The sequence below is a fragment of the Eumetopias jubatus genome, unplaced genomic scaffold (genome assembly GCF_037043125.1).
Source record: "Eumetopias jubatus isolate StellerSeaLion01/CBP00866 unplaced genomic scaffold, mEumJub1_p1.0 scaffold_15, whole genome shotgun sequence".
Taxonomy (NCBI): Eukaryota; Metazoa; Chordata; class Mammalia; order Carnivora; family Otariidae; genus Eumetopias; species Eumetopias jubatus.
Window position 1 is genome coordinate 94953047 of NW_028274821.1, and position 217317 is coordinate 95170363.

The 217317-nt window shown below is 50.0% G+C and overlaps 2 protein-coding genes and 1 pseudogene across 7 annotated transcripts; 2 read left to right on the forward strand and 1 right to left on the reverse strand.

The window, feature by feature from the left end:
* The first annotated feature begins 17418 nt into the window (after positions 1–17418).
* CACNA1B (calcium voltage-gated channel subunit alpha1 B) lies at positions 17419–198812 on the forward strand. Of its 6 annotated transcripts, none has more exons than XM_088019210.1 (47): positions 17419–17699; positions 18703–18808; positions 22193–22332; positions 55443–55534; positions 56768–56920; positions 58194–58384; positions 67770–67873; positions 70984–71099; positions 71760–71816; positions 73099–73191; positions 81079–81288; positions 85512–85624; positions 89742–89854; positions 92133–92264; positions 92515–92587; positions 100378–100495; positions 102870–102937; positions 105944–106053; positions 109730–109792; positions 113535–114317; positions 115243–115460; positions 143072–143198; positions 145656–145785; positions 146098–146157; positions 147230–147336; positions 150054–150150; positions 151086–151246; positions 153741–153878; positions 154666–154867; positions 155149–155313; positions 155620–155730; positions 156148–156231; positions 165740–165856; positions 166257–166322; positions 167680–167771; positions 169985–170129; positions 176329–176456; positions 182522–182618; positions 185607–185715; positions 192109–192216; positions 192720–192832; positions 193840–193967; positions 195324–195453; positions 195623–195739; positions 197123–197330; positions 197566–197810; positions 198218–198812. In XM_088019210.1, the coding sequence occupies exons 1-47, from the start codon at positions 17419–17421 to the stop codon at positions 198746–198748; spliced, it is 7050 nt and encodes a 2349-aa protein (XP_087875336.1). In that variant the 3' UTR covers positions 198749–198812. The 6 variants fall into 6 exon arrangements, with proteins under 6 accessions (XP_087875336.1, XP_087875338.1, XP_087875340.1 ...); XM_088019212.1 differs by lacking the exon at positions 109730–109792 and adding an exon at positions 147901–147912 and having other exon boundaries at positions 73102–73191; XM_088019214.1 differs by lacking the exon at positions 109730–109792 and adding an exon at positions 162107–162112 and having other exon boundaries at positions 73102–73191.
* Positions 174540–174969, reverse strand: LOC114204280 (ribonuclease P protein subunit p20-like). Its single transcript, XM_028097411.2, has one exon. The coding sequence runs from the start codon at positions 174960–174962 to the stop codon at positions 174540–174542; it is 423 nt and encodes a 140-aa protein (XP_027953212.1). The 5' UTR covers positions 174963–174969.
* A 13464-nt stretch (positions 198813–212276) lies between the features above and the next one.
* LOC148162479 (histo-blood group ABO system transferase 2 pseudogene) lies at positions 212277–213471 on the forward strand (annotated as a pseudogene).
* The last annotated feature ends 3846 nt before the right edge of the window (positions 213472–217317 follow it).

The following is a 217317-nucleotide window of genomic DNA, read 5'->3' on the forward strand; positions in this document are numbered from 1 at the left end:
TTTGTTTACCCATCCCCCATTGCACGAACATTTGTGTCTCTAGTCTGGGGCTATTATCAGTAAGGCACCTGTGAACATTCTGGTATAGTCTGTTCGCACATGTGAATTTGTTTGTCCGGGGAATAATCCCTGGGTGTGGGTTCCACTGGGGCTGTGCCGGTCCACACCAGTCATGTGTGAGACAGCTCTGCTTGTGTCCCTGCTAGTATTAAGTGCTTCCCATCTTTAATTTTGCCTACTCTGGTGGGTGTGTAGTGGCATCGTGGTTTTTATTTGCATTCCCGATGGCTAATAATGAGCACCTTTTCAGACACTTCTTGTCCGTGTGTAGATCTTCGTTTGCAAAGTATTCGGCCTTTTGTGTATTTTTTAATTGTACTATTTTTCCATTACAGAGCATAGGAGTTCTTTATGTGTTGTACGTACAAGTCCTTGTCAGAAGTATTTAAATGTTTTCTCTCAGTCTGTTACTTTGTGTTCATTTTCTTAAGAGCAGAAGTTTATAATTTTGGGCAAGTCCAATGTCTCTTCTGGGTGGGGGGAGAGGTATTTTCTCTGTCCCACTCCAAGGTTGGGAAGATCATCTGCCATTTTCTTCTAAAGCATTATACTTTCAGATTTTATATGTTGGTGTGTGATCCATTTTCAATTAATGCTTGAGTAAAGAGGGCATGTCCAATGTGGGCATTCAGTCGTTCTGTACTGCATTTTTTAAAAAGATTTGAAGAGTCTCCCATTGAAATGCTTTGGCTCCTTTGTAGAACATTAATTGATATGTGCATGTGGACTCCATTTATGATTATTTGCCTATCTTTATGTTTTTATTACTGTAGCTTCATTTTGAGTATCAAAATCACATGTGGTATAAATACTTCAAATTGTTCTTATTCTTAAAGATGATTCTTTAACTATTTTAGCTATCCTAGGACCTTTGAATTCTTTTTTAAAGATTTTTTATTTATTCATTTGAGAGAACAAGCAGGAGCATGAGCAGGGGGAGGGGCAGAGGCGGAGGGAGAAGCAGACTCTCCGCCGAGCAGGGAGCCCGCCTTGGGGCTCGATCCTGGGACCCCGGGACCATGACCTGAGCTGAAGGCAGACGCTTCACTGACTGAGCCACCCAGGCGCCCTGGGCCTTGGTATTTTTATGTAAGTTTTAGAAAGAGCATATAAATGCCTAACAACAACAAAAAGATGGCTTTTTTAAACTTTTAAAATCAACTTTGTTGAGATATAATTCACATATCATAAAATGCACTCATTTTAAGGGTTCCATGAATTTTGACGAATGTAAGTACTCCTATAACTACCACCACCACAATCAAGATGTAAAGAACACCTGCACCGCCCCCCAAAACTTCTCAGTGCCTCTTTGAAGTCACCCTGCCCCAGGGGAGCTGATCTGCCCTTGTCAATACAGATGAACAGTTCCCGTTCTAGAATTTCTATAATTGGAACCATACAGCATGCACTTCCTTATCTCACAATTTAAAAATAGATGTTAAGCCAAAGATGCCAGGTAGAATCTCACACTTTCAGGAGAGCTGCAGGGCAGGGCCAAGCCTTGCTTCTCTGAACCATTTGAGGGTAGGCAGCTTGATGCTCCGTCATCCCTCCACGGACGTCCTCCTGTGTGACCAACACCAGGACGGTGGCTCTGCTCCCGTAGACCCCATGCGGCGTTTGCCTTCGTCCAGCCCCACTCGCCGAAGCACGTGGGTCCAGCTCGGCACCCTGTTGCATTTAGTGGTCCTGTGTCTTCGATCATCTTCAGTCCGGAGCAGTTGTGTCTCCTTGGTTTTCACTTCTGAAGACTACAGGTCAGTTTGCTTGTAGAATGCCCTCTCTTTGGATTTGTCCGTGTCCTCTGGGTTAGATGTAGGTTGTGCATCTTTGACAGGAACGCCACGGAAGGGGTACCGTGTTCCCAGTGCATCCCGTCCGGTGGCCTGCGAATCGGATTTGGTCCACGTACTGACAAGGCGACCTTTAATTATTTGATCACGATGGTGTCTGTAAGCCTCTCCCACTGCAGTCTCCACTTTCCCGTTGAAATTCATGAATATTCTGTGGAAAAGCCCTTGGAGACTATGTGAAGATCCCATCCTTCACCACACTTTGAACTTACTTGTAGGCATATGGACTCACAATTTCCTATTTGATTCAGTGGGTTGTAATCTTACTATTATTGGTGTGGGTGCCGAAAATGTCAAAAATTGGACGTGGTGGGCACTCTTTCAAGGTTGCCTCGGTCTCCTGTTGACATGTGCTGTCCTTCATGAGCACGTCTTACTTTATGGCACGTCAGAATGTCCCAGGTTCGTTTTCTGCCTCCAACCTGGTAGCAGCCCATTTTCCGAAATTTAAATTGACCAGTTTTGCTACTTGTTTTCTCTTTATCTCATCTGTTCTTGGTTCCTTTGTTTCTTTTTTTCTGCTTTCTTTCCTATTAAGTATACTTTCATAATCCATTCTGTCTCCTCAATTGGCTTATTAGCTGTACCCTTTGTTTGTTGTTTAGAGATTGCTCCAGGGTTTACAATATGAATATGCATCTTCCATTCAGCACAGTCCACCTTCATATAATGTTACATTGTACCCTGTTATGTATATAATATCTTACATCTCACATGAGAACTTCACAGCAGGATAATTCCACTCCCCCAAACCTTTGTGATATTGTCATACATTTTACTCCCTACAGTTTATACCCCAAGACATTGTTACTACTTTTGCTTTAATTAGCCATTTATTAATATTTTAATTTGTGGTTCGTCTACTCATTTTTTCACTGGTTTCTTTTTTTTTCTTTCTTTCTTGTAATGATTTTTATTAAAACACTCAAGCATGCTTGTTTGATTGTACTTGGCTTTATTATGCTTTGCAGACACTGTGTGTTTTATGGATCGAAGGTCTGTGGTGACCCTGCTTCAGCAGGTCTGTCAGGACCCTTTTTCCAGCAGCATCTGCTCACTTCTTGCCTCTGTGTCACATTTTGGTAATTCTTGCAATATTTCAAAATTTTTCATTATTATTATATTTGGTGTGGTGATCTGTGACCACTGACCTTTGATGTTACTACTGCACTTGGGGCGCGTGACCCACGCCGTGTGAGATGGTGAACTTACGGCAAGTGTTGTGTGTTCTGACTGCTCTGTCGCACAGCTGGTCCCCGTCTCTCTCCCTTCCTCAGACCACCCTGTTCCCTGAGACACAACAGTACTGAAGTTGGGCCAGTCAGTAACCCCACAATGGCCTCTCAGTGCTCAAGTGGAAGGAAGAGTTGCACGGCCCTCACTTTAAATCAGAAGCTAGGAAGAATTCAGCTGAGTGAGGAAGTCCTGTCAAAAGCCAGGCCTCTTGCACCAAACAGTAGCCACGTCGTGAATGCAAAGGCAGCGTTGTTAAAGACATCACAGGTACCGTTCCAGTGAGCACACGGTGATAAGAAAGTGAAACAGCCTCCCTGCTGACGTGGAGAAAGTGTTAGTTGTCTGGATGGAGGATCGACCAGCACAGCCTCACCCAGACAAGGCCCTGACTCTTCCGTCTGCGCAGCCTGAGGAGGTGAGGAGGCTGCAGAAGAAAAGTTCTGAAGTCAGCAAAGGTGGATTCCTGACGTTTAAGGAGAGACGCCGCCTCCATGACATAAGAGGGCAGGTGGAAGCAGCTGGTTCCCCACGAGATGTGGTCGAGATCATTCATGAAGACGGCGACACTAAACAGATTTTCAGTGTTGACAGAACAGCCTCTGTTGGAAGAAGATGCCATCTAGGACTGTCAGCAAGAGAGAAGTCAGTGCCTGGCTCCAGAGCTTCAGGGGACAGGCTGAGTCTCTTGTCAGCAGGTAAAGTACCTGGTGGCTTGCAGTTGGAGCTGGTGCTCATTGACCTTTCTGAAAATCCCTGGGCCCTTGAGAATCGTGCTCCATCTCTGCCTGTGGTCTATCAGCAGGACAACAAGGCCTGGATGACAGCACGCCTGTTGACAACGTGGTTTGCTGAACACTGGAAGCCCACTGTTGAGACCTCCTGCTCAGGAAAAAGGATTCCTTTCAAAATATTCCTGCTCAGTGACTCTGTACCTGGTCCCCAAGAGCTCTGATGGAGGCGCACAATGAGATGAATGCTGTTTTCGTGCCTGCTAACATACCCTCCATCTGCAGCCCATGGGTCAAGGAGTACTTCCCACTTCCAAGTCTTAGAGTTTAAGAACTACATTGCGTAAGGCCATAGTGATTCCTCTGTTGGATCTGGGCAGAGTAAATTGAAAACCTTCTGGAAAGCATTCATCATTCTAGATGCCATTAAAAACCCTCCGAATTCATGGGAAGAGGCCAAAATACCATGATAAACAAGAGTTTGGAAGAAACGGACTTTGAGGAGTTCAGGCCTTCAGTAGAGTTCACAGCTGCGGGCGTGGCGGAAACAGCAAGAGAACCAGGATCTCAGGAGCGCCCAGAGGTGCGCGGACACGCGGCTGAGGAAAGACAGTGCTTTCTGGAGATGGAAAGTACTCCTGGTGAAGATGCCGTGAAGACTCTTGAAATGACAAAGAGTTTAGAATATCGTTTTATGTGATAGTTGTTGAAGCAGCAGCAGAGTTGAGAGGATGAGGTCCCACTGTGGGTAAAATGCTACATCAAACAGCATCGTCTGCTACAGGGAAGTCATTCGTGTGGGGAAGAATCGATGCCGCAAGTTTCGCTGTCATCTTATTTTAGGAAACTTCCCTGGACCCCAGCCTTCAGTGCCCAGCACTCTGACCATGGAGGCAAGACCCACCCCCAGCAAACAGATTATGACTCACTGCAGGCTGAGCTGATGGTTAGTATTTCTTGGCGCGTAAGTCCTTTTTAATGAAGGGATACACATCATTTCTTTTTTTAGACGTAATGCTGTTGCACACTTAATAAACTGCAGTGCAGTGTAAACATAACTTCGATACGCACTGGGAGACCACAGCATTCATTCGACTCGCTGTACTGTGATAGTCCGTTTATGGCGGTTTCCGGAACCTGGCCCTCCGAGCGCCTCTGCCGGTTACTCTGAATACTAGAATTGCATGTTCCTCCAGATTGAAAGCCGATGATTTCAAAAGCATTTATTGACTAGTCTTTCCTTCCCACGAACCTTACGTTTCGTCTCCTGGCTTGTGTGCTCACACATGCCCCTTTCCTTCCGGCTGCGCTCTCCTGGTGGTTTATTCCTTTCAAGCATGTGTCTTGGTTCCTTACGTTTCCACATAGAAAACATCTGTTGTCAATACAGTACAGAAAGGAAGCAAGTTTAAAGTCCACTCACTCCCAATGTCTTCCTCATGATGAACGGTTTCATGAATATCCAAATCTTTTATGTAAAAATATATCAATAAAAAGAACAATAGCTACCATTTCTCAAGCTCTTGCTGTTTGTTTGACTCAGTGCTTACCGCATCCAGACACTGTTAAGTGCAATCATTTAATAATTGTGCTGACCACACAGTACAGACCGTCCTCTCCTTGACAGATGATGGAGCTGATATTAAGGACCATGCCTGCGGCCACACAGCTCATCGTGGCAGGGTCATGACTGACCCACAGTCCGACTCCAGGGCCCACACCTCCCCACAGGGTTTCTGTTCCCCTGGTGACCCCATCGGGTGCCATGGTAGTCAGTCCAGGCCTTTGCCCACCTGGGGCTCTGCCTTATGTCATTGTAAGTTCCTTCATGGTTATGTTTGTCCTTCTCTGTGAAGCAACTTTTCATGTCCTTTGCCTGTTTTCAGTGAAATTGTTAATCTTTTTATTATTGATCTGAAAGAGCTCTTTGGATAGCAAGAATATTCATCCCTTGTCTTATGCATCAATAATATTTTCCAAATGTGCTTATTTACTTTGTTTATGATGGTTATTTAAAAATATATATTAGGCTTTGAGTGCTTTTTTTGCTCCTGCCTTAAAAGAATTTAAAATTCTTCTGCAATCCAACTTGGCAGCTTCTTCCTTTAAGTTGGTAGTTCTCAGCCCCTGGCTGTGCGGTGCCGTCCGTGGGTCAGCCCACGACGCACTGTGCAGTGGCTTCCGGACCTGGTGTCACACCTGAGCTTACGACACCCTTGCTGCTGTCCTGGGGATGTCACTTTACATTTGCACCAACCTTCCTAGAATTTCTCTGAAAGGGTACAGAAACGACACGGGCTACTGCCATTTTATCTTGTTAGGACTGTTCTTTCATTGCTCTTTTCCATGTTCTATTTCTCATCATTTTATTTGTTCACTCTTTCAGATTAGCTTTGTTACAAATTCGTCAACTTCCTCCCATCGGTCTTTATAAAAATCCCATTTCTCCAGGGTAAAATGTCCAGAAACAACGTTCAGATCCCCAGGTATGAAAGGAGAGAAATTTGTACAGATTTGGGAACTACCAGGACCCGAGCAGTGGTTCTCAGCGGCCATGACTCTGCCCTCCAGGGGACATTTGCTAGATCTGGAAACAGACCTGGTTGTCACAGAGGAGAAGTACTGTGAGATTTGCCGGCATCTAGAAGGATGCTGCCAAACAACGAAGAATCCCCTGCCTCCAAATGTCAGTGGTGTCCAGGTGGACCAACCCAGTGATGGAGAAACTAACTGAAAAGGTGGGGGTGGGGAAGGGCAGTGAGGACTCTAGCACAGGCCAGTAGGAGCCCCGGTGTCACCAGCTGGGCAGTGGGGGCTGGAGAGGAGGCTGGCTGACCACAGATCTCCCAGGCTGGTCAGGGAGCTTGGATTTTGAAAGCCACGGGGAGAGTGATGTGGTAGGAGCTGTGCTTTGGACAAAAGGCTCTGGCTGCTGAGGAGAAGGGACGGGGAGCCGCCCTCCATGCTGGGCCAGGGCAGAGAGGAGGGAGGGACCAGGAGCACTTCCGGAGTTGTGGTAGGCAGGACAGGGCAGTGTGCTGGGCACAGGGAGTAGGAAGGGTCTTTAGCAAGCAGTTTTGCTACTTGTCACCCGGCATCAGGTCACAGCAGAGGACAGCAGGGAGGAGCAGACCTCAGTCTCTTCCTCATGGGCTTCCATTCTAGCCAGGGAGACAGGTGAAAGAGTCACAAATAAATGCACCCTAAGAATGTCTGGACGCTGTGCAGGAGAAGCAGGTGTTATGACGATGCAGCTTCTGGCTGAGGCCTGAGGTGTGGACTGAGTTGTCCAGGCAGGGGCAGCATGCGTGCGGACTTGTGAACAGCAAGACTGGCGGCTGAGTGGCAGCCACAGAGAGCCCTGGAAGGGATGCAGGTGGGGTTGTGACACTGTTAAGGTCGCAGCTTCAACAGGCCACTTTGGCTGCAGAAAGGGGGCAGGACAGGGCCACGGTGTTCCTAGGTCACAGACAGCACTGGTCCAACAAGTAGGAAGGTGGCCACACTGATGAAAGGAGATGGAAGGGGCCCAATATCTTTATTTTTAAAAATTACTTATTTTTTTTATTTAAAAGCTTTTATTAAGGTAAAATTCACTAACATAAAGTTCACCATTTTAACCATTTTAAAATGTACAGTTCAGTGACATTTAATAAATTCACAGTGTTATGCAATCATCACCAATATCTAACTTCAGAAAATTTTCATCATTCCAAAAAGAAACCCCACACCTATTATCAGTCCCTCCCCCACTGGCAACCACGAAGCTCCTTTCTGTCTCTATGGATTTCCCTATTCTGGAAACATTTCATAGAATAGAATCATGTAACAGGGGCTTCTCCTATCTGGCTTCTTTCAGTTAGTGTGATGTTTTCCAAGTTCATTCGTGATGCAGATGGATTAAATGTACAAGGGTTTTATTAGATGGTGTTAGGTGACAATGAATAGGTACTATTATTGCTGGAAATAAATTGGGGGCAGGTGGGGGGGGCTGGGGGAGCCATCAGACGGGCACAGCTCTTTTAGTGAAGACAGTGACAGGAGGCTGGGTGGGGACATCCTCCATCACTGGGCATCTGACTGGCTCAGTAACGCCAGTGTGGAGTCCTTGGCCCGAAGAAGTGTGGCCATGGCACGAAGGCCGTGATTGATCTGGAGCATATCGGCTGAGCCCCTTGTGAATTGTGTTTCTTATAGTTTGAGGACTCCTGTTTTCACGGCAGCCACAACTGTTTAATAATAATGTCCTGTGTGTGTTTCTTTGAAGGAAGGCTGAAAATTAATTAGCTAATCATCCACCTGAAGAATTGAATAAACCCAAAACAAAGGAGAGGAGGAGAAATATAAAGAGTAGATATTAATGAAATAGGAAATACACATATGATAGAGACAATCAGTCAAGCCAAAAATCGGTTCCTGGACAAGATTAATAAAAATAGCAAACCTCCGGGAAGATTGAGAGAGGGAGAGAGGAAAATACATAAATAACAATAGGGACTTAAAAGCAAACACAGCCATAGATAAAACGTAGATTAAAAGGATGATATGAAGAACTTTGGGCTGGGACATTGCTAGAAAAGCAGAACTGAATCAAACTGACCCAAGAGGAGATGGAAAATCTGAACAGTCTTATAACCCTTATAGATAGAGAATCTCAGCAATTGGAATCACAAAGAAAACATCAGCCCCAGCCAGTGAGTTCCACTGAACTTTTAATGTACAAATTCTCTGTGGAAATGCTCCCCAATTCACTTGAAGGACAGCATAACCTTGATACCAAACTCTGGTAGGAATGGGTGCAAGAGGAGAACTGGGGGGTGATGTCGTTCAGAGACCAGCTGTGAAAACTCCAGACAAATTGTTAGTAAACCAAATCTCACTAGTGCCTAAAGACAATAATCAGTCGTGACCAAGTTTGATCCGCCCTAGGAATGAGAGGGTGGTTTCACTTCAGGAGATCAATTACTGTGAGCTACCGTCTTAGCATACGGGAGAAAAACCAGATGACCCTGCTAAGGCAGAAGAGACATTTGGTAGGATTCATCATTATTCATGATTAAAACTCCTAGAGATTAAGACTAGAGGAGAATATCCTGATCTGATGAAGGGCACCTACTTTTTATAAGGGACATAACAAACATGCTTCATGGTGAAAGGTTGAGAGTATCTTAAAGATGAGGAATGGGACAGTGTGTCCACCATCACATTTTGGGACATCATTGTACCAGCTGGCACGGGAAGATAAGAAAAAGAAACACAAGACAGGGGCGCCTGGGTGGCTCAGTCGTTGAGCGTCTGCCTTCGGCTCAGGTCATGGTCCCAGGGTCCTGGGATCGAGCCCCGCATCAGCTACCTGCTCGGCAGGAAGCCTGCTTCTCCCTCTCCCACTCCCCCTGCTTGTGTTCCCTCTCTCGCTGTGTCTCTCTCTCAAATAAATAAGTAAAATCTTAAAAAAACAAAAAAACACAAGATACAAGAATTGGATAAGGAGAAATGAAACTTATTTTTTCAATATTATCCACATAGAAAACAAATCTAACAATGAATAGTCAGAATTAAGCAGAAAATTTAGCAATATTGCTTATACAAAATCAATATACAAAGAAGGCTGCATTTCTAAATATGAGCAACAGAAAATGTGACTTTAAAAATTGAGTCCTTTATTATAGCATGAAAATGTAAAGCACAGCAGAATAAAGCTCATATAAATGTGTAGGACCAATAATTGATGGAGAAAATTATAAAACTTTTTGAAATAAACCAAAGACCCCTCAGATAAATGAAGATCTATATTTTGCTCATGCATTGAAAGTCTCAATATCACAAGGATGTATATTTGCCCCAGACTGATCCTTTCTTTTTTTTAAGATCAAGAGGGAGAGGGGTCGGGGGGGCAGCCGTGGGAGGGGTAGAGGGAGAGGGAGAATCCCGAAGCAGACTCCGTGCCCAGCCTGGAGCCCAATGTGGGGCTCAATCTCACGATCCTGAGATCATGGCCTGAGCCGAAATCAGGAGTCGGACACTTAATCCACTGCACCACCCAGACACCCCCCTACAATTGATCTTTTGAGTCTATGCAATTCCTGTCAAAAGTCCATTGTGTTTGTATAACCTGACAAGTTGATTCTAAAAATTACATAGACAAAAGAATAGCAAGAATAGCAAAAATTCTCCTAAAGGAAAAAAACCAGGTAGGGATGTTTACCTTCTTGTAGAGCTTTAGTAATTAATACAGAATGGTGCTGGCACAGAGATAGACAAATCGATCATCTGAGCAGAACCGAGAGCCCAAGGGACAGACCCACACATATACACAACTGTGGTGTATAAAAGAGCTGGCTTGGCAGTGGGGAAAGGATACCTTTCAACAAATGGTGTTCTGACAATATAATTATATAAAAAATTAAAGCTGACTCCTGCCTTACATCATACAGAAAAATTAGTTGCATGTGGTTTAAAATGCAAAAAGCAAATGTACAAATTTTAGAAGAGAATATAGGAGAATGTACTCTAAACATTCCAGAATAACATTCCAAGAGTGTATCTTCACAAGGGTAAATTAAGGAAGAATTTCCTATGATTCAAAAATCACAAAACACAAAGGAAAAATTGGGTAGATTTAGGTTACATCATAATAAATATATCTGTATCATGAATGAGAGATGGTTTTGCAACACTTAATCTGACAGGCTCATACAAGAACATGCAAGAACCTCTACACGTCATTATGGAGAAAGATGACCTCATCGAAGGTGGATGAAGATTTGAATGGCTGATTTGATAAAGGGGAAGCATGCATGGGTAATAAATATGGGAGAAGCTGCTCAACTGTATGGGTAATCAACGAAATGCATATTAAAAGTCATAGTGAGATATTTGAAATGCCCATCAGATAGACAAACATATTGTCCTGATAATACCAGAGTGCTGGGGGGGGGGGTTGCTGAAGGAGCGTCAGTCATACCCTCTGGGTACTAATCTAGTGGAACCCAGTGAGGCTGAGATCCTGTTCCATGGCCTAGCAAATCCCTCGCCTTGATTCGGGTCTCCTGGAGCTTCTTGCCCATATACCAGGAGAACTGTATTAGATGTTTATTGGAGAATTCTTTGAAATAGCAGAAAACATAAAGGAGCACATCTACATCAAAGTAAAATGGACAAATAATTGTACAACAGACTAATATATGTGATGACAACAGATGATTCACAGCTACATGTGAAATGACAACAGAGTATTGAGTGGAAATAAAGTTGCTGAAGGATATATACAGTTCAGTTCTATAAACAGCACGGAAAACTATACAAATATTGTGCAGGGACAGAGGGAGAGAAGGGTGAGCATAAAATTCAGGAAGCAGTGGCCTCTGCAGGTAGTGGAGGTCAGGCAGCACACAGGGGCTTCCTAGGATATCCTGGGTCTATTTCTTAAGCTGGTTGGTGGGTTATTTAAACCTTAGGCATATTTTATAATTTACATGTACTTGTTTGATTTTAAAAACTAAATAGCAATATGGGGACAATTGGGGAGGGTATCCAAGAGCAGGGGGCATGCAAAGGGGGCATTTGGGGCACTAAGTCAGAAGGGGGTGGCACAGTGTTTGAACACTGAAGGATGCAGATAAGTTGGAGGTGCAGGAGTCTTGGATTCCTGTTCTATTTACCTTTATTAAAAAATTAAATATTAACTTATGCAAAAACAAAAAAAATTCCTCTTAGTTCTCCCTCCCCAAATCCCCATATGGGAACCCAACACATAGTGGCAAAGGTGCAGTCTACAAGGGGAGGTACATCTCACTTACATTAGCATCAAAAACATAAAATACTTAGGAATAAATTTAACCAGGGAGATGAAAGATCTGTACATTGAAAACTATAAGATATCAATAAAAGAAATTGAAGAAAATACAAATAAATGAAAAGACACCCCCCCACACACACACCCTGTGTTCATGGATCGGAAGAATTAATATTGTCAAAATGTCCATACTATCCAAAGCCATCTATAAATTAAATGCAATCCCTATCAAAATTCCAATGACATTTTTCATAAACATAGAAAAAAATCTAAAATTCATATGGAACCACAAAAGATCCCAAATAGCTAAAGCAGCCTTGAGAAAGAAGAAAGCAGGAGGCATCAATCTTTCTGATTTCAAACTATATTACAAAGCTATACAAATCAAAATAGTATGGTACTAGCATTAAAAACAGACAATAGACCGGGGCGCCCGGGTGGCTCAGTTGGTTGAGCGTCTGCCTTCGGCTCAGGTCGTGATCCCAGGGTCCTGGGATGGAGCCCCGCATCCAGCTCCCTGCTCCGCGGGGAGCCTGCTTCTCCCTCTGGCCCTCCCCCTGCTCGTGTTCCTGCTCTTGTTACCTCTCTCTCAAATAAATAAATAAATAAATAAATAAATAAAATCTTTAAAAAAATAAAAAGCTTCTGCACAGCAAAAGAAACCATCAACAAAATGAAAAGGCAATTTACAAAGTGGGAGAAAATACCTGATAAGGAGTCAATGTCCAAAATATATAGGAAATGTGTAAAACTCAAGAGCAAGAAAACCCAAATAATCCAATTTTAAAATGGGCAAAGGACCTGAACAGATATTTTCCCGACGAAGATATACAAATAGCCAACAATTACATGAAACAGTGCTCGGCACCACTAATAGTCAGAAAAATGCAGATCAAAACCACAGTGAGATATCACATCTATTAGGATGGCTGGTATCAGAAAGACGAGACATGTGTTGGCGAGGATGCGGAGAAAGGGGAACCCTTGTGCCTGTCGGTGGGAATGCAAACTGGTGCAGCCACTCTGGAAACCAGTATGGAAGTTCCTCAAAAAACTAAAAATAGAGCTACCATATGATCTAGTAATCCCACTTTTGGGTGTGTATTTAAGGAAATGAGACTGGGATCTTGGAAAGATGTCTGCACCCCATGTTCACTGCAGCTTTATCCACGATAGCCAGGACATGGAAACAAGCTAAGTCTCTATTTACAGATGAATGGATAGATAAGATGTGAGACATGTACAATGACGTATCTGAGTACAGTCCTAAAAAGGAAATCCTGCCTCCTATGACAACATGGATGACCCTTGTGGGCATTGTGCTGAATGAAGTAAATCAGATGGAGAAAGACTCACTGACATGTGGAATCTGAAAAAGCTGAACTCACAGAAACAGAGAAGGATGGTGGTTGCCAAGGGCTGGGAGGTGGGGGAAATGGGGAGATGTTGGTCAAAAGGAATAAACTTCCAGTTATCTTAATTAAGCCTTCTTACTACAACAACAACAAAAGGAAGGGTAACTATGTGAAGTGATGGATATGTTAACGAACCTTACTATGGTAATCATTTTGCAATATATACACGTATCAAATCATCACACTGTACACCTGAAACTTACATAATATTAGATGTCAATTATATCTCAGTAAGGTTGGGAAAAAAGAAGGGGAGGGACATCTGTAGGAGATGCTGAGGAGGTATAGTGGAGGGAATGGGGGCAAGGCCTCTACCCTCCAAGAATGGGCAGGGGGCCGAGTTTCAAGGACAGTGGGCATGATGACAATGCTGTTGCCAAGCATGGGGCAGTACCAGCTTGGCGACCCCTGAAGACTTCCTTGGGGGGACTGTGGTGCCACCAGTCTGTCCAGTGTGTGACCTTCTGCAGCAGCTGGAGCCTCATGGGGGTACTCCTGGAGGTTCAGGGTGGGCCATTTGCCAGTGGGTAGGACAGAGGGTGAGGGACTAGGGAGCCCTGGCAGGAAAGGAGGGGGCTGGGGAGTAGGAAGCACTGAGATCTGGAGGGGGTTGTAAAACAGGTGAGCTGGAAGGCCCAGGGAGGAAGAAGAGTGTCATCAAGGGGTAACAGACTCCAGTCCTCTGTCCTAACTTCCTCACTCCCAAAGACACTGCCCTCTGCATCCTGCTCAGCTCAGAACTGCCTGCCCTACCACATTTCCCCAGTGGATTCTCTTTTTCGTTCCTCCGGATGAGCATTTCAACCTGCTCCTCCCCCTTTCAGCCTGCAATGCCCCTTCTCCCTCCTGGTTGATTATCTTGTTTCTTATTTCACTGAGAAAGTAGAGCAGTCATAAGGCAGCCCTCACCCTCCCCCCAGTCTACCAACCCACCTGTGCCTACAATCATGTGGCTGGTCTTCCCCTCTGCTGCAACCAGTGGGCTGTCCCAAGTGCTGTGCCCCCTTACCTAGACTAGGCAACACACCCTTCTTGCACCACCAACTTTTCTTTCTTGAGTAATTTCAATATGCATATAAAGTCCAATAACATCCCCATCTTAAAAAAAAAAAAGCACACAAACTCCTTAAATGCTGGGCCTGTCTTTGGCTATATTGTACTATGTTTCTGCTCCCCTTCGCAGAACAATTCACTGCACAAGGTGTGTGCCCTTGCGTATGCAGTTCCTCGTGGGTCATCTGCTTTAACCCATTCCACTCAGGCTATTTCTTACTCTTCTACAGAAACTGCTTTTATCAAGGTAACAGGTGCTTCTGTCTTGCTAACGATTGAATGTTGGTCTTCATCTCTCCGGATTGCTCAGCAGTATTTGGCAGATGAGTATAACCTCTTTCTTGACATATGCTCCTCCCATGGCCCTGGAAACTGGACTCTCCTGACCCTTCCCTCCCTGAATTCTCTGGCTGCTCCTTCTCAGGCTCCTTTTCACCTACTTGATGCTTTCTGAGTGCCCTCCGGCCCCCCGGGCTCTCTGCTCTTTGTCTACACTTATTCTCTCAGTGATGATTTCTGATTCAGGCAGTGGTCTGCCAGGGTGGCACACTCAAAGGGACTATCTACCATGATTTGTGCAGGGTATAACAAAACTTTGAGGGATTGATAGCTCCAGGCACTGGCACCACTCCCCGGCCTGCAGAAACAAGGAGAGGGAGCAGGAACCGTAAGGGGCTGACAGGAGCTGGGACCTTCAATTGAGACTTAGGGCCAACCCCAGGGGAGCCAGCAGGAGCGAGCTCGGGGGATACATACCTTGACCTTGTTCTTTTCTTCCTCCAAGTGCCTACTGGTGCTCCCCATCAGCCAAGTACAACCAGGAGCTGGATGTCCAGGGAGTGAGCTGATGCAGTCTGCACAGGTCAGTGCGTGACACAGAGCAGAGTGGGGAAGGGCAGAGAGAACGGGAGGGGCAGACACAAAGTGTTTCACACAGCTTCCAGATTCATATCTGCAGCCGCGACCTATCATCTGAACATCGCTTGCAACATCCAACTGCCTACTCAGCATCTCCACTTTTATGTCAAATACGAAGTTCTTAATCTCCACCCTGTGGTCAACAAGTTCTTCCCTCATTCCCCTGCTTCAGCGAAGAGTACCAGTCAACAGGTAAAAAACTAAGAGGCTCCATTCCTTCTCTGGCAAGTCTTACAAGCAGCGCATCGGCCATCCAGTCAGCTGCATGATAGAGCCCCGGGCATGATGCTTCTCATCCAAACCACACCATTGCTCCTTTGGGCTGCTGTCGAAGACCCCCCAATTTCTCCAGTGACAGGCCTTCTGGCAGCCTCCCTATAATCTTCCCTTCCATTTTGCAGCTAAGTGACCCTGTTTATGTCTGGGCCACTACGTGCTCACCTCAGTGTGTAATGTCGGTCCTGGTCCTTTTTGCTATATGCCAACTTTCCCACCCTCTTGAAACCAGGAGTGGTACATGGTTCAGATCTGCCCAACAGAGTTTAAAGAGAAATTTTCTGGGGAGCTGCTGAGAAACCTTCCCTTTATTATAAAAGGATGTTATGTGTTTACTTTTAAAAAATGGATGTCCTTTTTACACCCGCCCCTTCTTTCATTTGAGATGGTGGTATAAAGAAGGGATGCTTTGGGCTATGGTAGCCACCTTGGGCCATGAGGTGACAAGCATGAGGACAAAAAGTATACACTGCGACCATGGGAGGGAGGAAGAATGGAAAGAATTCGTGTTCCTGAAATGGCATACTTTATGCCTTTTTATTAAGTGAGGTTAAAACTGCACCATGTCAGCCACTGATAGCTGGCTTGAATTGCTCACCCCTGAATATATCCTGGGCAACACACCCCAGCCCCCTGCAGTCTGTTCCCCACTCAGCAGCCAGAGGGATTCTTCCAGAACTGGGGTCATGATGACCCCTCTGCACAGAACTCTTCTCTGACTTTGAGAGCAGAAGTGGGAGCCTGTAACTCCATCAGCACAGCCCAAGGTTGCCCCTGGGCCCCTGCGCCCTGTGCTGGTCTCACTCGGCACCTTTCGCTTCCTGACAGGGGTCTTCCCCGGCTCAGTGTCACTTGCCATCCTTGTTCTGTTCTCACAGCACTCACTGCCACCTGGTGCTGCCTCTGGTATTGATTTGCGCTCCTGCACTGGTGAAGCGGACAGCGTGCGACATCTGCTTTATCCGCTCAGTCACTCACCAGGAGTGATTCCAGGAGGCTTCTTATCTGAATGTTGTGAGGACTGAATGAACAAATTGTGTGCGAATGGGGTACAGCAGTGTCTGCACAAAGTAAGCACTATGGAAGCATTTGTCATTCCTTGTGTAAGAATGTCAGCTCCATGAAGGCAGAGCTGGGAGCCTCGTGCCTGGCATCTGATAGGTGTTTAGCAGAGTCGTTGAATGGATGGAAGGGTGGATGAATAGCACATAGCAGGCTCTCTTTAATTGTTATTGAATGTCTGATAGAACAAAGGAATCTCTGAGCTGAGATTTTGGAACTGATTCAGTGCATGTTGACAGGAAGGCCTAGGGTACGATTGAGGGCTGAGGGGCCCCAGGACAGAGTTGTGCATCCTGAAAACCCAAGACCAGGGATTTGAGAGCATGGTCTATAAGGATGTGAAAGACTCCGAAAGGATGGCAGGAGAGGGCCCAGGAGCCAGCATCTTGGGGGGAGGCCAGTGGTCCGCAGCAAGGGGAGCGAAGTGTGGGGAGAGACATGGGGAGCCAGGGGCCTAACCCTCCGCAGTTTGGGCTGGAGCTTCTCACGGCTGGTGACGCCTCCTGCTCCTGGGGGCAAAAGAGGCGTCCATTGGAGCCGCTCAGCTCGGCGGTCCGTCGAGGGCAGCCAGTCCAGCCCGGCTCCCGGCCGCAGCAGCCGAGCTCAGCATCTGGCCAGCGCCCGGCCGGGCGCGAAGCGGGATGCGCAGACGGCGCCCGCTCCCGGCGCCCGCCCCAGCCCGGGGCTTAGCCCGGAGGCCTGGGGGGCCGAGGCGCAGCCCAGAGGGCCGGCGGCGGGGACCGGCCGCGGGGGACAGGGCGGGGGCGGCCAACTGGGGGCGGGGCGGGCGGCATTCGGGCGGGCGGGGCGAGCGCGGATTGGCCGGGCGCCGCCACGTGACCGGCCCCTTATAGGGCGTGGTGCGGGCGGCGGAGTCGGGTGCGGCGGCAGGGCCGGGCGAGGTCCGGTGCGGGTTCCGCGGCTCCGCTGCTGCTCCGCTCCGAGCGCCTGGCTGGCGCGCCCCGCGCCCTCCCTGCCGGGGCCGCCGGGCCGGGGGATGCTCGCGGCGCCCTGGAGCCATGGTCCGCTTCGGGGACGAGCTGGGCAGCCGCTATGGGGGCGCCGGTGGGGAGCGGGCTCGGGGCGGCGGGGCCGGCGGGGCGGGCGGCCCGGGCCCGGGGGGCCTGCAGCCCGGCCAGCGGGTCCTCTACAAGCAGTCGATCGCGCAGCGCGCGCGGACCATGGCGCTGTACAACCCCATCCCGGTCAAGCAAAACTGCTTCACCGTCAACCGCTCGCTCTTCGTCTTCAGCGAGGACAACGTCGTCCGCAAATACGCCAAGCGCATCACCGAGTGGCCATATCCTGCCCGGGGCCGTGCCGCGCGGGGGCCGGGGGACCGTCCGGGGTCTAGGGGACAGAGACCGGGCGCGGTGTCCGGCGTCTGCGCCCCGCCGGGTCTGGGAGGGGCGGCCTGGGCGGGGGTGGGGGGGAGCCCGGGGCTGGGGCGGGTCGCGTGCGGCGCCCAGTGGCCATCTTTCCCGGGGTCGGGAGGAGGGTGCGACCTGGGGAGAGGCGGCTCGGGGACGCGGCTCTCGGCGAGGAGGGGGCGGGGCGGGGCTCCGGGGCCCTCCGCGCGCCGCGTGTGCGTGTGTGTTTGAGTGTGTGTGTGTGTGTGTGTGTGTGTGTGCGCGCGCGCGCGCGCGCGCGTGTGGTCGTGGTGGTGGCGGCTGCGGGAGCGGAATGGACGCTGGGCGGAGCCCCCTGTCCCTGGACTCGTCCCTTCACTCCCTTGGTGTGGGTGCAGAGCGCGCGGCGAGCCTGGAGGGCACCCGAGGGCGAATCCGTGTCTGTGTAGGTGTGAGCACCCTGGTGGACGCGAGCCCAGGCGCGTGCTTGGCTGCAGGTGCTTGAGTGTGTGCGTGCGGGCATTACATGAACCCGGTGTTGCGCGTGCGTGCGTTCGAGACTCTGGGTACATGTATGTTCAAGTGCCTGTGTAGGTACATGTGGCTACGTGTCTCTAGGTAGGAGTGTGCGCCTGCGCGGGGTCCTTCCTCCAACCTCGCGCGGGGGGCGCAGTCCCCTCCCCTCGGGTCGCGGGAGCCGTGCGGAGCTGGGCGGGGGCGCTGTCCGCGGTGCTGACGGCCGCCCGGACGTGCGGAGGGGCTGGCCGCCCAGACGGCAAGAGGCTCCGCCTCGAGGCGGACCCCGAGGGTGAGGGCAGGGAGGGCGGGGTAGGCTTCCGAGCGGTCGTTCTCAGCCCCTCTGGAGGTGGCCTCGCCGTGCCTGCTGCACTGCGCGCTGTGGGCCTCCCCTCCCCTCCGCCTTGGCGCCTCCTGGCCAGTCCTTAACCCACGCACTCCGTTTGAGTACATGATCCTGGCCACAATCATCGCCAACTGCATCGTGCTGGCACTGGAGCAGCACCTCCCTGACGGGGACAAGACGCCCATGTCCGAGCGGCTGGTGAGTGGCGGCGGCGGGGGCCTGCGGGCGGGGCTGTGGGGTGGCCGCGGCTTGTCTGATTCCACGGCCCTTTAGCATCTGTGGCTCAGTTTAGCTTCCTTGGGCAGGGTAATCTGCGTAGCTCTCTTCTCTTTTTAGTGGAGGAAAAGGGAGAACCCAGGCAGCTAACAGCTCCCTCAGGGCCAGGAAGACTGGGGTAGCTAGCGCAGCCCTGATGGGAAGGATGGCCTGAGAGAGACCATGTTAGCTAGCGGCTGTCTGCCCTGGGCCACTAGCCACCCCGTACCTCAGATGCGCTGTTCGGTTCCACCACCTGAAGCCCTGATCTAAGAAACTAGGTGAAACCTGGGGTGGGGGAGGGGCATTCATAATGGCCCAGGGAAATGTCAGGCTCTGGGTGAGCGCCCACCTTTCTGGCTGCCCAGGGGCTTTCCTGGGCAGGGTTCTGATTGTCTTTGGTCCCTGTGGTATGGTCCTGGGGCTAGGGGTTGTCCTTCAGCGTTGTCTTTCCTGGCTCTGCTTGGAATCCCTTCCCCATGGGGAATCCCGTCCCCTTCATATGGGAAGCACTCCTTCCCAAGTATTCTTCCCAAACATCCTGAATCATTTTCACCTATTCCTGTCAAGAGCTCCACAGATCCCTGTGGTGTCCCCTGTTGCACATGACAGTCAGAACCCCAGGGCAGGGTCTCTGGAGGGGCAGAGGGTGGTATTTAGAGCAGTGAGCCTCATTTCAAAGGTGAGGCTGTGTCCCCTAGTCCCCAGTCTTTCCTCCTGACCTGAACCCTTTGCCGGGGATCGGTGTAGGCTCCTAGACCTGAGAGCAGGGAGAGGAGCAGGTGCAGGGGTCTGGAGAGGGGGTCTGGGGCCTGGCTGGAGAGATGCTAAAGGTCCTGAGGTCCCTGAGACACAGCCCAGCCTCTCTTGGGGGCATTGGGCATGGAGAGGAGAATCCCTCTTTCCTTGTACCCTGGCAAGCGATTGGTCCTCTCCACAGCTTCTTTCCCTCACTTCAGTGAGATAGGCAGGAGGTGATACAGGGACTGTTCGGTGTTTACCGTGGGCCCTGAACGCCCCCTCCCCGTCATCACAGGCCTAGGGGTGGGGAAGGGAGGACAGAGGGAGGCTGATTTGCGGCTGCTCACAGTTGGGCAAGGCACCAAAAGAAGGCAAGGAAATGGACAGCCAGGGAATGGGAGGCTCCCTGGAACAGTCTTCTGCGGTGCTCGGAAGGCCGGGGGTTTGGGTTGTGGGTTGAGACGAGGGACATGAAGACAGCACAGCTGTGCCAGGCAGGAGTGGGTGTGGCCCCTGCGGGTGACTCTTGCCCTGTGTGGAGCCAGATAGGGTCACTGGCTTCCTGTGGGCCCCTTGTGCGTGCTGGTGGTGAGCGTCTGTTCTGGAAGCTGGAGAAGAGAAAGTGAGAGCAGGGAACCTCTGCAGACCACAGGGTGTGGCCATACCTCCAGGGAAGTCTGGCAGCGGTAGGGCCAGAAGGAAGTGGGCCAAGAGATGGTGGCGGTCGGGGGACGGGGAGGCCAGTGTACAGCGGGCAGTCCTAGGCTTGTCCCTGCTGGGTGGCAGGCTTGAGTGGGCCAGCCGGGCGTCTGGGCAAGTCTGAGCTCCTGCCTCCCAGGTGAGGGAAGGTTTGCTTTGTGGTGATGGGGGGGTGGGCTATTGGGAAGACAAGCAGAATGTGCCCAGCCTGGGCCTGGCCTGGAGGCCTGAGGAGTCCTTGCTGACCGTAGTCCTGTGTGCAGACATAGGCCTTCAGACCTATGGATGGAGAGAAGGCTGGAACAGAGCAGGGTCTGGAGAGGAGGGGCTGTGGCAGCTTCAGGGCTCAGGCCTGGAGGCTTGCTAGGGCGGGAGGCTAGGTCGTGCAGGTGCTCCATTGTTTGCCAACCTGGACTGGGGTGGGGCCTCCACGGATCCCCGTCTCTGGGGGCTCTGCTTCCCAGCCACCCATCCACTGCCCGCACCGCCTGTAGCCAGAACCCTAGCTGGCAGTCCCACTCTACCCCCAACCAAGCCCATGGCTGTCTGCCCACCCACCCCTCCCCAAGCCAGGCCTCCAGAGTGGGGCAGGGGGAAGAGCAATGAAGAGAGGGATCTGGGGGGCCCGGGGGGGCCCACCCATCTCCCAGCTCTGGCCTGCTCTTTTGTGTGTCCGGAAGCTTTCTGTGAGGATGTGTTTGTTAGAGCCAAGCTGTTTCCTGGGCCAGATGTCAGCAGCCCCTTCCCTTGGGGAGAGGGGTCCCTCCAACTAAACTAGACCGGAAGCTTCCGGGGGATGATTTCTGTCATGAGTCAGCATCTGGGTAGCAGGATGGGGGAGCTGGCCCATGATGGACACTGGGCTGACTGGGCCCCTCGGGGAAGTAGCTTCTGCTGTGCACAGCTGGGAAGCCCCAGGCGGACGGTATACCAGGTCAGATGCGGAGAGCTCTTGAGGACCAGGCTTCTTGGGGGAGGAAGGCACAGGCCGCTGGCCCTCAGTTTGAGCTGAGAGCAGCCACTGGGAGCCAATCTGGCCCGCCCCTCCCCTGAAGCCCCAAGTGAGCGATGCCCCTGGTCACTTACCACACCGTCTCTGCGTATCTCCATGTGGCCTCCCCCTTCCCGAGCTCTCTACAACTTGTTTCCCACCTTGCTCAGCACCTCAGCACCAGCGGGGGCCTGGCCCCAGTTGATGCTTTTGGCTGAGTGACAAGATTGCTTTGCTCACACTGTTCCCTCCACCTGGAATTCCTTTCCTTGCTACCTAGCTGGATGTCTTGCTCTCCAGAGGCTACCTGAGGCTGGGCTGTATTTGCTCCCCCAAGATTTGCATTTGCACGTTATGATTATCCAGAAGATGTGTGTTGAATGAATAAGTGGGTCCTGGGCTGCACTCTAGGGAGCTGGGACATTATCCAGGCAACTTCTGCGGTGGTTGGAGCCCAGGATCAGACCCAGATCACCTCTGGGTTTGAGTATGGCTCTGGTTCCAACAAACTGTGAGTCTCGAGCCCAGTTCCTTGACCTCTCTGTGTCTGTTTCCTTTAGAAACAGGATGATAATCGTGCTTAACACATGGGGTGTTGGATGGATTGCAGAAAAAGCCCACAAATGTTGTCAACATTGCTTCCCCTTCTGCAGGGCTTCGAAGGGTAGGAGGTCCCAGGAAGCCTCCCCGCTGTGACTAGGAGGTCACTGGCTGTGGGAGCAGGGCCCCATTTCCTGTTGGGACAACGGGACAGAGGAGCAAACAGGCCCATGACGAGAGTGCCGGGCTGGAGAAGTCTGTGGGCAGGGAGGCTGAGTGGGAGGGGCAGAGCTGGGGCAGTGGGTGTGGCCTGCCGGACTGGGGGTGGTGGCGACCCTCTCTCTGCTTCTCCTCAGGACGACACAGAGCCCTATTTCATTGGCATCTTCTGCTTTGAGGCGGGGATCAAGATCATAGCCCTGGGCTTTGTCTTCCACAAGGGCTCCTACCTGCGGAACGGCTGGAACGTCATGGACTTCGTGGTGGTTCTCACAGGGTAGGCGGCCAGGGCCCAGGCTGTGCCCTTCTTGGGGCTGGAGGTTGGGCAGCAGTGTCCACACTGGGCCGCAGTGGGTGCGGGTGGCTGCGTGTGAGGAAACGCCCGGTTGCCCGCCCCCCGCTGTATGGGAAGGGGCAGTTGCCCGTGTGTGGTGATCTTGGCTGAAGGGCCCACTCTCAGTGTTCTGTGTCAGATGAAGCCACTCACTTGCAGAGCCACAGGCGTGGGCCGGCTGCCTCCGTGGCTGGGCTACCGTGGGGGAGGGGCTTCCCCGGGCAGGGGGAGGGCTCTGGGCTCCAACCCTGCCCATGTAGGCCTGTGGTCTGGGGGAGGCACCACGCACGCGCACGGCTAAGCTGTTTCCTGCCTGAAGAGCTCCCTGGGAAGCGCATTCTTAGCGCTCTGTGCTGTGCGTGGATGAGCTTGTCAACGGTATGTGTTTCCACGGTTTCTGGCTCCAGGAAGGTGCTTAATCAGTGTGTCCTTTCCTCCTCAAATGGACCCTGATAATTACCACTTTGTGATTCCCAAGACAACCCAGGAGGTCTAGAAGTTGACTTGGGGATGGGCTGGGGTGCAGGGTGCAGGCAGAGCACCCTGCTTGTCGCCACTGAGCCCCTACCCTTCGGGGTCTCAGTCTCTCCATCTGCCTGGCAGGTCCTTTAGAGCCCCTGCCCTGCTTCTCTGGCCAGCAGGCTGAAGGCTGGAGCTTCTGCTCTGGGGGTGGAGTGGGTGAGTGCTTGGGGAATTTGCTCCATAGGACCTGTTTGCACAGCCCAGGCCCCAGAGGCCCCACCCCAGGCCAGGGACTGCAGTCTCTTCTTCCCTGGGGCCTTGTGGTCCCTGGGGAGGCTCAGAGCCCAGATCAGAGAGGAGGGAGCAGGCCCCACTGTGGCCCAGAACACTCCTTCCCAAGGAAGGGTGATTGTGGCCAGGGCCTCCACCCTTGTGCTGGACAGAAGCTGCCCGACGACCCCCTAACCTGCCTTGGTACAAGTGAACACACGTGTGGAGATGGTTTGGGCAGAAGGCACAGGAGGGAGGAGGTGACCATGAAAGCCCCAGGTCTGGGGCTCAAGCCTCCCTGGGCTCCCTGCATGCGAGAAGACACAGACTTGGCTAAATAGCCTCTGAGCTCCCGAGCCAGGCTCTCAGGGTGCCTGCCCTGTCCTGGGGGACCTGCTTCCCTGTTTGCTCCAACTGCTGATGGCTCGGCCCAGAGTGTCTGTGGCACACGCCGGCGAGCATCAGTGCCGAGCTGGGCTCTCATCTGGCGGGTGTCTCCTGGAGGGATGACCGAATTGTCTGGGGCTCCTCCTGCCTCGTGCTTTCCCCAGGGCGGTACCCTTTCACCAGCACGATGGCACAGGCGCTTCTGAAATCTGAATTAATAGGTTTTCTGCACAACTCTCTGATTTCCATTCCCTGTTTCATGATGACTGGGAAGGGAAGGGAGTGGGGAGCCTCCTACTGGGAGATGTGGGGTTCCACAACTTGGTGGACACAGGGGCGCTCCCTGCTCCAGGGTGGGTGTGGGGTCAGGGCGGAATTTACCGAAAGCCCTCTGAGGCGTTGTGGAGACCAGCAGCCCCCCCGCTGATGCTGGGGCATGGTGCTGGTGGTGAGTGCGGCTGGGTGCAGTGTAGGGTGTCTAGGGGTGTCACTGCTGTTACATCACTCCCTCTCTCTAGACGTGAGTCCCTGAGGACAAGAATCGTGTCTTATTTTTCAGGATGTCCCCAGAGCCTAGCTTGGGGCGGGCCCCCAGGAGAGATCGGAGAGCGTCTGCTGAATTAACGGGTTACTGAGGTGGGGGGGTGCTCTGTGTTCTGCCCTGCTGGGAGCGGGCTGGGTGGTGTGACCCTGCCTCCCAGGATGAGATCTTTGCTGCTGAGTGTTTGGGCTTCTGGGACCAAGGCAGGGAGGCAGAGGAGCCCCCACTGACCCCTTGGCAGGACCCCTGGTCTTCCGATTCCCGGTCCAGGTTGCTGGTCCCTCAGTGAGCGCTGGGAGAGATCTCCTGAGGGTAGGGCACCCCGGGCTGCTCTCCTTGCCCTGGGACACACAAGAGAGAAGAGGTTGCCCACCTTCTGGAAGCCCCAGGGAGAGGGTCCCAAGGGTCCTGAGACCTTAATGCTGGCCCCTGATCCTTCTTTGGAGACCCCTCCATCTGTCCATGTCTTTTCTCTCTCTCTGATCTTCCCTTGCTTCTTCCCGTTTACTTCTCTCCTGCCGTTCTGTCGTCCGCCGCACCCCCATCTCTCGGCGTCTCTGTCCCTCCTTCCCTCCTCGCCAGCTTTCTTGGTCCTGTCTCTGTATTTCTAACCCTCTCTGCATTTCTGACCCTTCCTCTCTCCTTTGTCCTCTCTGTCTCTGTTTCTTTCCCTCTCACTCTTTCTTGCTGTCTTTCCCTTTTTGGCCGTGTTCTTTGTCTCTCGTCTGGGACGCAGACTCTCTGCTCTCTGTGTCCGCAGGCTGGGAGTTGGCCCTGGTGGTTTCCAGCCTCCCTGTCTCTGCACGTCATCCCCAGGGGTGGCTCTATGTGGGGAGGGGACCCCTGGGTGGGGAGGGGGCTCACGTGTGGGCCCAGAGTCACGAAGGGAACCTGCTGTGTTGCTCCTGCTTGCAGCTCATGGAACTTGGGAACCTGGGTGTGTGTGCCTGTGGCTTTGGGGTAGGAGGAGGCCCCAGGTCCATTTTGGCATGAGTGCTAGCCGGTGGGGAATCCAGAGAGCTACCCTGACCCAACGCCTCCTGAGCTGAGGTCCCTGTGGGTAGCCATGGGAGGGGCATTACTTCTCATTACTTTGTTGTTTTTAATTAGGGTTTACTTAATTGGTGCACAGGGGGCTGGAGGCCCATGGCGGGGAGGGGAGGGACTCTGGCTAGGGAGGCCGCGTCGCTTGGTGAAGCCCAGCTTGTCCCTCGAGGCCAGCTGGGGTCCCTATGTTTCTGTGGCTGGTGTGCAGGTCACGAGAGGAGCCTGGGGTGGGATGGGGACTCCACCCCTGCCTCAGGGAGCCCTCCTAGCCTCATATACTGTCCTGTAAACCAAGCCTAGGTCCACCCTTGGCACGTGGGTCACAGCACCTGGTCCTACCTAGCTCCACGGGAATGAGCTGAGGGGCTGTCTTGCCTACAGTCCCTCTCATCCTATGCCTCTGTTGCTGGAGCTACCCTCTCATTTGTTAACCACTCAATACTCATTTATGCAAAATTTGCTGAGCCTCTGCCAGGGCGCTGAGGACACAGCAGTGAACAAGACCACTGAGCCTCTGCCCTGTGGGCCGCTTTCCAGGGGGCACAGTCTCCGCACCCCTACTCTGTTTCTTCTTAGTGTAAACAGTCTTCCTGGATCATTACCCTTCACTTACATGTGATGTTTAGTTGTGCCCTCCACTGCCCCCGCCCCTGAATATATGCTTGACAAGGACAGGTCTGGACCTGTGCGCTTCGTGGCTACATCACGGTGCCTGGGGGTGGGTGCGCCATGAAGATCACTCCCTAAATGGAAACACCATGCTTCGGTTTCCCACGTGGAAGAGGGAGTAAGGAGTGCAGAATGTGGGCTGGGAGGCTGCTGTGTGTGGGATGCTCAGAGAAGTCCTCCATGATGAGTTTGGAAGGACATGAGGGGTGAGCCATCTAGATACTCGGGGAGGCTGTGGCTGGAGGTGTCAACGCAGGACACAGGTGTAGCGATGGTCTTCCAAGCCCAAAGTAGACAGGATCCCCGGGGAAGCGGCCCACACGAGCCCAGGGACCTGAGTTTGTAGGTTGGGACTGGCCAGTAAGGTGGGTGCGGAACCCAAAGAGGAAAGTGGCTGGCGTTTCAGGAAGGAAGAGCTCTTCTTGAACAGAGCAAGAGGTGGGTGCACAGTTGAGCATGGCATTCAGCAACATGCAAGTGCTGGGTTCTTGACGATAGTTTGCTGGGAAGGGCTCTCACAGGGACAGAGGAGGGGTTCCTGGTGAGCACCTGTGGGCAGCTCTTCTTTTCAGGGAGTTTTGTAGCAAAGCGAGGCAGAAAGCTGGGGCAGTGGCAGGAGGGAGATGAAGGGGCAGGACGAGGGCTACAGCCTGTGTGCCAGTCCAGGAGGCAAGGACTAGTGGAGGCTGTAGACAGGAAGTGCTGGAGAGACGTCCTGGGTGGATGAGGGGAAGGAGGATCCAGAACCCTGGCGTCCATGTCTGTTGATCTCGAAGCGGGAAATGGGGAGGAGCTGAGTGTGCACTTGGACTGGCAGGTGAGGAAGCAGGGCTGGCGCACAAGTTCTCAGACTGTGTGTTACCAGTGAAGCAGGAAGCAGCCCATCGGCTGAGATGTGGTGTGGGAAGAAGCTCCGGGGCTGATGCACAAGGACAGGGTGTGAGATGGGGAGGGAAAGGGAGAGGGTGAATGGGAGGGAGGGAGGGAGGGTGGATTCCCTTTGCCCATATCCGGTCTGCCACCTCTTCCTTGGCTTCCATCTCTCCTCACGTTCTCTCCTTTATCCAGTGTCTGGCCATCCATACCCTCGTTCACTTGGAAGGTACTTGCGAAATGCTCTAGTTGCTGGGGACGTGGTGCTTCCATGGAGGCTGCCTTCTCTGGGGGAGACAGTGAACAAAGAGTGCATGCCACGCGGGGTAGTGACGTGCAGTGACGAACGGAAGGCCAGGGAAGCTTGAGGGTGAGGTTTGCCCTTTTGCTGGGGTCGGGAAGGTCCCTAAGAGGCCCCTTGAGCAGAGGAGCAGGCAGGAGGGGCGGGCCTCGGTGAATGGGGAGGAAGAGTGGAGGGTGAAGGTGCAGGAGGCCATGGGGGCTGCTGGGGGGCTCTGAGTGCAGGGGCCGGTGCAGAGCTGACCCTAGGGCAGGAACCCGGGAGATACGATGGGGCCTTGGGCTGGGGGAGAGCTGGAGGAAGCGCTGGTGGATTGCCCGCAGGAGACCCACGCGTCTGCTGGACTGCCCACCTCCCTAGGGTGGCACCCACATCGCCAGCCCGCCTGTAACGGACCCATCTGTGTCTGACTTCCTGACGCTGTCCCCATGTCACTGCCTCCACCCTCCCAATATCCCCTTTTTGGTCCTGAGGGGTTGGTTCCAGCTGGCAGTCAGGGCAGGGGCAGGGGTGGGGTCCCTGCAGACCCCAGGGACGTCTTCCTGCTGGCAGAGGGCCCAGAGTCCCCAAGCCCTGAGTGTCCCTGCTCCTGTCATGGCCTCAGCCTGGTGCTTCCCTTCCTGGTCCTAGGGGACAGCAGAGAAATGTGTCCCAGCTCAGTTGGCTCCTCTAGGGGACGTTTCCAACCGCAGCTTCTCATTTTACTTCAAATTAAACTGGGATTTCTTTCCAGGACATGTAATTAGAACTCAGGGTCCTGCCTCCCTGGACTGGGCCTCCTGTGGGAAGAAGAGAGGGGAGCAGGCAGCATTGCATAGGGAGGAAGTTTGGCCCTGGGCTCTGCCCTTGGTCACTGGGAGGCCTGCTGCTTCCCATCCAGTTGGGGTGTGGACAGGCCTGCCTCCTGGCACCGAGGAGGCCTGGCTAACAGAGGGGTGAAGGTGTAGGAGAGTGCTCTGGGGAGCCAAGTCCAGAGGATAGCTGCCCTGGCCAGAGGGGTGCCCGCAAGTATGGGCCAAGGTGAGCCTTGACAGTATGTCCAACTGTGGGACTGGGGAGCTGGGCCTCACTGTGGACGACAAGTGACTTCACACCTGAATATGGAGTGACCCTGTGTCTGAGTTTGAGACGACAGAAGGCACCATGTCTGAGTGTCCAGCAACACTGGGTTTGGACGTGGGCTGTGTGTGTCCGGTGTGTCTGAGGTCTGGGTTCGGCCAACAGAGCCAGCTCCATATAAGGTCTTCCGTCCTATGACTGTGATCCCACTGGTGGGGTCTCTGTGCCTGGTCAGGTTGGGGGGTTGCTGCGGGAGGGTCTCTATGCCTGGTCAGGTTGGGGGGTTGCTGCGGGAGGGTCTCTATGCCTGGTCAGGTTGGGGGGTTGCTGCGGGAGGGTCTCTATGCCTGGTCAGGTTGGGGGGTTGCTGGGGGGGTCTCTGTGCCTGGTCAGGTTGGGGGGTTGCTGGGGGGGGTCTCTATGCCTGGTCAGGTCAGGGGGTTGCTGGGGGGGGTCTCTGGTGCCTGGTCAGGTTGGGGGGTTGCTGGGGGAGGGTCTCTATGCCTGGTCAGGTTGGGGGGTTGCTGGGGGAGGGTCTCTATGCCTGGTCAGGTTGGGGGGGTTGCTGCGGGAGGGTCTCTATGCCTGGTCAGGTTGGGGGTTGCTGGGGGATCTCTGGTATCTGCTCAGGTTGGGGGTTGCTGGGGGGGCCAGTTTTTATCTCTGGGGTCTGGTTGGGGGTTTGCTGGACTTTCTCTCCTCGTCCCCACCTGAGGTTGAAAACAGCCTCCTCAGTGTGTAGCTGGGACCAAGGGGAGGGGGGCTGAGTTCTAACAAGTGGCCCCTGGAGCAGCAGAGGGAGGCTGTCAGGACCAGCATTATTTGGGGTCTGAAGTTTCAGTCTCTCCAGGCAGCATCCATGGGGCATCTTTGATGATCCAGAACAGATCTGGCCACGGGGTCCTCAGGCCCTCCTGGTGCTGTGGTGTGATTGAGGAGTCCATTCCCAGAGTGGGCTGGGGATGGATGGGGCAGAGGTGCCCTGTGCATAGCCCCCAGTGCCTCCCTCCTGGCAGTGGCCTCCTTCTGGGTCTGCCGGTCTCTGGGGACAGGCCCGGAGCCCCATGCTGGATTATGTAACCCGAAGGAGGTGGGTAGGGTGGAGTCCCGGCCTTGCTCAGCAGCGCACGCCCCCGGGCTGGCTATTTATGGAGGACCAGCTCACTCCCCTCTGCTTGCTGCCTCCTGGTGTCCCCTCTCTCCTGTCCCCCCACCGCCTTCTTCCTCTGTCTTAGGGTTCTTTACGCTATCTGGGGGCTGGAAGTAGCCAGAGCCAGGACCCTCCTGGGCACTGTCTGCAGAACTCCCCACTCCCGCCTTGTGTCCAGGGGCATGGCTGAGGAAGAGCCCTTTCCTCCAGCCCCACAGGCCTGGCGATCCTGGGCAGGGCAGGGGACCCAGATTGCCCAGCCTCCTGGAGCTGAGCTGTGCTGTGGGCAGCTGACGCCAGGATTCAGGCTCTGGTCCTGAGGTGTCCTGAAAGTTGGCTGGGGCTAGGCATTCCCATGTGTGATGGGGATTGGGGAGGCTCTGTACAGCTTGGGGGCACCTCTTCCATGCCACCTAACACTGCAGCCCTGAGGGAATATTGGCTCAGTCTCTGCACACCTGCTGCCATGGGGCCCAGAGCAGAGGAGCCCCGGGCTCCAATATGGCAGATGACTTCCTGGGCAGCTGACATCTGAGCTAGAAGGAGAGCGGGGAGTTGGCCAGTGACGCCTTCAGGTTTCATTCTGACTGAACCTTGAAGCTTTGGAGGTCAGACTCAGCGGACCCTCCACCTGGGGCCCGCCAACTTCTTCAGGGAGGGTTGGTGGGGAGGTGCATGGTGCAGCCTGGAGACATCAATCCAGTTTTGGCTAGTGGGAGGGGGATGGTGTCCTGGAAGGCAGCTTCTGGGAAGGGAGGGGACACAGCCAGGTTGGGGCTGGGCTGGGGGCTGGGATGTGCCCACTCCTGGGTCCCGTGGTCTGACTGGCGCACTGAGCTGTCAGAGGGTGGGTGGGGGGATTGAGCTGTCAAAGGCTGCTCCCCATCTTGGATCTGGGGCTGGTGGGCTGAAGAGGCATGGCCAGAGTTCTGAGATGGGCTCTAAATTAGTTGCCAACATTTAAGAAGAAGGAACTTTGGAACACCTGGGTGGCTCAGTTGGTTAAGCGTCTGACTCTTGATTTCCCCTCAGGTCTTGATCTCAGGGTCATGAGTTTAAGCTTCTCATTGGGCTCCACACTGGGCATGAAGCCTGCTTTAAAAAGAAGAAGAAGAAGGAGCTTTTACATGAAAATCCACATTCCCATCTGGCTTGGGAGTGTCCCAGAAGCTTCTGTTCCCTTGGGCTCCTGCAGATCTGCCACCACTCTTGGGGCTGGCTCACCTGAGCTGGTCTGTGGCCTCCTCTTCAGGTTCAGGCCTCAGTGTTCTGCTCCTCCAGGCGGCTGTAGTCCTGCCCCAGGGTCACCGTCCTGCCTGCCTCCATGGAGGTGGCTGAGGGCAACTGCTCATGTATCTTGTGGCTGGTGTACCTGCAGAGGCCACGGGAGGTTAGGCTCATGGCTGGCGAGGGCAGGAACCTGCACACATGGGTGGTGGCGGAGCAGCAGGCCTGGAATCTCCCTCCCTCCTCAGCCCCAGGCAACTGTCCTCACCAGCCCCTCTCTCACAGTGGTGAGCCCAGAGCTGCAAGCTCACACTGAGGTGAGAATGGTTGCTAATGTCTTCTTGTTACTAGGCCTGGAGCCCGGGCTGGTAGAGCAGGCGCTGGGTGGATGGACACGTTCAACGGCTGTGCTCCCCCATCCTTCCTGGCTCCTGGGCCCTTCTCGGGCTGTATGGCAGGGCTGGGCTCTTCACGACCCTGTGCCTCCCTCCCACACCTGGGCCACCCCCCAACCCCGATCTGCAGTCAGACGGACCTAGAATGCTGTGGTTCCCAGGAGGTCACGGGTAGCGTGTCTGCCGGGCATCCTGCCACTCACCCTGCCAGCGCCATCCTGAGCCCCTCACTGCTGCCCCACTCTGCACCTCCTGCCCCCCGTCCTGTGTCTCGGTCTCCTCCCTGGGGAGGCCACTCTAGGAGCCCCCACCACACCAGCCAATGGCACCCTCTCCCCAGAGAGCAAGAGCATGTGTGTCTGGTCCCCTGTCCCAGCTGGGGGGTGGGGGCCCCTTTGTGGCTTCTTGCCATCTCCCACCCTCTCCTGCACCCTCTGGCCTCTTTACCCTTCTCTTGCCCCGAGAGGCTCCCCCTCTGGGGCTCTGGGCTGAACCCATCTCTCCACTCACAGATGTGTTCCCTCCAAGGGCCGTGTGCTCATCAGCTCGGGCTGCCCTAATGAATACCACAGACATTTACTGGAGACTGGAGGTCTGAGATCGGGTGCTGACAGGGTTGGTTCTGGTGAGGCTCTCTTCCTGGCTCGTGGACAGCTGCCCTCACACAGTCTCTTCTCTGTGCACCCAGACAGAGGTCTCTGGTGTCTCTTCCTTTTCTTATAGGACAGTCCTACAGGATTAGGGCCCACCTTTAGGACTTCATTGAACCTTCTCACCTCCAAATGCAGTCACATTAGGGGATGGGGCTTCAACATGGGGATTTGGTGGTGGGGAGGCCACAATTCAGTCCATAACAGACTGTGCTCATACCCCAGGCTCGTCTGGACAAGCCTCTGTCTGTTCCTGTCACCACTGTGCACCATTCCTCATGTGCTCACCCAGTACTGTGGGGTTGAAACCCAGCTTGGAGAGCAGGAGCCCGCCTTGACCCCCACGGGCACAGGGTGGTGTTGGGCCTGATCCCAGGCCCCTGTCTGCTACGGCTGGTGTTTGTGGCCGAACATTGCCCTGCTCCCTCCTTTTGGCCTTCCGACAGTGGGCCCTTCCTCATCTCTCGTGGGCATCTGCTCTGCGCCTAACAAAGCCACAGCCCAGCAGGACCAGCGAGCCTCGAGGATGGGCCAGAGACAGGCACTCCCCAGCCTGGATCGGGGCAGGAGGTGTGGGGGTGGGCACTGCTGACATGGCAGGAGGTAAAGGTGTCCCCGGGTAAAGGCTGCAGCCTCCTGTCAGGTGGGGGCCCCTGAGGAGCCTCCAGCATCGCACCTGCTGTGTCAGCAGTCAGTTCTGAGAATGCAGTGAGAACGCAGTGATGGGGGAGGGGATGGCCTCCCGGATGGGCAGGAAGTCAGAGTTTCTTTCTCCCCGTCCCGAGTCAGTCCTGGGGCTCCACGTTTCCACTGACCCACGAGCCCTGCAGAGACCCGAGGCCCAGCCTACCCCAGCTGCCCTCCAGCCCTGCCCTCAGCCTCTGGTCTCTCTCCTTGAGGGTGAAGTCCCTCCTGGCTGGCGCGCTTCCTCCCTGGGGGCCCAGGGAGTGTGGGAGCAGGGTGGTCACAGAGACCTGCAGATCTGTCACCAGAGCTCGTAGGAAGAGGGAAGCAGGCAGCACCGGCTCCTGAAACGGGGGGACGTAAACACTGTTTTTATGAGGTCTCCTATGTGCTGGATGCCATTCTGGAACGATAATCCTGCAGCTGGCCCTGGGCCAGATGCCGCTATTAACACCTCCATTTAAAGAATTAGATACTTTATTTTGAGCTACTTGTAGATTCTCAACATACAGAGACCGTGGTGAGACTGAGGCACAGATCCACGGCGGGACACGCTAGTGCGCTCGTGCCCCCTCCAGCCACGCCCTCCCTTGCCCATTGGCAGTCACTAATCCAGCCTCGTCTCCATGATTTTGTATTTTAAGGACAGTATAAAAAGGGATTCACACCTTTCGGGGTTGGCTGTCGTCACCGAGGCTAACCCGGGATCCGGCAGGCATCCGTGGTTTCTCCCTTTCCGTTCCTGAGCACTGTTGCCCTGTGGCCCCAGCCTAAGCACTCACCAGCTCAAGGACACGGGGTTGTTTCCAGGTTGTAAAATAATACAAACGAGTTGCTATGCACTTTCCTATGCAGCTTTTTGTGTGAATGTAAGTTTTCTCTGGGACAAATGCCCAAGAGCACAACTACCCAGCTGTTATCCAGAGGCTGTATTATTCTACAGTCTTTACATCCCCACTAGCAATGTGTGAATGACCTGCTCTCTCCACATCCTCACCAGCGTTTGCTGTTGTCACTACTCTTGTTTTAGCCGTTCTGATAGATGTGCGGTGAAATCTCGCTGTGGTTTTATCTTGCGTTTCTGCGCTGGCCAGTGGTGTTGGATGGCTTTTCCTGCGCGTATTTACCACCTGTGTGTCCAATCTTCATATACCTGGTGCTCATGTTCTAACTGAATTGTTCGTTACTGGTCCGTTGTCAGATAGTGGCTTGCCAATATTTTCTCCCAATCTGTAGCTTATTTTTTCATTCTTATAAAAGGGACTTTTGCAGAACAAAAGGTTTAAGTGTGAATTAAGTCCAGTTTACCAGCTTTTCTATGCATGGATTGGGCTTGTGGTTTTAAGTCAGAACTCTTTGGCAGCCCTCAGTCCTGAAGGTTTTCTCCTACGTTTTTTTTTTTCCCCCTGTAAGTTCTCTTGTTTGACGTATCACTTTTGAGTCCGTGACCCATTTTGAGTTAACTTTTATATCAGGTTTGAGGATTAGGCTGATGCTTTTTTCCCTTCCTGCCTGTGGATGTCCAGTTGCTCCAATACCATTTGTTGAAAAGGCTTTATTTCCTCCATTAACTTTTTTTGTACTTCTGTCAAAGATAATCTGGGCATATCTGGGTGTGTTTTGGGGTTCTCTCTTCTGTCCCACCTGTGTGTCCATCTCCCCACTGGGCCCGTGATACCTTGATTGCCGTGGCCTCGTAAGTCTTCCGATCACACAGACTCATGCCCCCTACTGTCTTCTTCTTCTTTTCCAAATTGTTTAAACTATTCTCATTTCTTTTCTTTCCTATAAATTTTGGAATAATCTTGTCAATACATACGCAGATCCTGATAGGAGTTGTGTAAAACCCGTATGTTATTTTGAGAGAACGGACGTCTTTATTCTGTTGCGTCTTGTAGTCTGAGTGTGGTCTGTCTCGTTCGACTTCTTTACTCGGCATTTTGCAGTTTTCAGGGTTCAGTACCTGCACGTGTTTCGTAAGATCTACATCTAAGTTCTCTTGTATGTTTGCTTGAGTATAAGTGCAGTCATGTTGTATTTTTAGTTTTGGTTTCCGCATGTTCATTGCTAGTATCTAGAAAGACAGTAGATTTTTATGTTTGTCTTTAATCCTGCAACCTTGCTGAACTCACTAGTTCTAGGAGATTTTTTTTTTTTTTCTGAGGTTTTTTGGAATTTTCTATGTAGACAGATATGTCGTTTGCAAGTGGGGACAGTTTTATTTCTTTTGTTCCAATCCGTACGCCTTCTCTGTTCTTTTCTTGCCTCACTGCACTGATGGGACAGCCCGTGCTACTGAGTAGGGGTGTTGGGAGTGGACGTTTGTGTCTTGTTCCCATCTTGGGGGGAGAACGCTAAGACTCTCACGTTCAGCTTGCTGTAGGTCTCGTAGGTGCCTGTCATTAAGGTGAGGCAGTTCCCCTCTCTTCCTGTTTTTCTGAGAATTTTTGTCATGAATCAGGGTCACATTTCTTTAAATGCTCTTTCTGCCTCAGCATGATCCCAGGATTCCCTAGCTTTGTAATATGGTGGATTGCAATGATTGAGTTTCGAGTACTAAGCCAGTCTTTCTTCCCTGGAATACACATGGTCGTGGTTTATGCTTCTTTTTCACGTCCTGCTGACTTCTATGTGCCAGTAGTTTGTGAAGGATTCTTGAATCTGTATTCATGAGGGTTATTGGTCCGTAGTTGTTTTGTGTGGTGCTGTCTCGGTCTGGTCTTCATATCAGGACAATCCACGCTTTATAACATGAGTCTGGAGTTGTTCCCCTCGTCATTCTGTTTTCTGTAAACCATTGTGTCCAAAATGCTGTGAATTCTTTAAATATTTGGTAGAATTCCGCAGTGAATCAGTTGGGTCTGGAGATTTTTTTGGGGGGAGTTTTTAAATCATGGATTCAATTTCCTTAATAATTATAGGGATATTTAAATCATCTATTTCACACAGAACAAGTTGTGGTAGTTTGTGCTTTTTAGGGCCGTGGGCCATTTGGTCTACACGGTCAGATTTATGTGTGGAGCTGCTCCATTCCCCTTGGACAGCTTGCCTCACCCCTCCGGACACTTGTGTCTTCTCTCTGTCTCTCCTTAGTTGGTCTTACTAGAATTTGTCCACGTTATGATCTTTTCAGAGAACCAGATCTTAGTTTCATTGTGTTTTTTTTTTTCTTTCTCTCTCTTTTCTCAATTTCATTTATTTCTGCCATTATTTTCTGTTTGCTTTGGGCTTATTTTACTTTTCCTCAGCTCTTGTGGTGAGAACTTAGATTGGTGATTTGAGACATTTTTTTTCCCTTTCAAGTGTGTGTGTGTTGTGTTATGAGTCTGCCTCTCAGCACTGCTTTAGCTGCACCCACACATCTTCATGTGTTTCACTGTCATTCAGTTCCGTGTGATTTTACGTTTTCCTTTAGACTTCTTCTTTGACCTGTGGTTTAACAATGTGTTGTTCAGGGATTTTCCAGTATCGTCCTGTTACTGATTTCTGCTCCGGCTGCGCTGTGGTGAACATACTGTGTGGTCTTGACTGTTGTAAATGTGTTTGTGTTTGTCAGGGCCCAGGCCATGCTCTGTCTCTGTCTCTGTGTGCGTCCCCAGGGCTCTCGAGAAGAATGGGTGCCCAGCTGTAGTTTGGCAGAGCCGCACATCTGTGCTGTGCGGGTGGGTCAGGTCCCGTGTGTGCACGGTGCTACTGAATTCCCATGCGTCCTTGCTGGGTTTCTGTCTCCTTGTTCCTTGTACGGCTGTGAGAGTGCTGCGGGCTCTGACTATGACATACGCCGGTGGGGATGCTACTCTTTCCAGTCTACCAGTGTTTGCTTTGTGAATTTTGTAGCTCTGTTGTTGGGGGTACACACAGTTGGGGCTGCTCTGTCTTCTTGGTAGATTTTATTCTTCTATGTGCATCTGTGTCTGTCTAGTTTTATTTGCTCTGAAGTCTTCTTTATCTGATTCACTATGGTCATTCCAGCTTTTCTTTGATTAACATCTGCACAATATATCTTTTTCTGTCTTTTTGCTTTCAACTTGTCTGTCTCATTATATGTGAAGTGACTCTCCTGTAGATAGCACATAGTTGGGTCATGCTTATTCGTTATGCCAATTCTTTTATTTAGTTTAGAACAATTACATGAAGTATAATTATTGATGTGTTGGAACTTAAGCTCATTGTTGTATTTTTTGTTACTGTTTGACCTCTCTTTTTTATGTCTCTGATTTTTTTTCTTGCCTTCTCCTGGGTTACTTAAATGTATTTTAGAACTCCATTGTAACTTACCTATGTATTTTGAGTGTATCTTTTGGACAGGTTTTTTAATGGTTGCTCTAAGTATTGCATTATATATGTAACTTATCCAGTCTGTTGATGTCGTTTTACTAGTTCAAGTCAAGCATAGAAATTTTCTGTACCTTTGGGTCCCATTACCCTCCTCCACTTGTAATATAATTATCTTAAATATTTCCTCCACTTGTGTTTCAAGATTTTAATTTATTTTATATATATATATAGAGAGAGAGTGAGAGAGAGCACAGGGTGGGGCAGGGGCAGAGGGAGAGGGAGAATCTCAAGCAGAATCTGTGCCCAGCATGGAGCCCAATGCAGGGCTTGATCCCCTGACCCTGAGATCATGCATGACCTGAGCTGATGCCAAGAGTCGGATGCTCAACCGACTGTGCCACCCAGGCGCCCCATCCTCTGCTTGTGTTTAGAACTGCAGCAAGGTATGCTGTGACTTTTGCTTCAACCATCAAACATAACTTAGAAAACTCAAAGAAAAAAATTGTATGGTTTTTATCACTATTTTAATTCTTTCAATTGTCCATCCTTCATGATGGCCAGTGATTCCTTGTTTCCATCCTGTCCTTTCTGACTAGAGGACTTTTATAGTCATCCTTTAAGGCTAGGTGTGCTAGTGACAGGTTCTGTTAATATTTCTTCATCAGACAATGTCCTGATTTCTTCATTCCTGAATGATATTTTTGTTGGATATTGGTGTCTGAGTTGACACTTCTTTTTCTTCAGCACCGGAAAATACTGTGCTGCTTCCTTCTGTCATGGTTCATGAGGAGAGATTGTTTTCCCTTACAGGTAGGTAAGGCATTGTGTTTCTCTGGCTACTTTCAAGAGTAAATATATTTATCTATGTGTATACATAGATATTGATTTATTTATATTAAATGTATATATAAAGTACATATACATACTTTTATTATGAAAGTTTTCAGAGAATAGTTGGATAGTACAATGAACAATGTATAGACACACTACCTAGATTCAGTAAAAGTTAGTTTTGCAATTTTTATTCTTTCTGTGTTATATATTTTGCTAAACCATTTAAAAGATATAGGTAAAAAAATAAAAATACAATAAAAAATAAATAAAAGATGTAGGTGTTATGAAGTTTCATCTCTAATACTCCAAGAATAAGGACCCCGGCTGACATGACCGCAGTAACATCATCATAAGACAATCCCACTACCTGACACTGAAGTCATGCCATTTTCAGATTTCCAGTTGTCATAATTTCTTTTTAGTTTTCAGAAGTTTGTCACAGAAGTTTGTGATATATCTTGTTGATATCTTTGAGTTTATCTTGTTTGGAATTCATGCAATTTCTTGAATCTGTAGGTTTAAGCCTCTTGCCAAATTTCAAAGTTTTCAGTCATTACATTGTTTACTGCCTTTCTAGCCTATCTTCTTTCCTGTTCCTTCCAAGAATGTGATATATTGATATTATCCCACAGATCTTTGAGGCTCCCTCCTCCCCCTCCTCCACCTTCTCTCCCTCCTCCTCCACTTCCCCGTCCTCCACTTCCCCGTCCTCCACTTCCCCCTCCTCCACTTCCCCCTCCACTTCCTCTCCCCCCCTCCACTTCTCCCTCCTCCACTTCCCCGTCCTCCACTTCCCCGTCCTCCACTTCCCCCTCCTCCACTTCCCCCTCCACTTCCTCTCCCCCCCTCCACTTCCCCCTCCTCCACTTCCCCCTCCTCCACTTCCCCGTCCTCCACTTCCCCCTCCTCCACTTCCCCGTCCTCCACTTCCCCCTCCTCCACTTCCCCCTCCTCCACTTCCCCCTCCTCCACTTCCCCCTCCTCCACTTCCCCGTCCTCCACTTCCCCCTCCTCCACTTCCCCCTCTTCCACTTCCTCCTCCACTTCCTCTCCCCTTCCTCCACTTCCCCTTCCTCCACTTCCCCCTCCTCCACTTCCCCCTCCTCCACTTCCTCCTCTACTTCCTCTCCCCTTCCTCCACTTCCCCCTCCTCCACTTCCCCCTCTTCTACTTCCTCCTCCACTTCCTCTCCCCCCTCCACTTCCCCCTCCTCCACTTCCCCCTCCTTCACTTCCTCTCTCCCTCCTCAACTTCCCCCTCCTCCACTTCCTCCTCCACTTCCTCTCCTCCTCCTCCACTTCCCCCTCCTCCACTTCCCCCTCCTCCACTTCCCCCTCCTCCACTTCCCCCTCCTCCACTTCCTCCTCTCCCTCCTCCTTCTTCTTTCTTGTTTCCTCTATTCTGGTGTTGAGCTCATCCTCTTAACTTTTCATTTTGGTTATTGTATTTTTCAGTTATAATTTTTTTAAAGATTTTATTTATTTATTAGAGAGAGAGAGAGACAGCGAGAGAGGGAACATGAGCAGGGGAGTGGCAGAGGGAGAAGCAGACTCCCCATGGAGCAGGGAGCTGGATGCGGGGCTCGATCCCAGGACCCTGGGATCATGACCTGAGCCGAAGGCAGACACTTAATGACTGAGCCACCCAGGTGCCCCCAGTTATAATTTTTTTAAAGATTCATTTATTTATTATTCTAGAGAGAGAGAGAGTGCACATGGGAGGGGAGGGGCAGAGGGAGAGGCAGAGACTCTCAAGCAGATTCACTTCTGAGCATGGAGCCTGACATGGGACTCCATTTCATAACCCTGAGATCATGACCTGAGCTGAAATTAAGAGTCGGATGGTTAACCAACTGTGCCACCCAGGTGCCCAGTTATAAAATTTTTATATGAATCTTTGATTTTGTTGATACTTTCTTTTTTTTGTTTGTTTCAAGCATGTTTGCAATTATTTGTGGAAGCATTTTTACCATAACTCCTTCAATATCTTTGTCAGATCCTTCTAGCCTCTCTTTGATCTCAGTGTTTGTATCTACTGATTGTCTTTTCTCATTCAGTTTGAGATCTTCCTGGTTTTTTGTTGAATGAGTTTTGATTGAAACCTGGACATTTCCGGGTGCCTGGGTGGCTCAGTTGGTTGAGTGACTGCCTTCGGCTCGGGTCATGATCCTGGAGTCCCTGGATCGAGTCCCGCATCGGGCTCCCTGCTTGGCGGGAAGTCTGCTTCTCCCTCTGACCCTCTTCCCTCTCGTGCTCTCTGTCTCTCATTCTCTCTCTCTCTAATAAATAAATAAATAAAATCTTTAAAAAAAAAAAAGAAACCTGGACATTTCCTTATTATTTTCTGAGACTGGATCTTATTTAAACCTGTTTTAGCTGGGTCTCTGATCCTGACCCTTAAGGGCCACCGATGCTGGTGACTTGGAGGCATCTCTTCCTGGGGTATCCATGGCTGTTATGATTATCCTAGGTCACGGTACCTCAGTGATCAGGGCTTTGCTGCGCTTCACCAAAGTAGTAGACCTCTTGTGAACTGGACAGCTCAAGGACTAGATGTCCACTTGAGGGGCCACCTTCTGCCAGTGCAGGTCAGGGTGGCAAGGATCAGGGAGGCCAGAATGAGGGGCTGTAGGGCACATCCCTGCAAGGGTCACTCACTGTGCCCTGAAGGAGGTTGGGGCCTGTAGCCCTTGCTGTCTGCTCTGCAGGGTCCCCACTTGTCCTGTAGCCCTATTTAGGAGAAGTGATTGGGGAGAATGACCACATGTGCCTGGACTCTTCTGTGCTTTGGGCAGAGACTGTGACACTTATTAAATGTAGGGCTGACCTCATGTGTCAGTGTGTGTCACTATGAGGCATGAGGTCCTGGCTAGTGTCCCAGCCCCACCTCTTCCTGGTTGTGAGCCTGGACACTGGATGTGCTCTCTGAGCCACAGTTTCTTCCTGCACAAGATGGGGGTAATGGTGCTGACCTCTGCAAGTCCCTGGCACACAGCAGACAGCTCACAGTGTTTTTGTTTGAGTGCCATCTACTGCCAGGGGTGTTCTCCAGGGTGGGGGCTCGCACAGGCCAGGCCTGGCCCTTCTTCAACCCTGCCCAAGGCTGCCTGGGTTTGGGGTGCTCAGGGCCTCTAGTGCAGGGGAGATGGACCTGGGAGGCCCTGGATCTGTGCTTTCTGCTCAGCCCTGGGTTGGGAGTGGGATGGGAGACTGAGAGGAGGCTGAGGCATCTTTGGCCAAGACCCACAAGCTGTCTCCATGGCAACTGCCAGCAGCCTCCTGGGCAAGAAGCAGCACCTGGAAAGTCAGTGACAAAGCAGTTCCTGGAGATGGTGCTTCATCTGCCAGCTCAGCTCCTGTATCTCCTGGGGCTGGGACCGGGGCCGGGGTCGGGGCCAGGGTCGGCGCTGTGGGACTGACTGGCATGGCACCTACCCAGTGGGTCCTGGTCTGGAGATCCCTAGCCTGCCCGCTGTGAGCTGAGGGCATGCAGGTGTGGATGCTTCTGGGTAGAAAGCTTCTGGTCTCCTGTGGAACCACCTTGCCTCCCCACCCCCTCAGTGACGACACCAGTGATGGTTCTAAGGATGCTGGTGCTGGCCCTTCTGCACTGGTGGGTGCTGATACTGTCAGGCACATCTTCCATGTGTTACCTCATGGCAGCCTCACCATGGCCCATGGGACCCTCACGCTGTTATTTCCATGTCACGGGTGAGAGTCTAGATGTTCAGACATGCGGGGTCTTCCCTAAGTCCTGCAGCCAGGAAGATGCAGGCTCAGACTTGAACCCTGGCTCTGGTGGTCCAGAGCTCATGTTCCTCTAGGCAAGCCCCGCTGAGCCCAGGGTGCTTGTGTCAGGGTGGAGGGGGCAGCCCCAGCTCCCTGGCCTCGGCAAGGCCTGACCTTCCTAGAAGGGGCTGAGTGGGGCCTCTGAAATGCTCCCTGCCTCAGGCCCTGGCTGGGATGGGGGCTTTGCTCAGTTCAGCCAGCCTGGAGCCAGAACCACCATTGCTGGGTCACAGCATCTCTGAGGGGATGAGCGGGCATCCGCACTCCAGACCCTTCTTGCTGATGTGTTGTCCAAATTGAGGTTTTTAAAAGTCAAAGGGATGTCTGTAGCAATTGTGCTGGGTCAGTGGCATAGACCAAGGCTGTCCGGGGCAGCTAGAGATTGATGGTCACCCTGTCTTTGCTCCCTTTGCTGGGCTTGATGGGATGGGCGTCTCAGGTGGACCTGGCAGCGTGGCCTGGGGATGGGCAGAGGGCACCCTCTACCATCGTAAAACAGCATGACAGTTGTCCCCCTCCCAAGGGACAGCTGTGAGGATTCTGTGAGCTTTGCATGCTTCCAGCAGGGCAGGATCCTCCAGACTATCATCACCAGCCTTGTTTTTTTTTTAAGATTATTTATTTGTTTAATAAACAGAGGGAGAGCGAGCGAGCATAAGCAGGGGGCCCGATGCGGACTCAATCACAGGACCCTGGGATCATGACCTGAGCCGAAGGCAGATGCTTAATGACTGAGCCACTCAAGCACCCCATCACCAGCCTTGTTGTTCTGACCAAGAACCTTGGCTGTCCCCAAACAGTTCCAGAACATGGGCTGACAAGCTTGGGGCCTGCTGGACCACACCTGGTCTCCTCTAGGCTCAGCATGGACCTTCTGAGGGGTTGGCACAGGTGGCTGGGGCAGGAGGGCGCTGTCCCACAGAGGGGCAGCAGGGAGCAAGGCGGGGGAGCAGGGGCAGACCAGGTGTAACCAAGATGCGAGTTAAGGGTTAGATTGGGGTTAGGTTTGGGGGCAATTGGTGGTTTCTCTGTCCTGCCAGTTCCGCTCAGACACATAGCAGTTGTGGCTTCCTGGTCACCCCTGGCAGTTCTTGGCATTTTCAGAAATGGGTGGCCTTGTGGGGTGTGGCTGGGTTGGATCAGGCCTTGACACTGGCTCCGGCTGGGATGTGAGCCCAGAGGTTACAGCATAGACAGCTGTTGAAATGCAGGGTGACCTCAGCTGGGACCCCAGGGTCTGGGGGTGTGGCGAGTTCCTGGATGAGGGTTAGGAGGCCCAGGCCAAGGCTGCAGCTGTGGGGGTCCCCCCTCCTGTACCAGGATGCAGCTGGGGGTGCCCCCTCCACCCTGGGTGCCAGTGTGAGAGTGGGTCTCTACAGGGGACTGGCTGGTGAGTTGGGGCCAGGTGCCTGTGTGGACACATCCACAGCTCCATGTGCAGAAGGTGACCTAGGCCTGGGAGTGGGTGACAGTCACAAGCGGGGGTTCTGTGTGCTCTGGGGTCCAAATCCCTGTGTATTGTGTATACTTGTAATTATAGTTTACATAAAAACATGTATTTTATCTTTTTCTTTTTGTATAGCAGCATATTGAGGTAAAATCCATGTACCATAATATTCATTTTTTACAGCATATAATTCAGTGGCTTTTAGTGTGGCCATAGAATTGTACAGCCATTACCACGACTTAATTTTAGAACATTTCCATCAGCTCCCCAGAGAGACCTACCCATCTGCACTCCCTCCTCCCTGCCACCCTCCCAGCCCCTGGCCCCCTCTGGTCCCCTTTCTGCCCGTGGATTTGTCTGTTCTGGACATTCACACAAGTGCAGTCCCTTTGTGTCTGGCTTCTCTCATGTCATCCATGTGGGATGTTTGTTTCATTGTGTCACAAACACGTTACTCTAAGTTGTTACCATTTGCCCCGCCGCCCAGTGTCGGTTCTTCTCCTGTTGGTGTTTTGTGTTTCTCTGTTGCTGAGTGTGGACTTGTTCCATCTGAGTTATTAGCCAAAATACTGCGAGGACTCTCCTTGTAACTGTGGCTTCTTCAGTTTGCATTGTTTCGATCGGACAGACTCCCAGAGTGGACTGGTGAAAAGTGTTCAAACACGTGCATTTCATTTTGCCAAGTTGTTTTCCAACCAAATGGGAAGTGTTAGTTTACAATTCCCACCAGTTCTATTTAAATCATTAGCTTGAGAGCAACTCTGCCACCACGAGATGTTACGTTTCTAAAGCTCACATTAATTTTTTGGGTGTAAAGCCCTATCTCACTGCCGCTTTACCTTTCAGTTTCCATTACTGGTGGGTTTGGGTGTGTTTGCACATTACTAAATTGTGTTTAGTTTTATGAGTTATCTCTATGGATCCTTAGCCATTTCGTTTTGGAAAGTTCAGTGCTTCTTCACTAGCACTTACGAGTGCACACTTCCCGCCAGGTGTGGAGCTGGAAGGAGGCATTGGCTGGTCCTGGGGGGGAGGGGAGCCACCACCCCACCCCCGCCTCCCTCCCTGGCTCATGTCACCACCTTGCTTTCCAGGATTTTTCTAGAGCCTAAGACTGGGAAGAGTAGGCACCAAGAAATACTTGCTGAATACAAGGGTGTGTGCTATAACTACCTTTCTGTTATTGTTGTTAATATAACGTCTGTAATTAAAGTACCTCAAAGTTATTATTATTTTGTATTAATTTCAATGAAGGGTTGACATTTTTCTTTTCTATACAAATAAAAATATTGACTTTCTCACTTTAAAATGCAAATATAGGAAAGAATAAAAACAATCACCCACAGCTGTCTTGAGATAACCACTGTTAATATTTCTTTCCAAGCCTTTTCTATGTGTAGGTCTTAAAAATACACAATTAGTATCACACCACAGGGGTGTTCAGGGCATCCTGCTTCCAACACAAGCGGCCACCCCCCCTCCCACACAGAGTGTGCTCTGAAGATAGGGTTCTTCTGCCGCATGGATGGGCCTCGGCCACCCTCGGTCGTCGAGCATGTAGTTTATTTCCAATTTTGCTTTTATAGATAAGACCCCAAGACATACGTGATCCTTACCACACCTCTGATTATTTCCTTGGGACAAATGCCTAGAAGTTGGATGATGGTTTATTTCCTCTGTAAATCATATTTAAAGATTCTTCAGTTTCCCGTCATTTGGTTACACTTCCTTTGTGACATAGAACAGCCCCTGCTTCAGTGTTTTGATTGGAACCCCGTGGACGCTTGCTCTGCACGTTGGTGTGCAGTCCACTTGCTGAGCTGAGAGTAAGACTCTCATATCTCATTAAACGAGTCCTTTACTCTTGGCTCTTCTTTTCTGAACCTTTCTTCAATTTTTTGCCTATTTACTTTTCCAGATAAATTTTGAGATCAATTTGTTGTAGTTCAAAGAATTCGTTTGGGATATTGTTTCAGTTAGTGCGAATCTCTAAATTGATTTCTGGAGAGTCAGATTCTAAAAATACATGTTTTGTCTGTCTATCCAGGATTATAGTACATCTTACCATTTATTTAGTGCTACCCTGTTTTTGTAAATAAGATGTTGTGGTTTTCTTTATGTAGGTCTCATATTTTTAAGGTTGTTTCTTTTTTTTAAGATTTTATTTATTTATTTGAGAGAGAATGATAGAGAGCACGAGAGGGAAGAGGGTCAGAGGGAGAAGCAGACTCCCCGCCGAGCAGGGAGCCCGATGCGGGACTCGATTCCGGGACTCCAGGGTCATGACCTGAGCTGAAGGGAGACGCTTAACCGATGGAATCCCCCAGGCGCCCTTAAAATTGTTTCTAAGTGGCTTGTATTTATTGGTGCCGGTGTGATGAAGCGTTTGGTGTCATGGTATCTCGAAGCAGTGATGTCTGGTGTCCCTTTAACTCGAGGATTTCCGTCCTCGTCACACCGCTGGGCTCAGGTGTGGACGCAGGTTGCGTTTGGGTGGAGTTGTGTTTTTGTCTCTGCCGATGGTGGGCTTCCAGCCGGCTCTGGTTGTTTCTCAGCCCAGATTTCTCAGTGCGGGTGGGGTGATCGCACCTGCACACTGCTGTTCCGTCCTGTTTTTCTGTCATTGCTTTTGGTCTCACTGTGCTGCACTTTTCCTTTAAGGCCCTAGGCTATTTTCTGCCCTCTGCAAAAGTGGAAGTTAGGGGCCCTCGCAAACCTGCAGGGCAGTGTTCAAGTTGATGCTGTTGGCCACCGGGCCTCCAGACCCCGAGTGGCCTCAGAGTCGCCCACAGGGCTTTTTGCACCCCTGGTGCTGGGCCCCCCTCAGACACCAGGCTCCTCAGCACATCTCAGGCGAGGCTGCAGCTGCTGGTCCTGGGACAGCACCATGAGGAAGTCTGCTCCTGACCAGGTTCCTGAGAGTTTTATCATTGTCTTTGGAAAGAATCATTTTATGTATTCATTTCCTTATTTTTTTATTCACGTTCCCTTATGTTTGCTAGAACTCTTTAATAAGATTAAGTGAGAATTACGGTGGCAGTTCTTATTTTATGATCTGATTTTAAAGGAAATCCTTCCTGATAAAAATGAGTTTGGTGGTACTCTTGAGAGTGGATTTTGAGCATGGAAAATTATTCAGAAACTGTTTTAGTTTCTAAGAATCAACATTCAATTGATTAAAGTTACAGATAAAAAAATGTAGTTCTTTTTAAAAAATTTAGATGAACTTGTGACAACTTGGATGGACCTAGAGGGCATTATGCTAAGTGAAGTGAGATGGAGAAAGACAAATACTGTATGGTCTCACTTTTATGTGGAATCCAAAACCAGAACAAAACAAAGCAAAACACCAAACTCCTAGAAAAAGAGATTGGATTTGTGGTTACCAGAAGTGGGAGTTGGGGGGAGGGGCAGTTGGAGTAAGGTGGTCAGAAGGTACAAAGTTCCAATCAGAATATCAGGACGGCAAGTACCAGGGGTACAACGAGCAACCTGGGGCCCGTCGCTGCCGCAGGGCACACGGGAACGCTGTGAAGGGGGGTCCTAGGAGCGCATCACATCTCATTTAAACCTGTGTCTGAGATGATGGGTGTTAGCTGGACCTGTCGTGGCGATCATTTCACAACAGAAGTAAACCAAAACATCCTGCTGCACACCACACACGCACAGTGACGTGTGCCAGTGATTTCTCAGTAAAATGGAAAAAAATTTTTAGATTCAGCTTACGAAGCATTATATTTATACATTTAGCAATTTTTAACAGTGACTTTCAAGGTGACTCTAAATGTTTTATCCCATTTCACAAACTTAGTGTCAAACATTTAAAATTTCATTTATAAATTTACTGTAACTGGATCTTCCTAAGTAATTAAGTGTTGTGTATCCAGTAAATTAAAAGTGTAAAGATGATGAATCATAAGTTTGTTAAAATGTTCCAGTACTTTTTACAAATTTATTAAGTTTTCGACTTGAAATCACAAGTCTAAATCAATTTTTCCATTACAGTTATAAAATTAGAGTCACAGGGCAAATGTGATGCTAGATGAAATCACATTTGGGATGTTGGTGTGTTCTGACAAATTCTCTTAATCATAACCCAAAATATAATGCAGAAAGTTTGACTTTCATAAACATTGCCATGTTTAATTGTACGTCTTCCCAGGGGTTAAATATGTTCATCTGCTGAGGAAACCATCAGCTTAGAACAAATGAAGTTGAGGCTTCCTTCCCGTTCATTTTAGGGTGCCTCGTTGGCTGAGGGTGAGGCCACAGCAGGCGCCTCTCTCCTCAGTGCTGGGGGCTCTCAGAGCACCTGTGGCTGCCATTCAGCTGTCATTCTTCTATCCTGGGTAGATTTTGTGGTGTTATGGTTCTTAAGATTGCAGATACATTCTTGCCTGCATCTAAACACCTTTGAAACCTTCATCAAAAAACAAAAAGTTGTTTTCCTGTCCCATGACCACGACAACGCTGACATGTCAAAAGTGGTTTCCATGTGCTAGGTGTCTCTGCAGGCTGGTACTGCTTCTGAGGTCCTTATACTGACGTTTGAGGGTCTGTTGCGGGGATCGTGGTGCCTGGTGGACAGAAGGCCACGGGCGAAGGTAGAAATTCCTGTTCCTCCTGTGTATTTTGTCTCTTCTCAGCGTTGGAGCTTCCCAGGTGCCCTTCAGCAGCTGAACATGCTGCGTCTTTCCTAGGCTAGACTCCGCTCGCCACTCACAGTGCTCACAGCCAGGTGCCCCTGCCTTGCGATCCCCCGTCGATCGGCAGTTCCATCTGGAGACTTCTTTTAGAGAAACAAAACGCTGCAGTGATAGTTGGCTTCTCCTGCACACACTCCCTCAAACTTTCTTTCCTTCTCTCTCATCTTCTGGCTGTAGCCACGTCCTGATGTGTGGTTGTGACGCCAGTGTGTGTGTGTGTGTGTGTGAGTATTCCAACTTCACACACCTCGTGTGTCGGTGTCCACAAGTCATGTACAGTATTGCTCGTGTGTATGTATTGACACGGATACGTCATTACTTCATGACGTGCATTTTTACCCCTTAGCATTGTTTTAAACATTTTCCATGTTAATACGGGCAGGTTTATCTAATTTTACATGCCCATCCATGTTTTACACAGAATAACATTGCATCGCATTCGTATACCACAGTTAATTTTTCCTCTCTCCTGTGATGAGCTGCAGGGTTTTTTTTTTTGCTTTTCACTATTAGGAACAGTGCGGCTGTGAACATGCCCGCACATGTTTCAGCAAGCGTTGGTGTGACATGTCTAGTATGCATTAGAAGTGGTTTTCTGAGTCACAGGGATGCTCATTTTAAAGTTTTCTAGAAGTAACCAAATGCTCTCCAAAATGATTCTACAATTCTGTCTTCTGCCCGCAGGGCTGCTGCTCACTACCCATTCTACTCTGTCTCTATGATTTTAACGGCTCTAAGTACCTCATGTGAGTGGAATCAGCAGTATTTGTGGGGTTTTTTTGTGACTGGCTTATTTTACCAGCATTGTGTCCTCAAGGTTCATCCGTGTTGCATCTTGTGTTAGAATTTCCTTCCTTTTTAAGGCTGATTAATACCCCACTGCATGTAAATACCATAATTTGCTTCTCCTTTCATCCATTAATGGACGCTTGGGTTCCTTCCACCTTTAGCTATTGTGAGTAACTGTGCTATGAGCTTGGCTGAACAAATATCTCTTAGACCTTGCTTTCAGTTCTTTTGTGTACATACCTAAAGGTGGAATTGCTGGATCACATGCTCATTCTATGTTCAACTTTTTGAAGAACTGCCATATGGTTTTCCACAATGGCTGCACCATTTTACATTCCCACCAACAGCGCACAGGGTCCCAGTTTCTCCACATACTCACCAGCACTTAAACGTTTCTTTTCTTTTTTAATACTAGCCATCCTAATGGGTGTGAGGTGGTATCTCAGTGTAGTTTGATTTGCATTTCCCCACTGGTTAGTGATGTTGAGCATCTTTTCATGTACGTATTGGCCATTTGTGTATCTTTTTTTTTTTTTTTAGAAATATCCATTCAAGTCCTTTGCCTATTTTTAAATTGGGTTTTTGTTATTGAGTTGTAGGAGTTCTTTATGTATTCTGGATATTCATCCCTTATAAGACAAATGATTTGTGAATATTTTCTCCCACACTGTAGGTTGCCTTTTCACTGTCTTGATAGGGACCTTGATGCACAAAAGCTTTAAATTTTGATGAAGTCCATTGTGTTTTTCTTTTATTACCCATGCTTTTGGTGTCATATCCAAGAAATCATTGCCAAATCCAATGCCATGAAGATTTTCTCCTTTTTTTTCCCCCTAAGAGTTTCATAGTTTAAGGTCTTACATTTAGATAAACAAAGATCCATTTTGAGGTACTTTTTGTATATACGCTAAGGGTCCAACTTATTTTTTTTCCTTGTGGATATTCAGTTTTCCCAACCCAATTTGGTAAAAAGACTGTCTTTTCCCCATTGAATGGTGTAGGCACTCTTATTGAAAATCAATTGACTGTATATGTGAGGATTTGTTTCTGGGTTATTATTTTATTCTGTGGGTCTATATGTCTGTCTTTATGCCAGTACCACATTATTTTGATTACTGTAGCTTTGTAGTAAGTTTTGAAATCAGAAAATATGAGTCTTTCAACTTTGTTCTTTTTCAAGATTGTTTTGGTTATTCAGGGTTCTCCCCTTGAGATTCAATGTGAATTTTAGGATGAATTTTTCTATTTCTGCACAAAATGTCATTGGAGTTTTGATAGGGATTGCATTGAATCTGTAGTTTGCTTTGGGTAGTGTGGACATTTAACAATATTAAAAGGTTTCTAGTTTCTGGGATGTCTTTAAGTTTGTTTAGTGTTCTTTAATTTCCTTCAGCAATGTTTTGTAGTTTGTGTACAAATCTTTCACCTCCTTGGCTAACTTTATTCCTAAGTATTTCATTCTTTCTTGATACTATTGTAAATGGATTTAAAAAATTCCCTTTTTTGTTTGTTCATTGCAAGTGTATAAAATACAACTTATTTTCTTGTTTTGACTTTATATCCTGAAACTTTGCCGAATTCATTAGTTCTGGTAGTTTCTGGTGGATTTTTTACAAATTTAGAGTTTTCTACATATGAGATCTGTTGGGATTTTTATTGCATTTGCATTGAAGTTTTAGATTAATTTGGGGAAAAGGGACATCTAATGATGTTGAATTGTCTCATCTATTAATATACTTCATTTTTATTATCGCTTTGTGTCTTAAGAATGTTTTGTGACTTTTATTATTAAGGTATTATACTTATTTTATTGAGTTTATTCCTAGATACTTTTGATTTTGTTGGTATTACAAAGAATATTTTTATGACAGCTTTATTGAGATATAATTTATACACCATGAAACTCACCCTTCTAGAGTATACCATTCAGTGGTTTTCAGTCTAGTCAGAGCTGTGTACCCATCACCACTGTCTAATTCCAGACCATTTCCATCACCCCAGGAAGGCATTCCATACCCATTAGAATGATAGTTTTTAAAAATTGTATTTTCTAATTGTCAATGAAAACAATCTATTTTTGTACATTTATTTGGTATTCCATAACCTTGCTGAACTTTCTAATTAGCTCTTGTGGTTTTTCTGTATATTCTTTTGGGTTTTCTATATTGAAATCACATTATCTGTGAATATGACAGTTTATTTTCTCCTTTTAATCTTTATATAATTTCTTTTTTTTTATTGCCTTGGCTAGGACCTCCATATGATCTAAATAGTATACTTGTATTTTTCCTGAATTTAAAGAGGATTGCTCCTAAAACATAATGTCAGTTTAAGGGATTTTTCTTTCTATCCCTAGTTCTTGTCTAATGATATTGAAATTTCATTGAATAATTTTTCTGAAACTTTTGACATGACGACATGGTTTTTATTTAGATTTTTAGTTTGGTGAATTACATTAATAGTGATTCTACTGTTGAACTCTCCTTATGTTACTATGACAACTGGCCATTATGTGCTCCTAAAATATGTACTTTTGAGTTTTATTCTAATTTGTAATTTAAGATTTGTGTTCATAATTGAGATGTGTATAAAATTTTCTTGTCCTTTCCAGTTTTAATATCAGGATTATACTAGGATCATAAAATGAGTTGGGGAGCTTTTCTTGTATTTTTATTCTCTGAAACAGTTTGTATAACATAGAAATTATCTTTTTTTGGATGTTCATAGAACTCATTCATACAATTATCTGGATCAGATGTTTTGCCAGAGGAAACCTGAATCCAAATTCAATTTTGTAAATGGTTTGGTAGGCAGAATTCTGAGATGCCCCCAAGGTTTCCGTCCCTGTCTGTGGTCCTCTCCTGTTGAGTGTGGGAAGGATTGTAGATATGATATCACTGCCATCGTTAGTTTACTAAACAGTTGACTGAGTTAAATAAAAAGGAGCAACCTAATTAGGTGATCGTTTTAAAGGGACTGAGCCTTTCATAAAATCAGAGAGTTTAGAGGTGTGAGATGGACTGTTGAGGGCCAAATGGCGAGGACCTGAGCATGGCTGCCAGGAGCTAAGAGAGGCCCTCCAGCTGACAGCAAGACAGCGGAACTCCATTCCTACTGCAAACAACATGAAGGGGCTGGGAAGCATGACTTGCCCTAGATTAGCCTCTGGATGAGGATGCAACTGGCTGACACCTTGATCTCAGCCTTGTGAGACCCTAAGCAGAGAAGCTAGCTGCAGTGTGCCCTGACTTTGACCTGCAGAGCTGTGAGCTAATAGGTACTATTTCAAGTTACTAAATTTGTAGTAAGTCTCTACACAGCAATAGAAAACTAATATAATTGTTCATGGTTTATACAAGTTTTCTACTTCTTCAGTTACTTTTGATAATTTCCATTTTGGGGGGATATATCCATATTATCAAAATTGTAACATTGACATAAAATTGTTAATAATATTTTTTGTGATTCGAAAAATCTCTCCTGTCTGCAGTTATGTTCCCTGTATATAAATACATTAACGTACACGTGTATACATGTGTGTATTTTATTTTTTTAAAGATTGAAAATAAATAAACCAAGCACAGAGATGCAAGAATCTTAAAAAAGAATAGCAAAGTAAATTTACAGAAAAGAGAAAAATGGAAATAATAAAGGTTAAGTGTAGACACGGTTCAATCAGAAAATAGAGAAATAGGGGCGCCTGGGTGGCTCAGTCGTTAAGCGTCTGCCTTCGGCCCAGGTCATGGTCCCAGGGTCCTGGGATCAAGCCCCGCATACATGCCCATGTGTGCAAGTGTCGTGTGTTTTTGTATATGTGTGTATCTGTGTACAGGTGTGTACAGATATGTGCACTCTCTTTTTCTTGATGATTCCTGCCAGAAGCTTGTTCATTTTATTCAACTTTCAGATCAGCTTTCTATTATTTCTCTATTTTCTTTTTCTTTTTTTTTTTTTTAAGATTTTATTTATTTATTTGACAGAGAGAGACACAGCGAGAGAGGGAATACAAGCAGGGGGAGTGGGAGCGGGAGAAGCAGGCTTCCTGCGGAGCAGGGAGCCCGATGCGGGGCTCGATCCCAGGACCCCGGGACCATGACCTGAGCTGAAGGCAGACGCTTAACGACTGAGCCACCCAGGCGCCCCTATTTCTCTATTTTCTGATTGAACCGTGTCTACACTTAACCTTTATTATTTCCATTTTTCTCTTTTCTGTAAATTTACTTTGCTATTCTTTTTTAAGATTCTTGCATCTCTGTGCTTGGTTTATTTATTTTCAATCTTTAAAAAAATAAAATCATTGAAGTTTATAAATTTCCCCTTAAACATCACTTTAACTGAACCCCACACATTGTAATATGTAGTATTTTCATTGTTGATGGAATCTAAATATTTGGTAATTCCTTTTTTACTTCTTTAGTTAACGAGTTATTTAGTTGTGCATTTTGGGGGTTTCTATACATATGAATTTTCTTTTACAGTATTTTTTATAATTGTATTCTCATTTAAATACATTTATTGAATAGCAGAAGTGTAATAATGTGTGTTACTAATTCTTTGAAATTTGCTGAGGGTTTTTTGTGACGTAGGATATGGGCAATTTTCTCTTTTTTAAAAAAGATTTATTTATTTATTCAAGGCAGGGAGGGGCAGAGGGAGAGGAAGAGAGAAACTCAAGCAGACTCCTCACTGAGCGTGGAGCCCATTGTGGGGCACCATCTCACGACACTGAGATCAGACCTGAGCCAAAACCAAGAGTTAGATGCCCAAATGACTGCACCACCCAGGCACCCTGGACATTGGCAATTTTCAAAGATATTCCCATGTACTCAAAAAAGGCTACGTTCTCTATTTGTTAGGAGTAGAGTTTGATAGATAGATGAGACAGGAAAGATACAGAAGATTAGAACTGTATAATACATCAAGGCTGCCAATTTTTTTAAAAGATTTATTTATTTATTTGAGAGAGAGAGGTGCACACATGTGAGTGGGAGGAGGGGCAGAGGGGGAAAGAGAATTCTTAAGCAGGCTCCATGCCCAGCATGGAGCCCAACTTGGGGCTCGATCTCACGCCTTGAGATCATGACCTGAGCCGAAACCAAGAGTCAGACGCTTAACTGACTAAGCCACCCAGGAGCCCCAGAGCTGCTAATTTTGTTTTAATCTTATGTAGCCTTACTGAATCTGGTATTCAATCCTTCCATTCTGATAGGAGCTTTGCTGAAATTTTTGACTGTGGTGGAATCTGGGATGATGACTTCTTTTATATCTGAAAAATATGTTTATTTTGCCCGCACTCTTCATTGACAGTTTAGCTGGATATAAAGTTCTAAGGTGGCTATTACTTTCTGCTGCTCTTTGGAGGTATAACTGGATTGTCTTCTGACACATATTTTTGCCAAAGTGAAGTTTTCTTTCCTCTTAATGATCCTTTTCTCTAGATATTTTGTCTTTTCTTTTTCTTTCTGGTAATTCTAAGGGTGTCTTTTTATGCTTGATGTTCTGCAGTTCCTCCCTGTTTCTAGTTGGATGTACTTTCTATATTTGATTGGTACTTGTAGTGCACTTTGAATTTGAGAAGTCATTTTTAATTCTGTGAATTTCTCACCTGCTACCTCCTCAAATGTCGCTTCTTCACCATCTCCCCTGTTCTGTTCCACAGCTCATACCGGATGTGTGCTGGGTATATGATCTAACCTCTGTTTGGCTCAATTTCTCTCTCATGTTCCTTCTTTGGCTTTTTGATGTCTGTGGGTGAGTTCTTCAGTACTAGCCTCTGTACTATTTTCCAAATCATTAATGCTCTTAAACCGTGTCTTCAGCCCAGAGTGTAATTTATTATTATTATTATTGATATTATTTTCATAACTATTTGTTTATTGACAAAACTAGCTAGTCTTTAAAATCCCTACCTATTTCTGGCTGTGTTTGTTTCATAATTTGTTGATGTCATCAGAACAAAATTAATCTTCCAGTAGTCAATTTTGATAGTTGAATGTCTCTATTGGGTTTCTTCATGTCCTCTGGACTTTTGGTTTGAATAGATTATTTTTTGGTTGCCTCTCTTTTCCTTTCCACTGAGAGTTTCATCTTATTTTGACCATAGTTCCATCTCAATTTCTATTCTCACTGCCATGTATCTCGAGCAGGGGGACACAAAGCCTTCTTCACCAAGAGTCCAGGATACAGAGCTGCCAGGATTGTTGGTGTATTGAATGTAAAGTGAGGGGAAGAGAGGAGTCAGGGGTGAAGCCCTGGTTTTGGCTGAAATAACAATTGACGAACAGTGCTCCCTTAGTGGGTATTGGGGAAGAAGCGAGGCTGGAGGTAAGAATCAAAGTTCTTAGTCACCACAATGGAACAGGTCTGGACTTCTTAAGCATTGAAATACATGTTTCAACACTTTTAAACATTAACGTTTAAAAAATAGTTCTTTAATTATATAATGCTTGATACACTTTTTTGATAACCAAGTGGAAATGTTAAAAAGGCAGCTGGATGTATGAGTCCTCAGTTCTAGATTTGAGTTAAAGATGTGCGGTTATGAGTGATAAGCATGCTGTGGTATTCAGAGCTATGGCGTAGATTCTGTTGGGAGTGAGCCCCAGGGCATCCACTTCTCAAGTCTGGTGGACGAGGCAAAGGTGGCAGTCGAGACCTGGAGGGGCTCCTGAAGAATTCGAGAGAAATGAGAGAGCTGACAAAAGGGCAGAGAAGAAACTGTTTAGAGAGGGAGATTTGACCTCCGGAGTTGGCAAGACACAGGCTTGAATGACGTATCAGTGGAAGGGTGCGGGTGAGAGCCTAATGGGGACAGGAAGATAAGGTGGTGGGGGAGACCCAGGATGACACTCTGATTGAGTTTGGTGTGAAGGGAGCAGAGGAATGTGCCGTGCTGAGAGGTAGATATCAGAGCTTTTGTTTTTTTTGAAATGGGAGACATTGGAATGTTTTCTGCTAATGGAACTGATTATGATGGCTTTCCTGAGTCCCCTGAACCCTATCTTCCACCTTCCCTGCCCCACCTCACTGTTCTCCTGAAAGAAGGTGAAGAAGGGTGTGTGTGGTGCCTGCTCAGGAATCTCAGCCTCTGTTTTACCCCTGTTTCCACTCCTCACCACCTCTTATGAGGCTGTTGGCAGTGCAGTTGCAGTTGGTTTGGGGACCTGGTTCTGGCTTGGATGTAGTTGTAGGGCAGATTCAAGGCCAGGCCAGGCGCCAGAGACCAAGTGTCCTCTCAGGGTGATTCCTTCGAGCTGGAGGGATGGTCACGCTGGAAACAGCCATTGCTAACATTACTTTGGGGACGTCTGAATTGAGTCCCTGCCTCCTCCTGCCTGGCAAGTCTCACACCCTGTGCCAGCCCTGTGTTTGGACAGTGGAGGACACAGGCAAAATGGTGTCACTGTTCTTGGGAGACAGGACATGGGGTGGTGGGGCATATGGTCTCTCACCTGAATATGGAAGCCTTTAGTTCCCTCCTTCTCTTTTCCTGCCAGGATCCTGGCCACGGCTGGCACTGACTTTGACCTGCGGACCCTGCGGGCTGTGCGCGTGCTCAGGCCCCTGAAGTTGGTGTCTGGGATTCCGAGTGAGTCTGGCAAGAGCAATTACGCCCAAGCCTACCTGGATCACTAACCTCCTCCCCCAACTCCACCATGGCCATGGACACAGTTAAGCCCTAACCATTGGCCCCTTTGGCTTTGGTGACTCTAAGCTCAGTGCTCCTGACCCCCGGGAACCAGGTGTGAAGAGGCCTTGAAATTCTCTGTGAAAGCCCAGAAAGTGGCCCTGTTGTTTTGCCCTGACTTGGCTTCCCCAGGTGGAAGCTTTGCTTCTCCTCACATTCTCTGCTATATTTCCAGCTCTTTGCTTCTTTTTCTCGGGTTAAAGTACAGATAAGAGATTGAGAAGGTGGTGGGCAGGATGCCTGAGAAGATAGCCAGAGGCTGCAAAGGACCACCTCTCTTGGCTCAGGCTTAGCAGAGCCATGGACAACTGAGGCCAGGTTAAGACATGCTCCTGGATTCAGCTGCTCAAGGAGCCAAGCCTGGGCAGGAGGATGGCCAGGGTTACCTTGGTGTTGGGTTTCTCTCAGAGCCCCAGGTGGGCAGGGACCTAGGGCTGTGTCCCCCTGAGGCCACTGTAGGGAAGCCCCCATTCTGCCCCGTGACCCTGCCAGGCGAAGGCAAAGGCCTGTATCTAAGATCTGGGGCCAGGTGGGAAGGGGGTCATGGGGTTGAGCTTCCTCTGTGTGCTGAGTTCCTTTGGCCTGGACAGACTCATGCCTCATGGCTAGTGGTCCAGCACTCCCGGGAGCGGGGCCCTTGCTTCAGGTCCCTAAGGAATTGGGCCTGTTGGGAACTCCTGTACTTCCCTCCCAAGATCTCCTGCTCTCAGCCTCCAGAATCTTCTGCTTCTCTCTCCCAGCACCCCCTCACCTTTCCCCTTAGGACTCTCTGCTCCCACTGCCCCCCCCAGAGCCCTCCATAGGTCCACATCTCTCCCCAGACTTCATACTCTGACACCCCACACCCTGCTTCTCCCCTGCTTTATGACATTGCTCAGTCCACTTCCCTCCAAGACTTATGTTTGGTCCCCTATCCCGAGGACTCTCCTGTAAGCGCATGCTCTTCCCCCAAGACTCAAGCTTCCCCATACTCCCTGCTCCATCCCCTACTTTGAGGGCTCCCAGCTCAGCACCTTGCCCCAGGACCCCCAGTGCTGCCCAGCCCAGGCTCTGGCTGGTCTTCCCACACCCCACCCAAGCTCCTGCACTGCCCACTCTGCCCTGACCTGCCCTGCTGTGGCTGCTCTGGCCCAGGTTTGCAGGTGGTGCTCAAGTCCATCATGAAGGCCATGGTTCCACTCCTGCAGATCGGGTTGCTTCTCTTCTTCGCCATCCTTATGTTTGCGATCATCGGCCTCGAGTTCTACATGGGCAAATTCCACAAGGCCTGTTTCCCCAACAGCACAGGTGAGGCCTGGCAGCACCCCTCCGACTCATTCATCCTGGAGATAGTCCCTGCCCTAGGTGCCAGGTGAATGGGGTGGAGCTTATGTTCTGGTTGGGGACACACACCGCAACCTGGAAAACACAAATACGTGAAGAAACACATACACACAATGATCACAGATTGTAGTAACTTCTAGCAAAAAACAAAAGGAGAATTTGCAATAGAATAATTTGGGAGCCTGCTTCACAGAGACCAGCCAGGGGAGGCCTCTCTCCTGAGGTGACCACCTAGCAGTGATCAGAGGGCAGTGAGAGGGATTGCTGGGTGGCCACTGGGCCAGAGAGCTCCAGTTACAAGGAACAGTGCGTGCAGAGGCCGGAGTGAGGAGCAGCGAGAACAGAGGGGAAATCATGCGGGCTTCGTGGCTGTGGTGGGAACTCTGAGTCTTATTCAGAGAGAAGTCAGGAAGGTGGTGGAGGGCTCTGAATGAGGAGTGATGTCATCTCATTGTTCTGGGTGCTCCAGGAAGGCAAAGGCAGAAACAGGCTCGAGTAGGAGGTTAATATCTCCATCCAGGGGAGATGATGGCTGTGGCCAGGCTGTTTTGGTGGAGGTGGTCAGAATGGGTTGGGTTCTGGGTGTATTTTGCAGTGAGGCAGATAAACCATATGATCATCTCAATCGATGCAGAGAAAGCTTTTACTAAAATTTAAATCATTCATGATTTTCAAAAACCTCTTATCATGGCTGGTGGAAGCATATGGACTCTGCAGGGGCCAGTGCAGTGAGGCCTGGGTGCTGCAGCACCCAGCCGTCCTCTGGGCACATGTGGGTTGAGCTCTGACCCGACCTGCCTGATGAGCAGGGAACGCAGTGGCTGACTCCGGCTTGGTACTGGCTCCGGAGTGACAGGCAGATCTGCATGTGGAGTCTTCGTGGTGGCTTGGCTGTGAGGGAAAGGAGAAATTAGGGTGGTAGTGGAAGGGAGAATCAAATGTTAGGACTTTGTCTTTTTCGATTTTCAGGTGAATATGTAAACAGTGAGGGGCAGGTTCTAGTCGAGAGGAAGAGGTTGGTCTGAGCTCAGGGGAAGGCAGATCGTAGGCAGGGGGAGAGAGTCGGTGCACGGAGGGATGGTGGGAAGTTGAGGGAGGATTTCCATTGGTGCTTGATTCCCGTGCGCCACCCCCCCACCCCTGCCGCCGAAGTCTCTGTGGCCCAGGAATCCCAGCAGGGTTGGAGAACTTGGTGTTTCTGGGCTCAGGGTCTGTTGCTTCATTCTTCTCTTTACAGATCCAGATCCAGTGGGTGACTTTCCCTGTGGCAAAGAGGCCCCAGCCCGGCTGTGTGAGGATGACACTGAATGTCGGGAGTACTGGCCAGGGCCCAACTTCGGCATCACCAACTTTGACAATATCCTGTTTGCCATCTTGACGGTATTCCAGTGCATCACCATGGAGGGCTGGACTGACATCCTCTACAACGTGAGTTGCGTCTTGGCTCTGGGACTGTGGATGGGCCTTGGAGCTCCTGGGTCTCATTTGGGGTGATGTTTCTGACCTAAGAGCCTCTGCCCAGTCCCAAGCTCCTTTGTCCACCGTTGGATGAAATATAGGCCTTTCCTTCAGATGGCTCCACCAAGGGCCCACTATCATTGCTGTCTACTCAAACTCTGGACCTTGGTCCTAGAGTCTCCAGGACAGCTTCTCATCTGAAAGTAACACTGAGGGCCAGGCGGACACTTCCAGAGATGCTACAGCTGATGGTCGAGATGGCCGCAGCATGACCCTCAGGCTCCCTGCAAGCTTGTTGCGAGTTAGGCCCTGCGTGAAGGGCCTCATCCCTGTTAACTCATAGAATCATCTCAAGAACCCCATCACACAAGGAAGAAACTGAGGCATGGAGAGCTTGTTTAATTTGCTCAAGGTCCTGAGACTAGCAGCAGCTTAGCACTGCCACCCCTGCTGGGTTTTCTGGATGGAGTGAGGGGAAGTGGAGCCTGCTGGCCTCACCTTGTCCCTAGGCTGTGGGATGAAGACAGAGCAGGGCAGGGTTCAGGGCCGCACGGAGCTGGCGTGTAGGGAGACGTCTCTGATGACGCTGGGATTGTGGGGTCAGAGCATGTGTCCTGCACATTTCTGTCTTCTCTGCTGCATCTCTCTGGTACTGTTTGCTCTTGACCCTCTTGCCCATTAGAGTGCCTGCCCATCACACTGGCAGTCTGGGTTGGTGTCCAGGACAGAAGCTGGTCTAAGGCCCTTGCCTGGTGACCCGTCTCGCTCCCCCATCTCCCCTCCACCTGAAGCTCTTCTTGGAGGGCTCTACCCCGAATGCTTGAGCAGAACGCTGCCTCTTCTTTTATGTGACGACAGCCCTAGCTACCTTCCACCCCCCATAGCCCTGTGAGCCGCCAGGGCATGAGCACAGTTAAATTAGGCCCTCAGGGGTTTTGGGAGGTAGAGAAAGAAGGTACACACAAGCTAGGAGTCTCGGAAGGTTTGTCTGGAAAGGTGCGGCTAGTAGATGGCTGTGTTCTGGACAGCTATAGAGTGTGCTCTGTGGGCTACTGTGGGTGGAGGACCCCGCGGTACAACATACTTCATGTTGAGCCTGCCACTTGTAAGCTGAGGTGGGGTTTGGGCTATCAGCCCCTGGAGCCCCATGATCCTCAGCTTCGAGGAGCCTGGGGAGGAAATGATGGTGGTATAGTCTGGTGGTGTGATGGGTGGGAGGAAAGGGACAGACTGGGACCCTTTGCTCTGTGCCTTCTCCCTGGGTTCATAAAGACCCAGGTAGATCTCAGGGCTGGGCGTCCAGCAAATGCTTGGTAAAGCTGGCACAGGGTAAGGATGAGGAGGTAAGGAAAAGCTGGCCCAAAGTCCCTTGAACCAGATCCCTCTTCGAGTGGGGGTCGTGTCTCATGACAGGCTCTTTTTAATTGAGGAAAAGAGGAATGGGCACAAAGGTGGTTATGAGGAGCTTGGCTGTTCTCTTCCTGCAGCCAGTCAAAGAATAATTTCCCAAAGACGGACCCTAAAAATAGCTCTGAGCTGGCCACATCCCTGCCAGCCCCACCTGAACAAGACTGCTAGAACAGGTTTCTGCAGCTTTCGGTGCCCACTGGGACTTGGCCATTGGCCCAGGTGACTCAGACTGGTGGGTCTGTGCCCTGTGGGGGAGGGGCTGGGCAGGAACTTGACCCTGGGGCAGGAGGCACTGGTCAAGAGAGCCACAGAGGATTCATCAGACACATATTTCCATGGACCCCATTCTCTGGGCACTCCCCGAGATGCTCCTTGTGCAGTGGCGAGCAGGAGGCCTTCCATAAAGGCCTAATAATGGCAAGTGCTTTGCAGACAACAAAGGAGGATGAGGAGCAAGGAGTGATGAGCTAGAGAACCTTGTGAAAGCAAGGCCTGGCAAGGTCTGGAAGCCAGACATACAGGTGCTATGGGATTGTGCGTTGGGGGTTTGGCAAGGCATCAGGATACAATGACTGTGGTGAGCTATGAGGCTGGTGCCCAGAGCAGGTGGCCATGATCTTGGTCCACTCTCCACACTAACAGGGAGGGTTGTTGCAAATCAGACAGGGTTTTTAAAGGGGGTTCTTTGGAGAGAGAACATACCCTTCTCCTCCAGCCCAGTGAGTGCGGCTTTTATGGCCGTTTCAGACATGCTCCTTGAATGTGGAGGCTCAAGACGGTGCCTGTACGTCGAGGGCAGGAGCCATTGGCCCGCAGCAGTGGGGCAGACAGAGAGAGATGGAGAGAACACTTGATGTTGGGAACAGGGGAGGAGGGTGTGTGAGTGCTTCTCATGGACCAGCTGTAGCCAGGAGGTAGTGGGCAGCCTGGAGCCCTTTTAAATTCTGACCAGGGGGATGATGAAGTCTCAGCAGAGAACATCTGTTTAGAATGACTGCTGAAAAACTGGCAGTGGTGGGTGGGGTAGTTCTCCGACTGAGGGAGAAATGGCTTGCCTGCAATTTGAAAAGTAAGTGAAGTCAAATGGGTCCTAAAAGAACCCAGAGAAGTGCCTTGTGAGAGACAAGTCAGCAGGAAATTTCTGTCAGGCGCAGAGAGAAGAGATGATCTCAGGACAGCGCCTCGCGTGGCACAACTCGCCTGCCCCCTCCTCCCCCTCCCCTGCTTGGAGGGTGTTGGGGTCAGAAACCCAACAGCAAGCTGAGGAAGAAGGAACAGTGTTAGGCGTGGAGGGGCAAAGAGGGACCACGCCCCATCTCCCCGTGAAAGCCGCCAGCTGTGGCAGGCAGCTGAAAGAGTGGATATTCTCAGCGCAAAGCATGTTAAGTAGTTTATTGCCACCTGGGACCGGACACTTAATCACTGAATTGAGACTGTTTTCTACTTGAAGTGATTGTAGAACTTCTATCACCCAGGAGTTATCAGAAAAGTCACAGGACTTAACCAGATTTTTATCCAGGAACAGGAATATGTTCAAAGGGACAGTAGGAGGTAAATAAAGTTGGTTTACGAGTAGATACATATGGTTTTGCATATGCCCACTGTACTGGTTACATAAAGATCTGAAGAAGGGGCGTTCAGATATATGGATGCAAAGGCTGTGTGTTGAGCACAGGGAGGGCTTGCTCGTCAATTCAGTGTGCAGTGTGAGGGAAAGAAGAACCAAAGAGGGTGTGACTTCAGCCCTGGGAGAGGTGGTGCCTTTTCTTGAGAAGGGAGACTTGGGAGCGAGATATTTGCTGTTTTGTTTCAGTGGAGTAGTAGTGGAGCCCAAGGACTCTGCTTTGACCACATAATGTTTCAGAGAACTATTTTCACTCAAGGGGGATGCTGAGTATACAGCTGGGTATGTGACAGGGACCTCAGAGGAGACGGCAGGGCTGAGGATGTCTGAGGTCATGGATAGTGTTCAACATTTTGGGAGAGGATGTGATTGTCTCAGCAAAGTGTGTAGAAGGAGAAGCAAAGAAGGGCAAAGACTGAGCCCTCTCCAAACTTGGCTGTTGGCGGAATTCCAACATTCAGAAGCCAAGTAGGAAAGAAGGAGCAGGCAAAAGAGACCAAGGTGGAGCTGTTGAGGCAGGGTAGGAACACCACCACGAGCTGTGTTGGAAGTAGAGCCAAGAAAAAAGTTTTCAGAAAGTGATCAACCAAGTCAGATGTTGCTGAGAGGTTGAGAAAGATGCTGCTGAACTTGACAAGAGCAGTGTCAGAGGTGGGGTAAAGTCTCGGAGTGTGCAGGAGAAGGCAGTTTGGAATGAGGATGGCAGATAGAGTCAGCTCTTGCAAGGAGTTTCCCAGTAGTGGGAGGTAACTGCAGGGAGATATGGGGATTGGCTGTTTTTGTAAAACTAAACTTTGTTGGAGATAATTGAGGGTTTACATGCAGTTGTAGGAAATCTACGGAGAGGTCCCATGTATCTTCTAATGATACAAGAAGGCTTGTGTTCCCACCAGAATGCCGACACTGACACAGTGGAGATACAGAAGGTTGCATCCCAGCGGGAAGCCCCCTAGCCCTTCTGTAGCCACTCCCACTTCTCTCTTACCCCGCCCCCACCCCTGTGAACCACTAATCCGTCTGCCATAGCTGTGATTTGGAAGAGGTTATGTAAATGAAACCATACTGTGTGTTACTTTTTAGTATTGGCTATTTTCACTCACATGATTCTTTGGGGATTCATCCAGATTACTGTGTGTCAGTAGTTGGCTTTTTTTTTTTTTTTTTAATCCCTGAGCAGTCTTCTGTGGTGTGGTGGACTTTATACTTTGCTCAACACTCACCCGTTATAGGACATCTGGATTGTTTCCAGGTTGGGGCTATTGTGAACATAGCTCTTCTACACATTTGTATACAGGTTTTCGTGCAAACATAAATTTTCATTTCTCTGAGATAAATGCCTAAGAGTACAATTTCTGGTTTGTATAGCAGTTGCATGTTTAGTTTTTTAAGAAATTAAAAATTTCCCAGAGGACTGTACCCTTTTACACTCCCGCCAGCAGTGTGTGAATAATGTAGCATCCTCACCAGTATTTGATGTTGTCATTGTTTTTAACTGTAGCCATTCTGGTAAGTGTGTACTGATGTGTCATTATGGTTTTAGTCTGCACTTCCTAATGGCTAACGATGTTAAGCATCATTTCATACTTATTTGCTATTTGTATATCTTCCTCAGTGAAATCTCTCTTCATATCTTTTGTCCACAGTCTGTTTGGATTGTTATTTTACTTTGGAATTTTTATATATTCTATAAATGTATATAAAAAATATACAAAGAACTAGAAAACTAGTTCTTTGTCAGATACGTGGTTTGCAAATATTTTTTCTTAGTCATTAACTTGATTTTTCATACTCTTCACCTGGTCCTTCATGGAATAAGCATTTTTTTTCCACAGAACAAGCATTTTTTATTTTGTTAAAGTCCAGTTTATCAATTTTTCCTTTTGTGGATTGGGCTTTTGGGGTCAAGTCTAAGAACTCTTTGCCAACTCCTAAATTCTGAAGATTTTCGCCTGCTTTTTTAAAAGTAAGCTTCATTGTTTTACATTTTACATGCAAGTCTGTGATCCATTTTGAGTTAATTTTTGTATAGAGTGTGAGGTTTAGGTTGAGATTCTCTCTCTCTCTTTCTTCCTATCTCTCCCTCCCTCCTTCCCTTCCTTCTTTCCTCTCTTCCTTCTTTACCTTTTGAGCTTATGAATGTCCAATTACTCTAGCACCCCTTGTTGAAAAGCCTATATTTTCTCCATTGAATTGCTTTTGCACCTCTGCCCAAAGAGTTGGGTGTATTTTGTGTGGGTCTGTTTTTTCTTTTTCTTTCCTTTTTAAAGCAAGCTCTACACCCAATGTGGGGCTTGAACTCAAAATACTGAGATCAAGAATTGCCTGCTCCACTGACTTAGCCAGGCAGATGCCCCATAGGTCTGTTTCTGTTCCAGTGATCTTTGTGTCCCTGTCTACCAATATCACACAATCTTCATTACTGTAGTTGTGCTGTAAATAAATCTTTTAAACCAGGTAGACTGGTCTTTCCCATTTTATTCTGTTTGGGAGAATGGGCATCTTTACTATGTTGGGTCTTCCAATCCATGAACATGGTATATCTCTCAGTTTATGGAGATTACCTTTGATTTCTTTAATCAGCATTTTGTAGTTTTCGGCATACAAATCCTACATATGTTTCTATGCCTTCCAGCTCCTTTTCCTGCCTTAGTGCACTGGCTGAAACTTCCAGCATTATGTTAAATAAGAATGGGGAGAAGAGATATATTTCTATGTTCCTAATCTTAGGGAAAATCATTCAGTTTTTTACTGTTAAATATAATGTTAACTGCAAGTTTTTTTGTCTTTTGTGGATGCCCTTTATCATATTGAGGCAATTCCCCTATTCCTACTTTTCTGAGAGGTTTTATTATTCATGGGTGTTGAATTTTATAAAATATTTTTTCTGCATATGATAATGTGATTTTTTTCTTTAGTCTGTTAACATGGTAGATTACATTGACTTTTGAATTTTGAAGTGGCTTGACATCCTTGGAATAAACCCCACATAGTCACGGTATATAATTATTTGTATATATTGCTTAATTCTATTGGTTAATATTTCATTAAGGATTCTGGCATCTATATTCATGTGGGCTTTGGGTCTGTGATTTCCTTCTCTTTTGAATTGTCTTGTCTGGTATGGTATGAGGGCAATACAAGATTTAGAAAATGAATTAGGAAGTGGCTTCTCCTCTTCCATTTTCTAGAAGAGTTTATGTAAGTGGTATTATTTCTTTTTTAGAGAATTGGTAGAATTCTACAATCTGGGTCTAGAGATTTCTTTTATGGATTTTTTTTCCCACTTTTGTTGAAATATAATTCGCATACCATGAAATTCACCAATTTAAAGTATACAGTTAATGGCTCTTGTATGTTCACAGGGTTGTGCGACCATCAGCATTATCTAATTTTTGAAGATTTTTGTCCACCAAAAAGGAACCCTGTGTCCATTAGCAGTCACTCCCCATTCTTCCATCCTCCAGCCCCTGGCAACTGTTAATATATTTCTGTCTCTGTCTATTAGTCTATTCTAGACATTCCCTATAAATGGAATCATAGTGGGTATGTCAACTTTTGTGTTTCTAAGGTCCGTCCATGTTGTAGCAAGTGTCAGTATCTCATTGCTTTTATTATCAAATATGATTCTATTAAGTGAATATACCATATTTTGTTTATATTTCATCAGTTGATGGAAATTTGGGTTGTTTCAACTTTTTTACGTTATGAGTCATGCTACTATGAATAAATGTACACAAGTTTTTGTGTGGAATATATTTTTATTTCCCTTATGTATATGCCTAGGAATGGAATTGCTAGATCATATGGTAACTTTGTGTGTAACCTTTTGAGGAGTTGCCAGACTGATTTCCACAGTGGCTGCAGCACCCTACATCCCAGCAGGAGTGCACAAGCATTCTAAATTTTCTACATTCTCATCAACACTTGTTATCGGCTGTCTTTTTAATTTTAAGCATCCTAGTAAAATTAAAATTTAATTTTTAAAATATTCATTCATTCATTCATGATATAAGTGATTTCTATTATTTTCTACAGGGTTTTACTAGTTTCAGGTGTACAATATAGTAATTCAGCACCTCCATACATCACCCTGTACTCATCATAACAGATGCCCTCCTTAATCCCCAACCCCTATTTCACCCATCCCCCCACCCATGTCCCTTCTGGTAACCATCGGTTTGTTCTTTATAGTTAAGAGTCTATTTCTTGGTTTGTCTTTCTGTTTCTGTTTCTTTTTTTCTTTTTTCCATTTGCTCATTTGTTTTGTTTCTTAAATTCCACATACAGATGAAATCATATGGTCTTGTCTTTTTCTGATTGACTTATTTCACTTAGTATAATACTCTCTAGCTGCAGCCATATTGTTGCAAGTGGCAAGATTTCATATTCATATATATCTCTATCTATCTATCTATATCACATCTTCTTTATCCATTTGTCCATCAGTGGACACAACATATCTTGTATATTATAAATAATGCTGGTATAAACATTGGGGTGCATGTATCCCTTTGAATTATTGTTCTTGTATTTTTGAGGTAAATACCCAGTAGTGCAATTGCTGGGTTGTACGGTAGCTCTATATTTAACTTTTTGAGGAACCTCCATACTGTTTTCCAGAGTGGCTGTGCCAGTTTGTGTTCCCACCAACAGTGCATGAGTGTTCCTTTTTATCCACAGTGGTATTTCATTTTGGCTTTGATTTGCATTTCCTCTAATGACCTATGATTTTGAGTATCTTTTATGTGCTTATTGCACCACTTACATATTTTCTTTGGAGAAATGTGTATTCAGATTCTTTTCCCATTTTAAAATTGGTTAATTTGTCATTTTATTATTGACCTGTGATTTTTCTCCTCTTATCATCTCTGTCATCTTAAGTGTTGGCAGTCTGTGTCAGTTCGAGTTCTCCAGAAATATAGAACCAATAAGATATATACATGTATGTATGTGTATTTAGATATGTATGAAGACAGAGAAAGAGAGAGATTGATCAATTGATTATTAGGAATTGGCTCTTCTGATTATGGAGGATGGCAAGTCCAAATCTGCAGTTTAGGCTGGCAGGTTCAAGACCCAGGAGAGACAGTGGTACAATTTCAGTCTGAAAGCCAGCAGGTGGAGACCCAATAGAGCCAATGGTACAGATGAAGTCTGAAGGCAGTCTACTAGAGAATTTCCTTTTACTTGGAGAAGAGTTGGGTTTTTTGTTCTATTCAGACCTTCAACTGATTGAATAAGGTCTACCACCTTATGGAAGGCAATCTGCTTTACTCTATCAATTAAAATGTCAGTCTTGGGCTCCTGGGTGGCTCAGTTGGTTAAGCGACTGCCTTTGGCTCAGGTCATGATCCTGGAGTCCTGGGATCGAGTCCTACATCGGGCTCCCTGCTCAGCAGGGAGTCTGCTTCTCCCTCTGACCCTCTTCCCTCTTGTGCTCTCTATCTCTCATTCTCTTTCTCTCAAATAAATAAATAAAATCTTAAAAAAAAAATAAAATGTCAATCTTACCCAAAAACACATTTACAGAAACACCCAGAATAATGTTTGACTAAATATCTGGGGACCCTGTGGCCCAGTCCAATTGACACATAAAATTAACCATCATGGCATCTAATGATTGTCTTTTTTCATTCAGTTTGCGCTTTTTCTGGTTCTTGGCATGGCAAATGGGTTTCAGTTGAAAACTGAACATTTTTGGTATTATGTCATGAGACCCAGGCTATAAAAGTCATAAGGTCTGGGTGAGATGCCCTTCTTTGCATTCAGTTTTTAGATCATGCCTGAGTGCTGGCTTGTGGCTTAAGCCAGGCACATGGTGAGAACTGTTCCCTGGAGACTTGTGGGCTTCTTTTGATATGGGGGAAATATGGCATGGGGCTCACTGCCTCTGAGCTGTGGAAGCTGTTGCAGACAGAAGATCAGACTTGGGCCTGGTGCCCCTGGGCTCCATTCAGGAGAAATGTCTTTAGAGCTGACTGGTATGTCCAGTAGCCTGGGAAGAATAGGAAAGATGTCCAAGCAGAGACTGGGCATGCAGCCTTCTAGGTAGCTTGGGAGCCTTTGGCTCCCTGAATGACTCCTTGGCTTTTCAGGAGTGCTGATTGTCCTTGGTCCTTTGAGAGCTCCAAGGCAGCTTCAAAGAAACCTCTGTGGGGCAAGGGCAGGCAGGTCTGATGTGGGTCCTGCCTGGACCACCAAACACCTGAACACTCCCTGCCTAGGCCCTGCCAGGTATTTGAGGAGGGCCCAAGGGCCCTTCTACATCCGGGGCTATGTGTCTTGTCCACCTGTTTTTCCTCATCTCCTTTTTGCTTCCAGACAAATGATGCAGCTGGTAACACCTGGAACTGGCTCTACTTCATCCCTCTCATCATCATTGGCTCCTTCTTCATGCTCAACCTGGTGCTGGGCGTGCTTTCAGGGTAAGAGGCCATGTGGGCTTGTGTGCTGCCTGCCTGCCCTTCTGTGTTCTCAGGCTAAGGGGAGAGATTGTGGAATGAGACGTGGGCATGTGTGATGTGGGAAAGGTGAGGCCTGGCCTGGCCTCATGGCCACACTGTGGTGGTCACTCCTATCGTCCTGAGCTCTGGTCAGCCTTTCCTTTCTGTTCCTGACCTCTCTCTTCACCATCCCCTGGCCCTGGCCTCCTTGCCTCTATCCCAACTTGGCCTTCACCCTGTCCCCTGATGATGGGGGAGGGGCTGCTGCTGGATCTCACCTGGGTCCATGGTGGGGTTTTTGGGCAGTCCCGGTGCCTAGAGAGACCCTCTGCTGCTACAGTGGAGGGTCAGGGAGCAGTCCTATATCCTGGCTGTAGTGAGCACCAGGCTCTCCACCCCAGCCTTGGCCCCTGGCTTGCTCCTCCTCTCCAGATACCTTTCTATGCTGAGCTCCTCCAGGAGAGAACAAGGGAGGGTGAGGGGCTGAGATTCCTTCCCAAAGAAAGGTGCTTCCTGACCCCACATCATACTCTCCTGTCCTGCGTGGGGCCAATGGCCACAGAAGTGCTGTGTGCTTAGGGGCACAGATGGGGCTGGTGTCTGGGGACCCTGGCCTTCCATCAGTCTGAGGAAGCTCTGTTGGGAAGGCCTGGCCTGCACTCTGTTCCCCCATTAGTATCATACCCCCTGCAAGACTAGAGGAGAACATGTCCATCCTGCCAACCCTGGAGGTTCCTGCTCAGGCCCAGGGCTCCTGAGGTAGGCTGGGGGAGAGGCTGGTGGACCCAAGGGGCAGCTGTCCTTTTGGCCTGGAAAGGAACAGCCACTGAGAGGGCAGTGGTTGGGGTCCATGGCCTGTGTGCTCTAGCTCCGGAACATGTCCTTAGCCTCAGTGCTCTCCTGGAAGGGGTATGTCACTAGCATGTCTTTCTAAGCACCTCCCTAGGGACAGGCACACCCACAGCACAGGGAATGGATGTACAACTTCCAGTCTGATGGAATTGCAAGGTCTGAGCTGCATGGGGAATCCGGAGAGGCCTGGAGCTCAGAGAAGCCACCTAGAGAAGGGGCCTTTCCATTGAGACTCAAAGGGAGAGCAGGAATGAACTCAGCAACGGAGGGGAGAGGGTTTCCCAGGCAGAGAAGAGTTGGAGTGGAGGCCCGGAGGTACCCAGAGGGGTGCAGTGTGTGTGCTGCAAGGATGCTCAGAGCTGGAGCCAGAAGGTGTGGAGGGGAGAGGGTGCTGGGGCTGGCAGACGGCAGGCTTGTGGGGAGGGTGGGCTCTGTGCTGAGGACAGTGCACAGTGGGGAGGTGGTCGGAATATAAGTGCGTTCATGGCGAGTTGGGAGAGCAGCCTGCTTAGGGTGGCTTTGTGTGGCTTGCCCTGAAGAATGTACAGAAAGAACTGGGGGGGTGGGGCTGTGGGTCTCCTCACTGAGCAGGGCCACGAAGTTTGTGACTTCCCAGTCCCCCTCCCGCCTGTGAGCACGCTGGCCTCTGAGGATGGGGTGGTATGGGATGGTTTTCCTGATTAGTCTCAGCTGAACCCTCCCTCAGACATCCAGGCCCAGCAGGTGGACCCCAGGGCCCTCTTTCAGGCCTGGGCAGGCTTGGAAATGGCAAGGCCCCAAAAGCTGGCAGTCAGCGCACAACAGGTGGGTCCCATGCTGGCTGCGCTCCAAGGCAGCCGTGACCAGATGTCTCCTCTACAGCCTGGCCCGGGAAAAGCTCGCCCTACAGGACTCCATCCAGCCACGGGCCGGCTTGGAGCCCACCAGCCTTGTTCTTCCTCATGCCCCAGGCTATCACCCACAAAGCCTTCTGGAGGAGCAGGATCACAGGGATTCCTCTTGGGGCCTTTCTTAGCAGTGAGAACTCATGCCTGGGAAGGACAGGCCCTGCTGCTGGCTGCCATTTGAGAAGTGGATGCTCTGGGCAGGGCCTAGATTGCTACAGCAAGTTTTTGCTGGTGGCTCTCAGACTGATTCAAGTGGTATTGTCAGTGCCCCACCCCTGCACCCCAGGCCCTCCTGCCCTCAACACGGCCAAGGGACAGAAGCTGGATGGAGAGGGGAGGAAGGGAGGGGCCCTGTGTCCCCGCAGATTCAGGGTTTTTGAGGGATGGGAGGTCCAGGCAGGACCTGGCTCTGTTCATTGCCAGGATTGCCACAGCTCAGGCCCTGGGGGACTCTGGTCATGAGCTTGGGTCAGTGCTGGCCAGAGCTGAGCTCTTTCTCCTGCTGTCGCTGTGTGCCAGGAGTTAGGTCTGCTGGGCTCACCGCACCAAGCCCAGAAGCTGCTTCTCCTGGAGGAGAAACGGCCACTTCGCTGAGGACAGACATTGCTGTTTTGCTGCGGGGATGTGCCTACCTCTCCTTTGGGGACCTGGGTCCTGCCCCAAGCCTGGGCTGAGAGGCTCGCCATGCTGGATGCTGGGTGCACATACACTTGGGCATGCTTGTGTGCCTGTGTGTGTGAATGGCTTCCTTCTGGCTGTGTGAGCCCAAAAACTTGTCTGGGAAGCTGGGGCTGGGCTGCTGAGGGCTAAGGAGGGCAGAGATCCCTCTCCTGGTCATTGCGAGCCTCACAAGTTTGGCTGAGGTGGCTCTGGAATGTTTCCCTTTCATCATCGGCTTGCCCCCATCCCTTCCCTTCTTGCCCTGTTCCTGGCTGTCCTTCCCCTCGTAGCAAGGGCTCTGGGTCTGAACCAGCAGAAGAAACAAAGTGGAAGTTCTCTGGGCAGTTCTTGCCCAGAAGATCTCTGTAGGATGCAGATGACAGCCTGGCACTTGGAGGGTGTGCGCCTCGGCCTGCTCTGGGCAGGGGGATGTGGAGTTGTCCCAGCTCTCTGGAGCCCCCTCTGGAGACTGAGGTGCTGTCCCTGTGTGCTGGAGGAGTCTGAGGAAGGAGCATTCACCTGGGCCCTCTGAGGGCTCAGGTTGGAAGAGGCCATGGTGGTGAGGGGCGGCCCATGGCCTGCATGTCATGTCCCAGCCTCCCCTGGCTCCCTTTGCCTCTGCATCCGCACACCCGTGGGGCTGTGCTCACACTCACCCTGTCTGCTTCCTTTTCTGGCCCCTGCACCATGCAGAGAGTTTGCCAAGGAGCGTGAGAGGGTCGAGAACCGCCGGGCCTTCCTGAAGCTTCGCCGGCAGCAGCAGATCGAGCGGGAGCTCAATGGGTACTTGGAGTGGATCTTCAAGGCCGGTGAGAACCAGGGGCAGCTGCAGTGCTCCTGGCCTGGCCTCTGTCAGTGGCCATGGGGAGGGTGAGACTAGTCGAGGAGAGGGGAGCTGAGGTGTCTGAACTGTGTTCTCCAGCCCACCTGGGGTCCCGACACCAGGCGGCCATTTGGCTCTGGGGACACTGGTCTTTTTAATGGAAGCTTCTGGCATGGCCTAGCCTAGGGCTAGTTTCTGCCTGTCAGACTCAGGCGCCCTACCCTTGACCTGAGCCTGCTCTGTGCTCTGCACCTGGTTCTGGGCTTTGTCAGGCCTGGGGTTTCTGACTGTCCCCCAGCCTCAGGCCAGCATACTTTCCTCCATATGGGGCACCCGCTGTACCTCCTCAAGTGCCTTGTCAGCAAGGAGCTCACCTAGTGGGGTGGCTGCTCTCAGGGGAGGGTGATATGAGCGTGGGAACAGGCCAGGCGCCCCTCATGGGGCACTGCCTGTGGGACACAGAGGGTGTCTGTCTCAACAGGAAAAGCTCAGCCATGAACCCCACAGGCTTCTGGAATTGGAAGGGCTGAGAGGGCAGGGTCGTGCAGCAGAGGGGCACCCTTATACTGGTGTGCTCCTGGGGGGTGAGCCCTGGTCAGGGGTTGGGATGGGAAGGCTCCAACCTGAGGCTGTGTCTCACTCACAGAGGAAGTCATGCTGGCTGAGGAAGACAAGAATGCGGAGGAGAAGTCCCCTCTGGATGGTAGGTGACCACTGTTAGCACTCTGTGCCCAGCGAGACATGTGTGCATGATGTTCTTGCTCTACCGGGCAGCTGCCCATCTATTGCAGCACACACAGTCCTGGGCAGAGTCCATTCCGGAGGTCATGGCATGCTCCTGGGGAGTTGCGTACCATGGACCAGACTGGATGTAGCTGGCGGTGGGCTCTCCCACGACCCCTGTCAGCCTGAGGCTCAGAGCTGTGCTCACAGCATGCCCCTGAGGGCTGTGTTGTCCAACATGGCAGTTCACGTGTGACCGTGTAAGCTCACACGTAAGTACACTGCAGTGAAATAAAAGTGAAGGACCTGTTCCTCAGCCTCACCCACCCCATTTCAAGCGTTCAATAGCTAGATGGGGCTAGAGGCTGGTCAGCATAGATCTAGACCATTTCCATCATCACAGAAAGTTCTTTTTTTTTTTTTTAAAGATTTTATTTATTTATTTGACACACAGAGAGAGATAGCGAGAGATGGAACACACACAGGGGCAGAGGCAGAGGGAGAAGCAGGCTTCCTGCCGAGCAGGGAGCCCGAGGCGGGGCTTGATCCCAGGAACCTGGGACAACCTGACCCGAAGGCAGACGCCCAACAACTGAGACGCCCATACGCCCCCCCCATCATCATAGAAAGTTCTGTTGGACGGTGCTGAATCTAGAAGCTTTCAAAGTTCAGGTTTAAACCAAGCTGGATCTGTCTCCGGGGCTCAGGGTGACGTAGCTCCCAGCTGGCCATGGCAGGACTCCTAGCACAGCCTGAGGCCACCAGGGCAGGGACGAGGGCCAGTGTGGCCATGGTCAGCAGCCCGGCGACGGGCACGGCCCCACTGGCAGGAAGGCTATCCTCTTCATAGCAAAGCCGAAGCCAGAGAGGCTGGCCACGTCTGCTGTAGCCTCAGCTGGAGCCACATCTGGGGCTCTACTGTGCCGGCCCCTCTGCGGACCTGACTGATCTCTCTGCTCTCACCTGGCCTTGGGGTGTGGACTGCTGGGGCAGCCAGCTGCAGCCTGGCCCTGCCCTACACAAATGTCTCCTGGTCTCCCTGGTAGCCACTGACATCATCATGGAGAAAAGGGAAAGTGGCATTCCCCTCCAAATTCCTCATCCCCTTGGCTCCGAAGTCTGAGAGGGGCTCATGGGGGCCGGGATAGGAGATCCCCAGGAAGATGCGCATACCCTCAGCTGAAAGACCCCCCCCCAGCCCTGGGGCAGGTGAGCTGGGTGCTGGCTCATATGCCGTCCCCTCTCCTCACCCTTGTTTAAAGCAGTGTTGAAGAGAGCAGCCACCAAGAAGAGTCGGAATGACCTGATCCACGCTGAGGAGGGGGAGGACCGGTTTGCAGACCTCTGTGCCGTGGGTGAGTCTCTTTGGGTCCTCCTGGCTGAACAGGGCCTGTCCTGTGACTGGGTATAGAAAGTGCACCTAACCTCCTGCCCATCCCCTCTGGGCCACGTTCCTTCCCTTCCTTCCCTACGGCCCACCCTCCCGTGTCCATCCTGATGGCAGGAAGTGAAGTGCCTTCCGCCCTCTGGTGTGTCCCAGAGCCAGGCAGTGGGAGTGGGCTGTGTGTCTAGCTCCTGGAAGTCCCTTGTTGCCCAGTGCCTGCCGCTCACTTGCATACTCTGACTGCTGTTGGCTCTGCCGTCCCCCATGCGGACGCAGAGCCTCAGGCTGCATCCCACCACTGAAGGGCTGCGAGTGGGTCACCGGCTGTAGGGATCGAAAGGGTCTGGCTATCTTTCTACCCAGCCCCTGTCTGTCTTCCATGCTCCTGGGGCCTCTGGCCTCATCCCCATCTCCTCAAATGGTGAAAGGAGAATTCTGGTTAATTTAATCACACAGAGCCACTTTAGTTCCCTTTCTCAGGCTGGTACCAGAAGTGCTGGGCCCCTTCCCACCGAATGCCCGGTTATTGTGCGTTCTGCGACAGAAGGGGCTGAGTCATGGGTTTCCACCTTGACAGTTGGAGAAGGGCCTGCATGACAGTGAGCTTCTCATTGCGAGGCACCAAGTCACACACGATGCAGGCAGCCTTGATCTCCAGCACTTCCTGAGCAGGCCTGGGTCCGAGGTCTGCTTATCATTGTGTGGTTACATTTATGAGACAACTCTTTAATGAAAGTTACTTGTGCATTGATTGACATCTATCAATCAATCAATCAGTCTGTGTCTGTCTCTGTCTTTCCATCTAGCTATCAATCTATGTATCTATTGATCTACCATCTGCCAATCATCTGTCTAACCATCCATCCATCCACCCTTTCCCTCTTTTTCTCCCCACACAGGCCCAGTAAACACATGTCAGTAGCTTGGCATTTCTCCCTGTTTCTCAGATAGAACACACATTGGCATCACACCCACACACAGGTACACATGCACACATACACACACGTAGAGTTTTGAGATCTTTGCATGTTACAGAAATGCTTTCATACAAATTTTTCTCATCGGTACCTTTTGGAGACCACTCCCCTCAGAAGTCTAATTCTAATTCTGATTCTAACTCGGTGCTCCATGGGTTCACTCTAATTTGTTTGGCAGCTCTGTGTTGATGGCCATTCATTTATTTTTAGGTTGTTTGATCTTCATCATGAAAAGTGCTGCCCAAACAAAGCCCTGTAAACATCTGCCCTTCCTTTTCAGCGCTTCTGTCCCTGTGGGTAGACCCCCAGGAGCAGGGTGCTGCGCCCACTGCCAGCACCGTCCCTCCCAGTTACGTGCCGGAGATACTTTTGACTTTTGCTAGCTCGAGACCAATTTGATGGTTATAAAGTGATGTTTCTTTGGGACTGCCATTCTCATTTCACTCACTACTAGTGATTTGGAGTCTCTTTTTAAATGTTGGTTTCCCATTTGAGTTTTGGCTTTGGTGATTCTTCACATACCTGTCCATTTTTCTATTGGGTGGTTTGTGTTTGCTAATTAATAAGAGACTGATGTGTGTTGTGGATCTGAGCTTTGTTACAATTTTTACAAATTTATCATGTGAGTGTGATATTTAAATAGTCCCTTTTTTTCTATTTTACCTAGAGTTTTTATTCCGATTTTGTAAAATTAATTGGAAAGATTTTTAAAAGTCTTTTCCTATGGCTTAGAATAACTTAAGTAACATAACACCTAAATAATCTGTTCTTTAAAGTTGAGATAAAGCCGTGAACCCAAAATAAAAAGAACTTGGACCAGTTTTATAAATTATGCTTTGTGAGGAAATCTTCCATTTTCTCAGCGTCTCAAACTTGCTTCTATAGAGTTGCCTCCTGTACTTTTCTCATATAATTCTTCTCATCTCTCCTGTGTTCAGCTGCGTGTTTGTTCATTCACTCGGCAAATGTTTAAGTGCCCATGACATGCAAGGAGCCGTTCCAGGCACTGGGGCTTCAGTGTTGAAGGGAACGATGAAGCCCCTTCCTCTTTCAGTTTTTCTGTTCCCGGGGTGGCGTCAGACCCCAAGCAGGATGACACGAGAAGTATGCAGCGCGTCAGTGCCACCTCTGGAAAGGGGAAAAATCGAGAAGCAAGGGGCTTGGAGGGCCAGGGGGTTGGGATTTTAAAGAGAATGGCCAAAGAAGCCCCCCCACCCAGGGGTAAAGCTGAAGAAAGTGAGGAAGTCAACCTCATGGAAGAGAACATTCCAGCAACATGTGAGAAGACCCTGAAGCAGGAAGGAGCGTAGCACAAGTGGGGACACTGTGAGGGAGGCCAGTGAGATCGGAGGGGAGTGGCGTGGGTCGGGGGAGCGGCGCGATAGGAGATCAGAAGTTCGCGGAGGGCGAGGGCCCGGCAGGGACTCTGGCCGCTGGTGGGTTTGCAGAGGGGAGACGCCGTCCGGCTCCAGCTGGGGCACAGGAGAGCCCCAAGTGCAGGAAGGCAGAAGTGGGGCCCGTTCAGAGGCCACCGTAGGGATCCGACCAGTGGAGGCAGCCACGGGGTTGCCCAGTGGCCAGGTTCTGGATACATTCTGAAGGCAAGGGCACAGGATTTGCCGGCCAGCTGGGCATGGGCATCAGAGGATGCGGGCGCCACGTGCCTGAGGGTGGGGCTGGGGGCTGACGCCCAGAGTCTGGGGGGAGCATGTGCTGTGTGTGCAAATGCTGGGGAACCCGTGGGGTTGCGGGCAGCTGTCTGGGGATCCGGCTGGGTGCTGTGACGGTGTTGACCCCGCTGAGGCTGGCCTGGATCAGCTGACTTCGCTCTTGCTGTTTACTAGTCGTCAGAGTGTCTGTCTGTGTGCGCTGCTTTATTAATTAGGATCGTGTGGGGTTAATCTGTATGAGTGATCACATAAAATGACCCAATTTTACACTTCCTTTCTTCTGTTTTTTGTCTTAAATGTCATGACTTCCTCTTGTATCTTTAATAAGTTCATCTTTCTAAATTATTTTGACTTGCTTTTTTATTACATTCCTAATTTCTCCAACTGTGCAGCGTGTTCTTCCTCTCTTCTTCACCAGCAAGGGCGCTGAAGGCTGTGCCCTCCCCTCTGCGTGATGCTTCGCTGGGCGGCCGCCTTTCTATCAGCGCCTAGACCTTGGTTGCTCTTTATTCCACATCCAGAGTTACCCGCCCTCTCCCCCGACTTCTCCCGGTCGGCTCCATGAGCGGCCCTCCTTGGCTCTCATCATTACTGCCATGCTCCTTCGCTACTGTGTCTTGTTTTCTTACCATCCTTGCCCCTGAGATGCCTTGTTTCCATAAGGAAATTGGTGTTATTTGCCATCACTCTGCCCCTATTGGCCCCAAAGATCAAGAACATATGACCTTTGCAGCGTGTTCGCCTCCTCCCTCGCGGTTTGAGGACGTTGGTGTTTTTAGCCCTAGGCTGTTGTTAGTCCCTGTGGTTGCTCCAGAACCCTTGCTTAGCAGGCCAGTGTGCACCCCCAGAGGCTGACCCTTGCCCGCAGGACTTTGCTTTCCGAGGTCCTCACCTGTGGCCACTGCCCCACCAACTGCTTCCTCTGCTTGCTCTCTGTCCTGTGCTCGGCTGGTTTCCCTGAGGCTTCTGGCTTCTTGCTGAGCCTCACGTGTCCTCCTACCTGAGGCGTGAGGTCTTTTTGCTGGGTCCTCCTGCCACTCTGTGGTGTCCCCCTGGCCCCTGCTGTCCTCGTGCCACGGAGGTGCCAGGGGCCGGGGCTCTTGTAACGTGTCAGGAGCTCCTTCTGTGCCTGTGGGCTCAGGCCTTCCTTCATGGAGGGCTTTTCCCATGTGTTTAATGAGTTCATCTCCTCACCTCGTGCTTTTTGGCATCTGGAATCCCCATTATTTCATGTTCTGTCTCCCACTCGGCCCCTGCAAGTCTCACCCTCTGTCCCTCATTCAACATTTGGCTTATGCTTCATCCTTCAGAACCACTAGTTTGGGTTCTAAGAGTGAACCTCCTCTCCTTTCATCTGCTGAAAGGAATTTTATTTTTTCTCCAAAAGTTTCTCCTTTCAGTTTTATTTTGATTGCTTTGGTGCTGTACTTGCGTCCCTGGGATTTTGCTGATTTTTCCTCCTGGGTCCCTGGCAGGGCTTCTGGGCTCACTTGCTTTCTGGGCCTCAGGCCTCAGCAGGTTCAGGCGGGCTTGGGCGTGGGGCCGGGCAGGGAAAGAAGAAGCCACATGTGGGTTTCCTCATGCCCAGCACCTCCTTTGTCCCTCCGTCTGTGTGAGGATGGTGGCGTCTCGGGCGCTGGGCTTGTCACTCCTCCATCCACCCTGTCACTGGTGCCCGTGGTTGAGCCTACGTGCCCCATGTCATTTCGCTGACTCCCACACAACGTGCTGGGACCAGGTTACCTGTGATCTGTTTCTGAGTGAGGGCTTCTCTGGGCTGTGTGACACTGTAAAGCCACATGCCCAGGGCAGGCGTGATGGGGTTTGTGTCTCCATGGCTTGTTGGCGAACATTACTTTCATTATCCCATGCTGGTGAGTGCAACCGTGAAGATGGAAGGGAACACATTTCTCCTCCGTCCCTTCACTGGCCTCTGGTGGGGTCATCGAGGGTGGGGATGGATCTTAGTCATTCTGCCTTCTCTCTGCCACTCAGGGCCTAAACTCTACACATGTGTGGAAGGAACGGGTATTGTTTTGCAGGGCCAGCATAGACCTTATATTAACTAATGAACCCCTCTTTTGGGCATGATGGAAAGAAATCCGAATATTATGTACACTCATGCATTGTTTCACTAATGATTAACTGTTCTGATATTCATAGGTTGATTTAATTCTTGATTTCCCTTAGCTTGATGATATATTTTTTCCTTGAAATAAGCCTTTTGATTATAAAGAATATACACTGATTAAGTTAAACATGGAAAATGCACAGTATGAAAAGAAGCAGTTCCAATCTCTCATGATTTTCCCCACCCAGACCTACGATTCTGGATGTGTCGTGTGTCCATGTTCACTGTGGACCCCTGCTTTTACCAAAGAGCTGGGCTGGAGTCACTGTCTGGAGCCGACCTGAGCACATGGTAGCTGCTTGCTGGGAAAGGCTGTCCTCCGGGGCACATGTCTCTGTCTCCGGAGACCCAGGACCTATGCCACGTTTGCCTGCGTATCCCTGTTCCCTGACCAAGTGGAGGCCAGGGGGTGGGCAGGTCTCTGTCCTTGGTTCTGCCATGGTGTGCGTGGGCACACACCTCTCCCTGGGAACTGACAGGGGGGCACCTCATGCTCAGTGCGCCGGGACTCTTGCTCCCCTTTCTGTCCCTTGGAGTGTGTTAGAGGGGGGACGGGTGGGGCTTCAGGAGCCAAGTAAGGGTACGTGGTTTTGGGCAAATGTGGCTCAGGAAGCTACTGTCTAGATATGCCTCGATGAGTGAAGATGTGTGTGGTTGTTTGCATGTGGGTCTGGGTGGCTGTGCCAAGGCAGCATTCCTACGAGGCCTTCCGCATGGCAGGGGCCCACTGGTTCTTCCTGGGCATGGTCCAGTAAGCCAGGTGGGGATGGCCGTGGAGCCTCCCCTGGAGAACTGGCTGCTTGTCTCACTGGCCACACAGGTGCACAGAGCAGTTTGCACAGGTCACGTGCCCTCTTAACCTTCCTTCCCAGCGTGGCCCTGTGTGTGTTCCTAGGTATGCACCCATGTGATTCTGTGAGTGGTTGTGTCTTTGAGAGTGAGATGATTAGGGTGTGTGTGACTTCGTTTCTCAGTGACTCAGGAAGTGGCAGGGGATCTGAGTGTGTGGGTTCCCCGGAAGGGTCTGTGCATGGTCTGCCTGTGTGTCTGTCTCTCCTGCTCTGCACTGTCTGCCTCTCTCTCCTGCTTTGGAGGGGGGAGTGGGTGTGTCTGGCTGTGGCCTTGGCACTTTGCAGCCTCAGTAAGGCTGGCCAAGAGCTCCTGGTTAATGAGGTCGCTCTGACTAATTGGCAGTGGCTGGTGTCTGGACATGGATTGTGCGGCTGCATCCTGGCTTCCCTGGGAGGCTGTGATGGAGCAGTGTCTTCCATGGCTGTGGGTGGGGTGTGGCATCTAGGGCGTTGTGAGGTTTCTCAGAGGGCTGGTGGATGGCTCCTGGCCTGTGGACTGCTCCTTCTGTGTCTGGGGCTGTCGGTCACAGCATCTCCCCCTACCCCCCCGATGCAGCTGCTCAGCTCATAGATAAATCTCTCCACAGGCCTCAGGGCCTGTCCTCATTTCGGTGAACTCAAGAAAACATCAGCCCCAAAATACTACTAGTGTGCCACTGAGAGTCTAGGTGCACGCGCGCGCACACACACACACACACGCACACACACACAGAACATCACGTGGCACACACACCCTCACCCAGGGACCCGATGCCCAAGCTGACTGGGTTTGAACCCTTGGAGCCTCACACAAGCCCAGGCCCTTATTGAAAACACTAGAGAGACCCTGATGTGCTGCAGAGACATGGGATGTCCGGAGAGACAGAGCCATGCATACTCAATACCTCCAAGCCCCCATGAAGACTGCTCAGTTGTTTGTCAAGGAGTGCAGCGGCTCTCGCGAGGGTTCTCTCCTGCCCTCACAGAGTGTGCAATCTGGTCTGGAAGCTAGGCACAGAACAGGTCAACGAGCCAATACAGGGTGGGTGGTACACAGCTGTGATTATTGCCGGTAGGCTGATGACCCTATTTTGGAAGGAGTGCCCAGAGAGGGGTGTTTTGTGAAGTCCAGATGTGAAGCTGAGAAGCAGCCCGCTGTGGAAAGGACCAGTGGTGGGAAGCATTTTATGCTTAGGGTCACGGCAGGGCAGAGGTGGCATGTACGTGGTGATGGGGGAAGGCCGTGGTAGCTTCATCGCAGACATTCCAGAGACTGTGTTGGGTTTTGTGGGCCATACTCACCTCTGCCTCTGCACCAGGATAACAGCCATGGACCAGACGCAAGCCAAGGAACTTGGCTGGGTTCTAGTCAAAGTACTTGAAAATAGAGGGGCGCCTGAGTGGCTCAGTCGTTGAGCGTCTGCCTTCGGCTCAGGTCATAATCCCAGGGTCCTGGGATGGAGCCCCGCATCGGGCTCTGCATCGGGCTCCCTGCTCAACGGGAAGCCTGCTTCTCCCTCTCCCACTCCCCCTGCTGTGTTCCCTCTCTCACTGTCTCTTTCTGTCAAATAAATAAATAAAATCTTTAAAAAAAAATTACTTGAGAATAGGGAGCCAGGGGCACCTGGGTGGCTCAGTTGGTTGGGTGGCTGCCCTGATCTCAGGGTCCTGAGCTCGAGTCCCGTGTGGAGCTCCCTGCTCAGTGGGGTGTCTGCTTCTCCCTCTACCTCTGCCTCTTCCCCCCTGCTTGTGTTCTCTCGCTCACACTCTTTCTCTTTCAAATAAATAAATCTTTAAAAAAGACAGCCAGTGGCTGCTGATCCCTGAGTTGAAGCGGGGCGGTGGGGGCGGGGGGAGGACCAGATGCTGTAGTGCTCTCCAAGGCCCACGGAGGAGCTGGGATGGCCGGGAGCATCAGGCCTGCTGGAAGGTGGCCAGGAGGTGCTGGGGACCATCTGGAGCCCAGTCACTGTGGAGACCACCAAGGCTCTTGGTTCCCTCACCTGTGAAATGGGGGTGGGGTCAGGCCCCACTGCAGGGGGTGCAAGGGTAATCAGCTAAATGCCAGTAACACACGGGTCTGACACACATGGGGCCTTGAGCTAGACCCGGGCTGGGGCAAGTGCCCATGAAGGTGTTCTCATGGGGGAGCTATGTGAGTGGGAGGGGAAGCGTGTCCTCAAGGGTGTGTCCGTGGGGCACACATCTGTGAGGGAGAGTGTGTCCTCAGTGAGCCCCTTGTTCCCCCAGGATCCCCCTTCGCCCGTGCCAGCCTCAAGAGCGGAAAGACGGAGAGCTCGTCATACTTCCGTAGGAAGGAGAAGATGTTCCGGTTCTTCATCCGGCGCATGGTGAAGGCGCAGAGCTTCTACTGGGCGGTGCTGTGTGTGGTGGCCCTGAACACGCTGTGCGTGGCCATGGTGCATTACAACCAGCCGCAGCGGCTCACCACGGCGCTGTGTACGTAGCTGCAGCTGGGCCTCCCCTCACCTCTTCCCGAACCACCTCTGGTCTGCAGCCTGCAAATCCCGGTTCACAGCCTTTTGCCTTGGAATGCCCTGGGTAGGACCCCTGCACTGACCCCAGTGCCCCCAAGGGCCTCTGCTGGGGCCTGAGCTTCCCGTCGCAGGTAGCAGGAGGCCTAGCTGATTGAAACGGGTTAGAAACTCATCTGTCAGTGTGGTGGGAAATGAGGCGGGGTCCAGGGCACCCTGGAGGAAGTTGATGGGGTGAGCAGTCACAAGCCAGGCCACATGGACCTGTGTCCTCCCTTGGAAGGGCCTCAGACCCACGGACCAGAGGACTTAGCCCCTCATTCCAATCTGCCACAAGGCTGCGGCTCCCTTCCTGGACTCCTGGGGAGGAACAGTCCTGCCTTCTAGCTCTCTTCCTGGGCTCTTTGGCTGTTTGCATTTTTTGGTTTTTGAACCTGACCAGGGCTGGCTTACCCATGTCCATGGGTCTAAGGGCCACAAGAGTCTGAGTCATGACTTCTCTTGGCCCTGGCTGCAGTTCCAAGGAGGAAAGGAAGAAGGTAACCGGGGTGGTTGAGGTCCCTTGTCCCTCTCCAGGGACCAGGGCTGACTTTCCAGGACCAACCCTTCATACCCTAGGGCTCTGTAGGCCATGGGGAGCTTGGTCAGGCCTTCCGCCTTCCTGTTCCCTGGGGGTCAGCTGCAATAACCCTGCTTGATATCCGGGGCTGATGTGGACACAGGGCCTATTGTGCATTCCCCTTGCTCTCTCCATATGGGAGTCCTGTATGCCTGAAGCCACCCTGCGGTGGCAAGAGAGTCTTTTCTCCAGAGGAGAACCCTCCTGGATCTGAGTCCTGGCCCCTGGTGGGCCAGCCACACTCCCCTCTTCCAGACCCCTGAGCCTGTCAGCTTTAAGTAGGAGCCTGGGCAGCTCTGGAAGGGTTCTTATGAGCTCCAGACTCTGATGTCTCCACAGGCCACTTGAAAATGTGGGTGGGGGTGATGGTTGAGGGGTGCGATGCTAGGCTGCAGTTTCCCAACCTTGTATTGAAAGCTCTTGTTGTGTAATGGGGAAGGGCATAGAGGCAGAAAAAGCCAGAGGGGCCCAGGGAGCTTTCGGCAGGCAGCCTGGCTTGGGTTGCCCAAGGGAGCAAAGTGAGGAGGCAGTTTGTGTGCTTTGAACCACCCGCTCTGGCCCCTAATCCATATATCCTTGGACCTGTACTTTGGTGCCTGGGGACTTTGTTTGGGACTGAGGTGAGTACTTCCCTTCGTATCCCCTCAGGATAAAGTCTCCTCATCCTTGGGCGTTGGGTGGGGACCAGGGAGGTGGGGCTTCCTCTTGACCCCGCCAACGGTGCGGCTGTTCCTGGGGCTTCCTGGCCAGGCCTTTCCTTCCCATGGAAGAAGCTGATGGTGCCCAGTCAGTCTTGTGGTTACTCCTTGTTTCCTGGGGACCTGCCACCCGACCGGGCAGGCAGCAGGGCCTGGTCACACATCTGTTGTGTGGGAGCACAGTACGGGGAGTGCCCAGGTGCTGGGCCAGGCCACAGGCATCCCTGGCCACGCTTCTTCCCCCTTGCTGCTTTGTCTTCTCTGTGGTTCCCTGGGAATTCCTGAATTCATTGGCATTACCTGGGGAAAACGTCTGGCGGGAGAGATGGGTGTATGCTGGGTCTGCACACCTCTGCTCAGGGCCCTGGGCTCTCTCCTTGGCAGCTGGGCTGGAGCTGAGGAAGGCTGATCCAGCCAGGTAGGGCAGGTCTTGCAAGAGGCAGAGGCAGTGGCTGAGGTAGGAGGGGGGTTCTCCGCCAGGACTAGCTTCATTGGAGCTCCCTGGGAGGCTCTGCGCTGAGACTGGCCAGCCTGCAGAGAATGGGCTGTGTGCACCTCAGCTGTGTGTCCATCCAGGACCCACCCCCAGTACACCACCAGAACCCCTGAGACTGAAGCTTAACTGGTGCGGGGGGGAAGGAAGGGAAGCAACTGGCTATCGGGCTTTGTCATCCTCTGAGCCCCCCGGCCTCACAAGACAGGCTTGGCCATTCTGTCCTCCAATTATGATACAGAACACTGATTAAGTGCTCTGCCCCCCGCTGTGTGAATGCCCGGAGAGAGGGCTCATCTCTGTCTCCTCTGCAAGTTCAAAGCAGCACCAGCCTGTTAGTTGGATGAATGCTTCAGGAGTGAATGAGTGGATGCCCTTTCTTGGTCTCAGAGGGGAGGCTGAGCTTATGAAGCCAAGGGTGTCTCTTCCGCAGGAGAGTGAAAGGGCAGGCAGGATGCTGGGGGATTTCTGGCTCAGGTTGCTCCCTTTCTCCGAGGAGGTCTTACCATTGGCAGCTCCTGTGCTGGTTCCTTGCACTGCTCTCACGTGGGTCTCCTGGGAGCAAGATCGGTGGCTGGGCAGCTGTAGCTCCGAGGTCTGGTGTGTGGGCAGGGGCAAGTCCCATCTTCGTGGCCTCTTCCTCCAGGATCTGAGCTCTTCTTATGGGGTGCCCCACGGCGCAGGGGCAGGTGCCTTTGTGACCTCACGTGGAGGGACTCTGGGACTGTGCAGGGTGTTGGGGCGTTTGGAGCTGGACTTGGGGGCAGGGCTCTCCCTCCCTACCCCCCTCACACCTGCTGCTCAGCACAGCCGGGCCCAGGTGCTGGTCATTCAGACCTGCCTAGGTCAGTGGGCATCCGTACCTGGCACCTTGGCCTCTTGGCTTCCCAGGGAGTCAGCTTTGCCTTCTCATTCTTTATCCCGTGCCTGGCTTGGGTGCCTCAGTGGCTTTTTGGCTGTCTTCAGAGGCCAGGCTTGTTGTGTGCGTTGCTACCAGGAGCTGATTATCCATGTACTCAAGCCACAGTAGGGGGTTCCCCACCTGAGACCATGGGCCATACAGGTCATTGTGTGTCTGTGTGTGGGCAGTGGGGCTGGTGCCTCTGCTCATGCGCAGTTGGGCTACTGTAGATCTGCCCCCGACTGAGGCTGCTGGGTCTCTGTAGTGGAGTACATGGTGGAGAGCTGTGTAAGAAAGCAGATGTCAGGGTCCAGAGCTATGTGGTCCCCTCTTCTGTTGTCTGTTTTATCAGGAGCTGCTTGAGGTCCAGCTTCCCAACCAGTCCGGATGCCAGAGGCCCCAGGAAGGCTGGGCCGGTGGCCTTCTGGGGACTGGACTCTCTGAAGCTTACCCTCCACTCCTGCTCAGGGCCTGGACCCTCAGGGGCAGGCTCTGCCCTGAGTTCTGAGCCGCTTCCCTGGCTTCTCCTGCTCTGGGGCCAGAGGTCATGGTGCCTTTGGGCCACTGTACAGAATAATGAGCTGATTCCAGCTCGGCACCTGGGGAGGAGGGTCAGAGACAGTGACCTTGTTCTGCTTCCTGGACTTCCTGGTTTGACCACTGGCAGAGCTCGGCTGCCTCTCTCGCTGTCCGGACGACCTGTTGTTTCTCGCTCTGGCTGTGCGTGTTGCTCGGGCCTGGCTAGGGGTTGTGTCTTGTCTGTGTGCCTGGAATTCCTAGCATGGCCCTCAGTTCCAGTGTGGCCTCCCTTTGGTCCTGAGGCCCTTGAGGGTCTGCACTCCCAGTGGAGGACTCCTGGCTAGGCAGGAGGGGTCGCCTGCAGGAAGGTGAAGGTGCCCAGGAGCCTCTGTGTGACTCGTAGAGTGAGGGGGCGGCAAGTGTTGGTGCCTCCTGGGAGCCTCGTGCTGGCCGGTCCAGGCAGTACTTGGGTGGTAGGTGAACACATGAACAAAGTGAAAACCAAACTCGGTGATGTGGGGGTTTTGGAAGGGTTTCGGGGAAGTCCTCATGGAAAGACAGGGTGATTCTGACGAGGAGGCTGAGGGTCTCCACCATGCTCAGAACATGGGGCGGGGAGCAAGCCTGAAGGCAGAAGGGTGGGTCTGAGGCCGTCCTCTGGGGAGTACTGTGTGGCCCCGGAACTCACTCCCGGGCCCAGTCCCAGGGCAGCCTCGCCTCCCTCCTGTCTCTGGCAGCACCACGTTTCAGAGTGGACAGGCATCCCTCTGGGCCCCTCCCGGTCCCAATCCGTTCATTATTCTCCTCCTGAGCTGAGATGTCTGAGCTCGGGGGCCACAGACCAGGCCTGCAGGGCTCAACCCTGGGAAGGCCCAGAGGTCTGGTGTCCTCCAGTCTGGGCTGGAGCCAGGTGGGGGGAGGCTGAGAGCTAATCCCCCTCTTCTCCGGCTTCTCCTAGACTTTGCAGAGTTTGTTTTCCTGGGTCTCTTCCTCACAGAGATGTCCCTGAAGATGTATGGCCTGGGGCCCAGAAGCTACTTCCGGTCCTCATTCAACTGCTTCGACTTTGGGGTGAGTAAGATCTTCATGAGAGGTGCCGGCTGGGGTCCAGGCAGGTCCAGCTGTGTCCTTGCTCGAGAGTGCACACAGCCCCCTCCCAGTATACGGTACCCAGTGTGTGCTGGGGTCTGTGCCGCAGGACCCAGGCAGTTGAGCGTCCTGTGACCCTGTGTGGGTCAGGAAGCTCCCTAGAGACAGGGAGAGGCCTTTGGCAAAGGGACGGCCTGTGTCCTGGTTGGGCCCTGACTTATGGGGGTGTCAGCTGCAGGACACCCTCCTTCCCACTTCTGACCCTGTCTGTAGAATCTGCAGATCAGCTGAAGGTGTCCCCTCTGTGTCTGGTACAGCCGTCTTTCAAATGTGCCACTGCTCCGCAGAGGGCTCAGTGTCCCCAGCAGAGCTCAAGGGGGTGTGATCCTGCTCCCTCACTGTCCTGCAGATCTGGCTCTGGGCAGCTTGGACACATGCTTCAGGGAAGACCTGACAGGGGCATGATGGTCCAGCCCTTCTCATGGGGCTGGCCTGGGTCCCCTCACCAACCTCTGTAGGTCAGGGAGGCCTCAAAGGCAGGTGTTCAAGACTCCCTGGGACAAAGCCCTTCCCAGGCCAGCAAGCACACGGACACCTCCCCGGTGCCGAGCCCAGAACCCAGGGAGGAGCTCTGACCCAGTGGAGGCTCTCAGTGAAAAGTGGCCATGCCAGCCCTGAGGAAGGTTCACGCCTCCGCAGAGTTCTGGCTGTAGGTAGACGTTCAACTCGAAAATTCAGTGTGACATTGACTTTTTCTGTCAGTGGAGTTGATGGAACATTGTGTCCGCGGCTCTGTTAAATCCTCACCAGGGCTCCTGCTTTGTAGACGAGTAACTGGAGATGTTGTGGGATTGGCCCAAGGCTGCCCAGGTACTTTGTGGGGGAGGCAGTGTGAACCCAGGAGTTCTGGCCCTGGGGTAGCAGGTTTGTGCCACACAGCGCTGCCTGATCTCTGGGGGAAGGAGGGGCGCTGGCTGCCCAGGGTGTGCTCTGAGACACGGATACCTGCGGTTCTTCCTGGGATGGCTTCTTGTCCCTTTTGCCTGCTGAGTCACAAGGAAAGCCTGTAGCTCACACAGGCTGGAGGGAACCCAAAGAGGTTAGCAGATCTCAGAGAATCCTTGATCTTGTAAATGTGTTTGTATCTTCTGGTTTGAACTAACTGGATCCCAGGACATGGGAATGATTTGCACATAAGCTAACAAATTATTCCAAAATTTAGCAGCATAAAATAAGTGTGTATTATCTTACAGTTTCTATAGGTCGGGGGTCCAAGGCTGGCTTAACCAGGTGCCTGTGGCCCAGGGTCTCAGGGAAGTCACAGTGCAGCTGACAGCTGGGACGCAGCCATTCCAGGGCTTGATTAGGACGGGAGAATTTCCTTTCAAGCTCATCATATGGCTGTTGATGGGACTTCCAAGCTCACTCCTGTGGTTGGTGGCAGGGCTCAGTCCTGGTCACGTGGGTCTCTCCCCAGGCTGCCTGAGTGTCTTCAGGATGTGACAGCTTGTGATCGGAGACAGAGACTGAGAGTACCCAAGACAGAAGCCACAGAAACCCAGGCTCAGAGAGACGACCCATCAATTCTGCCATATTATATTTGTTAGGAGTGAGTCACCTGGCCCAGCCCACGTTTAACAGGGGTAGGGAATATTAATTACCCAGGGACATGAACCCCAGGAGGCAGGGTCACTGGGGGCCATCTTAGAGGCTGCCTGCCACAGTCTACGCTCTGGTGTAGACCACATCCTTCCTGATGTAAAAGACACCCGCGTCCTCCCGCTTCCCCAGCCACCTCCCATTACAGTGTCAGTTCAGAGTCCAGGGCCTTCATCCAAATCAGGCCCAGGTAGAGTCACGGCTCCTCAAGGACAGCTGCTCAGTCCCTCCCCACCTGTGGACCCATGGAACTAAAAAGACAGGCTGTCACCTGCCTGTTGGCAGGACTGGCATAGATGAACTGCCGTCGGCATTCTTGTTCCAAGGGGACAGTGCGACACACAAGGGAGTCTCTGGCCCATAGCGGTTCAGGGATCCACCTGGGAAAAGTTGGGGATCCTGGGATTAGTTCTAAGGACTGGGAAGCCCTCTGGGCTTTTGGTTTTGGCCTCTGCATCACCTTTCTTGTTCCAGGAAAGATAGCATGTGTTTTCAGCTAGACACTTCTCTCAGCCTGCTTCCTACTGGTAGGACTTTAGGAATCCAAAGGCTTTTGTCTTGTACTGTCTGTGTCCCTTTCAACCCAAGCTGGTGATGTCTCTGCATAGCTAAGTCTTTCAGTGTATTGTGGGTATGTTGTGAACCTCCCTGGATTCCACTTGATGAAAGCCCTACCGAAACTCTCGCAACAGGCCCTTCCCAGTGGGGTGCCTGTGCTGAGATGGCTGAGGCCAGTGCACGTTAGTGCCCTGGAGGACTTGCTGCTCATCAACCTGACGTGCAAGGCCATCTCCGCAGGGACGGGCTCCCTCAGTGTCACAGTCGTGCCCTGGCTTTCTCTGTGGACCGTGCCATTTCCTAACTTGGCGTCCTTGGTTGTCTGGAGAGGCAGCTGACAACCCTTTCCCGTGCCTCTCCCTCTTCCCGTGCTGACAGTGGGTGGCAAGAGCACCCCAGGCCGCACCTGCAGACTCTGCTTAGAGATCCCAGAGACCTCCCCGTCCATGTGGCACACCTTCTTCTCTTCACATAGCTGTGGGCAACAGTGTGGCCAAACTTCCTGCCAGTACACAACAGGACTTCTGCCCCCTGTCCTGTAGACCCTTATGTGCAGCCTCCATACTTCCTCACTGTCCAGAACCCATGGACGTGCTGGGTTCACTGACATGCTGCTCCGTGCCCATTCTCTGGCTCCAAAACCACTCCCACATTGGAGAGCACTCCATTTCTGTCTCCAAAATGTGTATTGTTTTTTCCTGATGGATAACAAATTACCCCAAAGTTTAGTGGCTTAAAACAACCATCATTTGTTATCTCTCATGTCCGTGGGTCGGGAGTCAGGTGGGGACTTAACTGGGGGCCCCCAGCTCTCGCTCTCCCACAAGGCTGCAGTAACCGCAGGCTCTTTGGGGTGGGGAGCTCACACCCAAGCTCCTGCTTGTGGCCGACAGACCTCAGTACCGGTCACGGGGGCCTCTCCCCAGGCTCCCTCATGTCCTACATCATGGCAGCTGGGGACCTGCAGCAGAGCTGAGAGCACCGAGGAGGAAGCCAGTCTTTGTGACCGAATCTCAGGGGTGACAGCCAATCACTTCTGTCACATTCTGTTTGCTAGAAGTGAGTCACTGGGTCCAACCCATCCTTGAGGGACAAGGCTATAAAGGTGGGGGTACCAAGTAGTGGGGATCACTGTGGGCCATCTGAGGGGCCACCTGCATCATGAGCGAATGGGAACAAATTCTGAGGATTAAGGAAAGACAGAGACGCTGGAAGACCAACAATAAGAACACAGATTTAGGAAACTGTGAGCTCCAGCCCCAGACAAACATCCGGATGCTGTGTGCACACTGTGGAAAATTGGTGGAGGTGCTCAGTGTCACCAACGACAGATGGTGGCAAGCTTGGATGTCCCAGGTGTGCAGCTGTTGGGCTGTCTGGACGTCGCAGGACATCAGATGGTCTCTCAGTGATGCATCTGTGTTCAACATGGAGAAATATGCAGAGGATGGCTGTGCATTTGGGGTGACCCATAAGGGGTGCACCTGCCAGAGCAGATGTGCGGGTTAATGGACCAGCATTAAACTACACAGGGGTTTCCAGTCATGGCCAGGGCCTTGATCCTGGCACATTCACCCGTTTCTCAGCGCTGTGGGAGAACGTTGATGCTAAGCTGATCTGATTTGCAGTTGGCCAGTCAGGAAACCAGTAGGCCTACCCTCGCTCCACATCCTGTGTCCCCGTGGTGCGTCCAGGGTGGGCATGTTGCGGGGCAGGTGAGCACCAGGACTGGTGTGTGCTCCCCAAAGGCTGCAGGGGCTCAGCATGAGACGTGTACCTTGTGTTGCGGATGCTTACAGTGTGATCCAGAGATGCTTCATTCAGAGGTGCAGGTGTGGGATGAGTGGGTGTGTACCTGAGGCTGACCCTGTCTCCCGTGCAGGTCATTGTGGGGAGCATCTTTGAAGTGGTCTGGGCTGCCATCAAGCCAGGAACCTCCTTCGGGATCAGTGTGCTGCGGGCACTCCGGTTGCTGAGGATCTTCAAAGTCACAAAGTATGTTACCTATGTGCTCCCAGGTGAAGGGGAGAGGGGGAGTGCAGGTCACATCTGAGACTGGCCCACACAGCATGCTTCTTCCCAGGAATTCATGGTGATGGCCTTGAACTCAGCTGTCTGGAATCTCTTTTTGTGCTTATAATTGGTTTAAATACAAAAGACAGTTATAAAGCACCTGCCCAGCATGACTCTGTCTTGGCCCTGGGGGCCATATCTATCCTCAGGGTTGTTCCCGATTGGCCCTAATGTTGCCAGCAGGATTCCTAGTTTCTAGTTAGCTTGCTTCTTGTAGTTTCGTACTGTGCCCTCCTTTGAAACCAGCAGTCCCATCTTTCAACTTTCAAAGGGTTACTTTGCTTCATGGTTAACAGAAAAAAAAGAAGTTATCACATGGAAGTTTTTTTATCATCACACCCCCAAGTCTTCCCACCTCCCCTGCAGCCCCACCCCCAGAAAGGGAGGGAGGCCTCAGCTGACTCTGACCTGACCTGAGCCAGCTTGGTTCCTCTGTGGCTCCCATTCCCAGGCCTGCTTTCTCCACCCTGTGCTTCCCTGTTTAAGCTGTGGCAAGAGGGCAGTGACAGGCCTGTGTCTTCTCTTCTATTCCAGTTGGTTCTTTATGGAACCCTGGAAGCCAGTTGCACCATTTTGTCTCCGAGGGGGCTGAGGCCCAGGGCGGAGGTGTAATGCAGTTACTGAGCGAGTGCTGGGCCTCTCTGCTGGGGTTCTAGTGGTGGGAAGAGGTGGTGCGCCTCAGCCATAGCTGTCTCACCCACAGCAAAGCCTGCTCTGCTCTCAGCTGGTTTTAGCTGTGGCTGCACACACACCGCAGCAGGGACCTCACCTACCCTGAATTTTGGACTCCTGTTGCATGAGTATGTAGCCCACACATGCTCCAGCATGGATTTCCATGCAGTCTCCCCAGCAGCCTGGACCATGACAGCTGCAGGACCCAAGGAGCAGAACTGTCAACAGTGAGCCTGTGCAGGAGGCCCTGGGCTCCAGGTCACCCCTCCAGTGACCTTTCAGAACCCCACTGATCTCCCCAGGGTAGATGGGAGTTCTTTTGGTCTTCTCCAGTCTGTTTTAAATCCAAACCTGAGACCATTTGAGGACATGATGGTGTCACTGCAGGAGAGTTTGGGCAAGAGTCTGGTCTAGCTGGGTCCACAAACACACACTCTTGTGTGGCATGTGGTTAGTCCTCGGTTTCTTCCCCGTGCCGTGCTGGTACATCGCTCCGGGAGGTGACTGCGAGACCTGCCTTCACCTTGGTTGCGGGGCCTGGTGTTTTAGGGGCTCTGCTTCCTTCCAGAAGCCAGGCCACCCCTGTCCTGAGGAGGGCTGGCTTTTCCAGAGTTTTCCAGCCCGTCTTCCATGAACCCTCAAGTGCCTTGTAAGAGAATCCATGGAAGAGAGGTGAGCCTCTGTGCCATTGGCCCTTGGGAGGACAGGGCCAGGGACGCTCGGGGCCTGCTCTCTGTCCTGCCACCAGGGTGATGGAGACACAGTGTGTAGTATGTCTCAAGGTGGCTGGAGGGAAAGCCATGTGCCCCAGCCTCTTCTGGGGAGGAGCTCTCCAGAGGCAGACATGGGGTTGGACCCCCAGTCACCCCGTGAGTGAGCTGTCAGCAGTCAGGCCACCATGGACTTTAGTGGGGCCCGTGTGCCATTGGGTCCAGTTGCATGAGACATGTCCAGAGACATGGTCTCTGGCCTCCAAGAGCGTTTGAAATGTGTGATGGAGGGGTGGGTATTGTGGGATGCCAGGGAAATGGTCTCGCAGCACTGCCCCCCCCCCCCCCCCACCAATCGAAGCTGTGTCCTGGGCCCTTGCTGAGAGGGGCATTCACACCGGGTTATACATCACGCCTCACAGCACTGAGGACCGGCTCGATGCAGGCCAGTGGGGCTGATTATGTCCTGCTGCAGCTCCTTCTGTACTCGTGGTCTGAGCGGAGACACCTGGAAGCTGCTTGGGTGTTGAGGGGTGGAGAGGGATCGGGCACCATTCTGCCAGGCAGAGTGACAGGGGCAGGTTCAGGAGATGAGGGTGAGTTCAGCTATGGATACAGGGTCTCTGCCGCCCCCAGTGGAGGAGTCTGGAACTCTCTGGAGAAGAGCTCTGGCCTCCAGGTGTGGGGCCTGTGGGGTTTAGAAGGCCTCGGAAACCACAGGTGTGACTGGGAGAGCCCTGGAGTGTGGCATCTGCATGCGGGCTGGTGCCTCCGCGTGGGCGCAGCTGGGTGTGGACACACCCCACCTGCCCCGACAGGTACTGGAGCTCCCTGCGGAACCTGGTGGTGTCCCTGCTCAACTCCATGAAGTCCATCATCAGCCTCCTCTTCCTGCTGTTCCTGTTCATCGTGGTCTTCGCTCTGCTGGGCATGCAGCTGTTCGGGGGACAGTAAGTGGGCCCTGGGCGGGGGGTCGTATGAGGCTGGGGGCCCCACTGGGAAGGCAGAGCTCAGAACAGATGTGCTACTCAGGCCCCCTCCACCTGTCTGCCGCTTGGAGGTCCCCCAGGGGGACAACGGGACAATGGCGCCGAGCACACAGCCCACCCACAGCCTGGGACAGCGTTGCAAGCTGAGGTGCCAGATCCCCTGGCTTCTGGTGGGACGGCCTCCTCCCAAAAGACTTCTTGTTTCCCTCAGGTTCAACTTTAAAGATGAGACCCCGACAACGAACTTTGACACTTTCCCCGCGGCCATTCTCACTGTCTTCCAGGTAAGGCTCCTGACTCTTGGCACCCTCCTGGCCTGCTCAGCTCTCCAGGTATGGGCAAGGCAGCCTTCCCTGTCAGCATCTGCACAGCCAGACAGCCACCATTTCAGACAGAACCTCCCAGAAAACAGGAGAGAACAAGTGGGAGATGAGCACAGGGCGGTCTCCAGTCCTTGGGACTCTGCCACCAATCTAGAGCCTGGGTCTGGAGGGAGACGGGGTCCCAAGAAGCATGAGTTCCCTGGGGGTTCAATGGTCCTGTGGCCACTGGGCTTCAAGCCACCACTTTCTCTCCCAGCCCCTGGGAGCTGGAGTCACGGCTGTCTTACCCTTTGAGAATAAAACAACAGAGTGCTATCCATGCTTCTCCCTCCTGTTTGTCAGGCCCAGGGGTCCTTCAATTCTCTTTTGTGTCTGGAGATCACGCCCGCCACGGCTCCTGGGGAAGCTGAGTTGCCTATGATGCAAACCTTGTCACTCAGGCGATCTCTGCCCTCTCGGAGGGGTTCCCTTTTGAAGACTCTCTTGGTTGAGCAGTTGGCCCCCTTGCAGGGCTATAGCAGCACCCCTGATGTCCCCCATGACTGGCCTCACCGATAGGATAATGCCAGATGTTTCTGTCTTATGAAGCCTCCTTGGATGCCATGCCTGCTATTGAGCAGGTTGGGGTGGGTTGTTGTTTTGCCCAGGATGACTCTTAGGGAAGTCCAACAGGCTCAGCTTAGCCCCTGGCCTCTGGGGCTGCCCTTGGTCTCCAAGTTGGGGCCTCTAGCAGAGGGCGACCATGACCTTTCCTGTGCAGTGTGATCTGTTCAGTGATGGGAGGGAGCTCCTTCCTGCTGTGGGGCACTAGGGCTGCCCTGTGGGACCTTGAAAGTCAGGCAAGGGGAATCGGCGGAAATGTCTTCCAGACACCGCAGTAGGAAGGTGAGTGGAGTCAGGGCAGCAAAGGCATAGGGTTTGTGGCAGAAGGATTGGGGCTGGCAGAGGTCAAGTTGGATGGGCCTTCAGGGCCAGACCCACAGGCTTCGCCAAAGCAGGGAGGTGACATGATTGACAGAGCTCTGCTTTGTTCTGTCTGTTGCAGGAAAGGAGTGGAATGTGGTTGGTTAATGGTGGTGGTGTGGGACAGAGGGGAAGAGGAAATCAAAGTTAGAGGGAAAAGATGGGTTCTTCTGGTCAGATTATGCTCTGGTTTGGACCTCAGACCCCCCTCTGCTCTGGAACATGGCAGTAAGAGAATAAATACATCTAGAAATTAAAAGGATCCAGCCGAGCAGAAAACAAACTGTGGGCTGGAAATGGAACAGTAAGGAGAGATGCAGAGATCGGGGCACCTGGGATGTGGTCCGGGCGAGGCAGGCGGGCTGGGCATCAGAAGCATCCACGTGTGGCCTGCCTGACTCGTCGCTGGGGAAGGTGTGTGGCCCTTTGAGGAGCAGAGGAGCAGAGCTGGGAGAGGGTGACTATGGCTGGAGGACGCCGAGAAGTTCACAGGGGCAGATGGCTGGCCAGGCCAGGCTTGCACCTTCCATGGATGGTGCTGGGCTGGGGCCTGAGACCCCAGGATGGGAGTTCACTCTTGCTTCTGAACGGGGCTGGAAAGGGTAGGGAGAGTGTGTGACCAAGAAGAAAACATCAGGTCTGCTCATGATAGTGAGCAGTTGGCATCTAGCAGGCAGACTGAACCGTGGTGAAGCTGACCCCACCGAAGAGGGTGGACAGCACGTGCAGTGGGAAGGTGAGCTCACTCCGAAAGAAATGGGAATAAGATAGCAATGCAGGTGACTTTGCATCAAATGTGCTTGCGGTCTACCCAGTGTTTGAGGAAGAACTTGTAACACATAACACAGAATTATGGAAGAAAATACCTGAGAACCAAGAATAGGTTAATATGAGAAAGAACTAAGTAGAAGTCCTAGGAATGAAAAATAGTGCTTTTAAAATAGAAAAGTAAAGGGCCAAATATACTGTGGACACGACCTAAGAAAGGATGGGTGAGCTGGAAGATGTGGGGGAACTTGGGGGTGAAGCCCAGCACTGTCCCGGGCGAGTCTTAGAGGGCATGCACTCGGAGGACCAAGCAAGAGTAATGTCAAACCTGGATGTGTTGTGATAAAGAGAGAGATTCCCCACAGAAGAATGACAGTCTGATGGCAAGGGTCAGCGAAGGAACTTAGAAATCCTGGGGGACAGCCCCCATGACCCCAGAATGCTGATCCAGAAAGCCGAGGTTCAAGCTCGAGGGGGAACTGGACACGTTCAAATGCAGATATGGAGAGAGCTACCAACCCCTGATTGCTGAAAGCACCACAGACGTTATACATTTAGCAAAGCCAATGATTTAGGAAAAAAAAAACAAAACATTACACTAACCCAAGAAGAAATTAAAGACCTGAACTATTTCAGAAATTGAATGATTAAAAATCTGCCTACCCAAGCCACCATGTTCTGGTAATTTTATGAGTGAATTCTACTAAAATTTAAGAAAGACGTTATTCCAATTTTATGCAGATGACTCCAGAGAAGACAAAAAGGAAGGTACCCAGCTGCCTTTAAGAGACTAGAATAACCTTGATAAAACACCGTAAGTGAACTAATGTGAGTCCACTGCTTGGTGACTCACAGGAAGAGACCTCAGTGGGGGGTGGGTTGTTGTACAAAGGAAGCTTTTATTTGCAGTAAATAAAGAGATCACAGGGAATAACTTCCAAAGCCATGACTCCCCATGTGGGGATGAGTGGGTTCCTTCGATTTAGGGCTCAGATGAATACTCAGAAAGGGGAGCTTTGTCAGTGCATATTAGAGGTGGGCATAAGGTCATGCATGCACACTCAGGAAACACGTCTATACGTGCATCGTTTGTACGTCGTGCTAAAGGGGTTTGTGCTCCCCCGTGGAAGGAGACTTTCACATTAGAATGAGGCAGAGGGAATTGCCCCACACTGCACGGCCTGCCTACACAGGTGGGAGTCAGTGACTGAGCTCTTCCTGAAAAGATAAGGTTAACATTCATGTGAATAAGAAGGGGGCTCAGTGGGGGTCTTAGGTCATGATCACAAACGCAGAGACAGAAGGGAAGTAATATGTAATCAAACTGGATACGCTTGTAAATTAACAAATCATCTTTATGATCAACTTGACTTTACCCTAGAAATGCAAGATGACTTAACATTGGAAAGCCTATTAATGTAATTCATCATCTTAGCCAGTTAGGGTAGGAAAAAACCGTGTGATCAGAAAAAACATGTGACTCCAGCAAGACCACGGCACAGAGTCGAGAGGACAGAAGAAACAACATCTGGGAGATTTGTCCACTCTGGAAGCTGGGTGATGAGGGCGTGGGGATGCAGCACTCTCTGTGTCTGTCTGGGAATGTGCATAACACATTTTTTCTAAAAAGATAAGATCACATGATAAAAGCCAACACTCCTTCCAAGTAAAAACTCTTAGATTAGTGCTGGTGTCTGTGGTCTGCAGTAGGACAAGAAAATATGAAACACAGTTTCTCAGGATTGATAAGGAAGAAAGAATATTCACAGCTAAAATATTTGCACACACAGAAAACTGAAGTGTTGTGTTTGCAGATGGTATGGGACAATTTGGTTGTCCATAGAGCAAAACATGAAATTGGGTTCCTACTTTGTTCTGTATTTGAAATCAGTTTGGATAGATTAAGACCTAAATGTGAAGAGCAAATCTGAAATTTTAGGAGGATGCACAGGAGTGTAATGGTACTAACTCAAGGTAGGGAAATCCTTCTTAAGCGATAAGAAGCACAGATCATAAAGGAAAATATTGACAAATTTGACTGTTAAAATAGAAATTCCTGTGCATCAAAAGACACCACAAAAAGGTTTAAAAAATGTCATGAACTTGGAGAAGACATTTCCACAGTATTAGAATAACCACTGAAGTGTCCAAGACTTACCAAGAACTTCCACAAATCAAAGAGAAAGACAAATAATATCTGGGAAAGGCAGAGTGTAGACAAGCATCTCATAGGAGAGGAAGTTGGGCTGATGAATAAACCAGTAAGAACAATTACCAGTGTTGCTAGAGATGCAAATTAGACCCACCATGAGACAACCTCTCCACCTGTCAATTTAGCAGAAGTTAAGAAATCTAATATCAAGTTATAGAGGGGATGTGGAGAAATGGAGATTCCTTTATGCTGTTGGTGGGTTGGTAGAACCACTGTGGGTAATAACGTCATAAAACCTAATAACTGGGACTTGCGTAGGGGTGGTTCCTGTTGTGGGTCTGTGCTCGGGAAAGTCCTCTGCCCAATTGCACAAGGAGAGGTGCGTGTGAGGTATCATAGCATTGTTACTTATAACCGCAAAAAACTGGAAGTCACCAAAAATGTCCATCGTCACAAGAATGGATAAGAAAAATGTGTTGTATTATCTGTATAGCAGGAACATGAACGACCTAGAATTAAATGTGTTAACATGGATGAATCTCACAAATATAATATTAAGCAAAAAGAAAGTAAGATTCAAAATAATGCACAACATATGATACTATTTAAATAAGGATGAAAACATGCAAAACTGTTGTTTATGGCATCCATGCAGTGAAAGTATAAAAGCTTGCATGGAAATGAGAAACACCAGATTCAGGGTGCTGTGCTGCTGGGAGGTAGGCTGGAGCAGTTCTACTCAAGGGGCGCCACCTCCTTTGAATGCTATAGTTGTCAAGCCAGGTAGTGGGTACATGGAGGTTTGTTAAAAATTATTCATCATTCCTTTCTGAATGTTTGAAATAGTACATAATTAAAAAATCAAAGGATACAAAAAGATAAACTAAGTAGAAATCATCAAAAAGAAAGCTGGTATAATATTAACATCAGCCAAAATTCAAGTTAAGAGAAAAAAGCTTTAGTAAAAATAAAGAAGTGCATTACAGAACAACAAAAAGAAGGCAGCAATCATGAACCTGCATGACCTCACAACATGACCTAAAAATATACTGAGCAGCAACTGATAGAAACACGTGGAAGTCCACATCTTAAAAGAGGTTTGTAATACATTTCTGTCAATCCATAGGATGAGGCTGAGGTCTATGGAACTCTGCACCCAGCCGGACAGCAAACAAAACAGTCATTGTTTGGGACACATAGGACATTCACAGAAACTGACCACTTGTTAAGTCACCCAGGAAATTCCTACAAATCTTGGAGAATTGTCATCCTACAGAGCACATTCTTGATGTAATGTAAATAAACAAACATGTGTAAAAAATTATTATTAAAACCTAAAGGCTGAAGGACTGAGCTAAAGAAGACATCACAACAGACCTTACAAAATACTTAGAAGTGAACAATGACATCAAAACTTATGGAATGATGTGGAAACAATACTTGGAGGAAAATTTATAATCTCAAATGCAGTCATCAAAATAAAAGAAAGACTAGAAATAAACTAGTGATGTACTTATCTTAAAAACCTAGAAAAGCGAACAGGCAAACCAAAGAAAAATTGAAAGCAGGAAAAAATGGTTAACAAGCAGACATTAGTGACACAAAACTAAAACAGCAAGACAACAAAGTCATATAAAGCTTGCTCTCAGGAAGACTAATACAGGAGACAGCATCTTGGCAACACTGGCCGAGAGAAAAAGCACAGATGAAAAGTTTAGCCTGGAAGGGAGGCCTACCTGCAGGAAAGGGAGAGATTGTTTTAAATCCCAAAGAATATTATGGCCAGAGATTTGAAAACTAAGATGAAAATGCACTTTCATAGGAAAGCCTCAAACACATAAATTAGCTCAAGAAGGAATTAAAAACCTGGATAGCTTTCTAACCATTAAGGACAAGGGATCTGTAGAGCTCTTTTCCTGCCCTGGGCCTGGCAGGTATAAGATGAGTCCTACCAAGTGCATAAAGTTCACTTGTGCTACTGAACACAAGATCAACATACAAAAATGTAGCTTTCCTATGACCTAACCATTCAATTAGAAAATTCAATTAAAATGAAATATTTCATTCCAGAGGCGACAAAAGCTATGAGGCACCCAGAGATCTACAAACAGCATGCAAGACTTTTATGGGTGAAATTAGGACTTGTTGTCAAAGGACCTACAGATCTGGGTACACAGGCGATATATTTGTAATGGGGAGTGGCAAAGACATCTGCTCTCCTAATTTAGTCTCTTGGAATTCAGCATATTGATAATGTGGAGGAGTCAACGTCCAAGAACTGTCAAGACGATTCAGGAAGGAGGGGTCTGCCTCACCATGTGTCAAGAGTTTTTACGAAGCAGGAGGATTGTGAGGTATGAAGAGCAGACCAAAGAAGCCAGAAATGTGGCCAGGCTAGGCAGGAAGCTGGCCGTAGGAGGGGGATGGGCACAGAGTATTTTAAAAAAGTAGGTCTGTGAGACCTGGCTGTCCACTGGGAAAAAGGTTGATCTTCATCCCTGAGTGTACACAGAACAGTAACTACAAACTCCAGGTGGATTCAAAACCTAACTGTGTAAAACCAGACTTTAAAATGGTTTGAAGAAAATACAGAAGAATATTTTTATTGCCTTTGAATGGAGAGGAATTTCTTAGATGCAGGGCACTTTGTCATAGAACAGAGGCCAGCCGCGAGCATTTCCAGTAGTTCTGCAGACAGAGGCAAGAATGAGCAAGAACACACGGAACGCACGGGAAATCTCAGTCAGTGGGAGGAAGGTGAGGCATCCGGGATGTGAGACTGTCGAAGAAGCCCCAGAGGACAACACCTGACCGGCTGGCCCTCTCACTCCTCAGCCCGGAGCAGTGCCCACCACAGGTGTAGCCTAGGGTGAGCGCTTCGGAAACCCCTTGTAAGGTCAGAGGTGCACATGGCCTGCTCCCTGGCCGTCCCAGCTGTGGGCAGACCTTCCACGAGTGCAGTGAGACTCGGTAGCAAAATCCTGGAAAGAAGGAAGGTGCCAGTCAAGAGGCGTGTGGGTTGTTGGCCTGAAGGGTTGGTGTTCGGTGGGGGACAGGAGTAGGTGGATTTGTGTGCCTTGTGTGGATAAACTTCAAAGATACGATACTGAGTGAAGACAGCAAGCTGAAGAACGGTGCGTGTCGTTTGATACCTTCCTGTGAGTGTTTAAAACACGCGTGGTGTATTTTGTTTATAGATACATGTGTGTCGTGTGAGTGGAACTCTACTGACATGGTTCCTCACCAGGTTTGTGATTGGGGTCGTCTGTCGGGAGTGTTCACGGGCAGTGGGACCTGATGCAAATGGGACAAATGTGAGCAGTGTCCATTTAGATTGGTGGACACGTGAATGTCTGTTACGTTCTCCTCTTGTACTTTTCCAAAAATACAGTAGCAAAGAGAGACATGTTTCTTAATGGGGCAAGGATTGCATTTAGCCACCCTCTGTGCTGGACCCACTGTCACCTAGACTGTAACATCCTGGCCCAGGTGGCCCTGGGAGTGGGGAGTTCTGCCTCCCCAGCCCGGCCTCATCTCTCCAGCTCATTGCTACAATTCTCCTCCTTGCCTTTGCTCACCTTTTCCTTCGGCTTGGTGCTCCCTTCCATTTTTGGCCGAAAAGCTAGAGCATATTCATCTTTCGAGGCCTGACCCAGCTCAGCAGCCATGTCTTTATGGAAGTTTTTCTGGAGGACCGTGGGCCACCTTGACCTCCAGAAGCCCTAACATCTAGAAACCTGTGTGTCTGTGCACATGTACCCATGGGTTCTTGGGACACAGCCATGTCTTGACCCTGAGCGTGCACATGCATGTGCATGTGGGTGAAGGTGGCCATGCAGGCATGCCCTGTGGTGCTGTCCCTCCACAGATCCTAACAGGAGAGGATTGGAATGCAGTGATGTATCACGGGATCGAATCGCAAGGTGGAGTCAGCAAAGGCATGTTCTCCTCCTTTTACTTCATTGTCCTGACGCTGTTTGGAAATTGTATCCTTCTTTGGGGCTGGGGTGCAGTGTGGTTAGTGCTTGGTCTGGGCCTGCCTCTCCCTCTTCCCCCAGGAGGACTGGGTGGGGGGTGGTTGTTGGCCACAAATACGAGAGGGTACCTTCTCATCAAGTGTGAACGATGTAGCTCCTCCCTCAGGGGAGCTGGTTTAAGTCTAGATGGTGAATATTCTCCAGGCAGCCTGAGCTTGGGGGTTCCAGAGGCTGTGGGGCCTGAGGTCGATGGAAGCATGAGTTGCATGTACGGTACCCAGAGGGAGATGGTATGGTCAGTGGCAGGCTCAGGAGGGTTGCTATGGGAAGACGTGGGCTTTGAACACTGATGGCAGTGGGTTTGGTTTGGTTTGGTTTGCCCACTTTAATTCAGGAATTAAATTTTGGCCCTGGGCTTTTAAAAAACTGTTCCCTGCTGAAAACATCATACCTGCAGAGAAATATGAAGCAAGGTTTCCTGTAGTGGGTGGCTGTTGGGCTCGTGTTTCAGGACCTTGGGATGGGAGGGTGGGTCTGGGGTCCGGGAGAGCCCAGCAGCTTAGTGGCAGCTCTGCCTTAGGCAGGCTACATGGGAAGAGGAGGCTGCAAGGCTCATGATGGGGGGGGAGTGTTGAGGGCCAGGAGAGGTGAGGTGTGAATGTGGCCCCCCTGCTCGGGGTGGGTGGGGGAATTCAGGATAAGCAGGGGCACTTGGGTTCTCAAACTCTTTTGTACATCAGAGTCCCCCAAGGGTGGTTATTGCTCAGGTTCCAGCCCACAAATGTGATGCTAACATGCTCCCCTGGGAGTGCTGATGCTGTGGCCTGGGGACCCCCATTTTGAGACCTGCTGCAGCAAGTAGCCCGCAGAGCCCGGAGAAAGATCCGTGAGTGGCCTTCTCGCAGACTGACCTACTGGCTTGGCCTTATTTCCCTGCACGCACACCTGGACACGTGACCCTGTTTGCCCCTCCTTGCCCCTGCCTTGCAGGCTCTCACACCAGTCTATGACCTGTGACCCTGCAGACCCTGTTCTCTTTGCCTGCATTCGCCCCAGAGGGGCTGCACCATCTGTTTGCCCTGTGTAGTTCAGGGCCTGGACCCCAGGGCAGGGAGCCCCGTCTCTGTGGGGGCTGAGCAGGAGGCCCAGCAAGGAGGAGTCAGGGGCTCAGAGGGGCAGTGTTTGTTCACTGTTTAGCAGGCGGGTGGGACCTGGGGGCTGGCTGACTGGAAACCCGGAAGTGGCAGCCAAGGTTGTCGGAGAGGGAAGGGGCCTGCAGTGTTGACCTCAAATGGTAGGGGTAAGGGTGGGGAATAATTGCTCTCCAGAAGGAGGGGGCGCCCCCCCCTCCCCGAGACTGAGTAGTGGCCTGAAGCTCATCACAGCTTTTCTGACCCTGCACTGTCAGGCCAGGTGTGTCAGTGGTCAGGCCTCGTGCTAGCCAATGGGAATCGTTCCCTCTGCCTCTGTGCCCCTCTCTGGCTGGGCCCTGAGCTCCAGGTGTGGGAAGGCCTCTGAGGGTGCTCATGGCTGTGGTTAGTGCAGGGAAGTGGCCCCCAGCCTCAGTGTCTGTCCTCTGGGCTCTGCTGGAGCCCCGAGCAGCCTTGCCTATGAGGTGGCACCTGGCACGTGGGTCCCCTTGAGTCTTGGAGGCATCTGCCTGCCAGACTGGGTCCTGACCAGCAGCAGTCATTGCTGTTGGCCTCCTGCAAAGCCAGAGTCTACGCAAGCCTTGCCCTGGCAGGAATGACTGCCAGGTTGGGGTTAGGGGGGTGAATCCCCAGGCCTGTGGCTAAGAAGCTCAGTTCTAGGGCTCTGACTGGGGTGACTTTGCCCCCAGAGGACATCGGCAATGTCTGAGACAGTTTGATTGCCTTGAGGAGAAGGTGCTGCCGCATCCAGGTGCTGGGCAGAGGCCAGGCATGCTGCTCAACATCCCACGACACGGGGTTGCTTGGTTCCAAAAGTCAGCAGAGCCAAGGAATGAGGTGACTGGGGAGGGCCTGGGTCTGTGGAACAGTGCTAAGGCCTGACACAGGGTGCAGGGTGGGGATGGTTCTGGGAGATGCTGTTCTGACGTGCACAGGAGGGGAGCTTGTGGGAAGAGGTGGCTCCGGCCCCAGGAGAACTGGAGTGACTCAGGTCAGTGGCCTGATCTGGAGAGATTGGAGGCGGCAGCCCTGGCAGCTGGGCTAGGATGTTTCTGGGGGTGACAGGGGCCAGAGGAGCAAGGGGACTGGAGGGGCATGTGGCCATCAAGGGAAGGAGGCTAGTCAGGCTCTGGGGAGATGGGGCCCAATTCTCCATGGGGGAGCTGGGGTATGACTGTGGGAGACTGGGGGTGGGGGCAGAAGGGTTCCCTTCCTTAGCTGGAGCCAACCAGACACTCTGCTGAATGTCTTCCTGGCCATCGCCGTGGACAACCTCGCCAATGCTCAGGAGCTGACCAAGGTACGTGAGTAGGGACAATGCCTGCAGCCCAGGAGGAGCAGAGGGGGTGGGGGGCGGCAGCCTGTGTCACTCGGCGTGAGTCCAGAGATCCATGAAGAGGGTCAGTCCAGGATTAGGACTCATGTGACCACTCTCCGGGGGAGCCTCCTCAAAGTCCTGGACAGGTAGAAGTTAGGCTGCCATTTGGGAGTGCAAAGGGGGCAGAGGAAGCGTGGGAGATGCCATGCCAGGAAGGGCAGGTCCTGGAGAAGCCAAGAGCTGGAAAGAATGGCCAGAAAGGCAGGAGGAGGTATGAGGAACAGATGGTACAGCCCAGAGAGAGCCCTAAGAAGTGGGGGGCAGGCTGTACTGGCCTAGGGGTGAAGGACCCTGAGGTGTATCAGGAGGTATGGCTGAATGAAGCAGCAGGTGTCCCCTCAGCCAGAGGCATGCCGGAGGTGAAGACCCTCAAGGGAGGTGTGGGGTTCCCTGTGCCCGTCCCTGGGCGGCGAGGGGGCCCCTGTGGTCTGTCGTGAATGTGCACTGTTGTGCTCGGGCAGTCCCTGGGCAGTTCTGTCCTCAGATGCTGGGCCTGGCTGGGACCTGGAGGAATGGCTGCCGCCTCTTTGTCGGCTTGTCTGTGCTTCAGCAGGACGGCTTCTTCTCCAGCTGTGCCCAGTGGGCGGCCTCTAATATTCATCTCTCATCCTGGAGCCTGGTGGGGGATGTGATTATACACACCCTCCCCTGTGGTTTCCTTCCCGATGACACAGCCCCCTGCCTGGTCACCTTCAGCCTCACAGCCATGGACGGTGTGGCTGGCTCTCCCGCTGCGTCGGCGTTAGGCTTGTGCTTTGACAAGCCCCGGCTCCTAGTGTGGAGGGTCAGGCCACCCGCCGCAGACGCCCCGCGTGCTTGCTCTCTCAGCTGAGCATGTGGCCTGTGTGCGCACCTCTCGCCTGTGTGCTGGAGCTGACACCTGTGCACATCCCGTGTGTGTCTGGTGCAGTCCAGCCCGACTCTCAACGCCATCTCTGTTCTGGGGCTGAGCTTGACTCGGGCCTCGCCTGAGGAGGGCAGCTGCGGGACGTGCCTGCAGTCGGCAGAGGCGCAGCTGGGCCCGGTGCTTCTGACCGTGCAGGTACCCCACCGCCCCCACCCTGCTCTCTGGTAGAGGCAGGCCTATTCGCGTGTCCTCCTTTGCTTCTGCTGAGACTTCCTCTTCTCCTGGCCCGGGCCTGGGCTGTGGCAGTGCCTGTGGGTATGGAGGCTTCCCTTGCTCTGGCTGCTGCCTCCTGAGGGCCTGGAAGTCCCACTGGCCTGCTCATTTCTCTGTCGGCCAGGGCCGAGATGGGCTCTGCCATCTCGAAGTGGCCGGAGAGGGCTTGTCCCTGGCTCCTACCTGGGCTGCTGGGGCAGGGGGGACCCTGTGTCCACCGAGCGCCTCTCGGTGTCAGGATTTCCGGGACATGAACTGGGGGTGCTTAGGAGCATTGGTGGTCTGGACACCAGCTGTCTTGGGGCAGAGGTGAGCTTGAGCTTGAAGTTCTCGCTGTCTCTTCAAGTTGTGCCATGGGTGAGGACACACCGGGGAAGGGATGTCCTTGGGGCCCTGTCTCCATGCACAGTCAGCCTGTGCGATGGCCCCTTTGGGCCAATGGCCCTAATCCAGGAATTCCCTTGATTTGGAAGTTGGGGCAGGTAGAGGCCTAGCTGTGTCAGGCTGTGGGGCATTTCCTGGGCTGGCTGCCCTTCCTTTACAATGTATTACAGCATCACGTTTTTTTCAAAGTGGAAATAAACTCAGTGGAGTTTGTAGAAGCTCATCCTCTGCCCTGGAGGGCTGTCAACCAGGATGGCATCCATAGCTTGAAGAAGGACCTTGATAGGGGTGTTCTGTGGTAGATTGAGCTTTGCCTGCTCTGGGGCCTGAAGCTTGAAGACCTCTTCACTATGGTGGGAAATCTGCAGTCACCTAACAGGGGTCTTACTTTTTGCCATTTGGGGGCCTCTAGGAGAAGATTTAAGGACATTTTGGGTCACACTGGGAATGTCACCTTCCATGGAAGCCAGGTGGGCTCGGGATTGGGGTTTTTGGGGAAATAATGGTGGTCTCAGCAGTCTAGCTAGATGACATGGAGGCCTTAGTTTCCCTCCATGGGCCATGGGCTCAGCCCAGAGCTTTTCATCCAGATCCCAGGAGCAGAGCATGTTGATTTTGCCTAGCGACATGGGGTTAGGGCCAGAGGGTCTGCCCAGATGTCCACTCCCCTTCCCATGGAGGGCAGAGGCAGGGCAGGGCGGGATAACTCCACGTGTGTCAGAGAGCTGTAGGGTCCTCCCCAGGAACTTGGTGGGAGAGGGAACACAGGTACTGGAAGTGGCTGTCCAGGTGGACACAGGGAGGGACTTTCCACAGTCACAGCTGGGGACAGGTAGACACACGTGACCTGATGGGTCCAAGTAGGAGAAGCTCAAAGGCTAGGAGGTGGCCCTGCTAGACCCACTGCTGGTGACAATTCCTGTGAGCGATGCTGTGCTGGGATCTAGGCTCAGGGTACAGAGTCCTGCCCCTTGCCTTTGCTCATAGCTCTGGGGCAGAGGCTTTGTTCGAGTGGGACAGGTTCTCCTGGGGTGGAGAGGCAGCAGGCCGCAGGAGAGGAGGGACAGGTTTGCATTTTGATAGTGCCAAGTCGGAAACGCTGTGGGACAAATATGCAGGCAGCAGCTGGGTCCCTGTGGCGTGGGCTCACAAGTGGGGTGTAAGTCACCAGCTGTGAGCACCCTGGGAGATGGCCCATGGCAAGACGTATTGGGGCAAGAATCTTGGGGACTGTTGCCTTGAGCAGCAGGTATAGAAGGGGGTCCCTGAAGGCTACCAGAGAGCTCATGTGGAATTGGTGCACAGTGCTGGAGCGTGGGTGGGTCATGCTCATACAGGTTCAGAGGGCGGGAAGGACTCAGAGACCACGGGAGGAAGAGCTGACGTTGTTAGAGGAGGCTGCACACTTGTGTCTGTTCAAACAGGACGAAGAGGAAATGGAAGAAGCAGCCAATCAGAAGCTTGCTCTGCAAAAGGCCAAAGAAGTGGCTGAAGTCAGTCCCATGTCTGCCGCCAACATCTCCGTTGCTGCTGCGTAAGGCTCTTGGGGGTGGGTTGCAGGGTGGCGGGGGCTGCTGTGGAGTCTCACAGCTGGGTTCTCAGCGGGACATGCCTTCTGGGGGCTTCCTCAGAATCCCACGCATTGGCGGGAGCTCCTTAGGACACAGCCCACAGGAGCTGTGATGTGAGGGAATGGATCCCCTCCGAGAGCAGCCTTTGAGGAGAGTGTTCACCAGGAAAAGCCTCCATGGCTTCTCCCAGTTCGAGTCGGAGAAAGATGTGGCAATGCATGGCCCTCCCATCATGGGTAGGATTGGCTCTCTGACTTGCTCCCCAACAGTCTGGGTGGCTCCAGGGCCCCTTGCTGGACAGAGACTCAGAGTCAGGGGTAAGGTGTCAACATGTGTGTTCTGTATTCAGCTTTTTAGGAGCCAGAAGATTCTAGCTGGTACTTGAGGAGCCCATGAGATTTAATGCAGTTTCCCAAAATGTCTTCAAGGGTTCCCTATGGGGACAGAGGTCAAGGGGAAGCCTTGATGATGACAAAAGGTGAAGGCAGGGCCAAGGCTTCTGTGGGGAGACTGGTCACCCCAAGGTTCAGCTGAGCCTCAAGGCACATTGCAGAACCACATTTGGCAGTATTAGGGCCCTCAGAGTTGGGACGGAGTGCCCAGCCCAGGGCCAAAGGCTGCGGGGTGCTGGGGGAGGTCACCGACAGGGGCGCAGGGAGGAATGGGAAAGAGGGAGGAAGTCTGGCCTAGTATCAGTGTGGCTGTGAGAGAGCACCGAGGAGCTCTCCTTTTGTTGGGAGCTCACTCTCTAGGCCAGGCTGGGTCTGCCTGGGACTGCTGACTTGTCTTCGGTGCCACGCCCACCCCACCACATGCCTCCCATTTCCCATGCGGATCCAGCTGGCCTCCCTCCCTCTCCCTGTTCCCCAGGAACAGCCACGGGTACATCTGTGGTGACACATCCATCTGTGCTGCTGAGTGGGTGGATGGGTTTGCTGGGAGTGTGGGTGTGCCGGTGTGAGTGTGCATGATAGCAGCCCTGTTCCTGTCTGGCAGTCCCCCGGGTGATGGCCTGTTTCCTAGGAAGGATTTTGCAGAGGACCTATCCCTAAGCCAAGCAGGAAGCCCTGGCCTCTGGGGGGGAGAAGAAGCTAGAGGAGGCCACAGACCCCTGGGGGCCCAGGCAGGGATGCAGGTGGCCTGCAGGTAGCCAGGCAGGACACAGCAGTCATTACGAAGACAGCTACTGGGGGGCTCAGTGCTCAGTTGTCTGTGTTTTGTTTGGCCAATTCAACGACTCAGTCAGCTTGGTCCTGGGCTTGCTTTGAGGAGGTTGTGGTGACCTGGAAGATGACCCCTTCTCCTGAGCTTTGTAAATTGCTGGTGGTCTGCTTTAGCAGAGGGAACAGGTGAGCCTTTGACTTATTCATGGGCCTTGTGGGTTTCTGTTCAGAATTTGCCTTCTCTGCTCTTGGAGGTGAGTGCATTGTCCCATGGGCCCTATACATGCCAGAGCTGCCTACGCCTTAGGGGTGTATGGCAGGGCGTCCATTCCCATTGGGGCTGAGACCTCAGAGAGGCAGGTGCTGGGGCCCTCAGCACAACCATGGAGAACATGTCAGGCCACCAGGAAAGGTCTGGATGTTCTTCCTCTGCCTCTGTCCTCATTTGGGGACACTGCTACGTAGGTACAAGGCTGCAGACTGGTACACCCAGGTCCAGGGTATATTACACCAGCTGTTGGCCTGATCACCACTTCGGGGCTTTTCTTCTCCTGGGTGGAGCGCCTCAGGTTACACAGGTGTTCTGCCTCACAGTGGAGACTGAGCTTGGTGTCAACTCATTCATGTCATGCCAGCCTGGGTGCGTGCAGGCCCTGGCGTCTGCGTTCCCCCTTCTTGGGCTAGCTATCAGTCCTGCAGGTTCTCCTGGGATGCAGCTTTAGGCCCTTGCCCCCTGTGGCATGTCCTCAGTCTGCCTCTGTCAGATGCAGTCTGTCTGATGTGATCACTGAAGCTCCTGCACACTTCAGACCAGGTCTGAACTCCAGGGTGTGTGGGTGGTGGGTGTGTTGGTGTTTGCCCTCCTCTTTGTGTGGAGAACCCTGAGCACTGAAGGCCGAGGCTCAGAGCTCCTGGTGTCTGTCTGTCCTCTGTCTGTCCATTGCCCGCCACCCTCCCAACTGTTTCTGTTCTCCTGGTGAGTCGTGCTGGGTGAATGGGCAACGCCTGCTTCTTCCCCACTGCTGGGTTGGGGTGCAGGCGAGGCCCCTGAGTGACACTCACCTTGACCCAGCTCCGCGCAGCCATGCCGTGTGGTCTGTGAAGTGGGACGACTGGTCCAGATGTTCTCTGTGATGCCTTGGATGCAGAGGGGCCCTTAGTGTCCTTGCTGTTTGAGAGGCTCCCCTGGGCTCTGTGCCCCCCTGGGCTGCACTGAGCCTCCGTGCCCCCTCAGAGGGGTGTCCCTGTCCCTTGGAGTTGGGCTGCAGCCTCAGGTGACAGCCACTTCACCTGAGGGAGGGAAGGGTCACTAAGGTTGACATGGCCCTCATGGTTCTCTGTGCTCGGTTACCCTTCTCCTCACCCGGACTTCTGAATGCTGGTGCACATACTCACCCACACTGTTCACTTACCTCACATGATTCAGTCCCCCTGACACTCACTGTCACACACACTCGTGCTCACACACGATCACACCCACCTGGACACTCACACATGTTCACATGAGCACACATACTCCCTCACAGCCTCACACTTGTTCACACACATCCACACTCATACACACCTATATATGTACTCTCACCCAGTCGCACACTGATTTGCACACTCTTTCTCACACACGCACTTGCACAGACCCACACACCTGTTTGCATCCAGGACTTGCAGGTGGATGAGTTGCTCTGAGCTCCTCACAAATGTGTGTAGACTTGGCCTTGAAGGAGGAGCTGGGAAGCCACGTGGTCCTCCCCTGGGGAAACTACCTTAAAGGGGAATGATCATAGAGATTTTTGGTTTCTCTGTTGGTTTTGGAAAAGCTTCCTGAAAGTCACTGGGAAATGGCTGGAGTTACACCCGAGGGAAGTGGGTTGGTGATGTAGCTTGCTTTCCCCTGGGTGGGTCATGGTGAGCTGGAGGCACCTGGTTTAGAGCCTGAGGAGCCAAGGAGTCAGGTGGGCTAGGGCAGAGCAGGTTGGTCAGGCAGCAGGGCTCAGGTGAAGCCCAAAGGTAAGGTATTCTGTGTTAGCTGGCTTTGCCCCATCTCAAAGGCAAGGCAAATGCAGAGGTCATCCCACTACGGCCCCGTGGGAGTGGGACACCAAGTGGCAGGGGAGAGCCATTTGGAATTTAGGGACACACGGTGCTGGCTCTTTGCAACCGCACTGCCCCTCGTGGGGCAGAGTGTGCTGAGCTGTAGTGGACGGGCCCCCAGGTTGCAGCTTCTTCTTTTCCAGCCATGGTGGGGTGTGCTGTGTTCTTTTCAGTGTCACTGTTCCGCCGGATGCTCGTTCTTTCTCAACCTCTCTTTTACCCCGAGGTCTCAGCTGGTGCCTGTTTTGATGGAAGCGTCCCTGGCCTCCTGCCCAGATGCATACTGCAGCCTGTGCCCTGACCTGACGTGGCTTAAACGTGTTCTGTGTCCCTTAGAACCCTCTCTGGTTTTCTCACTTTTCTTTTGTTTTGTTTTTTGCATGTGCAGTTTTGTAAAGCACACTCGAGGTGCTGCATCTCGCAGCTCATCTGTCTCCAGCGTAAACTCACCGTGAGTTGCTCGGCTATGACACCATCTGTGGCTTCATGGCAGCTACACGCGAACCTCCCTCCACTCCTAACTGCTTTTCCACCTCAAATCACTCGCTTCAGGGGCAGCTCCAGGAAAGCCTTCTGCAGCTGCTGGGGGACGGTGGGCATGCTTCCTGACGTTCCCAAGTCCTGCTCACGGGCATCAGACTCTGAGTTCAGCCCCTCCCCCTCTCCCTCCTGGTCCTCTTGTCTGCTGTCTGTCCACGTGCCGTCTCTCTGGCGTCTTGAGCATGTATTTGCTTCTCCTGAGGTGGCCCGTTGCTGGGCACCAATGGGCGCTGTCTCCTTGTGGTTCCCACGAGGTAGGGTGTTCAGTAGGACTCACTGAGGACATTCACGGGGTCCTCCTGCCCCCTCCCTTTTTGACTTGGGAGGGGATGTATCTGTGATCCTTAGGAAGTTGTCCTAGCAAGAGCAGAGCTGCTGTCTCATGTTAGACCAGTCAGGGCCTGAGTAGAGCCACAGAAACCCCAGTGTGTCCCTCTTGGAGGTGACACCAGTCTGACTGGGGAAGTGGTCTTGGGATGCTTGCCTCCAGGGCCTTCCTCTCAAGGGTGAGACCAACCGCTGCAGGTGAGAAGTCCCTGGAGTCATTGGGTGTGGTCAGCCCGCCTGGATGGGGGTAGCCAGGTGTCCTCTCTGGGTCCTGGTGGTATGGGAGCTCTTGCCCTCCCTGAGCCACTTGCTCCCTACTCAGCCAGCATAGACCCAAGGTGGGCTTGCTCACAAGCACTTGGAGCTGCTGGCTGTTGGGTCCCTGATATCTCACAGGGTAAGGAAGTTGGACCCTGGATGACTGATCACAGGGTGGAGTAGGGCGTGGTTGTAGGTATTGATGGTGTCACAGTGAGGGCTGCTTCACATTATCGGCAGCTGTGGGGAACTGGCTCTTTCAGCTCAGAGACCTCAAAGTAGGGCCATGCCACTGAGGCTCCTTTTTGGGCCCTGCAGGCATCCACAGTGCCTGGGTTGGGTGTGACTGAATAGAGCTATACCAGCAAGCTGGGGTCGAGACATCGTGGGAGCAACTCCCCCATGTGACTCCTTAAAGAGCCTTTTTAAATAAGGTCTTTGTCTGGATTATTGTCACTCTGTGTCAGATGGTGGCCTGACACTCGCTTGCATGTTCTTGCTGCTTGTGAACTCGGTGGAGAGGTGCAGAGTGAGAGACCAGGGGTGGCCACACTACTTTATGTGCCAGACAGAGCAAGGACAGAACAGCAACCAGGTGGGTGCAGGTCGACTCAGACACCAACAAGGAGGGGAGGCCTGGTGCACGGACTCAGAGACACACCCAGAGAGGAAGCCAGGACATCACCGAGTGGTGGGTGGGTGCAAACATTTTCAGGTGGCATTATGGCCCAGAGAGGGAGAGAGACCCAGCAGGAGCAAGGCCAGGTGGGGCCATGTGACCCTGGCTGTTCAGTGTCTTGCTCCCCTGGAAAGTTCTAGGGGAGTCTGCCAGCCCTGTGGTACCCTCTACTTTAGCGGACAAGTCACCTCTTTGTGAAGCTTAGCTGGTCTCTGGGGGAGAAGAAGCTGTGGCTAGGGTGAGGTTGAGGGCAGCTCCCAGCCACCACACTGTCCCCCGTCTTTACTGCCTGTCTGTTCTGACGGAGAACTGGCCTCCAGGTCTTTGGCTGCATCTAACACTAACTCTGCTGACCCAATGGCGCTGAGTCCAGGTCTGTGTCAAGCTGCTGGACTGGCTGTCAGCCCTCATGGGCTCCTTATCATCCATTTCACATGGTTCAGCATTGTTCAGAGTCTGGTCCTTTGTTTTGGTGCCAGGCTGGGATGGGTAGGTCCCCTGGGCTCTAGATTGAAGTCCAAGAAACAGAAGGTAGTGGGTCTGTTGCAAGGTGTCTCCGGGAGCAGGGAAGCTCAGCTTGGATGTGTCAGAGGAGGCGGGTCAGGGCCTGGCATGGCAGTTGAAGGTGTCAGTTAGCAGATGGCCAGAGAGGCCAACACTTGTCCCCCAGCCTTGCCCTGCCTGCCCACCATATGGGCTCCCAGGTGAGGGGTAGACACGGTGCTCTTCTGCTTTCATACTTTTGAGGCACTGCCCTGGAAATGGCTCCCCACACTGGAGCCTGGATTTCACCTCCAAAGGGGCAAGATTCGGCATCACACACTTTGTGCAGGCCAGCTGCAGGGGTTTGGGCTTTTCCCACACCTGGGCACCTCTGACTCTGTAGGTCAGCATGGTGCTCAGTGGGCCAGGGCCCTGATACTGGTGGCCTGTCCAGCCTGGGCCCTGGTCTGGGGCCCCCCAGGCTGTGACTCTGTGCTGTCAATGTGGTTGGGGTGTGGCCAAGGCCTCACCTCTGTAGATACCTTTCTTCTGTTTTGCCTCTGCATGAGTCTGATCCTGGCTGCGTCAGTGATGTGCTGTGGGGCCCTCTATGAGTCACACCTTCTAGGCTCAGTGTCTTCATCTGTGAAATAGGGACAAGAGGTAGTTGTGAGGGTTGGATGAGATGGGCACTGCAGCCCACAGCACAGTGTGGCTCTGAACAATACAGATGCCACCACCACCATGGTGGGTCCAGAAGCCTCCAGAGGCTGAAGGACAAGACTCTGGCCTCAGATGATGTTTCTGCTTGGCCAAGGTGGGACTGGGGTCGCCTAATTTGGAGGCCTTATTCAGCACAGATTCCAGAATGCAAAGGGCTTCTCACGTACCCTGGGCTATGGAGCCCCACATGTGACCATGTGGGTGAGGCTGGAGGGTGGTCAGACCTTTGGTAGCCTGTGCAGTGAGGGCTGAGACTGAAGCACAGGCTACTCCTGGTGTTGGAGGGCTCCTCTCTGCCCCGGTGGATGGAAGGGGCTCTCTGTGGAGCCAGGAGAGTGGAGGGCACTGAGGACCACAGGAGGTAGCATCTCTAGCGCTAGACCTAACTGCTGGGCTCCTGGGAGCAAGTGGTCACTGAGCCGAGGGGCAGGTGCCCGGATGGCGCTGACCACCTTAGGGAGCAGTCACAGCTTACTCTTTGCCCCTGATAGGGCCCACTGGCCCTGGCCCCTTGCTCCCTGGGCCACTGCCTACCCCGTTCCTGAGGACCCACCTCTTCTCAGGGTCTCTCACAAATGGCCCTGTCTCCTTCTGGCCAGTGGCTGTTTTTCTGGAAGTGGAGATGGAGAAGCCCCTCCCTGGGCAGCTCTGCTCTATGCTGCAGCAAGGCCAATGCCCCAGGGCTGCTGCAGGGGGCTCCCTGCCTCCTGCCTCCTGCCTCTTCCTCAGTCCTGCCCCATTTGGACGCTGATCCCCCTCCTCTCCCCATGTTGGCCTTCCTGGCCGGCAGCCCACCCGCCCTGGAAGCCTGTCTGCCACCTCATGCTGGTGCCTGTCATTCCCACTGCCCTGCATCCCTTGGCCAAGGGCCCCTGTACACCTGCTCAGGGGTGGCCTTGAGCCCCCCACCCCCCACCCCCAGGCTGGTGCTCTCACAATCTTTGGGATCCTAATGGGGTGGGGGGCGGTGCTGGATTTTTGTTACCCTGCGTATCCCCTACTTGTTCTGCACCGATTGCCAGGGGTCTCGAGGGCTCCGGCCACCCCTCCTCCCTCCCCCTCCTCCCTGCGCCCACTCTGCCATCCCTCCATCGCTGCGTCCATCTGTGGCTTCCCGTGTGAGGCAGAGAAGTCGGAGGGCGGCGCAGGGGGCAGCCGCTCACCGCCGGTCTCCCCACAGCAGGCCGCAGAACTCGGCCAAGGCGCGCTCGGTGTGGGAGCAGCGCGCCAGCCAGCTGCGGCTGCAGAACCTGAGGGCCAGCTGCGAGGCGCTGTACAGCGAGATGGACCCCGAGGAGAGGCTGCGCTACGCCACCACACGCCACCTGCGGCCTGACATGAAGACGCACCTGGACCGGCCGCTCGTGGTGGAGCTAGGGCGCGACGGGCCGCGGGTCCCCGCGGGAGGCAAGGCCCGGCCCGAGGGCCCGGAGGCTGCCGAGGGCGCGGACCCGCCGCGCAGGCACCACCGGCACCGCGACAAGGCTGCGGCGCCGGCCCCGGCGGCAGCGGGGGAGCAGGACAGGGTGGACGCGCCGAAGGCCGAGGGCGGGGAGCCCGGGCCCCGGGAAGAGCGGACGAGGCCGCACCGCAGCCGCAGCAAGGAGACCCGCAGCGAGCGTGGCCGCGGCCCGGGCCCCGAGGGCGGCCGGCGCCACCACCGGCGCGGCTCCCCAGAGGAGGCGGCCGAGCGGGAGCCGCGGCGCCACCGCGCCCACCGGCACGCACCCGACCAGGGCAAGGAAAGCGGCGCGGCCGGGGCCAAGGGCGAGCGGCGAGCGCGCCACCGCGGCGGCCCCCGGGCCGGCCCCAGGGAGGCCGGGAGCGGGGAGGAGCCGGCGCGGCGGCACCGGGCCCGGCACAAGGCGCTGCCCACGCACGAAGATGTGGAGAAGGAGGCGGCGGAGAAGGAGGGCGAGGTCGAGGACCGGGACAAGGAGAAGGAGCTCCGGAACCACCAGCCCAAGTGAGGGAGTGCGCATGCGGGTGGTGGGCGGAGCCGCTGGCCGGAGACGCGGCTGGGGGTGGGCCGGGCCCACAGGGTTCAGCCCCCAGTTCGGGCTGGTCCCCCCGCCCTCCGTTTCCATCTCTCGGTGGTGGCAGTCCTGCCTTGTTGGGGGTGACGTGTAGAATGCTTAAAACTGTGTGTGTGTGGGGGGGGCGGGGTATGCTCAGTGAATGTCAGCCATTATTCTAAGGTACCCAGGTGGGAAAGAGGGCATGGGGGAAATTATTGGGAGTGGTTTGGGACACGCTGGCGTGGGAAGAGCATAGTGGCGCAGGGAAAAGACAAAATTGGGGAGAGACTGAGGAAGGCCTGAGGAGGCCACTGGGCTAATGGTAGAAGACAATAGGGCCAGGCTGGGTGGCCATGGCACAGAGGGCCTCCTACCCTTCTGCAGCTGGGCCAGGATCTGACTGACTCTGTGAGAAACCTGGGGTAACAGGAGCCCCCAGGCAAAGGCCACCAACCTCCCAGAACTCCTGCAGCTGGAGATGACCGCTCAGGATCAGCCCAGTCCAGGCACTGTCTTTGTGCAGAGCTCTGTGCTGGGCCTTTTGGTCTGGTGGGGCTCTAGGTGGAGTAGCTTAGGGAAACATCCTCTTACAGGCTTCTTCATTCTGCAGACAGTTCCCTTTCTATACGTATTGTGATGCCAGCCATGCCTGGTCTTGTGCCAGGGACAGACAGGTGAGTCAGCCCCATTTAACCCTTCAGACCTAAAAACACAGAAATGTACAAAGTGATAAAAACCATATGAAATGCCAGAGTAGCAGAGGATGTGGCCAGGGATTTATTTGGTCTGGATAGGGGCATAAGGAGCTGGATTTTGCAGACTGAATAGCAGTTTGGGGCCGAATCAGACTCTGATGTCCATTCTTGGTTGCAGGGAGGCACACTGTGACCTGGAGGCCAGTGGGATAATGGGTGTGGGCCCTGTGCATGCCTTGCCCAGCACTTGTCTACAGAAGGTGGAGGAACAGCCAGAGGATGCAGATAATCAGCGGAATGTCACACGGATGGGCAGTCAACCCTCGGACCTGAGTGCTACTGTGCATATCCCAGTGACGCTGACCGGCCCTCCTGGGGAGACCACAACTGTTCCCAGTGAGTATCTCCCCGTATTAGCGGGGCAGGGCCCACCTTGTGCAGGCCCAGTTTGCTCTCCCCACCCCCCCCACCCCCTCCATGATAGCTGCTTGGGGACAGAGCATGCCTGTGGGAGAGGAAGTCCTTTGTGGTCAGCGTCTGTGCCTTGATACCTCATTCTTTCCCAGTGGCCCAGAGGAGCACTGTTACCCTTACATACCGTTACACGTCACTTAAGCTCTATTCTCCTCCCTTCCAAAAATATTTGCAAGTTACCAGCTCGGTGCCAGGCATGGTGTTAGAGGAGTGCTGGGGACAGCAGGACGGAGGGCTGCCCTTGTGGGGCTCACAGTCTCATCAGGAAGACAGACCTCAGGACAGTCATGACTCTTCATAGTCATGTGAAAGCTGCTATAGACCATGGCCCCAGACTTGATGGAGGCTGACAACTAGCTGGTGGTCTTCCCATGACTTACGTGCCTTATGATTCCTGCTCTAAGGTCCCCACAGGCCTTTGCCTGAGCCCTTTTCTTCTCTCACTCACTCACTCGCTCACACATTCGTGAGCTCCTGACCATGTGCAGGCACCGAGGAGGATATAGGGTGAACAAGATGCTGTTCCTGTCTTCAGGTCACTCTGTCTAGTGGGCAGAGACCTGTGGGGATCAAACACAGTCCCCTCACACTGTGTGTAGAAGGTGCCTAGATGTCTTGGGAGCACCAAAGACAGAGAAAGCATTCCAGGGGAGAGGGAGAGGCCACGGAAGCAGAGCTGACATGCAAGGCCAGATGAAGATTTCGGTCTCAAGAAGACCAGGTGTCACAAAATGCCTGCCTCTGTTTGCAGATGTGTCCACACACACAGGCATGTGCATATGCCCCTTATCTCTTGCGCAGGTGCGCTCATCTGGGGCTGTGAACCAGGGTATGATGCTAGGGGTAGCAACGGGAGGTGGCCAGCTCTGGCTGCTTAGGCTCCCCTTCTCCTTGCTTCCTTGGGAGAAAGCTTTCCCCGGCCCATTCTCTTGTTTCACCTGTCATGGGTACTAATGGGTCTGTCTTCCCAGACTCCTGGAAAGCAACCCCCTGGTCTGAACCTCTCTGGCTGAGCTTGAGGGTGAGCCCAGGGTCCCCACCTGGCTGGCTGTTGTCCATGAGTCAGGCGCAGCCCCTCCTCACCAGCTCCTGGCAACCACTGATCTTTTTAGTGTTTCTGTAGTTCTGCCTTCTCTAAAATGTCATATATTTGGAATCATACAGTGTATAGCCTTTTCAGATTGGATTCTTTCACTTACCAATATGCATTTAAGGTTCCTCCGTGTCTTTTCATGGCTTGATAGCTCATTTCTTTTTAGCACTGAATAGTATTCCATTGTCTGGATATACCACAGTTTATCCATCCACCTATTGAAGGACATCTTGATTGCTTCCGAATTTTGGCAATTATGAATAAAGCTGTTAAAAGCATTTGTGTTCAGGATTTTGTATGGACATTCAGTTCAACTCATTTGGGCAAATAGCTAAGAGCATGACTGTTGGATTATAAGGTAAGATTGTGTTTAGCTTTGTGAAAAACTGGCGAACAGTCTAACAAAGTGGCTGTATTATTTTGCATTCCCACCAGCAATGAATGAGAATTCCTGTTGCTTCACATCTTCTCCAACATCTGGTATTGTCAGTGTTTTGTATTTTTCCATTCTAATAAGTATGTAATGGTATTTCATTGTTCTATTTTGCAATTCCCTATTGACATATGACATTGAGCATCTTTAATATGCTTGTTTGTCATCTGTGTATCTTATTTGGTGAGATACCTGTTATATCTTTTGCTGATTTTTTAGTTTTCTTATTTGAAAAAAAATTGAGACAGTTTTTTAGAGAGCAGTTTAAGGTTCAAAACAGAGAGGAAGGTACAGAGAGTTCCCCTTACTCTGTGCCCCCCACACATACATACCCTCCCCCATTATCAACATTCCCCACCAGATGGTGCATTTGTTACCAAGGATGCATCTACACTGACACATCATAATCACCGGAAGTCTGTAGTTTACCTCAGGGCTCACTCTTGGTGTTGTCCATTCTATGGGTTTGGACAAATGTACAATGACATATATCCATCATCATCATAGGATACAGAGTATTTGCCCTAATAATTCTCTGTGCTCTAGCTATTCATCCCTCCCCCCCACAACCTTTAGCAAACACTGATCTCTTGACTGACCATTGTTTTGCCTGATTCAGAATGTAATTATTTGGAATCATACAGTACATAGCCTTTTTAGATTGGTTTCTTTTGCTTACCTATATATATTTAAGGTTCTTCCGTGTCTTTTCATGGCTTGAAAGCTCATTTCTTTTTGGCACTGCATAATATTTCCATTGTCTGGGTGTCCCACAGTTTATCCATTCATCTACTGGAGAACATCTTGGGCCCTTCTAAATTTTGGCAATTATGAATAAAGCTGTTATAACATCTGTGTGGAAGATTTTGTGTGAACTTGCTTTCAACTTCTTTGGGTAAATACCAAGGAGAGTAATGGCTGGATCATATGGCAAGAGTATGTTTAGTTTTGTAAGAAACCATTGAATTGTCTATACCACTTTGCATTTCCACTAGTAACGTATGAGAGTTCCCATTACTCCACGGCCTTGTCAGCATTTGGTATTGTCAGTGTTCCAGATTTTGGCCATTCTGTGAGTGTGTAGTGGTATCAAATTGTGTTAATTTGCATTTCCCTAATGATGTGTGATGTGGAACATTGTTTTTATATACTTATTTGCAGTCTGCATTGTCTTCTTTAGTAAGGTGTCTGTTAAGATCTTTGGCCCATTTTTTAATTAGGTTGTTTTCTTATTTTCAATTTTTAAGAGTTCTTTGTAAATTTTAGATAACACTTTTTTTTAATCAGATGTGTTTTGCAGATTTTTTCTCCCATCTGTGGCTCGTCTAATTGTTTTCTTGACATCGTCTTTCACAGAGCAGAATTTATTAATTTTGGTGAAGTCCAGCTGATCCATTATTTTTTTTTCATGGATCTTATCTTTGGTGTTGTATCTAAAAAGAATCATCATCAACAAGGTCATTTAGGTTTTCTCCTATAGTCATCCCCTAGGAGTTTTACAGTTTTGCATTTCACATTTAGGCTTATGAGCCATTTTGACTTAACTTTTGTGAAGGGTATAATGTCTATGTCTATATTCATTTTCGCATGTGAACATCTAGTTGTTCCTAGCACCAGTTGTTGAAGAGATGATCATTGCCCCAGTGATTATCTTTGCTTCTTTATCAATGATCATTTGACTATATCTCTGGGGTCTATTTCTGAGCTCTCTATTCTGTTCTGTTGTTCTATTTGTCCTTTCACTGATACGATACTGTCTCGATTACTGTAACTTTATAGTGAGTCTTAAAGTTGGGTGGCACTCGTCCTCTAACTTTGTTCATCTCCTTCTATATGGAAGCGTTGGCTGTTCTGGGTCTTTTGCTTCTCTATATAAACTTTTGCTCGCTATATAAATCATTTTGCTGATATCCATAAAATAACTTGATGAGATTTTGATGGGGATTGCATTAAGTCTATAGGTCAAGTTGGGAAGAACCAGCACCTTGACAATATTGACTCTTCCTGTTCATGAACATGGAACATTTCTGTCTTTATTTAGTTCTTTCATTTCATTCATCAGAGTTTCAGTTTTCTATATGTAGATCTTGTAGATATTTTGTTAGATTTATACTTAAGAATTTCATTTTGGAGGGAGCTAATATAAATGATACTGTGCTTTTAATTCCAAATTTCACTTATTTATTGTTGATAAATAGTAAAGTAATTGACTTTGGTGTATTAACCTTGTATCCTGAAACCTTGCTAAAATCATTTAGTACCAGCAGTTTTTTGTTGATTCTTTTGGATTTTCTATATAGATATCACCTCATCTGTGAACAAAGACAGTTTTATGTCTTCCTTCCCAATTTGTATATGTTTTATTTCCTTTTCTTGCCTTATTGCATTAGCAAGGACTTCCAACATGATGTTGAAAGGAGTGGTAAGAGGTGACATCCTTGCCTTGTAAACCTGATCTTAGTGGGAAAATTTCAAGTTTCTCATCATTAAGTATGAGGTGAGCTGTAGGTGTTTTGAAGATAGTCTTTTATCAAGTTGGGAAGTCCCCTTCTATTCCTAGTTCACTGAGAGGTTTTATGATGAATGGGTTTTGGATTTTGTCAAATGCTTTTTTCCATCTATTGATATGATCAAGTGACTTTTCTTCTTTAATCTGTTGATGTGATCATTCAATGATTTTCAAATGTTGGAAGAGCCTTGAATACCTGGGACAGATCCCACTTGGTTATGGTATATAATTCTTTTTATACTTTTTGAGATTTGATTTGCTAATATTTTGTTAAGAATTTTTGTGTCTATTTTCATGAGAGATATTAGTCTATAGTTTTCTTATAATGCCTTGTCTGGTTTTGTTACTAGGGTAATGCTGATCTCATAAAATGAGTTAGGAAGTACTCCCTTTGCTTCCGTCCTTTGAAAGAGATTGTTGGGGCGTCTGAGTGACTCAGTCATTGAGCGTCTGCCTTCGGCTTAGGTCATGATTCCAGGGTCCTGGGATCGAGCCCTGCATCGGGCTCTCTGCTTGGCGGGGGGCCTGCTTCTCCCTCTCCCACTCCCCCTGCTTGTACTCCTGCTCTCTCTCTCTCTTTCTCTCAAATAAATAAATAAAATCTTAAAAAAAAAAGAGATTGTTGACAACTGGTATAATTTCTTCCTTAAGTGTTTGGTAGAATTCATCAGTGAACCCATCTGGGTGGGCCTGGTGCTTTCTGTTTTGGAAGGTAGTTAACTTATGAATTAATCTCTTTAATAGATAGATGCCTATTTACATTGTCTATTTCTTCTTGTGTGAGTTTTGGTAGATTTGTCCTTCCAAGGAATTGGTCCATTTCATGTAAGTTATCGAATTTGTGGGCGTAGAGTTGTTCATAGTGTTCTTTTATTATCCTTTTCGTCTTCATGAGATCAGTAGTGATGTCCTCTCTTTCATTTCTTATATTAGTAATTTGTGTTTTCCCTCTTTTTTCTTAGTTAGCCCAAAATAGAGATTTATCAATTTTAATGATCGTTTCTTTGAAAAGATTTGCATTGGTTTTGTTGATATTCTTTATTTATTTTCTGTTTTCAATTTCACTGATTTCTGCTCTAATTCTTTTTTTTTCTTTTATTTCTTCGAGAGGGAGAGGGATAGGTAGAAGGGCAGAGGGAGAGGGAGAGAGAGAATCTTAAGCAGGTTCCACGCCCAGCACAGAGCCCAATGCAGGGCTTGATCTCATGACCCTGAGATCATGACCTGAGCCGAAAATCCAGCCAGGCACTTAACCAGCTGAGCCACCCACGTGCCCCACTGCTCTAATTCTTATTATGTCTTTTCTTTTCTTTTTATTTTATTTTTTATTATGTTATGTTAGTCACCATGCAGTACATCATTAGTTTTTGATGTAGTGTTCCATGATTCATTGTTTCTTTTGCTTACCTTTAATGGTTTTTTTTTTTTTTTTTCTACAGTAGGAGCTTAGATTACTGATTCCTACAGTGGGAGCTTAGATGACTGATTTTAGATCTTTCTTTTCTATTATATGCATTCAGTGCTATAAATTTTCTTGTAAGCATTGCTTTTCCTGCATCCAACAAACTGATGAGTTGTGTTTTCATTTTCATTTAGTTAAAAATATTTTTATATTCATCTTGAGATTTCCTCTTTGACCCATGTGTTACTTAGCAGTGTGTTGTTTAATTTCTACATATTTGGGGACTTTCCAGTTATCTTTCTGTTATAATTTCTAGTTTAGTTCCATTGTAGTCTGAGAACAGACCTTTTTGCCCACCTTTTAATTGGATTGTTTTCTAATTGTTGAGTTTTAAGATTCCTTTCTATGTTTTGGATACCTGTCTTTTATCAGATATGTGGTTTGCAAATGGTTTCCCCCAGTTTGTGGCTTGTCTTCTCATTCTCTTGGTGTCTACTGTTTCTGATTATTACTGGTGCAAGGGTTAATTTGGTTCCTGTCATGGCTTCTGCTAGGAGCAGAAATCTAAGCTATTGACTTTTTTTTTCAAAGATTTTATTTATTTATTTGACAGAGAAAGAGAGAGAGAGCACAAGCAGTAGGAGCAGCAAGGAGAGGGAGAAGCAGGCTCCCCACAGAGCAAAGAGGCCGATGTGGGGCTCAATCCCAGGACCCTGGGATCATGACCTGGGCTGAAGGCAGATGCCTAACCAGCTGAGCCACCTAGGCACCCTAGGCTATTGACTTTTATATGTCAGTTTTGTATCCTACTACTTTCCTGAATCCTCAAATTGTGTATTTGTTTTAGCATTGACTCTTTGATTTTTTTCCCCAAGGATATTTTCAAAACTTCTACAAATATAGTTCTAACTATTCCTTTCCAATCTTGGACCTCTCATTGTTTGCTTTTTTAAACAAATTTTAAATTTTTTTGCATGATTTCACTGACTAATACACTATCCGGTAACAGTGGAATTAGTGGGTACCCTTACCTTGTTTCTGCCTGTACTAAATAAGATTCTAATTTTGGGCTTGAGAGGTGTGTGTGTGTGTGTGTGTGTGTGTGTGTGTGTGTGTGTGTGTGTAAGTAAAATCAAGGTACAGTACCCATTAATTCCTATTTCAATAAGTATTTGTCTGGAGTAGATGTTGAATTTTGTTGAAGGCCTTTTCAGCACCCTAGACATCATACATTTTCCCCCTTAAATATGGGGATTTATAGTAATGAACTTTCTGCTATTGAACTGTTTTTGCGATCTTAGAATAAACCCCACTTAGTTGACATTTTTTAAAAGATTTTTATTTTTAAGTAATCTCTACATTTAGTGTGGGGGTCAAACTCACAACCCCAAGATGAACCAGTCATATGCTCTACCGACTGAGCTAGCCAGGCACCCCAGTTAACATATTTTTTAATGTGATGTTACAGTCTGTTAGTATTTTATGTAGGATTCTTGGATTGATGCTTTTTACTGACACCAATTCTTTTAGGGTTCCCAGACCCAATTCCAACACGGAGGGATCCGCCCCCACCCAGTACTAAGCAGTTGAGTTGAATTGCTCAATCCTGATACTACCTACCGGTAGATAGCATCAGGTTCCACAGCTTAAGGGTTCAGTCCTATAAGACTGCCTTCCACGCTCCACTTCAGACACTAGTCAGAAGCCCCAGGCTGTCACCTGTGTTTCTGACCTAACAGCTACAGATTGGAGGTTCCAACACCTCCTCCTTAAGTTCTTTAATTTGCTCACAGAACTCAGAGAAACACTTATGTTTACCAGTTTGTTAAAGGATATGATAAAGGATAAGAATCAATAGCTAGATGAAGAGATATATAGGGTAAGGTCTGGGGAAAGGGTGTGGAGCTTCCATGCCCTCTATTGGCATGCCACTCTTCCCAATCTCCACCTGTTCACCAACCCAGAGGCTCTCTGAACCCAGTCTTTGGATTTTTGTGGAGGCTTTGTTGCAGTCCTAATTTACTAAGCCATTGGCCGTTGGTTGATTCATCCTCCAGCCTCTATTCCCTCCCTGGAAGTCAGGGTTGGGGCTGAACGTCTCAACCCTCTAATCATGTGGTTAGTCCTTCTGGCAACCAGCTCCTACCCTTGGGTGGAGTCCAGAAGTCACCTTCATTAGTAACAGGATACCCATGTCCCCTTTATGGCTCTGAAGTGTTCTCAGGAACTGTGCATTAAGGCCAAATGCATCTGAGAAATACACCGTGGTCATCTGAGTGACCAAATATGTATTTCTTATAAATCATTATATTGCATATTTTATTTTATTATTTTTAAAATCTAAATTCAACTAAATAACATATAATGTATTATTGGTTTCAGAGGTGTAGAGGTCAATGATTCATTAGTCTTATATAATTGCATATTTTAAAGTGAGATGTATTCTGTAGCTTTCTTATTCTGTGTTCAAGTATCATAAGGTTTAGATATGAATGTTATATAATTCCCTTATGTTAAACTTCATTAATCCATTACTGAAAATTAAATGTTGTAGTGTTTCCATTTCCTATCATTTTAAATGGGGAAATTATAGTGTACTATAAAAATTATAATGTATTCAAGTTGGTTGTACTCAAAATCCCCAATTAATTTTTAAAAATATAATTGGGGTGCCTGGGTGGCTCAGTCAGTTAGGTGTCTGACTCTTGATTTCAACTCAGGTCATGATCTCAGGGTTGTGAGATTGAGTCCCGTGTTGGGCTTCACAGTCAGTGGGCCGTCTGCTTGAGATTCTCTCCCTCTGCCACTCCCCCTGCTTGTGCTTTCTTTCTCTCTCTCTCGCTCTAAAAATAAATAAATAAATCTTTAAAACTATAAATAAAGCACCAATACTGAAAAGTAAAAGCTATCATATTAGGATACAAAATGATTAATACATTGTTCCCTGATCACCACAGTTAAAATAGCTGTTAACAAGCAATTGCTTTGGATACCTCCTTTATTGAAGCTTATTGTAATTTTCAAAAAACATCCACACATGGGGCGCCTGGGTGGCTCAGTTGTTAACTGTCTGCCTTCGGCTCAGGTCATGGTCCCGGGGTCCTGGGATCGAGCCCTGCATCGGGCTCCCTGCTCAGCGGGAAGCCTGCTTCTCCCTCTCCCGCTCCCCCTGCCTGTGTTCTCTCTCTCGCTGTCTCTCTCTGTCAAATAAATAAATAAAATCTTAAAAAAAAACCCACACATAATTCTAATAGTCAACCAACTGAACTTGAAATCTTGGCTGAGAGTTTTTCCCTACATTTTTTTTTTGGCTAAAAATAAGATATTGAGGGGCGCCTGGGTAGCTCAGTCAGTTAAGCAGCAGACTCTTGATTTCTGTTCAGGTCAAGATCTCAGAGTCCTGGGATTGAGCCCTCGGTCTGGCTCTGCATTCAGTGGGGAGTCCGCTTCCACTCCCTCTGCCCCTCCTCCCCAGCTCTGTCTCTTTCTCTCTCAAATAAATAAATCTTTTAAAAAAAATGTTATTTTGGGCTTGGGGGAATATACAAAATGTTATATTGTAATGCAAGATACATGTTTTCCTGAAGTGAGGGTATTATAAAATTGAGGGGCACTTTATGGGGAAAATTTACCCGAGGTGGTCTATATGACATACCTCTTACTGATTCACAAAAAGAATTAGAACAATTTCTTTTCCTTTTCTGGGATAGTTTAGCATTAGGATTGCTTGTTCTTTTAAAGATTTGGTTAGAATTCCCTTGTGAAATCATCTGACTCTGGTTTCATTGTGAAGGACAATTCTTTGATAATATCTCTATTCTGTATGGGTATTGTCTGTTTAACTTCTTATCTCCTGAGATCTGTTTGGTAAATTACAATTTCTTTAGACATGATCATTTGATCTAGGTTTTCCAATTTATCTATATATAGTTATGCAAAGAAGTGGCTTAAGTTTTTTAAAAAATTTCCTGTTTTTCCCCCCTTGTCATTTTTTTATCCTGTGTATTTTATGTTTTCCTCTTTTTCTCCTTGATTAGATTAGTGATTTATATATTCTGTAGGTTTTCATAAAAAGAACCAGCATTTTATTTTATTTATTAGTTCTACTGTGGTTTTGATTTTTAACCTGTTACTTTCCAGTTTTATCTTTATTTCCCTCTTGCCTTTTTGTTTTACTTCGTTGTTCCTTTGCTAGCTTCCTGAGTTAGAGACTTCGTTTACTTATTTTATTCTTTAATTTTTGTTACATGATTACTTAAGTTTATGAATTTTCCTCTTATTACTAATTTAATTGTATGCTATAGATTCTGACATTTGGTGTCTTCATTTTCATCAGATTTTAAAGAAATTATGTAATTTTGGTTTGTATTTCCCCCAGGTGTTTGTAGGTTCCTTGGGATTTTCTGCGTAAAGAATCAAGTCATCTGCTAATGAACAGTTTATTTTTCACTTTCTGTTGTGTCTTTTATTTCCTTTCCCCCCGTGTTGCACTGCCAGCTTCCAGAACCGTGTTGAACAGTGGTGACCTTCTCTTAGTCTTGTCTTGTGGGAGGAGGGAACAGGTAGTCTTTCAATGTGAAGGATGACGTTAACTGTAGTTTTTAGCTTTTTGAGGTTTTTTTTTTCTGGGGGGGGGTGTTGGTTGATGTTCTTTATCAAGTTGAGGAAGTTCCCCTCTATTCCTTTTTCTTCTGAGAGTTTTTACCTTAAATCAGTGTTAAATTTTGTCAAATGATTTTCTGCATCAATTGATGGGATCATGTAGTTTCTCTTTTACAATATGGCAGGTTATATTGATTGGTCTTCAAATATTAAGTCAGCCTTGTATCCCTGGGATAAGCTCTGCTGGTCATTGTGTACAGTTATTTCTATATGTTGCTGATTCGTGTTTGTTAATATTTTGTTAAGGAGTTTTGCCTCTGTATTCATAAGGGATAATGGTACTTTTCTTTCTTTCCTTTTTATTTTTTTGTGCTGTCTTTGGTTTTGGTATCACAATGGTACTAAATTCATAAATTGAATTGGGGACAGTGTTTCTTCTTCTGTTTTTTGGAGGTGAGTGTGTGGAATTGGTGTTAATTGTCCTTTAGACGTTTGATAGAATTTGCCAATGAAACATATCCTTTTGGAATTAAAAAATAGTCCTCAATGGTGACAAGGCTATGTTATCTATTTCATATTGGGTAAGTTGTAGTAGTTTGTGCTTTTGAAAGAATTGGTTAATTTCATTTAATTTGTCAAATGTGTGTGTAGTTGTTTGTAGTATTTCTTTATTATCCTTTTAAGGTCTTTGTGATCTGTAGCGACAGCCCCTGTCTCAATCCTGAAATTGGTGATTTGTGCCTTCTCTCTCTCATTCTCTCTCTCTCTCTCTCCTTTTTTTTTTTTTGTGAGTCTTGCTAGAAGTTTGTTAATCTCACTCATCTTTTCAAAGAATCAGATTCTTTTTCATTGATTTTTTTCTATTGTTTTTCTATTTACAATTGCATTTTATTTCTGCTCTATTATTTTCTTCTTTCTGTTGCTTTGGGTTTATTTCGCCCTTTTTTAGTTTCTTGAGGTGGGAGCTTAAATTATTGATTTGAGTCTTTTCCTCTTTTGTAATGTAAACATTTAGTGCTATAAATTTTCTTTTTAGTACTGCTTTATCTGTGTCCTGCAGATTTTTATATATTTTCATTTTCATTCAGTTCCACTTAAAAAATTTACCTTGAGACTTCCTCTTTGATTCATGGATGATTTAGAAGTGTGTGGTTTAGTTTCCAAGTGTTTGGAGATTTTCCTAATATCTGTCTGTTACTGACTTCTAGTTTGATTATTTTGTGGTCAGTTAACATACTTTGCATGATTTTAATTCTTTTAAATTTGTTAAGGCTTGTTTCATGGACCAGGATATGGCATATCTTGGTATATGTTCTATGGGTGCTTGAAAAAAAGGTATGCAGCTGTTGCTGGGGGTCAGGCCTTCTATAGGTGTCAATTAGATCCTGTTGGTGGATGGTGTTGAGTTCTGTGCACTTGGCTGATTTTCTGTCTAGATCTGTCAGTTGCTGGGAAAGGGGTGTTCAAGTCTTCAACTATAAATGTGGATTTGTCTGTGTCTTCTTTTAGTTCTATACCGTTTTGCTTCCAATATTTTGCATCACTGTTGTTGATTACGTACACATTTAGAATTGCTGTCCTCTTGAAAGGTTGACTCTTTTATCATTGTGTATTGTGTCTTTCTGTACCTGATAATTTTCTTTGCTCTGATGTCTACTTTATTTGATATGAATATACCTACTCCTACTTTATTTTGATTAATATTTGTATGGTGTATCTTTTTCACCTTTTTACTTTCAAACTAGCTATATGGTTATATTTTAAGTTAGTTTCTTATGGACAGCATATGAGTGGGTCATGTTTTTAATCCACTTTTTCAGTTCTGTTTTTTATTTGGCATATTCAGACCATTTACATTTGATGTAATTGTATATGTTATAACAAGTCCGCTGTTTAATTTTTGTTTATTCTTTCTGTTTTTGATTTCTCTAGTTTCTTTTTTTTTGCCCTTCTGTGGGTTACTTGTATATATTTTAGAATTTCACTTTGATTTATCTGTAGTACTTCTGAGTGAATCTCTTTGTGTTGTTTTTTGAATGGTTGCTCTAGGTATTACATTATACATTATAACTTATCACAGTCTACTGGGGTTGTTATTTTCCCATTATAAGTGAAATATAGTAGGTTTATCTCTCTTTTTCCTTCCTATGTATAAATGTCATAATCATTTCCTCCACATACATTTAGAACCACATCAGTGTGTGTTATAATTTTTGCTTCAATGTCAAACATAATGTAGAAAACTCAAGAGGAGAAGGAAAGTGTTTTGTATTTATCCATGCTTTTACTTCTTCTATTGTTCTTTCTTCTTTCCTGATATTTCAATATTTCTTCCTTCATAATTTACTCTCTGTTTGGAGGGGCTTCCTTAGTATTTCTTTTAGGGCAGGTCTGCAGGTGACAAGTTCTCTAAGTTTTCCTTCCTCTGAGGGTGTCTGGATTTTCCCTTCATTCCTGAAGGATGTTGTCACTGGGTGTGAATTCTGGGTTGACAGTTCTTTTTTTTTCAGCACTTGAAAAAAACGTGTGCCTCTTCCTTCTGACCTCCATGGTTTCTGATGAGAAATCCACTGTCATTCGAATTGTTTTCTTCCTATAGGTAAGCTGTTGTTTCTCTCTCGCTGCTTTCAAGATTTTTTTCTTTGTCTTTATATTTCAGAAGTTTGATTATGCTGTATTTTGGCATGGGTTTCTTTAGATTTATTGTGTTTGGGATTTGCTCGGCTTCTTGAATTTGTAGGTTTGTGTCTTTTTGCCAAATTTGGAAGTTTTTTCATCCATTCTGTCTTCGAGCACCTCTTCAGTTCCGCCCTCTTTCTCCTTCCAGGCTCTGGAAGCCTGGGGGCTCTTTTGTCCCAGTCCCGGGGCCTGAAGCTCCGCTCCCTTTTTTCCGTCTGTTTTCTCTCTGTTGTTCCGACCGGGTAATTTCTAGTGTTCTGTCTTCTAGTTCACTGATTCTTTCCTCTGTGCCTTCCATTCTGCTGTTGAGCCCATCTATTGAGTTTTTCATTTCAGTTATTGTATTTTTCAGTTCTAAAATTTATATTTAATTCTTTATATCTTCTATGTATTTGCTATAATTTTCTATTTCTTTGCTGAGTTTTTCTATTTTTTCATTTGTTTCAGGTGTGTTTTTAATTGTCTGCTGAAGCATTTTTATGATGGGTGCTTTAAAATTATTTTCAGATAATTCTAACATCTGTATCGTCTTGGTGTCTATTGATTGTCTTTTCAAATTAACATTTTCCTGGTCCTTGGTGTGACAAGTGATTTTTTATTGAACTCTAGATATTTTAATATTATATTCTAAACCTCTGAGTTTTGCTGAAGTCTTCTGTTTTAGCAGGCCTACTGTGATACCCCTCCAGTAGGGGGGAGGGTGGGTGAGCTGCCTCATTACTGACAGATGGAGGTGAAAGCGCATGTTTCTCATTTGATTTTCATTGACACCCACACCCAGTGGGGCAGGCTCCTGGTTCCTGCTGGGCTCCATGATACCACCCTATCTGAGAGAGGTGGGAGTGCCTTGTTGCTGCTCCCCACATGACCTCCATTGACACGGGGCTGGGGGGTAGATTTCATTGCCTCTGGGTGGTGGTAAAGTCCTGGCTTTCTACTATGATTCACTCTGGCAAGTAAAAGGAAGAGATGCCTAATTATTTCTGTGTAGAAATTGCAGTTCAGACTACCCATGTGATCTTTACTGATATCACATGGATTGGGGGGTCCTGTTCTCACAGGGCGAGGATGAAAGTCTATGCTCCCTACTTGGCCCTCTCTGATTCCACACTGGCAGGGGCTTTGGGGTACCTCATTACAGGCTAGTGAGGATAGAAGTCTGCACTTTCGACTTGGTCTCTGCCCATCTGAGCCAGGGTAGAGTTGCAGTTTTTTCTGGGGTGTTTGCCTGTAGTAGAGTGGTTACTGTCTATATAATATATAGACATATAATCTATAAGTTTCTTGTCTTGCTAGGCTGCATCTTTCCTGGTCTTGTCATTAGGGAGAGCTGGCTTTTTGGGGGGCTTTTAAAAATATGTGCCTGCTGAGATTTCTGGGTTGCTGGCTCCTCCTGCACCAAGGTTAGATGAGGCATAGAAGAAAACCCAGAAAAGAAAAACTTATTGCTGTGTTGTTCCTCAGGCCCCAAGGTCCCTAACTGATCTGGATTCTCTCCACCTTTCAGAATCTTCTTACGTTTGCCTTATACAGGATGCCTAGGGGGTTTCTGTTGTGCTTAGTGGGATGGATCTTTCTAAGAGCTCAAGTCTTGAGTTAATTTTTACATATGGCATGAGGTTAGGGTAGAAGATTTTCTTAATCCCCACCTCCCTCCCCCCCTGCATGGACATGCATTTGTTCTGCTGCCACTTGCTGAAAAGATTATCCTTTTTTTCATAGAATTTCTTTGGCATTTTTATCAAAAATCAATTGACAGGTGCTATTTCCTTTCAGGAAAAAATTCTGGGATTGTAGTCTTAAATGTTAGTTCTGTTACGTTGTTTTACTTTTGTTTTTCAGATGTTCCAGTTGTACAGATGTTGATCTACTTTGTCTTCTATAGATCACTTTCTCTCTGATTCTTTTGAAAATTCATTCCCTCTTTCATACTTTTCCTCATGGCTTATTTGACCCCTGTTTTCTTTTCTTCTTGCTATAATTTCAGTCATGTCTGTTTTCCCTTGGACTCCTTGTGGTTTCTGAGGCAGTCTTGTCTTTCTCTTTAACTTCATTTTTCAGGGGATTTCTTTTTCAGTGTCTCTCCTGAGTTTGGTCAACTCTCATCTCTCATCTCCTGGTTTTCCATACATTTTTATTTTGAGCTTTTAATCTTACTTGTGGTTTTTCTTATTAGCAGTTGCTGGTTTAATTATATTTGATTCATGTTAGAAATTTGTGTTGTAGTTTGCTTTTCCTCTGCTTTGCAGTTGTTTTTTTGTGGAGTATTTTTATTAGCTGAAACGTTTCATCCTTACTTTCTGTTTTCTTTTGGTAGGAGCTTTGTAGGAATGTGGGGTTCCATTTTCTGATAATGAGGGAGTGTGTTGAATTTTCCTAGACCAGTAATTACATGTGATTTTGTGGCGAAGAGGGAGGGGCTCGGGTGGCTTCTTGCTCTCTGGTTCAAGAGCACCCTCTTCTGTCAGTTCCATGAAATGCAGTCTCTTTATTCAGTGGTACCTTGTTGGGCCTGCTGTCCAGTTCTAGTTCAGTGGTGACACCCCATCTCTGGAGGATCCTGGGCCGCAGCCACTTGTTTCTTTCTTTCCCTTCATCACCAGGCAACTGAAGTGTGCTGCTCCCTTCCAAGTATGCCTTTTGCCTCCAGAATCAGTGTCTTTCCGAGGCTGCTGTTGTCAGTCCCGCATACTTCCTGGGAGTCACCAATAGCAGGGCTCTGATTTCAGTATTCTTCTGCTTAGGGTGGGGCCCCCTCTTCCACGGATGAATACCTGTTGATGGTGTGTCCGTGTCCCACCGTCACCTTGACCCTGCTGTCCTTTCCCTCCTCCACACAATCCCTGCTTGATGCCTGAGCGTGCAGGCTTCAGGGTTCATTTCCTCACTTACATGTAAGTTCAACCTTGTGCTTCTTATTTCCCATATGGTGTAGGTGTGGACTGCGGATTATTTTATTACCTTTCCTTGCTGGCTGTGTAGTTTATAGAGGATACAGGGAGAACTTGAGTAGAGGTAACTGCCATTATCTGTGGGATAGCCTCTTATCTTTTTAGTTTCTGCTGGATTTGTAGTTGTGGTCACTGCAACATTTCTAATTTCCTTCCTTCTTTCCTTCCCTTGGTAACCCCTTTTTCCCCTAAATGTTTGTCAAGTTAAATAGGTTATCAATTTTTGGTAGTCTCAATTTTTGGCTTTCTTGATCTTCTCCATTGTGTCTTTGTTTTCTGTTTTATTTCTGTTCTTATTTATTATTTTTTCTTCCACTTTCTATGTCTTCATCATAATATTCTATTTCCCAGTTATTAGGTGGATACTCAGCTCCTGGTATTTAAGCTCCTCTACTTTGCTAATGTGTTTAAGTCTTTACCCTTTACTCTAAGAAGGGTTTTAGTTGTCTTACAAGTTTTCAGACACATAGTTTTCATACTTCTAAATCTTTTTCCAGGTTTCATTATGATTTCTTATTTGATCCATGACTTATTTATAAGTGTAGTTTTGAATTTCCACATGGCAGAAGTTTCTTTATGTGTTTTTTTTTTTTTTTTGCTGTTGATATCATTATACGTCCTAATATTTCATCAATTCTTGTATTTTGGATCATCCATTTGGCTTCCCCCCACCCTTGTGTTTGAACAACATCTTTTCTGATTTCTTTTAGTGGGGTTTGATAGTGGAAAATTTTCTCAATTTGCTTGAAAAATCTTTATTTTACCTTTGTTAGTAAAAAGTAGTTTTGTTTTATATGGAATTCTAGTTTGTTAATTATTTTCTGTCCATAGTGCAACCATTCCACTGTCTTTCTGCCTCCTGCCATTCTTGTGGAGAAACCAGCCGTTAGTCTAAATTACTCTTCTGTGTGGCTCTGTCTTCTCTCCAGGCTGTTTAAAGGAAAACTTTTTTACTGTGGAAAATTGAAGCATTGAAAGTAGAGACACAAGTATAATGAATCCTCATATTCTGTCACCTACTCTTAAGCAGTTATCCACATTTTGATAATCTTCACTTTGAATCTTCTCCTTTTTTTTCCCCTATGCTTTTTGTATATTGTTTTAGGTATAACTGTGTCTGTAAGCATCTCTAAAAATTAAGGATGTAACAGCCACAAAGTGTTGTTATACACAGCAATATTGATAATAATTAATAATATTATTTAATATCTATCCCAAGTTTAAATTTTGCCAGTTATCTAAAAAATAACTTTTTACAATTGATTTGTTAGTATCAGGATCAAAACAAGGTTTACTCATCTGCTGTTGCTTGATCTGTGTCTCTTTTACTCTATAACAATATCTCCCCTCTTATTTTATGCATACCATTTTTTGTTGAAGAAACTATGTCATTTGTTCTGGAGGATTTCCCACGTTCTGCATTTGATTGATTGCATCATGGTGTCATTTAGTACATTCCTCTATCCTCAGTATCTCCTATTAAATGGAAATTAGATCTAAGGCAGATCTTCTGAACCTTGTTTTGTTGGTGGTGGCAGTCCTGTGGGTTTTAGGGTGTTCAGCAGCATCTCTGGCCTTCATCCTCCAGATGCCAGCAGCACCCTCTGATTGGGACAACTAGAACATGTCTCCAGAGGTTACCAAATGTCCCTGGGAGGCAAAGTTGCCCTTGTTTGTAAACTACAGATCTAGCGCCTTGATTGTAATCAAATTAACCTCTTTTGGGGAAGCTTCATAGGTGGTCTATAGTTCTGTTGCCTTACAGCAGGAGATACATAGTATCTAGTGTCATAGTGTTTTCCTTCTGGTTATTGTTACAGTGGTTTCTCTACCAGGCTTTTCCCTAAAGGTCTTAGTAGACACTGATGTTTGTTACCCAGGTCTGTTATTTCATTATGTGTCACCCAATGGTGAATTTATGATTCTGTCATTCTTTATGCATTTATTATTTTAACCTTTTCTGTAAGGAAGAACTTACCTCATCAACTATTTGGAATATAGTTTGTATTTGTATTAAGCAAGATACATGCTTAATTCTGTCCCTTTATGTATGGATATTTATTTATTTATATATTTTTAAAGATATTATTTATTTGAGGTGGCGGGCTTGAACTCACGACCCTAAGATCAAGACCTGAGCTGAGATCAAAAGTCAGATGCTTGGGGCGCCTGGGTGACTCAGTCGTTAAGCATCTGCCTTCGGCTCTGGTCACGATCCAGGGTCCTGGGATCGAGCCCCGCATCGGGCTCCCTGCTCAGCGGGAAGCCTGCTTCTCCCTCTCCCTCTCCGCCTGCTTGTGTTCCCTCTCTCACTGTGTCTCTCTCTGTCAAATAAATAAAATCTTAAAAAAAAAAAGTCAGATGCTTAACCAACTGAGCCACCCAGGCGCCCCAAGCTTCCAACTTATTTAAATTCCAGTAGAATTAGTGTACAGTGTTATATTAGCTTCAGGTATGCAATACAGTGATTCAACAATTCTGTGCATTACTCAGTGCTCATCATGGTAAGTGTCCTCTTAATTCCCTCACCTGTTTCACCCATCCCCAACCCCCACCTCCCCTGTGGTAACCACCAGTTTTTTCTTTGTAGTGAAGAGTCTGTTTGTCTCTTTTTTTCTTTGCTTGTTTTTTTTTGTTGTTGTTGTTTATTCAGTTCCACATATGGGTGAAATCCTGTGTTATTTGTTTTCCTCTGACTTACTTCACTTATATTATACTCTCTAGATCCATCTCTGGTGTTTAAATGGCAAGATTTCATTGTTTTATGGCTGAGTAATATTCCATTGTGATTCCATATATCACACCCTCTTTATTCATTCATCTACTGATAGACACTTGGGCTGCTTCCATAGTTTGGCTGTTGTAAATAATGCTGCTGTAAACATAGGGGTGCCTGTATCTTTTTTTTTTTTTTAAGACTTTTTATTTGAGAGAGAGAGAGCATGCGTGTGGTGGTGAGGAGGGGCAGAGGGAGAGAGAGAATCTCAAGCAGACTCCCTGCTGAGCGTGGAGCCTGATGCAGGGCTCGATCTCACCACCCTGAGATCATGACCTGAGTCGAAATCAAGAGTTGGACACTTACCTGAGTAAGCCACCCAGGCGCCCTTGCATGTATCTTTTTGAGTTAGTGTTTTTGTATTCTTTAGTAAATACCTAGTAGTGCAATGGCTGGATCACATGGTAATTCTATTTTTAACTTTTTAATTAATCTCCATACTGGTTCCACAGTGGCTGCACCAGTTTGCATTCATCCGACAGTGCACGTGTGTTCCTTTCTCTCTACGTCCTGTCAACGCTTGTTTGTGTGTTTTTGATTTTAGCCGTTCTGGCAGGTGTGAGGTAATATCTCATCATGGTTTTGATTTCCATTTCCCTGATGATTAGTGATGTTGAGCATCTTTTCGTGTGTCCATTGGCCATCTATATGTCTTCTTTGGGAAAATGTTCATGTCTTCTGCCCATTTTTTAATTGGATTATTTGGGTTTTTTTGGTGTTGACTTGTATAAGTTCTTTATATATTTTGGATACTAACCCTTTATCGGATATGTCATTTGCAAATATCTTTTCCCATTCAGTAGGTTGTCCTTTTTTGTTTTGTTGAATGTTTCCTTCACTGTTCAGAAGCTTTTTACTGTGATGAAGTCCCAATAGTTTAATATTGCTTTTGTTTCCCTTGCCTCAGGAGACTTACCTAGAAAAATGTTGCTATAGCCAATATCAGAGAAATTACTGCCTTTTCTCTCTTTTAGGATTTTTATGGTTTCAGGCCTCACATGTAGGTCTTTTAATCCACTTTGAGTTTATTTTTGTGTATGGTGTAAGACAATGGTCCAGGTTCCTTCTTTTGCATGTAGCGGTCCAATTTGCCCAATACCATTTTTTTAAATTTTTTATTTATTTTGAGAGAGAGAGAGCAGGAGAGAGAGCAAGCAGGGGGGAGGAGTAGAGGGAGAAGGAGAAGTGGGCTCCACACTGAGCAGGAATCCCAACATGGGGCTCAATCCCAGGACCCCAGGATCATGACCTGACCCAAAGGCCGACACCCCAACACCATTTGTCAAAGAGAATTTTTTCCATTGCATTGCCTCCTTTGTCATAGATTAATTGACCATATAAACATGGGTTTATTTTTGGGTTTTCTGTTTTGTTCTTTTAATCCGTGTGTCTGTTTTTGTGCCAATACCATACTATTTTGATTACTACAGCTTTGTAGTATATCTTGAAATCTGGGATTGTAATACCTCCAGTTTTGTCCTTCTTTTTCAAGGTTGCTTTGGCTATTCAGGACTTTTTTAGTTCCATACAAATTTTAGGATTATTTGTTCTAATTCTGTGAGAAATGCTGTTTGTATTTTGATAGAGATTGCATTAAATCTGTAGATTGCTTTGGGTAATATGGACATTTTAGCAGTATTTGTTCTTCCAATCCATGAGCATGGAATATCCCTCCATTTATTTATGTCATCTTAGATTCCTTTCATTAGTGTTTTATAGTTTTCAGAGTACAGGTCTCTCCTCTTTGGTTAAGTTTATTTTATTACTTTTGGTGCAATTGTAAATGAGATTAGTTTCTTAATTTCTCTTTCTGATATTTCATTAGTACTGTATAGAAATGCAACAGATTTCTGTATGTGGATTTTGTATCCTGCAACTTTACTGAATTCATTTATCAGTTCTAATAGTTTTTCGGTGGAGTCTTTGGGGTTTTCTCTTTAGGGTATCATGTCATCTGCAAATAGTGAAAGTTTTACTCCTCCATTACCAATTTGGATGCCTTTTATTTCTTTTTCTTGTCTGATTGCTGTGGCTAGGACTTCCAGTACTGTGTTGAATAAAAGTGGTAAGAGTGGACATCTTGTCTTGTTCCTGATCTTAGGGGAATAGCTCTCAGCTTTCCCCATTGAATATGATGTTAGCTGTGGGTTTTTCATACAAGGCCTTTATTATGTTGAGGTATGTTCCCTTTAAAACCTACTTTGTTGAGGGATGGACAACATGAATGGATGTTGTACTTTTTTTGTTTTTTAAAGAGAAGAATATATCATGTATTCTTTTGGCATTTGTCATTCAAATGTAAGATTGTAGGATTTTTATCTTCTTTGATTTTGTATTTATATCTCTTTCCCCTTGTACTAAACAGTTTATCTTTTTGGGTTTTTTTTTTTTTTTTAGGGCAGTTTTGGGTTCACAGTAAAATTAAGCAGAAAGTATAGATTTGCTGTATACTCACTGCCAGTGCACATGTACAACCTCCCTTGCTATAAGCAACCCCCCCACTAAAGTGATACATTTGTTACAGTCAGTGAGCCTACACCCAAAGTTCATAGATTATATTGGAGTTCACTCTTGGTGTTTTATGTTGTAAGGGTTTGGACAAATATAATAATGACATACATCTACCTTTATAGTATCATAGAGAGTAGTTTCACTGCCCTAAAATTCCTTTTTTTGTCTTTGTTATGTTGCTTGTTCTGTTTTTTAAATGATACTGTTTAAAAAATTCTATTTTTAAGTATGCTGGCTTTGTTTCCAGCCAGAGTTGCCAAGTAAACTTTCTTGTTACCCTAAATAATTTCTCTGTAGATTATTTTGTTTTCTATGTAGACACAGTTATACTGCCTATAAATACATAATTTTTGACCGATGAACTCTTTAAAGTCTGTTTTTCAATTTCCAAAGAAAAAATTTAAATCTTAATTAATCTTTTTGTTTCTGATTACTGCCTTAATTTCTAACTTAATTGCACTGTGGTTAGAGGACATGACCTGTATGATGGTTTCCTTTGAGATATATTTATAATTTTTTTATGGCTTGGCACATGGTCAACTTTTGTAAATGTTTCCACATGTGCTTAAGAGGAATATGTTTTTGGGGTACCTGAGTGGTGCAGTCAGTTAAGCTTCCAACTCTTCATTTCAGCTCAGGTTGTGATCTCAGGGGTGTGAGATCAAGCCCCATGTCAGATTCTGCACTTGGTGTGGAGTCTGCTTGAGATTCTCTCTCCCTCTCCATTTGCCCCTCTCACTCATGCTTTCTCTCTCTCTCAAATAAATAAATACATCTTTGAAAAAGAAAAGAGGAATATGTTTTCTCTAATTTGGGGAACACTGGCCTTTTAAAAAAATTTTATTATTTTTTTATTATGTTCAGTTAATCACTGGCCTTTTTATATTTGCTAAATCAAGTTTTTAATTGTATTGCTAAATATGCTGTATATTCACTAATATTTTGACTGATTGAGCCATTGATAATTGAGTGAGGTGCATTGAAATCTTTCTTTTTTTAGACTTGTCAGTTCTTCGAATAGTTTGAAATATGCAGCTCATTATAGAAAACAGTCTAACAGATGACCAAGTACTGTCGTATGTGTTTCTACAATAGTAGTTCCATGTTTCTGAACCTCTTTTGTGGGGATTTTTGTTTTATTTCTTCATTAAAAAACCCAAAACTTCTATAAAGATATACATTGCTTTCTGTATCTGGGGGTTTTTATATGTGTATGAACCCTTCCGTCTCACAAGGTCTGAGCCTCTTGTCCTCTGGTACTGACTCTCTGTCACTCTAATAATGATTTTTTCTTTTCTTTTAAGATTTTATTTATTTTTGACAGTGTACAAGTAGGGGAAGCAGCAGGTAGAGGGAGAGGGAGAAGCAGGCATCCTGCGGAGCAGGGAGTCCGATGCGGGACTCGATCCCAGGACCCCAGGATCATGACCTGAGCCGAAGGCAGACGCTCCACCATCTGAGCCACCCAGGCGCCCCTAATAATGATTTTTTCTTAAAGTGTATTTTTCTGATGTGGATAGAGAACTGAACTTCTTTAAAACACACACACACACACACACACACACACACACACACACACACACATTTGGCAGCTGTATCTTTTTCCATCTTTTGACTTGCAACCTTTATGTGACCTTATATTTTAGGCATGTGTCTTGGAAACTGCAGATAACTGTATGTTTTAAAAATCCAGCAACTCAAATAAATAAAAAGAAAAAAAAAGAATTGAATAGTTCTTTTTAGCTGAATAATCTATGTCAGCTAACAACCAGGTTGAGTGGACTTGTATTTATTGTATTAGTTTACTTGCACTTGCTTCATCTGTTTTATTTTACCTTTTTATTGCTTCATCCATTTTAGATTGTGACATTTGTTCCATTTTTCCTATGCTTTTTTCTTCTTTGCTTCCTTTTAGAAATAATGAATAATTGGTTGTTTATTTGCTTACGTATCACATTTTTCCCTCTACTAGTTTAAAAGCTACGAACTCTATTTCTGTTTTATTTTTTTTTAGTGGTTATCCTTGTAATGGCTATTGTGCATGCATAACAAAGCCTATAGTTATTTTTTACTCTAAATTCCCTTTTGAGCAAGGCTATAACCCTGTAGCCGCAGCTGCAATCATATTTCTCCCAACTTCCTTTGTAGGACAACATTTTAGTCCCTTTTCTAATCTTACAAAGTAGATATTATTATTGTTTTGACTTTATAGAGATCATGTTTATTTAGATTTATCAGTTTCTTGGCTTTCCTTTTTATATAGCATCTTAGATCTTTTTTTATATCATTTCTTTTTTCATTGAAGTATAATTAACATGCAGTATTATATTAGCTTCAGGTGTATAATATAGTGATTCAGCAATTCTTTTTTTTTTTTTAAAGATTTTTCTTTTTATTTATTTGAGAGGAAAGAGAGAGAGCCTGAGTGGGGGTGTGTAGAGGCAGAGGAAGAATGTGGGGCTTGATCCCAGGACCCTGAGATCATGACCTGAGCTGAAGGCAGACGCTTCACTCACTGAGCCACCCAGGTGGCCCTGATTCAGCACTTCTATACATCACTCAGTGCTCCTCATGATAAGTGGACTCTTGATCGCCTTCACCTATTTCACACATTCCCCCACCTACCTCCCCTTTGGCAACCAGCAGTTTTTTCTCTGTATATAAGTGTCTATTTTTTTGTTTGTCTCTTTTTAATTTGGTCAAATGTTTTGTTTCTTCGATTCCACATATGAATGAAATCATGTGGTATTTGTCTTTCTTGGATTTACTTATTTCACTTAGCATAATACTCTCTATATCCATTCATATTGTTGCGAATGGCAAGATTTCATTCTTTTTAATACTGAGTAATATTCTATTGTATATATATATATATACCACATCTTCTTTATCCATTCATCTATCATTGCATATTTGTGTTGCTTCCATATTTTGGCTATTGTAAATAATGCTGCAGTAAACATAGTGGTGCACGTATCTTTTTGATTAGTGTTTTCCTGTTCTTTGGGTAAATACTCAGTAGTGGGATCAGTGGATCATGTGGTAATTCTATTTTTCATTTTTTTGAGGAAACTCCATACTGTTTTCCAGAGTGGCTGCACCAGTTTGCATTCCCACCAACAGTGCAGGAGGGTTCCTTTCTCTCCACATCCTTCCCAACACTTATTATTTCTTGAGTTTCTGATCAGTATCATTTTCTGTCTTTCTTAACTACAGACATTCCTGCTACAACATGATATGTGCATTCCTGAAAATGCCATGCCCTGGAAATAATAGGCCTTATAGTAGGGTAAAGGGCAATGATTCCACATCTGTGCAACTCTGTAACTAGAACACTAACACAGATAGGAAAAACCCTAATCAAATTGAGTGCCAGCAGAGTTAAATCTCTGTTGGTATTGACACCTGGCATCGAGCCTTCAGCCTTGCCCTCTTCTTTGACACGACCTTCCTTAGGGGCGTTTTCTTCCAGTGGAGGCCAGCCTCCTCTTGCACATATGCAGCAGTGGGGGGCGGGGGGGATTAACTGGGGCTGATGGAGTGACTCACGTCTTCCCCGCACTTCACTCTGGGTTTTTGCCCCTCATTCGCAGAGACTTTGTCATTCCCAAACTCCAGTCTTTTTCTCTTCCTCCCTGTAAGAGTGTTGCTTTCTACTGGGTTCTGTTTCCTTGCACTGCAAATAGGTACATGGCCTTAGGGGAAAATCTGGGGGGAATATGGGGTCACCTCTGTGCTTCCCTTCCTCCAAGGTTTGTGGCTTCTTGGCTTCTGTCCAAGTTGATTTGTTCCCAAAGCCTTTAAACACTTACATTATATATTTTGTTCAGTTTTTATAGTTGTTTTCAGTGGGAGGATGAGTCCATTTTAAGTTTCTCTGTCACAGGTCATGGAAATGCTGGGTTAATTTTATAGACTTCTATTCGTTCATTTCTTTAAGATTAATTTTTTATTGATTTACATATTTATATTTAGTTACTTTATATTCTCCATCTAAATTTTTTTTTTTTAATTCTTGTATCTGAAGTCTGTGGGGGGTGTAAACCAATTACTTATTTCTGCTGTCTTTCATCCATGGTGACCTTGCTTCCTGGTCTGTTTGGGGATATTTTTTATTTTGAGTTCATATATGACTGACCTTAATCCACCATTTCTTGGCTGGGGTTTTGTGAGATAATGAAGCCCTATAGAAAATGAATTGATGGACTGCTTTTTCAGTTCTCTCAAGGGTGGCATATAGCTAGTGCCCTTCTGAATGTATAGGAGAGAAATTCTTTCTGTAGCATGGATGTCTGTAGGGCTGAAATTCTCTTCAAGTTGAGATGGGTTGCCCAATCTGTAGGACCAGATGAGGGATGCTTGTGTCATTACATTTGCTTTCTCAGAAGCCCAGGGCACTACCAGTCTGGGCTCACTTTAGCTCTCTTTGACAAGAGCAGTTTAGTATGAACCCTCACGTAGCTCCCTACCTTGTAGTGAGCCCAAGGCTCAGGACCCTTATCCCAGCCTTGGTAGATCATTTCCCCACGAGGTAGTGTCTCAGTTCTTCATCTAGAACAGAGAGGTGATGGCACAAGCTGGTGAGTGCTGTTACGAGGCATAAAGCGCTTGGACCATGTCCAGCATGTGGTTGTTTCTCGTGAATGTTTTCTTCATCCTTGCTCTGTATCTGGCCATTTTGCTGGATGGAGTGTCCTGTTTCATGATTTAATTTTTGTTACTGTCAGGTCTTTTGTTTGTTTGTTTTTTAGTAATCTGCTTTGAACAATGAACTTAGTGTGCTGCAGTTCCATTTTGATCCTCCCCTGTTTTTCTTGGTCTTCTTTGACTTCATTGATGACTTTTGTTGTTGCTGTAAATCTATTTCAGGAGGAGTATTTCCATCCAGTTTCTGGCATCTTTGTTCCACTTATTTTGAGCAGCAAAATTCTTCGAGTCCATATTGGTCCTGCCTTATTGTTATTGTGGAGGAGTCTGAAAAGAAAAACTGTGGTTTTAAAATAATAAACGTTTCTTAATTTAAAAATAATGCATGCTCATCATGGAAAATTTTTTCAAATGTTAAAAGTATAGTGAAGAGAATTAAAATTACTGTCAGCTGTTGAGAGATCACCACAATTATTGTTATTGTTTTGGTGTTATTTCTCTCCCCACATATATTATTGTTTTGGAGTTGAGCTCATCTGGGATGTACAAGTATGCAGCCTTTTTTTTTAACTTACAATATCATAAGCTTCTTTTGTCATTGAAACTATTTGTAGGCATTTTTAATATCTGTAGTATGGTGAATCATGTGAATATTGCATACTTAGTCTTTTTCCTATGATTGTACATTTTGTAATTTTTTTGTTATCGTAGAGGAACTTACAACAAACTCCTTTGTGAATACAGGTTACAGATTAAATCAATAAATAGAATTTTTTAGGACTTTATTGCCAAATTTCTCTCTGAGAAGATTATATAATGACACCATCAGCAGGGAGCTCCTGCTGTTGCTATGAGCTCTTCCACATGCACCCAGGGCTGCTTCTCGGGCTAGCGGTCCTCTCTGGGACTGGCGGCCACACAGGCTCTAGGGATAACCACCCTTGTTTCTGCTGCCTTTTAACATCCTCTTTGTGTTTATGTTTCTTGTAAGAAGTAAAAATGAGGTACAGTAGTAGGCATTGGCTCCAAGTCACTGCCCTGTGTTCCTGGGCATCCCTGAGGTCTTGGGAACTCTGTTAACCCACAAGAATGGAAACATACTTTGGGATAGTGAAAAATGAAAAGTCACTGTGAGAAAAACACTACGTACAGACACCAGAATCTACTTAACAAGAATAAGAATCTACCTAAGAGAATCTACTTAACAAGACATCTTAACCCTGGGTAGTTTGATTAGTGGGAAGGCAAAGGATGGGGGCTTAGGGACCCGGGAATGAGCAGTGAGGAACCGAGCAGGAGCCCATATGAGATGTGGGCTCTGCTGAAGTTCTCCCTGCGTCACCGCCCTGGCTCTGCAGACCTTTGCCAGGGTCCTGAAGGAGAGAATCCCGGGCAGGGTCTGCCTGGATTCCTAGGTTCAGAAGAGTGTCCAGGGCTGGCCCCTGCCCCTCCCTGCCCTGCTGTCCCACGATCCCTGCAGAAGCAGTGGGGCATTGGTGCCTTTTCTCGAGGAGGCACTGAGCCCTGAACCGGGGGTGGGGTGGGGCGGGAAGCCTGCTGGCCCTGGTCTCTGGGGCCGAGGGGCGAGGGGGACTTGGGTGTCAGTAGAACATCTAGACCAGCGGCCCCTAGTGGAGGCAGAGGCCCACAGCCAGCCGCACGGGGCCTGGTGCTGCCCCTGCCCTGACCCTTGTGCAGGGAGAGGTGAGGAAGGGCCTCCAGTGCTGGCTCAGTCCTCAGTGGTGATCTGTCCATGATTGGAGGGAGTCTCATGTGAAGCTGTGTTCTTAGCCACACGCCCTTCCCTGGCTGGGTCTCTGAAGGCCGGTGGGGTTGGGGCTGGGACTGTGTCTGTTTTTTGGGTAAGACCTGGGTGATGAGGGCTTCACATGCACCACACCTCTAACTTGGTGGCCCTGTGTCCTTGTAGGTGGTAATGTGGACCTGGAAGGCCAAGCTGAGGGGAAGAAGGAGGTGGAAGCTGATGATGTGATGAGGAGTGGCCCGCGACCCATCGTCCCATACAGCTCCATGTTTTGTTTAAGCCCCACCAACCTGTGAGTCTCCTTCGCCTGCGCATGCCATGTGCCTGTCCCATGTCTGTGGCCGTGGTCCATGTGCACGGTAGCAGCGTATGCTAGACGTGACCTGGCAGGCACTGATTCTGTGCACTTTACGTGTCCTGATCATCACAGCAATCTGCAAGCACTCCCTACAGATGAGGACACAGAGCCACGGGGAAGGTCCATGCCCTGTCCACAGACACACAGCCAGTCAGCCCTAGTGGTAGAGCTGGGGTTTGAACCCGGACAGTCAGCCCCAGAGCCACTACCCCCCACTGCAGTGACTGTTCATCACAGCACACACGCACCCAGTTTGTGGCCCTCATGTGTCCACCTTCCATCATGCCCACTGCCCACGCATGCATACCTCTGTGCACCATGTTCACTCACACATCTGCCCAGTTTTCTCCCCTCTGTTTATCCTGAAGTCACCAGCATTTCTCATCCACTCATCAGTCCATCTACTGCACTGGGTCACCCAGTACTTACATACTAGCAGCATTTTAGGTGCTGGGAATACAGAGTAAGGAGCAGAACAAACAAGGACCCCGTCCTCGATAAGCTTCTGTGCAAGTAGGAGAGACAGACAGCAAACCAGACAAATAAGTAGGGGGCCTAAGACATCACATGGTGGGAAGTACTAAGAGGAAGCACAAAGCTGCCGGGGGTGTGAATGTTAGGGTGGGAAGGTCAGGCTGGGCGTCAGTGGGAGATGAGATTGGTGAGGAAGGGGAGGGAGACCATCCCTGGCAGTGGCAACAGATAGAGGAAAGTGTGTGGATCAAGGCCACACACTTGGTAGAGCAGGAGGGCCAGAGGGCAGCAAGATCCGATGGAGTCAGGCTGTGCCCTGCGTCCCCACCTGCGTCCCCATCCCTCCAAGCCTGCAGTCTCTTTAGCCAGCCTCCACTCCCTCCCTCTCTTTACGCTTTCACTCAGCACACATTTCCTGGGAGCTGACTCTGCTCCGCTAGGGAGTGTGGCCCCTGCCTGTGAGCACTGGTGTGTGAAGGAGGGAGCAGAGAGGTTGTAGGCAGCTGGGAGTCAGTGGGGACACCGTCAGGCTGTACTTCAGCAGAGTCCTTGCACAGAGCTTAGTAGGTGGTCAAGGTTTTCAGGAAGAGATGGTCGAGATCTGATGATGGTGGTCATGTGGGGAGGTTTGGGAGTGAAATGCTTGGGAAGACATTTTGGAGAGAATCTAGGGAACTGGATAAATTAGATGTGGAAGGGGAAGGAGATGTCAGGGATGACACCCAGAGTTTCTGCATGACGGCTGGGGCCCCACTGAGCTGGGGGCAGGCGAGTGCAGATCCTGCAGAGCAGGGGCAGCTAGTGGATGTCTCATGGCCAGGTGGACTCACCTGACTAGGGGTAGAGCTGAGGGTGGATGGTCAGTCCTGAGATGCAGAAGGAAAGACGCAGAGACAGAGTGTCCTGGAGGAAGGAGGAGGGGTCTGTCTGTACAGAGGAAGGCGTGCCAGGAGCTATGGGGGGAAGGGGCCTGGGAAGGGTGGCTGGGAAGGGTAGCTCTGGTCTGCGTGGAGGCTGGAGTATGGCAGTGGTCATGGCGAAGGGGATAGCACAGTAGTCCCTTCAAGGCAGAGAGAGAGGCGGGTGGGTGTGGCTGGGAGGTGGAAGGTCCCTTCAGACCTAAGACCCTAAGAGTAGGGAAATGGTGGTGAGAGAGAGGGGCAGGTCGCAGAGGTGAGACACGGGTCTGTCCCTGCCGCGCCTGTGTGCTGGTTCTGTGGCTGCCCCTCCTTGTCACCTGGGACCAGCTTCACCGCCCCCCCCCCCGCCCCGAGCGTTCTTCCCAGGCCTCCTGGTCCCTGCTGCTGTGCTGTAGCATTTGTGAGCATCTGAGGGCCTCCTGTTGGTGTATGTCCACACTGTTTTCTGGTGCCCTGTCCACCACTGGGCCCCAGTGTCCGGCATGTGCCCGAACAGAACAGAAAAGTGGTCAGTAATGCTGCCTGGTGCTGCAGGGAGGCAGGTGACAGACACATGCAGCTCTGGGGACCCAGTCAAGCCGGGCCAGCACAGACCCAGAGAAGTTTCCTGAGCTCTCCAGAGAGGCCTGCTGTCCACAGGAGTGCTGGTGTTCAGCCTTGTCCTCTCTGAGCAGCCCTCCCGGAACCCCCTCCCCCCCACCAACAGGCTTTGTAAATCTGCAGAAGGCACCACTGTCCACACACACAGGAGGTGAATGCGTGGGCTGACCCCTGCTGTGGGTTTCTGCAGCCTTCCCACCCCTCTTCCTGGGACACCCGCTCAAGAATCTGAGGCACCATTGGTCACCTGGCCGCTGTCTCCCAACCACAGGGACACTCAGTAGAACTTGGTTCTGGTGTGACGCCTTCCGCAGGGAGAGGCCAGGCATGCACTCCGGTGAGGGGGACCAGCCCAGCTCATCGGTGGGCCTCGGGCGATCTGTGCTTTGCCCTGCAGGCTCCGCCGCTTCTGCCATTACATCGTGACCATGCGGTACTTTGAGATGGTCATTCTCGTGGTCATCGCCCTGAGCAGCATTGCCCTGGCTGCTGAGGATCCAGTGCGGACAGACTCGCCCAGGAACAACGTGAGCACGGCCCTCAGGTGGTGGAGGGACTGGGCCGTGCCAGGGTCCTGTCTGCTCTCTCTGGAGGTGTGGGGTGTGGGGATGAAGGTCTGCGGGCACCTCCTGGTCCAGCCCTGAGTTGCAGACGAAGAGCGGGCATGTGCCTGGGGCCAGAGCCGCTGCTGGGGCAGGGGTGGGGGGGCTTGGCTCACAGGCACACTTGCCAAGGAGTTGTCTGTTCAGAGGCCCGGAGGCAAAGCATGATGCTGCTGAGGTTGTCCAGGCTCAAGCTGTCGGCCCAGCCTTTGACAGTAACCTTCCTGTTGGTTCTAGGCTCTGAAGTACATGGACTACATTTTCACAGGCGTCTTCACCTTTGAGATGGTGATCAAGGTGAGATACGTGGTTGCCCTGGTGGCCCAGTGCTCTGCTCACCCTCCCTCATGACTGACACGGGCTGGGGCCTGTAGCCTCTGATGAGGGCATGTGGTGGGTGTGCCCTGGGTGTGTGCTCAGTGAGAGAATGCGTGCACGTGAGTGTGCTGATGTGTGTTGCAGAGGGCAGAGGCCAATTCACCAAAGATTCACCACAGTGTTACACCAGCTTTGGGAGAGCACCCCAGTGCCGTTCCTGTCTCCACCACCCCGCTAAGGGTTACCAAGGGTTACAGGCTTCCGGGAACATGCAAGTGTGGGCTCAGCCCACCCTCAGGATTGTCTCGTGATGTCAAGCTGGGAAGAGCGAGGGCCCCAGCACCCAAACATCATGGCAAGTGGGCGCTGAAGACTTTTGTTTCAAAGAGCTGTAGTGCTTCATGTTAGGTTACAGACTGACCATTTCATTGTGGTCGCTTCTGTCTCTGAGTGCTGACCGGCATTGCTCCTTTATCAGTGTCTGACAAGTGGCCGTGCGCGTGTGTGCACACACGTGTGCCATCTTTGACTACAGGGCAGCTTAGGATGTGCCTATGGCCTGTGACTTTCGTGTGTGTGTGTGCGTCTGTCTGTCACCTCTGCTTCTTCACTTCCTCTTGCAAACTCATGGGAGAGGCTTTTTTTTTTTGGTCATCCCATTTTATAGACATGGAAGCTGAAGCTTGGAGACATTAAGGTGCTTGCCAGAAATCACAGCTTTAGGGATGGCAGAGCCAGGTCTTCCTCCTGCTTTCAGAGAGCTGACCCTCTGAGGGTCTGGGCAGGGCGTGAGCTTCCTGGCATGGCGTATGCTTGCAGCCCAGCAAGGGGAGGGGCTTCTCCAGGGAATTTGGGAGCCCAGGCAAGATCTCAGCCAGTCATGACCGTGTAGGGATATTTGGATCAATGGCATTGAGGCTTGAAGGCCCACTGAGGCCCTCAGGGGACCTGATCTGAGCGGCATCCTTCCTCCCAACCCCATGAGTCTGGGGCCTGGCCCTGCTTTTCTTTCTGAAATAGTCAGCATCTAATATATGTTTCTCCCCTGAAGATGATTGATTTGGGACTGCTCCTGCACCCTGGGGCCTACTTCCGGGACCTATGGAATATTCTGGACTTCATCGTGGTCAGTGGGGCCCTGGTGGCATTTGCCTTCTCGTAAGTACCATGTCTGCTCTGGGTCTGACTGGGCTGCAGTCCCAGAGCTGTGGTGGGTGTGGGGGTAAGGGAAGGAGGGGGCCCCAGTGGCCTCCTTGGGCTGTCTACTTGGAGCTGGGCTGTGTGGGGTTGAGAGCATCTCAAGGCCCACTTGTGCCTGCCACGGCTTGTGGTTCTGACATTGGGTGGGCAGGCCTCTGGTTTGTTTGGTGCCTGCCTATTGGATCTTTCAGAACAACTCACCTACCCTGACCTCGGCTGCACCGCTTGGTCAGCCAGAACTGGTGGGTATCTTCCCCTGTCGGAGTGTTAGACCTTTGGTTCTCTGACTCCCTAGTGGGAGACACTCAGCTCCCTTGTGGCTGGACCTGGATTGACTCCCTCAGACCCTGCATGGTGGTGGGCATGGGACAGGTGTGGGGGGCTTGGGTGGAGCTACGGAGGAGACCCAGAGATCAGGAAGATCTGAGGGACGTGTCTGCATCTTCTCTGAGCACTCGGGGAGGGCGAGGCCCCCTCACTGACTCTCTTCTCTTTGTCTCTTTGTTGCTGGACTCTCGGTAGGAGCTTCATGGGGTAATGCCTTCCCTCTGCCCCTCACACTGCCCCACATCATAGCCCAGCACGGCCCCTCCTGGGCCGGTTCGCCACCGCGCCTCACCTCCGCTCACCCTCCTCCACTCTCCAGAGTGCATGCTGCCAGGAGCCATGTCCCCAGGCCATGCGTTGCTGCCTCACCTCTGGGGGGCTGGGTTGGGGGCTGGGTCTGGGGAGGTGCCCAGTGAGCAGGGCACCCCAAGTGAGTGCTGGAGACCAGGAATGTGGGCCCTGAGGGCAGTGAGGGCTCTTGGTGGGGGCTGCTGTAACCATGACTGCCAGGATGTTGGTACCTTCCTGAGGTACCTTCCCATGTCTTTTCTCCGGCAAAGAGGCTTGCTTTCTTCTCTCTGTTCTCTGCAGCTGCCTCCCTGCAATGCCCAGCATCTTCTCTGGGGGTCTTCACCAAATTTCTTTGTATGTAAAGTGTCAGTCAGGGGCTTAGGAGTAAGACAGGGGAAGGGGTACAGTCTAGCCGGTGACCTCAGAGCCGGAGAAAGGCACTGAGCTGGCAAGCGAGAAATGAGGCCTCTTGACACAGAACACAGACCACCTTGAGGCCTGTCCCTGCAGAGAGCCCTCCCCTGCAAAACCAAAGCGGTGTCCCTCCCTTCTGCATCCCTCAGGTGTCTGCCCGCCCGCCCTGCCCCCTCTTCTCTCTCTACTGGTCTCAACAGGGCTGCTGGAAGAACCTGGTTTGGGGGCAGGTGTCCAGAATGCTGGGGTGATAGAAACACCTGACACGGTGGTCTGGAGGCTGGGTGTTTCAGAGGGAGTTTGATCTGGTTCTGGATTGTAGGCCTTGGCTGGGTCTTGGGGCAGATGTGAGGGACTGGGGCTCCCCAGCTCTCCTTAACCCACAGATCCTACCTGGACCTCACAGCTCACTTTCCCTAGAGCTGAGCAGGAGCCCAAAGAACACTGCTGGAGGCCCTGTCCCCTCTCCCCATGCGCAGGCTCCTTGGGAACGTGGAGGGAGGTGACCTCTGAGCAGGCTGGAATAGGATCCCCAGTCCTGAGTCCTCAGCCACTGCTGAGGGTGGGGTGTGGCCTGGCTTCTAAGAATTGCCTCCTTAGGCAGTCTATGAAGGTCACTCAGGGGACCACCCCCCACCCCCGATATCTGCCCTGGCTTTGGGTTGGTGAGAAGGCCAGCCCCCAGAGTCTGACAACGGCTGGGCCCCTGGCAGCCTGAGGGAGCCACCTGGCTCTGCTCCGGCGGCTTCCTTTGTGAGGGGCCCGATGTGGGCCCCCTGGTCCTGGATCTCCAAGTTTGCATCTGGTGCCTGGACTTTTCTTTTCCTGACCCCCAGTCTGGGTTTTCTTGTCTGTCTGTCTGTGGGCTCTTACCCCCGCCTCCCTCCCTGTCTGTGTCTGTCTCTTTCCTTTGATATTTCTTTCTTCTTCTGTCCACCCCTTGCATTGCATTGTCCCTTACATCACCTTGGTATTCGTCTAACTTTTTCTCTTTCTTACTCTGCCTCACTCTTTCCCTTCCTTCGTGCCTACCAGCCCTCTCCTCCTCTCCCTCTCAGTTTTACCTCATCTGGAGGAGCGTGGGAGCTGAGCAGGGACAGGCAGGGAGATCCAGACATGTTCCCCTTACCCTTCCTCTACCAGGACTGAAAAGCAAAGAAACCAGCCCTACCAGAAGGCTCTTGCTCTGATGGCTTGTGGGCTTGCAGGTGCTGGCCCTGAGCTAGGTCTGCATTCCCGGGGCCAGCCCCCTTCTCTCCTCTTTATTCCCATTGTTGGTCTCAACATGGCGGCCAGATGAAGCTGGTTTGGGGTGGGTGTTAGGGGACCACTGCATAGAAATGGCTGATGTGGTCTGTGAGAATGGGTTCTTCCCACCTGGAAGCCCAGCTTTCCCTGTACACGAGGTGCTGTTGTCCTGGCCCTGGCCTTTGTCTGTTCAGATGAGGCCTTTGTCATGCAACCCACAGGAGGAGGTGCGGTGGCCTGTGGTACTTGCAGGGCAGAGGCCTCCCTGTTCCTAGGTATTCCCCGCCCTGGGGCCTAAGACAAAATGCACAGGGGAGTGCAACCCAGTAGGCTTTGTGGGAACTGGGCATGGGTGTGCACCCTGCCTGTCTGCATGTGTGACTTCTCCCTTCTAGAGGATCCAAAGGGAAAGACATCAATACCATCAAGTCCCTGAGAGTCTTGCGTGTCCTGCGGCCCCTCAAGACCATAAAACGGCTGCCTAAGCTCAAGGTGAGAGCCTGGAGTTGGGGCTTGAGCAACGTGCAGGGCTGTGCATGTACATGTGAGTGTAGGCCTGTGTGTGCATGTCTGTGTGCTGTGCATGTGTGTGTTGTGTGGAGGCGGTTGCATTGCATGTGAGTGTGCTTACATGTGCGTGCCTGTGTGCGTGAATGTGGATGTGTGCTGTGTCTTGTGAGTGCACGTGTGTCCATATAACTAACCCTGTCTGGCTGTAGCTTCCCACGTGGGACGGGAGGGAGGACCCACACTTGTTTTCTCAGATCACACATTGTGTAAGTGGGTCCAGCTCCCTCAGTTCCATGACTCTCCCCAAAGGGGAGCTTACTCTCCATAGTGCTCTGGAAGGTTCTTCCTTGACCCAGCAGCACCAACAGCTGTTGTAGGGGGAAGGAGGGGCTGCCGAGGGGTGCCTGGGTGGTTAAATTTCCAACTCTTGATTTTGGCTCAGGTCATGATCTCACAGTTGTGAGATGGAGCCCTGCGTCAGGGTCCGTGCTCAGTGGAGAGTCTGCTTGGGATTCTTTCTCCCCCTCTGCCCTTCTCTCCCCTCATTAAATTAAATTAAATTAAATTAAATTAAATTAAATTAAATTAAATTAAATTAAATTAAAAAAAAGAAAGAAGGGGCTTCTGAGAGACGCAGAGGGTCCTGAGGGAGATGCAGGGAGGGCAGGGGGTCCTGAGAAGTGGCTCCTGGGCTGGGCCTGAGGTTCTGGATGAGGTGTGGCTGAGGTTCTGGATAAAGGAAAGAGTGTGAACCCATCTGCCCATGCCTCCCCCTCCAGCACCTCCTACCCACTCTACAAGTCCTGGGAGAGGCAGCGGCAGGTGGCTTCCTGTGTTAAGGTGGTGGGCAGCAGGTCCCTCTGCGATCATGGGCCTGAGGGCCCTGAGGTTCTGAGCAGAGCCCCCCTCCCCTCCAGGCCGTGTTTGACTGTGTGGTGAACTCGCTGAAGAATGTCCTCAACATCCTGGTCGTCTACATGCTCTTCATGTTCATATTTGCTGTCATTGCGGTGCAGCTCTTCAAAGGGAAGTTTTTCTACTGCACGGATGAGTCTAAGGGGCTGGAGAGGGACTGCCGGTAAGCTGAGGCAGGGCCGGGGGCGGGGAGCCCTGTGAGGGCAAGGGCGAGCGGCCTGAGTGGGGTGTACCGGAGAGCTGGGGGTGTGCCTCTGTCCCCAAGGCCACACCGAGGACTTTTGGCTCATTTTCCTCAGCAGAGTCAGGAACCAGCCACTTCTGAGGGAATGTTCTTCCTGCCCATAGACATCGGGGAACACTTGGGGGCCACTGGGGTAGGTACTGGTGTGGATGCTGAGCAAGGCAGTGCGGCCAGCCCCTTCTCCACCACAGGCAGGGGTCCCAGTTGCCTCTGTTCATGCAGTGGTCTCTTGTGTGAGTATGGTACCACGTACTTACCCCTCTGGGCCTGGTGGACATCGGGGGTGTTTCCAGTCAGAGGCTCTCGTGACTCGTCCAGTGCACGTTTGCCGGGAGCACACATACACAGTTCCAGGACGTGTGCAGACCTCACAGTTGGACTGCAGCGTTGTGCACTGTGCTTATGTTCAGCTTCCGCAGGTGCTGCCAAATATGTGTGTAAAATCACGCTCTTGCACACGGATGAGAGCTCCAGTACGCCACAGCATGGGCAGACTTGTGTTTTCTGTCTGACATTGGGCTGGTGGCATTTATCTGTGGTGTGATTTGCACTGTGTGGTAGCCAGTGGTGTTGGGCGCCTCCCCAGGTGATCAAACACTCAGCTTTCCCTGGGAAGGGTCTGTGCAAGCCTTTGCCTGTTTCCCTGTATGGGTTGTCTTTCTCTTTCTGATTGATTTGTAGGGATTTTGTAAGGTCCTAGGTAGTCATCCTTTGTCAGATCTATGGATTATGGTTGTCGTCTTCTCCTTTGTGGGGTGCTTTCAACTTTTTAAAACATGTCTTCTAAAAAACAAAGTCTTGATTGTAGTATAGTCCAATTTATCTCTGTTATATTTAGTACTCTTTGTGTCCTGTTCAGAAAACCTATCTGAAGGTCAGGGAGAAGTCCTCTTATGTTTTCCTCGAAAAGTTTTATTTTTACCTTTCACATTTAGATCTGGGATCTATCTGCGGTTGATTTTTGTGTGTTAGGTGAGGTTTGGATAAAGATAAATTTTCTGTAGATGGACATCCAGTTGACCCAGCACCATTTATTTGAAAAGACCCATCCTTTCCCCCATTTAGTGGTAGCCTTTGTTTTCACTAAGATGTAATTCATGTGATTCATCCATTGAAAGTATACAATTCAGTGATTTTTTAATACATTCACAGATATGTGCCATCATCACCACAATTTTAGAACATTTTCATAAGTTAAAAAAACAGAAAAAGCTCCCATATTCTTTATTACCCACTAGCTCCCCATCTCTAGCCCTAGGCACCCATGAATCTATTTTTTTGTCATATGAACAGATTTCCCTGTTCATATACAGGAAATTGTAAATATGTGGTCTTTGGGGTCTAACTTCTTTCATTTAGCTTCGTGTTTTTGAGGTCACCCACGCTGTAGCGTGTGTCAGAACATCATTCCCTTTTATGGTTGGATGTTATTCCGTGCTATAGATGTGGCACAGTTTCTTTATTCATTCATCTGTTGATGGGCTTCTGGGTTGTTTCCATTTTGGGCTGTTACAACTGATGCTGCTGTGAACATGCATGTGAAGTATTTGTGTGGACAGATGTTTTCATTCCTCTGGAGTGTATACCTAACCCTGGAATTGATGGGTCCTGTGGTGATTCTGTTTACCAGTCTCAGGGACTGCCAGACTTTTCTAACATGGCTGATCCATTTTATATTCCCACCAGCAGTGTGGGAGAGTTCTGATTACTCCACATCCTTGCCAGTACTTGTTATTTTCCTTTTTAAAAATTAATTATAGCCATCCTAGTGGGTATAAAGTGATATCTCATTGTGGTTTTCATTTGCATTTCTTGGATGACTCATGATGTTGAGCATCCTTTCATGTACTTATTGTCCATTTGTACATCTTCTTTGGAGAAATGCCTATTCAGATATTTTATCCATTTTTATTAATCGGGGTATTTGTCTTTTTTATAATTGATTATAATAGTTCTTTATATATTCTAGATTCAACTCCTATCAGAGAGACGATTTTCCAATATTTGGTCCCATTCTGTGTGTTGATGATGTCTCTGAAGCACAAAGCTTTACATTTTGATGACGTCAAATTGACCTACTTTTTTCTTTTGCTGCTCATGATTTCAGTGTTGTGTCTAACAACCTTTCCCTAATTCCAGGCCTCCTGTGTCTTCTTCTAACAGCTTTCTAGTGTTAGCTTTTGTACCTTTAGGTCTGGTCCATTTTGAGTTGAGTTTTGTACATGGCGTGAGGTAGGGCCCAGCTGCCTTCTTTCGCAAGTGGACGCCCAGTTGTCCCACTCTCTCTGTGGAGAAGACTGTTCTTCCTCAATTGGATGGACAGCCCTTTCAAAAATCAGTTGACCATAGACAAATCAGCGTGTTTGGACCCTCTGTCTCTAACCTCTGACCTCGTCTATGTTCTCATCCCCAGGGGTCAGTATTTGGATTATGAGAAGGAGGAGGTGGAAGCTCAGCCCCGGCAGTGGAAGAAATACGACTTTCACTACGACAATGTGCTCTGGGCTCTGCTGACACTGTTCACAGTGTCCACAGGAGAAGGGTGGCCCATGTGAGTGCTCACTGGCTCATTGTGGCAGATCACGCTAGAGCAGAGGGGCAGCTTGGGCAGGGAGTCTCAAACTCTGCATCCGTTTGTGTTCTAGTCTTCCAGCAAATACACCATAGGCTCTTGCACCCACCAGGTAAGACATGGCTCTGCCTTCCAGGAGCGGGCAACCTGGAAAGAGGACGAGATTAAGACAAAGTACACAGCATAGTGATCTCCTGAAAATTGTTTTTGAGTGGCTGAAGGCCAGAGGGAGGATGGGTCTATTTGGTGTCTCCCTGTGCTACCCTTCTGGCCTCAGTTAAGGGTAGACAGAAGGATGTATGTATTCAGTGTCACACTGGATGACTGGGGACTTCCTTTGGGGCTGGGAGGACCCCCGCTCAGAGGGTAGGATCAGTGCTGTGCCAGGAGCCCAGGGCTTTCTAAAGGCAGGTGAAGCTGGGTATGAACTGGTGAGCTGGGCATGAGCAGGTGTGAGCCAGGAGTAAGCAGGGCAGGGCAGAACTCCTGGGCCTCCACCTGTCCTGGGGTTAGGACCTCTGGTCCCTGGAGACCTCCCCTTGATGGCCCTCCAACAGCCCTGAGAACAAGCCCTATAGGGAAGGTAGTCTACCTCAGGAGACTGCGGTCCTGGGGAGCGGGCTGGGGCCCGCCGTGTTGAGCATCCCCTTCCTCTTACCATCTCTGGGCTCAGATATGCAAGCCTCACCTGTGATACAGGTCTTGACTTTCCCGTGGCTCTGTCCTCAGGGGTCCCCCTGACACTTGGTGTTTGCCCTTGGTGCAGGGTCCTGAAACATTCTGTGGATGCCACCTATGAGGAGCAGGGCCCAAGCCCTGGGTACCGCATGGAGCTGTCCATCTTCTACGTGGTCTACTTCGTGGTCTTCCCCTTCTTCTTCGTCAACATCTTTGTGGCCTTGATCATCATCACCTTCCAGGAGCAGGGGGACAAGGTGATGTCTGAATGCAGCCTGGAGAAGAACGAGGTGGGTGGCTCCCTCTTCTGCCCCATGTGCACGTGCGCATTGGATTCTCTGCTGGGCTCCCCGATGGGCAGCATGGGCAGAACCACTGGACTTCCCTTCCGCATGGGACTCGCTCATCACCGCATAGCTGGTGGCCAGCACAGGGACAGGGAGAGACCGAGTGTGGCTGGTCAGGGCTGCCTGCGAGGATGGAAGAGACAGGTGTGGGGTTCAGTGGGTGCTGCAGTGTGGGGTTCCCCCCAACCCCACCATGTTCTCAGTGCTCCTTTGTCCCCGGGCAGAGGGCTTGCATCGACTTCGCCATCAGCGCCAAGCCCCTGACGCGGTACATGCCCCAGGACAAGCAGTCATTCCAGTACAAGACATGGACATTTGTGGTCTCGCCTCCCTTCGAGTACTTCATCATGGCCATGATCGCCCTCAACACAGTGGTGCTAATGATGAAGGTATGTTGGCCCAGCACGGGGGACAGTGGGTGCCAGCTGGGGTGTGAGAGAGAGAGAGAGAGAGAGAGAGAGCCATCGTTGCAGCTGATCACGTCCTGGTCAGCATGGGATGCCTACAGAAGCCCAGTGCCCTGGGTTCTCTGTGGGCTGAGATGGTGAGAGTGTCCTGGGAGGAAACGGGGAGAGCAGGGATGGGTATCCCTACCCTGGGCAGGCGTGCAGTTCTCTCTGCTCTGGCAGGAGGTCAAGGCTGGGGTGTCTTGGGGCAGCCGAACCTGCAGCCAATGGCACTTATTCCCCGTGCAGTTCTATGACGCACCATATGAATATGAGCTAATGTTGAAATGCCTGAACATTGTGTTCACATCCATGTTCTCCATGGAATGCGTGCTGAAGATCATCGCTTTTGGGGTGCTGGTAGGTGCCTTGGCTCCCTCTTGGCCTTTTGGTGGTCTGCATTCTGGCTCCCTCTCTGTAGGGGGGATCTTCAGGGACTTGTAGCTTAGAGCTGGGAATTCCCCAAGCCCCCAGAGCAAATGTGACATTGCGGGGGCTCCTGAGGAAGGGGCTGCTCCAATACCCTGAGCTGCCTGAGCTCTGCCCCGAGCCCAGTTCCTGGAGACAGGCGGGGCCAGGCTCCTCCTCTTTGGACACACAGCTCTCAGTTCTGCACCTGCCCAGACCCACAGGGGTTTGCTTACCCAGCTGTGGTGTCCCCCCTGGGTGGCCCATCTGTCCCTTTGCTCCTTTCTTGATCAGGGGTACTTCCTGCAACTCCTTGCCTGGCAGAACGCTTACCAGCCTCTAGCAGTAACTGCTCTTTTTTCTCTCCAGAACTATTTCAGAGATGCCTGGAATGTCTTTGACTTTGTCACTGTGTTGGGAAGTATTACTGATATTTTAGTAACAGAGATTGCGGTAAGTAGTGTTTCCTGTCCTTCCTGCAGGGCCCCAGAATGGTTTCCTTCCAGGCAGTGCTCCTCAGTGCACCTCCAGGTCCTGAGTGTTAGCCCCTTCTCTCTTGCCAGCGTTCCCCAGGAGCCCCTGGAAAGAAGGAGGCTCCTCTCCAGAGGTGGAGTTGGGGATTGGGTATTGTCTTGGGAAATGCTTTCTCTTGGATAAGAAAGTGGTTTCCAAAAGGTCCTCTAGGCTGGTGGTCTGAGAGTCACCTGGGAGCTTCATTGTAACAACTGACCAGGAAGACAAGAATCTTTTAAATCTGTGTGTGTCTGACAAATCTAACAACTTGGCACCAAAGTACATGAACTAAAACCAACAAGAATTTAGAATATTTTAGACTATTAGGTTTGTTTTACGTGTGTGTGTGTGTGTGTATGTGTAAATAAAATGAGATACTCATTCATATCAAACATACACAGATTATATGTAAAAACTGACCAAGTGCTAAAATATGAAATTGTCTCGACAAATTTCAAGGAATCTGAATCATAAAGCAATATTCTTTGAGTACAATGCATTACGTCAGAATTAAATGGCAAAAAATCTCATCTCAGTCCTAAGGTGACTTCTCCCGGAGCAGACACTTAAGGTGGGGTTCTTGTACAAGTCATTTCTTAGGAAGCACTCCCGGGCAAGACCATGAGAGGGAAGTTTGGGGAAATGGACAGCTAAGAGAAGGGGGATCAGAAATGGATCTGGAGCCAAGTGCCGGGGTGCATCTGGGTCATCCCCAACGGAGGCTTGGAGACAGGGTGGTCACCCCTCAGAGCTGCAGAGCTCATGCCTCTGTACGGATTAGTCCACAGCTAAGGGCTGCACCTGGGGGCTGCAGTTGTCAGATACCTCCAGCCCTTCTGAGTGCACCCCACGTGCAGGCAAAGCAGGCTCTGGCACCACTGGGGAGGGAGGAATATCAGACTCCTTGGTAACAGCACCGCACTGGAGTGCACGAGTGTCTGCTGTTACCCTGGCCCCACTCAGCTCTGCCCACGTCTCACACTGGGTTCACTTCCCTCCTTCTTCAGGATGATGCTGGTCACGATGTGTGGGAGAAGAGGGTGGGTGACCAGCTAGAGTTAGTCTGAGTTAAGTTGATGTTCATTAACTTATTCTTCCTAACCCCTTTTGGGGTCCCCTGACTGGTGGCCAGCCTTCTGCCACTCTAGTTGCTGGGCGGGATGAGGCAGCCCACACTGTCACCCTATGAAGCCCAAGTCCCTGCTTGTCACACCCTTGTGTGGTTCTGGCTGCCATAGTAGTCCAGTCGCAATTAAGACTGGTCATAGAGCACTAGAAAGGCCCTAGTGAACCCCCTGATTTCCAGATAGACTTCTTCCTACCCTATGTAATGGTAGCTCTGCCCTTCTCCATTCCCAGCATCCAGTACCCTGGCCAGCCTGGACACTCTGCTCTGCCTGCTGATCTTACGGCATGAGGAGCACAAGTGACAGGGGCCCACCATGACTTTGGTGGTCCACAGTGGAAGTCTTCCCTACCCCTTGAGCCAGGACCTCTAGATTTGCCAAACCTAAACTTATGGAGATGATGAGAACAAAGTCTGACCTGGGTTGCTGGAGGATAGTGAGAGGGGCCACCCCTACTTCCACCCCTTGCTTTCTGGATCTGTGTGACAGTTGGACACCCAGTACCATCTCTTGTTTGTCAGTTCATCCTGAAGGACAATATCCCAACCCTGTGAGGTACATCACCAAGCCAGCATTTAATCTGTGTCTTTAAGAGGCTTTTTCAGTGTTTTATGAGGTTTCCACCTCCTGAATGATGTTGAATATTATATGCCAGTGGATCCTGAGTCACCTGTTCCTTTTGTACCTGCTTCTGCTTGCTCAGTTTGGAGTCGATGTTATGTGGAATCCAATATGGGTGAATCCCTGGTACTGGTGTGGGCCAGGGTATTCCATGGGCAAAGACAAACCCACACCCAGAGTATGAGTGATCCCAGTAGAGACACATCACTGCCATTTCCAGGTGAAAGATTCTCATGTAAGCAAATTACCACCAAGTGGCTGGCTGACAGCCTAAAGCATGGTGCATTGTAGAGGCCTCGTTGACTTCTCATAGTGGGCTGGGTGTTTAGTAGTTGTCATGGCTGGATCAGCCCAGCCATGGGCTCAGGCACGGCCTTCATCTCAGCCATCATGGTCACTCCATTCATGGATCTACTATGTGAACACTGGGGCTGGTGAGAATAGAGGCTGGCTGTCATCTGTTGGGTAAACCATCTCAAGGCCTGGTTTTTAGTGCCCCTACAGCTGTGGATGCTCTGTGGTGGTCACTGATGTGTAATACAAGGACCTGCATGTCGCCTCCATTCCCTAGGCCCATCTGGATGCCTTTCCCCAACCTTTGTTCCCTCCGGAGCCCTGGCCAAGCTTTAGCTCTTGCCTAAGGTCCTGTAATCCATACCACAGGCAACTTCTTTCTCCATCCGTGCCATGGCTGCTCAGGTTCACCACCTAGAACTCTGCCTCACCACTGTCTTCCAGCTCGTCTCTGTGTGGGGTTCTAGTGACACCAATGTATTGAGCCAACGGCTTCATGTAACAGGCTTGAGTTTTTCCTCCTGGCTTTAGTGATCATCCCATGATATGCTGGGGTAGGAGTGAGCTAAGGAAGACAGGTGCAGCAAAGGTGCAAGGCCTGGGGCACTGGGCCACCTGTCATGAGACTGTGTCCTCTATTTTGAATGAGGTAGGAAGAGGGGTGACATAATCTGGCTTTTCAGACCAAACCTCTGGCTGAGAATAGAGTGCAGGGCACAGGCAGAAGCAGCTAGGCAAGTTAGGGCTTAGTTGGGTTATCCCAGAAACAGACCCCAAGACAGGAGTTCAATGCAAGTCATTGATTTGGGAGGTGATCCCTGGAATGCTAGGGGAACAAGGAAGTGGGCCAGGGAGGGGGGCAGCCAGTACATGGTCCTATGAAGCCAGGTACCGCTGTGGGTCCTCACTGGGAGCCCTGAGCCTCCATTATCCCAGCAAGGGGCGGGGTGACGGGGGTATTTTTCAGCAAGTGCTGTTAGCTACTAGTTGAAGGCTGCTGGGGAGAGGGGGCCAGAGAATGTTAATTCTCATGTCCTGGCCTGGGAAAATTCTCAGGAAAAAAAGATGTGGATGCTGACAATTGAGTATTGGGCCTGTGAGGATGGGAGTGCCACCGAATGCCACAGCAGGGAGCCCGGCAGAGGGTCTAAGGTGAGAGACCGTCATTCTGGATGTATTTTCCAGTAGAGCTGCAGATGGGCCACATGTCTGTGAAAGTTGAGCAAGAATGGCGTCAAAGTCTGAGCACTTGGGAATGTGGATTATCATTAATTGAAATGGGAAAGACTGTGGGTGGAACAGGTTTGTTGTGGACTGTTTGTACATGTGGACTGGATGCAGTTTGTACATGTTAGATTTGAGTTGCCTGTTGGCCTCCCTGAAGGAATCATCCAACAGGCCGTTGGACAGATGGGCCTGGAGTTTGGAGAAGAGATTCATGCCAGTGTCATAGGATTGGGAACCATGAGCATATGAGATGATATCAGATCCATGAGACTGAATGAGATCAATAAAGGAGAGAAAAGAATGAGCTACTGAGTTCTATGATGCACCAACATTTAGTGACAAAGGCGTGGCCAGAGGGCAGAGAGGTTATCCAAACCATTAGCAAAGGTTCGTGTGCAGAATGTGCAAGGCTCTTCTGTGAATCATTAAGACAAACAAAAGCAACCGAATGGAAAAATGACTGAAGGCATAATTGGGCATTTTACTAAAAGAATAAGAAACAGAAATGACCAATTAACATAGGAAAAGCTGCTCACCCTTATTTGTAATTAAAGAAATGTAAAGTGAAATGACATTGAGATGCCATTTCACACCCTCCGGTTTGTCAAACGTCAAACAGGAATTCCAGCCATGGCAATGGTTAGCAAGTGGGACAGCCAGAACCTCCACGCTACTGCTGGGGGTGTTCGTTGGACAACATTTTCGGAAGTGTGGCAGTCCCTGGAAAGCTGGACATATGCATGCCTGCAGCGACTTAGACACATAAGCCAGAGGGTGTCTGGGCAGGTGACCTGGAGACACTTTCACACAGAGGGTCGTGGCTACCTTGTTCACAGTAGCAGCGGAACGCACTGATTGTTAGGGGACGTGAACGTAGTGAAGTGCCGCATGCACTGGAGGGTGGTGGTCTCCACATCAAGAGGGATGCTTTTCAGAAGCAGAGTTTGCTTGCCGTCAGCACAAGTTTGCCCAAGTCCGCGAAGGCTGCATACGGTAGCGTCCCATTAAAAAGGCTAAGAAAAGTCAAGTATAACGCATTTTAAGAGTTTGTCATAAGACAGTAAAGAAAAGCAATTATTAACAAGAATTAAGGGTAGCAACTACATCTGGGGAGGAGAAAGGGAGACAGGACGGGCTTCAAAAGTAATGGTAACATTCTGTTTTCTTTAAGCTGGGTGATGAATATATGGACATTTTATGATTTTTCTTTGAAAAATGTGCATCCGTACACATATTTATACATATTCTTTTGTGTATGTGGTATGTTTTATGGTTTTAAAAAATTAATAATCCAAATAATGCGGGGAAAGTTCTGAGCTGCCATTTTCACACAAAAACCAAGGATGTTCTGTCACACCAATTGCCCAAGTGCTTCTTATCCAGAAATAGTTCGTACCAGTGTGGTTTCTGGGAGGAGCAAGCTGGCTGCTGATCCTTACGGTCCCCGTCCTTGGACACAGGCATCTTTGTTCCCTGGATAAAGGGATCCAGACATTGTGCTCCTGTCTGCAAGGGCACAGCTCTGGGGGTTTCTTCATGTGTGTGCCTCCTCGCCCAAGAGGGCGGACTGATGAGCAGGCATCAAGGGTGGGGGTTGCCAGACATGCAGAGAGCACGACGCCCAGCTGTCTTGCAGGGAAACCTCCACCTCCAAAGAGGCCCGCACACAAGGCAGAGACCTTCTGTAGCGCAGGTGGCTGGAGCAGCCCAGTGTCTGGACCTCAGATGTTGGACACGCAAGGCCAAGGAGGCTTGTGATTGTATCAGACCTTGCTTCAAATAAGCCCTCCATGGCTGCTGCCATCGGCCCCCGATGCCTAGCAGGGCCGGTGGGAGGGCTGAGGAGCCGCTTGGCTTGGAAGCTCTGCTGTGTCCTGGCCGCTGGTGCTCTCGGAGCTCAGTCCTTCACCCAGTCCTGCCGAGAGGGGAAAAGATGAAAGGAAGTCGTCATGTGGATTAGTGGTGTCTTTATTTTTGTTCGTTTGTAGTCACTTCATATGTTACTTTGTGAATGTACTTTTTTTCCTTAGGCAAAAATATGAGTGTCAGTTCCCACCACCAACTTAATCAAAATAGAGTAATAGTCTTAACCAGGGTCATGTAGAGACAGCATTCCCAAGCAAACATAAAACTGACATTGATTTCTTTGCCTGGAAATAAAAAAAATAAGTGTCTGTGAGTCATCTTTGGATTTGCATTACAAACAGGAATGCAAATGAATGCCACCCTGTCTGCATAACCTACAGATTTCAAAAATATGTTTTGATTTGATGCATTTTAAGCCAAATATGCAAAGTTTACTAAAATCCTAAAATTTTCCAGTGAGGTATTCAAAGTTTGAGTTTTTGCTTGTGTTGATGACTCATTTTCTCTTTTGTTTTCTGTTTTTGTTCTTGATTTACCTTAATCTACCTGCTGACTCACGCCATCCAACCAACATACAACGCGAAAACCATGTCTCCGTCTGTATGTTGCGCACCTGCTGCTCAAACATCCCAATTTGTAAATAATATGCAAATATCCATCCATGAAAACATCACATATAGGAAACGGTTGGTTTCATGACTTTCAACAGTTCTTAAAACTCCTTGCTTTGCTTGCTCTCCTCCTGTTCTTCCTTCCATTTCCTGTGACCCCTCACCACTGCCTTCCTGAGGGGTGTGGTCAGAGACTGGCAGTACACCCATCCCCTCTGGCCTCTTCTTCTCGGCTCCTGGGCTCCAGCAGGGGCTTCTGAAGGCCCTCCCAGGAGCCACTGGATTCAGGAGCTGGCCTTGGGTCTAGAGAGGAGGTGTAGGGTCTTCTGAGTGAAGCGGCCAAGTGCCCAGTGTTTCTTGTCAGGATCGGGTTCAGAATTGGGGAGATTTTTGTAGGACATGAGTTTGGACCTGATCCTACAGAGTCCATGGTTTCTCCTGCACCGTCTCCCTTCTGCTCCCTTCCCCACCGTACCAACATACAAGGCTGGTTCTCCCCGGTGGCCTCTGACTATGTCTCCTGTAACATTCTCCCTGGACATGCCCTTCCATAGGGAACCCTCTCTGGGTCTCAGGGCTGGAGGGGATTGGAGATTTTGTCTTCATGATTCAAAAAGGGGTGGTGTAAGGCCTGATGGAGTGGGAAGAGGGTCTGCCCCCAGAGACAGTGAAGCTCAGGGCTCTTGCACCCAGGCATCATTGATCCACTTGTGCACCCTTGCTCAGTGAGCTCGTGTGGAGTGCAGGTAGCATGAACTGGGGCTTCCTTCCAGGCCTTCAGGGATGTTTGCGAGGAGAGCAAAGATTCCAGGAGCAGATTAAACTGAAGCTGTGACTGGAGATTCACATAAAGTAGCAAATATTTGAGATTCCTGTTACAAAACGAGCATTAATGATAAAGTGTTTCACAAGTGGAGCAGAAGATCTTGAGTTGTGAGAAAATGCCATTTGACGCCACAGAAATTTTCGACTCAGGCCATTTCGTGGCCATTTCCCATCCCCTTGGGAGGAGCACCCCCCGCCCCCATGCCCTTCCTCATCCTCCAGAGCACACATCATCACCTGACATGCTGCGCATGTTGGGGTATACAGAGCTTTTTTTTTCTTCATCATTGTCCCATGAGAACAAAGCTGATTAGGAGAGCAGTTTGTTGCAGCATAGACTGTGGCTCCCAGCAGATGTGCACAGGTCACTTTGCTTGACCCTGACTGGAAACAGTGATGTACTTGGATGAAGGAGATGCCGATCCGGGTCTGAGGCCTGTTGATCCCCTTTGTGGGGGCCATGTTTCACAATGCTCGGCGTACCTTTAAATCCCTTAAATCCGGACTCCACTGTCTGGGCACAATGTCCTAATGTCTCCATCTTGTGGATGAGGAAGCAAGGGGCTCAAAGGAGCCAGGGACCAGTGTACCCTCAAGGTGAATCAGCTACCACATTGAGAGGTGCGATGATGCATCTTTGGGGTGCTCTAGACCTGTCCTGATGCAGAGGCAGATGGCAATAAGGAAGGGTGTGGCTTTGAATTAGTGGGGGAAGTAGTAGGTGCTCTCTGGTGTGACAGAAACCACGGACTCTGGGAGGATGGGGCAAGCTATGTCCATCTCCAAGGGGTTGGCCGAGGCCAGAGGCGACTATGCATAGCCGTGGGAGGCTGCCGTGTGCTTGCTGCCCCCTGCTCTCCTGCATGCGCTCGCATGGCGTTGCCTGGCAGCTCCCACCCTGGGCACAGCCACGGAGTGCTCTGGCTGCCACACTGTGCTCGGAGTATCTGTGGCTGCTGTCGCCATCTGTCCTCATGGCTCTCTAGGGCTGTCTGTCTGTTGCCACCCCCACCCCTCTCCCGAATGCCCACGGGAGCCCCGAGAAAAGACATCTGGGAGGAGGGGTGAGAACGTGAGTCTCAACAAAACGTAGCAGGTGACTTGAGCTTTGCGTTCATGCACTATGTGGATGGACAGTGCCTTCCCCTGCCTTGTCTTCCGTCCCTTCTTTCTCACCCAGAGCCTCGATTTTCCCCAATATCTCCAGGAAATCTTCTCGTCTGTGCCAGTGGCCTGAGCAGAGCGCTTTGGGCTGGGCAAATGATAACTGTGTTATCACAGTCTTGGCCCCTCCAGACCCAAGTGAGCAGGTGCTTTAGAGGCCGGGCCCTTGGAAGCTCCCTCCCATTCCTCTGCTTTATTGTCTTGTACAAAGGATTTCCCAGCACTGTAGACAAAGTCTCCCTTCCATCTCTGTGCCCATCCTCCCAAGGTGACTGGCTCATTTGAGAACCTGGGGCCCACGGGGCAGGGGTGGATGTCTCTTGGCCATCCTGTACCACTGAGATTCTCTTTCCCCAGCACAAGCAGGTGAGGGAGCTCTAGGCAAACTGTGTGCCCTCCAGGGTCACACCTCAAGGTCCACTCCTGCCTTCTTGCTGATCTGGACCACAGTCAGCACCTCCTTGTGACTGCCAGACCTCCCACCCCATGGCTCCGACATCTAGCCCTCCAGCAGAGACAGTCTAGTCTCCAGCCACCCCGGTGGGAACTGAAGAGGCAGACAAGGGCTGGGTTGGGGCCACTGTCCTTAGAAGTAAGAGTGAGACCTGCCTCTCCACCAAAGGCCTCAGCCCAGCCTAGAGCAGATGGGCAGCCCTGGAGGGAGGGCGGCCAGCTCTCCCCAGGCTCCCCATGCCTCCTGCACGTGCTCTCCTACTGCTGCTCTCATTCAACATGTCATGTTCTTTTCTCTTCATTTGACCACTGAATCTGGCGATACGATGTGTCTAGGCCTGAGCTGCTTGCATATGTTAAAACACCAAAGTGGCAGGAAGCTGCTGTCAGGCTGCGTGCGGGCACCTGGTCTCCAAGCAGACAGAGGGTGGGAGACTGCCCAGGGCCACAAGCACCCCCACGTCATGGACATCGTCCAGAGCCGTGCTCCCTGAAAGGGATGTGCCAATAACTCAAGGCGCCCTTGGGCCAGGGTGGAAGCCTCACTCCCAGGTAATCTGTGGAGTCCAGAGTTTATTGCTTCTTTTTGTGCTTGATTTTGAACCTCTTGGATGAGGGAGCAGTGTTAGATACCCTGGGATCTCTGGAGTTGAGACCATTTGCGGATTTCATAAGTGGCTTCCGTGGTGTGGGCAGCAGGATCGCCAACACTTACCCTTCCTATGGTGACTTGTCTGCAGGCACCAGGAGCAGCCCCAGAAGAGATGTTTGCCCCTCTGCCAGGTCCCAGGCAGCAGGGGCTTTGCTAGCCGTATGGAGAAGTGAAGGGCCCTTCAGAGGCTCTCGGTGAAGAAGCAGCCCTGCCCGGCACTTGGACGGCTTGGCTGTGTCTTGCAAGAGGCGGTCAGTGTTAGAGGCCCATCCACAGTTGGTCTCCTGGCTCCACCTGGCAGCAAGGAGCTGCTTCTGAGAATTTTTCTCTCTCTCCCTCCCTGTTGGGTGCAGGGGGGCCTAAAGCGGAGGGGTTTCTTTGATTTGCTGCATGAGAAGTGATTTGCAATGACAAGCTTTACTTTTGGAAGGTTTTCTGGTGGCCGATTGCTGCTTATACTGTAGAGCAGTGACGTTTTGTTCGATCTCTCTTTGTATCCACTTTTCTTCGGGACCACAGCACGCCAGGGAGAGGTGGGTGGGGAGCAGCACCTGCAGTTGCAGGAGGCTGGTCTCCGCAGGTTAGAGAACAGCCTCTCTTCCCTACAGAACAATTTCATCAACCTCAGCTTTCTCCGCCTCTTCCGTGCTGCCCGGCTCATCAAGCTGCTGCGCCAAGGCTACACCATCCGCATCCTGCTGTGGACCTTCGTCCAGTCCTTCAAGGTGAAGCCCAGGCACGGCCCTTGTGCCCTGACCCTCCCCTGTGTGATGCACAGTGCTGTGGCCACCACCTCCTCCTCGCCACCAGAGCAGCCCCTCCTCGTGGAGGCTCCTTGTTGGCACCCGTTATCCTATTGTAGTTTACAAAGACATTTTAAGTGATCCAGAGAGCATCTTGGTAATGCTCACTGACTCTGAGGTGGGTTCTATGACTGATTATAGACGAAGGAACTGAGGCGGTCTCTTGGTGGAGGGGCTTCATGGTCAGTGGGGGTGGATTTGCGGTCGCTGGGGTCTGGGTGGCCCCAGAGACCCGGCCACCGTCCACTCTGCAGATGAGGCCCGAGCAAGGTAGCTGGGCAGCCCTCCCTGGAGCTGCCCTGTCCTCTGTATGTCTCCACAGGCCCTGCCCTATGTGTGTCTGCTCATCGCCATGCTGTTCTTCATCTATGCCATCATCGGCATGCAGGTGGGTGCGGCTGATGGGACAGGGAGCAGAAGGGGCCCCTGTGCCCTGGGGCAGAAGGGCACTGATCATGGTCATCAAATGGTATCAATGACAGATTGGCACTTGGGGAACATTTCCATGTTTGAAGCACTTTATGAACTTAATTCTCAGAAAGGCTGTTCTACCGATAAGGACACAGAGGCTGGGCACCACGGGTTTGGTCCTGTCACCCAGAGTCCACTAGTGAGGCGTAGCTCCACCGTCTGTGGGAAAATGCTCTGCTGTGCTCCTGAGTGGAACCCCATTGGGCTGTTAGGGTGTTGATGGGCATGTTTGATTGGGTGCCGGGCCCCCATGGTGGTGGAGCTTTTGAGCACATCTGCCTGGTGCTGAGTGGCCTGCAAAGCACCAGCTGGTCATTCTGTTAGTCCAGAGAGTTGACCTGATCCTTTACAGGAAGTTATATATTACAGAAGAAAAAAGTCAACAGGATCACACCAGATCACTGTACTGTCAAGTTCAGCTTGGATAAGTTAGAATGCCTTTATTTTGCCAAAGAACCCTTTGTCAGCTACTTGGAAAAACATTTAAAAGACAAAGCAGTGTTCCAGTTTTAAATCTTTGGCATCTGGCCACTTTTCAACAGTAGGATGGGAGATGGATCCAAATGTTAAATTATAGTGGGAGAAGCCATTGTCTTAAAGGGTAGCTGAAAACTGATTTTTAAACTCGATTTCAGGGATTGAAAAGGTTCTCTTCCTTTAAAATTTGCTGAGATCTGATGCTATTTAAAAAATATATATATTTGTGCCTGCTTTGGTTTGGGAATTTATAAGACCAGAAGGGTCACTGATCTTTGTTTTTGGTGAATATGTGATAGTTCATAAATTTTTCAGCCAGATTCCAGATTTTAAGCCAAGTACAGTTACTGACTTGTTTGCATTCCTAACCCTAAAAATAAATCAATTAAAATGGATAAAAAGCCCGTTGTGATATTTGCACAGAAATTTAGAAAGAAACTTTCAAGTTGACCTCATAGCTATTACCAATGAAATTACTGCTTCGGAGTCATTGATGACAAGATGAAATTTCAAATGCTTCCTGTCTTATATATAGCGCAGCACATGTAAACTTAGCTCCAGGTGGCATTTTTACTCGGCATGCAGACTTGCAGGTGTAGACATGCGGAACTGGGCAGGGGGGCGGGCAGTGACGTGTTTGGCTGAAGTGCTGACCCCTCCAGCCCCTGCCGCAGTGGTGGTGGCTAAGGGCAGCGTCCTGTGCCCTGTGGGTCCTCACGTGCACATATCCTCTTCTGCCTGGCCACAGCTCCTGAGGACCCAACAGTACCAGCCTGTAGCCTTCTTTCTCATTTCAGGTTTTTGGAAATATTGCCCTGGATGATGACACCAGCATCAACCGGCACAACAACTTCAGGACGTTTTTGCAAGCCTTGATGCTGTTGTTCAGGTGTGTTGTTTGGGGAGTCAGCGCAGGCTCAGAGGCTCCTCCGTTCAGGAGGGACAGGGCATGTGCCGACCCAGAGGGCCACCCCCTCCGACCCCCAGCTCGTGCTGGCTTCCCCTCAGTGGGCCTTCCCAGCTTCTTCTCCCCTCTTCCTCCTTCCTTCCCTAAGGGTTCCTGGGCCTCGGGACAGATGGAAGGGAAGTCCATGAGGGAGGTCAACCTGAGAGCCCCAGGTGAGGCTGGCCTTGACCATCTCAGCTCAGATCCCTGGGGGTGGCCAGAAGGCCTCTGGTAAAGCTGCAGCCAAGGGTCTGGGAGGACAGAAGGTGTCCAGCAGGGCCTTTTTCGGTGTGCTGGCCATAGGCTTTGCATCTGCTCACCTTGTTGACTGCAGGGTCTGTGGGATCGGGGGCGGGGGCAGGGGTGGGGGCAGGGCAGGGGGACACAGAATGTGCTACTCAGGGACCCAAGGAGCTCAACTGGCCAGAGTGAGTGCCTCCAGTGCCCCATGGCTCAGAGGACTGCAATCCCCTAGGCTCCAGACTCCAAGGCAGGCAGAGTAGCTTGTTTCTGGCTCAAGCACCTCCCTGTGTGCTCAACAGGGCTGCATGTCAGCTTCTGTTCCAAGACGTGACACACTCTCTGTGGCCCATCCTGGCTTGGGGGCTGTGGGGAGGGGGTGAATGTGTCTCACTGCCTCCGTGTCCCCTTCGTTAAGGCAAGCCCACCACATGACCCTAGGAGGGAAGAAAGGAGCGCTTCGCAGGGACTTGTGGAGGAGGGGTGCTGACATAAAACCCTGCCTGAGGTGCCCACACGCGTGTTTGTTCATGCAGATGCACCAGGATGCTGTGAGGCCTGTGCTGGGAGATGCCCAGCGTGGTGAATCCCAGGCAGATGCATCCAGGGCCCGTGGAGGTTCTTCTTTTTATGGAGGGAGATCAGACCGATCTGCTTAGCTAAGCTGCCTGGAGAGAGTTGTCTGACTCTTGTTTTTTTATCAGATGGACAAGTATCCTTAGGCCTACACTTTCTCCAAATGACATCATTTCTCTGGACTTTAGCTATTACGTTCATTTCATCTCGTCATTAATTAACGTCCTGCCTCCTGCTGCAAGAGTTGAGGCAGGCCTATGAAACCAGCCTCAGTTTTAAGTCTTTGTTCTCAAAGATCTCTTTTCCTCCCTGGTCTCTGTGTCACGTGTGAGCACCAGTATCAGTCAGGCCTGGCATTGGACAGCTGCCCTGCAGGAAAAGCCCCCTACTCCTAGCCATCGTTAATGGGAAGTGGGCTCCACTTGTGCCGAGAGCTGGCCATGCAGGCACACCAAGTCGGGGGGGGGCGGTGCCCAGGCCTCTGGTCTGCCTGCTAGTCTAGTGCACATCTGGCCCTCATGCTGGCTGCATACCCAGGGACAAAAGTCCATGAAGAAAGGTCCTCCAGGGTGGCCGCTCAGGCTGGTGGGGTTATTCTTGGTGTGTTCCGGAAACAGCAGACGCTGGTGTGGCTGGAGTGGACTGAGCAGAGACCACGGGGAAAGAGCAGGCTGCGAGTTTCACAGAGCTGTGGGCAGTTGTGTGAATGTTGGCTTTTGCAGTGAGTGAGGGGTCATTGAGAGGAAAAGTGACCTGATCTCACCTGTGTGTAGTGGACCCACTTGGCTGTTGGGTGGGGCAGAGCAGGAAGATCCGTGAGGAAGCTATTGCAGCAGCTCAGGGGAGGTGGTTGTTGCTTAGCCCAGGGTGCTGAGAAGTGGTAAGAGTCTAGCTGGTTTTTGAAGGTAGATGAGCTGATGAAGCTGGTGAGAAGGAATGGAGGCAGGGATTCCTGCAGTATATTTGGCCTAAGAAACGGGATGGAGCCCTCATTTCTTGAATCAGGGAAGGCTGGGATGGCACATGCTGGGTGAGGGAGGCCAGGAAGGGCTGTGTTGGCTTCGGGGTGCCAGAGGTCCATGAAGGGGCGTTCACCACAGTGCTGACTTTTGGTGCAGTGCCTTGTTTTCAGTAACTAGTTCTTTCCGAGTTAATGATCAATTTGAAAACCTAATGCCAGAGGATTCTTTTTAAGAAGCAGGCATCTCTTACCTAGACCTTACATATGAGTGGGTTCTCTGTGGGAGGGAGCCCAGGGAGGGTATAGCTCTTCTGAGATTTCTTCTCAGGCTGGCCTGGGCCTTCCTTTGTGGGTCTCATGGCTCTGCCCTTCTTCTCAGGAGTGCCACTGGGGAGGCCTGGCATGAGATCATGCTGTCTTGTCTCAGCAACCAGGCCTGTGATGAGCACGCCAATGCCAGTGAGTGTGGGAGCGACTTTGCCTACTTCTACTTCGTCTCCTTCATCTTCCTTTGCTCCTTTCTGGTAAGTCCTGGTCACTGTGCCCATGTGTCCACCTGTCTCAATCCATCCCAGGCCCCCCCTCCATCTCTCACTGATCCCTGATACTGATTCATGTCATATTACAAGCGGATTCTGTGTTGATGGTCCTGTTTCCCCAGAGACGATGACCTCTAAAAGGACCCACTCTGTCATGAGCTCCTGTGGGCCTTGCCTTTCCTTCTCAGAAAGGGTTTTAAGTTTCCACGGGACAACTGTCCTTTAGTCTTTAGCCTCTGCCATGGTGATGAGTTACAAAGAAGCAGCACTCCAGCTGGTGTGCCTGGGGCAGATGAGCCTCAGGAAACGGGTTGTTGGGGCGGTAAGTGGACTAGGTCCAAGTCAGCAGACACCTCTGGGAAACTTTGAGCAGGGGCATGACACAATCTGGTTGATACTTTAAAACCTTGCTCTGGCCTCTGGTCAGGAGAGGCTGAAGAGTGGTCAGGAGGTGGCTGGAGGTGACAGTGCCTAGAGAAGGGTGGGGATGAAGGGGGTTGAGCTGCACTTTAAAGACAGAGCCAACATGACTGATGAGTAAGCACAGGCATGAGAGAAAAAGAGAAAGAAAGCCGCACCTGCCATTCGCTGGGGTGCTGGAGAAACAGGCGCTCGTTCATGCCAGTGAGAATGTGACGAGGTGCAGCAGCTGTGGAAGACAGTATGGTAGCTCCTCAGTAAACTGAAAATAGAATGGCAGTATAATCCAGCAACTCCACTTCTGGGCGTATGCCAGAATTGAAGACAGGGACTTGAATAAATATTTGTACACATACGTTCATAGCAGCATTATTCACAATGGCCAGGAGGTAAAAGCAACCAAAGTGCCCACCAACAAGTGATTGGTACACACAATGTGACATGAACATACAAGGCACTATCATTCGGCCTTAACAAGAGAGGCAGTTCTGGCCCATGCTTCAATATGAATGAATCGTGAAGTCATTATGCCAAGCGAAATAAACCAGTGACAAAAGGAAAAATAACTGTATGGTTTCACCTATCTGAGGCCCTCGAGTGAAGTTCACAGAGACAGAGTAGGATGTAGGATGGCGGGTGCCAGGGACTGGGGGAGGGGTGGGAGTTAGGGTTTAATGGGGTCAGGGTTTCAGTTGGGGAGGATGGAAGAATTCTGGAGATGGACGGTGGGGATGATTGCACAACAGTGTCCGTGTGCTTGATGCCGCTGCACCGTGCACCTAAAAGTGGTTAAATTGGTAAGCTTTTTGCTATGTATGTTTTACCACAATTTAGAAAATGGTATTAAAAAAGAATTAACATAAATCCTATCCAAACTCTTTTTATTTTTTTAGAGGGGGGAGGGAAAGAGGGAGAGAGAGAATCTCAAGCAGACTCCATGCTGATTGCGGAGCCCGACGTGGGACTCCATCTCACGACCCTGAGCTGAAATCAAGACTCGAACGCTTAACTGACTGCTCCAACCAAGTGCCCCCTATTCAGATTCTTTCAAAAAGTAGAAGAGCAAACACCTCCTAACATATCCTGTGATGCTGCCATTGTCCTAATACCAAAGGCAGGCAAAGATGCCACAAAAAAAGAAAACTACAACCAATGTCCCTGATAAATATATAGTAAGAATCCTGAACAAGATACTAACAGACTAGTTCCAATAACACATTAAAAGGATTATACACCATGATCAATTGGGATTTATCCCAGGAATGCGCGGATGCATTTTCAACATACAAAGATTAACCAATGTGTTGAGGAAAAAACCCACATGATTATCTCATTGGTGCGGAAAAGCATTTGACAAAATTCAACACCCTTTCATGACAGAAAGACTTAGCAAACTCGGAGTAGAAGGGAACGTCCATAACATGATGAAGGACATTTATGAAAAACCTACAGTTAACATTATACTCAGTGGTGAAAGACTACAAACTTTTCCCCCAAACAGCAGGAATTAGACAAGGATGCCCACTTTTTTTTTTAATTATGTTAATCATCATACATTACATCATTAGTTTTTGATGTAGTGTTCCATGATTCACTGTTTGCATATAACACCCAGTGCTCCACGCAGAACGTGCCCTCTTTAATACCCATCACCAAGGATGCCCATTTTTTTATCACTTTTCAACATCGTGCCAGAAGTCCTAGTTAGAGCAGTTAGGCAAGAAAAAGAAATAAAAAGCATCCAAATTGGAAAGGAAGAAGTAAAGATATCTCTATTTGCAGATGATACTATTCTATATGTAGATCATCCTGAAGCACACACACACACACACACACACACACACACACACACACACATGCTACTAATACCAATAAATGAGTTAAAGTGTCAGGGTACAAAATCAACACATAGTAAACAACCAGAAAAGGAAATTAAGGCAATAATCTATTTCCAGTAGCACCCAAAAGGATAAAATACCTAGGAATAAATAAATACCCATGGAGATGAAAACTTGTACAGTGAAAACTGCAAAATATCGCTAAAATGAGTTAAAGAAGAACAAATTAAATGGAAAGACATGCATGTCCATGGATCAGAAGACTTAATATTGGTAAGGTGGTAATGTCCCCACAAAGTGAACTCTAGATTCAGTGTGATCCCTGTCAGAGCTCCAGTGGCCTTTCTACAGGAATGGAAAAGCTGATCCTCAAATTCATATGGAATGGCAAGGAGCCCCAAATAACAAAAAATCTTGAAAATTAAAGACTAAGTGAGAGAACTCACATTTCCCTATTTCAAAACTTACTATAAAGGTACCATGAGTAAAAACAATGTGGCTGAAGAGATACTTTTCCAAAGAAGACATACAGGTAACCAACAGGTACATGTAAGGGTGCTCAGCATCACTGATCATCAGGGAAATGCAAATCAAAATCCTGAGAGCCAAGATATGGAAACAACCTAAGTGTTCATCAACAGATGAATTAGATAAGGAAGATTTGGTGTGTGTGTACACACACACACACGCCCACATTTTTCAGCAATGGGAAAGGAGGAAATCCTTCTGTCATTTGTGACAACACGGATGGATCTTGAGGGCATTATGCTAGGTGAAAAAGGCCAGACAGGGGAAGACGCATACTGCATGTATAACTTATATGTGGAATATTTTTTAGAGGTCAAACCGTAGGAACAGAGAGTAAAAGAGTCGTTGCCAGGGACTAGAGAGTTGGGGAAATAGGGAGACGTTGGTAAAAGGGTACACACTTTCAGCTATAATATGAATAATGTCTGAGGATGTAAAGTAAAACATGGTGACTATAGTTGATAATACTGTATTGTATAATTGAATTTTTCTGAGAGTAGAACAAAAGTGTTCTACCAAAAAAAATAGGTGATGGATGCGTCATTTAGATGGTAGGAATGATTTCACAATGTTTATGTATGTGTATATACCACAATATGCACTTTAAGTCTCTTATAATTATGTCAGTTATATATATCTTAATAAGGATGATACCGGGGCAGTATGGTATTGGCATAAGGATAGACCAGTGGAGTGGGATGGAGATTCCAGAAATAAATCCAAATATCTGTGGACAGTTGATTTTTGACAAGGATGCCAAAGCTGTTCAGTATGGAAAGAATAGTTTCTCTAAGACATGGTGAAGAGACAACTGGATGTCCACATGCAAAAAAATAAAGATGGACCCCTACCTCAGCCCATATACAAAAAGGAACCCAGAATTGATGAAAGAGCTAACACTACAAAACTCTTAGAAGAAAGCATAGGGGGCAGAACTTCATGATCTCAGATTTGTCCGAGGATTCTTAGATTCAACACCAAAATCACAAGCAACAAAAGAAAAAAATAAATTAGACTACTCAAAATTAAACACTTGTGTGTGTCAAAGGGGATTATAAAAAATGTGAAAATACAATTTAAGGAATGGGAGAAAATACTAATCCACATATTTTATAAGGGGATAATATCCAAAATACATAAAGAACTCTTAGAACTGTACTACAAAAGACAGCCATATAAAAAATGGGCAAAAAATCAGAATAGACATTTTAGCCAAGAAGATATACAAAGTGGCCAACAAGCACATGAAGACATTCATCACCTTTGGGCATTGAGGAAACTCAAAACCACACACTCCCTTCACACTCACTAGGATGGCTATAATGATAATAATTTTTTTTTCGGGGGTGGCTGCGTACTAACACAACTTGGTAGTTTTTATTGTCTAGGACAATGGTCACAGACCACAAAGACTCGGGAAGACCCAATGCTTGGGCCCAACAAGAGACAATCCTCTCCCTCGCAGTTCAGAGTCCTCTGGGCTGTAAGGGGACAGGCTTTTCTTACGTGGCTCTGGTAGAAGGTCCATGACTGTACTCAGTACAAGAAGAGCCACAGCTGAGCCTACTTATGTGGGGGTGGGTGGATAAGGTGGCCATCCTCATTTCCATTACTCGGGTGCAACCCTGAAGACCCGGATGTGGATGGCCGAGTTGTTGCGGATGCGGGTCAGCGGCTCTCGTGTATCAGTCTCTGGTTCCAGCTCATCGAGAAGCTCCACGGTGGAGGGATTGGCAGCCACCTGCAAGGACCCGAAGCTGCCTGCCTGAAGCTGTAGGGCAATGCTGATGGCACGGTTGATGGTCAGGCCCAAGCCATGAATGCAGATCTCACTGCATGAATTCTGACCCCGAGCCCCTCCGTCCAGAAGCTTTTGGCAGCGGGCCAACTGGGCCTTAAAGTCAGTCTTCATGTTGACATAAATGTCACTGGGCCTCCGGGGCAGGCGGTGGGGGAGCCGCTTCCGAAGGGTATACTCCCCCGGGTCCAGCTCAGCCTCGACGGCCCCGCGGGGCTCTCGGTTTTCCGCCATGCTGTGTGCCACTCTCCAGTCCACAGTCCCCTTCCCGAGCACGTGGCCCGCTCCGGGCCAAGCCACTCAAGCGCTGCGCCCACCCGCTCGGACGGAGCGCGAGGCGCCGGACACGCAGGACCGAGGAAGAGAAGAAAAGCCGCGCGCGGGAGGATCGCGAGACTGCGGCCGCCCTTACGGCTCGGGGATCCTGAAAGATAATAATTTTTTTAATGGAAAATAACCAGCATTGGCAAGGACATGGAGAAATAGTAACTCTTGCACATTGTGATAGGAATGTAAAATGAGGCAACTTCTGTGGAAAACAGTTCAGCCCAAAGGTGGAAACAACCCAAATATCCATCAATGGATGAATAAACAAACTTGTATATACCTACCATGGAATATTATTCAGCCTTAAAAAGCAATGAAGTTCTGACCCGAATGAATGGCTGAGCCTCAAAAAATCACGCTAAGTGAAAGAAGTCAGGCACAAAAGACCCTATATGGTCCTGTATTGTAGGATTCCTTTTATATGAAGTACCCCAAATAGACAAGCCGATAGATGCGGAACAGAGATTGCTAGGGAACGGGAGAAAGGGGAAATAAGTGAGTGACTGCTTACAGTAGGAGGCATTTTCTGGGATGATAAAGAATTTTTGAGGGGCACCTGAGTGGCTCAGTTGTCAAGTGTCTGCCTTGGGCTCAGGTCATGATCCCAGGGCCCTGGGATCGAGTCCCGCATCGGGCTTCCTGCTCCGCGGGAAGCCTGCTTCTCCCTCTCCCACTCCCCCTGCTTGTGTTCCCTCTCTCGCTGTGTCTCTCTGTCAAATAAATAAATAAAATCTTTAAAAAAAAAAAGAATTTTTGAAACTAGAGAGGTGGTTGCATAATATTGTGAATACACTAAAGCCCCCGAGTTGTACTCTTCAAAATGATTAAATGTATGTTATGTGAATTTCAACTCAATCAAACAAAAAAGAAGCTGAGCTTTTGGCCTCTGGAGTCCAAACTACTAACTCCAAAGTCACTGTTTTCCTTGAAGGCTGGCTAGGTGGGGAAGAGGGTGGTGATGGGAGGTGGGGCGGGAGGGGTGCCAACATGAATTAAGGTAGGGCAGCAGAAGCAGGGAGTGGGAGGGGCCTGGGTTAGTTTGCGGGACCCAGAACCCCTGGGTAGGAGGCTGGCTGCTGCGGAGGCTGGTGGTGGTGGTGGTGCAGGGGAGGCCCAGAGGCTGGGGGGAGCAGGGCTGGACGGGCTCTGGCTGAGTCAGAGTGGCCTCCGCTGCCACGATGGTTTCGCACAGACTTTGGCTGGAGGGTAAGGGCTAGGGTAGAGGGCGGGCTGAGATCTCTCTACGTCACCCCTTCTCCTTCCTGTCCTGCAGATGTTGAACCTCTTTGTGGCCGTGATCATGGACAATTTTGAGTACCTTACACGGGACTCTTCCATCCTAGGGCCTCACCACCTGGACGAGTTCATCCGGGTCTGGGCTGAGTACGACCCGGCCGCGTGGTGAGTGGCCCCCGTGCTCCGTGGTCCTCAGGGTGGTCCGTGCCACGGATCTCGGGACAGGGCTGGGTGGCTTCAGACCTGTGTCATGTGACACAGGTTTTGTCAAACCCCCTCAGGTTTTGGCGGGGTCCGCAGAGGGTGGTGCCAGGTCCCCTTCTAGGTGGCACGCTCCTTCTCATGCCCACAGTGCTCTTACACAGCTCCCTGGGCTGAGAAATGCTCTGTGAGACCCTTAGTCCAGCACTTTGGAGGTTCCAAGGGGTCTGTGAGGCTCAAGTCTCTTGCCAAATGGGAGTGTACTGTCTCCTCACAGGTCTGTCACATGAGGGGCGTGGAGGGCTCAAGGGAGAGGGTGTGGACACAGCAGGAGGGCCTTCCCTTGGGGCCTCACCGTCCTCATGAAGCTTGGAGGCCTTCATGGCAGAAATGACATTCTTCCCGCCGATGGGCTCAGGCCTCTCCCTCTCTGCCATCTCTTGGGAACAGGAGCCAACATGCACCTCTGTGTCCCCGGCCCAGGCTGCAAATAGCGGGTGCTTGGTGAACTTCCACTGAAATTAAAGGAGCTACCAGGAAGGGTCTAGTATGTTGAAGACCCTTTGGTCATGGTGGGAAAGGGTTACTGTGTTGCATTAAGTGAGGGGTAGTTCGTTTCCAGACAGAGCAAGTATGTCATGAGGGGACTGGCTTGCATTAGAAGGGTGTTCCGTGATCCATGGGAGAGTCCTGCACACCCAGGACACATACTCTTATCCTCGGGGCTAGCAAAGCAGCATGGACTCACCATCTGCCCATTTGTCTGTTCCTTCATCACTCGCTTCTTCATTTGCTTATTCATTCATTCACTCTCTCAAGCGGATACTTGAGTAGTTATTCAGGGCATGCTCTCTGCAAGGCCAACACAGGACATGGAGGGGCCAAGAGACCTGGCTGCTGGGGAAGGCACAGGCCTGCTCATGGCCTCGCTCATGGTGAGCGCTCAGCAGACATGAATGTGAATGAACAGTGCATCAGTAAACGGATGGGCATCCGTCCCTTCCCACGCTCGAAGGGAATGAGAAGACTGTGAAGATGGGGTGTAGCCACTTCCCGCCTCCTCTCTCCGAGGCTCCCAGCCTGCCCATGTCCCCTTCGCACAGCTCTGTGTTTGGTCACCCCTTGCGTGGTAGAGGCCTGGAGGAGATGGTCAGTGTCGTCGTGGGGAGGACCCTACTGCCCACAGTTTTTCCCTAAATTGGAGCTCAGCAAGGGGATTGCTCCAGAGATCTCTGACCCTCAAGTCCCTGGGAGCTTGGCTGGGCTCCCCCACCCTCCTCTCATCCAGCCTTCCTGGAGCCCCTACCCCATCATGTGAGGATCCAGAAGAGGCTGTATGAGACCCTTCCCAGGCTGGGCAAGTCCTGAAACCACTGGTAGCACCAGCAACCCTAGGACATTTCCATTCCTGTAGTGTCTCTGGGTGTTTTCCATTGTAGTGAAAATTGAATAATTTTCACGCAGTGCAGAACAAGCATGGCTTTTATTTATGTTTCATGGTGTAGGTGACCGTTTTTGTGGCCTCGGAGAGTCCTGTCATTTTGCTGATGCGTCAGCACATCGGCCCTGCAGTGCCCAGTGTCATTCTGGGTCAGGGGTAGGTGTGGGTTCTCTGGTCAGGAGGGCCCAGTCAGGTCAGAGAGCAGGAGAGACTCCAAGTGAGGCAGGCTTGAGGCTCATTCTAGGAGGGTCATCTGCACTGTGGTCTCAAGAGATGCTGCTGTTTCTGGGCACATTGTTTCTAGTATATGTGCTGCCAAAGGGAGCACCGGGCACATTGTTTCTAAAGCGTGTGTTGCAGGGAAGCAGAGATGCTGTATGGGCAGTATGTCCATATGTGCAGGAGAAAGGCAAGTCAATGCAGGCCTGTGAGAGGGGAGGACTTCCCCCAAATCTTTATGAACTGTAGACCCAGGGTTTCCCCTAGTCCAGCCACAGGTGGAGCAGAATTTGGACATACAGGAAATGGACTTGGGCCAGACTGTGGTTTTGTGATGGTGCACAGGGGGCTCAGACTCTTTCCCAAATCCAGAGTTCTGAAAATGGGGCCTCTGGAAGGCAGGAGCCATTGGGAGTGGGGTAAAGAAAGTGCTGTGGAAGAGTAGACAGCAAATATAAGCGTCACCCCAGAGGTGGCATCTGTGAAATAGCACCCAAGACCATGGTCCAAAAGTAGCAAAAATGTGACCCGCAACTAACACTCAGACTTGCTGCTCCCACATGTGGCCTGGGCTGAAAACACAGCCTGCCTCCAGATGGCAGGGGATAGGGGAAGGCCCAGCAGAGGCAGCTGAGGAGACTGAGTCCTGGGCACAGGACTGAGGGTGCTTTGAGCCCTTCCTAGCCTCCGTGGCAGATGTAGGGATGTGGTCCGCTTTATATCCCAGGTGGCCACTCTGCTGTCTCCTCGTTCTTGGAGAGACTTAAAGAACAACAAAACTTTGTGAAATTTCCCAAGCTTTCATATGTGTGTATGGCTCTGTGGGTGTGTGCACAAGTGTACACATGTGCGCGTGTTGCATATGTGCACGGGTGTGTTTGTGTGCACATGTGGCATGCGTACATGCATGTTTGCAGCAGACATACATGTGTGCATGTGCGCACATGCACATGGTTTGGGTGTATGTGTATGAGCGTGCACAGGTGATTGTGCAAATGTGAGTGCAGTGCATGTGTGTGAATGTGTAGCAGACATACATGTGTGCATGTGCACACACGCACATAGTTTGTGTGTATGCATACGAGCGTGCACACGTGATTGTGTGCAAATGTGTGAGTGCAGTGCATGTGTGCACATGTGTGAGCATGGGTGTACATGCACATGGTTTGTATGCATACGAGTGTGCACACGTGATTGTGTGCAAATGTGAGTGCAGTGCATGTGTGCTTGTGTGCACGTGTGGGAATGTGCAACAGACATACATGTGTACATGTGCGCACACGCACATGGTTTGTGTGTATGCGTACGCGCGTGCACACATGATTGTGTGCAGATGTGTGAGTGCAGTGCATGTGTGCACGTGTGTGTGAATGCACGTGTGCATGGGTGTACACGGGCATGCATGCTTGTGTGTGCACATGTGTGTGAACGCAGGTGTGCATGGGTATGTATGTGCACATGTGCGTGCACACATGCCTGCTGTGGGGAGATGAAGAAGGCGTGGGGTTGTTGCTTTCTGGTGCCGCCTTCTCCCATCTTCCCCGTTGCCTCACTTGGTGAAGGGTAGAGAGTCGAGAGAATCACAATCACACCTGTAAGCGATCTGTCTACTCATCTTTGTGTTCATCCATCTGCCCAGTCAACATTCCTGAGCATCCGCCGTGTGCTGGGGACCAGGGGTGTGTAGGTGAAGCAAGCACGTGCTCTCGGGATGCTGAGTTGAACGGGGCTGTGGGAGAACAGAGGAGCCATAGTGTGAGCCCGGGGTGTTCGAGGAGGGAGAAACCCCATCTGGCCGGTGAGTCAGAGGAGGTGGCATTTGAGCCAAACTGAAGAGGGCAGGATGGATTGAGCTCTAGAGAAGAGGTTGGGCCCGGGGCTGAAGGGAAGGGGGTGTGATTGTGTCTGATGGAGAAGAGAATGCATTGCAAAGGGGCTGGAAGGGCGGCTGGGACAGGTTGAGAAGGTCTTGAAATTTGGGATAAACAAGGAGCTTTGACTTTGCTTTATAGACAGCGAGGACAGTTTTTTGCATTGCAGTGACAGTATGGTGCCCCCACTTTCCATCTGGTGCCGTCTGAGGGATTCGATGGTGGAAGAGAGAAGATGAGCCAGAGAACAGGCTGTGAATTGGGTTGGGTGATTATTGGGGCTGGGGGCTTCACCATGCTTCCAGACCCTTCGTCATGATCCTTTAGGTCCAGTGAGTTAGCAGGCACCTTGGGTGAGGCCAAAGTGGGGCTTCCTCTTTCTTCCCTCTTTTCCAGAAGTAATTTGGAGCTGACTGGACAGGAAAGAGAAACGTCGGTGTTGGCCAGGGTGCCCACCCTGGGACTAGGGGGTCCTTAGCCGGGCCAGCAGACTCCAGGAGATGCAGGAGGTAGAGACGGTCAGGAGAGCCAGGCGTGGGGTCTCCGGAACTCAGGGAGTGAGAGGAGGGGCTGCCAGAGAGGGTGGGCGAACAAGACCCGGGGGGAGGCGGACCAGTGGTTCCAGTGCGTGCACAGTGGGGGCTTGCGACAGGGGCCAGCACTGGTTCTGTATGGTGTGCCTCCTGCCCGCGTCAGGCTCTGGAAATGGTCTTGGGATTGCCCTGCCTCCCGGGGCTTTCTGAGCCCCAGGATTCCCTGCAGGGAGCTGCCTGTCCAGCCGCCCGGCTCCTCTTCCTGTCGCAGGCTGGGTGGGCGGGCGGGACGGGCTCATCGTGCCTTGGTTGCCATAACCTGTGACATTTCCTTTCCAGTTGCCGGATTCATTATAAGGATATGTACAGTTTGTTGCGTTGTATTGCGCCACCCGTTGGCTTAGGGAAGAACTGCCCTCGTAGGTTGGCCTACAAGGTTTGCAACTTCAGAGCCTCCATCCGACATACTCTCCCCTGCCCGAAATGCAAACACAGCACACACTCCCTGCCTGGTTTGGGAATGACGACACCTCACCTCTCTTTCCTCCTGCCCTGCCCCGCCCCGCACTCCAACCTCCTGGACGCTCTGGTGCCCCATCTGATCTCCCGACCCCTCCCGCTGGCTGGGGAGAGGCAGCCTTCTGAGGCAGTGCACACGAAGCTTTCTGGCTGGGCCTGGAGGGCAGGGGTCGGCTGCTGGGTGGGAGCTGGGGGCCAGGCCCTGCCTGTGCCCAAGGAAGCAGCTGTCTTTCCCGGCTTTGCCTCCAGGCTCTGCAGGGTGGGCTAATGGTCAGACAGGCTGGAGGCCAAGGGCCCCAGAGGAGGAGCGCATGGGCACAAGCAGACCAGGAGGAGCGGCCCCTCCCAGTCTGAAGAGCCTGACAACCGAGGGGTTTCTGGTCCCCGAGGGAGGCGAGGACAGAGGCAGTGGAGGCCCAAAGACGGGCCCTCCTGCTTCACCTCTGGATCGATCCACTCAGCCAAGGCTGGGAACCCTGGGGCAGCTGTGCCTGCCAGGAAAAAGCTGTCCCCTTTCTCTCCTGGGTGGCCTGAACCCGACCTCGTCTCTGGGACCCCAAGCAGGTCCCATAGGCAGGTGTCCCCAGGGGTGGAGGTGAGGCTGCAGGCCTGGTGGCCTGTCTACCTCGGAAGACAGTCATCGGCCCCCAGAAACCTCCCTGGATCCGCAGCCTTGTCCCGTGTGTTGGGGCCAGCCCTGCCCCTGGTGTGGACAGGAGGGTGCAAGAGTGGCTCCAAGCCACACCCCACCCCAGCTGCCCACCACAACCCTGCCCCCTCCACCCCCCCACCCCCCTGCCAGTCTCCCATTTCCTGCCCAGCCCTGACTCCCAGCAGCAGCCCCGCCCTGGGCGGCCTCGGGCGTCTCTGGGCTTGGAGCAGGACTCACCGGTCAAGTTTGTCTCTAGAGCCTCGGGGCTCCCCCAGCTCTAGTTTTCTGGCTTGTTGTAGAGTTTTCTCCACTTCTTTAGCCTCTAGGCTAACTTGGAAGCAAATTGAGCGTTACGGAAAGCTATGTTTCTGCCGTGGTTCTGAGGCCGGCCTCATCAGTCACGTAATTCTGTCTGCCGGCTCTCCCGGCATGGTGAAACAGCTCTTCTGATTTGGCATTATCTGTGGTTTCTAAAAGTGTAAAATCAGAAGTTGACAACCCAAAGCCGCCCCGATGCAGCCCTTCCTCATCCCTCCATGTTCATTAGCTCAGATGTCACCCCTGCCCGCTGCCCTGCGTGGGGCTGGAGTGTGGAGGTGAGGCTGGGAGGGGCAAGGAGGGGTTCGGGTCAAGCAGAGAAGTCCCTCATTTTACGTATTTTGACTTTTGGCGTGTAATCGGACGCTGGTTAACTGGATCTGTTTTCTTGTCTGCTTCCTCCCCCCGGCCCCCTCCCGCCGCACCCCTTCCTGTGGACCCCACCCTGCCTCTGCCTCCCTGGGCCGGGTCTCCAGCGGGCGCATCAGTTACAATGACATGTTTGAGATGCTGAAACACATGTCCCCACCCCTGGGGCTGGGGAAGAAATGCCCTGCTCGAGTTGCATACAAGGTAGACCCCGACCCTGCACCCCGAGGCTGGCTGTGCTGGGGCTGGTCTCCCGTCTCCTCTCGGGGCTTGTCCGTCTGTCTGTCTGCCGCTCTGCTGTCTCACTGTTTCTTCCTTTTCTCTGCTCCAGCCATGTCCTCTACCTTCCCAGACAGGGGGACACAGATACCATGATGGTGTCTGCACCTGCCCCTTGTGCCCGCAGGTCTGCCCCCTTGAGAGCCCCTGAGAGGCTCAGGAAGACGGAGCCGGAGCCCTCCACCTGCCTTTTTTCCTTTCCTTCTCTTTCCCAGAAATGAGGGGACAGACCACCTTTCAGACAGAAGCTGTTTTTGTTCCGGGCTCAGGACCGCACTCAGCTTCTCTGTCCCATAAGCACCTGATGAGGGTGGAGGTATCCAGCCCTTTGGGTCTGAGCCTGGGGTAATAGGGGCCTGCAGGGCCTCTGGCACTTCTGAGGAACCCCCACTCAGCTCCACACATGCAGAACTTCCCCAGGTCTGGGCTCCTGTCAGCCTGGGGAGGCAGCATCCCCAGGGCTTTGTAAGTTCCACAGCGGGAAGGAGGCGCTGTGGCATTAAGAAGGAAAGGATGCCAGGGAGAGGCGTTCTGCTGTCATTCCTGGGGCTTCAGAGACTGCTGCAGGGTAAGGACAGGTAGTCCCATGCCCCCTCCTTCCATCGCTGAGGAGCCCAGGAGGCTGAGCGGCAAGGAGGGGGTAAACTGAAGGACATCTCCAGGCCTCCCTCCTTGGGGGGCAGGCAGGTCACATGGCCAGCCCCAAGCCTGCTACCACCTGCCCCATGTGCCCTTTGGTGTGTAGGCACCTCCCATCCCTCCAGCACCACCCCCCACCCGTCGCCCCGCACCGAGAGCCCTGCTGCAGCTCCCATTGCTCCCAGAAAACAGAGCCAGCCCGAGTCGTGCGGCTCCACCAGCGTGTGTCTGGAGCCTCTCTGCCACCGCCCTCTCTCTGAGCGAGCTTCCCAGCAGAGCTTTCCTCTCTCTGGTTCTGTCCGTGCTGTCTGTCTCTGTGCTCTCAATCTGGGCCTGCCTCTGTCACCTGGCTCAGCACAGCCTTTGGAAGCTAAGTGGCTCCTTCAGGCCATCGGCAGATGCCTCTGCTGTCCTCCTCAGCCCTCCCCTGCCTGGCATGCATGTTGCGCCTGCCTGAGGCCTGCATGCAAGACTGTAGCTTTGTTCCCAAGGAGGAGAGTTCTGTCCACACTGATACCTGGGGCCAGGCTGGGCATGCAGGGCTCTGATGGGCTAGCCTTTAGGGCCCCTCCCCAGCTGTGCTGGCCAGTTCCAAGGTTCTGGTCATGAATAGACCAGGGGAGGCCTCAGGGTGGGTAGGAATGGATGGGCTTGGGGAGCTGGGGAGGGTCCAGGAGATGCTCAGGGTGCTATGACCAGGAGGTCCTAGGCCCAGGGCAGAGATGCCTGTCTGTTTACCCTGGCCTTGTCCTTTTGCCGCTTCCTGAGATCCCTGCCCTTCTAGGGCCTGGACAGGCAGAGGAGAGCCTCTGGTGAAGGTGCCCTGGACAGAGCTCTCTTCTCTTGGAAATCACCTGCTTGCTCCTCCTTCACGCTGGTACCCAACTCCCTGACTTCCCTGGAGAGGAATCCCTCTGCCTCTCCTCCTGCCATCAGTGCTGGTCTACAGGGACGCTGTGCTCTGGAAAGCCGATTTTCCTGGTGTGCATCACAAAGGTGATGTGTGAGGTCCTGGGACCGCGATTGGATGTGCCAGGTGGGGCTTTGCCAGCATTCAGGGGGGCAGAGTCTGGGTTCGTGTCTCTAGCCACCCGGTCTCTACTAGGCCGAGGATTGGATTTAGGGCCCAGATACTGGGGGCAGGGCTGGGGGCCCTCCCTAGAGGGGCTGCTCTGTCATGGGATGTGGGCTTGGCAGAGGACAGGCACAACCCGGGGAGTGGCCCTGTGCCCCCTTCTCTAGCTCTGTCTTATGGTAGACGACAAGAGAGCAGTGAGAGAAGACAGGTGGGTCACGGTGCCCCTAGGGCTCTACTTGGTCAGCTAGGTGACCTCCCAGGCTGAGACCATGCCAGACACACCAAGGGTACTTTTCTTCCTGGACACCACCTAAGTTCTCAGAGCCTCAGGCTCTGGGCAGCTGCTGGCTATACCCGGAGGTCTGTGGTACAGACACACATCTGTTTCCCGCTGTTCTGTCCTTGAAAAATGAGGAGAGGAAAGGGGCTGTTCACCTGATGCGGAAACAGGGAGCAAAGCAGCAGGGCACTGCTCCCAGTCTGGTCCGAAGTACTTTTACTCCTGTGCAATGGCCCTGAGCCTCTCCCTACCAGCCTCCACGCTGGCCCTGTGCAGTACCATCTGTTCTGGGTCCTTCTGACTGGAAGGTGCTGGCTGCCTCTTCCAGGCCCCCTGACTGGGGGGTGAGAGGCAGAAGCCTTCCTGGGGTGAAGGGATGCTCCCACTGAGAGTGGGAGCTCAGAGCTGTGCTCTTGGCTAACCCGCCCCTTGTCCAGTGCTCCAGGCTGCCGGTGGAGGAGATGACGTTGGGCAGAGCTGTAAGGACAGGGGTCTTCCCTCCTGTCTGTGGGCCATCCCAGGGTGCCTTGCCTCTGTTCTGCAGCCCAGATCCCTCCCTCTTCAGCCCAGGCCCCACGCCCCTTATTCCAGCCTTGGGCAGGGGTCCTTCTGGCTAAGCATGTGCCTGTTCTTTCAGAGGGATCCAGGCTTCTGGCTTGGTGCTATGCTACAGTCTTTACCTGGACTTCTATTTTTCTGCAGCTAGGAGAAGGAGGGACTGCTCCAATGGGGGGGGGGGGGTCCAAGGGTGAGTGTGAATGCTGGCAAAACTCCCAGCCACCCAACTTTGCCTGGGCGCCTGCAGAAGCCACCCCCAGGAGGCGAAGCCCAGCCTCTAGGGGCCTCCAGCACCTTGTAGTCCTGTGGTGGAGGGACCCTGGTAGGCCTGGCCCTGACCTGCTCCCCTTGTCTCTAGCGCCTGGTTCGCATGAACATGCCCATCTCCAATGAGGACATGACCGTCCACTTCACGTCCACGCTGATGGCCCTCATTCGGACTGCACTGGAGATCAAGCTGGCTCCAGGTGAGCAAGGCAGCATCTGGGGAGGGCACCAAGCCAGGACCGGGCGGTCTCCCTCCAGAGCCACCCCCAGGTGGGTGTGCAGGGAAGGGGGGTGAGGAGGCTTGTTGAGGCGACCAAGGACAGCTGCTCATGGCACCTCTGTTGGGCACTGACCTTATCCCCTGATAACCGCCCTGCCTTTGAGCCTTGTAATGATCCCATTTTCATGTGCGGGAGCTGAGGTGCAGGTTAAATGACCTGTCCAGGTTACCCAGAGCATGTGACGGCAGAACATAGGTTCACATGAGGTAGCACCCTTCCAGGGTGCAGCGTCTGTGTGCCTTCTGTCCGCTCCCCGTAGTGACCCCGGGCCCTGTCCGGTCCTCTCCTGAGCTGACTGATAGGACTGCATAGCCTGTGCCAAATCTAGGAGAGAATAAACCTCCAGTGTATCCTGTCCACCTTCACCCTCCTGTGAAAATTAGAAAAATTAGAGCCACCAGAGGGGATCTGCATTGTCTCTGCCCCCACACCACCCTCCTGGCCGCACTCGAGCCCTTGAGCTCAGCCATTTCGTTTGTAGCGGATGAGTCAAGGCCAGTCCCGTACCCTGCCCCCCTTGCCCTCTAGGTCCCGTTCTCATCATCTACCCAAAGATGTCATGCCAGAAATTCTGCACCCTGCTTCTTGCCCTGTCAGTTTTTTCCTCCCTATTGGATTCTTTGTATCAACATATAAACAAGCTATGATCTCTCCCGTCTTTAAAAGGTTTTCTGCTCCCTCCATTGGCTTCCCTATGTTTATTCTTACCCTCCTCGCGACCAACTCCTCCAGAGACTGGTCTGTATTGTCTGTCTGGTCTCTCTTGTTCGGTCTGCAGGTGGGTTTCCACTGCAATGCTGCAGGAGCCGCTCTTGCTGAGCTGTTCGGCGACCTCCGTGTGCTCGGTCCTCATTTTACCTAATCCACAGCTCAGCCTTTCCTCCGTGGTCGCGTCCGCCCGCGGCTCAGCCCTTCCTCCGTGGCCGCGTCCGCCCGCGGCTCAGCCTTTCCTCGGTGGTCGTGTCCGCCCGCGGCTCAGCCCTTCCTCCGTGGTCGCGTCCGCCCGCGGCTCGGCCCTTCCTCCGTGGTCGCGCCCGCCCGCGGCTCGGCCCTTCCTCCGTGGTCGCGCCCGCCCGCGGCTCGGCCTTTCCTCCGTGGTCGCGTCCGTCCGGGGCTCGGCCTTTCCTCCGTGGTCGCGTCCGCCCGCGGCTCGGCCTTTCCTCCGTGGTCGCGCCCGCCCGCGGCTCGGCCCTTCCTCCGTGGTCGTGTAGTTCTTCTTGAATCCCTTTGATGTTTCCTGTTCTGTTTTCTCATGTCTCCCACCCTCTGAATGTCACGGTGCCCCTCAGACTGTTCCCTTTGCCACGTTTGTCATTCCACCTATTTTCATGGCTCTAAATACTGGGAATTCCAACTTTGTGTTTTTGGTGCAGGCCTCCTCCTGAACTCCAGACCTGCATTCTGCATTCTCATGTGAATTTTTACTGTCTCCACTTGGAGACCCAGGAAGCATTCCAAAGTTCACTTGCCCAAACTTGATCGCCACATGTTCCCCATGATCTTTCCCGTCTCCATCAGGGGAAACTCTGTTCTTCCAGTTAGTCACTCAAGACAAAAACCTCTGGAGTCATTCTTACCTCCTCTTTTTCTTTTTCTTTCTCTTTCTTTCTTTCTTTCTTTCTTTCTTTCTTTCTTTCTTTCTTTCTTTCTTTCTTTCTTTCTTCTTTTTCTTTCTTTCTTTCTTTCTTTCTTTCTTTCTTCTTTTTCTTTCTTTCTTTCTTTCTTTCTTTCTTTCTTTCCTTTCTTTCTTTCTTTCTCTCTCTCTCTTTTTCTTTCTTTCTTTCTTTCTTTCTTTCTTTCTTTCTTTCTTTCTTTCTTTCTTTCTTTCTTTCTTTTTCTTTCCTTTCTTTCTTTTTTAATCCTTTTCCCAGTTTTGATCCATATATGGTTTCTTGTCATATCTCTTGACTCCACCTTCATAATATACCAGAATATGATCACTTCTTTGTCCTCTCCCACTGCTAGCTCCCGGTCCAAGCCCCTCTCTCTTGGGTCTTGACTCGATTCTTAGAGTAGCTTCTGACTGGTCTGCCTCTGTTCTTGTCTGCCTGCAACAGAACAGCTAGAATGATCATGTTAAAAACCAAACCAATAAAATTAATAAACCTCTGGCTAGACCAATCAAGAAAAAAAGAGATAGAAATAACCAATATAAGGAATGAAAGAGAGAACACCACTACAGGTCCTGCTGCCATTAAATGGATAACAAGGAAATTTTATGAACAACTTTCTGTCAATAACTTCAACAACTTAAATGAAATGGAAAAATTCCTTGACACCAACTATCAAGCTCATTCAAGAATGGATAACCTGAGTGGGTTAAAAAAAGGAAGAGAGAATCTGAGTAGCACTATAGTTATTAAAGAAATTAAATTATAGTCAAAAGCCTTCCAACAAAGAAAATCCCCAGCCCAGTTAGCTCCATAGGTGAAGTCCACCAAACATTTAAGGGGGAGATAATACCAGCTCTATATAAACTCTTCCAGAAAGTAGAGAAAAAGAGGATATTTCTCAACTTATTGTGCTGACATTGCTCCGACAGAAGATGAGACAAAGACGTTATAGGAAAAGAAAGTGACAGATCAGTATCCCTCATGACTGTAGACACAAAAATATTCAACCCAGTTTTCTCAGATTGAGTCTGGCTGTATATATATCTGTTTGCTCTAGGACAAAAGTAGGGTTTATACCAGGAATGCAAGTTGAGTTCAAGTATAAAAAAATCAATCAATATAATTTAATATATCAAAGAAGTAGAACTATATGATCATCTCAATAGATGCAGAAAAAGCATTTCACAAAAATTCAGTATCCATGATTTTAAAAATTCTGCATAGAGTAGAAACTGAAGGAAGCCCCCTCCATCGGATCAAGGATATCTATGAAAAACCTTCAGCGAATGACACACTTAACAAAGAAAGACTAACCCCTTTTCCCCTAAGATCAAGAACAAAGGAAGGATGTCTACTGTCACCATTCTTGTTCAACATCATACGTTAGGTCCTAGCCATTGTAATGAGTTAAGAAAAAGAAATAGGAGGCATACCAATTGGAAAGGAAGAAATAAAACTGCCTGTATTCACAATTGACATGATTATCTATGGAGAAAATCTGAAAGACTCTAAGAAAAAGTGAATAAAATGTAGGCATCTATGGGCCAAGGAATGCCAAGGATGGCTGGGAGCCACCAACATCTAGAAACGGGCAAGGAAGAATTCTTCACTAGAACATTTGGAGGAGGCACGGTCATGCTGACACCTTGATTTTGAGCTTCTGGCCTCCAGAACTGAGATAATCAATTTCTGTTGTCTTAAGCCATTAAAAAAAGTAACTAAAACCATCCACAAGTATAGAGCAAGGTCACAGGATACAAGGTCAGTGTGCAAGAAGAAAATGTATTTCTATATATTAGTAATTAACAATTGAAATGGGAAAAAGTTCCATTAAAATCATACCAAAAACATGAAGTACTTCTTTGTTTTTGGATAACTCTAAAAAGTATATATGTGAGATCTGTATGTTGCAAATTTCAAAACATTGAAAGAAGCAAAGAAGATCTAAAAATTAAGCACTGCATCATCTTCGTGCATTGGAAGATTCCATATTGTCATGATGTCAGTTCTTCCCACATTCATCAGTAGAATAAATGTTCACCCCATCAAAATCCCAACAGGTTTTTAGGTAGAAATGTATAAACGAATTCTAAAATGTATCTAGAAAAGCAAAAGAACTTGAATAACAAACAATTTTGAAAAGAGAACAAAGAAAACTTACTTTACCTGAATCAAAGACTTTCTATAAAGCATGTCAATTGAGGCGTATTGTGTTGGTGACAGGACAGAGACATGGGTCAGTGGAACACAATAGAGACTCATACTTACATTGCCAATGGATTTTTGATGAAGTTGTAAAGGCAATTAATGAAGAAAAGATAATTTTTTCAACAAGTGGTACTTGAAAAATTTAGACAACTATCCAAAAAAGGGAAAAATCTTGACATTTAGTGTCTTAGTCTGCTTGGGTTGCCAATAACAAAGTACCACAACTGAGTGGCTTAAACACAGAAATTTATTTCTCACAGTCTCGAGGCTGAAAGTCCAAATCAAGGTGCCAGGAAGGTAAGTTTCATTCCTGGGCCTGTTCTCCTGGTTTGTAGGGTGGTCACCTTCTCACTGTGTGCTCACATGGTCTTTCCCTGAGTGTATACAGAGAGTGAACAAATTTTCTGGTATCTCTTCTCATAAGGACACTTAACTCTCTGGGTCAGGGTCCCACCCTTCTGACCTCATTTCACCTAATTGCCTCCTTCTCGGCCTTATATAGTCACAATGAGGGTTCCAGCTTCAACATGTGAACGGGGGGCAGCACACAATTCAGTCCATAGCACATACCTTTTACCTCCTACAAAAATTAACTTGAAATTGATCATAGACATAAATGTAAAATGTAAAATTATAAAACCCCTAGAAGGAAACACAGGAGAGAGATTTTGGCAGTTTTGAGTTTGGCAAAGATTTTTGGAGACACCAAAAGCATGAGCCATAAAAGAAAAATTGAAAAATTGAACTTTATCAACATTAAAAACTTTTGCTCTTCAAAAAGACATTTAAGAAAATGAAAAGACAAAGCTAAAGCATTGGTGAAGATATTTTTGAACCATGTATCTGATATAGGTTCAGTTTCCAGAATAGATAAAGGTCTGTCACAACTCAGTAGTAAGAAAATAAACAACCTAATAAAAATGGGCAAAGGATTCGAATAGACCTGTCACCAAAATATATATATGGAAGGCAAAGAAACACCTATAAAGATGCTCAATATCATTAATCATTAGAGAAATCCAAAATGAAGTCTACGGCCATACCACCCTGAACGCGCCCGATCTCGTCTGATCTCGGAAGCTAAGCAGGGTCGGGCCTGGTTTGTACTTGGATGGGAGAAATCCAAAATGAAGCCATAGTAAGATAACACTACATGGTTATTAATGCGACTGAAATACTTTTCTAAATGACAATATTAAGTCCTGGTGAGAATGCATAATATGGAATTCTTGTGATCCTAGTTTGGCAGTTCCTTACCGTACGGCCCAGCCAGCCCACTCCCAAGTGGGAAGAAAAGAAAACATACATCTGCACAAAAACTATATGCAAATGTTCACAGCTTTATTTCATAATCTCCTCAAAATGTAAGCAACTCAAATGCTCACAACTGGTGAATGGATAAACAAACTGGGGTCTATCCATACCACAAGGTAGTACTCCGCAGTCAAAAGAAACAGGCTACTTATACACTCAACAACGTGGACTGAATCTCAAAGGCACCACGCTGAGTGGAGAAGTCCTACCCAAAAGCCAATACACCCGATGACGTTGTTTGTGTGGCATTCTGGAGAAGGCAAAACAGACCGAGACAGAAAACACACTAGGGATGGGACGGGATGAGAGGAGGCCAAGGGGTCAGCTACAAAGGGAGCACAGAGGGACTTTGGCAGTGGGGCCATATACCATGACTCGATTGTGGGGTGGATGTGTGGCTTTATGGATTTACCAAAGTTCATAGAATGGGATAACTGAAAAGGGTGGATTTCGTTGTATGTACATTGTACCATAGTAAACCTGATGCTAAAAAAAGGTCAATCAGAGTATTTTATCCCTCTGCTTATCACGCTCTGCTGCTTCCTATCTCAACATCTGCTCCCTGCAGCCCGTCACCCCCACCCCCCGCTCAGTGAGCCTTGCCTTCCTGGCTGGTTGTGTGACACACCAAGGCCTTTGCAACCCCTGGTCCTTTTCTGCCTTCGGGGTCTTACACACACACCACCTTCTCATGAGACCTTTCCTGACTACCCTGTCCAAAATTTCAGCCCTCCTAATATTTCTCATCCCTCCCTACTTAAGCTTTTTCTGCACCCAACACACTAGGTTTTGAACTTACTGCCACTTTATTGTTGAGTCAAGCCACATGGTGCCACAAAGGCGGCTCCTTTGCTTTTGTTCCATCACCTAGAATAGTCCCTGGCACGGGAGGGTGCTCTCTTGATAGTTTTGAATGGCTGGACGAACAGCTGGACCGCCACCATATCCCTTCTCCACTCCCAGGGCCCACGCACACAGGCCTCTGTCTCTGCACGTGCCCATCAGGGACGCTCCGACAGCCGCCGTGGCCGTGCTTCTCCCCGCTCTGCCCTTTCTCCTGGCACGGTCCTTGCCCCATTTCCCCTCACACCACACCTCTCCCTGCCGGCTCCCCCAGGGGGCCCGTGAGACAGCTCCTAACATCTCTCTTCCCCTCCACACCCTTGTCCTGCCCCAGCCGGCACCAAGCAGCATCAGTGTGATGCAGAGTTGAGGAAGGAGATTTCCTCTGTGTGGGCCAATCTGCCCCAGAAGACCCTGGATTTACTGGTGCCACCCCATAAACGTAAGTGAGGGCAAGAAATTCTCCTTGTTCACCCCCCTTTTTTGTCCCTCCCAGAGGCAGAGCCAGGAGGCCTGGGCCAGGGTGACCTCGTCAATAGTCTAGACTTAGTTTCCACCTGCAGGGAGAACGGTCTTACCAGTGGGTGCATAGGGACTGTGGGAAGGGATTCCCTGGGCGTTATTCTGTTGACCACAGTCACCCACGTTCCTGGTGGGGGTGTATACTTAAAAAATCCAGAGAACAGCAGGGAGACTCCTACAGTTAGAGATGAGGTGCTTAAAGATTAAACCCCGCATCCACTTCACTGGGAGGAGATGGAGGGCCCTGTGGAGAGTCAGTACAGCTCCAGAGGACACGTGCTCAGTGTCCACAGATGCAACTTCGGCCAAGCCCTGTGCCCTTCCCTGAGCATGTCCAGGAGTCCCTGTGGTGGAGGCTGTTCCCTTGCCCCCCCACCTCCCCTTCCTCCTCCACACCCCACCCTCTGTTTTCTCTCCCTCCAGCCGATGAGATGACCGTAGGAAAGGTGTACGCAGCTCTGATGATATTTGACTTCTACAAACAGAACAAGACCACCAGAGACCAGATTCACCAGGCCACGGGAGGCCTGTCCCAGGTACCGAGTTCCGGGATTTCCAAGAAGTAAACCTCAGACTCTGGCACCCATCAGTTGTTTTGACGGCAGAGGAAACCCACATCCTTCCTGGGGATTGCACGGCGGGAAAAGGAAGATGAGAGGTTCCTACTGTAGCCTCACTCTCCGGCCCCAAAGTCAGAAACCCCATACAGCCTGAGTGCTTTCCAACGGCTGGTCTCTTGCTGGTACCGGGGGCCCCCTGACATGGAGACCTAGTGTTCAGGAGCAGTAGACAAGGGGTGAGGACATGTTCCCTGGAGATCCCACTGTTTTAAGTGGTAGAAGAAAGAAGTTTGAAGAATATTTGAGGAGGTTGTTTGGGGAGGTTCGAGGAGAACCTGATTACCATGCACATTGGCAGGGACCAGAGAGATTCAAACTGATGGGTCCAGGGTCATGATTTCTTCCACTCATGACTCTGACTGGGCTGGTTTGGGGCCCCATCTTCCTGATGTCATCCTTCAAAGATAACAACTTTCCCACGCAGCCAAACCATCAGTGACCATACGTAGACTCTGTCTAGAAAGTTGCCTGGTTTGGAGCTTACAGGGACGTTCACCCATCGTGGGATGGGAAGTATCTGATGCCCACACCACATCCCCCGTTCCCCTGTCTGTTGCAGACACCCATCATTGCCCCCCCCGCCGCCCCCCGAGCCCTGAAGTGTCCTTAGAATTCTGCTCAGTCCGGGGCTCATGCAGCCTCTACCCATCAATCCAAGTTGATGATGAGATGAAACCTTTTACCATTTTTAATTGGATGAGGTCCCCAGATTTTGTAGGTAGGGATACTGAAGCTCCAAGAGGTGAAATGACTTTCCTGATGTCACTCACAGGCCAGGTTGGGAGTAAGCCCCCTCCTACCTCCTGTGTAGGGCTGGGGCAGGGCAGAAGGAGCACCAACCCATGCTGTGGGGTCAGGCCAGCTTTCTGGCACACCTGTCTCTGCCCTTAGAGCTCTTCCTCTTCCCTACGTCCCTTCTACAGATGGGCCCTGTGTCCCTGTTCCACCCTCTGAAGGCCACGCTGGAGCAGACACAGCCAGCTGTGCTCCGAGGAGCCCGGGTTTTCCTTCGGCAGAAGAGCTCTGCGTCCCTCAGCAACGGCGGGGCCGTGTGAGTACCTGGCCAGGGTGCGAGGTGCACGGAGGAGGCAGGACTCCTGGTTTCTCCCCCTCCCAGAGGGGCTCCCTGTAGGCTGTGCTGCAGGACATGGAGCCCTCAGGTCCCATCACCACTTTGGGAGACTGGCCTCTCTGTTCCACCCCATGCCCACCTCCCCCCAAATGGTTCCCCGCGGATGCTGCCTGAAAGCTAGTCCAGGCGGGCTGCTGGAGCGGTCCGTGGTGGACTCCAAAGCTAATTCCCGAAACGTTACACGGGTGCCTCTGATGGCACTGAGGTCAGTGGATTTAGACAGTCGGTGGTTCCCACTGTCACCTCCCATTGTGCGTGCCCATTTCCCTTTCCGGTGAGGGGCCTCTGCCTCTGCTTCCTCACTGCCCGTTGAGAAATGATTTGTTTCGACCCCATTCTGTTGACGGCCTGTGTGTGTCTAGTCTTCCTAACTCCTCTAAGACATTTTTCCTCAGATCTCCACTCCAGTAGTGATTTCTGAAGCAACTGTATTTTGTAGACAAATTGGTAACGTCCTTGTTACCTAACCCCTAACTCTTGCCACAATAATTCTTGGTAATGAACCACCCAAAACCAAGTGTTGCGAACTAACAGTCACCTACCTGTCTTGCACCGTGTGTCGCTGGGGGGTGGTAGCAGGCAGGCTCCTCTCAGCCACTCCCCTCAGGGCCAGCAGGGTCCCAGGTCTGCTAACACCCTATTGGCTAAAGGAAATCATTGGCTGAGCCCAAAGAGGGGGGCCTGTGCTCTGCCTCATCCAGCAAGGGCTAAGGTGTGGGGCCTGGTACCAGGCTGGGCACAACATGCATGTTTAGGGCTCCTGATTTCCTCCTCATCTGTACATGTTTGGATATTCTTTTCTGCAGCCTGGTTGTGGGTCTTGGACTGTTAATCAGGTAGGTTTTCCTGAGTACTACACTGCCCCTAACGTAGTGCTCAGGGCTTGCTGTGCACCAGTGTAGACAGGATGTCCGCACTCTGCGTCATGCATGCTGTGCACATGTGGCCTCCCACTACTCCTGGGAGGCCCTGTCTAGGGCCGAGGAACCTGCCGGGTGTCCCTAGACCAGGAAGCGGTGGGCCCAGACCTCCCTCGGACTCATGTCCGGGGGCCCTCTCTGCCCATCTACTCTGAGCCCTGGTACTGGGTCCACATCCCTTGCTGTGTGGCCACTTGAGAGCCTGTACTTGAAGGGCCTCACGCGTCTGGGCTGCTTCTAACCCAGAGTAGAAGGGGCCAGTATAGGTTCCTGGCAGGTTGGAGCCAGGTCCTTGGTGGGCATTCCATGGCCCACAGACCTCTGAGCCAACAGCACAATCCTCTCTTCTCTACAGACAAACCCAGGAGAGTGGCATCAAGGAGTCTGTTTCCTGGGGTACTCAGAGGACCCAGGAGGTACCCATGGCTCCACCCCTGGAGCGTGGCCACTCTACAGAGATCCCAGTGGTGCAGCCAGGAAAACCGGTGAGGGCTCCCAGGGCTGGGGAGCCAGGCTGGGTATGGGGGATGAGATAAGGATTGGGGTGAGACAGGGATGGTGGGAGATGGCAGGAGTGTGGCGGGGAGCCCAGGATGGGGGGGAAGGTGAGGGTGGGGTGGGGGCCGGTGTGACTGCGGGCTGCTGTGTGCCCAGGCTGTGGACGTCCAGATGCAGAGCATGGCCCTGAGAGGTCCTGACGGGGAGCCCCAACCCGGACTGGAGAGCCAGGGACGCGCGGCCTCCATGCCTCGCCTGGCTGCAGAGACTCAGGTGGGTGGTCTGGGAGGGCCAGGGTCATGGGAGGGTGGGGGCGTGGGGGATGAGGAGACCTGGCTTGGGGAGGGCTTGTGTCCCGCGTGAGGGCTCCCTACCTGCACTGCGGCCTGGACACTGTCAGCCCTGTTGGGAGCTCCCAGGATGATGGTCTCAAGAGGTGCAGCCAGAGTCCTCGGAGGCCTGCCAGGAATCCCCACCACCCACCGGTGCTCAGCCTCCTGCGGTGGCCCTGGGGCTTCCATCTCCCAGCCCAGTGTCCCTGACCCAGACTCTCCCTCTCTCTAGGACATCCCTCTCCCACGCCAGCCTGCATTGCCCCCCCGGCCCCCCCGCCATGCACACGGTGCCTCACAGCTTGGTCCTCCCTTTCCCCCATGGATGCTCTGGGGATGACCTGCCCTGTTCCTCTTTTTTTTTTTTTTTTTTTTTAAGATTTTTTTATTTTATTTGAGAGAGAGAATGAGAGAGAGAGAGCACATGAGGGGGGGAGGATCAGCTGAGTAGGGAGCCCGATGCGGGACTCGATCCTGGAACTCCAGGGTCATGACCTGAGCCGAAGGCAGTCGCTTAACCAACTGAGCCACCCAGGCGCCCGGCCTGCCCTGTTCTTTCTCTGGACTCTGGAGGCGGCATCCCCTGCTCCTTCGAGGATGCTTTGAGTACCGAGCAGGAAGCTCCAGGGCAAGGGGGCTGTGGGCCCATTCACAAGGACTCAGAGAGGGGCCTGCAGACCTGAGGCTGTGTCAGGGGGCCCTGCTTTCACTTCCTGGGATGGTGAGGGGCTTTAGAGGGGCATTCCTCCAGCCGGGGACCTTCAGTGTTTGCCTGCGGCTGGCTCTGTCCCTGCCTCCTTTTGTGGTTCCTGGTTCTGCACATTCCAAATGACTTCATTCTCTAAACTTGTCTCTGCCTCCCATTGGTGGTGGCTCCCGCCCTCTTCGCCTTCCTGAGCCTGGCCCGCTGGGCGGCCAGCTTGAGGACGCCGAGTGGAGGCTGTGGGTCAGCTCCCCTTGGAGGGCCTCTTTCCGCAGGTCCCGATTTCAGCCCAGGGCAGGAGCCCCATGGCCCTGGCCCAGCAGGGCCATCACACGCAGCCACCCCTCAGGGTTCTCCCAGCCAGGCCCGCGGCCTCCCTCTTCCTGGCATCCTCCCTGTCCCCCAGGGACACTGAGGCCAACAGCTCTCTGGGCCCCGCTGGCAGAGACGGACAGCACCTTGTGCAGCGTGCTCTGGGAGAAAGGGTGGGCCTGGGTGGAGAAGAGCTTTCTGGGGAGAGGGAGGGGCCTGGTGGTTCCTGAACCCCAGGCCTGCAGTGCCGCCCTGGAGCCTGCCCCAGGCCCCTCTCAGACTGTGTGCCAACCCACATCCCACCTGCAGCCGGGCCCCAACGCCAGCCCCATGAAGCGCTCCATCTCCACACTGGCGCCCCAGCGTCCCCACGTGGCTCATCTCTGCAGCGCTGCCCTGGACCGTGCCCCAGCCAGCCAGGCTGCGCCCCATCACCACCACCGCTGCCATCGCCGCAGGGAGAGGAAGCAGAAGTCCTTGGAGAAGGGGCCCAGCCTGTCCGCAGACACAGATGGCGGTGCGTGCGGGGGTCCCTCCTATGGCCAGGGCCTGAGGCATTCCTTTCTGTGCTTCCACCATCCAAACGGCCCTGAGTAGGGGGCTGTGAGGCCCAGGTCTGGGGACCAGGCAGGATCACCCACGCACCTCAGCTCTCCCCCTGGGTCCCCCTGCTGGCCCTGGGGACCGGATCTGGGCTGGGGGTCTGTCTCCCCACCTGGCTCGCTGTTCTGACTTCCCCTCTTCCTGGCCAGCACCCAGCAGTGCTGCAGGGCCAGGCCCACCCCCGGGAGAGGGGCCCACAGGCTGCCGGAGGGAGCGCAGACAGGAGCGGGGCCGGTCCCAAGAGCGGAGGCAGCCCTCTTCCTCTTCCTCGGAGAAACAGCGTTTCTACTCCTGTGACCGCTTTGGGGGCCGGGAGCCCTCGCAGCCCAAACCCTCCCTCAGCAGCCACCCCACATCACCAACAGCTGGGCAGGAGCCAGGACCCCGGAGACCGGTAAGTCAGGACCCCCCTCACTGCCCCTCCTTACGAGCCCCCCCCCCACCATGCTCCGAATCCTCCTTCATGTCCTGGTTCCCAGGCCCGAGTCTGCGCTCCCCCCTCCTTGCTCCATTCCTCCCGCACCAGCCCGATCCTCCCCTCCCAACTGCCCTGGACTGGCCTCTGGTCTCCCTTCTCCCTGAGCTGTGCCTGTCCCTTTGTTACCCACTGTTCCCCAACCACCTCCCCAGGCCTACCGGCACCAGCGGCTTTCCCCCCTCCACCACACACCCTACGGGTCCCCTTCCAGGGTGCCTGCCTCTCTCCATGCCTCACCCCCCATCTCCATGGTTCTCACATGCATTGGCCTCTGGTCTGGGACTTTGATTTTTTTTTTTTTTCTCTGTTCTATTTTCTTGTAGGGTGGTGGTTCAGTGAACGGGAGCCCCTTGTTGTCAACATCCGGTGCTAGCACCCCTGGCCGTGGTGGGCGGAGGCAGCTCCCCCAGACTCCGCTGACCCCCCGTCCCAGTGTCACCTACAAGACGGCCAACTCTTCGCCTGTCCACTTTGCTGGGGCACAGACCAGCCTCCCCACCTTTTCCCCAGGCCGGCTTAGCCGTGGCCTTTCCGAACACAATGCTCTGCTCCAGAGAGACCCCCTCAGCCAGCCCCTGGCCGCCGGCTCTAGGATCGGCTCTGACCCTTACTTGGGGCAGCGTCTGGACAGTGAGGACACTGCCCGCACCCAGCCCGAGGACACGCTTACCTTCGAGGAGGCTGTGGCCACCAACTCAGGCCGCTCCTCCCGGACTTCCTATGTGTCCTCCCTGACCTCCCAGTCGCACCCCCTCCGCCGCGTGCCCAACGGCTACCACTGCACTCTGGGGCTCAGCTCGGGCGGCCGGGTTCGGCATAGCTACCACCACCCCGACCAAGACCACTGGTGCTAGCCGCACCTCTGCCGCGCGCCTGCTCAGTGGGCGCGTTCCAGCCGATGAGTTTTATCATCCACGCTGGACTCCCAGGGATGTGCAGGGGCACCGAGGCAGGGGCAGCAGCCCCTGGGAGGAGGGGCCCCGCCTTTGGGGCCAGCTGGGGGGAGGCCCCGCGGCTCCCCCCCCCGCCCCCACCTCCTCTTTCACGCTGGACCAATTCCTAAAGCCCTTTCGGAGAGGGACGTGGCTCTCTCTGTCCCCTTGTATGCTGCCTGCCTGGGTCTTGTACCACAGACCCTACACGGGAAGTCGCTGCATGTGCTGAGTGGGACCCTGTCAGTCTGAATCCTGTGTGATGGCTCCCAGCGTCTGGGGGGTGTGCCCGGGGCCACTTTTAGGAGGTCTGGATCTGGTAGAGACCATCCTTTATCCACGTGTGTGGTACGGAGCCAGGCATGTTTACATGCCTGGCCAGATAAGACAGAGTTGATGGTCAACAGCAGTAGCCTCGGGAGCCCGGCCTGTGGCTCCGTGCATTCTTGTCGGCGCCCACAAACACAAACACATCCGGCGTGGCTCTTTGTACCTGAAACAGCAGATGGACACCAGAAATACACTCACACATTCTCTGTCCTCTCCCAGATGCTGTCAACCTTGACAGGGACCAAATCTGGAAAACATTCTTGCTGTTGGTTTTGGTTCTTAATCGAAACACCCTTCCCTCTTTTGTCAATTCCATACACTTGATCTAGAAAGAAGAGAAAAACAGAAAAATGGGGAAGGAAATAGTAACAGAACTTAAAAAAAAATCCAACCTGTAGGAAGCTCTCAGCTCTTTGGTTGTGTGTGTGTGTGTGTGTGTGTGTGTGTGTGTGTGTGTGTGTGTGTGTGGCTTGTGCGAGGAGATGCTCTTGCGTCCAGCCTGGGTGGCCCCCCAGCTCCCCTGGCTTCTGCTGCTCTCGACCAAGTGCCTGACTTCCGAGCCCTCTCGTGCCAGGCTCCTGGGGGCGGTGATGTGAAGCCTGTGTGAAGCGTGGGTGAATCCTTGGAACTGTTTCCAGTTCCAAATATCAACCAAGTAGAAAGCTGGTGTCCATGGAGAACACTCATATAACATCCAGTGGGACGGTTGTAGTTGGAAACGAAGCGACCATTTCCCTGTTTTCCTCCCACGAGTGGAAGGGTTTCCTGGGAAGCCACAGAGCAGTGTAGAGCGTGTCCTTGTATGGGGTGTTTTCAGTCTGTTCTACATCTGAATCTCAGGGACGGGATGCCTGCCAAAGAGGGCGTGGTATCTGTTGTGAAAGTTTCTTTTCAGATAAGGCCAGAGAGAGGGAGAGGTCGTGGGAAGAGGGAGAGGTGGGGGAGTGGAGATGGACCCGGCGGGGCAGGAGGGAGGGCCTGTGTCTGTGCAGGTGCGGGCACTTGGGACAGCCTGACTGAAATGAGGCCAAAACTCGGAGGAAGCGATGGGGCAAGGAGAAGCTTGGCGACTGAGGCTCAGGCAGGAGCCATCTGAAGCCCAGCACTGTGGCACAAGACACGGGAAAGCAGGAAGCAAAAGGGAAATCCAACCTCATGGCCACTGTCAAAAGGGAAACACTGTAGGTAGGAGGCTGTGCATAAAATGCCGGGAGACCCTTTGTTTCGTGAACAAAAGGAATATTTAGATGATTAGATTTTGGTGCATCCTCCGTGTTTGGAAATGTCAGATGATCTCTTCGCTGGATCATTTGAGTGTTCCCATTGGCTGTTGCCCCATGACTCACCTTAAAGAAACTTGGCCTGTGACGTGTGTGTGCGTTTCTCTGTGTGGAGGTGTGTCCCAGTGAGTGGATGTCGTTAACCCATAGGGCTATGCAACAAAAGACACACATTCAATAGAAATAAATCATGTAAGACCACCACCTGTTCTAGGGTTTCAGCATGATTGTGACCAAACCATTTTATAGAATCTCCTTACTGGAAGGCACAACACTCTGAAACTTTAAGATTACAGAGTATTTTACCGCAATAGGAAATAATAACTGGAATGGTATCTCAGACTCTGCATGAGATAGCTCTGTTCCTGTTGCAAAGCAGAAGGATGTGTATTTTGATACTGATGTTTCATCTCTGGCCCATGTTATTGTGAATGTATCCATTCTGTGCAGAACCACAGCTGCTTCCCAGACCATGTTGGGTGGAGAATCACTGTTCTAGCCCCACACAGCCTCACCGGTCTGTCTGGATTCTTCTAGACACTGGAATTGGTGAAAACTACAGGGAGTGGGGGAAGAGATACTGTGTCTTGTTTTCCTGACTTTGGATTTTGTTTCTGTATCGTCTCTTCTCAGCTATCATATGTTTCCACTGAGATCTCATAGTGAGTTGCCAAATTTGAAATGCATTAACCAGTTGTCTGCATCTGGACCAGTCAAGCAGTGGCTGTAGTTTGAATAAGTTATGTGTGCATGTAAAATATATACATATATACATATATACAAGTATGTGCATGAAATGTATATCTTCGTACTTTTTGATACAATGTACTCATTTGTTAATTTTTAATTATATTTGATATAAATCAAAGGTTTGTTGCAAAACTTTATATTTAAGAACAGTGTTAAAAAAAAAAAAAAACCCAAAAAGAAGTCCCAACCATGCAACACAACTGGGACCTGCTTTAAAACAATCCTGTGATTGACGAGTTTGCTGCCTGAGTAATATTGATCACCCAGACTTTGGATTCTGCTATTGTTTCTACAATGACATTTTGTATGAATCAAAGTCCTTGGATTAAAATAAAACTTAGCAAAAAATCAAAACAAACCCCACCATGCTGCTGGGTGATGTATGCAAGAGGTGTGGGAGTCAGCAACCTGTGCGTCTTCAGAAGGCAGGGCCACCTCCACGGGCGTGTGGGCAGGAGTGCAGAGCCGAGCAGCTCTCCGGAGAAAATAACCCCCTAAAACTGATTTGGGCCTGTTCATGATGCAAGTGTGGATCAGCCTGAGAATCTGGGTGGGGTTGGGGTGAGGGTCATGGGTTGGGGTCAGGGCCAGGGTCTGGATCGGGGTTAGGTTTAAGCATAATTGGCTTTCTTCCCCCTCCTCCAACTCCCTGGGCCTCCAGGGTAGACAGGACTCACCCAGGGTCACACACGAGTCAGAGGTGAGCTGGAGCATTGGTTTTCAGCCCTTCACTCCTGGGCTCAGACAGAAGAAAAGTGAAATGTCCACCTGATCACTGACTGAGATCCAACTCATCCCCAGTCAGGGGTTATAGGGGGACTCAGAGGTTATACAGGGTTCTTCCGCCCTCCCACCTGGGAAGGGTGCTGCTGGCCCCACTCTGCCTGGGCAGCCGCAAGTTCCAGCACGGCCCCACCCCACGAGGGCACTCTGTAGACACGAATGGATTCATATAGGACTGACTGCCGTGGCCTGCCCGCCCCCATGTACGGCCTTCTTGCGGGCTATTGGGGGCCCCCCCTGGCGCTGGCTAGATCCTTCGTCCCATCTGAGTGATTGGCAGGAAACAGGCAGTAGACAGGACAGCCCTTGGCCTCTGACCATCCAGGGAGGCATCTGTGGCCCTCCAGCTCAGGCCAGAAAGGGTCCTGACAACCCCCACAGCCATTACTGAGCTGACTATGCTCCTGGCAGTGTTAACAGGCCCATGGGCAGTGTAGACAGCCCCACAGGATGTTTCCATTCCCAACATCTGTGTGGTTGAGACAAGTGCTTCCTCCTTCACCGTCTCTTAACCCTCCAAATGTTGGATGTGGCCCTGTCCACAGCAGCCATACAGCCATTCGGCAGACTGACCCTGCAGTCCTTTGGCCTCCCGATTGTGATGTAAACCTTTGACATACGTATTTGTTAAGAATTAAGGTTATGGGAGTAACTGTGCCTCCCAGCAGGCAGTTTCTCAGTGAGGCTGCCTGGTTTCAGAGAGTCACATGCATGATTCAGGGACTGTGGCCTCCAGAAAGTCTGCCATGTGTGGATTTGTGGTGTGGAATTATCCTTGAGCCTCCCACTGTTTCAATGAGCGATACTTTCCTTATTATCCTCACATTTGCTCTCTGTTCTTCATAAAAGAGAGAGAAGAGACTGGAGAATGAGCCAGTTTGTTCTTTGGGGAGGAGCGATTAATGTGGGGGGCAGGTGTGACTCCGGGGCTCCTTCCTCCCAGGGAGAAGAGTGAGGTCTGTGTGCCTTCCAGTCTCTGAGGTGTGAGGACCCAATATCCAAGGCAGGAGCCTTGAGTTTCCTACCAACAGCAAAGTTGCTTTTTCAGCAAGTGGGAGAGCGCCTTGCCGTCATGGGAAAATAGCAAGAGCACTGGATGGGCGGCTGCAGCCCGTGACCCTAATGAAGTGACCCCTTCCTTCCTTGGGCTTCAGATTCCAAAGCCGTGCAGTCAGTCACCAGTGATGCGGAATCTGCTGCTTTCCCAGCCTGGCATCTCTTCTCACGTCCAAGTCCAGCACCTCAGCTTGCCTTTGGGAACCCCATGTCACCTGCCTACCATCCAGACAGTTCCAGAGGGCAGACCCCACTTTCCACCCACTTCAGAGATGGGTGTATGATCCAAGTCTACCCAACCCCTTGCTCTCTATTTTCTGGGTGCTCTGATGGCTTCAAGGATGAGAGTGTGACCCAAGCCGGGCCAAAGACACTTAAAGCCATGACTTCATGGAAGCCAAGGGAAAGAGAAACCCTTCCCAGTAGAATGGATGGTGAGTGGGTGTCAGCCTGGAGTTGTGGGAGTCCCCAGATGCAGTGAGAGAGACTGTGCCTATGAATGGGGCCACCCCAGGGCACCTAGCAGGATGGAGTGTTGGAGTGTGTCTAGGTCACACTGTGAGAGTGTGAGCCTTTGGGCCTGCCAGGTCCAAACCCACTCTTGTCTCTTGCAAGTATTAAGGTATTTCTACCATTAAAAAATATTAACTTCTTTTACTTTAGTAAGTGTGTCCAGTCCCTTGCCATCCAAAAAAGAACTGGGTGACACATCAGGATCAACAATCCCTGAGACTCCCTGCGCACAGTGTCCTCGCTGAGCAGGGTATGGCTGGGGGAGAGGAAGACAGTGAGTGGGGTCGGGTCTAAGGGCAGCTCCAGAACAGTTCTGTCCCTGTTCCTTTTCTGTCCTAGGAGAGGAAAACCCCAGAACAGTGAGAGGAGAACCAGCAGTAAGATGAGGCCCTGGATGGCTAATTGGTCTGCCTGTTTTTTCCTTATTTTAGCGTCCATTTTATTATTGTGCATTTTTATTAGGAAATCACCCATTTCCTCTAGGCTTCCAGTCCGATGCAATAGGTTTCCCTTATTTGACCCTTAATGTCTGTTTTTTTTTTTAAAGATCTTATTTATTTATTTGACAGAGTGAGCGAGCGAGAGAGAGAGAGCACAAGCAGGGTGAGCAGCAGGGAGAGGGAGAAGCAGGCTCCCGTGGAGCAGGGAGCCCGACGTGGGGCTCGATCCCAGGACCCCGGGATCATGACCTGAGCCGAAGGCAGACGCTTAACTGACTGAGCCACCCAGGCGCCCCTGATTTCTCCGCTTTTTCTAGTTTTCTACAAAATTGTCACAATTAGTGAACAAATATTGATATGTTATTTTTAGCGGGAGTCCGTATTTTATTCAGGTTCCCTCTGTTCTACCTTTTCTCGCTCCAGGATCTCATGCAGGGCACCACGTGACATGTGCTCATCATGTGTCTTTAGGCTCTCCTTGGCTGTGACGGTTTCTCAGACTTGCTTTGTTTCAGTGACCTTGGCAGTGTTGAGGAGGACCGGTCAGGCGTTTTGTAGAAAGTCCCCCATTGGGATTTACTTGTTTTCCTCCTGATTAGACTGGGGTTATGGGGTTTTGAGGAAGCAGATCAGGGAGGTAAAGTGCTTTGTCGTTACTTTACAACAAGGGAACACTTGTCACTGCCCATTTAACGTTGGTCACCTGGCTGAGGCAGCATTGGTCAGGCTTCCCCACCAGGAAGTTACTCTTTCCCATGTGCAGGAAGACAACTGCCCTGAGCCCCCACTTTAGGAGAGGAGAGTTAGCTCCATTTACTTGATGAATGGTTGAGTATCTGCATCTATTAGTTGGAATTCTTATAGGAGAGGTCTATTCAATCCTCCTTATAAAAAGCTATGTAAATTGTTAATAAAAAGGCAACAAAGTAATTTAAAAGATCCCAGTCCCATTGGCTTCATTGACCAATTCATGAAACAGGCAGCATCCCGTTTAGCAAAAAGAAAGGGGCTCCTTTGAGCTGCAGGGAGGGGAAGGATTTTAAAGGCAGAGAGGGCATTGAAAAAAAGAAATTACTAGAAAAGGATGCACTATTTTAGGCAATGTCCCCCTCCTAAGGGGAACAGAAGGGGCCATTCAGTTCATTTTCCAGGTTGACTGGTTAAAGTTTACGTGGAGGTGAGGGTGTGTGGAACTGCAGTTAGGTCAGGTAGTAAGTCTTGGTTTGCTGGCTTGGGTCTCCTGACGTAAGTGACTCCATTTTGGCCCTGTGGTTTCTTTTTAAAAAATCGTCTATTTGGGGGCACCTGGGTGTCTCAATCAGTTAAGTGTCTACCTTCAGCTCAGGTCATGATCTCAGAGTCCTGGGATCGAGCCCCACGTCGGGCTCCCTGCTCAGTGGGGGGGTCTGCTTCTCCCTCTCCCTCTGTCTCTCCCCTCTGCTTATGCACTCTCTCTCCCTCTCAAATAAATAAATAAAATCTTAAAAAGAATCATTTATTTTTACCAGCACGGACACCAGGGTAGGTTATGTTCCAGCACCTCAGTGTTTGGTCGCTGGCTCATTCCTCCTTTGGTGATGGAGAGCACTTTCCATTGGCTCCTGCTTTCCATTGACATCATTCCATCTCTGTGGCTCTTTTCTTGGTACTTCCTTACTTTCTGATACGTCAAGATTATCCTGGCTCCTATACTTACTGTCCAAGTTCTAGCGTCAGCAAGTTCTTTAAGGAGCTCTGGGTAGTAGAGAATGGTATTAAAGTCTTACACGTGGGAGCTAAATGTCCATGCTCAGTGGACAATGCAAGGCAATATATGCCTGTATTCCCACCTATGTCGACACACCTAATGATAAAGATTTCTGTGTGGAACCGTCTGCGTCCATATTAAGCTAAGGACGAGTTTATACTGATGTCTCCAACCTGGTCCGCCACCACATGGAGATTGTGATCTTCTCCCTTTGCTGATCTGTAACTTCCTACTCTAACAGTGACAAACCTGGCTCTCACCACCGGCCCTTTATTTAATTCATTGCTCCATACCAGATTACAGATGTGGTGTTTTCAGAACTGTTAGCTACCACTCTGATGGCAGAGAACTTTATCAAATAGAGTCCACTGTATACGTACAGTACATTTTTTCTTTAATCTACAGATTCCATTCATTTCCAAAGTTACTTAGGTCAGCACCTTTTGTCATACAACCTACAGGGAGGGTTCTTCCCCCCCATATGTTTCTAATACAGTTAGATTATGTGTCACGTTCTGTATTCCATTGAAGGGGAGGAAGAAATTGTCCTTGGTCCAAGGTTCTTACCGCGGGATGAAGAAAGAAATTGACATGAGACAGATAAATAGGAGAAAAAAACCTAAAGTGCAATGATGTGCACATGGAGACCCAATAATGAACCTGAGGTCTAAAGAAATGACCAAGGAAGCCAGGTTTTATACTTTTTAGACAAAGAGAAACTACAGCTGTGATGAAATCACAGGACAAAGAAAACTTAACCTTGGGAGCTTCGATTAGTAAGGAATTCTAAACAAAATTTGGGCTGGGGTCGTAAATTAGTAAAAAGTAACAAGGGTTGTTTATACAGCCTTATGGGCTCCAAATCTCCCATCTCTGGTGATGTTGAAATGTCTTTACCTCCTGGTACAGGGACATCTTCACATGGGAGATTGATTTCCTTCCCAGGGGGACAGAGGAGGGTCTAAGTGTCCTCATTGCATAGGCTGTCTCTTAAGTAACTTTTATTTAAAATGATCTGTATGTCAAAGTGGCAGATTTGGGGCAGCCTGCCCTTGGCCCCCACACCATCCTGTGACACTCCCACATCCTAAACAACTTACTTTCTGTAGATTATTATTTACTCTTTGGGATGTAGAAATGTTTGTATTTTTTAAAGATTTTATTTTTAAGTAATCTCCACACCCAACATGGGGCCCGAATTCACAACCCCAAGATCAAGAGTTGCACACTCCACCAAATGAGCCAGCCAGGTGCCCCAAAAGGTTTGGGTTTTGTCAAATGCTTAATGGCAGGTATAAATCATGAAAATATCATGGAATTCACTCCCAGATCCTTATATCATCTCTAGTTTTGCCTTTTCCAGAATCTCCTACAAATCGGGTCACTCAGTGTGCAGCCTTTTCAGAATGGATTCTTTCACTTAGAAAAATACATGTAAAGTTCATCCATGTGATTGTATGGGGTGATGGTTCATTTCTTTTTATTGCTGAATAGATTAACAGGAGAAAAACAAGTCAAAGTTTAATATCATGCATATGTCCTGTATTCATGGGAGATACCCAGGAAAATGGTGTAATTCCTTGAAGTGGCCCAGCCCTCACCCTAAATGCTATCTTCAGCTAACGACCAAAAGATTTTGGGTGGTGGGAAGGCCAGTTAAGGGATGTTATCAGGTGAGCACAGTAAACGAGGGTATGGTTGCTACACAGCTTTAAGTCTGTGCCTTCTCTTTTGGTAAGAGTTTCTTGAGATTTAGTAATTCTGTTCCTGATACAGAGGGAGACAGGCTTACAAATGGGGTGTTCCTTTATAAGTGTACATTTCACTCACCAAATGGCAACTTTTACCCAGTTTTCAGAGATTCTCCCATGTCTGGCGTTTCTTAAAATTAATCAGCCCAAATATCCCTTGTGCCAAAGAGGTATATTTTGCATGGCATATTCTGCTTCCTTCACATGGATGCACTTAGTTTGCTTATGGATTCATTAATGGAAGGACATCCTGGTTTCTTTAAGTTTGTAACCATTATGAATGGAGCTACCGTGCATAACTGCATGTGAGTTTTTGTTCGGAAATAGTTTTTTCAAAGCAGTTGCTAAATACTAGAAGTGCAATTGTTGGATCTTAACATGAGACTAACTTAGGTTTGGAAAAAATGGCCAAAATGTCTTCTGAAGGGACAGTTGCTGCCATTCCTCACCTTCCAGCAATTGGTGTTCTTGTTTTTGGAGTTTAGTATTTGTGATAGGTGTGCAGTACTGGCTGTCTCACTGTTGTTTAAATTTGTACTTTCCTAATGATGATGTCAAACATAATTTTGTATGCTTATTTTGTATCTGAATATCTTCTTTGTCCAGGCATCTGTTCAGATCCTTACCCATTATCAATTAGGATGTTTGTTTCCTTATCATTGAGTTCTGATAGTCTTTTGTATTTTTTGAATACAAATCTTTTACCAGATTTGCGCTTTGCAAATATTTCCTCCCAGTTCGTGGCTTGTCTTTAGTTTTCTGAGCAAGGTCTTTCACAGAGCAAAAGTTTTTTTTCTTTTAAGATTTTATTTATTTATTTGACAGAGAGAGACACAGCGAGAGAGGGAACACAAGCAGGGGGAGTGGGAGAGGGAACACAAGCAGGGGGAGTGGGAGAGGGAGAAGCGGGCTCCCCGCTGAGCAGGGAGCCCGATGTAGGGCTCGATCCCAGGACCCTGAGATCATGACCTGAGCCGAAGGCAGACGCTTAACGACTGAACCACCCAGGCGCCCCGCAAAAGTTTTAATTTTAGGAAGTTCATGTTATCAATTTTTTTCATTTGTGGATTGGCTTTTGGTGTTGTGTGTTAAAGCTCATCACTGAACCCAAGACCATGTGGATTTTCCTTTTTTTACTTTTTGTTTTTTGAAAGATTTTATTTATTTATTTGACAGAGAGAGAGAGAGAGAGAGAGAGAGCAAGCACAAGCAGGGGGAACAGCAGGCAGGGGAGAAGCAGGCTCCCTGCTGAGCATGGAGCCCGACGGAGGGTTGATTCCAGGACCCTGGGATCACGACCTGAGCCGCAGGCAGCCGCTTCACTGACTGAGCCACCCAGGAGCCCCCTTTATTTTGCTAGTTTTACATTTTAAATTTATCTACAATTTTAAATGAATTTTGGTGTTAGTTGTAAAGCCTGTGTCTGCATTTCACTTAATTCCGTACGGTTTCTAATTAATAGTTTCTATTTCTGGAGAAGTCAGGGGATAATTGGACTCCATTTCAGTTCGAATTTCCCAAATGTAATGGATTCAGCTGGACCCCAGAAGGGACAGGTGCCTCCACGGAACTGAGCGCACCGCATCCTGCACTGTCCCCACCTCCCGCAGGGGGCGCCCGAGTCCCGCCCCGCGACCCGTGCGGGGCATGCGCGCTCAGCCCTCCTCCTCCGGGGCGAGGACAGGTGTTCCAAGGACCCCCGCCGCGGCGCTCGCGCTCCCCGGGCCTCGGCCCTGCGTGTCCTCCCCGCGGCCGCACCGTCGGGGTCGGGGCGGGGCTCCGCCTGCGGCACGAACGTCGGCGGCTCGGCTTCTCGGGGCCGCGCGGACGTGGCGGTTTGAAGAGGAGCCGACTCTGCGGGAAACCCGCCCGCGCAGCGCAGCCCCTCCCTCTCCGCACTCAGACCCCAGCCGCGTGTCCTCGCCGCCCGCGGGGTGCCTCAGGGCGTGTTACCCCCGACGGGGCGCCGTCCCGCGGACCCGCCACCGAGCCCTCAGAACGTGTCCGGTGCGCCGTTCCCGGCCGTAGCTGGGGTCCCGCGGGGGCACGTCGTTCTCCAGAACTTCTTCCTTCTCCCCGAGGGCGGCTCTGTCTGCGGGAGACGCCAGCTCCCCGTCCCCTTCCCCTCGGCCCCGGCAGCCACGTTGTACTGTGTGTCTCGGGACACTTCCGGTAAGTGGGACCACAGGGCGTCTGTCCTTCTGTGACTGGCTGATGTCGCTCAGCGTGATGACTTCCCGCTTCGTGCGTGGTGTCGCCTGTGTCAGAGCCCCCTTCGTTTTTAAGGCTGAATCGTGCTCCGTGCTGTGTACACCGCGTTTCGTTTATCCATTCGGCTGTCAGTGGACACTTGGGTTGCTTCCCCTTTTGGCTGCGGTGACAAATGCTGCGCTGAATAAGGGTACTTCTCCTTTCAATTTTGGGGTATGTATCTGGGAGTATAATTGTTGAACCATACGGTCGTTCTCCTTTGATCTATTTGCCTAAATGCCAAAATATTTTATACATAGACTGCACCATTTTTCACAAGCAAGGTGTAAGGGTTTCCGTTTCTCAACATCCTTTCCAAAATTTGTTATTTTAGTTTCCTTGATTATAGAGATTCTCTTGTGTGTAAAAGGACATCTAACTGGTTTAAACCTTCATTTCCATAAACACTAAGGATGTTTAACATCTGCTCATGTGCTCTTCACCATTTGTATGATTTCTTTGGAGAAAGGTCTATCCAAGTCTTTTGTCTATTTTAAGAAATGGGTCGTCTTTTTGCTGAGGAGTTGTAAACGCTCTTTACATGTTCTGGGCAACAGACTCTTAGTAGATACATAATGTACAAATATTTTCTTCCATTCGGCGGGCTATCTGTTCACTTTCCAGATAGTATCTTACGATGTACAAAGATTTTTAATTTTTTTTTTTTACATTTCTTTTTTAAGAGTGAGTGAGTGTGCGAGTGGTCAGGGGCAGAGGGAGAAGGAGAGAGAACCTTAAGCAGGCCCCACACTCAGTGTGGAGCCTGACGTGGGCTCTATCTCATGACCCCGAGATCATGATCTGAGTCAAAATTAAGAGTCGGACGCTTAACCAACTGAGCCACCCAGGCACCCAGAACAGATTTTTAATTTTGAGGATATTATTTTATCTATTTTTTTCTTTGCTTTCTTACGCTTTGGTGTCAGATCTAATAGCATTGCTAGATCCAAGGTTATGAAGATTCATCACCACTTATTTCTTCTAGAGTTTATAGTTTTACCTCTTACATTTAAGCCTTTAATGTATTTTGAGTTAATGTTTATATGTGGTGTGAGGTAAGGGTCCAGTTTCATTCCTCTGTACACGGATAGCCAATTGTCTAGCACCCTTTGTTGAAAAGACCCTTCTCTCCCCCAGTGTAATGTTGTCCACCCTTGTCAAAATTCAGTGGACCATAGATGAAGGGGTTTATTTCTGGGCTCTCAGTTAAATCCCACTGATGTGTATGCATATCTTTTTTAAAAAAATGATTTATTTTTAAAAATGTTTTAAATTTAAATTCAATTAACATATAATGTATTATTTGTTTCAGGGTGAATGCATACCTTTATGACAGTATCAAAATGTTTTATTTACTGTTGCTTTGTATTAATATTTGAACTTTGGAAGAATGACCTTTCACCTTTGATTTTCTTTTTCAAGATTGTTTTGGCTGTTTTGTGGTCCCTTGAAATTCCATATGACTGTTAGGATTAGCTTGTGCAGTTCTTTCCAAAGGCCTTTGTGAATTTTCTTGGGAACACATTGAATTTCCACATTGCATTGTGTACTATTGCCATCTTTTCAATAGTATGTCTTTTCATCACCGTGGGGTCCTCAGATTTATTTAGGTTTCCCTTTCTTTCAGCAATGTTTTGTAATTTTCAGCGTATAAGACTTGCACCTTGATTACATCTATTCCTAAGTATTTTGTCAATGATAATGTTCCCTAAAATGGAATTGTTTTCTTAAATTATTTTTTGGATGATTCATGGCTAATGTATACAAATAAGAGAGATTCTTGTGTATTGATATTAACTGGCTGTAATCATTTGTGGATTGTTTAGGAAGCTCTGTCTATAAGATGATGTCATCTCTGGTCTCTGAATAGACCTAGTTCTACTGTTTTCTTCCACATGTGGATTTCTTGCCTTATCATTCTGGGTAGAACTTTCAGTACGATACTGAGCAATGAGTGAAAGCCAGCATGATGGACTTGTTTTTGATTTCAGAGTAGAGCTGTCAGTCCTCAAAATTGAGCATGATGTTTGATTAGAGTTAGGGTTGGGGTTAGGGTTAGGGGCTAGGGTTAAGGGTTAGGGTTAGGGTAGGTGACCCTGTGACCCATGAAGCCCGACAGTCAGCATGCTAGAGCCAGGAACACTCCCCCTGTGCTGAGCTCCCCGGCAAACCCTGCACGTCCCCTCCCCTGGCTGACCCCCTGCAGGTTCTGTCCCCACCTGCCATGAGTTGAGCACCTTTGGGCACAGCCCTTGTTTCTATGGCCTACAGACTGGGTAGAATCAGCTGCATGGGTTTCTAGCCTCTAAGCCTCAGGCTCCCCTTTGTAAGATGGGGTCCTGATGGCTCCCATCTCTGGGAGCCAAAGGTAGGGAGGCCCCACCAGCAGACGCGCTCAGGCCAGGCCAGGAGGGTGGCTGTTGCTTAAAGCAGCCCAGGGCCTGCCCTCCTTGAAGAAAGTGCACACGTTCACGGCCCAAGTTTTGGGATCCTGCTGCCAGCCTCTGGCAGTGACCCTCCTCCAGCCCTGTCCCCTGTCCCTGTGGATACATGGTCTTCCTGGAGATGTTCCTGCAGAGAGTTGAGAAGCAGTTCACGGTGGGACACAGGGTCACCTACTACGTCTTCACCAATCAGTTGCCCGCCGGGCCCCATGTGCCCCTCCGGGAAGGCCAGAGGGTGGTGGTGCTCGAGGTTCCCGGCACCCCGCGCTGGGAGGACGCGTCCATGCAGAGCACGTGATGATCCACCGCTTCTGTAAGCAGCTTTTCCCATCATCGTGCGCTGAAATAAAGTTCTCAGACACCAATCTGAGCGGCCATGCAGGGCTGCCTCTGTAAGTAGGGCAGCAGCAGCTGGGTTCTGCACATCGCTTTTACGTCATTTTTTATCAGAAAAGCAAAGGCAGACGCCTCAAAGCGTGGGAAAGGAGGACAAAGGGATGGCAAGTATGCTGAAGCTGTGAAGCAGGCCTGCACCCTCCTCTACGCGCAGGCACGCAGGGAGGCCGTCATGGGATCGGGGAAGAGTGGGACGTTTGTGCTAGCAAACGCCAGGTGCAGGAAGGGGGGCACGGAGGGTTACATTCTTTCCTGGCTCCTAACCTTTGCCCTGCCCCTGGGGATCATGGGATCCTGCTCCTACCGGGCCATTGTGGTCAGTAGCCTGAGAACAGGAACGCTGCTGACGTTTCAGCTGCTTCCACAATCACTCCTTAGGGCTGACAATATATTTTCTAAGATTAACTCCACAATTCCTCTGTGAGGTGGACTACCTGGTGTGCACAGAGGTGGACATGAAGTTCCGCGACCACGTGAGTATGGAGACCCTCTTTGGCACCCTGCACCCCGGTTTCTACCAGGCGGCCCACAAGGATTTCAGCTACGAGCATTGGCCACAGTCCCAGGTGCACATTTCCCAGGGGCAAGGGCTACTTTGACTACAAGGGGGCCTTTTCTGGGGGGTCGGTGGTAGAGGTTCACCAACTGACCTTGGCCTGTCACCAGACAATGGGGGTCAACCTGGCCAATGGGATCGAGGCTGTGTGGCACGATGAGAGCCACCTGAACAGGTACCTGCTGGGCCATAAGCCCATTAAGGTGTTGTCCCCAGAGGACCTGTAGGACCCACAGCTGCTGGCCTGCCGCCAGAGGACCTGTGGGACCCACAGCTACTGGGCTGCCCCCCATCCTGAAGAAGCTGAGATTCATGGCTGTGCCCAAGAATCACCAGGACGGCAGCAGTGGTTAGTACTTGAGGAGTCGTTTTGGTGCCCACCGGGTCTTTCACTCGAGTTAACAGATGAGTCAGAAGGAAGGACGTCATCAGTTAGGAAGTATAGACGAAGGTCAGAGTGGAGGTGGGCAAAGGCCTCTTTCAGAGAGCGGGGAAGCTCTGAGCTGCTTCTATACACCTTGCCCTGCTCATCGCTTCTGGCTGCCTGGCCCTGAGTTCTGTCCTTTCAATGAATTGGTCATCTAGTAAGTAACATGTTTCTCTGAGTTCCATGAGCCACTGGAGCAGATTATTCAGACCTGAAGAGGTTGTGGGGACCTCCAATCTGTAGCCCATAGCTCGGAAACAGGGGTGACTTCTCTGCCCAGCCACTGGCTGACCACTAAGTTAACAGCACAGGGATTCAGTAGCCATACACACAGCAAAGAATACAGACTTGACAAAGTAAATTCAGAAAAGTCACTAAACCAACAGTAGCAACTACAACGAGCAGCAATCATGAAGCCTGGCGTGGGGAAGGTCTGATGTTCGGGATGCTTCCATTATAATAATCATAATCACACCCTGGACTTGTCACTGGGGCCAAGTCCCCTGGCTGGGGGCCAATAGCTCCTACATGTTCCATGTGCCTCTCTCCCTGGCTCCTCCAGCCATGCACTGTCCTGTGCTGCTTCCCAGTAGAGGTCCGTTTTCACCAAAGCCAGGAAGATGGGATGGGTTTTTCTGACTCCGCATCCCCCGCCCCACAGTGTTGCAAGAGAGGAAAAAGTTTTCCTCAATTCTTTGAAGGTCCCTGGCTGAGTCTGGAAATTGACAAAGACAGATGGACAGGAGAAAAGCAAGCAAAATGTATTGATTGTTTTGGTGGGAACCTCACAAGACCATGACGACCAGCAGAGGTGACTGGAGCAGACAGCTCTTCTACCTTTTAGACAAAGAAGCAGTAAGTGTGTAAAGAATTGACAGACACAGGGGTTTGGACTAGGGCTCGTAAACGGTAAAGAAGTTAACTAGGAAGATAAGGGTTCGTTTAACCAGGTGTGTTCGTATAGACCCCGTGGTCCTAAATTCCTTGACTCTGGTGATAAGCACGTCATCCCTGTGGTCCGGGGAGAGAAAGTTCCACATGGGAGTATTCTGACCTGCTTAAGGGAAGAAGGGCTGATGGCTGGGGGTCAGAGAGACCTTCTTGCTTCTGCTCTATGCAAAAGTTCTTTTAGCTTCTATCTTTAATTTGCCAAGGTGCCATATTTGGGTTAGCGTGTCCTGACCCTCACTGGCCTGGTGCTGTACTCTGTCTCCTAGTATCCAGGATATTGGGTGTGCTGCTGTGGAGACCTCCCAGCCCTGGGGTAGCCCCTTGTCCAGGGAGGCGCCTGCCTCAAGGGGCGGGTTGCTAAGGGTGGCCGCCCCTCCTCAGGGAGATTGGGTGGGAGAGTGCAGATCTTACTTCGAGAAACTGACTTACATTTCCTAAAAAGGTCTACCTGACAGTGGGATCATACAGGAGTTCTATTTTTAGTATTTTGGGGAAAATCCATCCTTTTCCCAGCATGGCTGTGCCAACCAAAGTCAATTCCGGATGATTTTTACCTATAAACCAGAGATTTTTTAAGAACTCCAGCAGAGAACATGAGGAGAACATTTTCATGACCTTAGACAGGCAGAGATTTCCCAGGATGCAAAGTATACTGACCGTAGGAACAAACCGGTGACTTAGAAACTATGAAATGAAGAACTTGTTCTCCTTCTTCCATTTCTGGCTAGTGTGCTGGTCTGTGGCTCGATCCCACCTCAGGCAGCTGGAAGGTTGACCTCCCAGGTCAGCTACCACTGAGATGGCTACTGTTTCTAGAAATTCTTCGGGGTGTGGCCAGGTTTCCCCACCTGTGCACTGATCAAGTCGGCGACCTCTAACAGTGGAGCCATGGGTCCTCCAGGCATGGTCCCCCCCAATCCCCCAGTAAAGCCATCCCACTGAGGGTTTAGGGGGACGGGAGCTGCCCCTAGGCAAAACTGGAGATTCTCACTGTCCCTACCTGGCCTTCAGATGCTGCCTCTGGTGTCTTCTTGGAACCCTGACCTGTCAGTTTTCGGCAGCTGGTCCAGTCGTACCCTCACTTTCTGGGAGGGGGATTTGGTGGAATCTGCAGTGTGTCCTGCAGCCTCACCAGGATCGCTTTTTGAAGGCACATCGTCTGGGCCATCTGAGGACCCAAGACTGTGGGTCTGTGGCCTGGAGGGATTCTGAGCAGCGCTGGTGGGATGGGAGGGTTGTAAGGCCCAGAGGCAGGTTTCCAAAAGCTATCTGGGGTCCCCGGCATCCTACCGTTTTCGAATCAAAGCCCTGAGATCTTTAAAATGCCAGCCACGGTACAGCATGGGCCACAAAAACAAATGTCCCTGTGCACCCACCCCACCTAAACTATTGGCCATTTCTTGTCACTTGAGCTGAGTATAAAGGATTGGGAGTTGGGGCTTGAGGGGGGATCCTGGGCCAGACTTTGTATTTGGGGGACAAAGGCCATCAGACAATCTTGTGCTGAGCCTGAGGATGGGGTCTGTGTGGAGACCCCAGCTGCAGGCACTGCTGTCCACTGATGCCCCCTCAGGCTGTCCAAGTGCCCCTGCTGCTGGGGGAGCACCTGCCCCGTCCTCTCTGCAGAGGGCTCACTCCTGCACCAGGTGCGCCTCCTCCTGCGAGTCACTGTCAGCCTGCAGCCTGGGAGGGTGGCTACCCAGAGTTCCTCCAGCTGCTGGGGGAACACCTGCCCCCTCCTCTTTGTCTGAGAGCTCTGTCCTGTACCAGGGGCCTTCTCTCCTGCCAGTCCCTGCCAGCCTGCAGCCTGGGAGGGTGGATACCCTGACAACCTCCAGCCCTGGGGACAGAGCCAGTGCGATGTGGTCTCCCAGCAGGTCTGAGCACCAGGCCTGTACATTGCTCACTCTCCTCCTGTGGGATCACTGTGCCACATCCTCCCTCAGGCTCCCTGGGCCCAAGTCCTCCTCTGCTCAGGGACCACTCCCTGCCCAGGCTCCACATGGTGAGACCGGGAGCAGGTCATCTGGACCTTCTGGACTCTCGCTTCCGTGCCCGTGACATGGGCACAGTGCAGCCTCACAGACTGCTCAGAGGAGACCCAGCGCAGGAAGACGCAGGCCGCTGCAACGGAGATGCCAAGTGACCCCAGAGGGAGCGCACGGGACTTGCACAGGCCCACCAAGGTGCTCTCCCCAGAGGACCTGTGGGACCCACGGCTGCTGGGCTGGCCCCCATCATTCCTCGGGTCATGAAGAAGCCGAGATCCATGGCTGTGCCCAAGAATCACCAGGACACCCAGAACTCATGAGGCGCTGTCCCCAGAGGAGCTATGGGACCCACGGTATTGGGCTGTCCCCTGAAGGACCTGTGGGACCCGCGGCTGCTGGGCTGGCCCCTGTCATGAAGAAGCTGAGATTCGGGCCATGCCCAAGAATCACCAGGACACACAGAACTCATGAGGGGCTGCCCCCAGAGGCCATGCAGGACCCGCGGCTGCTGGGCTGTCCCCTGGAGGATCTGCGGGACCCGAGGCTGCTGGGCTGGCCCCCCATCATTCCCTGGGTCATGAAGAAGCTGAGATCCATGGCTGTGCCCAAGAATCACCAGGACATCTGGAAGTCACGAGGGGCTGCCCCCGTCTCCATCAGGGGGTGCTGCCTTGAGCGGAGCTGTCAGAGCAGATTCCTACTTCTGTCCCCTTGAGGGAAACTGTGGAGCCCAGCACTGCTTGCACGGGCACGCCAACGCCCCAGGCACCCCTGTGCACAGGAGGCCTGCCTGGGGGCACACGTTCCTCTCTTTGTGGTCACTCCA

Excerpts from the sequence above, each read along its gene's own strand:
- LOC114204280 (XM_028097411.2), bottom strand. The coding sequence starts at position 174,962 with ATGGCGGAAAACCGAGAGCCCCGCGGGGCCGTCGAGGCTGAGCTGGAC.
- CACNA1B (XM_088019210.1), top strand. The coding sequence starts at position 17,419 with ATGGTCCGCTTCGGGGACGAGCTGGGCAGCCGCTATGGGGGCGCCGGT. Across the intron at positions 18,809-22,192 it reads CGCCCATGTCCGAGCGGCTG|GACGACACAGAGCCCTATTT; the intron begins GTGAGTGGCGGC and ends GCTTCTCCTCAG. Across the intron at positions 92,265-92,514 it reads ATGCAGCTGTTCGGGGGACA|GTTCAACTTTAAAGATGAGA; the intron begins GTAAGTGGGCCC and ends TGTTTCCCTCAG.